Source organism: Falco cherrug, chromosome 10 (genome assembly GCF_023634085.1).
Source record: "Falco cherrug isolate bFalChe1 chromosome 10, bFalChe1.pri, whole genome shotgun sequence".
In the NCBI taxonomy this organism is placed as follows: domain Eukaryota; kingdom Metazoa; phylum Chordata; class Aves; order Falconiformes; family Falconidae; genus Falco; species Falco cherrug.
This window is the reverse complement of record NC_073706.1, coordinates 11,899,824-12,188,181: the sequence shown is the minus strand read 5'-3', so window position 1 is coordinate 12,188,181 and position 288,358 is coordinate 11,899,824. Positions and strand designations below refer to the sequence as shown.

The 288,358-nt window shown below is 38.8% G+C and overlaps 4 protein-coding genes across 9 annotated transcripts; 2 read left to right on the top strand and 2 right to left on the bottom strand.

The window, feature by feature from the left end:
• Nucleotides 1-113,251: 113,251 nt before the first annotated feature.
• FAM217B (family with sequence similarity 217 member B) lies at nt 113,252-120,618 on the bottom strand. Of its 5 annotated transcripts, none has more exons than XM_055722279.1 (5): nt 120,488-120,618; nt 119,271-119,476; nt 117,991-118,102; nt 117,804-117,889; nt 113,252-117,399 (listed from the first exon to the last, which is right to left on the bottom strand). In XM_055722279.1, exons 2-5 carry the CDS (start codon nt 119,363-119,365, stop codon nt 116,208-116,210), a joined length of 1,485 nt encoding a protein of 494 aa, XP_055578254.1. In that variant the 5' UTR covers nt 119,366-119,476; nt 120,488-120,618; the 3' UTR covers nt 113,252-116,207. The 5 variants fall into 5 exon arrangements, with proteins under 5 accessions (XP_055578254.1, XP_055578255.1, XP_027669395.2 ...); XM_055722280.1 differs by having other exon boundaries at nt 117,991-118,096; XM_027813594.2 differs by lacking the exon at nt 120,488-120,618 and having other exon boundaries at nt 117,991-118,096; nt 119,276-120,473.
• A 558-nt stretch (nt 120,619-121,176) lies between these two features.
• PPP1R3D (protein phosphatase 1 regulatory subunit 3D) lies at nt 121,177-126,126 on the top strand. The gene has a single exon (XM_027813533.2). The coding sequence runs from the start codon at nt 121,482-121,484 to the stop codon at nt 122,403-122,405; it is 924 nt and encodes a 307-aa protein (XP_027669334.2). The 5' UTR covers nt 121,177-121,481; the 3' UTR covers nt 122,406-126,126.
• A 4,432-nt stretch (nt 126,127-130,558) lies between these two features.
• On the top strand, nt 130,559-162,574 carry SYCP2 (synaptonemal complex protein 2). The gene is made up of 43 exons (XM_027813534.2): nt 130,559-130,697; nt 131,388-131,528; nt 131,771-131,899; nt 132,832-132,936; nt 133,525-133,549; nt 133,910-133,995; nt 134,663-134,751; nt 135,312-135,346; nt 135,972-136,114; nt 136,193-136,245; nt 137,240-137,285; nt 137,524-137,619; nt 138,096-138,156; nt 138,728-138,876; nt 139,774-139,848; nt 140,319-140,462; nt 141,536-141,635; nt 142,841-142,956; nt 143,955-144,027; nt 144,126-144,183; nt 144,932-145,068; nt 145,446-145,540; nt 146,054-146,172; nt 146,957-146,987; nt 147,589-147,653; nt 147,761-147,818; nt 148,496-148,551; nt 149,080-149,128; nt 149,250-149,424; nt 149,813-149,880; nt 151,510-151,686; nt 152,482-152,671; nt 152,983-153,233; nt 153,360-153,530; nt 153,913-154,003; nt 154,596-154,757; nt 155,077-155,204; nt 155,843-155,937; nt 156,019-156,118; nt 156,859-156,917; nt 157,245-157,323; nt 157,760-157,816; nt 158,157-162,574. The coding sequence occupies exons 1-43, from the start codon at nt 130,674-130,676 to the stop codon at nt 158,208-158,210; spliced, it is 4,215 nt and encodes a 1,404-aa protein (XP_027669335.1). The 5' UTR covers nt 130,559-130,673; the 3' UTR covers nt 158,211-162,574.
• A 150-nt stretch (nt 162,575-162,724) lies between these two features.
• On the bottom strand, nt 162,725-276,815 carry PHACTR3 (phosphatase and actin regulator 3). 2 transcript variants are annotated; one of them, XM_055722877.1, is made up of 13 exons: nt 276,100-276,815; nt 215,429-215,590; nt 214,471-214,548; nt 210,077-210,259; nt 204,601-204,804; nt 200,070-200,334; nt 198,841-199,088; nt 192,272-192,425; nt 172,047-172,102; nt 168,149-168,210; nt 167,151-167,291; nt 165,336-165,412; nt 162,725-163,329 (listed from the first exon to the last, which is right to left on the bottom strand). In XM_055722877.1, exons 1-13 carry the CDS (start codon nt 276,206-276,208, stop codon nt 163,314-163,316), a joined length of 1,755 nt encoding a protein of 584 aa, XP_055578852.1. In that variant the 5' UTR covers nt 276,209-276,815; the 3' UTR covers nt 162,725-163,313. The 2 variants fall into 2 exon arrangements, with proteins under 2 accessions (XP_055578852.1, XP_055578853.1); XM_055722878.1 differs by having other exon boundaries at nt 200,070-200,331; nt 276,100-276,814.
• Nucleotides 276,816-288,358: the final 11,543 nt, after the last annotated feature.

The following is a 288,358-nucleotide window of genomic DNA, read 5'->3' as shown; positions in this document are numbered from 1 at the left end:
TCAGGAAGATGGCTGGCATTACTGCTGTAATTCCCATACCTGCTGCTTCTCAATCTGACACAATGCTTAGCTAGTGCATCAGCATAGTCACAAATGCCTTACACTTCTGCTTACCTGTTCTATGATGGCACAATAATTTAGTTTGTGGATTGATCATTAGAATGAACAAAGATATAATTAAATTAATGTAAAAGTGAAGGCCATTGCTGACACTTCCAAATTTGGTTTCCTGTGTAACACATAACATCAATAATTTTGTTAAGAACTTAAACCTCCATTTCAGTGGTGTTCTGCATGGTTTATATGCCTGTATTTGATGGGGAACCACAAGTTACTGGATGGGATGATTCAGTCACTAGTTATTGTGACAATGGTTTTTATTCACTAATCTGAGTCAGAGCCTCTTAGCTTTGGTGGTGTATGTATATACCAGCATGGGGTTGGTGCATGCTTGCTATAGAAATAAGAAAGGTCCATGTTTGTCCTTATTTACCGATGATGATACTGAAATAGGCTTCAGCATAGAAAACCCTGGATATATATTTATTTACTTCACAATATAGTTGAACTGCTATTCTCTCGCTGTCCTCGATTTAAGCTAGAGCTGCTGTATTTTGTCAGCATTCTACACTACGATCTTGGTGTAGCTATAACCTTTGCAGTTCTGGGACCAGGTTAAGCCCCAGGAAGCAGAGCTTCACATTACACACAGAATGTTGAATCTAGCTTTTGGAAATCCAGATCCTCTTCAAAAAAACTTGGAGTATATTGTGGCTTTTATTTGGCTATTGTATAACACACCTATGTGTGGAAAGAAAGCAAAATTATTTTCACGCTGCATTTTTTAAGGGGTAAAACATTTTTATAGGTGTCACTGAGAGAAAGTATTTAGCTAGCATTCCAAGCAGCCTTTAGGAGAACAATATGTGAGCTTTATATCCGTCTTTAACTTAGCATGCAGGCATTCTCATCTTATCTGTTCAAGAACTCTTTATTTTTACTTTTCTTCAACATTTATCTTTAAATCCTGTGACTTTTCTTTTTGTGTGTGTGTGTGTGTGTGTGTTGGGTTTGGGTTTTTTTTCCAAAAATACTGTATTTAATTTGGTTCTACGTGGCCCATCTTTCCTAGGGTGGATTTCATCTCTTAAGGATCTTCCAGTGCAGTAGTAACCACGAGTATCTAACTCTGGGGCTCCACTTCCTGTAATGTCTCTTCACTGAATACAGCACCAAGGTTATTGCAGTGGCATGGAAAGATTTCCATGGCACAGACTCAAGTTGCTTGGAAGGCTGATATCTCCCTTTGTAACTCTAATCTCCATGGCTAGGAACAATAGAATTATCTACCCCTAGACATGATCAGTGAGTCTACATTATTTTAAGCAGTTTCCAATCTTAAGTCTTGCTAATTAATTCATAGGAATGAGCATGTAATGCAATTTAGTGATCAAAGTCAACATTTGCTAAATTGGCAATGTTATTTATTAAAAAAAAAAATTTAAAAAAGTGGCATGCAAAAAGGGGATAAAAATGCCTTCCTGTAGGAAGCTGAGTCACTGAAACAGATCCAAAGACTTTGGTAATTTGGTTTATGTTATACTTGATAGAACCATAACACATTAATCAAAACAGCATCCAAGCCTAGTGAAATGGCAAATCACATTAAATTGTTAGGCTGCTAGGTCAGAATTTCACCAGTAGTTTTTTCAAAATGAGATAACAGAGTAAAAAAGACTGTATAGATAATTTGTTTGTATAGGTAGTCCTAATTTTTTCTAATATAAATTGTAATGCCCTTATATTCAGTAGCATACTCTCTGCATCCTTTATTGTTTTCTGTGTATATGTAATGAACCTAAAAAGTAAAGGTTTTGTTAACAGTGGTGGTAAGAAATACATAAAGCAAATCATTGGTCATAAAAAGCAATAGCAGGTTTTAGTGATGTGACAAAACTGAAGCATGCTGCATTCTTCTGTGTGCCATCTACTGGCATTTCTTTAATTAAGTACTCCATGCATTCATACGTAGAGAAATCTTCTATTAGTCCAATACTAACACATAATATGTAGCATTACACTTTTCAGCTTTCCCATAATTTTAATTGTGGCCTTATTTTCCCAGTCTATATCTTAAACTCTGCAGTTTTTAACTATTCATGGTTGCTTTTTATTCAGTTCATCACCCAGACAATAGTGGTCAAAGAAATAGACACTGTGACTCAAAACTCAAAATCAATCATCAGGGTTCTATCATTACCTTGTAATGTTTCAAAGTGTATGAAGATGATATAGAACAAGCTTGTAATTTGATCTCTAGCTTCATCATTGTTCTGTATTAATAAGAAACTAAAACAGCCAAGAACTCAAAGTCCATGGTTGGAAAAAGCAGTTCTCGGAGGCAATTTTCATTTTCAGAAGTGTAATAATTTGCTCAGCTCGTGTACTCAGCACTTCATATTTATGTTCAGTATGTCACTGGGAAGCATGTGGTAATATAGTTTTTGCTGGCCAGATTGGATCAACTCCAGTATCATTTTTCCTGCAGTGATGAAATCTGCCTTGAAAATTCTGTCCTCAAAATGCATTTCCTAGAGGAAGCGTGGAATGAAGTGCATGCAGGGGGTGCATGTGTGTTCTGCTAAAGAGATTAAAATAAAGAACTGGTGACCCAGCCATGAATTAGTATCATGATTGCTTCTTTTGGAAGACAGTGAAGGTAGCTGAATGTCCAATTTGCCATGTGTCGGCCTGTGTTCCTCATCTTATTTTCAGACTAGGCTTGCATACAGCTGCTGTGTTATAAGGGAGGACTGCGATGGTGCTCCTTCATGCCATATAAATGCTGAGAATGAGCTTGACAATGGGCAATGTTAACTCACATTCATTTTAGTTTTTTCCATTAGTTTGTGTGAGACCCATGCTTGAAACTTATCTGCTAACTTTTTTGTACCTTTATTCCAGTCTAATGCCTTTATAAATGTCTGTGTCTATGGCAAAGACAGGTATCAATACATGTCTTTCTCAATGAAAAATAACCAAAAAATACAAAAAGTGTGGACAAAAGAGCAGATTCTGGCAGACTCCCTCACTATGATTAATATCTAACTCACAAAAAGTTCTATTTTTGTAATCCGACAGGGATTTTTTCCTGATATGTGTTGACATAGCATTTGCCATTTCATGGCCACAGTCATACTGATGGTCCAAGTCATTCTGTGATCAGGTAATATAACCATGTCTTTCTCCACCTCTTCCACTTTCAAACTAAAGACAAACACACACACACATTGCACTAGGAATTCTTGTTATTCATCCCTAATTGAATGGTTGTGCATTTTGTGCTATTACATCTCATTCTATTTCCATTACTCCAGTTCTAAATTTAAACCAAATTGTCCTGTAGGGCATTCCACTCTTCCTTCACATCTGATGATGTCTCACAACTACATTTCAGTGCCAAATGTCACAAGCATTGTCCTAAGCTTTTGTGTCAGCTTAGTAATTAAAATCTTAAATTAAATGGGCCCTAAGACAAATCTATAAAAAAAAAAATCTACCAGCAATCTTCCTCCCTAACTAGGCATTTAACCTGAGTGATGAGTGACTCTGATGGAGTCATAGAAGAATTTTTTTTAATGGTTAGTTTTTATTCTTTTGTAGTAAAGGTAAATGACCAGTGTTGTGAGAAGGGAGAGCTAAAGTCCATGGTAACTACTTAGATGCTTAAAGTTTGTGTGCTCAAATTTTTAGCTATAAATATCAGAGGTAAAATTTCCCTCTTAAACTTTTTTCCCTGAGTGGAATCTTGTTGTCTGTGTATCCTGTTGCCAGAGCAACCTGTACTGGCACTGCTACAGTGGCAAAGATCAGCTACTGCTTTCAGAACAGACATAATGATATAAATGTGTGCATTAGGTCTGGTTTTTTTTAAACTTTCATACTAACATTATCTAATTCTGTTTTTCTTATTTCATAAAACTATGGAATGTTTCTTTTTTCACATCTGAAATCAGTACAGAACAGTGAACAGAATTCCCTAGCAAGTAACATCCAATATTATAGCTTTTGCTAATTTTCTAATAATGAACAATACTATCAGAAATTCACAGGGATAGGTAATGTAATGCTATCAATCTGATGTCCACTAATAGCAGATGCAAAATTGTAACAGATATAGCTTGTGATGGTGGAAGACTTAAACGAAAATTTGCAGAAAGCTTTTTGATTCAGCCTTTGATCCTCAGCTATACTCAGATCACAGGTCCTACATGCCTAAAACTTCCTAGGTTTAAGTACCCCTGAAAAGATAAAGGAAGCTCAAAGCATACATAGGTAATTCCCATCTGAACAGAATTCAGACAGTACATTTCTGTCTTTTGCAGCTGAACCTCCTCACACATACACACTCCAGTGCCTAGTCAATTAGTTGCTTGGTTAGAATTTTACTTTTCACAATTTCATCTACTCCTGTTGAAATAAGAATTAATAAAATTATACTAACTGAATGTCTATCTCCATTGTTTTTTGCTCAGTAATTTTGTAATAAAAATAGCAAGCACTACAAATTGTCAGTCTTAAACAATTACCGTACCACAGAGAACCAAAAACACCACACATGAACAAATATTGAAGGACTATCTTCTCTTAAAATACAATGCAGATTATATGTATAACATACACAAGATTTTAATGTTCAATACAATTCTGTCTTCTGTTGTGCTGTAAACATTACTCAATATGCTGGTGAAAAATAATACAAAAACTATCCAGCTATTCCCAGCAGACTTTGAATGCTTTTTCTGGGTGTAGCTGCATAAATTAGAATGAATTTTGTTTCATTACAGGCAGTAAAAAAGAAGGATTAGTGTGGAAATCATTTTTAGTGAAAGTTTCTATCAAGAATATAGAAGACACAGTGAAATGTTAACCAGATAATCTGAAAAAGCTCCTGGCTTTTGACATTATTAGAAATAATATGGTCTTTCTTTTTATGACCTCTGACACAATTTTTGTTTGCTATTTACAATATGTTTCAAACAGCCTTCTATTTGATCCAGAGCAGTCAATGAAGACAATGATCATCTCTGTTTTGTAATGCTGGAGATAGAGTTGATATTGTTGTCCTTTAGATGTAAATTGTGTAAATCATTACTCATGCAGTTTCATCAAAAATAGCTTTTCAGTCTGGGAATGTATCTTTTTCCTCTCCATAGGGTTAAGCCTATTTCACACCATACGATGAGGCAAAAGATCTGTAAAACAGAAAAGGACCCTTACATGAGCTGTCTAGCATTGATTGTCTTTGAAGGTAGGGTCACGTCTGATCTGGACCTGTCGTTACTGCAGCATTTCATTTAGACCATATTTCCTTAACTAGCCACAACAACACTTCAGCAAATACCTGAGCATTTTGCCTGAGAACATTAGGGTTTAAACACATTTCTGAGCCCAAGCTGTGAGTAATATTCACATGCAATGTTATCAATTTTGATGCCTGAGCGTGTGTTATCTTGATCTAATGTCAGATATTTAGAAACAAAAACAAGCATTCATCAATAGCATTATCCCTTTCTCCTGAATCAAACACATTTGTCTACTTTGCTCAATTTTCCATCTCCACATTTTCCCCTTAAATTATAAGAAACATTCTTTCTCTGTTCTACTGGGAAATTTACAATCACATGGTCTCTTACAGTCCACTTCATTCAATATTTAATGTTTGTCAGCTTATCAGGTCTGAGATATGTATTCTTCCCTACAGGATGGTACCAGGCAGCAGAAACAAGAGGCCACTCTTTATGTGGCAATGTAAATATACATATATATATATATATTCTCCCACATCATCATTACAGAGCAATCAATTATATTGAAAACAATATAAAAGGAAAGCTTTCCCACTGTACATTCTACAATGCAAGAGAATTTAGAATTTATCCAAATTGCTCAACATTTTCAGTTAAAGACAAAACAGAAAACTTACTTTATATCTACCTAACCTAGATAAAATTAAAACTTTCCAGAGTATTTCTTTCCAATCTTCTACAGTTTATTGCTTCTCTCTTCATTCATTCATTAAATACAAAACCCAACAAATATGTAATTTCACTACAGCTTACTGACAGCTCTCAGGTATATCACACTCTTCGATCTTAGCAGTGCTTACAGCATTGGCCCACAACTTTAACAGAATTATTCCTGCAAATAAATCCAGTTCAGACTAAGGCCTGCAATGTAAAGTCTTAAATGTGTTTGCTAAGAACTAAAATTAATATTAGACTCATTTCATTATTCTCAGCTTCTTACATCATGCCTTCCATGGATGTTTTGAAAATTACACTAAAGGTCAGTTGAAAAACCAGCTGCAAATGTACATCTAAGTCTGAATGGTTCTATAGATTCCTGTAAGAACTTGTCTAGTATTATTCACCATTTTAAGCACAGTTGCTGAGGTTAATTAGATTTCTGACCCCTAAAAATTTTAACTGTCTCTGATGACTTACTTTCCAACTGATAATTTTCTGTGAGAAACAGAAAAAGAATAACAAATAGACTATGAATAAATAAACTCTTCATATTCATTCATATGAGGACAGAGAATATGTTTCTGACATTTAATTAAATATCCAAACGTCCACAAGATCTATAATAAACCACTTTGCAAGACGTCTAAATGTCAAAGAAAAACACATTTTACATGAAATGTTTTTCTACCACTGAAGCTGTGAAGAAGATACAGCATTTTTTTAAAAGACACAGAAAAAACAAGCACATATTTTATCTTGAAAGTACTTTTTCAAAGGCTTCTGAACAGCTAGTTGTTTGCAGTATGACGAGTGGAATTATTTTAATTTATCACACAGGAGTTTGAAACATTAGTTTTACAGATATGCCAGGCTGTTCTAATATAATTCAAGTCCTGAGACTATTTGATGCATAGCAAAACACTGGAAACATTAAATTGATTCTTTTACTAAGTTCACCTGGCATATTTCACTGTGATCTGAAGATTTTTTCCTGTAGATAAATGCTGCAGAAAAACTGTTTTAACCTATACCCCACATACATACTACTTCTTCCTTCCTTTTTTGACAAAATCTTGACAATATCCTCTGACCTGTTGAAGGGATGTGCTATGTTTACCCTGCTAAATCTGCCCCATGGCTGTGATCTGGTTAATGTAATTGCAGTGAAATATAATGGTTTCCTATATGGGCCTTTCACATCATAGGAAACAAGGGAAAATTGCAATTCCTTTCCTTCTCAGGGATTCATCCAGATACGGTAGCTCATTGTTAGAAAGTTGCCAAGATGGTAAGTGTTGCTAGATTTGCTTTGACTTATCTGTCTGCTTTTTAAAGATAAATAAAATATAGGGGCAGTTTGTACAAAAGGTGCTGAAGTTACAGTCAGAATGAGGTTCATTTGCAAGTCTTTTTCTATGGTGGCGTAGCATTGCTCTTGAAATACTGGAAGGTCTTGCATTCATGCATCAAGAAGATCATGGTGTATTATGGTCATAGGTGAAATGACAGATCTGCAAGGTGGCCCAAGCAGCAACTATAGAAGAAAAAAAATATGCATCATCGTTTTCAGAACAAACTGCAAGCAAAGAGGCCACAAAGAAAATCATACAGGCATTATGTGGAAAGGCGGCTTATGCTGTCAGTTTGATTCTCTGTAGCTGCTTCTGTGCCAGCATATACTTTTGCACTGTATTTCTTTGCGTGAGGTATTAAACCTAGAATTAAACCACTCAGAAGTGATGTATGTTCCACTTGACTCCAATACACATAACACATATTTCCCATCAGTTCAGAAGTGACATTCTGGCCACCTGTTTGGAGACACCAACGCTACATTTGACCTGTTGGTAAATCCCTCCAAAATACAGTACTGTCTCCTTTAAAGTAGCAGGTACAGCATGACAGCATTGTGTGAAGTTAGGTCATCTCCAGTGGTGTCATCCCACCTGACCTGTCATAACATCATGCATATTGACATAATGCAATACCTTTGTCACATCATATCACCAGCCTGGATGGTTAGATGCTACTTCTTTCCAAGGGCAGCTATTGTAAATGTCATTGCATTTGCACACCGTGTCAAAGCACATACAGTGGTTTTCACATGTCAGACCACCATGTGTCTGCTGTTACCTGTAGTGTAAATGGATAGTTAAATAAATTGCCTTCACAGAGCTTTGTAAATAATCTATTAAACAAAGAATCACTGCTATAAACAAACAAACCAGGGTCACAGTTTCAGCTCTTTGACTTCTTTAGTGGATTTTCTGTTTTTACCAGGAGAGCTTCTTTACATTTTTTCCTAATTTGCCACCAATATTTTAAAACAGTTTTGGGTTTTAAAAAAAAATAAAATAAAAAAAAAAGGATAAGATTTGGCACTGATTATTGTTAGTCTGTTCAGAATACAGGAGGAAGGTTAATTAGCTTTTCTGACCTGAAGAGTCTAGGAAGGTATCCCTGGTGACTCACTAATTGCTGCTCAATGCATAATAGCGTCTGTGAAGCAAAGTGCATGAAGCTAGACACTGATAATAATGTTACTTTGATTTAAAATTCTATACCTGCAAGGACATAATGCTGTTTCAGTACAGCATGCACTCCACTGATAGATCTAAGTATTCCCCAACTATTCATTTATTTTATTGGCAATGCTGGTCACTAATCTTAATTTGAATTTATACCAAGAACAACTGTGTTTCTCAGATTGAAAGTAAAATGCTCTTTAGGGTATCATTAAAGCATATTCTGAAAGTTATTTTCTCATGCATAATAAATATGTTTTCTGTTAAGACAGGTAAATGTGCTGGAGTTGACTTATTTGTTTAGCTATGCTGATATGTCACACAAAGATTATATTATTTTTACTAAATAAAAATAAAGAATTAGTTCCTGTTAGGAAAAACACCTCTGAAATGTGAAAGGGAGAGACATTATGCTGTCTTTAATAATGGTGTGAAACCAATATACCATGAGGAATTTTAGGAAACATACAGAACCCAGCTCACAGAGTATCAGAGAATTGTTCGGTGTGGATGTTCTTCCTTCTGATATCTATCATGTGACATACAATGATTAGGATTTTAATAGGCAGCATAGATAAGTACTATTAGTTCAGTTAATCAGTAGCTGTCAGGTCTGTTTTTTTAAAATTCCATCAGAGAACAAAACACAAATTTGCTCTTCTTAGAAGGTTCTGTGGTGTAATTTTCTTGAATAGCCTTTTGTTTAGAAGTGTTTAGTAACTACAAACACATTCTTCATGTAAGCTTTCTCTCTGGTGCTAGTGGTGCAGCTTTATTTAAATAGGTATCCTAAAGATGCTCATTGGATCACTTATAAAACATTTCTTCAGCAATCTGTGCTCCCCTAATAAACTCCTACATGAACATCCAAGTTTCATTTCCATTAAGTATATTACTTCCAGTGTCCTGGTCAGTCTTGGAAGAGCAGGTGTGTCATTCATAGTTTAACTACATACAATTTGTTAAATCAACAAGCTGTATTCATTCAGTGACAAACTATAGGCTTAAATGATAAATTTCTAATATGATATCCTGGAATTCTGGATTAACAACATCAACAACAAAAAAAATAGTTCATGGTATATTTTCCCTCTCAGCAGCTTATAGCATAGTTTAAAGGTTTTTTGGTAGTTACCCTGATCCATCTGCCAGTTTATTTACCACCTTCCTTCCTTGCATCTATTCTCCCCTGAGCCAGGTGTTAAAATTGAGCCAGACCTATAGGTTAGGAGGATGCTGACCCAACAGAAAAACCTCATGTACCCTTGCCAACACCTCTCCATATAGGCAGCTGGCAATAGTGACATAGCGTGGAGATGAAGCAGGAGAAAGGAGAGAATGTAAATGTTCAGACATTTCTTCTGTTAAGGCTGGCACATTGTTTATTACAGTCTACTTCTGGGCTATAAATGAAAATAAATAGCTTGAATGATACATCTGCCCTGCCCACTGTTTCTTTGCTAGGAACAGGACTATGGATTATTAGTTTCCCCAGAAGCTCCATCTCAGTCACAGAACAAAATACCAGTTCTGGGAGGTTTATTCTTTCTCTGAGTAGACTATGGGCCTCCTGCTGCATGGACATACAAGGTCGCCCCATCCCTAATACTCCTGTTCTTCAAGGAACATAATTTGGTGCTGTGCAAAGGAATGGGATACCTAAGTAGTGTTGGGAGAAAATGAGAAGAAACGGCTGGTCTGATCTCCTTTACTTTCTGTTCCCCTGCTCATAGCAATGATGCAAATGCCACAATCTAGCATCCTGCTTGTCTTTATACCTTGGTTCCAGACACAGTTCCTGATGCTCTCTGTCTGTCACCTATGGACAGCAATAGGAGCAACACAGGTGGTGTTCTGTGTTTGGGCAGACTTAACCTACACTCCTGGAGACACTGATGACTTTGCCTGAGCAACCTGCAGTACAATACTTACAAAATCAGCATTATGGAAACCATATCTTTGCCTCCTATTTTTCCTCTCATTTCTATTTCAGCTCAGATATCCAGTAGCTTGACAGATAAGGCATTGCCAAATCACAAAAGACTTTACCTATATCTTGAATTTCCTGACTTACCTTATTAAGCTACAATCTGTTGCACAGAATCACACAATAGATGTGTTACAATGTAACCTGACATAATAAGTTACTCCCATGATAAAAGCCAGAAGACATGCAAAAACTGACTATTTTTCTTATCAGCTGAGCAGCTCTCAAAGCAAACAGGAGATCAAGTCAGTTGAATCTAGCATATATTTAATTTAACAAAAATTAAAGCAGATGTCTACTAATGTACGGGATATTATTTTTAGGCTTTTTCTGAAAAGTATTCTATTTGTAATATAACCCTTTATTCATTACATTATATTTCTGCTCATTGAATTTGAATTATTTTCATAATCTAAAATGAAATCCTGAGTACTTGTTCGGGGCCAATTTTCTTACCCTTATTCACCTCTTAAACATTATTTATGATTTGGCCAGCATGACTCTCCTGCCCCTCTGCATAGGAGCTTCATGTCACTTGAATAAAGTCTCTGGTTTTGGAGTTTCAGATTAGGAAACCAGTAGCCTAGCTCATATTCATTTCGTTTTTTAGTGGAATAGTGAAGACTTGCTCAGTTTCCAGGCCTCTGTGCTGTTGGGTTATATATTTCTGCCAAGTCCAGCCAGATTATTTATTGCCACATTGGAGCTCTGCTCCATACACAGATCTGGTGGTTTCCTCTGCAAACACTAACGTATTGCTCCATGCAGTTACAAAACAGCTGAAATGAGCTAATAATCCCAGCTAGATTTCCCTTAGATCCTGAGCTTTTCTTTAAATTAATATATATGTTCTCTTTTGTCTGCATTCTGTTAATTTCTTTTATGATTATTTAGATTTCATTATCCTATTTTTAAGTCTTTCTTGGTAACCAGGAGAAATAGAAATGCCATTTAACTGAAGCTTAGGTTTCTAGTGCATCCATGGTTTTGCTTTAAAAACAAAATCAAATTACTTTCGATAAAATTACATGATTTGATACCATTGTGAGCCATTTTCTCTTTCAAACTTTCACTGTTACTAAAATGATTTGCCCTTATTGTCACACCCTTCCTTTAGCATTTTGTAATATAGTTGTAAAAGCATCTATAGTGGGGTGTGTTAGATGCTTTTAATTTTGTTTCAGATATAGATCCTCGGTTCCATGAAACTTGGGGTAGTTATAAAATTTGTCAGCACTTTGAGATTTATGCTTTCAGAGGCATTGTTTAGATACTCAAGATTTACACAGAAGACTATAAACTAGCAACAGGCAAAATCCACTTTCCAAGCCTAAACATGGAAAGATTAGTGTGGTTTATGCATCATCTTGTGAGATGTAAGGATAGGACACCACTGAGAATGCCAAAAAGGAAGAAAACATCTTACATATGGGGTGCTCTGGGCCTGAACTTTAAAAGTAAACAGTCCTACTTCTCTGTATTATTTTGGACATATGTGCTTTATCTATACGCTGTATTTCACTGAAGTTCAAACAGCTCGCTAACTGCAACAACTGAATCAAAACTCAAACAACCAGGAAGGAAGCTGGTGCTTTTTGCGAGATATATTATTGTAGGCTTTTCAAGTGCAAAGCATTCTGCTATTGAGCCTTTGTTGCTGCCAGTTTGCCCAGTGCCACTACAGAAATGCACAGTAAAAGGGTATCTCTTGAAATACAAAACAATATTGTCCTAAGACAGTCAGTATTCTCCATGTTCAAAGGACTTTTTTGGCAGTCCTGCTATACATAAGTGCTGCCTTGATTCCTTGAGATGCAAAAAAAAGACTGAAGGATGAAGAAGAAATGTTCTGCGAACAGAGGCAAATAGTGTTCCAGTGCAGCTGAGGCTTATGTTGTTTCTGCATCACTCACATTGGTATGTGGTGCAGCAGGAACAGCAAAAAAAATAACAGGTCACATGGAGAAAGAGCAGGGAAGCTTCTCTTTCTTAATCATAGAATCATTTAGGTTGGAAAAGACCTTTAAGATCAAGTCCAACCATTAACCCAGCACTGGGAAGTCGATCACTAAACCATGTTGCTAGACCCTGCTTCTATGCATTTTTAAATACTTCCAGGGCTGGTGACTCCACCATGTCCCTGGCAGCCTGTCCCAGTGCTGGGCCACCCTCTCGGGGAAGGCATTTTCCCTAATATCCAACCTAAACCGTTCCCGGCCCTGGACACGCTCCAGCTCCTCAGGGTCTGTCCTGCAGGAGGGGCCCGAGCTGGGCACAGGGTTCGAGTGGCCTCAGCAGGGCCGAGCCCAGGGGGACGGTCGCCGCCCTGGCCCTGCTGGCCACACCGTCTGGGACACGAGCCGGGCTGCTGCTGGCCGCCTTGGCCACCTGGGCACACTGGGGGCTCCTGCCCAGCCGGCCGGCGACCAGCCCCCCCCGGCCCTGTCCCGCCGGGCAGTTCCCCCCGCTGTGCCCCCGGCCTGGGCGCTGCGGGGCTGCGGTGCCCACGGGCAGGGCCCGGCACGCGGCCCTGTTGAAATCCTTTTCTATATTCTGATTTTGAGACAAACATCCTGGCTTTTCTCTCACTTGTGTTCTAAATGTCCTTATGTGCGTACCTTATTCTTGAAGCTGGTGTCTCTTGAGTAGAGAGATTATGAGTCTGATTTTACACAGCTCAAACAATTGAAGCCTCTGCTGTGAGCTTTAATATAAGTGGAATCAAGCACTAAACTCTACAGCTGTAAGCAGAAGCAGATCAAAGCTTCCTTCTCTCTTGTAGGCAGCTTGTGCCTCAGAAGTGAGACATGGACTTGCCTGTGTTTCAGGCCAGACTTACAGAGCTGGCTTAGACGCACGGGGCACTGGCAACACGGACCTCTGTCAGTGCAGGCAACTTCTAGCTGAGGGACGATGTCCCTAACCCAGACGCCTGGTGAGTTCAGGCAGTGCTGGAAGACAAACAGCATGAGAAGGTGTGATAAGACAGCAACTACCATATCAACATTACTTCATATCTACTCCAGGGTGTGAGAAGGGGAGGGAGGTTAAAATTGCTGGCAAGACACTCTAGGGAACAAAGGTCTTACTGAAGAGAATTTGCTAATTTTTCTCTGTAGTTTATCTGAAATTTCTTTTGTTCCCAATACAGCATGCTTTCTTTTAAATCAGTAAAACCACATTTTTCTGAAATATTACTGTCAAGGGCACCTAGGGGAGATAATTTAGTTCTCTCAGGTTTACTGGGGTGGGGGCTTATGCCAGAGTTGTTTAATTTTTCCAGCTGGAGCCTCCAGGTAATTGAACCTGACAACACCTGGCAGAAGGGTTCCACTGAGTATCTCGTTCATTGTGTAAAGGTATTTTTATGTCACTCCTCATCACAATGTCTGAGTAATGAGGACACGTATCTTCTTTGGGCTTTCTTTTTTGTCTCCTATCTTCCCAAAACACTACCATAATCCTGAAGTAACCACCCAGCAGTGGCAAAAGATATGCACTAAAATGGGGTTCTTATCTGCAGTTTTTATTATCCCATGCAATATTCTCACAGAAAATTACTTTCTGAAATGTACTAAGCTGCTCTTTAGCTCTCCAGGGCACTGTTCACAATTTTCTGTAAGTGATTTTTGTTTAATTTGTACCAATACAGGGACAGATATCTTTCACCCTGACTGCCATCAACTTAATTGTAGCTATAGGAAATGTAAAGGCTATCTGACTTTTTATTACTGAGAGTAAAATAATGGGGCATTGATTGCTTTTCTGTTTCTGTACGGCACAGTGGCTAAACTGGTTCCTAAGTTCACGTAACTTTATCCCAAATAAATGCTTCATTTTAACATTAATTGTTTTTTAGTTAGTTAGACCACATTGCCTGTAGTCCTTGTTCGTAATTGCTAACTCGCTGCATGTAACTCAGTCATTAGTAACCATTAGGCTTCAGTCAGTTACAGGTGCATGTACATGAAGGCTGCCTTTTGCTGGTTTGCTTTTACTTTAAGAAAAACTGTAGAGACAGAAAGTGCTCTAGCAATTAACAGAAGCAGAATAGCCTAATTTTCAGTTTGTTCATTTTATGCACATTTGCACACTCAAGAAAAGCAAGGAAACTAGGACAGGAACATGAACTAGGTTCTCCTGAAAGGACAGGAGGACACAGACTTGGCCTACTCTATTGCAACTCATGTTAGGTTTTGCATCAGACAGAAGAACATCCTACACATCTGCTGCTGGATTTCTGTGGGAGTGTAAAGACACGCACTGCTGGCACACCTCTGCCAGGTAGGAGCTTCACAGCAGTGAGACAAGGTCAAGGGGAAGTTCAGGCTGCCAGCAGCCTTTAGGAGTAGGCAGGGGGTTAGGTGTGAACTGCTGGGACAGCAGTTGTGTCCAAGGAAGCAAAAGGCTGGGGAGGTTGTAATACAATATGTAGGTTACGAGGAGATCTGGATGAGCAGAAGCTGCTGGTTTCCATGGGGCACACTCTACCTTTGTGCTTATAATGTCAAGCTCCCATTCTGCTGTGGAGAAACGCAGTTTTTTCCCTTGTCTGCTGCATCCTCAGCCTCTGTTTTCAGAAAGGAGAAAATTAAGTGTGTATGCTCCCATATGCATTTTGAGGGAAAGCCTAACTGTTTTTAATATATTGATATTCAGAGCACTTTGAAAGGGTTTACTTTAATAAAGCCTATCCCCAGGTAGTATGTCTAACTTGGCCACATCACTTTAAAATGTGAAAAGCCAGAGAAGAACAAGAATAACCAAAAATCTGCAGGAAAGACTGAGAGGTTTGGGATTATTTAGTCTAGAAAGTGAATGTTTTATCCTTTCCATGGTGCAAAAATGGAGACAAACTGGTTTCCACAGGCATGGTGGAAAGGGCAAGAAATAGTAGGCTTACATTGTAGCAAGGAATAGACATTAGGAAAAACTTTTTTAATGGTAGGGATAGATAGGCAATGGCCTCAGGAGGGAGGTTACTAATTTTCTGTCACTGGATGTTGGGGTTTTTTTAACTTGCTTTACAAATGTCTCTTGGAAATGCTGTATGTACCTTTTCTTGTCTGTAAGAAAGGACAATGTCTGTTAATGTTTTGCAGTTATTTCACATTCCATTTTCTTGTAATTTTTCTTCACTTTAATAGATGGGGAAGTAGGTATAAAGAAGCTAGCTCTCTGATTGTCAAGCTAGTCTTGCTTCTTAAGAAATCTTCTGTCTAAGACCTGTTCTCAACAGAGGTACTTTCCAGATTTGGTTTTGGTTAAGGAATACCCTGAAAGAAAACCTACTGAAGCATAGTCTCCTGATGAGATTCTCCATTTCTTCTTTAGAGACTTTTATTTTAGCAATATGTGTAGGATCTGTGAGTTTCATGAAAATGTATACTGTGAATTTTAATGTTACAGGATCGTTCTGCAGGGGAAAGGGAAGATGCCTCACCTTTGCCATCTGTCTTTTATCTGTAGTATTTTTACGTAGCATCTAGCAACATGTTTTAACCTCATCTACTGTATAGGAAATTGCTTCCCTTCCCCCACCCCCCACCCCCAATATAGCATCGTCAAGAGTAGATTCTGTGTCACATATTACAGAGAAGTACAATCTTCCTGGCTGTTGGAAATTCTGTGCAATATCTCAAGCTAAAATGTTTTTGCACAATGATATTGGCATGTTGCTTATTGCATCAACCAAAAAAAAAGTACATAGTGATACTTTTTGGATGGATTTTTAAACAAACCTTGCTTGTAGCTTTGAATATATACCCCTACATCCAATGAACAGTTAAAAATATCTATGAATAAGTTAACACCTGAAAATGTAGGTTTCTGTATATGGCTTACATAAACCATAAAAGAAAATTTTTCACCACGTTTAAATTTCATGCATAAATCTCCTTGGGAAAAAGTTCCATCCCAGTGACAGCAAGTTTTAGGCTAAAGTAAACATTTTTCTCTGCAAATGGCATATAAAAACCATAATTCAAAATAACTAGATCTATATCCACAGCTTTCTTCTTTTTTACCTACAGTTAATCCCTCAATTCTCAAGTAAACCACTGCCAGAAGCTTTTCCAGCAAACAAATTATGATTTTCTTTGTTTACTTTCATTGTAATTACTGACTCAATTGCTTCAAATAAACCAGTCTAATAGTGGTTGACATAACAAATTATATTTCCCCCCCTCCCAAGGTTTCTTAGTTAATCTCTGATTGATGATATCCAGGGTAAAAAATGAGCAAAATTATAGCTTTTTAAATATTTCTTTGGGGGAAAAAAAAAAAATCCAAACCCCAAATTTAGTCCACCATACATAAATAGGTAATTTTATTAATGTTTGTAGAATTATTTTACCAAAATGTAACATAAATCAAACCATGTTTAGATATTCCCTGCTTTTCCTCCATGGTAATTCATCATAATGTATTAATATATATCACCTTTTCATACTATTAAGACTCCATACTGTAACTAATCTTATTCATTTTTACACTCCCTGAAGGAGCCATACATTGTACTCTGCAAAAGAGCCTTTTATAAATGTCTCCGCAGGGCAGATTGACACAATATACCGTAATGGCTACTTGGAAGGTTTCGTAGTGTGTCCTGGGGATGATCTATTTAATAGCTTATTTATGCTATGGACTGAACTCACAAAATGTATTGTGCCAAGAATCTGTGAAGTGGTATTTCAAGGGTACATCACAGCAAGCTGAGCCATGATGTCCTTTGATGCAGTAAAGCATCTATTTGGAAATTTTAGTGAAGTAGCTGTCCTGGCAATTGACAGAAATGTGCTTGGAGAGAAAAGGTGAAAAGAGGAACGAACGTCTGCATTCTTCATTTATCTTACTTGGACAATAATAAAGATGAGAGACATAAAAGAGCATATGCTTCTCTGAATCCCCTGAGATTTGGTGTTACAGCCCACCCAAATATCTATGTTAGTTCTCTGCATCAGAACAGCCTAAGTGGAGAGTCTGCTGAAAGAGCCATTTGGTTGGAATATCTCCCTCCTATAGACCTTCTGTGCCTTTCTACTGAACACGTTTCAGCACAGTTATGAGACTGCTTTAATTTGTACCAGCCTACGTGTTGGCAGAAAAGTTATGTGAAATTAATAAAAGCCATCAAGCACCAGGAAATCATATAACTGTTTCCTATTTTCATATTTCTTGCAACCAAGACGAGCCAACTTAATTCATTACGCTTTTCTCTAAAGTTCTAGCTTCAGCTCAGAAAAACAGTAGTATTATACCTGTCAAAACTTCTATACTATTGCAGATCTGGAATTCTTGATGTCTTCTTTGAAGACATGAGCATTCTGTTTACACAAGCTCTTAGCATGTTCTTCTCCAGCCTGAATCATATAAAAAATATATATATGCAAGACTTAAATAGCAAAAGGAATTTCAAAAAACCCTTACAAATTCCACTAGTATATATTCACATCTTAGTTTGATTCTGTTGATATAACATCTGACCTAGCTAAAGCAGATGGTAGAACATGTCACTTTTGGCATGCTGAAAATACAATTATTTCTCTGTTAACAGTGTTAACAGGTGAACTTGGAAACTACCATACCTCACATGACATTTTTGAGAACAAATCATTAAAATCTTCAAAGCATAAACCCATTTTTCTTCAGTCTTATAGTCATTTGTCGGAGTAAATGTTCTGTGCACACATAGCATACTGATTGTAGAATCAATCTCTGAATAGTCATTGTCTGTTTACTGCTCTTCAGTGAAGTTCCTGTTTTTATTTTCATTAGTTTTTGTTGTTAATAGTGTTTCTACAGAGTTTGAGGGGTTAGTTTCAGCCTGAGCTTGAGTTTTCAGATCTCTTACGGTCTTAATTCCAAGCCCTAATGAGACTTGTAAACGATTATGTATTCATCTCTTATATATATGGAATGGATCTAAATAGAATAAACAAAATAAAAGAAGTAAAATAATAAGAATGAGATTGTATTGCTAACTGCAGCTGCCCAGTGGGAGGTGCAGCCAGACTCTTCTTTCTTTTGAATGATACCATCAGTCTATTGCTTCTGTCTGAAAAGAATTCTTAACAGGTAACTTCAAATCACTGAACTTTATGGAAGCTCTGCATCCATAAGTTCACTACATAAAGTTACCCCAGTTACAATATAAGCAGTTATGTGAATACTCTCCAGCTCTATATAGTATGCTAAAACACAGCTTTGCACTGACCATGGTTGCTTCCAGAAAGAAAAGGATGTGTAAATCTTGAGAAAGAGAAATATGGCTTTAGAATGTATTCCTTGATCTAGTCCTCCATCACTAAATTAAACTTCAGTGACTTGCTAGGAAAATGTGTTCTTTTTATGTGTTCCCATAAATTGTGCATTTCAATGCTGTATGTATCATTTTTATTATAGGGGAAGGAAAAAAAAATTAAAGAATCAACATAGGCAATATTTCAGCTCCTAAAAACTAAGTCTTCTAGACACTTAGGCTACATCAAGTCTAAAAGTGGAATATTATTACGAATCCAAGAAATAAAACTCAAATCTTCTTAAATTGCTCCTTCAGTGGGTATGAGCACATATTAAGAGTACTGATTAAACTACATTACATCACCTTGCAGAAACAAGTAAGAAATAAGAAAGGACTACAAGACAAGTAAATGTATCTGCCTTGTATGGCTCTTCCTCCTAATTACTTACTATGATTTTGAATAATCTACTGGGCTCTAATATGTGACTTTGTCATAGTCCTTTTGTTGCAGAAATCGTATCAAGGAGTACCATGATATGCCATTCCCTTGAAGTTACTCATCAACAATCTCAGTGGGTCAAAACTAGATAATTAGTTGGTTTTGTATAACTCATATTGTTATAACCACTTTACATCCTTGTTGTTTTTCTTTGCAGGAGCTGAGAAACTGAATACAGATCAAGCATAGATCATTCCTTACAACTGTACCCAGCAAGTCCTTGGAGCTCCGCTAGCAGAATGCTTGCTTTGGACTTTGGGTGACCAGCTTCTTCCTTGTTTTGCTGCAATGCAAATACATTCAGCACCAGGTATGTTGGTCATGAAACTACCTGTACTAGTCACTTTTACTAAGATAATGGTTAAAAGGCCATTTTAGCAAGTTAGTAACATGGGCGTCAGTGTCTAGAGGCAAAATCAGTGAAGGCTACTTCCATTACTGGAAGTAATATTTGGATTATGGAAGGATTATGGATTATGGAAGGAATATTTGGAATAATGGAAGAATAAACATACTTCCATTAATTCAGCTACTTTGAAGTACAGAAAGCAGAAATTCACACAACATCCTGAAATTTTTCATTAAATACCTTCATATGCAGAAATGGCAAGAGAACTAGATGATGACAGACTCAAAACAGTAGATGAAAGAACTGCACAGTATATGTGCTAAATGGAATGACTTAGTAACTGTGTTGCTATTACAGTTTGAATGTAGGCTGAGATCATGTTGCTTATTAAGGTTTTAAAGCTTTGTTGGACAGTTTTTCTGATGGATTCCTATACACTCTTCCCATGGGAATTTAGCACAGGAATATAAACCTATAACAAATTCTGAACACTTCAGATCTGTGTCTCAAGGAAATACAATTTGCTAGAAGTCTAATCTTTATGTAGATTGTGTGTTTCGGCAGTTCGGTTCTACAAGCCTCAAATGCACTGCTGTCACATGGATGTCAGTGGTGCTACCATTTACTAAGCACTCCTAAATGTATGAATTGCCTGTTTAAAACTACATAATTTAATCTTACGGTTTTTTACCTCACAATGTTTTTGTCCATAGCAGAACTGTATGAAGTGAAATATGCATCAAACATTGTTAAAGTAAAATGCATTTTTGGTACTTACACCACTTTACGTCCATAGCCTCATTGTTAAAATTGTTAATGATAACATACCTAGAAGTGGTGTTTTGGGAATTGAATATGTAAGTAAAGGGGTTGACGTATTGATACCTCAGCAGGTACATGACTTTTTCTGTTGATCTGCTATTTAAAAGTGGTCAATGTCTTCTGCTGTTGTTTATATTAATTTCAAAAAGCTGCAAGTGCTCAACTCCCTATAAAGCTAGCTCTTACTGAAGGCTGCTTCATCTCCATTCTTCCTGTGGAAAATCTGGAATATGGAGTAATGATAGATCTTGCAGAATGCGTCTCCTGACCAAAGAAAGCTTAAATTTTTAACCAAAATTATTTGCTCGGCAGAGAAGTAGCTGGAGACTTTTCTGCCACAACTTTGGGTTTTGGGTTTTTTTCAACACATGATAAAAGTTTGTTCTAGCTAGACTTTTCTCTTACTCATAAAAGTTTTAGTTATTCAAGGTGAAAAATAGCTTTCTCTCAACCAGCTCTATTGTCACAACATTAAATAAAAGCATTCCTTTCACTTGTGTGAATAAGAGTAAATTAATGGATTCTGGCTGCTGCAAACATTTCCGTGTATGCATGTCCTACTTCTGAAAACTGAGCTTTTAATAAGAGGATATAACTCTTTTTAAGTATGGCAGACTAATGAAAAGAAAAAGATAAGAACACAACTCTCCCTTGCACAGACTCTTCGCTGAAAATTAGGTAGTAGTCTTAAGTTTCAATGGGACTGACACTTTTTTCAGAACATTAACTAGGCTGGCTAATATTCATTCTCTCTTTCTCTCTCTTTGGCCCCAAAATATAAATGGAAGTTAGAGCTGAGGCATAAAAGATCTTTTTGACAGCTTGACTCTAAACAGTTTAGTAGAACTGCCATAGTGCTAAGGAAAATGTGGGACCCAGGAACTTATATGGGAAAGAAAATAAGAAGTTAAAATTATTTTCTTTGTGGGAGTGAAAGCTGGAACATTTTTTTTTTAATATTTCATATATATTTCAGACATTCGGAATCTCCCCAGTTTGGGTGTATGTATTTTCTGATCATCTGATAGAATCTTACCTTTCAGTCTAAGATATGTCTAATTAGACTTGGAGGCCACATCTGCTTCACGGCCAGGGCATGATAGCACTTGTGATTATTTCGGAACACAGATTACTGTCTGTCACTCTAACCGTTCCAGTCTGATTTAATTCAGTAAATATTGCATTATTAGCCTTTACCCTAATTAGCAACGTCTTGTGATTTATTTTCCTTACTCCCACACAGTATCAGAATTGCACCAAAGAACAGTATAGAATTTTCTGCATGCAGTGATTTGTTCTAGAAGACTACTTTTCTGTGACAGGTTGTATCAGCTGAATATGTGCCGAAGCTCATTACCTTTTGGTAGCAAAATTATTAAACTTTGCTTTTTCCCTGTTGTTCTGTGGTTCTACAAATTATAATTAAAGTATTAATTATGGTGGCTACTTAAGTGTGACAAATTAAGTTGACTATATGGCAAAGTCACTCAATACCCTTGAGAAGTGCAGCCTTGTTTTAAAGATCTTGCACTGAAAATGGAATGTTTAACAACAAGATCCATTCCCTGGTGAAACTGTGATTAATAAAAAGGTGCTTCATACAGCAAAAGGCCTGCATATAACCTCTTCCTCTTTACTCTTCTTGTCTGCCCTGTTCTGCATCTTGATCAAAATTTTGTAAGCCTTTCACACTAAAGTCTTCTTACAGCTATTTTAAAGACATAACCAAGAATCCTAATTTCGAAAATTAGTGTACTGAGGTTACAGCCAGGTGAAAACTAGCATTATCGAATGGAAGCAAGTTAGAACAAAAAAATCCTTTTCACACATGGACAAATTCAGATTTTCATATTTGTTTTCTTTGCAAACTTTCTGAAAATTTTGGCAAGTCTTTTCTGTGTAAAGAGACCAAGCATGGTAAAAATGGCAAAAGGTAATACTGTTTACTTTCGAAGAAAGGATTTTTTTTTAAAAAAACTAGATTTATCATTATATTCTTCTAATTAGTTTGGTTTTCTTTGAACACTAAGGAAACAATGGCTGTGTTTTTAAAAATAACAACAAAAAAGCCCCCAGATTTTCCCAAAAAACGTAACAGATTTTTTTAGTGGTGTACAATTTCACTGTACTTTTTAACATCTACTTTTCAGAGGCCAGTGGAAATCTGTGATGCAGGTTCCTTCGTTTCTTTAAAGGAGTTAATAGCTTCAATATTATCAGACAAAGGATATAGTGTGCAGTAGATGTTTCCTGCAAATGTTTTGTTACTTAATGTGTCCCAAGCCTGATAAACAAACTCCACAGAATTTTGAAGTAAGGAGAATTGTTTAAAATGCTGTTTGCTAGGAGCCCATGCCCCACTTCTACTGCCAATTGATGTTTATTGCTATGGTTTGATTGCATTCTTTACATTAGATTCAACCCTGACTCTCAGGTCACTTCTGGAAAGGCACTGGATCAAGATTCAGTTTCAAAAATTAAATTCCATATTTTAGTTCTAGTTTCTTTTGAGGTTCCAGGTATGGCTTTGGATCTTTTTGACTCAGTTCTCCATCAATAAAATTGGTTTGGTTTGGATGTTGGTTTCATTTGGTTTGGTCTTTTAAAGTCATTGCTTAGATTTATCATATCTTTTAGGAGGATTTATTCGCTTGAGTAACTGTTCTCCTTTTATTTCTGTTCTCTAAGTGTCTGCAATAGGAGTTTAACCTGAACAAGGAATGAAGAAATTGCTCTGTTTTAGAGAACAATTTTTAAAATGGTTCTGTTATTTCTGCCCCATTTAAAGTTCAATAAAGCTGTTGAGGTAATTTGATTTTCAGCTGAAGACAAGCAGAAGGCTTGTACTTGGACAACAATATGTCATTCAGTAATTGTTACTTTATTGAAAATGCTGATTATGTGGAACTATCTTATATGGTGAAGTCAGAGAGGAAAAAGTCATCTTTTTACTTCATAAGTAGGTAACAGAGCTCATAAAGAAGTCTAATAGACAGCTACAACATAGGTCATGTTTCAGATCTTTTTCTAGAAAGCATCTAGTCCAGCCATCCTGCTCAAAGCAGGGTCAACTACAGCAGGTTGCTCAGGACTGTGTCCAGCCAGGTGTTGAGTATCTCCAAGGATGGCGACTCCACAACCTCTCTAGGCAAACTATTCCAGTGCTTGACTAACCTCATAGTAAATAAATAAATAAATAAATATTTTCAAAAAATGTTTCTTGTGTTTAAATGGAATTCCCTGCATTTCAATTTGTGCTTTTGTCATTGGGGTGAGGTTGTCTGGCCTTTAGTTCCTCAGATCCTCCTCCTTGTCCTTGTTTCTTCCAGTCCCCGGAAATCTCCCCTGATCTCCACAGCCCCCTGAGTTTTTCTCTTTAGAATCAGTAGCCAACTTCTGTTTGAGGTAATTTCTCCTGATAGATTAAAAACCCTTTTGGTACTCTAGGTATCCATCCACTGTAATCATGCTGCCTCTTGGTCATTACTTGGAAATCATGCTTTCCAATTTCAGGAAAAGTCATGTCTTTGAAGGCAAAAAAGGAGTGGAGTAGTCAATCCAAAAATGTTACACATCTGGTTTCATGATGCCAAGTCAGGAAAAGCTCCCACTGACCTCAGTGAAATGATTTTTTTTTTTTCTTTATGGTTCCATTCTCTCCCTGAACAAGTTTGTCTGTAATAGCGTTAGTCTAAATTTGGATTTGTATCAGCAAAATCAGTTTTCTTCCCTCTTCTTTTTGGGTTTCATTTTTCTGAATCTAGAACTCATGAAATGTTAAAGCTGGTTGCCTTAAGCCAAGCTTTGTCATTACAAGTGCAATAATGATCCATCATCCCCAAAAAATCTCTAATATAAACATCTGTCTGTTAATGAATTGTTTATCTGAGTCACAAACTTACCAGACAAGATGTGAATCCTTTTGTGGTTAGTTGAGTAATTAAGTTCTTTGTTCACTGCACAACCCTCACTTAGCTTTTGCGTATCAAAAGTCTCAGCAAGGCCTTCAAGGAAATGACCTCTCAAAGAACGAATAGCCTGGCACAGTATGGCAGGAGGATGGAGTTTTTGTTGAACCATGCCTTATGTTCATATAAAAAGAAAACAAATAATTACACAAAGCATTTACATAAAAAGAGAGCGTAAAGGATACTGTTAGGATGAATCAGTTGATCAGGATGTGCTTGGGGCAGAGCATATGTGGATGAAGGGAATAATCTGTTCTTTCTTTCCAGCATTTAAGTCGCTGTGTGATACATTACGGCCAGCCTTAAGCAATCCAAAATTATGGTATCATCTTCTTTTAAATAGGGCATTTAGGACCTTTTCTTTGATCAATGTAAGAATAGGAATTTTTGTTTTCTTTTCAGTAACAATGAAGGTAGAATACCTTGTCTTAGTTTTAAACAGAAAGATATGTAGAAACGTTCTTAGTTGGGAAAAAGTCCATGATGCTGGCAATGAAAACGCTGACAGAACAGCCCTGGCAAACAATCAAAGCACTATGTGACCCTCCATTACTGAATGGTAAGAGCCTGTATGTATAGGTGGGGGACCGGTTGGCTGTGTCACTGTCTGGAATCACAGTGTAGGAACTAACTGGCTAGACCCATGGAATAATATATTCTCCTCATGTATGTTGAGAGGGAAAGCTTTATAGCCACAGTGTGGGTGAAGTTCTGTTTGCCCACTCTAGTATCACAGTGAGTGACACTTCACTTGTGTTGTTATCATTCACAAAAGCGGCATGTTTAATTTACACGTTGCTTTCTGCTTGTAAATCCAACTGAGCTGTCGCATGGCCGGGTTTGTTCTTTACCTAGGTACAATTCTTACACTTCACCTTTTAGAAAATCTCTCTCTTTAGATAATCAGCACAGTGTGACATCCATAGTCATAATTTTATTCAAACTTCTGTATTAATTTAGTTCTGTTGGATAAACTGATGTTAAACTGAATTTACTTTAATTTGTGAAATAAGTTATTTCAAACAGATATACATTACTTACTTGCTCATCCATATAGTTCCATTGAAGAATGCAGCGGATCAAATTCTCTCTTACAGAAGCAGTAGCAAATTAGAATAACTCCATTTAAAGCTTTGGCATAAATAAATCCCCAGGCCAGAAATACATCTCTGAAACCTGAGCTCATTCTTTCTTTTCATTGTTTAAAATAAAATTAAGCAAATGGTTGAATGCTTTCCTAAATCAGGGCAGAAGATTGAAGTCTGATCCATTTAAGCTACTCGCTTAAGCTAGGGTAGAAGTGGAATACCCAGTCTCTTTTTCAAAGTGATGAGTCTATTATGAAACAGGAACAAAATATATTTTTTTACCTTTTTTCCCCTGTAGACATTTCCATATAACATACTCTGACCATACGTATACGTACAGAAGTGACTGTTCATATCTGTGTTATCCTATGTAGTAAGAACAGACTTTTATTCCTAACAGTGAATTATTCTTGAGGGAATCTGACATCTAGGAAACCTAACTGGCAAAAGTAATAAGTAGTAATAAAACAGAAGCAATCTTTGTAATCTCAAGATTAATGGATAAAATGTTTATGCTGAAGGTTCTCTTCAGCAACAAACTGCTGTTTCCACCTATTTGCATTTTAATGGTTACCCTAGTTCTGAAGTTAAAATTACAGACTTTTCCCAGCTGCTCTTTAAATGCTACATTATAATTTTGAGGAAGCATCATACGTAATTATATTTAATAGACACAGAATTGATTGAAACACTTAACAAAAACAAAAAGCCCAGACCTAATTTTGTAAACATGTTATTGTACAGTAACCCCCAATGAGTTTGTTCTTAAATCTCCTAATTAATTTTTAATTAAAAAGCTCAAAGATGCTATTATACTTCTTGTTGTAAATGGCAGCCTTATGTAAGCATAAATGACTTAGCTGCTCAGACAAATATCTTCCATTAAAATCCATGTTAATGAGAACTCCTGAACACAGTATTTCAGAGATTTAAACAGCGGCAGCACTAAAATAGTCTAAATATCACATGGGGGTTTGTTCTTTTTTATTCCTCCTTTCCTTTTTGTCCGAGAGATAGGTTTGTACAGAACATAATAGGTTTGCACATGACAAGCTGGCCGAATTTCCATTTAGGTGCATCACTCCTCTCCCCATTGCTACTACCAGCCTATGTATAGCATTAACTAGCAAATGAGAGGGCTGATCCAACTAGCCTCTACTTATGTAAGGGCAAACGGGCACCATATCAGTAAAGTTTTATGCAGATTTGCTTTGTTAGATGACTACTGCTCTTATTAATGAAACACTAACCTACTGAATAAAAACACAGACTAGCCAAATTCCCAATCTCTCCTATAAAAGGGATCCACCTTTCCATGATTTTAGTCCATCTTCTTGTTAAAACTAGCCAGAGGATCTAAGCCAGTAGCTGAAACACAGTGTGTTGCTGTGGGGATGGGCTGATGTCACAAATAGCGGATTATTAATAGCATAAAAACAGCAAGTGCTCCTTTCAGAGAAGCATCTTTAATAGCAGGGGAAAAACACTTGAGACAAAATCTCATTTGCTATGTTTTTCTTAGGTTTTTAACCAAGAAGGGATGGGAGGTGGAAATGTAGTGATTTGTATGCTTTAATTATCTGTCTTCTATATGATTATTATTAACACTGCACAAAGAAGCAGCAGAATTTAGAAGGTTGGAATATGTGAGCTCAGTTTTGCAAAGCTGCAGTTTTCATTTTCAAACATGCAAAGTTTTGTTGTTAGGACAAAGAATTAAAAATAGTGATGTTTCTCTTAAAACAAATTCACAGTAGCTTCCCCCTCATAACTTTTCTCATCAGGTTCTTGATATTTTAGAAATGGAAGCTGGTGCAAAAATTACTCAGGCTATTTAGAACTAGATTTTTCTAACTGTATCAGGAATAAATGACAGTATATACCTTCAAAACCAGGAATACCCATCCACTCAATCTAATGGGAAATATCAGATGCATGGTCTCGTTTGAGCACAAGGCAATATTTATTGCAATGTAGTCCATATTTTTAAAAATAATTACCAATACTTTTTTAATTATTATTTCACTTGCGCGTTTGTTCTGGAGTGTCAGGTTTTGGGGGGAAGCAGTGTGGAACCTCAGACCTGCATTCTAAAGGTGAAATGTCCCATATAGTCAGTTTTCATGCCAGATCTATCATTACAGTTTCTGTTGTTGTCTGGAAATCAACTGTTCGATCATCTTGTGGAAAGTTTCACAAGGAGGTGAAAACAAGTTGGCAGTAGTATCTGCAAGGCAAAGGGCCCTTGAAGGTGCTGGTCAACAAAATTGTTGTTTATTTGTATAAAAAGTATACACCAAACACATTTTTTACCTTTTTGCCCTATTTCTAAAGAAAGAGAGTCTCTTATTTGAGCAGATTATTTGTACTGATTCAATAATCAATCCAAATGCTGTGCTGTGAAACTTGTCTCAGAGAAGTTTGAACCTGATAAAACTTTTTTGCATGACTACTTCATGGCTGATTTTTTTTATTTGGTCATTCTTCCTTCAGTAAAAAAAAGTGGAGGCAATTGGTGTAATCAGTTTCTGCGCACTATATATTGTCATTTTGTGCTTGACTGAAATACAGGTGTATTGGTGACATGGTGGTTTTGAAAAATCATATTCATAACATTTGCTGCTGAAATTAATAATTCTGTGGTGTTGAACACAGCAGTTCCAAAACCAGTCAAATCTTTATCAGTTCCTGGAATGCTCCAGCTACTCTGTTTTAGCTCAGTCTTTTAAAATGTGATACTATAAATCAAATGTGTTACAGTAAATATTTCTAGTTGCTAATGGCAGGCTTTTACAACCATGAATGGTTTTGTCATTTCTTTTTTTTTTTTTTAAGATCTGTAATAGTTACAGATCATAAGTCTGAGATGTAAATGCTATTCAAATTACCTGTTCCTAAATTGCCCACAGGAGATGTTTGCCTTGAAGAAAGCCTGATTATAAGAGTGTATAGCTCATCGCACTCCAAAATAGGATCTGTCCTCTCTTTCTCAGAAGTTGCAGCAGCAGATGCAAGTGAACGAGTAGTAGCAAACTGTGTTCTATAGCTTGACTATCATTTAGATCTTTATGAAATTAAATCGGGTTCCATACAGAAAATCAAATGTTTTTATCACTTATATTATCCTGGGCTCCTACAGTTCAGAAGATTCATAATTCTTTTCCTTAACAGACCTCAGACATTTTTTTTTGCTGTTGGCAGAGAGAGAGGTAGGACAGCAGTTTCACAGATGCCATGCTTTGTACTATCCAAATGCAATGAAAATGCTGTTTCCCTCAGTGCTTCAGGGCTTATTTAGAGTCCTTTTCTCGTAGTCCTCTTTCCAGTTCATAGATATCTATAAAGAAAAACAAGAGAGATCTGGGTGGTGTATTTTGTTTTGACTATTTCTCTAACTTTTCTCCTGGTTCTTCATAAGGCAGACACCTTGGTCATCATTCATCTGTGCACAGACACTTCCTTGTGTTCACTACTTCAGGCTTTTGGAAAATCCTCAACTTTCATGGCAAACCAACTACAAAGGCTTGTGTACAACTGTGTTTTAGATGATGGCAATGACTGGTTGTTGTTTGCAGAAAAGATGTTTAAGTGTCTAAAGGAAGACTATTTTCAATTACACATAACTTGTAACAATGCCTTTTACTAATCTGTATAAGAAAGAAGTTCACCTCCTCCTCCTATCTTTCCATCATAGAGGCCAGAAGATGTGGTGAAAATCACGGTAGAGTAGCAGCCAACATACTTGAAGTACTGTGTATTCACCTGAGTATCTTCTTTGCCAGCGCTTAGAATCTCCCATAAGAACACCAGCTGTGCAACTTGTCCACCCAGCTGATAGTACTTCAAATCTGCTTAGCTTCAGAAATTACTTGCCTGTGTAATCTAATTTTACCCAATGTTCTGTTTAGAAATAAGTCCATTTACCACTCACAGATTGTTAGTTTCCTGATTTAATAGTGAAATGTTGAAGAAAAAGCAGTGTTTCTCCCTCATAACTCATGCTTTCATCCCACTTGTTCATACTCCAGTAATTGAAATTACAGTCTTATAATTGTGCAGACATTGATGATTTTGCAAATGGAGGATTATTAATAGCATAAAAACAAGAAGGACCTCTTCTCAAAATGTTATTCCAGCAAAAAGAACCAGAAAAATATGCTTGATTATTTCTTCATATTTTTTTTGTGCATTCTTCACATTTTAATTAGGCAGAAAAAGCAGATAAGATTTTCTTTCATCAGCATGAATATTAGTGAATCATAGCAGAGAAGAATTTTATGGAACATTTTACATTCCATGAACTAAGATTTTTGTAAATTCTGTTGACATTAAGATTTAAAAAAAAAACCTTTTTGAGAAAAGAAATACAAACTGGAACAAAGTATTCATTGGTGTTTCAATATAAATCTATATTTTTCTTCTACATTTTAGTAAAAATTATGTACTTTGTTTACAGAAAAGAGAAAATTTTGCAGGTGTTTCTGTATATAGATGCTATATTGATTGCCAAACCTGACATTCCTATGTACTTTGCTGCTGACAGGAACTTCTGGTAGTATCTTTTGGTCTTTTAGCAAATTGTAGGTGTGGAATCTATGTATTACCTAAGTATTTGAATATTTACTCCCAAGTGAAGAGCTGGTCAGGAAAACTGCATCTTTCTTTACTGGGAGGTGTGGGGGCCAGGTCAGAACTTTGGAGTTCCCGTTTGCTGGTGGTGCTGGCGTACTGTCTTGCAGCTGGAGGTCCCAGCCAAGCATCTGCACTGGAGATGCTTCTCCTTCCTCTCTGCATGCCCAGCATTGCAGTTAGCCCCAAAGTGGTTCACAGGAAACAGTTTGTTAGAGTACAATGCCTCAACTACTAGTTAGGAGAAGGAACAAAGAACCAGGGGACAAGAGATTGCCAGAATGCAGTTTTAGCACAAACAAAGGAAGTATTTGTAACACATTCCATAACTGCACTGTGAATTAATGGAGGACACTTCCACAAGGATACAGTAATGATGTGGATGCATTTTGTGGCTCAGCAAGTCCTGAAACTGCTGATACAATTAAGAGAGGATACCATGGAAATGACCACTTTTCATACTTGCCACATTTCTTATACTCTTTTCCTGAGCTGGATACCAGATACAGAGAGAAATGGAATTTTTGGCCCAAGTAATTCCATTCTTAGGAATGCAATTTTACTTTTCCATTGTACCTGAGGTGGTTTTATCTTTATTTTGTACATGTATATTTAGCAAAAGCTTTTAAAAATCGACCATGCTATGAGTATCTCATTGCTAAGCAACAATATATTCTTCCCTCCTACATGCCTTCTTGCTGTTCTGTGAAAAATAGGTATAACAAATGTGTGAAGAGTAGGGTGCTTTCCTCTTTACAGAATAATCCATAGAGAGGCTTAGCACTGAGCAGTTCTGGTCACTTATTTCTGAGACATGGTATTGCTGCCACCTGGTTACCAGCTAAAGCAGTAATGCAGTAATGGTCTGCATCCCATTGCTGCGCTCTTGAAAACTTGTCTTGAGATTTCTGCTTGGGTATAAATTATTCCACACAGAACACTTTTATATGTGCTGGTGGCCACGTACAGTTTGGGATGCTTTGAGATGACCTAATACTGCGTGAGTTACTTGTAGAAGAAGAGGCTTGTGGCAGCTTCATTAGTGAGCACACCTTACAGCTGCATTGGCATGCAGGGCATTGTTTAGGGGCTGTCCTGGTGGAGTATTACTGTTAGCTCTTTCGTTTTCGTGTTGATCAGAAGATAGTAAAGTTGTGCTGGGCAGGGGAGGGGGAAGAAATGTGCTTTGTCAGCTAACTGCACTTCTGGAAAGTGTTTGTCGAACCATCTGTTGTTTCAGTATCTTTCTGGAATTAAAACAGTTTTGAAGCACTACGGTTCAACAGCTTTAAATGGGGGTTTTTGTTTGTTTTCTGTGGTGCTGCTTTACTGTTTCAGTTCTCTTGTGAATGTCTTCAAAAGCTACCAGTGTGTTCCATGCATTGTAATTTCACTTTGTAATATCAGTGTTGTCTGAACACCACTGAAACTGCTGTGGCAAGGGCACTTTGTAGAAATAAATGCTGGCTAAGTGTTAAATATGATCCTGCAGTTGTAGAACAGATTGAACTAGAAATGCTCCCTGGCTTACAGTTTGTGCCTGAACTCCTGCTGAACGTGAGTTTGGGAAAGCTGTAGCAGTCGTAGTCAAGGGTCCCACAGCAAACAAGTAAAGAAAGCAAAATAGTTTCCATTTGGTGACCCTCTCTTTCAGAGGTGTCGGCATGCAAATTGGTCTAATATTTTGCCAAGTTTCCTATGCTAAGATACATGTAGCTACTTGAATTTTCAGTGGTATTATCCTAAAAGGATCTTTATTTCCTCTTTACCACAAAGGTATGTAAAGGCTGTTTAATTACATATAGAGGATTGCCTGAATTCCTTTGTGGATTCTGCTTATCTGTGAGAGAAAGCAGTCGTGAAATCAGCTCAGATGTGAACTTGAACGAAATATTGCACAGTAAGGCTTGATGTGGGTGTCTTTATTCCTTCCTCAAGGAGAGCCCTTAGGCTGTTGATTAGTGTAGTATGGGATGGCTATTCCAAACCTATGTTCCTTTTTTTGATCAGTCATTATAAGCCTAGTCTGCAATGTGACAAGACATTTAAAAGACTTTGGTATTACCCAAGATGGCAGCAAAAGTATTCTGCAGTTGAGGTTAATACACTTTGTACCTATGTACTTTGCTAGCTAGAAGTTCCAGTGGTAACATTAGTATTGGAATAGTAATCTGCCATAACATAACATAGAAGTCAGTGGCAAAACACGCTGATCTTTTCATGTGCTGGCTTAAAGGTCAGATTGATAAACTACCAAATGCTTGGATACATGGAAGAAGAGTGCCAAGACCATGCTGTACTCCTGTGTGTACTTTTCTCATGGGTGGGTACAGTGCAGGAAGGCAGTTAAGTAGTAGGGAGTCATAGCTCCACCTAATGTGCCAGGTAACAACTGAGTTAGGACAGAATGGAAGTAGTTTGCAGAACAGAAGATATGTAATTCCCTTCACCCAGAGCAAGGCAGAAGCAGCAGCCATAGTATTGATCTCCTATCCAGAATTTATTCCTCCATTGTTCCTCCAGAGCAACAACATAATGCACTTTAATCAGAGCAAATAGTTAATACTCTTTTTAACCTACAGCAAAGTGAAAAAAGTCATGTGCCAATAAAGATACAGTCAATTTACCCATAATTCTTCTATCCACACTCTTCTCATTCATTTTTAATGAACATTTTATATTTTCCCTTTATTTCTTCTTCCTATATTATTATATACACAAGGGGGAAGAATGAATGAAGTTAAATTGTTTCTTGGGTTTTGCTGAGCTGCCTAGTGGGTAGATAAAAATAGCAAGTGCCAGTGGCAAAGTCTCCCGAAAAGTGCTAGCACACTGTGAAAGTGCTAACACATTGTGCTATTGAATCAGCACTGAGAAATCAGATTTTCCTCACGTTTTCTTTAAACTTGAGGTGACCTTTAGAAATGCATTTGCATCAATGTAGAGAACCTTATTACTTTGTCATATCAAAGAGTAAGTGCTGTCGTCCCGAAAAGAGTTCAGCTACAGGTCCTGGAAATTCCTTTCTTTTTCTCCTAGGCTTGATAGGACATAATAGATTCTGGTACTGGAATAAATAAGCCACAAACACACAGTAATGAGAGGTATTGTCTTTGGGAAGATGTTATTGTACAGTAATTTATAGTTCAGTACTGCAGAAAGTTCCTATTTATGAAAGGCTCCACTGTATCATTTCTGAAAACCATTTTTATATACTTGATAATTCCACCTGCTTTCCTGAAATTCCACAGGGCCTGAGGTTATCTACAGCACAGACACTGTTACAATTTTTAAACAAGGTTTAGGGCAGCAAAGCTATATCTTAGATATGGCTGTTTTCTTGCATATTGATTACGTAGAAAAAGTTTTTCCTTATGGGGTCAAATTCTTAAACTCTTACTTGTGGATCAAATTAAGAGAGATTGAGAGCTGCTGTGCCACCTATTGATTTTGAAGCAAGCAGGAATTGCTCAGAACTTCTTACAGTCAGGCTTGAATTAATCAAAATTCTTACGGGTTGAAACGTATGAATTGTTAAATGACTTAAATTATTTTACACAATAACCCTAATCTGAAGCTTACTGAACTCGATGAAAATACTATTTTATGCTTCCATGGACTTTGAATGAAGATTTATATTACAAGTTAGACTCGGAACAGGTCATGACCAGTAGAATTGGACAAATATTTAGAAACTTGTGTGCTAAAAATGAGACTCGAGTCAAACACAGTATCAAAGAATGAAATATTCACAGCAAGATAGAGGAGGCTTTAGGTGGCCAGTGACTTTCAAAACAATAAGACTTAAGCAGATGCTTAAATGTGGAATTTCAAGAAGCCAGAAGAAAGCTGAAAAAGTGCATTATTTAATGCATTGTAACTGGCTTGTATGTGTTCTCTGTAGACCAAGGGCAGAAGGAATATGATTTTCAAAAGGTGAATACAGTTTCCAGCACAACAGGTAGTGGTTCAATCCCTGTGGTTATCCAAGATCTCCATTGCAATGTACATGTGCTTATAGTATACAGTAAGAGGCACAATAGCATCAAAGATTAGCATAGAAACAGCTACAGTGAGCTAGAATAAAATTGTCTCTAACTTTTATGAGACTCCCCGTGCAATATTTCTTTACTCAGAATTTTTTATTAGTATATTTTGATCTAATATGCGTAGCAAAACTGGCCCTGAGAATTCACTGTGGGAACTTATGTATGTAGCAGTTACCTTTCCTATCTCAGTCTGATGTATTAGTTTAAATAACCAAATAATAGGTACAGAATTTTAAAGCAGATAGCATCAACATTTGCTCTAATTTGTGACTAAGAGCCACTGCATTTTGTATTCATATTTAGTATGCAATAATATCACTACTGACTGATATGAAATACTGACGCCAACAAATCACTATTTTTCTTTGTCAAGGCATTACTTTTACACTGATCAGGGTCTCTTGGTTTCTTTCTTTTTTCTTTCTTGTGGCTTAATTCACACATTAAAAATAAGTATATTGCAAATATATTAATAAATATTATTTTTCATTATCTTCAGTTTACTCAGGAAATAGCAGAGGTATTTAACAATTACTTAGCATTTATCTTTACAAAGCAAAAGAACGATTATAAATAACAGTGAAAAAGCTTATTGAAGGCAAAGGAGGTATAAGTACTGAATTATCTGATGATCAGAGCAGTTGATGAATAATTCATTATCCCGGCCTTTTCCAAGAGCCAAACCTATGAGCAGTGGCCACTGTAATTGCGGACACCAGGTGTCATGTTATTAAGCTATTAATTTGCTTATGCAGTGTCATGCCACATTATATCACATCAACTCTCTGTGTGGCCCAGCATAATAGGGATTTTTAAGTGTTGTAACGTGGTACAGCGCAACAGGGACACAAATCAAAACCAGCAGCACTTCAGTAGATCAGCTGTTCTGTAGTGTGTATACAGGCTATCACTGTGGACATCCATCTGTAATGAAACCATTAAAATAGAAGTGGGATGGAGAGAGAGCTGTCTGCTAGGCATCTCCATTAAACTCAGGTACTTTGGCACATCCCTAATTAAAGACACTAAGTCTTAAGTTCCAACTGACAAACCACTAGATCTAGACAACATACTCTCAAGAGTGCTTGAAGGAGTAATACAGAGATGTGAGATGCTAGTCTCGACGATTTCATGGACGATTTCTAATTAGCTTATACTTGAGAGGTTAACTTGCAAGTCTGATGGGAAACTAGCCAAAGAATAATAGAGTCTCCGGGACCGCAAGTGTTGCTTGTATGACCTTACATGGATTTTATGTTCCTGAAGAAGTGCAGCCTGCCATTTAAAGAAGGATGGCTTTGCCTGCTCCCCGGATTGATCAGGAGCGGTCCCTCCCAAGGCAGCAGCCAAACAGCCACACTGCAACTAGATGCTGTTAAAGGCTAGGCATAAGCCAAAAGCCCTAGTTCATTATTTAGTAGAGAAGGTAAAGGTCTCAGGATATTATTTTGTTCTATTCTACCACAATCTAAATGAAGCAATTGTCAATTAGCACGAATACTAGAGTCTGTGACAAGGACTCTGCAATAAGCATACATAAGCAAAACATAACTGAGAAGCTGGTTTTTGCTTTTACAAGTGTATATAATCAATGGCAATTGGAATCACATTGTCACAGATGTAGTTGCCTCTAATCTAGTACAGGCATTCCAGTAACAGACCAGATATCACATGTAAATCCTAGAACACGGCACACTGAAGATAGGAATTTCATCCACAATTCATACTTTTGCTGTAGGTTTATTTTTTTTTCTTTTGGATGCTAAAGAAATAATGCCTTTTATGAAGAAATCTTTCAGATCTGAGTGAGAAAATAAAGGCTTGGAAAATTGCAAAAGTTGTGAGAAAAGTTTATTCATGTTAAGTTTATTGTCATGGGGGAAAGAAGACTTTATTAAAGATTTAAATTTAATAAAGTAATAACTCAAGGAAGAAATAAAAATCTTGATAAAGTTGATCCAAAAGAGCCTAACAGTAAGAGGACTTAATCTTAAGGCTTATGAAATCAGGAGTCAAATACAAACTATATAGGGCAGGTTCACGTAGCAAGTAATGAGCCTGCACCCCTGCGTAACAATGTAAGAGAATATATTCAAGAAGCATCAGGATGTAGATGGAAGAATTAGATGAGATTCTTGACACCAGGGATTAAGGGTTGTGGCATGAAAATAAGAAAAGGATCTGAATCAGTGAACATGTGATGTATCTTGAGCCGATGGCTTTCTCATTCTTAAGATTTTATTTGTTTTTCAATAGTTTCTTTCTTGGAGGTAAAACACCATGGTGGTTTGTGACCAGGCTTAGCCTGCTTCCACTTCTGCTGTCTGTCAGTCCGTTTTCCTGATCGTTTGGGGCTGAGTTCACTATTCTGCAGCACAATATTTCTTATTCAAAGTTACCATTTAGGGTAGTTATCTCTAAGTCTCAGCACGCTGGACCTTGTCTTCAGAACTATTTGGTTACATCCAGATCCTTAGGAGTCAAGCTTCAGAGTTTCATGTGAAAATGAAGGTACCGACAGTCAGAAAGATCTAGTTTGAAATTGTTCACACTGAAAATGGCTGTTATGCTGCGTATTGATTGAGCACCCCAGATCCCACAGTCTGTCCGTTTCCCTCCTTGCATTTTTCATTGCACTCTTTACATTTACCGTGGGAGAGCTAGAGTGGCTCTGTGGCAAAAGATAAGCTTGCATCTTTTTCTGTCTGCATCTGGAGGAGTTTACAGAAAATACTTGACCTTGAAGTATAAAGATGTAAAGGGAGTGAATGAACATGATTTCCTTTGATTTAGATTACAGTACAATTTTCAAAGCTTCCTGACCCTTCTGATTCCTTCTTGAGGCTCTTCCAGCTGCGAAACGCTGGTCAGCATGAGCCACCTGAGACCTGCACACTGCTAAAGCAAACCACTTTGCAGGCATAAGAAAACACGCTTAGAGCAGTTTGAATCAGGCATGGTTCTTCCTGTGTTGAGTGAGGGTGAGAGTTAATTACAGCTAGTCTTTCAAAAATTCTTTTAGTCCATTTCTGGTATCTGTGGAGATAGTGATTGATGAGGACACAAACACGCTGATTTTACTGCAGTTATTAACATTCCAGTCCTTGCGGCATCACCACCGATCCCACCCAGCAGAGACCACTCTCGAGTGATGTCACTGTACATTTCTCTGCACAATCAATTCAATAGGTAAAGAGTATGATCATTGCAATTACTACTCTGGTTAGCCCACTCCACTACTTAAGGTAGTAAAAAATAGATGTTTCTTTTGCCTAGTGGCAAATTCTCATTGCCAGCCTGTCATTAGCAAGGAAGCAGTATTTATAGTTGTCTTTAGGGAGCTCTATCCCATCGTGCAGTTAATTATGATAAACTATTTTATTTGTAAAAATGCTTAAAACTGTTTTGTACTGTGGCAATGCATGGCTATAAAGGAGCTGCTTAATTAGGATGGTCAAACCAGCAAATTTCTACTGCGATGCAACAGGGAAAACATCAAGATGTGTCTACTCTGAAAAATCAAGCTGTGGTTGTAGCATACTCTGATGACACACGTGTGATGACAACTGAAGACAAAGGCAGTTTTCAGTGTTTCAGCACAGAGCAGGCTCAGTGCCTTCTTACCAAGGTAGATGAAAATAAATTACGACCCCTCAGAGGAGCTAAGGCCCTAACATGGCTATCACGTGGCAGGCAGAGACATGGGCTTTCCACCTGACAGGAGTAGCACGGAGAGCTGGATTGTTTATATGGAAAAGGAAAGCTTGCTGCTGGCACTCACTGATGATGCTCCGCTCCCTCGCAGTGATAGTGGTTACCCCCATAGTGCAGTCCATACAGTCTATGCCCAAAGCCATTTGGGTTTGTCTTGCTTTCCGGGGCTCTAACACAGATGAAATAGGTAGCGGTGTGTCAGTAAGCTTGTTGCCTCCCAGTATCTGGCTCCTGCCCTAAGCCTTCAGGTGGCCCTGCAAGTGTGTTAGCCAAGACTGGGCGTGCACAGCCCAAGCTGAACTCGCATCTTCAGTTCACCATAGACCCACTGTCATTGCTTAGGCTCCGCACGAGCTCTGCACAAGCAAACCACTGAATTTGTGTTAGAGTCCATGGATCTTAATGCAGAAGCAGTTTACAAACACGGATTTGTGGCAGGACCCAGGCATTAAAGACTGCTACAGCACACTCTGAAATCAGTGTGAGACCTTGTCCTGGCTTCAGCAGATCTGAAAATGTTCTGAGATTCAACATGAGCAAACAAACGGATAGTTTATGGATGTTATAATGAAGGATCTAGATGAGGGAGCTTGCTGGAGCCTTTTATTGGAGGAGATTCTTAGATTCGTACAGTAATAGTTGAAAAGCCCCAGTACTGCCTCTGCTGGCCCACATCAGTGTCTTTCATCATGACACTGCAGAAAGGAGGACTTGACAGGCCATAAGGCTGCATGAGCAAAAATATTCTTTATCTTGGGGAAGGAAAGAAATTATTTTAATATATAATGCCCTACATTTAACATTCCCTCAGTACCCACCCACTTCTGAGTTACTGTACTTGGGGATGTGATCATATATTAAATACTGTGAATTCAAGGTCTTTTTATTTCTGGCAGTTTGTCTAGAGCTATTCTATAGAATATGTTCAGCTTTTATATTAATCTCAAACCTGAAATTTATTGAAATGATATATTGGTTAGTATGTCTGGGAATATCTGAAACTATTGTATTTTTACACTTTTCTTTTTGTGTTTCATATACCTGCCAGAGGAACACATGCACAGATATATGCACTTTCTTTTGCAGTCAATAATGAACTAATTAGAGCATAATTAGAACAACCATTGCTTTTTGTTGCATAAAATCATAATGTCTCAAATGTGAGTCACAGGCTGTCTAGTATAAGATGCACAGGTAGCTTGGCCTGTGCTTACTGGTAGTTTTCCTGAAGCTTTAATTAGGGCTTCTTGCTGGCTCAGGGTTTCAGAAATGGGAAAGTAGTTTGTGGAAAAAGGAAATTGTTTTCCTGGTCAGCTGCTAAATCAGGGGCAGAGCCACAAACAGGACTGTGAATTCAAGGATTGCAGCCTACAGCCCAATTTCTTGGCCCTTTGGTTATAGGCAATCACAAAATTAAGAAACTTTATAATGCTGCAAAGCAGTGCTTTTCAGCGTAAATGTTTTAGTTGCATTTTCCAAATACTGTTTACTTTAAATTACTGGTACAAGTCAATATGGTTCCAAAAACATTTTTTAAAATATAGGAATTACAGATAAAGAGTTTCCTTTTTATGAAGAAAGATGAGGTATGTAGACAATGAAAAGTTATGGCTCTTTTGTAAACCTGTCAAAGTTTATGAGGCTGTCTGTCTGAGTTAGATGGGATTTGAGAGTATGTTACTGAGCTCTGTGTACATGGTAGTATTTTTAAAAAAACAACAGCAAGAACACATTTAGAGGACATGTTTCTTCAGGTTAAGGTGCCAGTCTAGCTCATGATACAAAAGAAGTTAGTGCAAACTCAGGTTGAACTAATCTAGGGCAATTTTTCACAAGGCAACCACTTGCATGGCTGCAGTGATACTGGAAAAAAAAGCAACCATGCTGAGACAGTCCAATTAAAAATTGTCTTTTTTTAGGGGAAAAAAGAACTATAAATCCAAGTCAAAAGAGGAGGGTTAAAGAGAAATTAATTTTTTTATAGCTGCATGGTGCTTGAATGTGCTTTGAAGGGCTCTGTGTGCACAGGCAAAGCAAAGAAATTAATCTTACATAGCAAAGAATATTTGCAGTATTGGAAATTCCATGTAGAGTCCAGCTTTTGTTTCCTGTGGGGACTGAAGCACAGTTTTTTGTAACAAAATAAACAGTTAAGTTGTTCTGGAGATGTATTTTCTTTCAGTTCAAATAAAAATTGTATCAGAACATAAAGGTGTAGTTTGGGATGAGTGGGAAAAGACCCAGTTCAGCAATGCACCACTGTGAACAGTGCTATTAAAATGACTTCATGTGTAAGCATGTTTCAGTTCTTTGCTCGGTAAAGACAGATGGAAGAATTTACTTAAATAACTAGCTGAATACCTGGGGTCTAGTCATCTGGAATCATCCTTTCATGATGAAAAGGTGCTTTTTAAACACTCAACTAACAGTGGCTGGGGTAAAATCTTAGGTTTCTTCACTAATTCCATGTTAATTATTAACCTTTGGAAAATAGGTTAAAATGCTTCCTTTTTATTAAAGAGTTTACTAATGCATTTTTTCCAGCAGATATATGCAGAACTAATACTTTTGAGATGAGTTTTTGAACAAAAATTAGTATGGCGCTGAATTGTAAGAAATTCTAGTTTAATGCTTGATTAAAGAGCTGAACAAACTATATGTCTTAACCAAACATAGGCATTTGTGTGTCTTTTCCTGGGAATTTGGGACAATGAAAATGCAGTTGTAAATTTGTCTTTTTAATAAAAACATAAATTAATTGCAATCAATAGCCATTATGAACGCATTACCTTGTTAAAAGCAGTATTTGTCATTTCTATGTCTTCTTTCTGGGCATGCTTAAATAACTTGATAGCATTTCTATGAGTTGGATTTTATTATAGCTGATCTACGTAGGCTTACACACAGCTTGACATGCACAGGGAAATGGTAGGCAAGGAAAAAGCTAGAAATAATTTTACTATTTTTTGGACTAAGCACTAAATGATATTACCTTCTTCAAATCACAAATTCTCTCCTGCTCTGCAATTTACATTCAAAATACCCTCTCATACCAAATATAAATTCCCTAATTACATGCAGAATCTGTTTAGTTGTTCATTAACTACTCTGAATCAGCATATTGGACCTTTTCATGGGGTGGGGGGTGTGTGCACCAGGGGAAGTTCCTATTTCTGAACATCTCAAAACTCCTATCCCTGAAAGTTAGAGATCCCTCTGTAAGGATTTAATACAACTTTTAGACATCCCTGTCAGGAATGCAGTTGCACTTCCATGTTAGTATGTAGATCCTTAGAAATACCTGTATGAGTTAAATTACAGCATCATTTAATTATTATTGTCATTCCTACTGCTATCCTGTGTATGAACAGCCATGCAGTTCATGGAATACTTAGGTTCTTTTTATGAACTATGGAAAGTTCTGATATAGCCCCATAATGTAGTATATGCTTCCTTCTCAACTTGCAATGATGAGGCTTCAGAAAAATTAGCATTATTGTAATCCTTTCAGACTGTAGAGAATAAGAAATAATGCAAAGAGCTCAGCTGTCTGCATCATATGGGATTCTCCTTGTCCTGTTTTTAATTCATTTTCTCATATTTGTTGAAGATGCTTTTAAACCACCATGAGTTACGGTCTGTTCAGCTGCAACTGGGGAAGTAGCTGGAGCAAAGGGCAAGCCTTTGGAGATTTATTTCATGCTGAAGCCTCCTTTGTAAATCCCTAATTCCCTTTATTCTTAGAAGTAGTGAAATCCAGTTGGACATTATGATATTTAAATGTGAATGTTCTTTTCATTTCCATCTTCTTCCAGAGGGGTGGATCACATGCTGGGAACCTTTTTAAAAGAGAAATAAGGATGGCTTTGGAATTAGTGATGCAAAGATGTTTTACGGTAGCATACCGCAGTCAGCTGATGCCTCATTGTTTTCTCACTGCAAACAGTGTGCGTATTTCTCTCATGACTTGTTCTCTTCAATCTTGTTGCATGTAATCTGTCAGAGCTTATGAAAAGACAGTTCAGAAGTTTAGCTTGTCAGAAACTAGAGTTGGTACAGACCAAAGTTAAAATCCTCATGCATCCAGTTGCACGCTTGGTCATGTAGTACCAGGACATGATTGATTTATGGGTAAAGTCATGACTGTTGGTGGTTACATTCAGAATACAAATAAAAGCACATTTGAGAAATTTTGGAATATCAGTGCTGTAATTACATGCACGAACATGAAATTAATTTGACAAACTAAATTGTATGTGGGATGCACCTTGACTGAAGTCCTAAGACAAGCTTCCATCACAATGACGGAAACCGAAAGCATGTTCTGTTTTACAGAACTAGAAGATTCTGTATTTTCTGAATAAGTATGTTTTTCTTATAAACATTTGCATTGCTAACTATGAAATCTGTGGAGAGCCAGGGCATTTAAATATGTGCATAATTTCATCTCACAATCAAAAGACCCTTCCTTTTCTTCAAAATCAGGTAGTCTTCACATCTTTCTTAAAATAATACATCACTATTCATGTTTGGTGTAATTCTGAAACTGTTTAGTCAGACTGAATGGATATGTGTGTGTTTGTATGCATAAACATATATATATATACATATGTATAAAAAAATCAGTTTCAAGCATTAGGGGAATAAACACCAGCTTGGACCACATGTTAATCTTTTTTTTTTGGTATGCAGTGACTACTTCTACCTTCATAAGCCTCAGCTTAAAGTGTAAGTAAGAGTTGCTCTATCTGTTGTAGCAAACAATAAGCACAAAAGGATTCAGAAAGTAATAACAAAGATAAATAACTTTGCCATAAAATTTCAGCTCCAGTAATTTCCCATTTATATTTTCTCACTGAATCATATAGTCCCAAGCAATGCACTTTTTTTATGTCTGGGCTGCATCATACAAAATAATTTTATATCTAATACTTCCCAGTGTGTCCAAAATATAACATCACATGCACAATGCATGACAGGGTGGTCGATGAATTATACAGAGCCTTCAAATAATATCACTGTGAATGTGATTTCATAGGCTTTCTAAGGCAATCAATCTTACCATATTATGAGGAATGAATTGTCAGTCAGGGTTTTTTTATTTTACCAGGAAGGTTTCAGAAGCTGTTACTTAATGCTACTTATTGTTGAAGGCTGCCTGCTGAATATGTTTTTCCTGTGTGAAATTACTGATGTGTTCTGTGTGTCATAAAGTTTAGATCCCGGTTAGCATAGCATTTTGCCAGAGTCCATTACCTGAGGCTGGAGGAAATGTTTGCAAGTGAAAGGAAGTGGAAACTTCCAGAAAGAGGCGGAACTAGTAAGAGCAACAAAAGAATAGGTTTTGTATATGAAAAGCTTGTCTTTGTCTTATGTAAGCGTAAGTCCTCTTATCTTTTATCTTTCCTCAGTCTCACACATACTCCCACACACATTTAAAATATAATTTGAAATGACAGCTTCACCATGTCTTCTGAGAGGAAACAGATGAAGCTGGACTTACCTGTTTTTTCCATGTAAGTGACTGGAATGTTTCTCCATATTGTTCTTAAAACAGCTGCAGTGCAGCAAAGAGAAATACCACAGTGGCAGAGGAGATGTGATTTAATCTTACCCAGGTTTTTCACTAGTGTTGCTTGCAGGGTGGTCCAAGTTGGCTGAATAACTGGTATGAGGTACCTGTGTAATTCTGACACAACCATGAAGCCTTTTGGGTTACAACAGCTTCATTTTCTTTAATAGAAGCTTTATGTAGCTATTTTCCACAGTAATAGCTGGGCTCAAGACTACTGATTCATATCCTATAGACAGCTGAACAGATGGCTCTCTTCACTTAATTATTAATGTTTTCTAGAGATCCAATCACGTTGCATCAATGACCCAAACATAATAAGACAAACATGTCAGTCTTCAAATTTGGCTCTTACTACTGGGCATTGATCATTAAGTCACTTCTCATTCTGTATCAGTTATTCACCTGGAAAGAAGTGAAGGCTTTATTGACCTCTGAAAATCTGACAGTTTCACAGGGAACTGATAGTGCCCACGAGCAGATTCCAAAAGAAGTAAAAGTGACAGAGGATGAACCAGCCAGTTCTTCACCTCATGCCATCCCCTGAAAGCTGAGGTTCTAATCTTCTTCTAGATTCTCTTCCTGAATTGAAAATCTATTATTTGAAGGGGGTGGGGGGTGGGGAAGTTGTTTTTTTTCCCCAGTGAGGCAAATATAATCTTCAGTTGGTTACAGCAAACTTACAGATTACTGAGATGGAAGAATCCTGTAAGTGTGAAATTCTGCTTAGTATTTACCTAGATACTGTCATCTTTCTCTTTCTCTAGAGACAAATGCAAATGTGTGCCACAGATTTTATATATGCCATTAATTACTGAACACTGCCTCACTTGCATATAGCCAGTGAATTCTATAAGTTGTCTTCAGTGTGTAAGGGATACAGAGAAATCGTGCCAAAATTTTTCAGTTTGTAACTTACTGTCACTTCTGGAATCAGCTTGTGACAGCAGATGTTAATTCTCTGCTCAGTAGAAAGCCTCAGCGCTGGTAAGCAGTAAAGTTAGCAAGAACAGTTGTCATAGTTCAATGCAATCTTAATGTTTCCAGAGACTTTTATATTCCTGCTCTATTGTGCAGAGGGAAATTTAACCTAATAAATGGAAAACTTGTTGCATTGGCATCAAAGGCACAAAGCTAACCCTAATACGGGTGGATGTGTGGAACACATATGAAATCCAATGAACGATTTTTTTAAAAAAATGGAAAAAGCCATTAATGGATTTAATTTATTACATAAAAGCAGGACATGCTTCAGATGAGTATCATACTACAAAATTTATATGTAACATCTTTCAGAAACATTTTCCCAGCTGTTTTTTATTCTATTTTAAACAGCTCCTCCTCACCTGCTTCCAAATGTTTGTCTCAAGCTCACAGCATAATACTGTTCAGTCACGAGGTATGCCCTGCTTATTGCCAGAGGAAGGAGCATTTTAACATGAAGACATCACTTTCATCTTGCATATTCTTTCTTGTCACTTTCCAAAACTGGAATATACCCCAGTGGTTTCAGTTCTTGTACCATATACATTGCTTCATTGAACTGGCTGCTGCTGACAATATAACATGTAATTTCAGGTATATTCTGCTTTTTCACAGCCTCCCAAAAAATGATCTGTTTCACACCAATATACCGCATCTCCGTTAGCCTATCCATTCAGAGCTGCAGTGAGGTTCCTAAATGAATTCTCCCATTGTTCCCACTTGCCATGTTGTTCATTCAGTTGTGGAATAGTTTTGGTAAGTCCAAACTGGATCCTTTTCTGAGAAAAATAAATCAGTTCTGCACCTGAAAAGGACTGCATGCCATCCAACAATCAGTGGGAACGCCAGGTCCAAGCCAGCTACTTGCTCCTTTAGGCAGCTCCAGTCTATGTGTGTGAATGGAGAGATCCCAAAGACCAGACTAAATTCAGTCCAAAGTAGCAAATGAACCTTAACACTGATGGCTTCATTCTTCTGGTGCTTTCCTTTTGCACCCAATTATCTGTTGTATAGACAAAGTCCTTGTAAGCAGATAATTTTTAACGATGGTAGTGGTGAAGGGGTGGGGAATTACTGCCGTTAACGCAGATAAACAGCTTGACCTGCACAGGCTTGCAACTGAAAAAATGCCAACCTGCCTTTTATGCAATGCACTCTCAAATACAGGGTGATGTCTCTTGTTCCAGAGGGGCAAATAGGAGGCAAGTGACTTTTTTTTTTTTTTTTAGTTGAGATGAAAATGTTAGTCACTACAGTGCTTTGTTATGTATATATTGTAATATAGAAAGATATGTAATGATACAAAATCGGACTGTATTTTTCCTTTCTTCATATATTTCCTTTAATCTGATTTATGCAGTTTACTGAAGATTGTACTTTTCTTTGGAAAAATAACGCAAAGTAGTTCTGCAGACTTATGTTTAAGACCTCTTGCTAAATAGCTAATATTTGTGACTGGTGTTCTGCCTCTGAAATAAGCATGTTATTTTCTAATACTTAAGAACAGTGCGTTTTGCTTTCAAAGTGCATTGTGTGCAAGAGCTTCTCTTTGTGAAGCAAAGTAAAAAAAATGCCAGATTATTATGTACCTAGAATTAATTTCAGTGACTAGAAATCTGGACCTATATTTTCCCCCAAGGCAGAAATACTTGTTCATTTCCCACACAGTTATTCTATACACACAAATATCCAGTAAAACACACTGTCATTTGAATTATTTTTCTGCCTCTTCTTGTTAAATAGTCTTGCAGATGTGCACACATTGAATTAATATTTGGCTGCTCGAACACAGTGAGAAAATATTTAAATTATGATCTCGTTTGAATTAGGTAGACTCAAAACTTTTAATCTTTTGCTGTGAATTTATATTGGGTTTATAGACTATTTTTAAATGCTTAATCTTCTGTGAGGATACATATGTTTCCAGGATTTTTTAAGAGTGGTTCTGATGTTTGAATTTCCTTGATCTTTCTTTAAACATTTTGTATTGATCTAACATATATTTAAATAATTTACAGTAATCACAGGAACAAATGCACAGTCATGATGTAAGAAGTGTTGCATAAACATCCAATATATTCCAACACCCTGTTTCATACTGTTATTATGGGAATAATATTTTCTTCACATAAATGAACACATGCAACATTTATTATATAATGTATTTTAAGACGTTTCAGTAAGTAGTGTGTTCCTTGGTGTTAGACTTTGGACTTAGACTTAAAATAAGATAGCTTTAAAAATCGCTAGTTTGAATATTTGCTCACTGGAATGGACTTTCGAGCTCAATCAAACTAGTTAATTTAAATTCATTAATTAGAGTCAATATTAAAGTATTATTTATAGTATGGTATCATTAATCCAAGTTTATTGCCTTGCTGTGTTAAGGTCAAGGTATAATGAGGAACACATCAGGCTCACAGCATTGTATGATCTAAACAGTCAAAAGAAATAGAGGGCAGCTGCTTTTGCTTGTGGGTGAAGGCCAGTAATAGCTGAGCCCAAAGCAAACTTAAGCTCTTCTTAGATAAAGCTTTCTTTAATATTTCATGCTGCCTCTCAATATTTTTTTTTTTAATTTCTGTGTTGTCACTCTTAACTAAAAATGAAAGCATAGAAGTCACAACATTGCTATACTTCCTGCCCAGCTGTAATCAAATGTACTGGAAATGTCAGAAGGAAACACAGGTTCATGGGGCATTGCTGGCCCGGGTTTGTGAACCAGAGTAGTTCAGACAGCACTGATGATTTCGGAAATGCAGCTCAACATTTTGGTGATTATCTGAACAGGGCAATAGCTCCAAACCTGCAGAGGTTTCCCCAGTGTGCCTGCACAATAAGAAATGGTAGCAAGACAGAAAATAAAACATTACAACATTGAGTCTAAAAAACATTGTTTAATATTATATGTTAAAGCCAATATGCCATCCTTAATTGGGGTTTGGCATCAGTTTTAGTATCACAAGATAACTAAGATTATAGGTATAGGTATACAGGAAGGTTATTTCAGAAGAAGGTTTGATGTGTTTTTACAGCAGTTCTATTAAACTGATTGGACACTTCTGAGTGGATACACTTAATCCAGTATAGAAATATCCTTTTCAGTTTGACATGTTTCATTAAAGAAATCAATCAACCAATAGTCATTTTTTTCACTGGAAAAAGGGAGAGAAGAAAATTCTTATACACCTACAACTATACATATAGTAGTGGTTAATCTTTCCAAAACAGAGATTATCGAAGGATCAGAGATCAGTTATCACTTTAATAAATATTTTAAAATATATTTTCAAATTACCATTTCTGTGAAGTTATTACACAGAAAACACTAGGTATCACTTTGCATAATTAAATGGGAGTTTTGTATCTCTAGAGCATTTTTTAAAACAGAATTCAGGATACACAGGCTAACACCCAGACCTGCCAGATTTGTTGTTAAACCTTAGACCTCAGTACTATTAGGATTCACTGATCATACTGCGTGACCAGGCAGTTAAGAATATAGTGAATACTTGAGAGTATTTTAAAACAGTTGTACCTAAGTACTGACTGTATCAACTATCTCACTCTTTCACAAAAATTGTTCTTTCGTTCTTTTCAGCCATAAAAGACAACAGATTACCGAGCAAGCTGACACTCTATCAGATGCAATCCATTTTGCTGTAGCTGTTTGCTTGTCAGATTTATTTGTAGCAGTATCTCATACCAGACATCTCGTACAACTGCAGTTTCTTACAAAGACATTTCAAGAGAGCATGATGAATCTTCATGGCAATTTATATGGATCCAGATGCTGGGCATTTGCACAGTATTAAACACAAAGTAGTTCTTCATGGGAACACCTTTTAAGAGCACAACTTGTATATTGTTTCACTGAAGGATTTGGGTTTCTTTCTGTCTACTGGCTATTTGTAGTGGGATTTCTTCTTGTAAAGTTAATGAATCCTGAACGTGTCCTCAATTAGATTGGAAATATTTCAGGTTTCTAGATTTGAAACATAATTTATTAGCGAAGAAGTATCATATGCTAAAATTGGTACAAATATCAATTTTAGCAAAGCATACTCAGCATCACAGGATTTTAGAAGTGTTGAGCACTGTTGAAAATCTGGGCCAAAGTATTTGCTACTGAAACACTTGCAGACTGCATTTGAAAAACAGCCCACTTATAAACTCTTTCCAGTGTAATGTCCAACGTTTCATCCTTCACTTTAGCTAATCGAGAACACTTTATACAACTATGTCCACGCGGAAAATTTTATCTTTTGTCACCAGATTTTAGGTATGAAGAGAGATGAATACATGAAGTGTATTGGATTTTGATTCCCATTATACAGTTGGTTACCTCAGAAACTATAGGCTTTGCCTTTTCTAGTCTACAATATACGTGTGTTCACTGAGAGTTCGGCGTGACTGCGGGGAAGTTGCATCACGGCAGTGTATGTCTGTATTTACATTGCTGAACAAATTTGTGACAGTGGATAACATGAAAAATGAAGCAAACTCTTGTCTTCTCTGGATTCCTAGCTCCAAAATTACATGGAACTATGAAGTGTAGGATTTGTCTATACTGTGCAAAGCACTTCTGTCTTACAGTTCTCCAGCTTAGCTCAAATATCAGAAGCATGGTACTTGATGGCAACTTTGACAAGACAAATTGGCCTGCTCGTGGACACCATGCTGACTTAACTGTACTGCTTTTGTAGCTACACCATAATATTCTGCAAGACATAGGTATGTTCATAGTCCTATTGAAATCAGATAAGACTTCATGGGGTCTTGTATAAGATAGTATTTTTAACGGCATACAGTATGTTATAACAACCCATCATTAGTTCAGCGATGAATTTACTTTCAGTTCAGATACACAGCACCAGTCCTGACCTATGCATCCATATTCCAGGATCACTAGGACTGAACGACGCAATCCATGCCCAAATCCCTAAGGATCGTCAATTCTGATGAATGCTACCCAGCTAATTTATCAAAAGTTTATTGCCAGATTCTGACAATGCAGACACTTTTGTCCTAATTTTCTTCCTAAGAAATACCATTTTAACCTGAATCCTGGATACAAAAAGTGCCGAAAATTATTCACATCCATTATATGCAATATCTTCTAAATAAGTAGTCTCTAGACAGACACTTGTAACGTGATTTCAGCTCTGCCCAGCAATTCTGCTAAGAGGTATGGTTCAAGAAGGAAACCAGATTAATTAAAACTATTTCCAAGTAAAACAGGAATGGGAAATAGATAAGGTATAATTATGAATAATAGAATTGCTGTTTCCTACCCTACAAGGAGTAGCAATACAGATCATTAGCATGAATTGCTTTGTGGTTTATGTAATTTGCAATTTTTTTCCTGGATACAGATGAGGCAAGGACATACTGAGTAACCTGTTGTGGCATCATGATTTTATTACTGGACCTGTAGCAATTCGGAACTCAACTTGAAAACCACTTGTATTATTTTTCTTTCGCACTGCTTCTACAAAACACCCCTAGTATTCTCCATGGACTTGAGTATGCACTATGTTAAACTCCATGGAAACTGTATTGATAACAGCTGAAGTGCTGGGGCTCATCGTTAATAACTTCTGCTACCTAACAAGAATGGTTTATGTTGTGTCCACGCAAGGCAGTCAGTGTTTTGCCCATGAGAGGTTCTCTCACAGTTATTTCCCAAAACTTTATATTCAAAGGCTACCTTATCACATTTTAATGAAGATTCTGTTTTTACCACTTTCAAGAATCTCTGGAAGATTAAGGAGAGGAAAAAAATTACATGGTCATTACAGTCCGTTGGATTTTATTCTAACATCATTCTTTACAAGACTGTGAAAAATTTTGTTCTTCAAGTAGCAGCCTGTGAGTGGTATAAAAAAATGCAGTTTGAGCATTTCCTTGGATTGCTGAAGTGCCCACAGGTATGTGCATCCGATGTTGAGAAATCAGGAGCAATTCTGACCTTTCTACCTGGAATTGGGTATTTCTTCAGTAATGGATTTTCCCCCTACTGTTCTGGTTTGGGTTTTTTTTATAACAAAGGGAATTCGTTGGTCACACTGGCAAACATTAGTTGCTATAGAAATGCATAACTGTTTACAGGTGCGGTATTGAATTGTGCTTGCTTTCTGGGACTAACAAGTTAGTTGTATTTATCTGTTATGGACAAAATAGCCTACAGCATTAAGGGGAACAGGGGACATAAAGGTTAGAGGGGACAGAATGCCTTGAAGCTATTCATCTGCCTTTGTCTTTAAAGATAATGCCTTTTCAGCTGCAGTGTCTTACACTATTCATTATGAAACTTCAGCTAGAAGCTCTCCTAAAATGCAAGCATTGCACTCTGATCTCTATCCATGAAGGAAGGAACACAAAGCTTTCTAAGATGTAAGTTTGCGTGTGTTCCCTGTTCCATCCACAAGGAGAGTATGCAGGCACCTTTTTTCATGGCACACAGAATTACTGTTCGTGTAGGACCATGTTCTTCTGTGTACTTCTGAGGGGACACACTGTTCAGAAAGATCTTGCAGACATATTATTCCAAACTTCGTTATAATGGAAGCACAACTTCTCCTTGGTATTCAAAACATATTTAATAACATGTTAGGGTTACATTTTAGAGCCTAACAATCTGTTTCAGAGGCTTCAGGAGTCCCCATTTGATGCTGCAATGCAGTTGCTTTCCCACATCAACACAAGATAAGGGGCACAGAACAATCGCCTGTTACTTCCATCTGCCAAAAATCACAGATTGCATTCCTGTACCTGCCTACTCCATGATACATTTCAGCTTTAATGACAGTGGCCTACTGTCATTTAAAAAAATGTACTTTTTTATACAATCACTTTTCTAAGTTCTTTAGGCATAAACCCCTGTTGCTTGGTTGGCAAAGCCTTCATTTTGAAGACACTATATATGTTCAATGTGTTAGGTATATGCTAAAAATTATACAAACCAACCATGTATAATCCTAGCATAGTGATTTTATAAGCAATTTTTTAATAACTTTAATTTGATAAAACTTTGAATTAATCTCTTTACTCCACAGGAGCTATTTCTTTTAAATAGTATGAAACTGAGGATCTGGTCCTGCAGAGCAGTTAATTGGGTATTTAATTTTTGTACACTGAGTTGTAACAAAGAGCTGCTATCAGTCTGTAAATGCCCCATTAAATCATATTTAGGAAAAAAATAAGCATATGTGAGCAAGATTCAATACCCTTAACTGATTTATATGCTTGACTTGGCTGTACAAGGTCACTTCATCACTGAATTCATTTTTAAATATAAGCTGACAATGGCACACTTTATTTAAAGAAAGTTGTTGAAATAACTGTCGCTGTGCCCACAATGGGCATGAATTGATCTACTTGGGAAATTAATTTTTTTATCAAGGTAACTAACAGACAAGGCACAAGGTCAGATGTTGCTTTCCAGACAAGCAAGCAAAAGCAAGATTTCACATGGTCTGCCTGGCTGTTTGCTATGTTGCTCTCATTCATGCAAGCTAGGAGGCAGAGATCTGGTTTTGATCCTTCCTCTTTCTGAGAAATAAGCTTGAGTTTGGGGACTACCCCACCGTTTCCATTATCTACTAGTTTTTCTGGCATGTTTCCTTAGCCTCATTTATCAAGCAGCCTGTTCCTGCCTATGAAGGACTTGCGAGTAAGAGCTGGGGGTAAGAGCAAGGCACTCTATGGGAATACCCTGATACCACCTTGGACAGAGCGAGGAGTTGTACCAAGTGAAGTAGATGCCTACTCCCAAAAGGAGAGTTTCCCATTTTGGAAGACTGGGTGGTTCACAGGACAAGAATCTAAACTGTTGCATTTGGGATTCATGGGGTTTAAAAGCTGAATTTATAAGTTTTGATTCTGCATTGCTTTAGATCTTGTTCTGTCAGCCACTAAATGACACCACCAAGGTGGGAAGCCTAAGTTCCCAGTGTTCCTCAGTGTCTCATATTCAGTGTGCTCTGTCGGTATTGCTCCCAGAATGTAACACTTACATGCCCACTCCCACACATGCATAAAAATAAAATGTAATATCTAAAGCAGTAGAACAAATGTAACTAGTCTTGGTATTTAAATTCATCTTTCTGCGTTAGTTTTTTCATATAAAAATTAAACTTAAGATCATTATTTGAAGAAATTATTTTTTCAAGGAACACAATACCATAATCTGTTACACAGTCAAATATAATCTTTTTCCTTTTTTCTTAGTTTAGGTAGACCAACAAAGTTATCCAAGTTTGACAGGAAAAATGGTGAGGGGATTTTGATCTTTAGGACAATTTAACATTAAAACACTGATAATACTATAATATGACAGTTGATGCATAGTTTAATTTCCCTTTTCCCCTCAGTTAGGACGTTTTCCTTACCAAACTACCAGTAATCACAGAAATGCAACAGTGACATCTCTAGGACAGACTCAACATCCCCTGCATTGTAGGATATGTCAAGGAGGTTCAGTAAAAGATGATAGAGGACGCGTGTGAATTTGCTCTTAGACTTTTACAAAAAAGTAAGATGATTGCAAAAAAAAAAAGCTCATGTGATTTCTTTTTTTTTCCACTTGTTTTGATGTATGATGAAACTGTTCAAAGTTTCATCTGATCTTAGCTTCCCAGACCTCTTAGTCTTTGTGAGCCCTTTGCATTCCCTGGGTGTTTTCAATCACTAATAACAGACCTGCAGTTTTTGGAGCAAATCCTTCCACGTGTTTCAGAATGCAGCCATGGATAACAGTGAAAAGGAAGCCCAGGCTTATTTTTCACATTCAGATACAGCTAAAACACCACAAATATTGTTGCACTAGCATGTTTATGCATCCTTCCTATCCCACTGTGGTTCTTTAATGGTTTCATTAGATGTTCCACACCACCATTTTTGTTTGTTCAATTAGAAAAGCAAAATGTCTGCATTACAAAACCAAAGTATTTTGTCAATTCTGTTTGAAATCTTTCAGTTCATTTTCTTCTAGTACATTTTTAATTTTCCATGCTATTTGATAAACTCTATCATCAGAAATAAATCCGATTTTAAAAAATAAAATTCAGAATTATGTTGGGTTTTTTTTATTAAGTTCATGTTTGCAAAGAACCATAATTTGGAAACTTATATATGAAACAAAATTTATTACAGAAAAAAGAACCCGTAACTACATTTCGTTATCATTCAGTGGATGGAAATATCTGCACTAGTTCTCTGTTAGGTTCAAATTCTCTACAAGCTCTGCACATTATTTCAGAACTTCTGACACAGGCTTATAAAAATTCTGATGCTAATTATCTGTGTGTGTCCTCTAGTGTACTCTTGAAATGCCCCACCATATGCGCTTCATTTAGAAATGGTGTAGATATCTGATTCTAGGCAGCCACTCTCTTTAAATTCAATTGCCATAGTACTAAAGAGCACATTTGCTGTGGAAGCTACAAGAAAGTAGGACGGTTACAGTATCACCTGCATTGCTCATTAAAAAGGCTCATTTGCTTGAAAATGCAAATGCTATATATGGGCCAACAAGAAAAGAATTTGTATTATCTATGAGACTTTTCCCACAGAGAAAGTAGATGATACAATTAACCTCTCATTTAATGTATTTGGGAAGGAAACAAACTTTGAGCGAATTATATTTGAGAAAGATAATTTCTTACTTGCCTCTGTGTCTGAAAAAGTTGTTCCTGGCAGCTTTACAGATGGCATTTTGTGCCAAATGAACTCCTCTTCTGAAATTCCTCTTTTTTTACCTGCTCTAATCTACATCCAAGAATAAGATGTATTCTTACAGTACATTATATTGTTGCTTTTATTTCAAGAAAGGGCATGAGAGAAAGATTAATGAGTGTTGTCTCAATGACCATATAGAAAGAGTAGACAGTAAGACAATAGAGTAAGAATCAAAAGGTGAGACCAAACAACTATTTCATAAGTGCTTTCAAACTGCAAAATGTCTTAAGAAACAGTAAACTAAGTGCTGTTTGAGACGTCTTGCTATAATCTTAATATATACAAAAAGATGCTTCTGGATCACTACCATTTTCCTTCCAAATCTTGCCAAAGCAACATTTGCTGCTTCTCCTGTTTACAGAAAACTCTGCTAATTTGTTTGAGGAATAAATATTTTAAAAAATTAAATACATTTCCTACATAATACTTGGTGCTTTAAGCTTTTTTACAAAGCTTGAAAAATTTGATAGCTAAAAGCCTTCCTTTTTAAAAGAAAATACTACCATAATCTATCTGCCTTCATTCTAATCACTTTATTTTTAAAAAGAAAAGATCTTAATCATCTCAACACATCAGCCCATCATAGTCATTCCCCAGTTAAACAGGGCACTCTACAAGGACTATGGAATATTCTTGTAGCCTTTCTTTCCTTGGAAATAAAAAAAGGAGGATTTCTTTCCACTTCATCTAATATTCTTCTGCCCTAAGAAAACTGAAGCATATTGTTTTCTCCTCAAAAGCTTCCATTTCTCCTCCTTCTCCTCCTCCCTTTCATTAGCAGTCTCTTCAGTGAAAAGACTTTTTATTTTCTCCCATCAGGTGGACTAAAGAAGACTACTTTAGTCTTCATTTACTATATTTCTAGTTTTTATGTTGAGCCTTGGGGTCACAGAACCTTCTCTCTCTTTCCCTCCTGATCCCCCCATGCAAAGGGAACACAATTTGTTCCTGGTCAATACCAGTAACTGGTTATTGGATCTGAAGAGTTAATTCATCTCTATGTTACCACTTGTGTTCTGTCTAGTTCTGCCCCTTTCTCATCACCAAGAGATGCCCCTCATTGACTCATCTTTTGTTAAAAACACACACACAAAAAAGAAAGAAAAGACAGAAAAACCACAGTATTTAATCTTTTCCCTTCTGCCTGATGTTAAGGAGGTGGGGAAAGAGCTTATGCTGCCCTCCTCCCTTTCTGAATAACACTAGCAGAATCTAATCAGGGCTATCATCTTTTCTTCCCTCCTTTCCACTCCCCCCAGCCCCGTTTAATTTCATAGTACCGTGTTGTACAGAGCACTGCTTTCTGGCATGCAGACTCAGGACCACAACTTTGTGTGATGGCTCAAGACTACCCAGACACGTCCTGTCTTATGCCTCTAGCCAGACCTTAGTACAGGTCCTGTAGTTTATCATGGATATAGAGAACTTGGAGGACATAAGGGCATTGGAAAAGGACAATGCTGATTCCCTCTGTCTGAAGGATTACATTAATATTTTCTGCCAGTAACAGATTAAAGTGTTAGGAACACAGAAGTGCAGTAATGAGCTCAATAAAACAGAATTATTCTATGCTGACTTAATATATTAGAATCACTGCTAACTACCATTTTAATGTTACTCAGGCTATGTGCTGACAAGACTTCTCCACAAAATGGATGAGATAATTGTTCCTTCTAATTGTTTCATTTCTGAACTGGAATTCCTTCCAGATTTCACCATTCTTTTATGACTTTCTGTATGTTTCCAGCCATGCGATGCTGACCAATGCTATCTTCGGTAATCTCATGATTGATCTCTGTCTATAATCTAGTATCTTTCTAAGATGACAGTCCTGTTTCTACTGTGACACATTTATTTAAAATGTTTCTGCTTAATGTCTCTTCCCTTATTTTTCCTTCATCTTTTACTCCAAACGGTGTAAGTGCTCATTTATCACTTGGTTACATACCATATTTTCATATGCATCACAATGATTAGTGATGCATACAAGGGCACAAGCAGTCAAGTTGTATCTGAAGAAAACATTTGTACATGTTATTGACGGTGAAATGTTATTTGGACAGCTCTCCAAATACTTACGTGCGTACTTAATTGCCATGTGGTTTTTATTTTTTCTGTCAGTTGACATCAGTGGAGCTGTTCAGGGTAATGAAGTTGTATGAGATTACAGGTCAGGAGCTAATGAAATAGCAGGGCCCATGGCTACGCAGAGAGACTTGGGCAGTGAGCTCTGCACAGTCCACTCCTTGCCTGCAGCCCCACTGAAGTGTCAGATTTGCTTACACAACAATCTGTGTGAAACTATAGCTTTGGACCACAGCAGAATTAATTCTCTAGCTTCACTGGGTATACATATCTTTGCAAGCATTTGGTGGACAGGACAGTAAATGTTTTCCCTGGAACAGTTGCAATGGCTGGACCAATGAACAATGACTTCTAAATACTTCTGACATCCATACAATCTTGAACCCTCAGGAAAAGCTAACAGTGATGGTGACATGTCTGCGTAGCATCTCTGGGATGATCCTTTTCAGATGCGTATTTTCATTATCTCCCACATCTACAAGGCTTTCAGGAATTAATTTAAAGGATAGTGTACCAATTTGAGCATCTAAACACTGTCATGTGGCAGTTAACTAGAAGTTAACTGTAAATGTTAATAAAACACAGAGGAAATTTGGTGAACTGTGTTTGAATCTGAATAAAATGAGGCACCTGTGTGAGATTTTCAGTATAATATTTGCAAAGTCTATGTAGTGCTTATTACTCTGTGATGCCCCCTCACTCTCCCCTGTCTTTTTTAGTGCTTGAAGTGTTTCTTCAATATCAAGATGTTTTGCTGGCATAATGCTGATACTTTTAGGTGAAGTTATTGTATTTATTAATAATTTGATAGTATAAAAGAAATACATCTAAATCATTGCAAAGAAATCTGTAAGTGCATACTAATGACATAGATGAATGCAAAATTTAATTTCTTATTTCTTCTCCTGTCTTGCATACAGCACATCCTATGTTGGTTTCACTCTATTTCATGTTGTCATGTTCTCCAGGTCTCACAGACCCTTCAGACAGGAGAGGGAAACATTCTGTGCTTGCATTTATGTTTTACATGTAGAATATGCCTTCAAAACCTCTACACTTTAATTTTCCAATTTAAACACATATAGGAGATGTCGTCCATGAAGGGTGAGTATTATGTTTCAAAAGTGTGAAGGACCCATAATTCACAAGACCCTTAGGTATGAATGAATTATGAAAGCCTTTCTCATGAGTGAAAGAAACATAATCACTCTTCAAGGGTGAAATATTCTATTTACTCCCAATATATTCATTTTAGTCTATTTAAAACAACAACAAAAAGAATATGTATTTAAATCCCAGTGTGTGTCTTTAAGGGGAAAGAGTGACAAATATGTTACATTCATCAAAACACCTCTTTCTCCCTTTCTTTTATTTTCGCTTTCCTAAACACCATGATGGAAGCAGAGGATTAACCAGGTTTGTCTACTGAACTAACTTAAGCCCATCGAGGTGGGCCACTGGCTGGCATGAAAAAGAAGAGCTGTGTTTTGAAAATATTTACCTGTGTCTTGTACCAGTCATGAAAATATGATGGTGATATTGGGCTACTTTCTGAGCTGGATTAGAAATCAGCTGTGTTGGTCCTGATAAATTTAGAACTTTATGCATCAGAACACTGATGCACTGAGAATTGATTTGCTTTTATCTTGTTTTATTGTAATTTTGTTTGTTACAATAGTAGAGGTGTGTTTAAATATCTGTAGACCCCAAAAGATGCGTATACCTGACTACACTGAAGATTTCAAACAACAACTTTTAATCTCATTCTACAGATGGGGAAATTAAAGAACATGTTTGACAGGTGGATTGATGTCAGGGTCAGAAATAGATCCCAGGTCTCATGCGTCTTTATCAAGTACATCACCCACCAGACCACACGTTCAGAGAACCTTAAAACTGGACTTGATCCTTGTGGGTACTAAGCATTTTTTGCAATATAGAAAATGTCTCAGCTTTCTTGACATTGGTGGAAGTTGCCTTTGCTCAGTAGTGGATACAACTGATCTTTAACTGAATATAACATAGGAAGAAATGTTAAAAAAGAAGATATGTGAATGTGCAAATTAGTCATTTATGAAGGCCATGAATCTCATAATTAGAGTCTCAGGAAGGATCTTAAGGTTTACGAGTTCTGCCATTCTGCAGAATGTGTTCTGCAGTTTTGAGAATCAGGCCCTTAAACGTGTATCTACAAGTTAACAGTAGCCTCCCAGTACTAAAAAATTCAATCTACACTTCATGGTGACATCCTCTTCCACGAGTGATCCCAATTCTGTGAAAAAAACTCATCCTAGTCCATTTTATCCAGCACCATGTACATCAATACAAAATAAATACAGAGTGAGTGTACACCTGAGTAGCATTGATTTATGTATGATTTGTAGTAATGAAAAAAACAATGGAACAATGAAGAAAATGGTTCTCAGCTTTTAAAGCTTGCTGTAACCATCCACCTTCAGTCATGTGCAGTGTACATACTATGCAGTGCTCAGTTGTGTGTCTGTTCTGCTTGTCAGCCAACATGTTGTTGAATGATGGGTCACAAAATTCCCAGGAAAGGTAACAAGCATATCTAAATCATCTCTCTATTCTTAGTCTAGCTAAGACTGTGTAATAGACATGATTTACAACATTTTGTACTATCTGTGTGGATTAGGAAGAGGAATCTTGATAATTATATAGGCTTGCTGTTATTTAAATATTTACCAACATTAAACACCAAAGGGGCTGTGCAAATGATCCAGGGGATTCATATTGTTCTAAGCTAATATCCGTTGTACAATATTATGCAAATTGCGTAAACTTTATTTTGTTGCTTCTGCTCTGAGAAGTGTATCCCAAGGCAGCTATTCACTAAGTTGAAACAGATAAAGTTTTAATAATAAATAGTGATGATGAATAAGTCAGAAAGTTTGTGCAATGCTAACGTACTTGTTGGCCCCAGGGTAGTTTATTAGATAAACAAGTAGCATTTTATAAGTTGCCTGCACATAAGTGGCTTTTGTTTTCCAGGAAATGTTTGTATGATGAATTACCAAAACATTAGGTGTTAACAAACCAATTGTGTTCATTTTCAATTTTCCTCAACTTTCCTGAGACTTAAGATGTAAACAGCAAAATTCTACATTTGTTTTATGTTATCAAAATGACAGTAGCATAAGAAATCAAACTTTGCTATGGGACAAGGGACAAACTCATTCTGCTTTAATGCAGAATTCTGAAGCCAAGAATTAGAGCTGCAGCTCTCTTCATTAGTATTCAGGGCATTTTCTGGACTTAGGATCTTAGAGAGAGTAAAAATTAGATTAAATAGTCCAAGGAATACAGGAATCCCAGTCTGCCCATATTATACTTTTGGCCACTTGACAGTATTGACCCGTGGTAGATCAGCTGAAAGGCATTTGTATGATTGGGAAAGAAGCCCTGCTAAATTAAAAAGGAATGAAGCATAAACAAGCTTATTTAACCAGCATGTTGTAATGAAAAACCAGCCAAATGTATTAATGACTCTTTCTACTCTGTACAGTATGTTTCTGACCCATACAGGGCTTTCTTTTTCTAAAGTACATTTTGAGCATCTGCATTCTAGTTATGCCGAAAATCCCCTGATGATACATCAGATCTTAATAAACACAAATCACCATCATTTGGAACTTTGCTGGATTTTTTTAAATGTAAATAACAAAACAATTTTATATCCTTGCACAGAAAGAACAGATGGTGCACTGGTGAGAAGGGTCTCTCATTAAATTTTCTTGGATTTTACAGCAGTGGTCTATAGTCTGTCTAGTTACTACTGGACTGCTGTGAATCAGTGATGGAAACATTTTTGACATGGGGCATGGCTGCAAGATTTTTGGAAAAAGACTTTCTGTATTTGCTATTAGTTGACAGCATCAGTCACAATTTCCCTTCATTTCTACTGTTCTTATGGCTGGATGGATTCTGAATCGCTGCAAAATTATCAGGAATATAACGTCTACAAAATGAGTCAGAAAAACAAATGGGTAGGCATTAGGTTTAATGGTTGGAATTTTGCACTACAGGAGACAAGATTCCCATTTCTGCCTCTGTCAGTTTTTTACCACTAGCTAAGATAAACCATGACAGAGTGCTAGTGGGTTCAATAGTTGTGGGGTATTTTTTAAGAAATATGTAGCAGAAATCACATTTTAGTTTTCAAGAAAATTCTTTTAGCTTCATAGATGAGAAGTAACGTAGAAAAACCCTTCTTTTGGCTGTACATCAGCACACCTGTGCTCACATTTATTTCAGAATGAAGTATAAAGATATGCAAAAAATAAGGGGAAAAAATGGATTAAGTTTTTAAAACTCAAAACCTGAACTTTGCAGTGTTTGGGCATAGTTTTCAGAACAGTGAAAAGGGCAGAGAAAAATTTAACTAGCTACCTGCTCTCTGTTCCCCAAAATAAATTTGATCATTGAGGTATTTTGCTCATACACATATGGGATCCAACATGCTCTCCACTTGTGGGAAGCCTCTTTTGCTCACATCCGTACTCTGCACTGAGGTGAAGGTCCTGGTGTTCAGATTCTTGCTAGAGAGAGAGAGTGATGTTTGGCTTAAAATTTACACATAAGAGTGCTATGAAAGTCGAAGCAGAAATTGTTTTTGAAATATTTTGGTTTTCTTTAAACTTGAACAGTTGAGGAACATCCTATGAGATCTTCCAGAATATCACTTCAGTGCTTGTCAAGTGCATTTTTTCTGTTCAAATTTTCCACATTAATGGTCGTTGCTATGATACATCAAGCCCACTGGTAGAAGCATACAACATGATTCATTTCATGGGCAGGAGATCCCATGACAAAGACTTATCGGAGCGGGAAATTAGAAAGATGCTGTTGCTGAAAGCCATTAGCATAAGAATGCACTTAAATATAATTTAAAATAATTTACCCTTAGAAGAAAATAGAAACATTTTAGATCTAAAAAAAAAATCTGGCAAAAAAAATCCAACTTGTTGTACTTTTAATATGTGTTGTGGAAACCATCTTTCATCACACTTGTGCAGTATATGAACATTAAAAGTTTCTTTTGGAAATGTTACATACCCAAATTGTTTTAGTTCAGATCTTCTGGAAGCTAAGTATCTTCTCTGATGAAAACGGAAACTAATTATGTACTTCCCCCTACATTCTTTCAACATTACTCTTTGTTGATAAAAGACATATCGCTTTCATTCATCCATCTTCCGCATCCTCCCAACTACATTAAAATAGTCAATTACAGTCTTTTATTTCTAGAGTGAAAGGTCCATTAGTTTGCAAATTTCTGCAGAACAGCTGAGCATACTAGCTTTTGTTTTGTCATTTGAGAAAAAGATGTTCTTCAAGAGATAATGAACCAGGTCCTCAATAGATATATGTCAAAATAATTGTTTGGCATGAGCAGAAAAGAGATGGAGGGAATGACATGGCTTAGGTGATAAGATGAGGAAAACAGTATTTTTAATTAAATTAATATGGAATTTAAAAGGTTAACAGAAACTGAATAATGAATTTGCACCAGAACTAGCAAAAGATTACTGAAGAGATGGCCACTCGTAATATCTGAATTGATACAGGCTAACCCAAATCTTCACCCCAAAATTGTTACATTTTCCAAAAATGCTTGCAGATTTTAAAATATGGTCCCAATACTTGATTTCTGGTTTGTGACCTTGATCCTCTTCTTGTTAGGTTACCAGCAATACCATGTGTATTCCATTAATCCAGCACTGCAGTTCTAGGAAACACATTAGTTAGTTACGTCTAGCAAGGAGTTGACTTATTCCTGAGTTAAACCATCATTCTCATGTTTATGAAAGTTGTAATTTTCCCAAGAAATAACACAATTATGTAAAGTAAATAAGTGTGCATGCTCATATAGGCTCACATGTCCATGACCTGTGTGCTTATAGACACAAGATGAAGATAACAACTGCAAAGAGTTCTTTTTCACAGCGCTCCTGTAACAGCAAATTAATTCCACTTCCCTCCTGCAAAAAACAAAGTGCTTTTTTTTAATGTATAATATTACAGTCTGTCTGTGACCCCAATGGTAGGAGGCTATTTAGACAAATTATCTGAGTGCCAGCTTCCACAAGGCTGCTGAACTCCACCAGGAAAAAAGGGAGTTTATAATCTTCTTCAGACAATTTACTCAGCACTCCAGTGAAAGCAGGTAAGATTTGGGATTAGAACTCACATTGTTTTCACTAGTCATATGCACTCTTGAAGTAGCTGATAAAATATCAGTTATGCTGTATTAAGTGTAGTATATAAATTGAATCAATCCCATACATAATTGCTCCCTTCTTTCAAACCAAACAAAACATGTACAACCCTCAACACCCTGATGCGTGCCTTAAGGCTCTGTTTTAACAGCTTGCACGTAATTTGCATTTAGCAAGCATCAGCTATGACAATTTTTGCATTTAGAAATACCACAAGACAAGTACACTAGATAAAAGATTCAAGATAAATTTGCACATCTTACCAATGATACAGCAATAAAACCTGCATTATGTCACTAACCTACATGCAGTACAAAAATTTAAAACCATTTTTTCAGCTACTCTCAAGATAGATTCTTAACTTACTGGCCAAATTGTTGTTTCCTAGCATTTATATATATGCAAAGAAGCAGAATCAGACTGAGTATCTGCTTGACTACCAGATTTCAATGCATGAAACTGGTGTAGACCTACTTTACAGTCTTTGTAATTTTAATTTTCACAGCTACCTTCATAGATTTCTTGCTGCAGAGAAAAATATTCCTCAGTTTTTGACTGGAGTCTCTCTTAAAATACACTGGCCTCTCCAAACATGCCTGTAGACTCATGACAGGAGAAAATCAAAAGGCAATGTTTTGAAAGAGAACCTGCTGAATTTGTGTATGGAAAGAACGAAGAAGGGAAAGAAAAATTATTTGCTAACTGTCAAAGTAATGTAGTTTGAATTCTCATTTTGCTGCAGGTTCTTTTTGTTATCCTAGCAAATTGGAGGGGAAGAGATGGGGGTGCATATTCAGATACTTAATCCATGCATCACACAATTCTTACTGTCCTGCCCAGAAGAGTCCACAGGCAAAGAGGTGATATTCAGAATTCAGCTTTTTCTTTCTTCCCTGCTAACCCATACCTCTGCTCTTGCTCTTGAACTGTGACCCTCAACAGAGCTAGAAACTTAATTTTTTACATTTGCATTTTCATTTGAAAAAAAAAAGAAGAAAAAAACATAAAACTCATCAACCACAAAATCCAGAGAAAGCATGAAACTCCATAATAGTCAGTTACAGTGGCTAAAGAAATACTGAAATATTCACTGATTTTTTTTCTCTTTATTAATGTAAACATAAAATATAGGTAAATGTGTTCTTGCAAAGAGCTCTTGTGTGTTATCAGTGGGGTATCTTCTGCAGTTAAACTTAATAGTGTTCACTAGTTTGCACAGCACAGGTATTTGCCAGTGGCAGCAACATCTCATAGTCTGTGTCATTCACCCAAACTGGGCAGTAACTTTGGGGTCCAGTTCTGCATATAAAGTTAATCAAGACAGTTCCATTGGTTTCAGCATATACTGGATAAAATATTGGTCATATACCTTGTAAGAGTGTTTCATTTCATTTTTCTACCTTTAAATCATTGTTTCTTAAAAAGACCTTTCTTTTCGTTGGGAAGTAATGCAAATTGTTCCTCTTCCAGTACTCAGTCTTCCACTAGCATGGTTTGCATAAAAACAGCAGTCTCAGTGCTTGCAAAGTGCTCTTGTGATAGCTCTAGAAAAGCCCAGAAGGGCCTGACAGTTTTATTCACTACCAATAGATCATCCATGAGTAGATTAAGATGAAAATTAGTTCATTACAAAATTATAATGTCATGGTGAAAACAACATCCTTTTCTGCACAATAAACTTACAGCATATGTCTAATGTGGAAAATGCAACCCACAGACAATCACTTGAAGAAATCTGTATTGCATATTAAACAACCAAGAACTGCCTCCTTCTGGGCTATGTGTAAATAAATGATCACAGTATTAGGCTTCAAACAATCTGACTTTAGAGAAGAGAAAATAAAGGCAGTGTAATGCTGACACACAAACCCTACAAAAGGCTTTTGGCTCAACTCAGCAGCCTTTTTACTATTAAACCAAACTAACTCAAAAAAAATCTTTAGTGGAGCACTGTTCCCTAGTGGCTATAGCAAGGCTCTTAGGGCTCTGTGAATAATTGATTTTTTATTTTTTTATTTTTTTATTGGTTCAGCTGCCAAACTGAGAGAAAAATAAATTCTGCTTGGGTTGACCCTAAATAAAGGGGTTTTTTTGTGAACATGGAATATTGGAAAAAAAAGTTTTATTTTCACCCATGAGTGTTTGTTCAACACCACTTGGGTCCAGATTTTCAGTGCTTTATTCTCTACTCTGAGTCCCAAGCTGACCATGTGGCAATATAGTGACAGACGAGGAGGATAAGCATTGTGTCAAAAGGATCTTGCAATGGTACGAAATGTGAGTCTAGGCAGGTAAGCGGGAGGAGGTGACCCATGAGGCTACCTACAGATTGAGAGCGTGCTGCACAGAGGAATAGCACTGCAGTTTCATATTTTATTATTATTTTCTGTATTTGGTTATTATTTTTATCTTTTGAAAAGTATGAGTTACCTTAAAATGAGCCTGCTTTATATTTGGACATCGTAGCAGTTTGTTATATATATTAACTTACTAATGCTGCTGTATTGATACTGGACCTGAACTGATACTGTGCTCTAACGTGCCAGCCACTATGATATTGTAGTCATCCAAAGTGATGCTTTTTCTGTACTCAGAGCTATATGTACTTCAGCATAACCTGGAGATGTCAAGGCAACATTGGTGTGGAAAATCAGACTGCAATGAAGTTATTGATTGATTTGCTATGTAATTTTAATGTCAGTTCTGAATAGACTTTACTCAGTTCATTATCTTATGTACTAACTATGACAAGAGTATCAAAAAGGTTTCCATGTGATTGATTTCCCAAAATTCCTCTATAATCATACCAGGTAACCTATTACAATGGCAAGCTGTTTTCTAAGGTTGTCTAAATAGCAGAAAGGATGGCATTAGCAGGATATCTTCACTTAGTGCAGTTGTTTCATGATATAAAATTTGCTCCCAGACTGTTTCTTTTAACCAGATGATCAGAAATTTGTGGCCTTTGGTGTAGATTGTGAAAATGGCAATAACCATAATCACCTCTATCAGAGGATTACATGTCCAGAAGGCCATATTCTCATTTTGATGATACTGGAACAAAGCAGCATTCAACACAGAAAGTCCACCAGAGGGAGGTTAAAGTAGCATTGGTTTGGGAGCCGGCATGGGGATGCTTTAATTGATCACATACACATTGCAGCTTCTACCCGCAGGGCTCTCGTGTCCCCAGTAGAGAGAAAGCCTCTTTATCCTTCAAAGTGTTAACCTTCCAAAAAGGTGACTCTGTAGGGAAAACTCTACCTTCTTGTTTGAGGAGTTCTGAATCTAGCTGAAAGGCAAAACATATATGTCCTTCCTTTTTAATACCAGGTTTAACAGAATACTAAATGGAAAAAGGCAAATTTCTGAGCCAGCAAACAGAGAAAGCCAGATTATCAAGCTGGCCTGGTTTGATCTGAGTCATAAAAATGACACTAAAGAATTACTTCATTCATTGTCTTGCAGTGCTTGCCTAATAATATTTGCATAATTTTGGAATTATGAATTAATGTCAAGCCTATTATGTGATTTTTACAGTACAGTCCCTCCTTTTTGCGTCCCTTCTTCCCTCCCCCCTTCCCCATTACCTAACACTGCTGACTTTTACAATCCTGATGGCTTCCAAGACACTCCTCTTCCCTCTCTATCAAAAGAGGATCCCCAATGTTGTTCCCAAACCTCACAGGGCACATCCTATTGTGTCCATAGATGATTCATATCAGAAGCTTATATAAGTCATCTGTGTGGTCCTATGCACTTGATAATATGCACATTCACTGCTTGCTGGGAAACACCGCCAGTGTTTTTCACCTTTTAACAGCATCTCAAAAGCATGTTAAGCCAGAATACTCTCACCACTGCCCAAAGGCTCTTTTCATGCTGTGACATCCATTCTCACACCTTTCTGCACAGTGTGTCCCATGGGGCTTGTCACTGCTTCACCTGCAGTCATTTGCAGGCGTTGCCCCTTCTGTGCTGCTGTGGTGGGAAGAAAGCATGAAGGCAAGAAGTTTCAAGTGTAGTACTGCATGTTTGGTTTTTTGATACAGAGAAGCCAACAAAACCTTACTGATACTTATTTTGGCAGAGAGGAAGGACTTCTCAAGCTGCAAGAGCAAAACAAATCAAAAGATCAGTAATCTTCTCATTACAGATAGGTCCATCTCAACACTATTAAATTCATTTAAGGTCATCTGCAATCTAGTGGTTTACGCAGTAGATAAGACTTCCTCAAGGGCTCACCTGTGGTGTTAAAGGAGAATCTTCAGTTGCCCAAGCCACAGTGATCATTTACATTAATATTGCATGTTGTGGCGTTTAATTAACCCTGAGTAATACTTACAGATTCTCCAAACCAAAACACTGCTACTTCCCAACATGATGTTCTTCCTCGCTTCCCCGCTCACCTTCACCTTTCTTTTTTGTAGAGAGAAACATGTAAATAAGGAGAAACATAGCACTTTAGTGAGACTGAGACAAATCATTGTACTTTGATGGCTTATTCCAGATCCCTTACACAAAGGAAAGGACTTCTTAGAAATTGTACATAAAACGATCACTTTTTCTTCTTTTACAAGGCTTCACTTGAGCAAAACTAGAACTAAATGTGACATATAAAAGCACATAAACTGGAGGAAGAGATGTATCTGAGAATGGAAATAGAAGCTGAAAATTTAGACCAGAGTCTAAGCTTGTAAATCACCATCCATTTTTCCAGCTAGCAAAGTAAATGTTACCGTATTCACACAGCTGCCAAAGAAAAGTGAATGTCAAGAGAGAGCAGAGGGAAAGGAGAGGCAAAGGCAAAAAGAGCCTTTCAGGGACTTCTGCCACAGGATCCTCTCCCAGGATACCTTCGTATCACCAAAGAGAATTCATTCCCATACTGGGAGAGCCACTGTTTGGCAACTATTATTTTTCAATCTACTTCCATTTCCACAGTATCCTGCAGAGAGATTCTTCTAATTGTTTGGGACGGTGGTGGGGCAAGGGAGATGTCAGTAGAATTGATTAATAATATATAGTATTTCAAAACAACAAGCTTTTAGGGAACAAATGAGTCTGCAATGCCTTCAGGATTGTTTGAACATTCTCCTTCTCTCCAAATTTCATGCCTTTCCTCCACAGACATCCTCTTGAAACTCCAGTTCTCAGTTCTGTATGAAAGTGTCTCAGTGACACTGCATTTGAGGTCTATACTCCCATCTGTCACCTCTTGCAAGTCATATTGTGTTGGCCCAGGACAAGTCTATCTTGCTTGGAACTCAATGCCATTACCTTGGAATGCTTTAGACCTCATCTGTACATATAAGAATTCAAAATATGAGATAATGCATAGATAGCTAGTAAGCATAACCTACTTTCCTTATTGAACAGCAGTTTCACTATTTCCTTGAGCTTTGCCATCTGTCTGTCTCTACGTATTTTGTTTATCCACTATTTAGATTGCAGGCTCCTTGGATGTAGGTGGTTTTTCTACACTTATACAACAGCTAGTGTGATCACGTTGCAGTTCATGAAAGGGTCCCTACGCCAGCACAACACAGATTGTTAAACAATATCTTCATCAAAATTTTTACCACAGGTGTGAATCTCTTTCAGTTTCCTTGAAACCCAAATTTTACTTTTCACTTCCCAGACTGCAACATCCACAGCATGAACTGAGCATCAGCTAGCCCTAATTTCTAAATTTACTTTTTCATTCAGCTGGTATAAAGTTTTGTATGGTGGCCTTTCCATGTCATAAATATTAAATGTTAATGTGTAAGCTCCATCTGGAAGACTCTTCATTCTTGAATTCTCAGCTCCGTTTCCTCACATAACAACCAATAACAGAGATCATTAAATTAGAAGATTTTTATTTAGGAACACTGAGAATGTAACCTAGAGTAGGCAACATATGCAAAAAATGAAGGAGTAATGTTTTATTGACCAGTTTTTCTTTATTGCTGCTTATCTATGAAGAAATGAGAAGATAAAATCATTACAGTAGTATAACAACTACCATACCAAGTATAATGCTGCAACAAAATCTACTTTTTTTGTGTGCTTAAAGTATAAGGAAAATATTCATGGAAAACATTTCCTACTAACTTTTCCAGTGTTGCTTACTGTAATATGGAGCTTTCAATTTCTTGTGGTCCTATTTGACACTAATTATTCCCCTCAGGATGCTCCATTATGCTCAGTTTTCTTTGCATGTGTATGTGCTTGCATGTGTGAGAGAGATGTAAAGTCTATTGTTGCTCACTGTAAATTTTATTCAAATTCAACAGCATCGATTTATAATTGCTTACATTTACAGAATGCTTTTCATTCTGGATGATCCAAATGTGCTTTTCAGACTTTCATATAAAGCAATGTAGAATGCAGCCAATTTCATGTGGATTGTTGTACTATTTGGTAGCATCCAGCAGCATTACATATGTGGTTTCAAACTGAAAGTGAGTATCCAGCAGTAATGCCACCGCATGTTTTAGGACGGATACGGCGCCTCCTAAGCTCCAGGAGAATGCCTTTCTAACAGTAGTAAGTCTTTAGTGGTGATGGCACTGAAAGTGTGACTTCAGAGCAAGGACTGAACTCCCACAACTCACTGCGCAGAAAAGCAGAAACCTCACTAATCACAGTATTTTGTTCCTAATCACATACTTAGAGAATTACTTCAGCTGTGCTACCTTTACATTGCCTGTGATGCCTATCTACCCCTTTGGTGAGCCGATCAAGTTCACTGAGTTAATCCAGAAAATCAATCCGAAAGGAAAGAAGAAAAAAGAAGTATAATTTTCTGTTAAGTGAACTGAGTTAACTCACTGAAGGTCACTTAAGGACTTCAGCCAGGACAAAAAGATCCTGATTGTGTTGCTGGGAGCTTGGGGAGGAGATGCAGCACATTCTACATGTCAGGAGCTAGACTGGCCTGGGTTTGTTGTCAGTCTGCCTGGAAGAGTACCTGCAGCAAGGCCTCCTTTTTAGCGCCTGCTTCAGAAATTAGACAGTCGCATTCCCATCTGAACATCACCAGAACTGCCTTCCTACATCACACTTGTCTTTTTCTCATGAGCCCCCAGTAGACAGATTGATTTTGCTTTCCTTTGGCTGCGAGATCTTCTGGAAATGCACAGTGAGTGCTGAGGCACAGATGCAATGGAACCACACAATATGTGTTCTCGGAGTTGAAGTCCACTACTCATAACCACAGTGATCTGGATATCCCACTTGAAGCAACACTAGTGCAGAATTCCGGTACCAGAGTGGCTAGGGAGTGGCAGATGAAAAGCAATACACTTTGTGGCCTTATGAAGAAGTAGTATTTATCATATTTTGGTTTCTCTTGTAAAATGAAGATAGTTTTTGAGGGAGCAGGCTGTCACTCTGATGTAGATTTATCTTTTCCCTTTGTAAAAATTGAGTTCTTCTGAAGCTATTATACAAAATTCATGATTTTATAATAGCCATGTCTAGCTGACAAGTTTTGCAAACTCTTCCTAATACAAGATCAGATATTCACTTGAGCAGGCAGAGGTATGGAAATTAATGGAAATATTAATGAGACTAGTGGTAAAGAAGGATTTTTCTCAGCCCAAAACAGCTGAGATCTGATCATACTCTGAACATCAACAGCATTTTTTTTTGTTTTGGGAAGGGGCTTGGGAGATACTAAAAGCAATATTGTTTCCTTACTGTTCATAAAACTAATATACCTATAACTCCAGAGGACTTTTCCAAGTCATCATTCAAGATATTTGAATGTATCTTATATACAACCGTATAAATCATCCTTTTGAAGAAAATGGGGCTAAACACAGGTGTATCTTAGATATGTTAACTGTTTTGTTGTGGAATCTAGCCCGACTACTGACTGCCTTTTTAATTCATATATTTTTCATCTGTTATTAGTTGCATTTAGAAGCAGAATTGATGCATTTTTTTCTTATTGTTTTAAGTCATTCTCTTTCAAAGAAATAAAAGCAAATAGAAAGCAAGTCCTGCTGGCTTTCCAGTGGATATATTACAAGTGTTTCACATTGTTTTTTCTAAATATTTTCTGTAATTCCCTGGACCAGCTGTTAGTTTTAACGTACATCACAATTCCATTAAGCATGACACATAACTGCTGCAAACCACAGTGCACCCATCAAGCTGATGTTTACCTGAAGGCCTTTGAATAGATTTTGTCAAGATCAAAAGTAATTACTTTGTAAAGTTCATTTCCCACCTCGCATCTTTTTTCTGGTGAATAAATATTGCAGGAGGATGAAATATGGATGGGTCATTTACATCCATCACTTTTAAATTTTAGTGCTAGGCTTATGGAGCTCATTGTTGTGTAAAAATCATTTGGATACATTATTCTAAGTTGAATAACAGAGTACTTCAGATAAAGAACTAAATGAAGGCTCTCTCTTTGTCATCTTGCATTAAATAAAGCAAAGGGAAGGGACTGTCTATTAATTTTATGGCTAATATATCTTCCCTCTAAATGGCTACACCTTGTAAACATTTTTGTTAACAAATATTATTAAAGTGCAATCTGATTCAAACACCTATTATGCCTTATTAGAGTAAACAAAAATATTAAATTACCTACAAGGATACATAATAGTACATAATTTCATTCAAGTAATAGATATTTTAAAATTGCATTCACTTTCCATTTAAAGACTACTTGGGAATGTAACTTTCCTCCAAATTTTTGGGGATGATTTCATTCTTGAAGGCACCTGAAGGCATCAATAAGCAGTCTCCAGTAAAGTTTTCTTCATGCCATGCTATGGAAAAGCAGAGACAAGACTGAGAAAGTTTAATGCCAGCCTTTTTTGTCCATCTTTTTGAAGTTTAAGATCATTTCTGGAAAAGTGTCTCAAGAGGAATCATAAAACTATCAGAAATGATGTGGTAGAAAAACTTTCTCAGAGAACACTGAAAGTTGCTTTGTCTTTATTGTGCTGGTTTGTTTCCTCTAACTACTCTTATTCTAATAAGCTTGGAGTCACTTTACTCTCTTCCATGGAGTAGTATTTTATATGTATTTGTAAAAGAGGTCAAACAGTGGCAGTGACATGACTGGCTTCTGGGAATTGCTATGTATGTCATGACATTCCAGTGAAATAATATAAAGGGACTACATAAATACCAGTATAGTTTCCATTTTTAAAATGTGCTCATAATTCACACATCTGTATATTCACTGTTTCTGTTATGAATCATTTGCTAACATTAAATTACCACTTTCTACTAGAGCAAGGGAAACCTCAGTCTTTGTGTAGTTCTCTCAACATACCAGCTACAGTTAGTATATAGGTCTGTATTGGGTGGAAAAATTGTTATGCTCCACCCATCAAATAATGCATTTCAAATAGGGAAGCTCAAGGTCTACAAACCTTGTAGTGACCTGAGAGGGTCATTCAAGTCCATTCGGCTCATTCAAAGATAACCTGTATCGTGGCCATTTTTCTGGAGCCAAAGCAGTAATGAACACACAGTGACATAATTTGAAGGTTGACACACATACCTGCTTTTTTTTTTTTTTTTTTTTTTTGCATGCAGACTTCCAGCATGATACTGAATTATTTTTTTTTTATTTTAATTGAGATCTAAATGAACATGCCACAGGAAAACTGATCCTAAAGTGTCTGTAATGGGTTGTCCTTTTTTTAATTCCCTCCAACTTAGACATTGGTATCTAAAGTAAAAATAAAAATACCACTGGGTGAGGACCAGGAGGATGTTTTATGTATGAACTTGCTTCATAAACAGTTTCAGAGAGATTTTCAGAAACCCCAAATCATGGAGGATTTTGCACATATTCTGTCTCATAACAAAAGGTTCATCCATAACATTTGTTAATCTAGGTTGGTGTGACAAATTGAAAGTGTTTGAAAGTCTCTCAGGACAGTTCTTTAAAGTGTGTTTTGCTCTCTTTTTCATTAAAGTACTAGGCTCATGTTTGAAGATGAATTCTCAGCTGGAAAGTTGCTTTTAGTTTTAAATGGAGAATTGACAGATTTTCTTAAATTAGGTTTTGGCTGCAATCCATCCTTGTCTATCAACCTTTCCAGAACTCCAGTTTCCTCCTCTCTTATCCTTTTCTTTTTGAGGACAAGGGTTTTAAATTAAATAAATAATGTTTGACATTCAGGGAAAGGTAGCCTAATGTAAATTTTACAGCAAAGGGGGGAAATTTTAGAATTGGAGAATGAACAGTGCTGAGGAATGGTCTGTTAGAGCAGTCTGTGTTTTCAGATTCTAAATATCCTTAGGGAAATTAGGAGTCTTGCCATGTTTGATACCCATATCCAGAAATAGAGTTTTGCCTGCACAAGCATTAATTAGCAACTTTGTGAATGCTTTCAAGAAGGCCAGGGATCTACCGGAACACTGAATGTTTCCGTTCCCATTAAATGCCTGTTTGGGAAAAGAAAACACTAGATGCATACTTTTTACTGAGTTGGACAGGAGCTGAAAAAAATTATGCTCCTAAGTGGACCTTCAACTCAAAGTAGGTTGGATCTGCTAGGTTGTGGTAAGACTTTCCAAGAAACTAGATTCTGGTAACAACAAACTTCCAAATGCATAGGAATTCAGATTAAGCTCTAAGTTAAGTGTCTGAGTCTTGTCATTTCTGGCAACTAAAGGTGTGCACACAACAGTGATTAGATTGCCAAGAGAATTTGAGTGTCTTCAGCAAGTTCTTTATCCTGCATTGTCTTCCTCTCTCATACACAGTAAGCACTTCTACAGTGACTGGGAGTAACACAAAGCAAAAACTCCTAACTCCATAGATTTCTCTCCTTTATTGTTAAACAGTTCTGGAGCTTCTTGGATCATGCAGTATTGGCTGAATCCCATTCAGAGAGCTCCTTGTCTCAGTTGCCTCACTGACTGTATATTCATCTATTACCTGTTCTGTTTTCTGCTGAAATATTCATCTGTCCAGCCTGAAGTAAAATGATTTATCTTTAGTCATTACATAAATTCTTATGGCAATAACATTCAGAGGAGCCTTTTACTGAGAAATAAACTGTAGGCTAAAATGTCACAGAATTTTATTAGACAATCTAAACTTAATTGCAAATAAGTTGATGCACTCATAAAAGATGATGCAATGTTTCTATTAACTCCAACATATGGTAACTATTCATGGGAGGACAGCAAATAGACATATCACTAAATGTTGCTTTAAAATGATCAAATTAGGAAGCTAGTTATTTTTTGAAATAGAAACTTCTAATGTATTAATTACTAGTGAGACTTTACCTAGCATTAGAAGTATTTAGAGGACATTGCTTATATAAAACTGTGATAGGAATTTGATTATTTCTGCAGAGGCACTGGGTAATTTGGAATAATTTCCCATGATCTGTGATGGAAATGGGAAAAGAGCTCTGTTGCCCTGAAGAGCTGCAAAGCTTATTTAACACAGTGATCTTTCAACCTCGGCAATAAAGTACAGTGGAAGCAAATAGATGTACCTGCTTTGGCATTTCATCTCTTAGAAAATCTTAAGCAGTGTTATACTGACGATTCTTGAAAACTGAACACTCTATTTAGAATAAAATGTCTTCTGCTCATTGAAGTGGTAAGTCGGACTGGGAGCCACGGCTTCTGGCTTCTGCACTCACTTTTGCCACCGAGCTCTCCAATAATCATGTCAACCTTCTAAGTGCCCTGTGTTCCAGTAAAGGTCTTGAACACATTTCCCTTCTTTCACTGATGTTCATGTGAGGTTTAATTAATTAATTAATTATACAGTGAATGACACTTGTAGGTAGAAGATACTGCAGATAGCATAGTTTAATTATTTGTGTCATTACTGTCCCTATCTTTAGAGATTTTAGTGATAAGCCCTAATAATTAAATGAACTGTGTTAATTACAGTGCAAACTTTATTCTAGCCTGTTCTCATGCTGACATACCATCCCACTTTGGCTTGATGTACGCTTTAAATGTGCCATGATGACAGGTTAACTTTAAAGCTGTTCTGAGTTAATCACATGCTGCTAGAGACCATTGCACACAGACAAGCCCTGTGCTACAGTTCTATACAAAGCACAGACAATTATATTTTGTTTGCCTCAGCTAAGATATTGACTGAATAGAGAGTGAGAACTAAAGCCACCTCCGAATACTGCAATCAGTAGACGGTTAAGCAATTTCAGTTTTTTTCTTTCATTGCCAAAAATCAAGATGGTTCCTGAAGACATTTAAAGTCTATGAAGACTTGGCTAAATTACAGTTGTTCTGCAGCAAGTGTAATATGTAAGGGAGGACTGGAAGGAATCCAGGGAGCTTGTTTTCACACCAAAGATCCTTTGTAGGATATGAAATCATACTGGAAGGGCAGTGTGCCCTGGAGGATCAAACACCATGGTATGAGTTCATATCTGACTATGTGATTAGTTTGACGCTGCATAATATTTACATAGCCACCTCTTTAGGAGTTCTGATTAAAGCTCTAAAATTATATCACGGATGTATTCAACAGAGCTGAATATCCCCAGTCTGAACAGATTGTGACCATGACACACTTCCAGTTTTCTCTTTGCTTACCCGAGTAGCCAAAGGACACCTTTAAAAGGTTTAGGAGAGTACACCAGTAATGTCACTATGGAAACATAATCTTTCACAGACTGCTGCTTTAACAGAGCACCATCTTCCCTCATGCAGTCCCCATTTACAAGTCTTAGCTGGGAATTCCCTGCAGGGTCAGTAAAAAGTATAGGATTCAGGACTGTCATGACCATACAGAGAAGGACAAGCTCCAGAAATAGGATATCAATGAAAAAGAATACTAAAGAATGTTGTTAATAGCTGACTTACCATATCATTTAAAAAAAAAAAAAACAAAAAACCAAAACAGAATGTAGGTTGCTAATGGTATGGGGGTTTGTTACAAAACAACAAGTTTAGAGGGCAAAAGAAGAAAATTTACAAGTTAATGGATGGTGTGGGAAGAATATCTTGAGTACTTATGCTGAGGAGGAGGATTGTAAGCCCTCAGGCAGATGGTCAACACAGAGGATACAGAGCCTACCGCAATTACTACCTAAAAGATTTATGCCCTACACTCCACAGGTAGTCATACTCTTGCTGCCAGGGCCCAAAAATCCAGTATCCACTTCCAATGCATGTTTGTGTTATCCCGTGTTTGTTCTGTTAATATTTATCTTGTTCAGTAGATACATGTTTCTGTCATAGTTCTTAAGAAATAGTGTACTTGGAAAGTTTTTGTAGCTCTTGAGAAGCAGCAATTTCTGCATTATATAGGGTTTTTTTTAATTAGTACAAATAAAGACCCCAGCTATTTTATGCCACTATGAAAGAGGTTAGAATTTCATAGCCACTTTATAAAAGTATTGTCTTTGAATTTATAAAACAATGCCTTCCATGTAATGTGTGATAAAATACTGTGTGATCTGGAATATAAAGCTTGAAGATGCCACTTTTATTCAGGTGTTAGGGATGGGCAAGGCTGGTTCTGCTATGCTCTTTTCCTTCCCCAGCCTGTTTCCGCGGCGCAGTGTGCCCCTTTCTCCTCAAATGAGACTTATGCACAGGTACTGAAGCCAAGCTGCATCCGAATGCTCGATGCTTACGTAAGCAGCTGAGAAGTTGTGCTTAATAAGGCTTCAGTTCATAACCTACCTTAGATCAAAAAGTTGAAAACGTTTAGGCTTAGGCATGCTGTGTTTAGATGGAAACCACATAAGGAGCTATAGCTGAGTTATAATTTCAGTTAACTTAACATTGGAGACAAACACTAGACAGGACACCTTCATATAAAGCCCAGCAACAGCAAATTTATTTAGCCAGGAAAGTCACTTGAGACTGATCTATACGAATAGCAAGCAGTTTTCCTTATGGTGTAACTGCATCTCTTCCAAGCAGGTTTGTTGGGGTTTTATTTATTTATTTGTGTGGGCTGCTGGGGCATACAACTGTGCATCACCATTACTCAGAGAACATCAGGTTATGTGGCTGCCCCAAATTCTCAAACAAGTACCTGCAAACATTTTGGTTGAAAAAGGGAGTTCAGCTATTCAGAAAAATGAAAAACATATATGCAGCTTGGTGACAAGTGATTAGATATCAAGAAGCAAAGAAAAAAAGCAAGCTGTAAGTTATTAATTTAAAGTGACTTCAAAAAGCAGTTGCCAAACCTCTAGTGAGGTTTTCTGATACCTACGCAGGCTATAGATGGTTGGTGAGTGCTTAATAAAGCATTTGCTCATCAACTCAGTTTCTCGTGATTTAAACTAAAAGAAATTCACTGCAATAATTTAAAAACAACTATTTTTTTTGAATGTTGTCCTGGTTCTGGCTGAGATGGAGTTAATTTTCCTCCCAGTAGCTGGTGTAGTGCTGTCATTCAGAGTCAGGATGATAATACTGTTGGTAATATACCGATGTTGTTGCTAAGCAGTGGTCAAGGACTCCTCAGCTTCTCATACTGCCCTGCCAGTGAGGTGGCCGGGGGGTAGGAGCTGGGAGGGGACACAGCCAGGACAGCCAACCCCAACTGGTGGTGTGGTTTTACCCCAGCTGGCAACTAAGTACCACACAGCCACTTGCTCACTCCCCCCTGCCCCAGTGGGGTCAGGAAGAGGTCAGGAAAAAGATATAACTCATGGGTTGAGGTAACAATTTAATAATTGAAACAAAATAAAATATAATAATAGTAAGAAGAAAAATAACAGCAACAACAATTGTAATGAAAAGGAAAGAGAGGGAGAGAGGAATGAAATTCAAAAAGAAAAAAAAACAAGTGATGCTCAATACAGTTGCTCCCCCCACACACTGACTGTTGCCCAGCCAGTCCCCAAGCAGTGATCTGTGGGCCCCAGCCAACCCCCCCAGTTTATATACTCAGCACTACATCCGTGATATGGAATATGCCTTTGGATAGTTCGTGTCAGCTGTCCCGGCTGTGTGCCCTCCCAGTTTCTTGTGCCCCTCCAGCCCTCACATTGGCAGGGCCTGAGAAACTGCAGAGCCCTTGACTTAGTATGAACATTGCCCAGCAACAGGTAAAAGTTATCAACGTTGTTCTCATACCAAATCCAGAACACAGCCTTGTACTGGCTACTGAGAAGAAAACTGACTCTATCCCATCTGAAACCAAGACAACTGGCCAAAGGTATATTCCATACCACATGGCATCATGCTCAGTATATAAACCAGGGGGAAAGCTGGCTGGGGGCCACTGCTCGGGAACGGGCTGGGCATCAGTCAGTGGGTGCTGGGCAATTACATTGTGCATCACTTGTTTCGTATATTCTAATTCTTTTATCATTATTATTAGTAGTATTTTCCCTTCCTTTTCTGCCCTATTGAATCATCCTTATCTCAACCCATAAGTTTCACTTTTTTTCCATCCCACTTGGAGGGGGAAAGCGAGGACCGGCCATGTGATGTTTAGCTGCCTGCCAGGTTAAATCGCAACAAATGTCCTGCTGTATGTTTCTGTACAGTGATGCCTGGCTGAACAGAAACTGTAACGGGCAAATGTTCATAGTTTTCAACCGGATTGCTTTAATAATGGATCCATCATTACAGGCCTGGAGTACTGTGAATAAACAAAAAGAATAATGGATCTAAATCTTCCATTGTGAGACACAGGTCCCAGGCTGTCCCTGCCTAATATGCAAAATAGTGCCAGCAGGATGAACACCTAGAAAAGTGTCTCATTTATATAAAAAGTATAATTAGAGTTGGTCAATTTATTTCAGGGGAAAAAATGTTACTTATAACAAAAACATTTTGCAGAAACATTTTTTGTTAGGTGTTGAAATTAGTGAAGTAATGCTTAGGAAAATACATCAGTCACTTGCCATGTTTACCTACTTTCCACTGAGAAAATGGGTAAGCAAGCTTTTACAATCAACAATTTTCATATCATTTTAAAAAATAATGTAAAATTTCAAATGAAAGAAAATCATGATTGTTTAAAAGAAAATTACAGAGGAAAGAAATTCCAGAATTTTTACTCACCATTAGTGCAAGACTGCCTCTAAAATAAACCTTCTCAGATCCTGCTTCTTATCCAAAGTGTAGAACACCCCAGGAGTCTTTACTAGCTGAAGAACTTGGAGTTTACTTTTTCCTGAGAAGAAAGAAAAGTGAAACAAATTATGACACAATCACAGTAATCTCCCTTTTCTTCTGGATAGCACCAGCTACTTGTTGACCTGCACCTCAAACTTTTTAGTATTTATGCCACAGGAGCTAGCCAATGACTTCATAGGTGCAGGGTGACATCCTCAGTTCCAATTCAAATGTCATTCATAAATGGAATTGGGAAATGGAAAGGGGATTTCACTTAAGTGGTATTAGGATGTGAGGAGGAGGGAAGTGGTAGTAAAAACAAGAGGAGAATGGAGGACAGAGAATATCAACTATTATAGCTTTAATAGTGTGCCAAGATAGGAAATCGATGTCTACATGACTATTTAAAAATTCATCAAATAGAGATAAATTAAGATGCGTGAACTAAGGGCAGTAGTGAAAGTCATGATTATTACTGTTACCCCACTGCTTCTCAGTCATGCCTGAGCCAAACTTGTATTCAGTAGAGCAGCATGAGGCATAACCTGGTGTGGATAAATAAATAGACTTGAAATGAGCATACATGCACCTAGGAAAAATTTTCCATAAATATTTGTAAATATTGCCAAGTATTTGCATGTAGTTGCCCAGTATGCCTGCTTTTGTTTATCCTGTTGTGTTGTTAAGATACTGTTATGTCATTAAATTGACATGTCTGAATTAAAGGTAGAACAGAACTTGTATGCTTATACTTGATCTGGACAGATACTTTTTCAGTTTCTGCCTAAACATCACTTTCCCCCCATCTTTCAGACTAAGCACCAAGAAGTGATGCTTTCCCCACGTTACTGAAGCTGCATGTTTAGTGAGGCATTCCTAAGGAAATGCAGCTAATGCAACTACATTGTATCTGTGTCATACCAGTTCATGATGCCCAGTAACTTTTAAAGTCTGTTGCCAAATTTCAGCAAAGTGTGAGAGAGGAGTAAGGTTGAGAATATCCCTTGCTGGGAGCTCACGCAATATACTGGGGAAGCATCTTCGTCTTGCCTTGCTCTTACCCTCTTCCTCAGTGGCTGATGGTTGTTCACTGTGGGAAACAGAACACAGAACTAACTGGGCTTTGGGCTGGACTGGTAGACTTTGTACTGAAGAATCATTTGCAATTGTACTTCTCAGGTTGTGGAGCAGTTGTTTGTAGAGCTTGCTTTCAGTAATTTTTACCATCCATGCTTTTACTCAGCCATTTTTGCCAATCTCTTCGTTGTGAATTGAGTATTTTCCAGCTAGAGTTAAAACACAGCCTCATATCCCAGTTGTGGATGCAAACATGATGACCAAAGTGCAATAAAATGTCTGTGAAGGTTTCAGGTAAGCGAACAGGATTTAGGAACAGATTAGTTAGAGCCTTGAGGTCCTAGTGGTTTGTCATGTAGCTCCACCAACAGACCATCTCGTGCCTCGGTTACCTCTCCTGCAAAATGAAGTGTCTATCTTGTCGTCTTTTATTAAGGCTTTAGAGATCTATGCAATTTTTATTTGCTATTGCTCTTCTGCCCTTCACTTCTGTTATCGTTTCTTGTATTTTAAAAGCAGAAACATTAGACCCATGCTACTCAAATAACTACAGCTTTTGAAGGGTTGTTCACTTGCTATTGATAATAAAAAGTGTAGTGGATATTTTGATTCTGTTCTGTCTTGATAAGGTTGCTGTGATAGGTGAGTTAATACAAAATAACTAGAGCAGATGTAGTAATAAATTACTAACCTGACAGATTTGACATATCTCCACCCATGTACTGAAGATAAGTTGAAAGATGTGTGTATGATTAACGTTGCTTAAATGGGTGGCGTCTGAATTAGCATATTGTGCTGTAGGCACTTGGAAGCTTCTATATTTTGTAGTAAGACTTAGCAATTAAATGGGACTTTACATCATCAGAGTACTCAGAACATGAGAGATTATGTTCCATTAAAAACAATGATAGATTGTCCATACATGGGAGACAAAGAAAATACATAATTCTCACCACAAGCATCAAAGTGTTAGGGGCAGAGAGCGATGCTAGAAAGACATTGCAGTTCAATATTTTATAATAAGATATTTTTGATAATGAATATTGTCACACAAGAGTTGTCTGGCTGAGAACTTGGATGTACTGTAGGAAAAGCTGCTTATTCTTTCTAGTTTGAGGAGTAGTTCCTGCAAACATTTAGGTATGTACCTAGCTTAACTTTAAGGAAAGGACTGTTTCCATTTGATTTCCACAAATATGAACATGGATCAGGGAGAGAAAGAAATGTGGGTTTTCTTTTTCTTTGATATGTGCACTGAATGCAACATGTGTAAGCGGCCAATACGCCCTAACAAAGACAGATAGTATCTTAATATTTTTTCCTTTCATATTAATTTTCTTTGGGGTTTTTTTTGTGCAAAGTGTGTATTTTTTAATAATGTCTTTGTGTGGTCTCACTCAGATTCTTGATCTATGAAAACAGTACTGCAAATGTACTGTCAGGTTTTCTAGCAGCTATGTCTTGGTGAAGAGAAACCATGTTTTGGTAAATTTAAATGGAATCCAATGGCAAACTGATAGACCAGGGAGGAGATAGTGAGCTGAAGAGGCAAAAGCAAGAGTATAAAATGGATTTCAGATACCTTTTCTACCCTTGGACTTTGCCTTTTTCAATGGTATGTACCTAGCTGAACAATAATAAACAATGTGATGCTCTTTGTTTAAAATGGAGCTATATTGTGTGATGCTATGCAGTGCACCTACACAGACAGAGGCAATCTGGTTGACTGTACAGTATAAACATGAGACAGGCTAGACACAAGATGCTGTCAAAGGTACAAAGTCAGCTGACAGGCACAATAGATAACTTCCCCTTTTTTGATTTAATTTAGGTTAGATATTGTTTGTAACCATAACAGAAATATTTTTTAAATAAGTGCAATTTTAATCCTTTCTGTTTCTGTTGAAATATTTCATAGCAGCAAGCATCATTTCAAAGACTATCATGTGATGTTAACCCTGAACAAATGAATCGGTGGACAAATCTTGAGTGATTCTAAATATTTGCTAAGAATCAGCAACTCTCACTGCACACAGTAACACCGCAGGAGCTCAGCAGTTCATTATGTTTGAGATCAACTGCCTTAAATCCAGGCCTATTTCTGACACAGTTTTAATAGAATCAGTTACTCTAATAGATGAATGTGTTGCATTCTTTTTTTCTTTACTATTGTTCCCTACTTTTTCTTCAAAGAAACTTTTTCTTTTCGATTTACAAGAGAGAAACTGAAGTCCTTTGATCTCTACAATGTATGTACTATTTATACCAGGGATGGTGAAACTGCTGTTGTCTAATTATTTTTGACATCTTGCAAATATTTGCAAAATTCTTCATGGGGATTAAAAAGATCCACAGAGCTCAATCTCTCTATGACAAAGAAACAGTGTTCTCAAAAGGCAAAACAATTGTTTGTTTGTTTTCTCTTAGAGAGATCCTAGACATTTATCTTCCAACATGGCACATTTTATCTGAGATAGCGAATGAATGCATCCCATTTTCAGAAGATCACCACGTTTCCATAAATAGAACTGTTCCTTACAAGATCAAAATAAAATAGTGCTAAAAATGGAGTGCATTTGGAAAGAGTCAGTTCCACCTCTTTAGAATATTTGACTCCTCTTTGTAGAAACTGGTCTTTGCAGAAGGTCCTGGTTTAGGGTGCAATATCTTTGAGCTTCTGTTAAGTTACTGATTAGAACAAAGTCTGTGAGGTCATCATCGATGCACTCCCCTCCATTGGCTTATAGAACATCTATTACTTTACATGTATTTATTTATTTATGCAGAATTAGTTCAATGTGAGTAATTACACTTCCACTTTAAAAGAACAGCCAAGTTACCAACTCTCACTGTGACTGAGACTCATTTTGTTTCTGGGGGTGGTTTTATCCCTAGTCCCATGAGTGAAGGGGTTATCAGCTTTCACAAAAATCCAGTCTTCACCATTTCAGAATCTTGAGAATATGGTCCAAATGGTCAAAAAATGAGAAGCTGAAGTTCATTTTGGAAAGCTCATTATTTTTTGATTCCTCATGGAATTTGTCACATCTGGGATAGGCAATAGTAATGAAGTCCAGAGAAATCCCCTGAGAGTAGGCAAGAGGTTTGGAGAACATAGGGGAGCTATCAGATATGTGGTCTCAGTCAGGAAACACTACCAAAGCCAGGCAGAATTACCAATGGATGCTATCTCCACTAAGAATAATTCAGCAGATTCGGAGACTTTATATACTTTCTCCAGTGAAAATGGATAATTTCTGTTTTCAGCTAGGCTCTTTCCTGAATTTTCAGGGTTTTTTCATCCACTTGCACAAGTGTGCACTGACAGATCATAATAAAATAATAATATACAATTTCCCATTAGTTGCCAAAATTGTCCTTTTAAAACTATTATATAAAGTGTGGGGAAAGTGAGTCATAAGTGGTTTTGCACTGCAGAGTAGGTATTCTGCTACCTTCTTCAAAATGTTTATATTTTTTACGTGGAAATGAGAGAAGTACTATAAAATAGATATGTAACTTCTTTAATGATATAGTCATACAGACTTCATTTCCTTAGTAAATCTCGTTGGTTTCTTAGAAAAGCTGTATTTCTTGGACATGACATGAGTCATACGGTATAAGTGCTGTGGCAAATTCTAGGCAATCTATTAAGAATGTCACACTGTGTTCTTTATTTCATGTCCTTTCCAAGGTGAACAGAAGTGTCATCAGCAAGTGGTTTGTGAAGGTGTCTGTGAGTGTTGGCAGGTAAATAATTTTTTTAAACCAAAGTTAACAGTCCATGTAATCATGTGCATCAATCTGATTTCTGTAGAGGCAGCTGTTCTGCTTAGTCTGCTCTGGTAAGAAATCCAAAATGTGCAAGACGAATGGGGGCACAGGGCTGGCAAAGGAGCACAGGAAGAGCATTCGGTGAAGCAGGAAGGAGATGTTATAACCCTAAAAGTGTGAGAGACAGAGGGGCTATGCCAGATCCATACAAAAGGAAAGAAAGGAATCAGAGCCCTCGTAGGTTTGTAGGTGGCTGTTTAGATAATTCTCCTGTGATTGTTCGAAGAGCTAGAATGCTCTTTTCAGAGAGGAAAAAAATGACAAAATATTTAAAATGCCAAAGCTGTGTACGAGAAATCTGCCTGGCTATAAATGCCTTTCAACCTTCTGATATTTGCATTGGCTGGTTAATCTGACTCTGGGTAGGTGTTCACTTAATGACAGTTGTGCAACTAGAGCCAAATCTTGCAGAAGAACAAGATCAGCTCTCATCTATTTCGAAGGGTTCCTTGAAGCCCTGACCAACTTCTGTTCACATAAGCCATTAAATGGGGATCTTCCCTGGCGTTATGGGTCTGTTCTGCTGCTTTGGAAAGGCTGGTATAAACTGTCCAGCAGACCCTGATATTTCCATTGTGGTGAGATGCTGTGTCACATCTTTCTAACAAAGACCAGACTGAAGAAATTTCTATCGCTGCTATAAAGGTTCCTTCAGCACCAGGCAGAGTGCCCAATGTTATACTTTCTGATCAGATAGGTCTTACAGGCAGCCTGTGGCTATGGATGGTTTCATTGGGTCTTCCAGTGTATTTTCACCTTCAATTGCATTTAAAAAATACAAATTCATACCTCCTCCTAAACCCTAATACCTTGCACAAAGACCATTCATATGTTACCCAGGTCCTTTTTCCCTCTTTGTATACCACCTTTCAGTAGCACAGTCCTCCTGTTATTAAGCCTAGTGGCCACGGAGACCACCAGCATCTCATGGCCTTCTGGTGGGTTTAGACATCTCCCACCCCTTCTACTGGCAGTTGACATAAAGACTTGAAACTCTTAACACTGCTTGGAGAATCTCTTCCTCTGTACTTCAAATGACATTTTGCTGCACTGCCTTCAGCAGAACTGCAGTGCTCCGATCTCCTCTCACAGCTGAGCAGAGCTACAGCCTGTGTGGCTTGTACAAGTGAGTGATGGCCCAGTGCTGTCACTCTCAGGATATGTTACTCACTCAGGGTATTTACATCTTAAGCTGGACTGACAAAGGAGATGAAAAGGAGGCTTGGTTGCTTGGCCAGCTTTTTTTATAATTTAAAAGAGCTTTTGTATTTATACATTGCATCCCTGTTGCAGTGTCTCTATTTCATCCAGGAGCTGAAAAAATTTATAGCTCCCAGATCTCATATTGTCTTTAAAATATTGTGCAATAATCACAATCAGGACACTGATAAACAACAATTAAAAAGCTATTCCTTATTAACTATTTGCAATTTTAAATTGTGTATTTCAATAATAGGATAAATTAGGCGTATGTCAAATATAAGACAAATTAGTTTTGCCAATCTGATTGTAAGCCATCCAGGTCAAATATCTTCCACGATGACAGAAGTTAGAAAAACTTTCCACAGATGCTTCTGTTTTCTGCTTGGAGGATAGATTCCTAAAATCAGTCTAGATTCATGCTTTGTGAAAACCCAGTGACTCTAGCTAGTGGTTGTAGCATCTCCCACTTGTAAACCATCAAAAGCCTAGAGATCATTGAGGTTGTTTTGAAAGGCATTAGTTTTGTTTTAGGAATCAGTGAAGAAAAACCTGTCATCAGTCATCTCTTGTGCTACAGTAGCACTCCGAGGTTCTGCTAGCGCTCAAGCTCCGATATGCTAGGTGTGCGGTGAGTATGTCGGAAAACACGATCCATGCAAAGAAAAGGTTGGTGTAAAGAAAAGAACAAAACTTTTCCCTTTGTGAAAATATCAGCAACTCGCACATTTTGTAAACATTTCCCCAAAGTCTCCTTGGCATAGACCACACAAATGCAGAGAGCAGCAGACGGCACCCAGCAGGTGTCTGCATGAAATGCTGCTCCTGAAGAGATTTCCAAAAGCAATTGCACTGCCTTTACCTTTGATCTTTTACCCAACCAAAAGCTTGTTGTGTTTTTGTTTTATTTTTTTTCCTTCATCTCATCCCTAGCCACAAATGCATTTTACAGAATTTATGCCCTTCATGTTTTTCAGATACTACGAGGTATTTGAAATCTGATTGGCAAGGCTAAATATCTTATTTCATTGGTTTTGCACCAATTATTTACAGGAATCTTTCACTCTTCAAGTTATATCGCATGATTCTGAGTATTAACACAGGAATAAAAATACCTGGTCATCCTCCTGTTACTGAGTGGCACAGCTAATGTTAATTTAAGCCTTAAAATATCAGGTAGCCATTTTTAATTTAGAAATTTTGTCTCATGAATTCTTATAGATGCTGCTCCAGATCATCAGCTAACCAATATTCATATAAAGTTCTTACTAAGAAATATAAATATACATTCCTGTGTACTGAAAATCTTCAAGTACTTACATAAAAACATATGCCTCATGGTAGGCTTTAGGTGTGCCATCTGTCCTGCTACCTTGTTAGCAAATACAAAGACGCAGTATCTGCTGCAAAACATTTACCATCTGAAGTGAATAAAGAAATCATGGTGGGAATGTGGAAAGAAAGCTTGTCCACACAGGATAATCAGGCTGCGAGCACTGGAGAATGACAGTGTTTCTCCTGTGCCATGCATCTCTCTCCCCACACCCCGAGTGAACTGCCTGTCCATGATTCCATAATGGACTGAGAGAGTAACAGGGATCAAGCCTAGCAGTAAGGTTTATGTTTAAAATGAAGTGATACAGAGGTTATCAAAGACTTCTTCTTGATGATGGTATTATTTTACTTTGTTTCTGTGTATTAATATTCATCATGTCAATGAAGAGTCCATTTTTTAATTGAAACAACTGGATTTTAAGAGGTACCTTCTCAGCTGCTTTTAAGTAGGTTCTATAATTGCCAGAGGGTTCTGAATAGTATCTTCCCATGATGAAGGGAAAATGTAATCCATGCAGGGACAAATAAAGAAATAAGTGGTCCATCAGGAGGTTTTCTAGTAAGAACTGAGCCATGGTATGAAAAATGTGACAGCACCCAGGATGGAAAGGAAGGTAACATGTTCCAGATGACAGGGCATGCAAATAAGTCTCATGCTTTTAGGCACCACAGTAATTCTCATTTTTTAATCCAAAAAGGATAGTCACTCACATCATTTCCTTCCACGGCACAGAGCTGAATTGATAACATGAGCTCATGCCTACTGCTCAGGGTTACAAATTCACATAGGCATTTCCTTTGCCTCTTGCTCAGCCCTGACGCCTTGCCCTTTCCCCATCGGCAGGGAGTCCAGGTTGCTTTACAAGTCCCTTCACCCTTCCTGAAGACTGCCCTGTGAGCTGTGGTCTGCTGCTCCTGCTTCACCCAATTAGTGCCTCTCAATGCGGCATCTCCTGTCAATCATTCTCATGCCAGTGGTGTTGCTCCCAGCAATGCCAGTTCAACAAAGAAAAGACAAACAGTCTAATGGTTGCCAGCAGCTGAAGTTAGGCTGGGGCAGAATAACTGTTTCACGTATTTTAGGCATTTTGGAAATATTCACGTACACGAGAACAAATCACTATACAGGTATATGAATGGCAAAATGACATCTGAGTTCAGCTCGTTGGTACTAGCTGTAGTTCAGTCCTGTTGCCAGCGGCAGGGATGTTCACTAATTGAATGGAAAGCATCAGGATTTGCCTGTGCACCCACTTCGCCTTGGAAGCCAGTCAGTCAGGCACACTTCCATGGCACCGACTTCCACAGCTCCTGAGGTTTGGCAGGAGCAGTGATGTGCAGCAAGAGGAGTCGTGCTGCCAGTCTGACCACAGACCGTGGCCCCGATCTCTGCCATCTTGTTATTAAAAAAGAGGAGCAACAGCTGTTTTACATTTAAGAGACAGAAACGAATCATTCTTGGGAGGAACGAATAATGAGTGAGTCTTGAACAAACCCACCTGCAAACAGTACTGAGTGCTTCACACAGGTTCTTGTTTCAAGCAGCCTCTGGGCTGCGTGATATGCCATGAAAGACATGTTACTTACTGTGCCTCTGCAGCTCTACTGCACTATTTAACTTGTCAATTTATGGCTGCACAAACTTTTGATTTCATTTTCTTAGAAATGTCTGATGAGAAAAAAGTGTCTCCTACCTTACCAAGGCTGACTTTGACTCACTAAACTGATACTTGAGGGCTGACACATTGATTTCTTCCTACATTGTTTAGAATTTCCTGATCATAGACTCCCTAACTAGAACATAAATTCTGAAGATAAGGTGGTGGCGTCATGCATTACCTGCTGTTTAACACTGACATGAAATCCTTCATCTTCAGGCATGCAAATTTCCTGCAGCTATATGATCTGGTTTATGTATCTGCACACTAAAACCACAGAAAATAGTTGAGTCACTGCTTGCAAAAATCTATTCAAAAAGTTAAAGAAAAGAAAATCCCCATTGCCAGTTTCCTAACAACAATTTCTGGTTCATAGCATTTATTGAACCTGTGTTATAGCACTAGCAAGTATGAAGTCCACTCAAATGAAAAAAAAAAAAAATAATCTTTGCACTAAAGGACACAAAAAAATTTGGGCGTCCATGTTTCCTTTAAGCCAGTAGCAGTGGCCTTGCAGATTACCTGCAACCATGTCTGGGTACCCATTATCTAGTCCATTCTCCTCTTCCGATGATCAGATACATTTTGACCAGATGTGTTCCAAATTCTTCAGAGATGATGATTCCACTGTATCCTTAAGCCATCTGTTCCCACACTAGCATTAGAAAACTGACCCTTTTCATTTTCCTTTAATGAAAGTGAAATGATAGCCTTCTTGTCCTACTCTCCGAAGACAGGGAGAACAATCCAGTGGCAACATATTTGAAAACCACTGTTGTCCTCAACTCTCCTTCGGTCTTCTCTTTGCTTCAGCAAACCAGTCCAGGTGTTTTGTTCACTCTTCTCATTTTATCAACAGCTTTCCCAAAGCACGAATTTCATACCCAGAGATAATATAATTAATCTGAAGCATTAGTGCTCGTTGGAAATAAATAATTGCTACCTGTGTTTTAGCAAAATTGGATTTATTATATATTTTTCTGTAATGATGTGGCCTTATTGACTCCCACTATAACTCCCACAAACCTTCTGCATTATGATGCCTGTTATATAATTTTCTGACTAGAATATTTAGCAATTATTTGATTGCATTTCATCTTGTATTTGCCTTGTATCTGACTGTCCAATCATTCATGGAAGGTCTCAGCCTCAAGCTGAAAAGCCGTATGATACATAATGCCTCAATGATCCAGCTTGCTAAGGGGAGGAAATGGGTCCTGTAATGCTGCACCTGACATCAAAGACTTTGAATTTGCATTCCAGACCTCTTAATAATTTCCTATTAGAATAATACTTAAAGCATGGAAAAAAATAAATATTAAATGCTAATAGAAAGTGTTACAACTTCTTTTGTGCAATGTGGCTCATTGACCTGGATAGTTTTATATCACTGTCAATATATGTGGGATTTTTAAACATCATTATATACTGTATTCCTGTTTATGCTTCTCCATTTATTGCTGTGGTAATACATTTGGCACAAGGGACATATATAATGCTAACATTTCTATGATATACATACCCAATAAAAGCTTTTTCAATTTCATTATTTTGACAGGCAGATTCCATTAATACATCCACAACAATCATGTTCCTTTTCTTCAGAATCTAGGAGAAGAGGATTATTAAAAATTACAGACAATACCCCTATACACTTAATCTCTCCAAATTCACTTTACAATTGTTGTCAACATCAATAATGTCAGACAGTATAATCAGGTTTGTATAAAACATCAGAACCTGGATATTCTCCAAAGGGGATTTCTTTCCCCACCTAACAATGCAACTGTTTGGTTTTGTTTTTTTCAGTCAGAAAAATATGCTGCCAAATGCCCATGGAGGAGATATGTGCTGTGTGATAGCCAGGTCGCAGCTTCTTCATCTCATCCCATTCTCCATACTCTACCTTTGGTCCACCTTTCCATTTCAAAAAACATGTCATAAATAATGAGGAATAGGTCTTCCAGTGCCACAGAAGCTCTTCTTTAGGAGATGAGAGAGCTCAGAGAATCCATGTCCCTTCCTCTTCAGCTGTCACAGGTTGCATGTGAGCAGCCACAGGCTACTAGCCAGTGGGGAAATTACTGAAGAGTTTGTTGAGAACTCATTTTTTTCCACCACTAGTTTACTCCTCAGCATAAGATGGAAGTTAAAATATGTGGACAAAGTAATTTTTTTGCTGGTTTTAGCATGGATTTTGAAGAATGCTTGTTGCACTGTTATCAGGCTTTGTATTTCCAGTGCATGAAAAACATTCTCATCACCACCAAGTATGCTGCATACCAGCTGCTACAGTGGCGTTCTTAAACACAGTTAAAGCTGGTAGAATTCCGCTCTTACTAATTTTGAGACACAGAGCAATTGAATCCTTTTGAAAGTCCACATTTTCATTAAGACATTCTTGGGGGGGGAAATTGTATTATCTTCATGTATACTGCTTTTAAATCAAACTATGCCTACTGATTTAATCTTTCTTTTTTATTGATACTAGCTTTTCAGTACCAGTATCAACTCTCATTCTGACCAACCCTGTATGCAACGTTTATAAAATCAGCTTCTGTCATGACTTTGTACAAAATAACTGTGCACCCACTTTCCTACCAGGCTTATTAGTTAATCTATCAAACAAAATATAATTTAGTTTTTCCATTAGGTTACTGGAAAGTCAGGCTAAGCGTGAGCAACTGGAGTTTGTTGCTGGTCTCTGATGTGTTTTTTCAACAATTCTGTGAGTCGTCAGGCAAAGATTACTGAGATACAGAGGTATTTGTATCTTAAATCAAAAGTGGTTCAAGCTGGGAAGTGACTTACACACTGCTAAACGTTGTCTGTACAGGTTTCCAACAGTGTGTTGTTAAGTAACGATTGCTTAATGGCATGCACTTTATATTGAACAAAGGGCTTTTATCCTTTTATATTCTGGTGTTGTCTAAATTTATTGTAAGTATCTCTGATGGCAGAGACATATAACCGAGAATGACTCTAATGTTTGAGCAATAATACAGCATCGATAGCATATATGTTTAATAAGTTTAACATGAATGATGACCCCTAATCTCAGTACAGTCAGGGCTTCAGTCAGATAATCTGATTCCTCTTTTCTTAATGCCTGGTTTGTAAACCGTAAGATAGATGGATACGTCAGATATATGCATATGGATATAGATCAAAAGGGTGACTGCACACGTTGACAGGACACTAATTAAATTGATCCACAGTTAGTGATTACCTATTCTGAGCTGTTAATTTTGCAAGTGATAAGATAGGCTGCCTTCTTTTTTCTAATTAAAGAGGTACTGATACTGTCTATCTCCTCAAGACAGTGAGTGCCACCTACTGTACACCCACTGCCTTGGGACTGCCAAGAATTCATAACTTAATGTGAGTACGCCTGAACAAAGAGAATACTCTGCAGGAACACACAAAAAGTGCTTCTTCATCTGACCTACAATATGTAAATCTCCTCACAGAATAGATAGAGAACAGACTGAAACTTCTGGATGAGTGTATGGAAATGTGGTTAAGAGTTTTTCCATCAGCTCTCCTACATGGTCATGCAAGTGTTTTAATAAATTGAGGCAAAGACCTCCAGGGAATCTAAGAACTGTGACCATGATACCTCCAGTACCGGGGCACTGGATTTTTTGCTAAAGGCTCCACAGATATCCTGTGGTCAAACCCTGATTAAAATCAGAAAGTAAAAGTACCGAAGCAGTTGAGTGTTGGTATTTAGAAAAATAAAACTTGGTTATATTTCTGATAATCATCTCAGTGAAACAAAGCAAGGAAAAGACATTATAAGACACCTGTCAAAAATGCCTTACCAATAGAAACTTCATGGGTAGTTCTGAGAAAATGTGCTTTGTGGGGGTTCAACAAGCCTTTCAGTGACTGTGTGAAGACAAATACTAAAAGAATACTGTTAGGAGAAGCTGGACTTAATAATGTATTTCAGGTTCTGTAATGTGCCAGACAGAGCTATCATTTTGCATCCTTAGAAACAGCACTGTTGTCTCAGGAAGTAATGCTGACAGGGTTTCTTGACAAACTGTTTCCAAAGAGGTTATGCAGATGCACAGTGTTTTGCATGCTGTTCAGTTTTCATGGCAAAATGGCATCTCCATGCCAAAAGGAGATAGGCATGACTTCTCTGATGGATGGGACAGGACAAAGTGATTTGAATCAAAAGGCAGAAATGTTGAAGTTTGACTAAAATCAAAACGAATTCAAGAAAGGAATCCTAGTCAGTCCAATGTCCTTGGAATTTCACTCCAGTGGGAGATTAGAAGCTGAAAACTTACTTCAAATGGCTACACAGAAAACTTTGCAACTGTTCTACAGGAGGGATTTGCCTGTAAGCAAAAAGATACGGATTTAGGGACCTTGCTTGGAGTCGGAGCCAATGACCATAGTATTAATAATAATATGTTTTTTATTTCAGAGAGCTTTGATTCAGATAGTTGGCAATAAAAAATGAAAAAAAAAACCCCAAAATTAAGAAGTAAAAACAGTTCAAGGTCAAAAGATTTTATAAGTGATGAGCTAACACAAGAGAGCTGTGTCTATTTAATACATATTGATCAGCATCTCATGAACAAAGGATTTAGGGTGGATCCATACTTTATTGCAAACCTTTCTTTCAATCTAATAGATTTTTGTGTTTATAGGCCAGATTTGTAATTTAAGGGAAGGATTTACAAGAGGAGCTAAAGGATGTAAGCACTCAGCTGTTTATGAAGTTCAATGGCATTTGAGTGCCTGACTCCCTCAGGCTCTATTACAAATTCTAACTGTAACCTATTGACAATAATCTTTCAGTTCAGAAAGCACAAAATGGTTACCCTTTATGATAACAGAATATTTGTTTTGTAGCCATAACAATAATCTAGTCTGTCTTCCAGGGACTATTTTGTGGTCAAAATCAGAATAATTGACACAATTTACCTCAACGGAAAATTCAGCTTTGTGTATCTGGGAATACTGACTTTACTATAGATTTACAGTCACGAGTTCCTGCCTAAAAGATGTTATCACCTCCTCCAGCTTTTACATCCAAAAATCTTTTCCCGCTTGTCTGCTCCCTGACCATCTATTCAGGAGACCTTCAACAATTCCCCAGCATCTCTAACCTGGGCCTGATCCAAAGCCTCACAGACTTTGTTCCCAGCTACCTTTTCCAAGGAACTGGTCTGCTTCCAAAACAGCTATTCTGATTCCAGCAAACAGCCCAGACCATCATCTCACTGCTGCTGTCCGGCTCTAAGAGTCTAAATTACATGTTAGGACATAAACCCAAGAGTTAGGCATGATGGAGATGGATCTGGAGTGTTAGGCAAAGACCCGATTTGTCTTGTGGTCTTTATAGGTAGATTTTGCAGGAACAAATTCTAATTAATATCTGCACATGCGCAAAAGAGACCTTCCTTCTGCAGCTGAGCTACACTTGGTGTGAGGTCTGGAGAAAGGAGCAAACAGGGCTTAGGGACACATTCTGTTCTCCTGATAGCTGGGCTGGCCAAAGGCAGGGACAAATGCCTGGTTTACAATTGTGCATGTTAGATAAAGCATACTAAGCTTTATGGCCGTCATGGCAAAACATTCCTTGACTACTAAAATGTCTGCTAAAAAGTGCAAAGAGACAGTGAGGAAATTGAATGTCTTTGCCATAGGGCCAAAATAAGGACGGTGGGAGCTGTTATGGGAATACTTAATAAGGTCTCTGAGTTGCTTTAGCAGCTCAACATATCCTTTTGACACAATGCCTGTAAACAGTGATTACTGCTTGACTGAGGGTGTGAGAAGGGAAATTCCAAGACAAAGTTCATTTACATCTTAAATGAGTTTCCTCTTAAGAAACACACCATGGTAACAAAATTTCAGTATTGTAATGATGAATGTCACCACACTGTACTGACTTTACTGCCTCATAATTAAATAGAAGATATTCAGTTGCATAGCACTTGAATATGACAACGCTTTATGTATTAATTCATTCACCTTGCAATTTCTTGACCTATTTTTCATTTTTAGAGGCACATAATGGTGGGCTTTATACAATAGCATAGTATCTGAGGGCAGTCTCTGGGTAGTCATGGAGGTAGGGAAGACACCATTACTATTGGCTTTACATAAGCCTTCCTGATAAACTGAAATCAAAACCTGGAAGTACATTTTTTGAGGACTTTCTAAGTATTCCAATCTAAGTAAGGAATTAGGTCCTAATTCCCAAAATTTGGTTCTAAATATTTTCCATGAACCAAATGACAGCTGAAAAGGAGAACTGGGAACTATGCTGTTCTTTTGTTGTGAACTGCCGCTTGTTGATTGTAGGGATTGCCTTCATCTAGTGAAACAGAGAGAAACACTTAAACTCCTGTTCAAACACACCTTCTCCCCACCCCTGCTAGTAATCCAGAAAGTGCAAAGAACGTAGTCTGCATTTTGAGTGTTAGACAAACTTCCCAATAATGATGTTTCTATGACACGTTAAAACCACCTACACTGAAAGATGGGATATTAAATCAGCTGGTTTGTTTGTTTGGGTTTTCTGCCTGTTTCTGTCAATGTCTCACTCTGTGATGTTTGCCAAGTATCTTACAAGAACTATGCAAATGCCTAACATTAACCATTGACATTCAACAAGACACTGAAACAAAGCTCGGTTTTTCAGAGCTGTTGAACTCTCACACTCTCTGTTCAAGTCAAGCACACGATTGTTTCACCCTGATCATGCTCTTGTTAGCAAATATCCAGCAACTTCATAGGAGGGTGTCAGTTTTCCTCCTCATTCCTGATATAACTAGCTTCTCTACATGAAAGCACAGACTATAAATAATATTGGAAATTTAGCTTAAAAAATGCATATCCTGATGAATATTTATTCAGCACATTAAAAATATCATGCATGCCTGGCTTTCATTTGGCTCATAAACGTGAATATTGAGAAAAACCTAAAGACAATATTTATTCAGCACATCAGCATAGCATCAGTAAAGGAAAACTACTTACTTCTTTTTAGGATACTTACACATTTCCTATTACAGTCCTGTCAAAACACTTCATAATCTTTGGAAGTATTTCTCTGAGACAGGAAGGACTGTTCCCATTTCACAGCTGGAGAAATGTAGGAGACATTTTTATGACATTTAATTTCCACTAATTCCAGTGGAGGTAGATGATGAATACTTCGTTAAAATCACTCTCCAAGTTACTCACCCAGGGTCACAGTGGGATCTCCTGAAGCATGATTTTCAGAGTTGCAGATCAGCAGTCAGCCTGTTGGGACACCAAGCTTCCTGATTTTCCTCTCATGCTGAGGGTGCTTTGAGTACCATGACTCGGTGCATGCAGCAGTAGTAGCTTCAGTTTTCAGCTCCAAAATTTCCCCATTATCCATCACACCATAGTGGTAGCTTGCTCTCTGGCTCCGTTTTGGAGTAAACCACCTGGATCTTCAAACAGGAGAACTTAGTTGTCTTAATTTATTGGCCTTGGCAGTGCTTCCCAGCTCCTGTGATGGAGGCATGCTCCACTTACCTTTTGCTGTTCTATTGGAACAAGATGCCAACACAAACCTTCTCCTCCACCGCCTGAGGTCCTGATTTTCTTGGGAAGAGACACTATTGGGTCTGGAGAGAGATTTTGCAGTTTGAGTGCTCTTCCATGTACAGAGCTGCTCTGGAAACACAGTGCCTCTCTAGTACAATTACGTCTAGGTTTGCATTACACCCTTCCCAGTAGTGCTCGGCTAACGAGCACTATTAAGCCTTTTTAGCTTTAGTGTTGAGTCACTCCAGAACTCTTTATTCTTGTGCATTCCAGTTTAGATTTGAAGAGCTACTGTTTTATACTGTGATTTCTAAGAATATCTGAATAAGAAGTTGCTCAGATTCTACCGTTCAGGCTTTCTCAACTTCTGACATCATTGGGAAAGTTTAACTTGTTTTTCCAAATATAGCATAGGTTTGTCTCCTTTTGAATTTATACTTCCCAAAACGTTCTCTTTTCAACAAGACATATGGCTCCTCCTGTGCAATGCTGGATCTGTAAGCAGAATGCCCTGGTCACAGTCACAGATACTCTGACCAAGACACGTACGGGGCCCCACCCTCTCCATTTGCTTCATTTGATCACACTGGCTTTACTAGAATTGTCCTTATTTTCCTGAACATAACAGAAAAAAGGATCAGGCACTGGAGTAATAAATTCTTTCTACTGTAGATGGAAATAGGAATTCACTTGTCACTACTGCTTTCAAATGAATTTCTAAATGAAAATACCTTTTATACTGTCAGTACTGTAACACAGAGATGACAGGTTCTGTTGGTTTTCCATCAGTTACAGCCTGTGTCAGCAGCTTTTCAGGATCCAGAATACACTCTAGTTTCTAGTAAAAGCCATTTCTTTTTGCTAGGAACAACTGTGAGTGCTAGTGCCTTGTAATACATTTGTTATTCTTTTTTTCGTACAAAAATCTGTAACATGTTCTTTGGAAGATTTGTTGGTACAGCTTCCATAGTCACCTTCTGTTCTTTTCCATACCTCTTCTAAATGCAATTCAATTAAATAGGTTGATGGTGTTTGTATTCATCTAAGTAGCATTCTTGGAAACATGACAAGCTGAACTAGACTGATTTTTTGTGGTTTTATGACAGTCCTGGACATAGCTGATGTTTCTTAAGCTAAATGTTGGAAAACAAAAATATGATTTTATACTTTTTTTAACTGTGAGATTCCTGTCTCTGGTTATGTTATGGTTATTCTGGGCTGAAGGCAAATATTACAGGATAAAAAATACTCTTTCACAGATAGCCTGCAAAATATGTGGGAAGAAAATTCAAAAGCACAAGTAGGAGTTCTGTGTCTGACTCTTAGTACTTTTATTGTGGATACATCTTGAAGCCCTAATTAGGGACTAAAATCTCTTGTTTCAGACTCTATCAAGGATTAAAAGATGACACCCGCCCATGTTTGATGAAGATCAGGAGAGATGGTGGTGGACTACAGTTCTGAAAGAAATAGGTAAGCTTAGTATTTTTTCTTCTTTTTTACATTAATATGCTCATCTCTTCTAATCCCAGACATTTTACCTTTATCACTTCCTTGGAATTAATTCAGAACTTAGAAATGTGACACTTGCCTTGCCAGCTGTTTACAAATCTCCCTACATAACTGAACTATTGCATCTCAGAGCTGATTTGCAACAACTCTACTAACTCAGCTCTTGGCCTTTCATAAGGGGAGGCTTCAACTATGACATTCTGTGGCACTTTGCAAATGCCTAGAAAAAAAGATGTGAATGCAGAGTCTATCAAGATCACTTTCAGCATCTGTGTAATCAGGATTTGACCAAAAGGCCAAGAAGCGTTGCTTGTTTAATTGAATTTCTCCATTATTTCACTTCTGGACAATAACATCAGTGTGACAGACAGCAGATTTCAAGTTAGCAAATGTCATATTAACCCCATGAAGGCTTGTATCATCAAGAACTACAGTTTGACACTATCAGATGTCTCCCTGAGCCATGATTTAGGTATTTTAAAACACTGAAGAGAAGGAAACAGATCTTTCCTACTTTTTTTTTTCTTCTTTGAAGTATCAATTACCTCAGTATGCAGAGCATCTTTTCTGTTTATGGGGCTTATAGGTTTGAATACTGAAAATACATATCAGAATATGTAAATTGTTCACGTGGAAAGTTACGTATAGAAGGTCAGTTGCAAGCATAAATCCCCTTCTTGTGCTCGGAAGCATTCATTTGCTGGTGTAAATGGATTCTCCCATATGCCCTATAAGCCTGGAAATTATTTGAATAAAACCCTTTGGGAAAGCAAACAGAATGAAACGAGCTAGACAGTACAATACAGATACAAAAAATGCAGAGGTGTCTTTCTTATCAGTCATTGTTGCTGTGTCTTCATTGAAAGAAACAGTGGACAAAGATTTCTATATAATGGACCTGCTTAAGATTTTCATGCTAACCTCCTCACACTTCTTTTTCTCAGTACTGTTGTTTTATGCTTTTAAGTGGTACTTCCCTTGCATGATGCTGATGAGGAAAAAGGCATGTCTTAAGAAAGAAAACTCCTCTCCACTGACAATATCAAAATACACATTTTTATAAGTAGATTTGTTTTGAAAGAGGGTATCAGTAAGCCTGGCTTAGTTTTGCATCTTGATAGTGGCAGGTCAGTAACTGGCCTACTTATGCCATCTCCTGGATAATTACAGAACTGTCTTTACACAGGAAAAGCCTCTATCAAGAAGCATTATTATCAGTGCCTTGAAATAATTTGATAATTGAATCCCTGAAGTAATTTTCTTTCTTACGTTATAGAATTTAGAACAAACCAAAATACTGAATTATTAATAACATATATTCAACTATTATGAATAATCAGTAGTTTGTACAAAAAAGGTTTTTGTAAGTGTGATCCCAACAATATCGATCTATTTAGTGAAGTTATGCTTTATGAAAAAATACTTTTTTATACTGCTATTTTACTAATGAGAGCCCTGTTTTCTCAATATACTGGGTTTTCATCTCCTGAGGATAATCAGAAAGAAAGAATAGATGTTAGTCACGTTACATAATACGTTACTGGAGATAACCGTGCTGTGTGATATTCTTACTATTCTGAGGCAAGTGGTAGAAGAACCTGCAGGGAGCAGATGTATGACCTTCTAGAAATTTCAGCTTTCCTATATTACTTATTCATTTGGTCACTCTTGCCAGATCTCACACTGGGTAATTACATCCGTCTAGGGGACAGGGAAAAAGACTGAAGGATCTCCACTGTCTTCTGTAGCCTCATTTTGCTTCATTTTCCATAGTATAGAACGATTATCTTGCACACCGGGGGTTCCTGCAGCACCCTTAGCAGAACAGAGGTGACACAGGCAGAGCAGAAGAAATCTAGAGATTTTTCTGTCAGAGCAAAAAATGTTTTGTGAGTTTGAGTTCCAGCTCACACCCCGTAGGGTAACTGGAAATAGTAGATTCCTACCACCAGCGTTAAGCAAAACAAAGCGGGCATCTGAAATATTAAATATCAAAGTTTTGCAAGTGCCTTCTGTTTCTTGAGAAATGTACCAGTCCCCAAGAAATGTGTATTCATGATAAAATTAAGTAATTACAGCAGACATTGACAATTATTTTATTTTAGACATCAAGAAAGTATCCTGGTCAGATCGAAGTTAATGTGCCATGTTCCACTAACAAGGTTAGCACAGGAGGGTGGATGTTTCCATTTTAAAGACTTCTCATCACTGTTTCAAAAGTGGGAAATAATGGGAGTTTGAAGAGCAGAAATGGCACAATAGAGTGATGGTACAGCATCCACTCGCCTCTGCTTTTTGCCTGTGTCTTCCCTCGCTTTTCCTCAATCACCAGCTCTCCCATCCAAGTGCAATTACAGGCTAAAATGGAAAGCCACGCTGAAATGGCATAATTCTGCCATTATTCTCAGTCTTCAGCATCAGCCCATGCTAAGCAAGAAAAAGCCCTTTTTCAGTTTCTTTGAAGGTGATAGTGGCTTTTGAACGGATTGAGAAACTTTGCCACTACCACAAGTGCTATAACATCTGTTCCCTGCTTGCTCCCGGAAAACCTTGAGAAAAGTGCCCAGCTTGGCCTATGGGTTTTTTTTAAAAACACTAACCCAACGCTCTGTTACTGAGTGTTTAATTATTAGGATTGTGAAATACAACACCACCTAAAGCATTAATAGAAGGAACTAATTATAGCCCACTCAGCACATGGTTTACCCTTCACTTACAACATCTCTTGTCATTTATTCATCCTTTAAATGACTTCTTGAAATACCTTAATCAGGACAAATGGATCCTTCAGAAGGGAGAAAATGACCCCAAACTGGCACAGAAAGATTTGATTAAGACTTACGCTCCTTCTGTGGCAGCCTAAAGATCCCGGGGGATCTGCCATTGCTCAGCAGAGTAGAGGAAATAGCAGACAGGGGAAATGCTTTCTGTCTGAGACAAAAAGATGTTATTGCTAACATGCTAACATCCACTCTCTGTAGGACCATCCTACGATCAGTCTCTCTTGTTTCCTTTAAAACTCCATGTCAGAAGTTTGGTTCCAGTGTGACTAATTTCCCCTTTACTGATTGTGTGTCATTTACTTTTAAGTAAGATTTTTATAAATGAGGCAAAACAAAGACAGAGATGACGATTGTACGGAGAGAAACATTTGTGCTGCTGGGACTCCCACTGACTTGGGCACAGCAGGGGCCAGAAGTAATGGGGATTCACAGGCATCGTGATTAGACCTCTCACTGCGAACAGGTAATTGAAACAGTATAGCCCATCACCAGCATTTACAAAACAGCAAGCCATGAAGGTACTTAGTTTAAAGCAGACCCTGAACAAACCGGAGGCTTCATGCACTCCCTCTACCATTACGTATGAGCAAAGCATAAGCTGGGGCCATGGGTAATACATGCTGGTGTTTACACAGACCTCACTCCTCCAGCACCAGCCCCGGTGCTGCCCTGGGCCATGGCTGCTCCTCTGCGGCTCTGTGGGCGATGCTCGAGCAGTCTGCCCGGCCCTGAGGGGAGGGTGCCAGGCACAAGCAGAGGGGCCTAATGTGGCACGTTGCTTTGGCTAAAGTCCTGTCCCTCAGCCCAGGTTTGCTGCAAGGCACTGGAGGAGAAGGGGTTCATGTCAGGCAGGGACTTCACATGAACATTTGAAGGCTCCCTCAGTGACTGGGAGTCTGATGGTTCACTGCCACCCTCAGTGAAAACAACAAGGGTAACAGCAGTTTTGAGGCTCAAAGCCCAATTGGGATATCATCATATTCAGTGTTGTGTGGCACGAGGCACCATGCTGCCTCCAGACCCTTACCACTTTGTCTCCTGATGCAGACCTCAGCCTCACACGGTTAAGAGCCATTTACTGACTAGCTTCCTGCAACAGTGTCTTCAGAAGTGTGGTTGGTGCATATGTGAGACGGAGGGGAGAAATGCTCCAATTTGTACATAGCTTTCACTACTTGGTAATCACGTGTCTCATGAAAGCCCCTAAATAATCTTTGATTTATAGTAATTTAGTAGTGGAGCATCAGCTTGAGTCTCCCTTCTGCAAACTCCACTAAAAGTAACTGGTGTCTCAAGCAGATGTTTCTAGCTTTTAAGATAATGACAGATTAATAAACTAATCTAGGTTTCCTTCACTCCTGTTTGAGACGAAATGTCGACTCAAACCTTATGCACAGATGGAGAAAGAAGTAATTGTCATATGGAGCTGAGGCACATACCTACAACACCAGACCTTCTGAATCCTCTGTTGAGTTTTGTTGTCCAGACATCCCCTGTTGATGCACGACAGATTACCGTCCGTATTTTGGCAGCAGGGATCATAATAGCTTTCAGCAGCCTGAGCTGTTATTTAGGTGTTTGTAGCATGCTTTGTCATTGTGACATAAAAGTGCTCATTCCTATTAAAAGGCACATAGTGACATTTAAAATATTAGTACAATCATTCAAATGAACTGAACACCTCGTTATGCACTTACATGGTACATTCAGCTACCAGAGTTAGATAAAAAGATCAATCAACAATGTGATCATTAACAGGAGTTTAAATGTCACATCACCAAATTTGTGACTGCAAATGCTTAGTGAGAAAAAGGAGGAATATTTTTTGTCCGGGTAACTGCATAAATGACGTGTCTTCACAGGAATTATGAATATAAAGATACTTCAATGATTACAGTGCCAAAAGGGGATTCTGAAAATCTAGATCCATTCTGCAAGACTCTTTATGATTATGGGAGCTGACTTACGAGTTCTGTGCATCAGTCCCTTAGCTGTAAAGTGAAGGTTTTAATTATTGCTTCCATCACTGTTTGCTTCAAGACTGTATATACTAAAGATTTTGTACTGTTTTCATATGACCATAGCAGAGTGCATACTCCTCGGGTCTGGTCAAAAGGAATGGCGTAAAAAGCTGCTGCAAAGGTCAACATTACGGAGCACAATTGCTAAGTGTTGTTCCTTGGTGTGCTGTAAGCTCCCTGTGACTGTGGCCAACCAAGGAGCTCTTTCAGCCTAAATTTCTGCTCTTTAAAGTGTAAACACTACGTCTTTACCTCACAGTCATGCTGGGAAGCTTTATTAGCTTAGTGTGTGTAAGTCTTCTAAATCCTCGAAGACACGGCAATAATGAACGCTAGTACCCGTACAGGCACATTGTATACAATTGTAAGACCCTCCAGTGAATGTTCTCATTTGCTGTACAATAGTTTTTCATTGTAACAGTTCTTTTTTCTCCGTGCAAGAGTGAGACAACTTTTACTGGCATTAGCAACTGTGGGTCTGATCACACCTAATGTTTTGGTGCTTGTAAGCATGGTGTGCTCTAGGCCCAACACAAGTTGACAAGAACAATAAACACACAAAATACATTCATTACTATTTTTAATCTTGCATAATCTTCAGAAGAAATAGCAAAACACAGCACAATTCTATTCTTACCAATGTGGTTATAGTTTGCAATAAAAAAATCATCTTGGTTATCAGCAGTGCTGCTAAATCACTGGCACACATGAAGTCTTCCGTCTGGAATTATAAATTAAGAACGGTTTATCAGAGTAGTGATTTACTGTGTAAACAGATCTTGCTGCTGGCATTTAGGAAAACTTAGCTGCCTGCTACTCGGCCAAATTCTTTTATCACACTTGACTGAAGTTTCCAGCCTTGAATTATTAGTTAATAGCATCTGAGCAAAAGTGTAATTTATTGTTTAAGAAAACTTTGAAACAGAAGAACAGTGTCATAGATACCAGACTTAGTGCTTGCCTTAGGCAAAGCATTTTTCTCTTATCACAGAATTGTAATAGAACAGAATTAAGATTTGTGACTAATCCCATCACTTGCTGCATGTATAACTTACCTAATGGTAGAGCATTATCTTCTGAGCTATTTTTTCCTCACTCATGTATTGTAACACCAACAGCCATCATAAACATAGGTCAACTGCACACATTCAGACATGTACAAACCACAAAACTTAAAAGTAACACATCTCTGGTTTCCATATAGAGAATTGAAAAAATTGGTATCACCCTTCCTCTATCATTTCATCTGTTTTAGCAGTGGTGCTCGAGGAAACCCATGAATTTCGTCATCACGGTCACTTGCAGCTAATTTAGAGAAGGTAATTTCGACGAAAGGAATCACCATACTTTGCCCTCTGTCAACAATTCCTTAGCATCTATAGTATTTGCAATGGTGTAATAGTACTAACAGCCACCAGATGCCAGCATAAGCATGCGAGCACCAGGTGAGTGCCTGCTTTCTACTGAAAGGCAAGGGGGGTGCAGACCTCTCCGGTCATTACATGGTTTGTCACACTAAGAACAGAAGTGCACTTCTTCTTCGATGTTTCAGTGTCATAGAGAAATAAAAGATCGGATCATCAAGTCAGATCCACATGGCACTGTACTAAAGTTAATTTTGCATTTAAAGAGACCATTTACCGGAGAAAGGACTGTATCACTGGCCTAGCTGGTGGTTGCCTTCTCTGTTCAAAACTGCCTTATTTTCATATGGAACTTCGACTGGAATTTCTAGCCCAGTCGATCTGTTTTTTTCCTTTGCATATTGAATTGAGGATCCTTAATATCAGGGGTTTTTTTGTGTAATTCTGCACAGAATATGCCAAAATCACTCCATCATCTCTGCAGGGTAGAGTGGACCTTCCAGGCACATCACATTCTTGGCTGCAAGCATGGAAACGGTGTAGGCAGCAAGAATAAAAAGGCAGGTACTCGTTGTGCAAACATACTGCAACACTTTCAAGTGCAGATGGTTCCTTTTTTCCGCATTTGTCAGTGCTTCTGCCAGAAGCCTTTGCAACACCGTAAAGCAGTCACAGCCTTCTGAAATTAATTGCATGATGGAAATCACTTCTGACAGATTTCTTCCAGAGCAGAAAACTTTGCCCAGTGTGTTCAAAACCAAGGCCTCACTGCCAATGGAGACAGAGCAGGAACTATTTTGCTCTGGTTCTCCTTCCTCAGCCTATCTGCAAGGTTCATAGATGGTCCCACAATCTTCCAGTGTGTTTTGGTAATATAGTTTCTAAAGAAGGGAAGAAACAATGCAAGTCATCATGGAAGCTCCTACTGCCCTTCTGGAAATTAAAAGAATTCATGGTAGGCAAAGTAGGCAGGTAAGCCAGGAGGTTACAGTGAAAAGTATGACTTTCTCCGATAAGGAAAAGTTTTACTGAAGCTCTCAGCTGCATATGCACCAGAGCCTGAATGTCCCTCGGAGTACAAATGAGGCAGAAAAGAACATTTGATCTGTCCTGGACCAGACAGCTATCCAGTAAACTGCATGGAGGCATGCAGTCTGGCCCAAGGAGGCATGGAGGACAGGCCTGTGAACATGCAGTGGCCAGACAGGACAGAGCAAAAACTAGAATTTCCCTGACAGCACAGAAGTGAAAGAGCAGGCAACCAAACTTTAACCCTGCACAGCAACAGAAAGCATGTTAGCCCCAGTTCCCCATCCTGAAGAATTTGTTACAGGTGACAGGCCCCAGCCTTGCAATAACTGCTGGGTGACCAGCGAGAGGCAGAGAGAAGCCTAGGAGACAAGGAATTTTCAGCATGGAAGAGCCTTTAATGTTTTCCCATCAGATATATCCCTCACTTTCAATTGTAATGCTTTTTAGATGTGGGCTGACACAGTAGCTGAAACCCTAGCAGCTTTCCAGTTTTGCAAGCTCTTTTTCCTATTCTTACAAGCCAGCTTGACAAAGGAAGGATTCAACATTCATTTCTTACCTGGCCCAGTATTTTGTCCACTGCCCGTATGGTGCAATCGAGGTGTCAAACCTGGAAAAAAAAAATGCATCAGTAGCATGCAGGCCATCCTGGAAGACAGACATAGTATCTCGTATTTGCACAGCATGAAGTCACCTACTAACATTTCTTTCAGATATAAATATATGCAATTATCTTTCTCTCTGTTACATCCACTTCTCTTGGGCTGTCTTCTCCAGTTACATCACAGCTTATTCTGTTCAGGGACTGTTTCTTGTTATGAGTATATAATCCATGTCTACGTAGAGTCACCAACTACAGGCATCCTTCATAATCTCCATTAATTAAATATGTTTCACCCTCTAAATTTATTGGAATCCTTTTCATTAATGGCACCAAACATGACCTCAGAACTTTGTAATGTCTGCTCACACAGGTAATCCTAGCTCCTAACTAAGGTCTTAAGGATTGGGGAATTGGGTTCTCACATACATAAAAAGAATATTTTACATTTTCTTTGCCTGCTGTAAGACAGAAATTGTTCTTGGAGCCTCCTGGTGATCCCTGCATACTTATGAACAGAACACATGGGCAGTCACCTACTGATGTAGACCAGAATTTCTTTCAGGCATTCTTTACAGTAAAAACAGGCATCTGTTAAAGAATACAGTACAAAAATCCACAGAACAAACTCAAAAGCCTTCAAACCCCCAGAAGTACATCCTATAGTCATAAAAATACTACTAAATCCTGTCCACACTTTTACAGTATGTTAAGTAGAAGCTGTTGACCAGCATGTTTTTGATAGGTATCTCAAGGATGATGGTTTCATTTCACTTATGCCAAGAACTGAATAAAATCTTGTGCATATTAATTCAGGTACTGTAATAAGAATTTTGGAAGAAGTTACACTTCCCAATATTTAGAACAATGACCAACGAAAAAAAGTGCCAGTCTCAAACTGAAAGTTGTTAGAACAAAATAAGTTGTCAACAGTATTTTAAATCCCAGTGGAATCTCCAACTGACACTTATTTTCTATTTGAACTATATTGCATCATTCTTCCCACTATTACTAATATCAAACCTCATTCTTGGGATTACCAATTTCTGTGGTATAAAAAAGGGCATTTACATAAGGAAAGAGGCAGTTACCTCAGCAATCGCTTCTTTTCCAGCCTCCACAGACAGAGGTGGCAGAGGTGATCTGTCATATCCAGCTCAGCCTCCATACAGGGAGAGGGGTGGCATTAATAAGAATCTGAACCAGGCTGTGAAGATTCACACTTCTGCAGATAATCCCCTTTTCCACTTTCATTTACTTCCCTGTTGAAGACCCTTGTATGCGCAGTGTGACAAGAGATGATGTGCCTCCTCATCTGTTGGATTCATCAGTAGGATGAGGCACCTGGGAAGGTCCTGCTGATACTGAAAAACAGTAGGAGTGACAACAGTCTGTCACCAGAGTAGCATTATCCAGGCCATGCAGAACACCACTCCCCAGATATGCTTAGTGGCAAAAAAGGACTTTATTTTGCGCAATACCAAAACCAGAGGAAACATAGACTAGTACCAGATTCAGCCACACAACACTCATGGTGTAAACGTGAGTATATACTTTTGCACTTATTTGAAATAAAGACATTCTGCTCTCTTCATTATAGCTGATAAAAGTCTCTTCAACTTCTTGAGGCAGAACAATGGCTTTCCTTTGAAATCCTGGCACATAAAACTGGCAAAGTAGAGTACTGGAAACTGTTGAAAGAAGAAAGGGAATGGTGAGACGGGCACTGTAAATAGATAGATCTGTGTGGTTCAACACAGTGGGTTGATGGGGTACCCAGCCTGGTTCCAAATGAGCGAATTCAGAAACCTTCGCTGCAGTTCTCTCTTACTGTAATGCTGTATTCCTCCTTGGGAAACTCTAGTGCATTGCCATGAATATCTTTAACATTTTTCTTGCAAAATAAAGAGCGATCCAACAGTTCACAGTTGGTCTGTATACAGTATGGAAATGTACCTAAATGAGTAGCAACACAGGTATCAGAGTGGAATGAATATTATCATTTAGATATCAGAATGGAACAAAAAAAGAATCCTATTTTGGAGCTGCTTCAGTCATATTTGGCTAGCATTTGGCTTCAAGTTGCATCACTAAGTCATTATTTCACCTTTCAAAAGTAGTAGATTCATAATAGTCAACCTGTGCATTAAACAATACTTTTAAACAAAATCATCACCTGGAGCTAGAGTTGGGTTATTTGAAATGACTACCTAATACAAAACACACAAATATCCTTGGGGTCAGACAAAAGCATGCTTTCACAGGTGCTTCCCAATTCTGAAGTATTTATACATTCAGTTTTCTCTAGCTGCAATTCTATGATGTTTGTGCTCCATATCCATGAATGTGCAGGAGATTCAATTCTGAATACTAAATTCTCCTTTGTTACATTTATTTCTACCAAGCCCAGAGCATCTGCCCTGGAACAGCCATGTGTCTAGTGAGGGGGAACAGAAAGCTCTCCAAAATTTATCTTTTCATTATGGAAGGCAAGACCTTGCACAGAAAGCCACATTGAACAGTAACTATCAATTTGATACAGTTAGTCCACAGAGACACAAATAGAAATCATCACAGAATAAACATAAGGAGACCACAACTGAATATTTTTTGCAAGAGGAAAACAAACCCACACTCACATATTTCATTCATACACTTGTTATCACATTTCTTTCATTATGCTTACTGCTTATGCACACTTTTCTGCTTTTAAGGAGAAGCATATGCTTACTCTTACGTAAAGTTACAGGAATACAGCTCTGCAGCTCATCCAGTATCATCTCTTTTTTTGTAATGCATAACTATTTGCTTCCATTCTCTTAATTAGGAGTTTATGTGTTTACAACTCAGTGTTCTGGCAACTATGGCTGTAATATACTTGGATTTCAGGACAACCTTTTCATTTTTTAAATTATTGTCAAAGGTCATACCAAAAAGAAGATAGAAAAGAAGTGTACAGATATTTGTAGAAGTCTAAACATGCCACAAAGATTTACAATCAATGGTGATGTGGAAGTTACCTATTGGTCTCTGCTGAGACAATCATCTTAGCATTTATTTAGAGGTTTGAAATAAGAAAAGGAGGTCATAAAAATACATACTTAAAATTTTTATAGGTTTGTCTCATTCTTGTGAAGCATTTAGCGATGAGAAAGCAATTCATATTTGCCAACAGTTGTAAGTATTTTTTAAAGTGTGTTACCTGATAAGTTGGGGTCTTTGTCAATGGTATGATGTACAATACACATCCATTTGCATCATCTTCTATAGGAAACAATCCAGTCTCTGGAGATTCATCTACCCTGGGTCCATTGATATACTAAATGATCTGTTACGGAACAGCTTTTGAGAAGAGAAGTAGCAAAAGAGTAGGGAAGACAGAACAGAAATGTAAAGACTATAGACCAATTCTCTTCATGCCTTCTCTTTGCAGATGGGGCCTTTCTTGGCTTGGTCTCAGCCAACTTAACAGCTGTCTTGGCTGCAGTATTGCTTCTCTTTGCACCATGGGCAGGTGCACAGCCCTGTGCAATGACTTTCTTACTCTCCCACTCTATAGTCTTTCCCCCGAGTATGCCTGCAGTTCCTGTAGGAAGGAGCAGCATACCCCCACACCGCACAATTCTACCCAACTCTGTGTAAATAAGAGAACTTTGAACAAATAAGTGTTGTGCTTTTTCACAAGCTGCTGTTTGATGCACAGTTCTTGCCCTCTCCTGCCTTTGGCATTTTATTGTACAATCTGCGGTGATAAATACCTTACTGAGGTTCAAGAAGAAATTTTACTAAAAGGTTGTACCTGTCCAGCATGTTTTGGGAATGGTACTTTGTCCTCCTCTTGAACATCAGTGGTGCTGGTAATCCAGGTCATTTTGTATGCTGTATGTGGACTGCCTAACCGATAGGAACCTACCCAGTATTGGCTGCAGTGAATTTAGTGTCATAGTTTACATTTAACAGTTGTGTATCCGTTATAGAATATTGACTACAAACCTGAATAGTCTTCTTTTGGATGGCTTGTCTTAAGTTGAGATTTTCAATTTCATGAGAAAAATTGTTGGCAGCAGTAAACTTGTGGGGGGGAAAACGGTGATTGTGAGAAGTGTGGTTAAGTAGAAAAGTTTGAAATACCATCTAGGAGGAATTCGGCTTCACAGAATCATATCAATCCAGTTTTGACAGCTCTGTATTAAATTGTATCTAACCCTGGAAACTCTGCAGGGTTTCATTCCAATCTCATTGCAATTTCATTCCAATCTCATCTCATTCCAAATGAACCGGCGTGAGAGCACAGGTACTAATTTCTCTGGTCAGGTGATGCCAGCCCCAGAAACATGCAAACACTGCATGTAACAGTGCGTGGTATTATCTCTACGGCTTTTCTCAAACCAAGTACCTCCAGCTTTTACAGTATTCACCTGTCTCTCTGTGTCTAGTGGCCCTTCAGTTGTCTGGTATTGACAGGACATAGACCTACTACTGGAAAAAAGTTATCGGGGGAGTATTTCAGGCTCTCAGAGACCCTGTCATGTGACCCTGAGTGTTCCAAACATAGCTGATTCACCAGATGAACACTGGACCAAAGCCTCTAATCCAGATAAGTAAAATAAACTGTTGAGAATGGTGACTGCATCCTAATTAGCAGGATTTGACCTTTTATAAGCACAAGCTTCCTGCACCAGCTTCAAACACTGCTTTATACTTGAAATCTTTCACTGTGAAGGGGTGTGACTACTCAAACTGCTGTTAACTCACAGGTAACTTGCACACATCCTCCCAGTTCTCACTGCTTCCATGGGGAAGCTCGTGCTTGCATGGCTCGTGCCACCAAACGCTTCCAGTGGCAATTCACAGATGAGACAGAGCTCTGCCTGCACAGACCTGGGTGAAGGTCGGGCCTTTACCCCATGACCTTTTCCTATAGAAACAAAATACTTACCAATGTGCCGTGGTTATAAACCTGCCGGGCAATGGGGGTTCACCAGTAATGCCTTAGAGCTACTCTGTAAAGCTGTAAATCACACAGGGAAAACCTCTGTCACATAACAACAGTAAGCAAGGCTTTAACTCAGCACTTGCACATAGTATTTATTGGTTTTGTTCCAGGTTCAGCTCTGCTGGACCCCCTGAACGAGCTGCTTTGCCCTCCATGTAGGTGTAGCCACTTTTAATTGTATTGGAAGCTTTAACTGTGCACCCACACTGCTCCTGCACAGCGATGGCTCAGACCATACCCCTTCCAGCCCCGGGCATGAACCCCACAGAAACACTCGTGGAAACACCACCTTGTTACAGGGGGGGGGTCAGCAACCCAGCCAGGCCAACACTGGGCAGGGGTCACCACCCTGCTGTCCCTAGCTGGGGTAGTGGCAGGCTGGCTCCTGGCAGCCCCCTGTGAGACCCCTATGCTAGGACAGTGGCTGTGGCAGTGGGGCCAGGCTGGGCTGTGTGTGCACTGGAAGCGTGGCACCCCAGCTGGTACCCCCTCCAGCTGGTACCCCCCCCCCTGCCCCCGCAGCTGCTGCCTCTCATCAGACAATTAAAAAAATAGTAGTGGAGTGTTGTTTCTTGAAAACTGCAGTGACTGAAGGCCAAGCTCCATCCCTCCTGCGGTGGCTTTTTCAGTCCGTCTGCACCTGCCACTTCCAGCATTGCACAAACCAAACGTGCCACTCCTGCAGTTTTATGACCCTTCCACAGCTTGAAGAAAACATGCAGCTTTCCTTAACGGTTACTTGGAAATGCCATTTCTTAGTAACTTCACGGTTGTTTGGAAAAAATGCAAACATGTAACTTTTTATTTAATGGGAGCTATTTTTATCTGCCACACCCAGCAGCACTACTTTTATATCGTTTTGAACCAAGAACAAGTTTTGTAAAAGCTAACTTGACAAGGGGTATAAACACCAGACTGTCCTGTCCAACCCCAAAACCACCAGGCAAGCATGAACTTACATACCCGAAGCTGAACTTACCACCCAGAGCTTGTGAAAAATACATTTTAAATAAAGCTGCATAAAGAAGCAGGTAATGAAAAATTAAGACTTGTAAAAACCATGTAAAAAGAAGACTGAGTGACAGAGAGTGGGGACAAGTCCTGGCTTCTGTGAAAACTATTTTTACAGCATTTTCCATTCTCCTGTATTGCTTTTATGGACACAAGGAGGTTTATTCTTGTTTAGAACTGGAAAGTAATTAGTTTAGTGTTCTGGAAATTGTGAAAGGAAGACTTAGGGAGGAACTGTTCTTCTGTTCAGGGAAGAAGAAAAGCAATAGATCACAGAATCATCATGTCAAAAAAGTCTCTCTTTCATTTAAGTAACAGTGAGCGTGTGGAGAAAGGCAAGCAGATGACCTTCCAAGATTCCATCTTTAACAGGACAAAATAACAGTAACAGGCTTAACAGCAGCAAAGGATGGGATGATTTAGACATCAGGAAAACCTCAAACAGCAGGAATGTTCTGATTGTAAAATTCTCTGTGAGATATGCTTCATATTCCAATGCTTCATATAAAATTACAAAAATGGCAAAGCAAAGGTATTTTCAGCAATGAGAAATAGAATTTTCTTCCCTCTGAATCTCTCCCCCTTCATTTTCATCTTGATTAGTCTCAGCTGAACATATGAACACCCCGTGTGTGAAATGAAGTTAAACATACTTTATCCACCTATACTAGCAATGTGAGAATAGGGTTCTCTGCAAGCATCTACCCACACATCTCTGCTGTTCTTTGGATCCTATTCTTAGTGTCCATTCTGTGTTCCAACTCTCATTCTGTGACCATTCAGTGTCCTAGGGATTGTAACAGAGGATGTGAAATTCACTGATTATTGCCTTTAAACAGAAAGGTACGAATATGATGAAGTAAGTTTTTCCTGATGATTTCATATATATATGATTATATTCATGTATTATATTTCATATATTAACACAGCCATTACAGAAGCGATTGCTGCGTGGCATAGAAATAATCATACAGCTTTAACTACCTAACCTGGCCATTAGCAGCAATACAGCTGAGATACGCTGAGCTACAAGCTCTATCCTACACTGCAGTAAAGAAATTTTCTACAAGAAAAATTCAGAGCTGCTGCCTTGTAGATAATGAAAAAAAATACAACTGAGTAAGAAATAGGTAGTATCTCACTTTTAATGTAGTAAATATACAGTAACTTTGAATTACAAGATCACTTTCCAATGAAATTACTAGCAAAAATATCCACAAAAAGTTCAAGTAAATAAGAATACATGATTACCAACATCAAAAGCTGGCTGCAAATTCTCAGTCGAGTTCCAGCCTTCCCAGACAGAGTGGTCTGTTTAATAATTTTTCAGAAGAAAACCCACTAATGCCAATGGGAGCAACAAAGGCTCAATACCTTTAAAATAAGGCAAAAAATAGTACAATGTAAGCAATTTCATACTGCGGAAATTCCAACTGTATCAGCTCAAAAAAAAGGTATTGCATACTGACTAAAAAAAAGGTCTGTCAAAATACTCTCAAAACTTCTAACAAGATCCTTTAAATAGCAAATACAAGATAAAGTTACCTCGAACAACCGTAAATGAAACCCAGCAAGGCCAAAGCAATAATGGGATTATGGTGTAATTAAGCACTCTGGAGTCAAAGACAACAGTTTAGTCCCATGAAATGAAGAAGCGTCACCACCCTGTGCGCGTTACAGCCCTGCTCCATCCCGCTGGGCGCGGGCAGCAGCATGCACAGAGGGGCACTGGCACTGGCAGCACGAGGCTGCAGGGGGGCAGCTGTGGCCCCAGCCCACTGGGAGAGGGGCTGCAGTGGGAGGTGACAGCTCCCTGCTTCTGGCAACTCACCTGCTCTAAACTCAGCTCTCAGAACCAATACCGCTGAGCCTTTTTGCCTCCGTGAGAAGCACTGTCACTCCAGGACCATGAATTTGTACCAGCAAACGTAATCTCTCATTTGGAAAGAAAAACAGGGTCTACCTCATCAGCCTTAACAAGCGGCCACCCCAGGACTGAGGGTACTGAACCAGCAGTATGGATTGATTTGAGTCTTCCTCGAGGAAGATGTGAAGCCCCTCTTCCCAGAATAGCATGCATTGCTCACGCAATGATAACCCCTCTATGGAGCACAAATTCGGAGTAATGGCAGCAGCTCGATACCTGTACTGCGAACAGAATGGGGAGCCGAAGGCATGGTGAGGAAACTTCACACCTGCTGTACGTAACTGAAAGCTACCACAGGGTGCAAGGAGGTGCAGGGAAGGTAAAACTCTAACTGACCACATTTCACTGCAGAGATGCAAGTAATGGAGAAAAAGTAAGTATGTCAAGAGAAAACAAATATTGTTTTAAATTCTTTGTGCTATGCATTTAAAATGCAGTTTAGCATTACTATGGAAAAGTTTATACATATGGGAGTAAACCTGTTTCTTCACATCTTTGTACAGGGTAATTTCACTGAAAACAACAGTTATTCAAAGTTTATACTAGTATAACCGAAGTAGAATCTGACTATTTATTTAAAATGCAACCTGAGCATATTTGTTCTGTAGGTAGTACTGCAGAACATTAAACCTTTAAATTATCTAGACAAAATATATATCACTCTATTTAAGTATGTCACATTACGGTAAACTTCAAGAAGCATCGCCAATGCTAGGCTTACACACACGTACGATCATTCTGCTAAACACAGGGGAAAATATAAATAGCCACACACAACACTGCTGGGGAAGTATTTTAATTCCAAACTGAATGTATTTCATGGAATAAACTTTTCTGCTATATTCAGAAGTGCTTCAGAAGACAATATCCATCAATACAAAATGAGGGAAAAATAAACCATAGTCCTCTTCGTAAAAGGAGCTCTTTTTATCTATAGGCCCAGAACATTGTCAAGTTGAACTGGAAGCAAAAGTGCTGCAGGAATAAGATCCAACCCTTACAAGTCTGCTGATGCCAAGGGCTGTTTGATGAGGTATACACAGAAACTCTATTTCTGTATGTGAACAAAGACAAGTAATAAGTACCAACTCAATGAGCGAAAATTACTTGTGCGATTATCATACGAAACAAACTTATCAGATCACAGCCAAAGCTTAATGATGAACAAGTACTCAGACTTAATTTAAGTGGCACCACCATCTCCACCTGTTTAACTTTTGAGTCTCCAACAACAGATCGATGTCCACCAGATCACAGGCACTACATTAAACCAAAACTTTCCTCTATCTTTTGCGAAAAAAACTTTGCTCAGTGCCAATCCCCTTTGCTCTTTTCAAAGCTGACTGAAACACTGTTTACTCTTTAAGAAGTGATCATGCAAAATGGGCCTGTATCTACCTTCCTTATAACCCTAGGAAAGCGTCAGTATAGAGTAACATCTCAGAGGAAAATTTAGCATACACTAATATTCAGTGCTGTAATAACACACTGAACTAATTACTGCATCTAATACAATTTGTTTCAAAAACCTGTTGTTCAATTGATCATTGGCTTGGTCCTGCTCACCTTGCTTTTCGTGCTTGTAATAGTGCACTAAAATAGTGTACCAAAATAGTGTGCTAAAGTAGTGCTTATTGGCAAAAGCAGTCCTACTAACTTTCATACTGTTAACGTGAATCAGGCAAACTTGACTAATAAAGGTTTGTAGAATTTGGCCAGAGCCTGAAATTCTAGCACTGGATGTAAGAACCTTTCATCTAAAAAAAGCTGAAATACATACTGAGTCCAGAACAAAACAGAAGGATGAAATGGCAACAATAGAATGTGCTGGTCTTCTGCAGCTGCTGGTGTTGAATGCCATCGCCTACCTTTCACCACATCTCTGACACAGCCAATTTATTTGATCTTCGAGCATGTCTGATTAAGTTTCACTTTAATTGCATAGAGCTGAATGTACATGCAACTACAATTCATTTTAACTGTAACTTCACAAATACTGAATATGGAACTATAATACCGTATATTATATGTTTCCTTTATCAATTTAAAATTTCACATTTGGTCTCCAGTAGACTAGGAAAAAAAACACTAAAAATATTTCTTAAACTATTCCTGAGCAATGTTTGTATGTACTGTAAAATACACCAGTTTATTACTACATTTATTAATCTTCTCACATTTTAAACTACATATAAATCCATGCTTTGAAATTTTACAAAGCTGAAGATCCAGTAGGCACAATGAAAGAATAGAAACAGCTAAGCATCTTTAAAACTAAGATGAGATCAACAAGAGAAGTGCAATTTAACTATATACATAATGTACTCTTTAGTATTTGCTACTTTTTCATTTTCTGTCACAATGTGAAGAATCCACCTGTAAAATCTGGTCCACCAGACCTCAGCTCACTTCTCGTGAACAGTTCACTGTGATGATGGCTGAGGAGGAAGTTAGTGCTGCTCAGTATTTCACTTTAAAGTACAAAACATTCTCTAGATTTTTATCTTAACAAGATCACGTCCCCAGCTGCTGTGATTGATGATGAACTGACACCTGAACACTCACTGACCTATCCTTCACATTCTCTTGTATCTCACAGACACAAGAAAAAACAGAGGGTCCCAGGACAGGACCCAGTCCTGGCTGCACAGTTTCTTTCTGCAGGGTATTTCCCCGCATCGCTTCACTAAACTTTGAAACAATTGCAAGCTAACTGAAGTAGACTGGACCACGGAATAAGTAATAGTCATCTTGGGTGACTGAAAATAGGTATCTTTCATATCAAAATATATCTTTACTTGAACTTACAGTAATTGCCTTTAAATCCATCCTCTAAAAGTCTATTTTTTATGTTTTGAGAAGCTACAAGTTCTGTAAATTAGGCCCCGGAGTCTCTAGTAATACCCTCATTTTGCGTTAGTCATATATATCCGTGTGCAATTTGAAATCTGGTCATTTCCTCTAAACAACAAAAAGCATCGAGGCTTACTGAACTTCAAGAAAAAGCTGTCTGTAAACACAGTGAAGGTTTCTGGGTATAAAAATATGCATTCCATTTTCTTAGTCGGTCACTATTGAAGCTGTGTGCTCCCTAATAATTATTTGTCTTAAAAAGAATCCTTTCTGCATTAAAATATTTCATAGCATTATCTCCATTCTTCTTCTTATCAAAAAATAGTATCTAATTCATCAAAAAAAATTCCAATTAATCATCTTCTGTGAAGAATCAGATTGCCTTTGCATAGATAAGCACGCGCCATTATTTTATAAAAACAGTGGAGGCCTTTTCCATCAGAAAACACCACCATCACACCTGTCTCGCAAAACAGCACATCTGTTCAAGAAAAAGAGCATGGATTCTATTCACTCAACCACACCAAGGTAACCATAAGAAACACCACAGACTTCAAGGGACTTCAACTGGTACAAACAGGAGGACATATTATAATTATGTATTTCTCTGAACTTTCATACTCTGCTGTCCTTATCTTCATTAAGCATTGTAAATGTTTTTGAGGAAAGACCAATGGAAGACACTTGCCTTCAGGTAAAAGATTTCCTGCTGGCCTTGCTGGCTTAAGATCAAATATATCGAGATGAACAGTGCTGACTTAGAACCATGCATCAAGAACATATTTTCCTAGGATCTTCCTATGAAGAAAACACGACCCTTCTGCATTGGCCAGATGCTTTCTAGAGGTCAAGAAGCATCAATATTTACTAATTAATTTTTTCTTCACTTGAATTTGTGTGACATTTGCTTTATGCCATTTGTTTTTATTTTCCTGTCCCCTGTTGGTTTTTTAGGAGGAACGTAATTGTTGGCATTGCCATTTTTCTTTGGATTTGTGCATGTGTATGTTTTTAAGCCTTTGATGGGAGCAGCTGAACCATGAAATACTGGGGTTTGCTTAGGGGGTCTGATATTACCCATGCTTTGAATTTTAGAATTGTTCTCAGCAGGCTGCATGTTGAAAAGCTGTTGCTTTGCAGTTGGGGTTTTTTTCAGTTCGCTCCTTACTTCACCAGATGGCCTCTGAGAAGACACTGCACATCCCATTCTCTCAGAAAGTTTCAAGGGACCTGGATGAGAATACAACTGGTGACTTTCTTCACAGAGTGAACTTCCCTTGTGACCCAAATAGCTTCTGGGCAGCTTTGTAACACCTTCTTGGGGAACCACTTGCTTGCTAGGCAAAGGACTGAGTAATGGTTTGCTTTTGCCAGGGCTTTTTAGGGTACGGATGGAGCCAGGAGCAGTCTGTGGCCTGGCTTTGGCTGCCTTTCCTTTCTCGTTCTGCACAGTCTGCATTTGCAGCCATTCCAGCTGCAAAAGGCGATCAATGTATTTCTCAAGGAATCCTGTTGGCTTTGGTCGAAATTCGGTTTTACCCTCTACATTAACAAAGACGGCCAGTTGCTTCAAGTCCCATGAGTTGAAAGGGGGTGGGAGGAAGTCCGGGTAGTAATATTCTGATTCTTTAAAACCCATATCAGGGACACGTTCCAAACAAACTGGATCAATTTCTTCAGCTCTGAGAATGAGTTCTGGCGGTGTGCAGGGAGATGGGAGAACGGGAATCCTTTCTGAATCAGAAAGGTCACTGGCACTATCATCTTCAGCATCTTCTTTAATAATTTGTACCGACTCAAAATCCAGAAACATTTCATCTACAGATGCTTCTTGCCATTTAGAAGTGCATGGACCACCCTCAGCAATGTGATCTTCATGATTCTTTTCCAACTGTTCTTTTTTACTGCAATAAAAATGATGCATTGGGACATCTTTAACCCTACAGAAGCTACCTTGTGTGCTGCCCTTTACGCTAGGAGGGATCCTGTGCAGAAGAGGTTCATTTTGCCTTCTTTCTGGGAGACTCCTCTTTGGTCCTTGTACTCTGTGCAGTGATGTGCAAATACCTGTGATCCTAAATAAAAAGAAAGATCGTATCCTATTAGAATGATTAATGTCTTTGGAACATCAGTCTACAAAGGTCTTGCTACCCCCTTCAAGGACAGGGATCTACATGAATGAAGTTAAAATTGGCATGGAAACTTGGTAATGAGGTAAAAATTATTATTTGCTGGCAGACGTAACACTGCCTACTACTGAGTTTTTGATCTATTTTATTCTGATTTTGCTTGAGAACTCACTAAGGCAGGATAGTGAGTTTTCATATTGATAACTTAAATTTGTTGTCCTCATAAATGCTGAATCCTGGGGCCAGTGAAGTCAAAGGCAAAACACAGAAGCCATGATTTCATCACAAGCATTTTACATACCAGTTTGAAATGACCACAAATTAAACAAATAATCTTAACATAAAACTACCTTTTTGACTGAGTATTGTCATCTAGCTGGTTTTTTCCCTTCTTAAAAATACTTGGTTGGTTACCATCTTGAGTGTTACAGGAAACCTGAAAAGATGTGAAAAAGTATGTGACATTATTAAGAAGCTGACATAAAGTGCGTGCCCTTTTTCTGTAAACAAAATAAACAAAAAACCCCAATTATTTACCTTTTCAATGGCACTTGATACATTTTTGCCTAATCTTCCAGAAGAAGACTTCACATGAGAAATTGGTTTATTTAGTCCTTTGGTGCTTGGATGGCTTTTTCCATTACTGTAACTAGCAAGAATTAAACAGAGTATCACATATAAATAGCAACATATGTGGTCGTCAGAATAGAAATACAATCAAAGTTTAGAGTGCAATTCAGTTTAAGAAAGAGCAAGAGTTGACTGCAAATCTTCTTAAGACTTGAAGTTCATCAGAACTATGCCATGGTCACTTTCTATTTATTATACTAATAACGCACTACTGTATTTTTAATACTACTAATGCAAAAGTGAGTAATTCAACCAGATGATATAATAATATAACTTAGCCCTTTTATAGAAGATCCTCTATCAGAGGATCCCAAAATTACTTTGGGGATAATAAATAGTTAATATTACAGACTACTTATTTAACTACTAATTTCTGTAATACCTGACACACGGTCCTACAGCAATTTAACAAAACTAATTATAAAGTACAATACGAAGGCCACTGCAAGCCAAATCTTGCTTGCCTTTCTCATCTGCATAGTCTCAACAACAAGTAAAGGATTATTCCTATGATGCTAAGGAGCGGAAGTGAGCAGGATGCATACAGTCTATTCTCAGGTGTTAATACAAACTGTTTCACAACAAAGGCACAAACAAAATTCACCATTTCATGTTGTAATGGGGTTGTGGAAAAATCAGAAGAAAAACTCACATGCAGCAAAAGTAATGGCATTACTGATTTGGACAGCTTGAAGATTTCTTCAATTAAATCATACATTCCTGTGTAAGCACACAGGACCATTACATCAGTGTATTCTGTACGAATTAGGAAACAGTGTTCGTTTTACAAACAAGAAATTTTACTGATTTTAAAAAGGAAAGCTTGAAAATTCATTTTAGAACAGAAATAAGCAAACCATGTCCTCCTAGTTTAAACTGGTTTGATTGCAGTGTGTTTAATTTGTCAGACCGTACATCTTGTTCACAGTTTTTATGTCAGAATAGTCAGATTTTCTTTTAAAAAACATGATTATGTTTTCATGCTTATGAAACAATGTATCTTGTGCCTCCAGCACCGATGCAGTCACATCTCTCGCTGTGACCTGCATGATCATACTGCACCATCACTTCTGTTGCTGCAGCTCAGGAAAGGGTGACAATCTGAACAGGACAGCCATGCCCTTACTGACTAATCTGCAGTATCTACAGATTTCTGTAACTAGAAAGAGAGAAGATAATTTCCTTACTTTACCATTCCTTTGTGGTTTTCATTGGTTTGGCTTTCCTTTTTCCGTGTCTCTCTGTGCAGCAATAAAGGATATTCCTGAATGCCCGGTCCCATTACTACCCTTTTTAGACGGTATCCGCAGCTTGACTTTTACATGGTCTTCAAACGACTCCAGTCTTTCAGGTTCGCCCGACAGAGAGCATCAAACACGGGCATCGCCACGGCCTAGGGATGCAGTGAACAAACACCGTGTGACCCCTCCCCACAGAACCGGGTTGTAAAGCAGCAAGATACCCATCACCGGCCGCTGACGCGCCCCGGACAGCACTGCCCCCGCCCAGCACCCGCGCCGTGGGAGCCAGCACCCCCCGCCCCAGCGCCCCGCGCCCTGCCGGTGCCGGGGGGAGCCGCGGCCCCGTCCCGGGGCTGGTCCCGGCGCGGCACGGCGGCCCCGGCAGCCCATGGGCGCCGCAAGCCACCGAGCTCCGGCCGTGAGGTTTGGGAAAAAAAGACAGTGGTGGGAACGTACAGGGAAACCCGAAAGGCAGCAGCTGGCAGCGCCGCGTTTCCGTGGGATGAGCCCTCAGCAGTTCGCTCCCCCTGCGCAGCACCACGCGCGCTGGCCGGAGCCGAGCATCACCCACGGGCGGCGGGTGCCCCGCTCCCCCCTCCCCCGGCCGGGTGCGGAGCCGCCGCCTCCGGGCCGCTGCCTGTGCCTGCCGGAAAACGCGCGCTTCCCACGTTCGCGCTGATTTTGTACCAAACACTCCCGATTTTTTTCTTTTTCCAAAGCAGACCTCTCGGTACTCGTGCATTCCTACTAAAAATGCTCAGAGCTGAATTCGTAGCATTTTTCCAGAAACTGCGCTCCCGCAGCGCGGGGCGTGCGCGCCGCTGCGCGCCCCCGCCCCCGCCCGCGCGCGTCCGCCGCTGCGCGCCCAAACCCAGCGCGCCCCGCTCCGCATCCCGGGTCGAGGGGGCGCCCGCTCCGGCGGGGTCCGGGGCCGGCACAACGGCCCCTCACGCTGCGCTCCGGGCCCCGGCCGGCGGCGGCTCTGCCCGGGCCGGACCCCGCTCCGCTCCCTCCCGGGATGCGCCAGCAGTTCCTGCCGCTGGCCGGCGCCGCGCTCCGCACGGACAGCGAGCGGAAGGCAGCGCGGTATATAACGCACCGCCCCCGCGCACCTGCTGCCTCGCCTCGCCTTCCCCCCGCCGCCCCCGGCCCCTGCCCCGTACCTGCCGGGCGCCTCAGGGCAGGCGGAGGGCAGCGGCGGCAGGCGGGAGCGCGCAGGCGGGAGCGCGCAGGCCGCGCGGCTCGCTGGGCGCGGGGTAGGGGCGGGCGGAGGCGGCCCCGCGCATGCGCCGCGGTGGGGGCAGGGGGCGGCGGGCGCCGCCGCGGGGCTGGGACGGGCAGGGACGGCGCCGTCGCCGGTCCCGCCGTGCCTGCGGCCATCGCTGGGCCGGGCCGGGCCCCGCCGCGGGGCGGAGGGGCGCTGCCCGGGGGATGTGGCCGGTAGAGGCCCCGGCCGCCGAGCCCTCCGTCCCCGGCCACAGTCCCGAGCCCGCCCCCGCGGACCCGCCCGAGAGCCCCCGCGGCCCGGCCAGCCCCTGCAGCAGCCCCGGGCTGGGCTCCGGCTCGCTGCCGCCCGACAGCCTGCAAGCGCTCCCCAGCAGCGGCAGCCCCCGCGAGTCGCCCAGCATCCAGTGTGACAGCCTGGAGTGCCCCTGCTGCGGCAGCGGCTCGGCGTCGCTCGGCGCCGGCGAGGACAGTCTGCAGGGCCCGCTCGCCGCCTGCCCGGGCCGAGGGTGCTCCGGGACGTGCCACAGCAACCCCGCGGCGTCGAGCCGCCTCTCCGACAGCCTCGAGTCCTCCCTGGCCCAGCACGACAGCCTCCAGTCGGTCTGCAGCCTGTGCGAGAGCTTCAGGTCCTCCAGCATCAACGGTGACAGCCTTGAATCCCTTTCCAGCCTGAGCAGTGGGTCCGCCAGCCAGTGAGCCCGCCTTCATCCCCCACACAGTGCGCTGGCCGCTGGGTCACTTCCACCTACGGTGAGAGCTTCCTGGTTTCTGCCCTTCCTCCGGACGGCTGCGTTGATTCTGGCTGCATCCAGTGCCGTAACCTCCAATATTTACTGTCGGTAGCCGCCATTCCCAAGTTACACGCTTCAGAGAGGCGGTGCTCACTGTTACCTGCAGTGTTAACGCTGGTTTTTTTGTCATCGGTTAAGAATGGAGGTACGTGGTCCTCGGAGGAATCCCAGCTACCTCTCTGACCTCTATCAGAACATGTTACGAGCTGAAGAAGCACGGGGACGCGGGCAGCAGCAGCCCCCAGCAGTCCACACAAGTAGCAGCAAGGCCCTTTGGAGCAGCACCCTGGCCAAGGGGGGCCCCCAGCCAAGTAAGCTTCAGAGCAGCACTTCCTCCAGCTGCGATCCCGCGCTACGGCCTATCATCCGCCGCCGAGCCAGATCTTTGCCTACATCACCCGAAAGAAGGAAGCGAGCAGCAGCACAGTGTCAAGTTCCCGGATGCCAGAGTCGTATAAACCGGGTGAGATTCGCTGATGCTTTGGGCTTGGAGCTTACTGAAGTGAAAGTCTTCCAGGCAGGGGAGGATCCATCGATCCCCTTGCATGTCCTTTCCAGGCTCTCCATAAACTCAGACCTCTGGTGCGGTAGCTCAGACTTGGAGTTTTCTATGCAGTGCTTGGTCCCCGACTTCCAGCAGCCTGCGGACAGTATGGATTTCTCCTCCCGACTTCAGGAGCAACAGGTGTGTCTCGAACGAGTGACCAGCTCAGACCTGGGGCTCAGTGGCACCATCCAGGTTCGCAATATTGCTTTTGAGAAGCAAGTATCTGTGCGATACACCTTTAACCAGTGGAAAAGCCTCCATGAAGTGTGTGCTCATTGGCGCAGTAGCATCCCTGAGAAAAACGGGCAAGATCAGGTTGATGTTTTCACTTTCTTTCTCCCTGTGCCTCCTTTCCTCCTTCAGCTGTGCTCTGTAGTCCAGTTTGCAGCAAGGTACCAAGTCAACGGCCAGGAGTACTGGGATAACAACAGAGGCAAAAACTACACTTTAACCTGCCGGATTCACCCCCTTAAGATGCCTAGGGAATGTGAGGAGAGCTGGATCCACTTCATCTGAGCCAAGGATGTGGACGCAGAGCAGCTCGTCAGTAGTCTCGGTGGCCCTCTCTTCCTTGGCATGGCTCTCTGCTCCCATGGCAGCAGTCTCCCTTTTTGAAACCTGCCAAACCTGCCAAAGTGTTCCAGGGTAGCGAAGTAGCCAATGACCCGAACAAACTGTTCTAAACCTTTCAGAAAGTAAAAAGGGCCAAAATGTGTATTGAGTTACATCTGCTGGAAGCTCATGTGATTTCTTGTAGTGTATATGAGCTGTTGCAGGATGATTCCAGGGGATGCTGTCAGACTACCTGAGAGAAAAACAGGACCTTTCATGTTGCTAGGAATGTTCTAGGTTGCATAGAATATTTGTGATTGTTTCCTAAATGGACAGTGTGGCTTTACTGGTTGCGTTTCTAATTTTGTTTATATTATCTCACTAAGTCTGGGCACTATTCCATTTATGCATAATTTAGATGGCAGACACTGTGGGGAGTGCTTGTATTTATATATATATATACAAAACCTAGGACTGTAATCACGTTAAATGTTTCCTTTAATATTTGAGTTAGAAATTAAATGTTATTACAAGCAGAACATACATGAAAATGTGCCATCAGCCCCGTTTCCCTTAAGAAAAGGCACTTTTTTTTTTTTAATCTCCAGTGTTTGCAATAGGCAGCAGGAATGATTGTTACTGAAGTGTGTGTAAGGCAGATCTTCACGGGGAAGTTCTCATCTTTTTGAGGTGATGCACAAGTAGGCTTTTTCTCTGTGTAGTGGTACAGGAATTGTCCTTTCCTTGTGCACCTGTTTTTCCTAAGGGAAACTAGAGCAGTTTTGCATCTGTGTTGCAATTGCAATTGAAGATCTCGAAGCACTGTATCAATGCTAATGACTTTACCACTGTTACTGGTAAATATATAAATCAAGACATTGATATGAGATAGATACATTTATTTAAAAAACAAATAAATAGACAGTACAAGGAGCTGGTTACAGAGCCCCGGAATAGCATGCCAGAACCCTGAACGATGACTCCCTGTTCCCCAGCGTCCCAGTGCTACTGCAGTAGTATGTTTGAATTCTTTAATCAACTACTTCTCATTATAAACCAGTTGAACTCCAAGAAAAGTTCATGGTAAAAGCAAAATCATGGTTTTACTGGTAAACTGATACTTAGACCCATAAACAGAATCCCTTCTGCAGCAGGGAGAGCACAGTAACACTAAGTGCAGTCTGCCCATGCTTCTTGCTCTACTACTTTAATTTTGTGGTTTTAGTGTGATTTAAGATTGGCAACAGGCTTAAATCTAACAAGTAAAATATTCTCCATTATTTTTTTCATACATATTCATAAGTGCATGGAAAGTTTAGCTTTATATGTGTAGCATAAATTTTCAAAACTGGCTGATTGGATGTATTGGAAGAGCTGCTTTTTAGGCCTATACCGTGAAAATCAGGCCACTTACCTGGGCATCTTATTTTGGATTGCTGCTTATGCATCAAAATCACGAGTTGTTCTTAAAATCACCATTGTAAGCAACCCACAGCCAAGTATATATCAGTCAAAAAAGCCTAGTATTTCTGGAAGTGCAGAAACCCCAAGAAAATTCATGTGTCTGGCAACTTAATGTTACTCCTTATTTGTGATACCCATTTAGCAAAGCTGGGGTTTCACATGAAGAAGCTGCCTCGTTCCATTAGTCTTTGGCTTTCAAAGGAACGGAAATCATTAATGATTCTGTGAGCTGCAGAGCACCTCTTGCAGAGTACTGAGAAAATTCAATCCTGTTTGAAACCACTGAGAACTGACCGTGTAGTTTCCTTTAACTTTGTATTGGAGTACTGTTGAGGTTGAACGAAGTTGAAATTGTTTTGAAGGAGTAGGTGAGGCTGAGGTGCGATTGCCAGCTACAAAGAGTGCTGTCTCCTTTCAATCCGCCTGCTTTACTTTCTGTATCTGGGTTAGAGGAGTGACCATTGCCAATGTAGCAGCAGCTCTTGTCTCCTAGAAAAATCAATGCAGGGAACTGGAAGACTAGTCTTCCTCATATGGCACAAAAAATGAGAGCTCTGTAAGAAGGGGCACTGCCTAATTAATTGTAAGGCTTTATTGCCTCCTCTGGTGGGCTTCTTATGGTTAAATGACATATGACAATACAGGACATAATATATCTGAACTAGTCAACATAGAGTCTTCATAGTCAATGGAGATGTTTTTCCTACGGTTAGCAGACTACCTGCGGTGTGAAACACTGCATCATCTCTGCTGAGTGCAGAGAGAACGCTGCAGGACTAGTTCTGCCATACTGAAATTCTCAGCATTCGTGCAGATTGTGCCAAATTATGCCAGTCTGTAGGTATCAAGTTAGATGAGCTGAAACACACCTTCAGTGACTGCAGAAGAATCTTTCTTGGCGTGAATTGAAATTGCATACCCTTACTTTTGTGAAACACTCACTTAAGGAATTTCATTAATTTTTATCTAGTATTGTTAAAGTCCATATAAGCAAAGTTTTATGTACTCGTCAGCAAAGTAAAAAGAAGACAAACACATGCACAGAAGCACTTGTGCTGAATAACTTGCACTATTTTAAAATATTGTTCCCCTCCCAAACTACTGTATTTCTTCCATCAGCAAAACCAAGGCTTCACCTTTCAGCACACCATAAAAAATCCTATTGTTACCAGACTGGTATTTGACACTGGTTTACAATGGACATTGCTGGAGCCCAACACAGTACTTGGCTTCCTGGCAGAAAGGTGCTGTTGCTGTCTTCTGGGAGGGACTTTGTCATGTGCCAGCAAATGTCAAATCTGAGTGGTGTTGCAGGCCGGGATAGATTATGTAAAGCTGAGGCTGTCAGTTTAAAGGTTAACGTCATGTATACAGTGTAGGAGAGAGGTGAGAAATGAATGTCTCAGTGATGTGAGTTTGGCTTGTATTGTCTTCCTTCCACAACCCCTCAGGGTATTTGCATGTGCAAAATCTTGAATACTGAAGTATTATTCCAAGTTTGCCTTTTGTCTTTGCTTGTCTTGCACTGCTGGAGAATAATTGACAGTAGCTGTTACTAAAGCAGCTGTTGTGGCTGACTGTGGGTCAAGCAGGCCTTCCTCGTAATGGACCTGTGGGTGATCTCTGGGTTAAGCTGTTAAAACATTCTGGTATCTGTCACATGTAAGATGAAATTTGCACTTAACGTTTTCCTGTCACATTCAGTAGTGATTCTAGGTGACAAAAAGGGGATTAAGCCATTAAGTAGTGGTAATAAGTCGTGAAGATAAGCTTATGACCACCGTTATAAATTCTCAGGACAATTTGACTGCTTGCACTGTGTTCAAAGTGAGCACTTCTGTTATAATGAGGATTTTGTAAAAGTGAATTCCTCACAAGGGTTATTTGCCATATAATGCACTTTTAAAAACTTGTATTTATTATAGTGATGCAATAAATGAATGAGCAGTCCACAGTTTCAAGGTTCTTTCAAGCATGTTTTTAAAAAATACATATGGAATCCATGTAAATGAATAGGTGTTGTCTTTCCTGATGAAATGTCTTCTCGAGAATAAAGTACATTACACAGTGTATCAGTAAAGCACATACATTAGACAAAAGGTCATTTTGTTTTAGTGGAGAGTTGTATGGTTGCAAAGTGCTTAATTCATTTAAAAAAACAGTAATAAAACTATGGCTATTGTAATACAAAAGACTGTAATAAAAGCTTTTCATAATTTTATGTTGGTTTTGTCAATGGTATGTACTCCTGTTAATGTTTAAGAAAATTCATGAAGCAACTTAGTGCTGAATTGTTACTTCCAGAGCAACATACTCAGGAAAGTAAGGTGAGTTCAAGTTGCTAGAAAATGAACAGCACTTGATAAAAATACAGTGGTTAGTCTATACAGCTGCAAAAATGATCAGGCTGCCACTTCTTACATGGAATTTGCTTCCATTTCACATCAAGAGTTCTGCACAAGCAGCACCTGCAGGATTAAGATACAATGGGGAAAAAAACCAAACAAACAAACCAACACTGCCAACTGATTCTAATATGGTTTCTTGGAGAAGAAGAGAAAGGGGTTTTCTAACAGCACTTTCCAAAGCTGTGCTAGACTGTACTTGACACGTTAATTTCTGAGCCCCACAGTTGTGTTATTCTATCTTGCATTTGTTCTTTCAGTTTTCATTGCTGCAGTCTATCCTCCCAAACCATGTTCTTTTCACTCAAAGGTTTCTCAAAAATGTATCTGGCTACACATGGTATGTTGAGATGTCCATCTCTGCAGTAACTGATTTGTCTTGAAATGCATCTCCAGCAGTGTCAAGTATTTATTTGATACAGTTCAAGATGTGAATAAACTGTTGCCAGGTTTCTTCTAAAGCAAAATCGGAGACATTTAACTAGAAGATATATATTACCAATTACTTTTTAATCAGTGTTAATAACCTCAACACTGCATTATCAAAGTTGTTTAGGGGAAAGACGATTATTGCAAATCACAATTTAAATGTATGGGATGTCTATATTACACTAAGTTGCTTCAGAATGTCAATGTCAATTTCTATTACAAAGTATACCAATTACGTGTTATAAATATATGCATGCAGACCTATAAAGGAGAGTGCTTTTAGAAAGCATGATGTTATAATACCTTATCTTTATGACTCTTGGTTTTCCATTTTCCTACACTACTGATCTAAATCGGAACTAGCAGTAGTAACACCTTAACTGTCGTAACTTTACCCAATAAAATAGAGTATTAAGAATCACCTGGAAATAAATACAGCAGCCACAGTGTCACCTAGCCAGGAGACCAGCAAAGGATAGAGATAGTGGTCTTTGATTTTAACATATCTCTTGAAAACAATGTGAATTTGCTTGAGCCTCATGGGTGGGGATGTGTGTAAGAGTATTTAAGAGAAGGACTGACTTTTGCTGTGAACATCCAACCATCAGGTTTATTTTACAGATAGCATTATTTTTAATGTAGGTGTTATTTTTACATTTGGCTTCAAATTCATAGTTTCTTTGCATATATCTTACAAACACAAAAAATTAAATTCCAGCTTGTACTGAGTAATATGCTAACAGTCAATCGTAACTGCAGTACTTAATTTAGTGTCTCATCAGTGCTCACAACAATTTTGTATGTACGTTACAAGCATTGCCTGGTAAAGCCACAGAGCAGCAAGTCTAAATGATTAGTCATTTGTCAACAAGAGTGTAATGTCAGCGCTGACTTCTTTCCTGATTAGGCTTTCTCCCTCAGATCTGCAGCTGTATCAGCTGACACTTGGTATTAAAACTGTTGGCATCAACGCTTCTGACCCTTTAGTTCTACATACAACGACAGCTTGTTCCAATCTGTGCAATGCATAACTTAATGAAAATTCTGCTTTCTGCTGACCTCCCTTCTGCTAAACCAAACAGAATGTGAGCAATCTGGTCAAGTGGAAGGTATCCCTGCCCATGGCAAGGGGATTGGACTAGATGATTGTTAAGGTTCCCTCTAACACAAAACTATTCTATGATTCTAAAATAGGCATTAGGGGATGTTTATTTCTGTCTGTTTGACACCAATCATGTCAGTGTACCTGGTGCAGGAGGGAAAGTGTATGATCCACTTCTCCCAGACTTCATGACTCACTTTTCTTTCACTCTAGAATGAGTAGGGCTGTTTTCTTTACAAGATCTGAAAATCTGGAAATAGTCTAAGCCTGTGTTGATGCTAATTCAGTTTTTACAGAAAATTTTGGATGCTCCAGGTTCCTCATGGAAAGTTTTGTCCCTAGTAGGTTTCTCAGTAAAGCTGTACTTCTACAGATCTGTTTCAGATCACCCACTGCTTTCTACTAAAGCATCCCAAGAACAAATGTGACAGCAGCTAATGCTGCAGTTAATCCCTTGAACTGAGCATGCCTCCTGCAAAATGCTCAGCACTACTCACGCCCATGGGATCAAATCCTCAGTGGAGAGGATCCAAGTCTCATACCACTTGTCATTTTCTTGAATTACAGTGACATCTGGTGGTACTTTAAATACTTCCTGTACAGCTTTTTTACCTTTTATAGTATTTTGTTTTCTTATTTTAGGAAGTCAGTGGTGGTACTTACAATTGCTGCAGGTTTGCCTACTGTGAAAGGTGGTTGGTCTCCTCCATGTTCCCCTACTGCTTATTCTGGGTATGAATAGAGATGCCTCCTGATACTCCATTGGAATAATACAAAAGATTCATGCTGAACGTTAACACCTGTATTTGTGATACAGGTGATAGATACACCAGTATCACACCAATACTAGTAAAGCCCCACTCTGGAACGGCTGGATTTCATTTGAACACCTTACCCAGTTCCCTCTGATGAAGAGCACAGAAGCCAGCAGGTCCGTGTCCGCGTTGCTGTATCAGCCCTGCCTACTCGGGCACTTGGTGGTGGTGGAAATGTTGCTGAATTAAGCATACTATTGAATTATGCTGGTTTAGCAACCTCGTGCCCCCTAACTTCTGCCTACACTATGCACTGAAATTAACATTCTACGTACTGGTTATCAGTAACGACAACCTGTAACGCAGAACGGAGCAGCAGCGGGCCCGCGTAAGCAGGTGCTTGGCTACCGTGGCTACTGCACACCGCTGGCACCGCACCGCCGAGCCCCGTTCCCGCTCCTCCTGCGGGCCCCGGTGCTGGGGCTGCGGCAGCTCCCGCTCGGCACGGCAGGCAGGGGCGCTGGGCAGGCAGGGGCGCTGGGCAGGCAGCGGGGCTCTCACAGCCATCAGGGCGGCTGCAGCACGTCCGAGCGGCGCCAGATCTCCCGGCCGCAGGAGGCGCCAGCGCAGCCGAAGACGGCTCCTGGCGGCCCGGCCCTGAGGGGGCTCCCAGGCGGCTCCCCGCGGCCCGGCCCTGAGGGGGCTCCCCGTGGCCTGGCCGAGGCACCCCTGCTCCCACCCCGCTGCAAAACCGCCTCGCCCCGCGCCGCCCCCTCCGCGGCAGCTGACCGGCTAGGTGAGGCCGCCACAGGTGCGGAGAGAGGAGAAGCCTCTGCGCGGGGATGCCTGACGGTAAGGGAAACCCGCCTTGCGACCCGCGCCTGCGGTGGCGATTGGCCCGTATGCCGGCCGCGCGGGCAGTGATTGGCTGGAGACTACCGGCGCTGGAAGTGATTGGTCGGCGGGAAGCGGTGCCTTGGTGTGCCGCGGCGGTCAGGTGAGGGGCGCCATGCTGGGGGGCTTCGCCGCCGACCCCCCGCGGCCAGCAGCTCTGCCGGCGCTGAGGTGGCTGGTGGCACGGGGGTGCGGGGCCTTTGCCTCCCAGTAACAAAGTTCTTGAGGGAAGTGCTAGCCACTGCGTGGGCGGAGGTCTTCCCCCCTGGTCGAAAGGAGGCACACAGAAGGGGATTCATGTTTTCTCTGGCATGTCTGACTAGGACAGAGGAAAGAGGCCTGTGAGGTGATAGCCAGGCTGCAGTGGAGGCTGCTGCATTCTTTTCTTGGAAAAATGATTAAAACAATTCTCTAAATTTGTTACTTTTGTATTACTTAGGAGTACAGAAATTACTGCTGTGTGTTCCCGGTTGCTTGTTCTTCCTATTTTTAATGATTATTTCCATTTGTTTTGTCTAGTTCTGTGATATCTGGGAAACCAAAAGTGCCTGTGGCACATTGGGCAATATAGATTAATTTATACAAAGCATAAAGAGTTTGTTGGGTTTTTTTAATACATTGACTCTCAAAAGAAGATACTTAGGTCAGCTTTTGAGTATTAAGAAAATGTTTTCAGAAAACTATAATTTTTACATCTTCCTTTTTGGTGATAGTCATGTCAGAGCACACCGCTATGTATAATTAGGATAGCTTTTTTCCCTGCATGCGTTCATCACATTTTTCTTAAATGATTTAATTTATTATTTTATAATGAGGCCCTTCTGGAGTTCTGCTGTTGACTTACCTATTCTGAATAAATTAGTGAAGGTTTTTTTGTTGTTTTTTTCCTTGTGGAGAAATACAGACTGTCCGCTGCAGGACCCTCTGTTCCTCCATTGCCAAAGTTGATCCTTCCTTCCCCTCTCATTTTAAGCAATTGCTTATCCACGCAAGGGGTTTCATTATATCCCCAGTTAGTTTAATTTCCTAAACAGTATTTAGCCGAGTGACAAATTCTGGGATTTGTAATGTATTTTGACTGATCGCTGGTGTTCGTGAAACTGATTTGAGTCTAAGTCAGTGAATTGTGTTTTGGTGATGTGATGGTTGTTCCCTTATGCAGCTGTGTAGATGAACTGCAAAAATGGCAGCCAGGAGTGAGATGCAGGTATGTGTTTATGGACCGGAATAGTTGAGTACTGATTGTTTTAATTACTAGCTTAAAGCGCTGCTTCTGGTATTTAATTACAAGTAAAATTCGCAGTGTGGAAAAGAATGTTGTAGGAAGAAATTTTCCTTTGATGTAGGTTAGTGCTAAGTAGCTGGGTAGGAAGCAAGAGGAATTGGAAATAGTTACTGATTAAAATCATGCATTTGACATACATGAATCAGTTGGAATGACGCTTGAGCTCAAAATGCTGAAGTCTGTTTATAACTGGTCTAGAAAGAATAGAGGGGCAAAATAGTCGAGGAAGGCAGTAGTGCTCAAATATATTAACATCTTTTAAAATCAGTAATAGATAACTTAGAAATGCAAAGTATTATATGTAGTAAGGATGGGATATTAACACAGGGAGAACTTATATAAGCATTTGTTTGTAGCATGAGGAAAGAAAGAACATTCAGTTAAGGAAAACTGGCACATAATTAAAAACTCGGTTCATAAGTATTTGCATGATTAGTGTATTAGATATGATGTTCCATGCTTTAGGTTTTACATTTATCAATTCTGTGATTCAGAATATTTTCTTAGAATGCAACAGGTGATTGCATAAAACCTATGCTAAATCTTGCTAAATTAGTATTGGTGTTAAACATACAGTAATACAGTTGCTCTGTTTTCTTTTATCGTTGACAGTTTGAAAAGTTAATTGATGAAGTTACAAGAAAAAAAGATTTCCGATTATTAGAACAGTTTGTGGCAGCAGAAGACTGTGAAAATGCCTCTCACAAATGCAGCAACCAGTTTGTCAACAAATTAGACAAGCTTCTCTGTTGGGTAATATAATTATTACATTAGCGTAATCTATATGGTCATTTTAATAGTCTGAAAAAATGTTTTTCATTTGGCTTGGTTTATACCAGCAGTTGATTTGAAAAACTGAAATAAAATTAAAGAACAAAAATTCTACTTCAGGCTACAATTAAGGTGGCTTTTGAAAACAAAAAGGCATCTGGTTAATTAAATACAGGTTCCTCTAGAACTGTATACTAAAGTCAGTGTTGTAATTTCAATTTCAGGAACTTGACAAACAAGAAGTCAAAACTATTTCCACTTTACTAAATTCTGTTCAGAAATGTTGGAACAAAATCAGCATAGCAGGAGAAGATGGGGTCCCAGCAATGATAAAACATGGCTTTATTGGAAGGATAAGTAAAACTATATAAAGCATACGTGAACTTCTTAAAAATATATATATAATTTAATAGAGCATGCGTAAGTAATGGCTGACTGCTGAACAGCTTAGTATTTGATTTGGCCCTTGACTGTTTCTGAATTAAGAATTTCCCATAACTTTGCAACAAACGTTATTCAGATTTAAATGTTCCTTGACAAGTGACTCCTTATAAAGTGATGCTGCTCTAAGTGAAGGTATTGCAAATTATGCAATATATAATTAATTTAGAAATGCTTACAACAAGGTGATATCTTTATATGAACTTGCTATACTGCTTTTGATTGAGGAGTTGGAATTTCCTGGTGCAATTTATTAATTATTTTGTTAATACTTGCAACGGCAATAATGTACCTTTTCTTTCAACAGGTTGTAGTGCTACTCAGATTATTTGGTGTTATTTCGATCTGTACATTGAGTACATTAAATCAGTTGTAACTCAACATAATAAATATACCGAAAAATAGATACCACTTCTTACTACTTTCACCAGAGACTTTACTGAAGAAAATTAATGGCAATATCAGATGTGTTACTCGATCGCCTTCTCAACTGCTTTACTAAAAAAACCCCCTGGTGTTAACTTCATGCTTATATTCACATCTGCAAACATACTTTTCCATTCAGCCATTATCCATTTTCAGCTCTTTTGTTTGTGATGGCAGGTGTAAAAGTAGTCCTCTAGTTTTTGTGTTAAAAAATCAGCTACAGAAATTACCTTAGTTTGAAATCACCTACATTTGTTTAGTGTGAGTGAAAAATTTCAGTCTGGCACTAAAGTATGTTCAGCAGACTGGTAATGTTGCTGTTGTTTCAATCATTGTATAGTTTGTATAATTTTACTTCAGTATAATATGTATTATTGTCCTTCTTCATGCTATTAAAATAGATTTATTTTCCCTTTACATGGTTAATTGGTTTGAAAAGGTAAAAAGAATTTTGATCCGTGGAGGAAATGAAAAGAATGAAATGCTTACAAATCTGGCTGAAGATTTCTTCAACATGTTGCTGGTAAAAATATTTTGATAATAAAATACATTGTGTGTATTATTAATAAATTACTAGTAAATTAATTACCAGTAGTTTATCAACAAAAGAATTTCAAATGTGTTTCTATTGTTTCCATTTAATATCCTTTGAAAGTTAATGTTACAATGATTTCTGATACAGATTGTAAGTCTTTTTGGATAAACAATTTGCCTGTATTCATACTCATTTTCTGTTCATGATCAGCATCATGAAATAAAGAAAACAACTTAAGTGTTCAGTGAACAAAAAAATTTAATCTTACTCTAATTTTGATTACATAAATTATTGGTATGCTAATCCCAGGACCTCAAATTTATAAAATCTGTGAGGTTTTTCAGTGCATAAAAAAAATTATCATTGGGGAAGTAATGTCCATAAATTTAACTGAAATACAATATTGGAAAATGACACTTGGTATTAGAAGAAGTCTCATGTTCTTCATTAAGGATGAGATAATTTTATAATCTTAAATGCTTTTTGATTACTTGCTTTAGGTACGCTACCTGATTTTCATGCTGTAATATTTACAGTATCAAAATGATTTGTTTTGGTTTTGTTTTTTTATTGTAGGCTATATGTGATAGCAGACCTGAAGGTGAGCTTTAAAAAAGTGTATGGTAGATATGATAGTTAACCTTAAAATGTCTCTTCAGAATACTTAATCAGTGTATTTTTAAAATAATCTCATGCCCAAGGGACTTACATAGTGGTGCACAGGAATAGTAACATCGTAAAGAGCCATATTTGCTATAAACTTTAAATAACTGTTTTGTCTTGCATTTAACCATTAAGCTTAAGATGTTTGGTTGGGTCTTTTTTAATATCAGTAATCTTGTATGGACAGGAAGACATACTATATTTTATTTCTAAATGAAAATGAATCTTTATCCAGATGCTGATGAGGGGGTACCCTAATACACTTTTCATAACTAATTGATTTCCTCCTATTCATTAGGTAAAATGCAAATACTAGAAAACTTTGTTGTGAGAACATGTACACTCATCACTGACGTAAGAATTAATATTTATGTTCAGCAGGAGGTAAACACTCTTCTTTCTAAGCAATAATTTTCTGGTTAGTGTTTTAACTGTACAGATGCTGCAAAAGGAAGACTATTGTGGTGCTCTAGTAGAGAAGAATATGCTCTATTACAACTGCTATAAATAGGATTAAGATTCTTGGTTGTAAATTCCTTAGATACTTGTAGGAAACCTGCATACCTTCTAGTATATTACAAATGTCTCCTATTTATTTTTGTAAACTCAGGTTGTCAGGTTTTCCCTTCCCCCCCCCCCCCCCCCAAGAAAGGGAAAGTTACGAAAAGTCTTCTATAAAGGCTGCATCCTCAAAGGAGAGGCTTTTTAATTCAAACTTAAGGTACACTTTAGCTCAGCAATCGACTACAGACAGCACTCCAGCTTTGAAAGTTTTGGGGATTTTTTGCTGTATTTAAGGCTGAAAAAATGAAGCATAGCCCTTTAACAGCTGATGTTCACATTAAAGCTTATGTAATTTATTGGAATTAATGTAGTTAGTATTAAGATAAATGGCATTTAAGGTAAGATAGAACTCATTTTCTTTTCTTGTTTTGCAATTATTTCTCTTCAGTGGTATGAAATACATTGCAAGGGCCCAAAATAAGAATAACTTAAACTTTATCAACTTATTTTATATTTAATCTCACTCCCCTTTTTCCACTCTTCTTAGGTAGTAAGAAAACTGAATTTAATGCTTGACAACACGCCTCGAGATGTCAGGAAAAAAATATTTGCTACAAAGGAAATGTTGCTTGTCATGTAAATAATCTTCAGTATAATTTTTATAGCATTATATCATTTGCATAGCTGGGAAGGCAGTTTTCACTAAGACATGCTGCATGCAGATTGGTCCCTGCTCAAATCACTTTTGCATTTGCTTTTGTGTTGCCAGTGGTAGTGGCTGTGGGCAGGTATTCACGTGGGTTATTCTCCATTACAAGCCTAAATTTACATCTTTCCTGATCTGGGTCTTCTCGTCCCAGTTGTTGTAAAATAAATTCTTATTTGTAAGTATGTATGTAAAGTACAGTGAATCAGTCACTGGAAGGACAAGTTATTCACACTGGGAAACCTTTTTACAGCATTTGAAAAAATAAATAGAATAAAAATTACGTGTATCAGGTGGTTCACTTCCCCAGTAGTACTTTCAGATGTATATCCTTAGCATAACAGACTTACCCCTTTGATGACTAATAGTTTAGTGGAAGCAGGGTTTTATCTCATACATTGAAAGCTTGTAATTAATAAACTTTACTTCTATGCTTTGTGTTGATGTCCTGTTTTGATGTAATGTTACATTTTGATGTAATGTTTGGCAGGAGTGACATGGGGAGCAGAATTTTGGATGCTGGAGGTGAGCAAAGGACGTAACAGACAATTTAGTAGTGAGCTTCTTAAAAAATTGCATGCAGACCCATTAAAGAAGCTGCAGAATGTTGTGATTAGAGTCCTCTGGAAAATAAAAATAGTGCATGAAAGCAATCTGCAAAATAGAATGTTTCAGATCTGTGTAGTGCATGGCTAACTGAAGTTTTCAGTCCTTTTCTTCTGTAGAATATAAGTTTTAAAATAAAAAAGATCATAAGGAAGTCAGTCTTTTGAGGATAGTGAAGTGCTAGCCATGTTTAGTAGTACTGTAACTTCTCTCAGGGATCACTTGGTATCCAACGGTTTCCCAGTTCTGACAGGTGAAAGTTGGAAAGTTCTTACCTCTTGCTTATACACCTAGTGTTGCTCTGATGTTCTTTGAAAGTTTGGTTGAAATTTCATTTTGAAACATAAGTTGTTTAGTCATTCTTATTCCCTTATCTATATATCCTTTTATCTATGGATCTTTTATGGGTTACATATTTGGATGTGATGTGATAACATAGTAGGAAATGTTCAGCAGTGCATATACCAGTTTCCTATGTAATATTTTTTTTCATATCATTAGTATCTTTAAAACTGCTGTTCCTGTAAAATGTGTTGTGCTGTAGACTATGACCTGCAAGTAGCCATTACAGAAGCTTTATGCAGAATGGTATCAGAGAAACAAAGACGAGAACTGGCATGCAAGTGGTTTCCCATGGAGTTTGTGTCCACTGCATTTAAAGGAATTAAAGATTCTGAGTTTGAAACAGTAAGTCTTTCGAAAAATATTTACAGGCAGGTAAACATTCATTTTACAAACCTTTAAGAAATTTTTGTGTTTTAATAGGATTGCAGAAAATTTCTTAACCAGGTGAATGGCATGCTTGGAGACAAAAGAAGGTAAAACTGAATTTTTTTTGAAAGCCAATATATTTTCTTTTTTGGATTTCTTGACCGTTCCTTGGGAGTTACCTTTGTATCATAAAGACTGGTTTGGGGAAACTCTGAATTAAAAGAATACAAGCAAATAAGATGAATATTGCTGTGTTAGGAAGTCAACAACCACATGAAGTTAAGATAGTTTAAAAATATTAAACAGTAAAGAAATTGAGTAATACCATCTTTTGGTACGTTGTCACTAATACTGTCTTCTCTATTAAGATGTTAATTTTTTGTAATTCCCATTATTTGGAAAAAACACAAACATGTTTCAGATTAGTAGATAATTGCTTGAAGAACTGGTCACTAAATAAAGGACATGCATTTGAAAAGATCTTTGAAAATATAAAGTGTTTGCTTCACTTCCTTTAATAAATGTTTGTAAGAAGCCAGTTTTTGTATTCTAGTCAGTTCCACTGGAAAATTTTGAGATGCTCAATAATTGAGTAAACATCATTAACAATAGCTAGTAATCGGTTAGCGTATATTCCTTTATTGATTTAGTGTATTTCCATTGAGATAATCGATGAGAACATCTGGTAGAGAAATGGGACATGAAAAAGAAAAGAAAATACGAGCTTTTTTCTTACGCATATGATCACATGCTCTGCATCTTACTTTTTATGTGTCATGACAGCGAAGAGATTGTATGTCTTTCTGTCAGGTGTATATTCAGCTTGAATACTGTTCTTAAAGTACCAGATAAGCTAGATATATGAATGTTGTGACAAGAGGTCTGAGACCGCTGCTTTCATTGTGAGGCTATATACTTTTTCATGGTGTCTCCTTTGGGAAAGAAATGCAGTCAAGTGACTGCTCTTTTGATTGCTCTGATCTCTTGGTCTCTAAAGCACACAAGATTTGTGCTGAAAATACAGTCCAGTCGCTGTGTTCAGATACGAACAATGTATTTACAGCATTTTAGGATACTTGACAAAATACCCTTTTCTTACAGGGTTTTTACATATCCGTGTTTATCAGCAGCTCTTGGTGAATATGAGGTAAGTTTCAGACTTAATCATATCCGCAGATTTTCATTAGTGCAGTTGAAGGATTTCTGCCTTCTAGTAAAGAAAGAATAAGCATCAAGTAAAAAAAAAATATCTCTTTTTTTTTTTTTTTCAGGTGTATACAGATCTGCATGTATTCAAAGTTTCTCAGACTAACACAAAGCCTGTTAGCTGGTATAAATCATTGTTCTCAGCTCTTACTCTTTTTATCTTAATGTTTTTGTTTTAGCTACAAATACCAATGGATGAAAATCTTGAAGAATTTTGGATTGATTTTAATGTTGGTAGCAGAAGTATATCGTTCTATGTGGCAGCAGATGATGCAGTAAGCTAATTTTTGTTTGCCATACTAGATTGTTCTGAGGCAGTAGATACACATACTTCCAAGTGTATCAAATTTGTTTCCCCCATCAAAGGTACACATGCAGTTACAGTGTGGAGGGGAAAAAACCTGGATTCGGTGTACATATTTAGATCAAACAATTTCAAAGTAGTGGCTTTCTAATACTGTTTGCAAACAGTTTTAACACATGCACCTGTGAACAAGAAGCCATTTACAAAATTTCAGTTACAGTTGAGTCCCATCTACAAAAATTGTTTAGTTTAATGTCTCTGGCAAAGCTCTTTGAAAATGTTCACTCTTACAAATGGAGCTTCTGTTCATTGTCACTCCTTGTATTGTAACAGAGGATTAAAAAAATTTAAAAATTGTCCTCACTGAATAACTTTTTGACCACTGCACTTCATTTAATTGTAATATAATGCTTTTCTATCTTTAAAAATATGCATTTTTCAAATAAGGATCATCAGTGGGAAACAGTTGTTATACCCGAAGAAGAGGTAGCCCTATACAGCCTTGAAGGTATTGGTGTTCAAAAATGTGACCTTTGTTACACACTAACTTGGATTTTCAAATTGATTAATAGTAAAGTACTGACTCAATTCTCAGCAAAGCAAAATTTCCACTTAAAATATTATAGGTACTGTTTTTATCTGGGCTAAAATTGCATTGCAGTGACATTTGCATTTTAGGCATGCAGGTATGATTTTATTAAAATAATTTTAAAATAATGTCTTGCATCACATTAGAGTTAATTTCAATGCAGAATAAGGCATAAGACAGTGACATTTAATAATGTTCCTTTTAAACTACTTAGAATAGTTTTGTATGTGTCTGTAATTTGTCTGCAGCAATGGTAAATAACCTTCAAAAGAAAATTCCACAGGGCAATATACAGAATAAGTATTTCTAAAAGATTGAATCTTGAATTGTTTCACTAATAAAATTCATTGTAGGATAGAGTGAATTAAATAAAATATATATCTTAATAGCTGAACTGAAGAATGCCAGCAAGTTTCATGTATTTGCAAATATTACATGAGATCTTGCTAAATTGTAGTGAAACTACTTTTCAAATTTTGTTTTTGTCCAGAAAAAGATTCAAAGAAATTATTAACAATAGATCTAAAAAGACCAATGAATGTGGGTAATCAAGAAGGAGATATATTTTTTTTATATTTTGATTATATCTTGGACATCAAAGATGTAACCAGAAAGATTTATGGATTTAGTAAGTGTAAGGTAAGATTTAAACAACTTTCCAAATGGTTTCCAATGGATTCAAAATAAATGTCTCATTGTCACATAAATATTGTTATAGATGTGATTATCAGTATCTGTTTATACCAAATGTTTCTGATTAACATGACTGCTACAGAACAGTATTTATCCCATAATTTATTAAGCTTCAGTAAAGATGCCAAATAAGGATGAGGGGGAACGGCCTTAGGTCGCATCAGGGGAGGTTTAGTTGGCTATTGGGGAAAATGCCTTCACTGCAAGGGTGGCCCAGCACTGAAACAGGCTGCCCAGGGAAGTGGTGGAGTCGCCATCCCTGGATGTATTTAAAAGATGAGTAGATGTGGCACACTGGGACATGGTTTAGTGGTGGGTGTGGCAGTGCTGGGTTAACGGTTGGACTCAATGATCTTAAAGCTCTTTTTCAACATAAATGATTTTGTGATTCTAAGATTTAGAATTAATTGCAACAAAACTAGCTGGAAAAGGATCATCATAGCTTAATGTCAAGTTTTGCATAGCATGTATAATTTTCCAGAAGCACAAGAACTGGATGCTTAGAAATACAGAAGTCTTTCAGAAATGCTTCATTAGCAATACCATTTTGCAGTATGCTTACCGCTCTTACGAATTTACTCATTTAGTAAAAAATTTTTAGCAAGCCATAGCTTATTCCTTCCAGCTTGTAACAAACTGCTTTGCCCTGAACTCTTGACAGACTGAGAAACTCATGAGGAAAAGAACTGCTGTGAGCTTGAAGAATTCATTTTCCCCTCTAACCTGTTTTCAGACACCTGAGATCTGACTCTAAATATTTTTTTCCATTTATTGTGTAGTAATAATAATAAAAAAATATTGAGAAAAGTGTGTATTTTACATAAATGGTTACTCACTTTGTAGGACTTTAGTAAGAAGCAGTCTGCATCAGTTGCCAAAACAACTGTACATGTCATTTTTGATGAAAGCGGATCACAGGTATTTTATTTCAGTATGCCAAGATGGTTGTTTTCTTGATTTATATATTTAGTCTGATTATTAGCTAATTTGTGATCATTCACCATAAAAATAAGGACTTCTAAAATGCCAGTCAGTAAAAATAACTCTAAAACCAGTTAAGTGATCTCTAGCAAGTATGTGTGTATATTGTATATTTGGGAGGACACCAATATTAATATCCAAATCTTAGAATACTTCAGACAGGTGCACACAAGGGAAATTCTTTGATGTGAATTGTGATTTGATAATCCATCCTAACTTATGAAAAATAAGTTAGGTCAGATGCTTTTCAAAGTAAAAGTGTATAAGCTCTGAAGTTTATCAAAATCGAGAGGGGAATGTGTTAGGGTAAAGAAGTTGCGCTCTGTGTGTTCGTATAAACACAAAATATAAAGCATAATAAAATCCAAATATTGTATAAAAATTAAAAAAATCCAAATATTACATAGGTTCTGGTCCCAGAAAGTCAGTTGTTGCCACATTTAGAAGAAGAGGAGCAACTCAGTAAGTACAAAATCCAGCAACTTCCTGGAACTTTGAGGACTCCGAAGAAAAATCACATTCAAGAAAAATGCAGAGGTCGTTCCTCCGAGGTAAGTAGGATTATCAAAACAGTAAAATACCAGTCAATTTCAATATTTATCATATTTTATATTATAAAACTTCTGTTATTTTACGGTTGGGATATAATTAACACAGGATTTGTTTTATCACTTGACACTGAGCTGTATAAATGCCTTTGCAAAAAAAATATATCTCATTATTATGTATTTTGAAATTATAACAATGTGACACAAATAAAAATAATTTGTTAATGTTCTTTAGACCATCATGCTCTGAGAATTCTCTTTAAAGAGAAATATTTTCAAGACACGCATATATCTCTTAGGATATGCAAAAGTCTAGTGTAGCCTCTGGAGACTTGTTAATGATCAGCAATAGTTATAGCTGTAATTAGAGGCAAGTCATACAGGCTTGGCATTCACAAATACTGATGATTACAAAAAGCATGTGGTTTTCAAGGTGAATCCTGTATTCTGGATTATTCAAATCACAATTTCATGGGACCGCTGCTATGCATAACTGATTCTGTGGTTTAAACTGACAGGAGCCCAGTTCTTTAAGCCTGGTGTTCCTTTTGCCCCACAATCACTCTGAGATTATAAGTGTATTATGGTTCTGCTAGGGCTAACTGCAGAGATGCTAGGGATGGGGGAAAACATGAAGCAGTGTTGCCATGTCTTCATTGTGCAACAGACACACAGTGCATGTCTTGCTGGCAGTAGTCTAGTAAACCTGTCCCTGAGGTTCTGCTGGTTTATGGCTTATGTGATAGCTTTGCAGAAATTCCTGGGAATCATCTTGGTTACTTGATTGTTAACAAGGGACAGGATTTGTCCATGCTTTATTGAATTAATTTAGAAAACAACAATCACTGATCTCAGTTCAAACTAAATTATATAAAGTATTGTATAATTCAGGTGTTTGGTGAACTTTCTCTAAAAAGGGAGCTGCATAAAAATCATATGCCATTGATGTGTGCAGCAACGGTAACTGACATACCATCAGTAGAATGTATCAAAAGACTTGAAAGTAGATTTTCTAAAATCTTGTGTTGTCATCCTTAAGTCTGTGTATTGTGGTCAAGTTTTTTCTGTTCTTCAAGAGAACTACATCTTGTAAAAGGAAAGTGTCTGAAGCATCTGTGTTTATTCCTGGAACTACAAGATTTTCCACAAGGAGTCCACTGGTATTTGCTAGCATGTGTAAGTTTGCCAGTACTTTCAGGTTAAAAATATGCTATAAATCATCTTTGAAATACAAGCATGAACTGTGATCCTTTGCAGAGCTGGGAATGAAAAGTAGACCTTACAAAATATCTATAGCAGGTGCTTTAAACTTGAAATTTTTAAGCCAGGCCACTTGCTACTGGTCTATAGACAGGATGCAGTGTAGTAGCTGCACATGCCTTCCAAACAGCTGAAGGCCACCTGTTGTTTTTACTGCTGCTGTCAATCAGCTGTTTGTTCTGGAGCAAGCTCAGAAGTCGTCTAGAAGACCGAAAACACAGGTGTTTTTTCACTGCTTACCTCATACACTCTTGGTTTAAAGAATTCTTAGCAGTTGGTGCTTTAATAGAAGTTGCAGTGGAAAATCAGCTTTCTCCTATGTGTCTGTCACTTGCATTTTACTCTTACCTTGAAACTGCATGTGTTTCTTCAAGGGGCAGTTGATTATATGGCTAGTGAGCGAGGTGGGATCCACTGCAAGGTTGAGTCACAGGTCCAGGGCTATTGATGTTTATGTCAAAAAGTGCTCTTACAGCAAAAAGAACAAGGAAGAGACTTTATCACAAATGGGAGATATCACTTTCCTACTAATAGTCTTACTGTAACAGATATTTAATACTTTTGACAAGGGAGAGATCATAAGACAAAGACCAGTAGAGGCTGGAAAGGCAACTAGTGGCAGAACATGACTAACAATATTCTCGCTTTAGCTGTCTCAAGTGCACCAGTATCCTTAGTTATGTATATGCATATATCACATGTAAATTAAGAGTAACAGAGGCTAGAAAAGCATGCATTTTCAGATTACGATGGAAAAAGACAAGAACCTCTGCAAATTCTTTTATTTGGAAATTAACCACACAGTCTATTCCAGCAAAAATACATTAGAGTAAAATCTTCAAATACATGACCATTTTATACCAGAGTCCAGCTATAAAAAGCATCACTTGCCTCCAGATATCCACAGTCTGTGGGCTTATTAACCTCCATGTAACTTAATTGAAATCAATAGAATTATATAAGGTACGTGAGGAGTTGATACAAATACTAGCCAACTTTTTTTAAAGTTCATAGAATAGGTGTGATCATGGGTAGAACTCTTCATATTAATGTCAGAGAAAGCACAGTAATTGTGATAGAAGAAATGGTAGAATTTTAGCATGTTTCTGGTTTGTTTTCAGCCACTCCTTGTAAAGGACGATTTAAATTACCTTTGGAAATGATGAGCTCTGCTGGAAGGTCTAATAATGCAATGAATGAGACCAGAACAAAGAGTTTCTATCAAGAACCTACTGGAGTATGCATGTCATCTGTAGCTAAGTCTCTTACTTAGTTTAACATTAATTTCCATTTTAATTTGTTCCTACTTCATATTTTAAAGAGCTAGAGTTTGGCAGTCAGCAACTCACTTTTAGAAAATAGTGTGTTTTACTTTATTACATAGTGTTTTCTTGTCCTCTGGATTTCAGGTTTAATACATGTAAAGTCAGACTGAACTCTTCCAAAATCAGCTAAATTTGCATTCACTCATCAGTTCTGACCCCAGAGTTAATTTGCTTTTACTAGATACTGCAATTCTTCCTTTGTGTATAATGAGAACAGAGTATGCACAGAATCTTAAATTAATTACACAGTCTTGAAATACTCTTAAAAAAATGTAATACATTCAGCTATATTGTGAAATGTTAACGTCTTCAGGTTATAGTATTTATAGCATTGGTTTTACGTATTTTTGATTAGACATTCACTAAAGTCAAATGAAACTACATAGATGTCACTGAACTGCAGTTTGAGTATATGTGGTTTTGCTTCTGTTCCAGTTGTACAAAGACTTCATAGTAACATTTTTATTTTATTTCTGGCTCTAAATGGCTTTCTGGGTCAGATTCCAGCCATACCCTGGCCTATGGGATTCTGAAGCATTTTTTTATATAGCCACATTTTCCAAAAAGGCTTCAACATCTAGAATGTATAGTTTAGAATATTTCAAGTGTTACTTTATAGGAGAATTTTACTTCTTTTGCTTTTACAGATTATAATTGTCAGTGTTACTTATTGTGCATTTTAGAGTGGGCAAAGACATACACTAGACAATGAATTTTGTGAAACAGAACAGAAGAACAGAAATTCAAATATCAGAGATGAGGCAAAACTACCTGAAAAGGTATTGAAATTAGCACTTCTATGAAATAGAAAAATAATCTCATATTTTATTAGGGAAGATACAGGTTTATGAGGTTATACTGTTTATAGTCCTACATAAATATTTTTCTTTTGGGTGTTATCCCGTTGTAGCAAAGGTGTGCTGAAGAAGTTTTAGAAATTATGCAAGAGGCAGAAATTGCAGCCACACAAAAGCAAACTTTAGGCAAGTAATTTTACAAGTGGTGACAGTCCTTACTTTTAAAGTTTTTTTGTCCATTTCTTTTGTAATAATAATTGATATCAAATTAATGTCTCATTTAGATGAAGCGTCAGAGATTGTTCCTGATTCTCAGCCAGCAGGGAGAAGCAGCAAACCTCTGTAAGTATTGGAAGAGAATACTAAGTCACTGTTGTCACTTATATAAAAGGATTATTTTCAAATATTCCCAGAATTTTAATTTTGTTTCACAGTTTCAGAAAATACCAGAGTTTAATTATCTCGCCCTCTGTGAGGGTTGCACTGAGAACTGTTGGCTGTGTAAGTCAGGCCACTTTTATTATGTTGTTTTGGGGGGGGGTTTATTCTGAAATTCATGGCACCAAACCAGTACTCTTACACGTATTTGCTAAGACTGCTTCATGATCAGTACTATTCTGTTGGTATAATCAGAGACTTTAAATTAGTGAATTTGTCTGTGAAAATAGTACCCGTTGACAAGATCAGACTAGGAGTTAAAGTAAGCTTTAATAGTAACAAGGAGAGCAGTTTGTACAGATGACATCAGAAGGTAAAATACAAATGAGATAGGGGTTTACATAAGTGAACGGCACCATAAAAAGTAGTAGGTTTGACACAGCACATAGTTACCTAGGTTCAAGCTTTAATGATGGTCATAGGATGCTGTTGCCTTTTTGAAGTTGACCTAAAAATATATGTTGATTCTGAAGGTCTGTCATTTTACGATGTGTTGGTTTGCTGCAGAATGGTAGCAGGCTTAGGTACCAATGTAAAATGCATTAATATCTACAAGATAACACTACTTTCCAATTTTGTGATGCATGTTTATTATAATTAATACTCACTTTCTGCAATTCACTCATAATAAGATGGTATTAACTTTTGTTAGGCTGTCTGGTCTTTTGGAGAGTTCCTTTGATAAAACCAAAACATGGAAAAAAAGAGCATGCTCTGTTCCTGAGAAGAATGTAACAATTGGTGACAAGCAAAAGCTAAATTCATCATTGGCACGTGCATCCCATCCAGGTTATGTTCATACTTTTAACTGCTAGTGTTAAAAAAATTTCAGATTGATTAACTGCTAGTGTTAAAAATTTTTCAGACTAATTTTTTACCTACAGCTGTGCTTTTTTTTTTTTCTCCCCTGTATTAGTTTCTATTGTTAGTGAAATAGCTGTGGAAAAAACCACATTTATTCCAGTTTTTGAAGTATCTTTCCCAATAAACAAAGAAATTAAAAAAGAGAAGAAAACCAGGAAAATGTAATTGATACCATGAAGGAAGAAAACTGCAAAGTACTTAGTGGACAGTCAGTGTTAATCATTTGGAACAGAAACTGTTGAGTACAGAAAGGAAGAATATTTGAGCTATTACTGAAACAGCATTTAAAACATTTCTTTCAGCTAGAGTGTCGGAAACATCTTTGACTTACGATTTTACAAAAGAGGAACCTGATGCTCTCTTTAAGGAGGCTGCACATCCAAAACAATCAAAGATGGTGAGAGTTTCTTACCTTCATTTCTTTGACTTGCAATTAAGAGAATTTTTGAATTTTCGGTATTTCAGAATTTGTATTTTACTTTCATTTAGTCACAGACTTACTTTTAATGACTTTTCACTAATACAAAGTGAATTAAGTGTTAGCTTCACTGTTTACTTTTTCAGTGTGACTGATAAAGATGATTTTACTCTGAATTCCTTTCTAAGAATCATATTTAAAAAGAAATAATTCTTCAATAAGCACCAGCTTCTGCTTCTCATACACTTCTTCATTCACTTTTGAATGTTACAGTACACAACCACAGCATTTAAAAAAAAATGTGCTAAACTGATGTTTCGTTGCTTGCTATTTGAACAATGCAAAGGAAAATGGTTTTCAAAGGAATGTGATTAAGTACATCTAGAAGACATTTCATGAAGTTTAGGTGATTGTTGGGAACCTGTAGTTCTGTTTGCAGCTTTGCCCTTCTGTTAAATGGGCTCGAAGTTGAGTCTTAAACTATTTTTATAGAAAGCAAAGTCTGAAGAAATGACAGATGCAGCAAAATCACTGATCAGTAAAATCAGTGACAGATACAAAGGAAAGACTGATGAGAAAAGCAAAGCAGGAGACTCTTTGGGTATTAACAGGTATGATGTGAATATTTACTTTTGTGTTTATTCTTTTTGTGTATGTGTCTGTGATCTACTCCATCTAGTTATTTCACATCCTGCTTCCATCTGAATCATTTGTTTGCTTCTGATAAACCCTATTGTACAAAAAGCAGAAGACTAGTATTTGAAAAGTTCCAGTAGTTCAACTATAAAAGCTGTTAGAAACTTTATTCGGTGGTCTTCTGCTTATTCACTCACTCACAACAAGTTCTGTGGAGAGAAATTAACTGGGATAGTTCATGGGCACTGCACATGTTGGGCGTCTCCATTATATCATCATAGCTTGGAGGTCAAACTTGGATTCAGATATTAATTTTCTGATTATTTAAAGTTCCTAGTTCTGTTTTTCTGAAAGAGTTGACGGTTAGAGAGTTTAAATTTAACAAATTCTTACATGAGAAATCTTGTCTTACTTTGCTGGACCTGATGGTTGGAGATAGACTTTACATATAATTCCATGCTCTCCCTGAGGGATTGTAACTGGATGACAAAGGACTGGAATAGTTGGGCTATGTCACCTATTAAACCTTTTGGACAGGGACTTGGAAGACATGGAGCAACTGCAGTATAGCAGTGTGATATGGAATGAATTCTTCTAGAGCACAAAAGTGAAAGGGGCTGATCTCTTTTAATCCACTTGGGTTTGTCTTTAAATACCTGAATAAATTTGTTGTGGTTTATAAGGCTTTTATTTACATAAGCAGTATTCTAATGCATATATTGTCATTAGCATTTAACAAAACATATCTTTATTTTTTAGGCCACATTTAAATAAATCCTCTGTCTCTAAGGTAACATTATTGCTTTTGTTGGAATTTTTTTTCATATTGGATATATGCACTTATATGGTGGCAGCTAGTAGATGTAAAGCAAAAATCCACAAATACTGCTGAACATTAAATATCTGTAGATGTTAATGTTAATTATGCATTGATTATATATACTTAAAATACTTTTAATGTATTTACTTATGTGGATATTTTTACAGACAACCATCAGCCAGTGGAACCCAAATTAATTTCTGTTTTCATATTGTATAAATCAGATCTGTTCCCTTTGAACATGGCAATGTTAAATATTTAGAATAAAAATATTACCATAATGAGATTATAGAATCCTTAAATGGGACACAGAAATTAGTCTTAATGTTTGGAGGGAAAAAAATGCTGAAGGTTTTATTGATATCCTTAAAGGATAAATTCCAAAATATTTAGTTTCTGCCAGCTCTTGTCCCCTTTTGCTGTATTGTACTGTTGCTGATCATGTGGAAATCTGAGCAGCTGCTAGGTTTTTTAACATGTTCACAATGAAGAACTTGCGTTTTGAGATGACAGTGTGTATGAATGCATAGTCCAAATTTGACATGTGAGTTAAATTTTTATTTATGTATAGGGAGAAGTTCGGGATAGAAGCCTGAAAAGTACTACTTTTCTTAATGTAACTGCTGGTCATATTGTGTAAGTAGTCATAACATTTTCAAACAAAATTTCTAATTACCCCTACCTAACTTTGTGAGATGTTTGTTAATTCAGTCACAAAATTGACCTCAATGTCTGTTTGACAGGGATGATGTCTACAACTTTAACATCAGTGTGTTTGATGAGCCTACAATAAAGCTTGGAGTAAGAATATAACTGAAACTGATATGTTACGAACAGAATATAAAGGAGCTCAGTCAACTTAAATTATATCTACTGAAAGTATAGTTAACATCTAAAAATTCAAATTATGTTACTGAACTTGCCATGTAAATACCTCCATCACTTTCAAATGTATCATACATGCTGTTCTACAGTTCTGGCCGCTTAAAGCTATTACAGTGTTTTCCTGAAGTAAGAATGAAACAGTTGTTAGGAGTATCGCTATTTTTTTAATTTTAATTTTTAAATTATCTTACTATTCTGAAAGCATTATTGCCATCCTTCCAATCCCTATCGTAAAGATATCTTTGCCCAGATGTTTAAGTATAATATCTAGCTAAGGTAAAAGCAAAAGACAACAAAAGATCGTTTTGCTTCTTATGGCTTAGCAGAGCCTGCTGAATTGGTGAAGGTATTGAATGGAAACTCATTTATTAGTTTGAGGTACTGAAAGCTTCGGTCAGTTCTGGTTGGTTTTAGCTATAATCTCTGTTCTTAAATAATGTCTAAGATAGAAATTAATTGTCATAAGTTAATTGATGAGTATAAAAACTGAGCAAAAAAGCCCCCTAGCTGTTACTGTCTGTTGGCCTGTTTAATTTTGTTCAAATGTATAACAAACGAAAACCTTCATTTGTTTTATTTATTTACATTTTTAGATCCAAGAATTGCACGTTACTGAACTGAGTGTTCGTACAGATCCGAACAAAAAGGGGTAGGGATGTTACATTTTGTTCCAGTCTACTGATTATCAAGAATAGTACTGTCTGCATTCTCCTGCCCAGCATTCCATTATTAAAATCTAGGGAATGTATGCATGATAATACCTTGACTGAGTTGTTTTTTTCAAGCAATAAACATAGCTGCTGTGGTCTCCTAGGCTGTATCATGACTTTCCTTTGGGAAGCTGATAAAAAGAATGTGTTTCAGGAAGAAAACAGCTTTAGTTCTCTTCATGGAATATTATGGGGATATAAACTCCTGAATAGAGTGGGGTAGTTTTTTTTTAATGTTCAGCCTGCAAAGGGATGTATTGTTACTGTGTGTTCTTACCGATCACTAGCAAATAAACACGAGCCTTTAAGGTTTAAGGTGAACAGGTATTTCCAAAATGGGTGTGAAAACAAAAGTAGGTAAGTTTGTTTGAATCCTCAGTTCACATACCACATGAATAGTAGAAAGATTTAAAACAAGTTATTTTTAAATGTGTCATTTAAAGGTGTTTTTTCTTCTTTTAATTAAGGAGTGCAAATGACAGTAAAACTAGCACTGAAGTGACAGGAAGAAAAAAAGTAAGGTTCAGATTTTTGTGGATCAATATACTTTGTCTTCGTGCTTTAAATATCAATACTGTAAGTAACAGGTATATTAAAAGTAAATCAGTAACTTAAGAACTTTTTGGGTTTTTTGTAGACTAGAAACAATCGAAACAAGAAGCATCTCTTTAGTGATGCAGATACAGAATATGGAGGTGATGAGAGCAAGACAGACATTAGTTGGCTACAGGAAGCAAATAAAAAATCTAAAGCCCGGTTAATTGATTACAGTAGAAATAAAAACTTAAAGAAACCAATAAGGACAGGCAAAAGTAAGAATGTTTTTTTTGTACTTAAGAATGTTGCAATAAGTTTGTCCATAGATACTAACTGCACAGCATATAATGTGTTGTGTTGCAGATAAAATCTGGTTTCATTGTCTTATTTCCAAGCATAAAGAATTTTCAGATTAGCTCTAATAATTTATAAAGGTTAACTTTGAAAAAGTATGTATTTTAACGTGTAAAATTATTGGAGGATGAGACAGGCAGGACTTGATTATAAAAGCCTTTGGCATTACAAAATAATGTGCTGAAAGCTGTTTACTGAATCTTTAAATTTGTGGGCATAAAAGTGGTTCTGTGATTTTTCCAGCTAAAAGTCTAAATGTCAACCATTTGAATATTTTGCTGATTTTTCTAACTTTATGTATCGTAACAGCAGATAAATTATCTGAACCTGCTTGCCGTGTGGATAAATGTAAAGGCAAAAATGCAAATAAGGAAAAGGTAAATGTAAAGTTGTGACTAGACTGGTAATACAGTTTCTCTAGTGAGTTAAGATATTTTGAATATGTTTTAAAATAATTTTTCATAAATACATGCTGTTTCTCCATGCTTATTTCAAGATCATTTGTTAATACAGCTGCTTCTTTTCAGGTACTTTATTCTTCTTACGTAGTATTTAGCTAGTGTTTCAGGCATAATACTAGCTGTGAGTTAGAGTGATTATTATACATTTACACTTTTCTAGGTTTTATTACTTAATATTATTGATTATGCCTATTTACTGCTTAATAGCCATCTGCTCCATTGAATATGCCATTAGCTTTTCAGCAAGGGTTTTCATGTGCCTTGTGCTTAACTGAATTTTAATACCTTTGAGGTTATAATTTCTTTAAATGAATATGTGTAACATCATGTAACTGTGAAAACAAAAATGCAATAGATACTCAGAAAGAATAATCATTGCAAAATATTGTAAGCATGTTAGTTGGGAGTATAATAAGTTACAAGACATTATGAACATCAAGGGAAGGGGCTTGTAGATGTTTGTAAGTCACAGTTTAAAAAACAAAACCAAACATAGGAACAAACAAAAAAAGCAAAACGTCAAACAAAACCTAAAAGCTTCCCATGTCCCCTCTAGACTATATTTTTCTCTCTCAGACTATACAAAACTTGTTAATGTTGATAGCTTAAAGCTACATACATGCATTCAATGAAGTCATACATATGAAAATATGATCACCACATGTAGGTATTGATGGTGACGTCTAGTCCATGTAAATCAAAACTGAAGAGGGCTTCAGTTGCCCAACATTTTGTCTGTCTACTTACTAAAAAGTGTCCTTTTTCATTAGTGAAATTCCCCAGATCTGCCCAAACACATTCAAAATGCCTGCTTTGAGGCGGTGGGGGTCCAGTACTGCGTAGACTTAGATGGAGAGCATCTAAAGCCCAAGTCGCTAATAGACCTGGTCGTGGAGGTGAGGAAGCTAGCACAGTGTACGTTTTGCATAGAGCACTTTTCAAGAGAGTAGGAGGCAGAAATTCTACTCTTGCCAGCCTCTCCTAGTCTGAGAGGTGCTGCACTTATATTTTACATCCCTTCTAATGTCAGATCCCTGGGGTACTTTCAGTGAGAACATGCTTTGCTCTATTTCTGAAAATTGACTGCTGTGTAGAGAGAGTGGCAGTAGTTATGATGTAGAAAGGGACAGATAGGAAGGAAGCCTAATTCTAGCCTAGTGGTTAAGGTAAGCGGTTCAGAGGTGATGATCAAGGATACTGGTTCCTGCTCACTATGCAGGCTTTTGCTTTTGTTCATTTAAATGTGCACATATTTGGGGGAGCAAGCTTTGGAAATGCACTTTAGCTTTGCTGTAGTTCAAAAATGGCATTGAGTTTGCCTCTTCACTTTTTTTGACTCTTACTTTCCTGACTGCATTGTGTGAAAATTATCTTCCAAAAATGCTTATTAGACTGATGGTTGGACTCTGTGAGCCGGTAAAGTTAAACTTTTATTGGTTTTGAAAGAATGGATTTCAAGTAATTAAACGCAGTTACCTGCCATTTATTCTTACGTATTTATTGATCATTCTGATACAAACTGAAGATGTTTTTATTCCTCCAAAGATAAACAAACGTAAAGAACAGAATCTAAAAACTGATGAAACGATAGAAAAAAACACCAGGCAAAAACTACCTCGAAGAGCAGCATTAGCAAAAAATTACAAAGAGCCTTCCAGTTCAGAGCCAGGGAGTGAATGGGAATTTTCAGCACGCAGGTCTGAGGAGAAATCAAAAGTACAGGTATACAGTTGCACTTTATTCTTCTGCCCACTTCTGCCATATTTTTCAAAATAAACTCTGGTCTACTTTGTACTTAGTACTCCTGAATTTTAGGTGCCCAATATGAGCAAGTTGAAATTATTTTTACTTATTATTTCTAGTAGTGCCTTTTTTAATACTGAGTATTTAGCTGCTTAGAAAATCAGTCCTAAATAATCTTCTCAGTCATAATAGTATTTCAGTTTCTATTTATGAAACTTTTTCTGCTGCAAACAACTATTGTGTCCTTTATCTTAAAAACAGTATTTTGAAAGTGTCTATTAAATGGGAGGTTTTAGTGAGCCAAATTTTGTTCTTTTAGGTAATTGATTTTGATAATGCTATGTCTATTCTGTGTACAATAGAAGATGCTGACTTTGATAGAGGGTATGTCAATACATTTGCTGAATATCCAAATAGTATTTTTAGTAAATGAAGCAATAACACTGAGTGCTAAAACATTTTCCTTCTTTTAGCATAACATTTCAGTGTATATGAATAGGTCTATAAACTTCATTGATGAAATCCTGAAGCATTGGTAATTGCTTCCAAAAGTTAAGAAGTTCAGAAGAATAGAAATTTAGGTGCCGAATTAAACAAATTCAGTGTTTACTGGAACACCTGATACCCTTATGAATTTAATTACTTTTAATGATGTTCCATTTTGAACCTTCTGCTTGTTCAATGGTTCATAAAATTAATGTGCTTTTTCCCTGCATACATATACACTTCTGTATGTTTACAAATAATGGTCCTATAAACTTCGTATTTTAATAGAAGCATATGAATGAGGAAAACAAGGATGATAATCAGCAAAAGAAATTCCAGAATATTGTATCTATGGAGCCAAAGACAGTCGCTAACTATGAACATAAAACATTTATTAAATCAAAGAATTCTGCAGAGCAACAAAAGGAAATTGAAGTGCCTTCATTTGAGAGTCCTGCATCTCTTGAGATAATGAGATGTAGGTATTTTGACTTTGTTTATAGCAATACTGTAGCAAAAGTTGGAGGTTAAATGAGGGTTATCACAGTAGTACAATTTTACATTTATTTCATGCATTTAAAACAAGAGATACATCCCTAAGTGTTAGAATGAATCTGGTGACCACTAAAATAGTACAGTGTGTGCAAAAACTGCCAACACTTAAAGTAAAATTCCACATATCTGAGACTTGCAAATACTTATGTGTTGGAACTGTTAGCAATATGGGGCTTTCACTTACCTTTTTTGACTCTCGTTCCTCATGCTGACAGTTAAGTAACTGTTTTCTAGGTTCTGAAGGAATATCAGAAGGAGACATTACTCAGGAGCATACTTACAGTGAAGTATCACCTGATCTTCGGGAGTCAACACCAGAAAAAAGGGAAATGTTAAACTTTGAGAAAGGAGTCTCTCCCGATAACTTCTCTCCACAAAAAAATAATATTGAAAGTATATGTCTAAATCAGTCCCCTGAGGTGACTGTTAAAAAGTTAACATTTGGAAATAAAAGTTTATCACCAGTTTTAACTGAAGCATCTTTGGTAAGAACATTGAAGTTACTCTACATGTACTTCAACTAAAATTGTTCCATTCAACTGTCAACTGTTTTATGCTTTTGTATGTCTCCTTTCAATAATGATTTATTTTTTGTTGTTGTTAACGTGTAGCTTAGCTTAGCGACATACAAAACTGTCAGTGGAAAACATGCAAAGGGATCTGTATCTGAACCATGTGATAATAATGAAGATTCAAGTTTCAAGCATTGCTTTTCAGACCTACTTTCTATTAAAGGAAAACTACAAGCTATCACTAAACCTATCACCAAAAGTAAAGAAGAGGTATGTTACTAAATCCTTTGCTTTTCAGAAGAGAGCTGCAGCTTTTCATCTATTTTATCTACTTTACAGATGGTGAGAATTAAGGGAAATACATCTTCCTTAATGTTACACACTAGACAATGTTTACTTGTCTCCTGCTTGGAAAATCCTAGTAGTTAATTTTTAAATATTTGAGATAAATTAGGGAATTATCATATGGATACAAGGAAAGAATTGTATTCCAACAAGATCAGTTATAATTAATATCTTAAATAACAGGGAGTTACTATAGTTGTTTTCATGTACCTAGTTTAATGAAAAGCAACATAAATGTGGATTTCTGGTGAAGACTTCTGAAAGTGCTTTAATCTGGAAGCTCATAAATCAGTGACTTTTCTTTTAGGATTGTGTACCACCATCTCCATTATCCGTTTGCAGTAGAAGTAAAGCACAGACTTGGAGTGAAGAACCTGACGACCCCATACACGAGTCAGGTACAAAGATTTAATTTAAAGCAAAAGACTTTCTATGTGTCTCCATGAAGATTAAGAAAAATGTTTATTTGGCATAAAAATACAGCCCAAGTTTTTAAATCTTGTTTTCTTTTATATATTTTCAGTATTATTCCATTTTTACGCTCTCATCTTCTCTGCTGTTTTAATTATTCCAAAAAAACCCCCTGAAAATTTGGCTCCAAAATGCAGTTCCTGTAAAGAGCTAGGTGCACTTTTAAGAGAGTTAGAATACTGGTATTCTATGTATCAGTATATACTGATATTTACTGATACTAGAAAAAAGTAGGGATAGTGGTATTATCAGGAAAAGAGGGCTTAGGATGAGTCTCTTCATTGAATAAGTCTTGCATGTGTCCAAGTTTCGAGTTCCATTGAAATCTTGTTCATGTACATCAAGTTCTTTCTATCTACTGAACACGCCCTCCATAAATGTACTGCTTATTATTTTTTATGTAGTTCTTGAGTTCTATACTCCTAGAGTTTGGATCCAAAGGGTCAATAAACACTTTATCCTCCATGTCATTGCTCTAAGTAATCCTAAAATTAAGCATTGTTTTCATGTTTATTAAAGGATCGAGTATACAGACATTTCTGAAACGAAGGTACCACAGTGATACAGAAGGCAGTTCAGATGAAGCAGAAACAAGCAAAGAGGAGGAAAAGAAAGGACTCAGAGGAACAAAGTTACAGCCTAGAAAATTATCTAAATCAGGTGATACTGTTACAGAAGTTGGTTACAGAGTGAAAGTTGACTATAGTTCTGGAAAAGTTGAAAGTAACATAACAAATGAAAGATTTAACAAGAAAAGATAATATCCATAAAAAAGCATTTTACATGTTTAAAAAAAAAGAAATAAAAAGAAATGCTAAATATTTAGAGACTATATCCATTTAAAAAGTCAGACAATTGATACGAAAATAGAAACCGGTCTCAGCCATCTAATGGATGAAATTAATCTATATATAACAAAAGCTACTCTAGGCCCTGTTGCAACTTCAGATAGGATGCCTGTTCATACTGAATTGTGACATCTTTTTTTACTTCTCTTCAGTGTCTGAAAGCATATCGACTGTATCTGTAAATGATATGTCTGGTTTGGATGGGGAAATCTGGGAACCTGGTTCTTCAACTATCAGGATATGTCAGAAACTCCAGAAAGAATTTACCAAGAAAATTGAGGCAAGACATTTCATATACATTATCAGTTGTCTGTGTGGGTACGTGTGCCTATGAATGATGGCTTGTCTTATACCACAGAATTTGCTTAAAATGACATGAAAATAGCTGTGTGCATAGAACTTCAAGAAATGACAGAACTAATTTCCTTGTATGCCTTTTTCAATCCTGTTATATAGTTAACTCTCCAATTATTTTATTTCCCAGGTCTGTTGTATTTTTTATCCTGTCCGGTGTTTTAAAACAAATTTAGGTATATAAAGCAATGAGCATACAGCAGTTTGATTATTTTTTTTTTCAAATTATCAAACCCATGAATGAAATTTATTTGCAGAAAGGAAAACATGACCCTGAATAGCATTTTTTCATCTAAGGCGGCTGTTAAGCAACATCATTTGTTCAATGTGTACCTTTTCTATTTTAAGGAAATATATTTTTCTAATAATGTACTTCTAATTAAGTTAGGTAGAATTTTATCAAAAACATAAATCCATGTTAGTTTACATTTCATTAACAGAAGGCTTTTCCTGAAAGGATAGGGAGATGATAAAATATTTTTTGATTACAGTACTAAACATACTGCAGGTTTTTTTTTCCTAAAGTAAAAATAATCTGAATTTAATGTTAAAACATCCTTATAGAGTCGCTCACAGAAAATGGATCATTTTACTAAGCAATCACTACGAGCTGCCCATGAGCATTTGACAACAATGAGTTACCAGCTCCATGAATGCAGGTCTGTAACAGAAGTTTTATTTTAAAATGCCCTTAAAATGCAATTAATACCTTCTAAAAGTAACTCATTTTGTTTTGGTAGGATCAGGCAGCTGGACAAATTTCAGTTTACTCTCCTTGAGGAACTTGAGAATTTTGAAAAAGATTCTCAGTCCCTGAAAAACATGGAAAAAGAATTCTCGGTTTGTATTTTAATTGCTTGATCATAGAGAAAAGTGAAATCTTAGAATCCATAGATTACTCATATCACCTTTAACTTCAGATCATTAATTCTGATTTAAAAAGCCTTTATCATTTTGCTTAAAGTTGGGTCAAATTTCAAATAATCAATTTGAGGTGTTAAGATTGGCCAGTGCTGTACTGTTAAAATTTCTAGATCACCAATATATTTTTTCTTCATCAAATAAACTACTACTTTTAATGGACTATTTATCCCACTTCATGAGCCTTTTTTCAGCTGTCCTATATGTAGAAACAGCATGTAGGCATTGAACCTGATATGGTGTGTGTTCTATGACAAGCCAGTTGACGTTATGGCTCTGCTACTTGCTGTAATGTAAAAATCAATATAAAAATATTAACGTAAACATGAGACTATTTGGTTTTTTTCTTTTACTCTGGCTTAAATTATACAGAAATTATGATTAAAACTTTATGCCTAGTCTTTTTCAACATTTTGAAACTAGAAACAGGATTTTGGTGAAACTGGTTCTGTGAAAATAGAATTCCTGAAGTGCCTCATCCTGCCAGCTAGGCTTTTTTTTTTGTTCTCCCAAGCTTCTGTGGTGACTGTGAAACTCCTACCCATTCTGTGCTGAGCTTGTGATTGTAGGTTATTTTATTCATATTAGATATTTGTCAGGTTTAGTTCAGAAAATACTAGTTCCTACTAATTATCATCTATTAATATTTTTCTTTCCAGACTTTTTGGAAAAAACATACACATACTTTTAGTATGTACATGAAAAATGAGCAACAGAGGTTAGTAGACTTCATTATCCCAGGATGAGATTTTGTGTTTGGCTCATTAGAGGTGTAAGTTAGGTCAACTACTATTCTCTGTGCAGTGTCTTTCATGAAATAGAGATAATAGATGGGATGAGGAAATTAGATTAAAATGTTACGTTACAGGAAAAATGTAATTACTCTCCATGTAAATTTCTCAACATACCTTCCATCAGTAACAACGATGGTAATATTTATCCATGCTTTTACATACATCCCATTATTTGTGGTCTATTTGTATTCGTGATATGTGTGGGAAGTTCATACATACCAAAGCTTTTTGAACTGCTTTTATTTCTTCAGAGTTCAGATTCTTAAAACTTCATTTGAAAATAACATCTACCATACTGTTGACTATGAAGAACGTGTTTTTACTTCACAGGTATGGGGAACTTCTGTTTCTTTCTTGTTTTTAATCATTCTTCAGTTTTGCCAATAGGTATCAATATTGACTTTTTTCTAAGTAAAGTCTTTATCCTCAGCACTGTATTAATGGCACATAAATATTTCTGTAGTTCTTCATTGTCATAAAATGTCCTTTAATGTTACAATATTCAGTGTTTTAGGCCTAGATTTCACCCATTAGAAGTTGTGTGCAGTTATGTGGAAAACTGCTGCAAGATTTACTCTGTATTCTGTGGTGTTGTTTATTAGTGTTCATCATTGGAGAAGGAACAATTTTAAAACATGTCCCCTAGGCAGGTACATGTGTGTGCATCTGTATCTCTCAGTTATGAACCATTTAGGGATGTAATTGTCATATTGAAAATGGGTTACCGGTTGTGAGCAGAGAAGGCGCATTCAGTATCTTTTTGTAGATGCATCTGATGAAAGAAGATGTAAAAGGACTCCAAGAGAAACTTCTTAAAGAAATGGTAAATTAAATCACCTTGTCTTCATTTTTATTTATTAAGTATAGCTGTTTGAACACTATAAATTCCTAAAAATTGTAATTTTTAGTCCCCTATTAAAAACAAAAATTAGTCAGAATGCAGGTATCACTGGCATGTTATACTTTAAACCTTACCTGGGTAATAAAAGCAGCACATACATATAGACATACTGTTTTAGTTCTGAATCGTAGTATGTTGAATGTTGACATGGAAAAGAAAAATATCATGTTTTATATGTTAAAAGCAGCATATGATATGTGCCAAAATTACAGTATTTTAAAAAAATACTTAAAAGTATGTGTAATGTAATGCCTTTGCACAGCAAGAAGAGGAACTGTGTAATGTTCGCAGAGGACTGGAGGCACTGTTTCGATAAGATGGAATTCTGAAGTAATATTTTCAGGTACCTTCCTGAAATTAAAGGTTAATATAAATACTCTTTTATAATGTAAAATTTGACAACTTTTTTTTTTTAACACTCAAGGAAACTATTGTAATGAAAGCATATTTTATTTAGTGATACTAAAATCTTTGTGGCTAAGACTTTTCCTTTTATATGTGAGATTTGAAATTATTTTACTGAATCTGCTAAAATGCAATATGTATATTTTTTGATTTTTTGCATATGCTATTTTTTAAGAAGTCTTTAACTAGGCTTGTTCACTGACTTTCAGAGAAATCACTTTGAATTTCACTTTGAATCTATGTTTGGGGTCTGTGTGTACAGAATACCCCTTTTGTCTGATCCCAAATACTGTCCAGAATTATTTAGGGATCAAATCACCTGATTTGATCTCAGTCCTGTTTGTCTGTGGTGTGTGTTAGACTTCAACAGGAGTTTCTAAGAGCAAACTAAACACTTGTGGTTGAACTACGTTGCAAATATTTGTATTAAATATTTCAAGAAAAATATATATTGTCTGTCTTTTATTTTACAAAATGTCATCACTGTTTTGTTTCAAATCAGTAAAACCTATTTGCACATCAGTCAAATAAAACTTACTGCTGCGCAAATATTTCATTTAAGACAACAGATAGCAAGAGGGCCTGCTATCTGTAGCTCAGAAATACATCCTGCATACTAATACAATCTATTTCATGTACTTGGATTTCAGATTTCCTAAGAAAATGACCAGTGAGTCATAATTTACACTTCTGCTTTGTTGCTGTGTATCAACTATAGTTTCTTCTGAATGTTTATGATGTGCAACTTCTAAGCTAATATTTCCCTTAATTTGTTTTTAAATTAAACAAAAACCTACCTTGCATCTTATAGTTCGTTAGCAACGTTTTAATCCTTAACTTGCAATCCTGCATGTAAATACTGTAAACTTTAAAGGCTGAGAACAATACCTTTTAATATTTTTCATTTAACTTATTTTTAAAAATGGGGATTAAAAGCTTACAGCTGATCAACAAGTAACAGATGTAGAGAGTAACTCGTAGAACGTGTGTATCTTGGAGCTTGTCTGCGTTTCCACATGCAGAGCTGCCTTTTTACCATGGAACTGATTCCAAATGAACACTGCCAGTTCATTCAGCGCAGCACTAATGCAGCTTCACAGCTTCTGGAGCAAGGCTGAGGAGGGTACATGCTTGTCTGATGTTATGACCACAGAGGTTTCAGAAGAATGTAGTAGCCAGTTTTGGGGTGACAGCTCTTCACAGCTTAGTTACTTTATAGCACTTATTTTACATTCTGTTATACCTCTTATTCTGTGCTTTGGTTGTCTTTAACATCATACACATTTCTCTATTTTTTCTTCCATTATTCTCTCTGCCCTGTGAACTCTTTGCTTTTCCTCAGTTTCCTCACTATTATATTCCTAATACTGCTGTTATCAACAGAGGGACCTTTACTTACAGTAGCTTTCTTTAATCTAATTTTTTCTCATATTACTGAAACCACTGTTTATTGCTCAAACTCTTCATTATTTTCATTCCAGCTAGTTCTGAATGCAGCTATTGTGCTATATGGCTATTACTGTCATGTATTGTTTTTTGAAAAGTCTAATGGACTGACTTTCATCATTTTAAGTTGTTGGCTGTTACTTAGGTCTCATGTTGGTTTAATTTCCTTCAAACCCACCAATCATTTTTTCAAAGTACTTATCAGTACAGGTTCCCTGCTGAACCTCACCACTATCTGCATCTTTGGTACTTAACCAGTTTCCTTTGATTAACTCTTCGTTGGCCCACACAGTGTCTGGCCTATGAGTATTTCATATATCTGTGAAGTTACTCTTCATTATTTCTGACAGTCCTCAGACATTTCATAAAGTTTATTTTCAGAGAGGAAAAATGGCATGATTTAAAATTGAATTTTAAGGTAAAGTTAAGGTAGAAAACTCTTTGAAAGAGGTCCTTGAAGAAAATGGGAAAATCTATTGTTTTCTGAATTATTTCTTTATATTAATAATGTCTTTACATTAAAGAAAAAAAGAGAAGTCCACACTCATAGATTGTAGCCTGAACTCAGCACTCACCAAGCAAACTACTGTAATTTCAAAGTTTGCCTCAGTCAGAGCAGGGGTGGGACCCAACGGCTTTGGGAAAGGACCTGGATTCTTACCAACCTAAATTATTCTATGAATTTAGGAAAAAGATTGCTTTTATTCTTGTTGAAAATACAATCTTTAAAAATCAGGTTCTTAGATCAGAAATGGGTGTGATAGATGCCTATCCAGTGTGCATTGAGAGTAGAATGCAGAGTAATTGGTGTTCTTAGCCTTCATTGATAGGAAATGGTTTATTGTAAGCATAAGGAGTTGTAAAAGAAATATATTTCTAATTGATTATAAAAATATAAGGCTGTGTCGTGTCTGGAAATCATTGTGTTGAAATTGCCAGTAAATAATTTGGTCAATTCATCCCATCTACGTAAGAGTACTTAATGCTTTTGTAATTTTTCTGAGCCTCTGAGTGGGTTTTGTTGAGCTTGCGATCACTGTCGTCTCCACTAGATGGACCTCATGAGATGTTAAACTTTTAAGTGGTCTAATTTAATTTTATTCGGATGCAAAACAGTATTTTTCTCTTAACTGCACAAGGTTTTAAAAAGTGCACTGCAAAGCCCGAATTATTTTCTAAGGTGAGTGCATATTGGAAAAATAATAAAACTTCTATTTTTAGTGAGGACTCATGATAAAGTAGAAGTATGAAATTTCACTGTCCAATCTCAACCTCACCCCATCAACTTCGAAACCTTTGAGCAGGTACAACCAAATTTAACAAATGTAAAAATGTGAAGCCTATCACCAGGGAGTATTCACACAGGCAAACATCAGCACAGGGTGATTGCTTTTTGGGGCAGGGAAGAAGTGAAGTATATTGCTGCATAACTACAAGGTGGTTAAGTCACATTAGTAATACAGCTCATAGGCATTGTCTGAAATTTAAAAAGCTGCTAAGTCACCTTTAAAATGTTTTCCTGTTTATTATATTTTTCAACATAATTTTAACATGGTTTATATAATATTTTTATTACCAGTGAAAGTATTGCATTGCTGCTAGATAGGAGTGTTACTTTCATGGTTTATTAGCCAAGTTTGTAGTTACATGTCATCTACTGTTCTGAAACTTAAAATGGTTCTTCTGCTGAAGAAACTTTTCTCCTTTCTGTTTATCCTTGTTTGTATATTATACCTGGACTATCATTATATTGTTGTTTAGAATTAATAGTATTTTATTAATAATAAAAGTAAAATGATTGATAAATATAATAGTATGTTAAAAGGCTAGTTATAATGTTACATATTTCTGTGAAAAGCCAGAAATTTGTAATTCAGCAGGTTATAAAATATCAATAAATAGGAAAAAAGTCTTTGGATAGAAAGTAATCAGGTAATTCAAGTCTTCAACTAATAGGTCACATAATTTTTTGAACGTTAGAAAGTTGTACAAAATTAGAGCTAGCTACAACAAAGCTAGCAAGCTTCGTTGGTCCTGGGCACCACATCTCCCATGATTCCTCTGTTTCTTCTAGCATTGCCCTTTCTGACATACATTTTAAGCGTTGCACTGTATGTTCTTACTTTCCATTCATAAGCATTAGTTTATCCAACAAATGGCACTATATTTGTTGTTTCATCCCCACACTGAGCAGCAGAAGAGAATTGAAAGTTAGTCCAGCCACTCTGCATCGATTCTATTCGCCACCTTGCAGCAATTTAATAATAGCCTATACAATTCTACATACCCTATTTTGTTTATTGGTTTTGTGCCTCATGGAGATCATCTCAATGAAGCTACAAGATCAAGAGTGCCTTTTTCATGGTGTTAACATTCAACGACTTCCTAAGAGGATAGCATTTAAGACTTCTGGAGAAATTTTTGTCTTGTGTGTGTCCCATTTTGTTGCTATCTTGTCAGGCAGGCTTTCTAGCTATTAGTTGTTATTTTTGTTTCCTGATTTTCATTTTAGTAATAATTTGAGTAGAATTCTCAGATACTTCTAGATGTTGAGCATTATTAGAATGTCTGGCTTTACATTTTTCTCAACCAGTTCTATTTGCTCTGTTATTAGCATTTAGTAACCTTTTTCTTCTTACTGTCAAGAAAGCATTAGATTATTTGTTTGCTAAACATCAAAGTACATTGTTACACTTCTGTCTATAGTTGTCCAATTTAAGTAATTTTGAATGAGAATAATAGTGAACTCCATTGTCATTCTTCAGAGTGCCAGAACCTCAACTTACGTAGAATGACAATCATGTTATGCTGGTTAGGATCTGGTCTAAAACATTGATACTCCACAAGATGGAAAATTTAGTTAAGATCATCCTTTTGAAGACTCTGTGTACATAAAGAAGTGATATGATCTGGTGCATAATAATTGTAAACTTTTTCCTTCCCAAATCTCTGTGGGGAAAAAAAGAGCTTTAGGAAACGTGTTAATTTCCTGCAATAAGTAGTCATTTAATTAAAGAACAAAAGTAACAGGAATCAAAAATGCTTGCAGCTGTGATTCTGTTAGACATTATATAAAAAAGAATGAAATTATAATACATTAAATTAGTTTTTAGAACATGAACTTAAGTGTTTTACAAACTAATTGTGGTAAGTTCAAAATGTCTTGTCAACATAATACTGAATGACAGTGTGTCATGTCCATTTATGTCAGAGGCCTTGGAATGGTAAAGCCTGTACATGCACAACATCTCCTTTTCCAAGATAGACTGCAAAACAGTTTAAAACAAGTGTTAAAGGAGAGTAGTAGGTTCTTTCAAGTAGCTTTACTTCAGTCTTTTTCAGCAGATCATCCCACTCCACAGGCCATCGCTCTTCTGACTTCAGAGCGAAGTACATCTCTGGTGTCTCTTTCTGTAAGTGCTGCAGAGACTTCATCTGCAGAGTCCTTCTTTCACATAAACATCAAGGTATCCTGAACTGAACTTTAGGGAAAGACTTATATATTCCCTGATGTGTGTTCAGCAGCAATATCAAAAAGTAAAGACAGATTCTTCTCAGAAGAAAATTTCTATGGCCTGTGAAATCTAGGAGAAATAAGAGACATTTTTCAAACCACTTTGAAATGAACTACAAAATATATATAATTTTTAAAAATTCTGTGTTAGATTAACAAAAAAATGGGTGTTGTTTTTTTTAAACTATTAATTCTTTTTAAAGGTACAGTAACAGTACTGAAGAACATTAGCAACCTTTTAAGTCTTAATTTTCACCAGCACATTTTAACATGTGCCATGACACTAGTGCAGTTACAGTCCTCAGGGTCCGGTCTAACAAGCCCAGTTTAACAAGTTTAGAGTTACTTGGGAATGCAAATGCAAATACAGGTGTGGGATTGATTTTTTTTCTTTTAGGAGTTAAACCACAGTTTGTCATTGGTAGAAATGTTCTTTATTGTGCAGTGATCCTGTTATAAGAGTTAAGCAATGTTGAGCTGATGCTTTGGAAAATATGAAGACATACTGTTGGTTTAATGTAATGTCTTAAGAGGCTGTCTGGAATAAATCTGCTCTTGCTCTGTAGGCTTGTTCTTTTGGCTGAGATACGTAATTAAAGTCCCAATCATTTGTAATGCTGTAGCACTAATTGTAAATTGTAAGCCTGTTTACTCCTAATATCCTGAACAAATTTCAAAATATATCATTATAATCTATTTAAACTCCCAAGGTAGCTTCAATTGGAGAATGTATATCTCACTTTCAGACTTAAAATGCAGCCTTTCCATTGCTTTTTTTCCACTTATTTCATTCTATTAGTGCAGTGGTGTCTTGCCATAAACATTGAGTGTTAGTCCTGTAATATTAAAAGGGCCTAACAATTGCATGAACAGGCTGGAATTCTATAAATATATCAATTAGATCAATATACATTGTATTTGTGACTCAAGTGTATTTGTCTAGACCACCTTTTCATTGAACATCCAAAGCTCAGTTAAAGCTGGAATTCATTGCCAATTCCGAAATAAGCGTGGAAATGTGGGCCCAGGCACTGCTGAAATGAGCCTTCCAGGATGCCAGACTGCACACCAAGTTCCCTAGTGCAGTGTCGGGCAACTTAATTTAGCAGCAAGTACACCTTACAGACATGGCAAGAGCACACTGTGCTCCCAGCAACTCCTAAGATTGTGTTTTAAGAGCAATCGGACTTGCTCAAGAGACCTAATAGAAATTGTAGGAAATAACCAATTGCTATTTCAGTTTTTAACTAACAAGGTCTTTTTGCAAGTAACAATGGCTGTGGAATCAGCCTCCCTCATGTTTTTCCCCAGTTAGAAGAGGGAAATTAATGTTTTCCAACATAGTACCTGTCATCAGTGCTGGCACGCGAAGCAAGCACTAGATTGACAAGGTTCACACCAGCCCAGCCACTGCAGAGTGCCGAGAGTCCAAGCAGTGCTCTCTCCTGACCTCACTGCTGGGCTGCCATTAAGGGTGCTCGGGGTGCTCGGGGCGGGTTGCGCTCCTTCCAGTAGCAACTGGACTGACATTTGAGGGATACTGACAGCTACAGGCTGAACCAGTTAGAACAAATCGAAGTAGAACAAACACGTTACTGACGGGCATTATGTATGGCTTGTTACGGTATGTAGAATGTTACATTTCTTAGCAGGGAAGTTGCAACCTTTGTGATAAGGTTGCACACTCAAGTACATTTAATTCAAAAACCTTTATACAGTGTATTGTTTGTGTACTTTATTTTCTTAATGTTATACCCTACATTTAATTTTTGTCATAGGTTTTGAATCTTTGGCACAAAGAGCGCAAGCTGAGTGATGTTCTGGAGAAGGTCTGAGGGCTTGTCAGTACATGCTAATCAAAAAAACCACACCCAAACCCACCAAAAACAAACAAAAAGAACCCCAAACCACCAAACAGAAAAGCCAGGTGCTAAACAGGAAGATAAATGCTTCTGTTTTCTTTTAAAATAGAGCTTTCTTTGCATATTCTTTTCCCACATTCAGCATGTAAGAGCAAGATCTACAGATTCAGGACTCAGGCAGCAGGTACTGGAAATAAATAGCTGGAAAACTGACCTTGTCAAATGTTTGCTTGATGCATGTACCTCCATTTCATTACTTTTGTATTCATTTAGTTCTTTCCGAATTGCTGCCTAGGAATCAAAAATAGAAGAAGATTAACAATTTATTTTGTATTTCTAAACTACAAAATACCGGACTTGCAGAACAGGAGTTTTCCAAAGTCGAAATATCCGGTATTAGGTATAGCAAAGCATACCATGCCAGTAGAGATGCTGAATATTTAGGTTATATTTATTGGTGATATGATACTTATTTGTTACTGATTGCTGACAGGGTCGCGTCTGTCTAGAAGCAATTCTGACAGGAGAATAAAACCACAGTGCTTACTGTCTCACATTTAATAAGATCCCTGTTAAAATTTATTAATAATTAAGAGAAGTTGCTAAGAAATTGATCAGCTGGTCAACTGACTTTTGTGGAATTTGAATGTCTATCAGTTTTAATAAAGATCAGACCATTTGCCTTACCACAACTTGCAAATGCCAGTCCAGACTGTTATCACCTGTATCCATAGGATTGCACAGTCATAAGTGAAGAAAAAATGGTGTCTTTTCAGATTAATAAGGAACTTCAAAACTATAAAAGTGAGAGCATTCTTGTGTTTAAATGGCAATTGCAAGTGAACTGGAACATACTGATGCTTTCACAGATTCTTTTATATTGGGTACTTCGTAGTTTAGCTGCCTAAAATTATGAGGCTTGTACCTATGGTTCATGTTTTATATCAGAGATTTGGTTTATTAAAAGAAAAATTAGGAAAAATCATGTATTTATCTGTGAAACAGAAGTTTTTCAGTCAATGCAATGGTCAAACTCCCAACCCTGTATTCCTGATGTATGCCACTAGTATATGCAGTTAAACTCTGTCACTTTCTTTTTAGCTTATAAACCTGCCTAGTTAACAATACAAAACCAGTAAAACCAGGAAAAGCCCAATTTTAATACATACCCAGTATGTACAGGGAAAATACAAAATATTTTTTCAATTGATTAATATATAATAGCTTATTCACCATTTTAGTGAGCTCAGGAGAACACCAAGAAAGACATTGCTCCTTTTCTGTATGAGTCCTCTAAACCCGCTTGTTGCACTTTCTACTGGGGAGACACAGGAATGGAGAGTGAATTGTTTGATCCCCACATCTCATGACAAAACAGTTCTGCATTTGCCATTTTACCCAGTAATTATCTTGGCATTCCTACTCATTCTGCTTGCTGCAGCCCTGAAACTTGCTCAGCAACTGTCCTATCTGGAATCATGCCGAACTTTTTTTCTTACTACTCAAGCATCTAGATGTGAAAGTGAAATTGGGATGTAAATCTGCTACGTAGCAGGTATGCAAGGGCACAACAATGAGTGGTTGTTTATATTCATGAAAATGTGGGATCAAACGACTCCTTGAGTATTTATAGGAAACAGGAAAGGAAATATTTGCATGTTTAGAAACATAATGGAGGATATTTGCATGTTTGAGGCAAAACTTCAAGTCTGAGGATAAATGTTAATAGTGTATCGGCTATTGTAATTGGAGATGTTTGAGTTCTAGCCCTAAACCATTATGAAAGATCGTATCCACCTTTTTGTTTTGGGGTTTTTTTTTTTCTTTCTCCCCAGTTGACGAGCTGGGTAGAAGCCTTTTTATTTTTATAAATAGTATTTTTTATGACAGTATGCATTGGTCAGTGTGGTTTCCGCATAAAAAATAATGGTAACATTTACAGAGATTAAATGTCTTTGCAGAATCTGACATACCATTATAGACAATGCAAGTAGAAAGCAGTAATATGTCATTCTAATTATGTCAGTACCTTATCTGCTGCTGATAGTCTTGTCCACGGTTTATCTGCTCGCCTGTCATAGTCCTGTGCTTTTGCCACTTCCACATAATCACTAAATCGAATCAGGATTTTTCTGTCTCTTAGTTCATCAACTGTAGGTCTCTGGTTAAGCTGCATTAAATAGATTTGTAAAATAAAACCAGTGTTAATAACAAGCATATTGGTGAAACGTGCAACATTTTCTGTTTCCCATCTTAGCTTAGTGTGCACTTATGCATATGGGAAAAAAATCCTTGGAAATGCCAAGGAAATACTCAGTCCTTCAGAGGGTTGTTAGGAGAGTGTTAGTGGTTTAAATGGAGTTCTGGGCTGCAGCACAATGGCTTTATAATGGACAAAAGAGGAAAATATTTTAACCTGGATATTGATAAAATGTGTTTAAGTAAAGGAGTTAAGAATTTATGATCATCTGTGTATAATAGCATATTCTGTAAGGGTTCTTTGCTACAGTCAGTGGCAGATTGTGTAAGTTTTTCAGGACTGGACCAATTGTAAGAATTTCAGTTTGGCTTTAACAAGTCATCAGCATATTTGGCTTAGAATTCCAGTAGGGATTCCTAGGAACAGAACAACAAGATCTAGTTCTGCTTCTGAGAGTACCTTAAATGCAAAGAGAAATTTATTGTGGGAGCACACCTGCTGCTCCGCAGGGAGTCAGCTCTGCTACTGATTGCTACAAAGAATGAAGTCATCCTTTTCTAGCAAGATAGTTGCAAAATAGGCAGTGTGCAAGCAAATACCCATTTTCTGATTTAAAGTTTATATGTAAATATTCCACTAAGTCTCATGTAGCCGAGATAAGGTAGATGTTTTTGTAATTCATATTCCTAGATACCACTATCTCAGGCACTGCTGAGGAGGATGTATATTAAGGGAGGTTTTGTGCAATAATGACTCTGTGACTGGTTGATATTATGTGAGCTTTGCTAAATTTCTAAAACCTAATAGAAGTTATTGCAAGATTTTACCTTTCTTGTCAGTCTCTGTTTGATTTCCCTTCTTTCTTCCTGTTCTGTTTGATCATTTCGTTCTGTGGAGAATATAAAAAAGAAGATGACTTCCCTCATGAGGAGGATTGGTATTTTCCAAAGTTCCAGGCAATAAAAATGAGCACAGAAAAATCAGTAGCTGATTCTTAGTTGTATGTTTTGTCAGTTCAGTACATCTCTCTTGCGCTCTGTTAGAACATACAGTTACCTCTCTGTAAGGATAATGTACCAGTGCCAACGTCAGCTTTTCCTGTGCTCTAAACTCCAGCTCCAGGGGGGTTTAACAAAACAACAGCAGCCACACCAGCTCTCCAATTGTATAAAATGTAGAAGGAAAATCAAAATATTCCTTAGTTTGTCATCATTTTTTATGCTTCATATTGCTGGAAGCATTCATGGCTGTTAGATGCTGAAAAGATTTACTGTATGTGCTCCAGGAAAAGTATGTTCTGTCCAGTATAGCCTTATTCTCAGGCTGTATCTTTAGCCGGTCACACTGCCACAGTAGTTATCTTTGACTTGCATGCCTTTTTTCTCTGCTATTCAGGATATGCCACTGACATTAGAACCTCTTTATTCTCTCAGGGTTTTCTTTTGTAGCGTTCCATTCTAACTTAAGCCAGCTTGCTTTTGTGTGTTGTGCCTATTAACATTCAAGCCGTGATAACTCCTACACACTGGCTCTAAAAATAGACTAGAGTGCTGTAACACTGTGTGAAATATATCCTCTGCCTTAGGAAACGAATTAATGGCATTTCTATTTCTAGTACTATCTGTTACTAAATTAAGGCACAAGCCTATGACCTGAACAAATCCCAAAGACTTAGAGAGAAATGTTTAACCATTCTGGGATTCTCTAGATACTACTGTGAAGTTTATTATGCCACTTGCATTGGGTATTTCCAGTGTTAAAGCATACATGTGATTTTTAATATGCCTGGAAAAAACACTAGCACTGCATGTGAGTGTCCAAAATTATGTTTTTAGCAATGAGGAATTATTCTCCCTTATTTATATGCTCATTAGATTACACTGAAATACAATCGTAAGTATCTATTTAAAATAACATAGTAGTGCATAGCTACAACTGGCTATAGTAGAAATGTAAATCAAATCAAACTGAAATACTATAATGTGCTTTATTACAGTTCAGTGGCAAGGCACTCAGATTTAAAAGGGACTAAGACAGCTAAAATGAGTGCTCTGTCAGGGACCAACAGCTATTTAATTCTGGAATGTTTATAAAGAGAACAGGCTTTAAAAAGTAGAGTGTATTCTAAGATGTAGAGGTACCTGCAAGAAGTTACTAATATGCTTCATTTAGTTTTAATTCACCCCTTTTAGAGTAGATATTCCTATGTATTAAGAGGATTTTCGGTGGTGTAGTGCCTTTTTAAGATATGACACTGATAGGCAACGAGAGAGTTCCTAAAGAAAACCCACAAATACACATTCCTGATCAAAAATTGCTTTTGCAAATATACTAAACATGTAGAGTGACCCAGTTCTGTGAGACAGTCACTCAGGCTTAGTGCTTATCCCCAGCTCCAAGAAATAAAAGAAATAGTTCTTTTAGAAAAAATAAAAAAGATTTGGTAGGAAATGCTAGCAAGAGCATTATAAAACTCAGGCATTATTAGAGAGGCAAACCAGAGAGGTTTTTCCCATCAACATCACCCTGCCTACACTTAGATCCATTCATTAGTGAGGGCTGGTTTTATAAATCTCGGTAGAGAGACACTCCCAATTATGAAGTGGTGTGTGTAGTGCTGTAATTCATTTTGCTGCTCTGTGAATGCAACGCAACTGTACAAACCCTTACAACCTGGAGGAGGTTGTAGTAATTTCACTGAAGGCGTGTATACTGCTACAGCTCTGCATGCCAGACCCAATCCAGGTGTTTTTAAAGTTCATAATGAGATTGTTGATATACCTGTTAATAGGTGACTTTACTAATTTACTAATTCGCTCATAACTGAGACTAGAGTCGGTGCATCTGTCTAGCCTTATAAGATTACAACTGACAGCCAAGTGATGACCTGAGCTCTTTACAAGGTACCTAGCTTTTTATATAATGGAAGAGGTAAATAAGATAGAGGTGGTTCTGATCTCAGCTGACCCTGTGTAAAGCCTGAGCAACCTCCCATTTTCAAAGAATGTATCCTTTTTCTCATTTAGCTGTGCACTTGTGAGATACATCTAACTCTACTGTGTGTGGTGTATGCATTGGAACAGTACTGGAGTCAATGAATTTGCTCCATGCTGGGAGCTTTTTAAATGAAATACAAATCTAGACCAGTATGCTTAGCTGGCATTCAGGAAATATCTTTAATTCTACTTTATCTTCTTTCTGCTTTATCTGTCTCTAAGCTCATTATATGAATGTATTCAAACTTTTTTATTATTAAAGCTGGTCAGTTTAACCCAGATTAAGGATGTAACCAGCATGCTTCAAAAAGTAAACATAAAGGAACAGATCTTTTTTCAGTAGAGATCAGCTATTCCTTAGCCAGGAAAAAAACCAAAGAAACAGCTTTTCAGAGATCTTGGGTACTGACTTTTAAAAATCTGGCCCCACATATTGCAGAATCTTGGGTTACTGCTTTTTCTTGCCTCTTGTCATAGATAACAGGTGAAGTTACGCCAGGTTCATCCATTCACATTTGCAAAGAATGTATTGTTTTTTCATTTAGCTATGCATGCGTTAGATATATCTAATTTTACCATGTGCCCTGTATGCACTGGAACGGTACTGAAAACACTGATAAATGTAAGTTGACTGTGGAATTCCTTTGTGTTAAAACTGAAGTGAAATCTCCAGTAACTTCAATGGCAAGAGCATAAGGTTTTTTCAATGAACTACCAAGAAAGTTCTGAAACATTAATTTTTAGGTAACAAAAGGTAGATAGCCTTTTTCATAGCAAATTACAATTGTATTGATAATTAAATACGAATTAAATAGCACAGACAGCATTGCGTGTATGACAAACTTCTGTGGCTTTGTGGTTTATGTTTAATGAGAACTGTTGTTCACATTATTCTGTTTTTTGTCTTCAACACTAAATAGACCATGAAAATAACAGAAGTGATATACTTTTCATTCAAGCAGAGGGCCTGCTCCTCCTCCTCCTCCCTCCTTCCTCCTCCCTCCTCCCCGAGACCCACAATGGAGACAATTTCAAAGCCCTCTCTCATCTTCCCCTAACGTAGAGGATTCCCAGCACTTGTAAGGAAAGGGATTATATGTTCATCACTTGTTTGATCCCCAGGCCAGAACACCAATCTTTAGGAAAAGAGTTGCAAGTTTCAGCCTTATGTATTTGAGAGGTGCTGAGAAAGTTCCCCTGTGACAGCGTCTGTAACAGGCCTGGAACTGTCCCTCTAATAACTCTTAATATCTCAGAATGGTTTTTCTTTGACCTGTCTTTGGGGTGTTTTCTAACGATATGAATGTACTTGCTAGGAGAATCACACCTCTGCAAGGATGCTTTCTCCATTCCATTTTAGCCTTGGTGGTATTCAGTGTATGGTTTGCCATGACAGTCCCCATCTTGAAAAATGTCAGTCCAATTCTCATTGCACTGTGACACTACGATTGTATTCCCCTCCTAGACATCCATAACACTGTGATCCGAATGAAAATGATTTCAAAGCCTACATTTGAACAAGTCATTCTTTTCCGTACAAAATTGCATGCCTTTATCCAGTTGTAAATTCTGATTCCTGCAGCATTTGAAACTCAGGACGTGAAAAACTAAAGGTTTTAGATACAGAAAATAATTCCAGTGAATGAATTTGTCTTTTTAATATGTTCTAGAAATGCAATCACTGGTTTCAACAAGCACATATAAAATACTTCAGGAAAAAAATACTCACGTTTAAGGATATTTCTTCTTTCTAGCTCCTCAACAGCAGGTCTTTGGCTGAGTCGCCTGCGGAAAAACACCAAAATCACATTTTGTACCATGCCTGTTCTTTGCAAAGTCTGCAGTATTCTGAATTCTGGTTGGTGTTTTCCTTGGGGAGGGGACTACAAAATCCCTCTCCAGGACTCAGGAAGAAAACAAAAAATACAAGATTCCTGCCACCAGGTCACTTATATTATTTTTCCCAAATGTCAGCAATGCAGGTAGAAGTTCTTCCTCTAGTTTGCTCTGCTGTCAGTGAGACGCTTCCTCAGAACACGCATCCTTTTCACCATACTTTCAGTCAGTTGGAACCAGTGCTCTCCCAACAGTTAAATTCACTCTTGAGGGGATATTTAAGGTGGTTATCAAATGAGTTTCACAGTGATCTTCTGTAGTTATCACTGCCTCTGCTTTTTAATCTCACATAGCAGCGGGCTTCCTTTTCTCTAGTAACACCAGTGGTGCATCCTGACAAAATGCAGACTTGCCAGAAATAAAGCTTTCCTGTGGTTTCCCGACTACACGTCTAACAGACCAATCCAGCAGCTCTCCTGCCTGCTGAATAAAAATCGTGTGCTGCTCACAGCCTCATGCTGTCTGAACGGAGTGTCTTATGCAGTTTCACCTCCCCTTTCCAGTAGTGCTGCTTCAGGATTGAGTCTTCAAATCATATGATCAGTGCCGTAGCGATTTTATTCTGCATACTAAATGAGACTTCCCCACGAGACACTGCTAATATCTGCAGAGAATCTCAGGTAATTGAACCCCTCCCCTAGGCAGACACACACATGCTGCATTTGCTAGCTTTCAAGTAATAATCCAGCAAGCAGATCGGAAAGAGTTTATGATGCTTTCTGGCCTGCGTTCTGGCAACGTTACGGATTCTCATCGTCTCCTCTCCAGCAGATGTTGCCAAGCCAGAGATGAAGTTACAGAGACAAAGAAATACTCAGAGCAGGGATCACACTGCAAACCACTGCTGCAGTAGTTATCCCTCTACTGTGTACAGGAAATAAAGGAATTATTATAAAGTGATGCTATAACAAGATCTACATTTTATCAAATATACAAGAGGCGAAAAAATGAAGTAACTGTTGGCAGACTGTAAAAGAACCAGTAAAAGTACTTGATTATAATTTCTCCTTGTTTTACAAACCTTAAGAAAGACCTTCAGAATCAACTCTGTATTCTTATATTGTCAGACCAACAGCCCAAAATATGAATGCATGTCCTTATCCTTTTTGATTAATTTCCCTGAGATCGCTGGGAAAGCTCTGATCTCTGGCAACAGCAAGGCATCACAACTACTGTACCAGATTCACACCAACAAGCTTGCTTGGATGATGAGCTCTCGTGCTTAGAAACACCTCCAGCTTAACTTTCATTCTTCCTGCTCATATACTTTGTATAACCTAAGGTTTTTCTCCTGGTCTCTGGATTTCTATTTGGAGTAATGAGTCAGATACTCCAGCAGTGGAAGTTGCAACAATCTGAGCTGAAACAGGAATGATGCTGAAATGCCCTACTAAAGGCTTTAAATGTGTATTTTTAATTCATGTTACCCTTGGACTCCTCCCTCATTTCTCTGTATGTCTCAGAAATGATACAACTCTGGCTACATTTAGTTCGAAGGAGATTAATGTGTGTTTTATACTATAAATCGGGAAGAATGATTTACTCGGAGAGCTTATCTGCAAATGAAAGGTCCACCCGACCTGCTGCTTGCATGCCTCTCTCTCAAGCCATTCTTAATTACAGCTCTTCCATGCGAGATTGATAGATCCCCCAGAATCTGTACATTAGATTTCAGAGGCCCTTTTAAAGTGAGGGATTAAAAGCCTAACAGAAATTACTAAAGCAGTGTGAGAATGCATATGTATATGAATGCTCTGTATGTTTATATATAAATAGTTATAATATGTACAGTGGTTAATTATTTAAAACCCTCTTTCCCTTTTGGCTTCAATAGACGGTAGGTGCCCAGAGACAATGGCATTTCTATGCACACCCTCTGCTTTCCCCACAACAGAAGGAAAAGGTGCAGATACACACAGGCATATACACAGGAGAGGGTATTCCAATTCTTTTCCTGAGTTTTTCAGACACATGGGCCACACTTCCAAGCTTTTTGTCGTAGTCACGAAATGAGATGTGTAGTTTTCTTCAAAATAAAATTCTAACAGGATTTTGGAAAGCTGGGGATAGAGTGAAGACCCCAAATACCGCGAGAGGCACGATGAACTAGTAAGAAGTGGCACCACTACTGAAATCATTGCTGCCAAGCTGTAGGGACATTTTGATTCTGTCATTTTTCCTGTTTGGGAGCAGCCTCTCTCTGCCCAGAATGCCCCTCGTTTCCCCTCGCCGCCGCCCGAGCTGTGCTGCATGGCAGCTGGGCTGCGGGGACAGGGACAGCGAGGGGCTCCAGCGGCCTCCGCCGAGCTGCCAACTATAACGGGGGCAGCAGCCACAGGTGCGCCAGGGCCGGGGGGCTGTGGGTCCATGCTGGGCTGCGCTGGAGTGAATCGGGATGAGGCCATCTCTGCAGGATGGCCTCTCCTGCGCTGGGAGAGGAGCGTGCCTGCCCGCAGAGCCCGCTGTCCTGCCTGATCATCCATCACAGCAAAGCAGTAGCTGCTGCCGCAGGTGTTCACTGTGGAGCAGACATGTCCTGCCCGAGTTGCTCTGGGAGGACGGAGGGTGCTTCACCCCTCTGTGGGTTCGGGTGGCCCCAGCCACGCTTCATTTCCTCAGATGGGATGTGCAGCACCCCCCGCACCTCTGGCTCCCCTCAGAACTCCCCTGAGCCGGGCCCAGAGGGACGTAAGGACAAGTCCACTTCCGAGAGCCCCTGCCAGGTCGGTGGCTCAGCTGTGGAACTCTGTGTGCTCTTCTCAGCTACAAGTGCTCTATTTTTGGTATTTATTTCATATTTTTCTCTGAAGCTGTTAAAATATGAAATCCCACCTCTGAGAGGGCCAAAAGACACCCCCTACACATGAGCTCGCGTGGTCCCTCAGGCGGCGGCCATTTTGCCCCGCATGGCCTCGGGCGCTCTGCGCCTCAGGGACACCCGGCTGAGGAAATGGCAGCCGGCTCTCCTCGCTGCTGGGGAGTGCAGGCCAGGGAGCAGGGGCTGACAGGTTAAGGTTAAGAGAAGGAATGCTCATGTCTCCTATGTTCAAAGGAAACAAACTCCAGCTGAATAACCATTATCAGCAGACTGCACCCCCAAGTTGGTGTGGCATCCTGGAGGATGAAGCAGGCGCCTGCCATGATGGAGCTTTTGTGAAGGTTCAAACCTGAACCTTCTGCGGACTGCGGATGAGCTCTACAAGCTTTGCAGAGGGAGGATTTTGTATTACACAAGTGCAGGCCATTTTGAAGCAAAGTCAAGTCCTGACTCGTTTCCCCTCGGTTCACCAAAGTTCCTGCACCTGAGTGTGGGCGGTTGCAGGGCTCCACCCCGGGGCCAGCCCGCAGCCCGCTGGGGGCCATGTTGAAGTTTGAGGTGGGCAGGAAGCTCTAGCACTGCTACGATGTGGACTTGGACATGGACATGGATGTGGACTTGGACATGGACATGGATATGGACTTGGACATGGATGTGGACATGGACGTGGACTTGGACATGGCTGGGTGAGTCCTGTGCTTTCTGTTTCTATTTTTTTCACCTAGGGACTCAGAGCCCCCCATGGGACTCACCTCAGTGAGGTGACTAAGCTCCACTGGCGGCACTAAGGCAGTGCACCACTTCTGTCACAGTAATGGTTTTTCAGTTGATTTTAATTTAAATATCTGTTTCTTGCTTTTGGGAAAAGCATCCAGTTAATGCTGTTGTGTTCTTGGATGATATAAAAATCTAGGTTTGAGTATTTTTGTACTGCCTGCTGAGGCAGGGGTGCTCCCTCTGAGCACCTCTGCAGGGCCAGCTGGTTTTGGAAGGGTCTTGAAACTTTCTTGAAAACTCTTAAGTCACTTGCTGGCAAATCCTACCTCTATCCAGATCCCCCATGGTGTAAATTCATGGACTGTCATTGATACTGCTATGATACTATGCTATGGATGTTAGGAGTATCCACTCCAGGGACTTGCTTCCCCATTAGGTTAAACCAAGGGATGCCAAGAGCAGAAGTAAGCGGAGCTGAAGGGGCAGCGCCTCAGTGGAGGTGACTGTGCCTGCCTTGGGGAAACCGAGCAGAACTGGAGGCACCAATGTTGCTTCCCTGTAAGTAATGTTTGGATACACGTGTCAGTGATGCTCCAGATTTGGATAGGGACCAAAATCTGAACATTTTCTCGTAATGCTAAAGCAGTCACCATAAGGTGGGAGGGTGGCAGCACAACACTACATGGACAGCTTTTTCTTCAGTTCAGAAAAAATGACAATGTTTTTGTGTTGTTGTTCTGTGCAAAGTTAGCATACATCTTCAAGTACCAGGTATTCTTCAGCTGTTGGAAGTTTGGGGAGGGTCCTGGGTGTATTTTCAGATTGCATTTAGAATGTTTTCTCATAATTTTGGCTCGGACAGATGACTGGATAAATTTATACATTGCCATCTCTCAGAAGCAAAACTTTGCTTCCGCAGTGGTACTCCAGAGGGTGAGAGGAGCAGGCCATTACAGGTTAGCTCTGTCACATGTGGCTCGCCCCAAAAACACCCTGCAGGTACAGCCATGTGTGCTCTTGGTCTCAAAGTATCTCAGGTGCTGAGAGTCTGCACGTGGCCTCTTACTTGTTTCCTCCATGCAATGAGTGCATGGAAATCCTGTGACGTTCATGAGTGCTCCATGCTGGCTCTGAGAGGGGCAGTAAATCTGTGTGTGTCTGGCTGTTTCCCTTGACTTACACGTGTGCGGTATAATTGTAGCAAAAAAATGTAGCTGCCCAGGGAGATAACAAGTCCTGCCCCTACCAGCCCAATGGGTGGGAAAGTCTCTGGTGTCTGGTCTGGTGGAGTGGGCAGCAGCCCTCTGCCATGAGCGTCCAGTCTGAGATCCTGCTAACTACCACATAGGACACATGCACAGGTGCAGACACTGGAGTCAGCTTCAAGGGGAAAACCACTAATTGCTTGTCTCCTCTGGAGCACGGTCACATGTTCATGAGCCAAACAGCTCTCACATGTGCCTGTGACTGCTGATCGATAGCTCAATATTTACTTCACACAGTCTGACTGTCTCCTTCACATTTATGGGAATTAATGTCTTGGGACTAGCATTACACCAAGGTTGATGGTGTTGGACTGTTACAGGTGACTGAATCCCCAGCAGTCCGAGGTTTTGCGTGTCGCTAGGATCCTAGGGTCTGCTATCAGATGGGCAATGCATCAATAAGTCCTATAAGCAGGAGATGCTGCCAAGTTCTCTGTCCTCGTAGTTAACCTTAGCAATGTCTCTTGTCTGCTGTGGGAACTGCATTTCAGCAAAGCCACAGCAACCTGTGGGCTTGCAGGTGTGGGCACAGAATAGCTGATGAGAGGGAAATGTGGAGGAGGTACAGGTCACCTGTGTGTGTATGGGGCTATGCTGACTTCCCACACCTCGGACGGTCCTTCCTTTCCAGCTTCCCTTACTAATCTGCGGTCTCACCTGCCTGGCAGACCCTAGCAAGCGTTCAGCAGAATCCAGTGCAAAAAAGGTCATGTTCTTGGTTTGTGAGGTTTCTTATCTGTCCTCAAAATGTGTTCCTTTGTTTCCCAAATATATTTTTTTATAGAGTCTGTTGCCCTGTATCTGTATGTATTGTTGTCATAAAACTGGATTTCTTTTGGATTTATAGCTGAAACCAAAAAGACATACTTTGAAATTCTGTTTCTGCTCTTACTTACTTAGATCCATGTGATTCTGATAATCTTCTGCGAAGGGAGGGGTAGAATGGGTAGTCTTGGACACGTGCATGTGCCTGTGGACTCTGGACTGACAAGTGAGCAATCAATCCAGCCTCCAGTAAGTGAGCTATAGCCAGCAGCAATTGCATTGATTGTCTCTTGTGACGGATAGTTTTGCAGATAGTTGGGAAGGTGGGGGGTGGGGAGGATCCCTCTCACAGGAGAGCTCCAGTCCAGGCAAAGGGAGGAGAAATGAGAGTGCCCTGTGCTTGCTCCTCATAAAGCAGCTTGTGTCTGCTGCCCCTCAGGAGGTGAAGGCTCTGCCTCTTAAATTGGCATCTCTATTACCAGAACATCATGTTCAATTCAACAAGAAGTTTATTTTCATCCTTCCTATAAGTAGCTGTGAAGAGGATGTGTGCCAGGGCTTTGAGTCACCCACGCACTGCACTGTGGCAGTGCAGTACTGCTCGCAATGTACAATTACGGGTAGTAGTAAATCCTCGGTAGGAGGGACTTGCCTTTTACAATATGTACAAAATTAGAAGGCAGGCATGGAGACACACACTTGTTTTTATCCCAAGGTAATTCTGGAGCATGTAAAAATTGGTTGCTGAGTGATGTGCCAGCGTTTCCCATAACAGGATGAGAGTACTTGCTGCTATTCTTTGATAGTAAGAGGCTAAAGAGCAGCATGAAAAGGGTGGGTTGGTATGATACGTTCTGAAAGTTGCACGCAAAAACTTTATTGCGTTAAAATTGCCCAGTGTTTGTGTCTATGTTCCTTTATAAACTATTTTTTGCATCCAAATAAGAAACTGCCTTTAGGTGTCCAGTAAAAGATGCTAGATAAATGCAGAGGCCGTATATGTTGCCTTAATTACATATCTTATTCATTTGTTTGGCCTTTAGTTCTGTCTGGATTTTCAAGGCTGAAAATCAGGAAGAGTTCAGTCAATTATGCTGTCACTTATCTCCCAGGCAATTACAGTTGTCCATCATTATAATTTCTGTGATATAAGCTTTGCAATGAGGAGTTCAGATTTCAGTTGGAATAAAAACTACACACTTGCCCAGTGTGACCCTTGTACCATAACCCACTGTCCCTGAACGACCTACATCCTTGTGACAGGTTTGCTGTTGCATAGTGTTACTTGATGATAAGCACTGTGTGGGCTGAAATACACCAACAGAGCCAGGATCTAATTATGTGAGAGGATTCAAATGGAGGCAGCTTTACGGTAATCACTGTTTTCACCACCCGTGAAAGCCCTGCTGTATTTGACCTTTGGTTTCATAGTTCTCTCAGTGTGTGAGGAAGAAAGGCCAGATGCAGCTGGAGAGTAGAGCCTGCCTCTCAGTTCAAAGGCCTGCTGCAAAGCTCAGTGAAGATGCTGAGCACCCCTCCAACACCTTCAGGAGGCTTTTGCTTTCATACCTGTCTCAACATGCAGTTAAGAACTCTCAGAGGATGTTGTGGCACATTCCAGGACCGACATAACGTAAAGGGTTTCATCTTTTGTTGAGGTATTGGTTAATATACAAGAATTAATGCTCCTACATTAGGGTGTAAGTGTAATAGCTGTTTATTTCAGAACAGGAGCTTTCTCCTTTCCCTTCCATCTGCTCCTCCACTCGGTGGTTTAACAGAGCTGCTAGATAGTGGATCTTTCCTGTTTGTAATAGAATTACAATATTTAGTCATTAGGGTGAGAAAAGTACAACTGATTATTCAGCCAAAGACATGCTCCGAGTGTGTAGTTTGATGAGTGTTTCTTTTGGTAGCAATGTCAGCATGAGCAGCATTACTGCTTGCTCTTGTTCCTGCTTTGCCTTACAGCTGGGAAAAGAACTGGTTTGGGGAATACACTCAAGCTAAAAATAGCTCAGCAAGAAAAACTGCTGAAAGAACATGCTCTTCAAAGAACAGTGCAAGTGGAGCATACTCCCGGTGCAACTCCTCTGCTGAAAGCCAATGAGGGCTCAAGGCTGTGTATTAAAATGTATGTGAAGGGTCTTCCAGCTGAAACCGCATGCTGATTATGATCTTGGTCACACTATGCAAGGCACTGAAAAAGGTTAATGAAGTTTCATTGCAAAGCAATAGGGGGGTTCTTTTTTTTTTTTTTCCTCTCCCCCCCCTCTTTTTTTTTCCCCCTCAGAAGCAGGAGTAGAACTCTGTAGCCCTGTGTGTGCCTTTTATTCCCCGCCCCCCCCTCCACCGTGGGAAATGTTACATATTTCAGATTTGGGCAAATTGAGAACATTGTGGGTTTGATGCTTCAGGACAAGCAAACAAAAGGAATCATATAAATCCGAGGGGTTTAGTTCTATCCCATTATGTATGTATTACCATTATATTAGTTTAAATAAAGGCATCTGCTACTGCTGAAGTGATGCTAAAACCAACTTGGATAGTAACTGCTTGAGCAACAGTACCCCTAGTGAAACAGTTGCATACTCCTGGGTGCTTACTGGGTAATGATTTGTACAAAAAGAAAGGAAAGAAAAGAGAAGTTATGTTTTAACTTCACTGTATAAACAATACCTGACACAATGATCATGCTTGATCTCCAGGGAGACTGAGGCTGTCTTGCCTGCCCCCCTTGAGCCCTGTAAGAAATGAAGTGTCTGCTTGCTCATGACTGAACTTCCTGGGCAGCCAAGAACACGATTTCAGCCACCACAGTCAGAGGGAACAGAGACAGGAGCACAGAAAGACATGCTAGTTTGGGCTGTAGCACTAGCTATGTTTCAGAGTCCGTCACGTAGAGATACTGTACACGGATGCAACTGTCCCAAAATGTCCTGAATTCAGCAAGGATGCTCACTGTTGCACAGCTAGCGTTAAGATCCTGCAATACTGTCCGATTAACCTATAAACAGTTGCCCCTACCAACAAATACCACTGCAATGTACAGCTGTGGGATTTGGGTCACTGGAAGAAACCACAGCTGGATTTGCAGAGAGCAGACAAAGAAATATTGGTATGCATAGCTTGTCAGCAGAGGCAGGCTGACTAGATGTAAATTCTCCTCCACCCCCTCATTTAATGCAAAATGATTTGAGAATGGCCATTCTTGCCATGGATATAAGCTGCTGAGAGATTTCCCCGTGCAATGTGAGCTCTGGAGAATACACTTCTCTGTTTGCTGTAACCTATATTTGTATATAAGGGACCCTTTGGCAATCTGCAAGTCTGCAGTGACAAATAAACATCTGCAGGCATATTTGCCATTGCAAGGTGCTGCATAAAGCAATAGCAAGGATTTACCCCAGAGTTGGTGGTACCAAGCTGTGTGAGCCTACTAACCCAGCAGCTTCAAACCCTGGCAGGGAGAGGGCATGCAAACTGGTTGTAGTGTCAGGCTTTATGCCAAGGGACAGCTTTCTTAATTACTGAAGTAAATCAAGGGAAATGCAGTGCTATCTTGGCTTTGTGTAATCCCTAAAGAAAAAAAACCTAAATGGTAGTGATCCCTAAAGTTGCAAATGCTTCTGGGATAGAAAATCCCTGCTGGGACTGTGTATGACTGCACACCTGCTATCAAATTGCAGGAATCTCTCTGGGAACACTCTCCCTGGCAACACAACTACTTTCTAGTTCTCGCCTGTCACTCACCCACACAGCATCTCCAAAAGGATGGGATATCCCTGCTTTCAGATAGCATATCACCATCTGTTGTACTATTTTCTGTTTCTCTCATGCACGCTATTGTTAGCCCAGCATTTTTCAGCACAGAGCTAGACCAACAGCTTGCCCTCATGCTGTCATTAAAAAAGGCTGGCCAGAGCCACGCAGCCTTTGCCCACAGCATGCTCTGAATCCTGCTTCTTTACTGCATTCGTGTTTATTTAAATATTTTGCTTTTTTTCAAAATTTTTCTTGATGTTATCTGTTGATTTTCAATGCAAAGAGTGTTTCTGCTGTCAGCATGCAAAGTGAAATGAGAAATTCCATTGAAAACTCAAAGACTTGGCCCAAGCACTCCATAGGAATGTGTCTCCCCTGGTCTCAACGACAGGAATAATCATATATTTTGTAGTTATTTCACCAGCATGTCTCATAGTGCTCTGCAAAGCTGGTCTATATGGCTATCTCTGTTGTACAAAATAGGAAAATGTGGCAAAGTGTCTTGTGTGGAATACCAGAACTGCAGACCCTCCAGGGATTTATTCACTTCCCATGCAAATGGTATCTTAGTGATTCTGGTTTTCTTTCTTTTTAAATTGGGCTGTGTAAGGAGTATGACTTGTCACTTGATGCCACAAAGCGTGACACTGAGCATTATAGACAGGCTAACTTAGATGAAAATGCAAAGAGGATTTGAATTTTAAAATGTTACCCTCATATTCTGTCTCCTTTTCCCCAAAGCTTTTTGGGACCCTCCTTTTTAGGGTCTTCCATTTAGGATCCTGTGTTTAATTATGGTGGTATAAATCCAAACAGAGGTTGCTGGGAACTTTCAGTCAGGACAGAAGATCCTGAGCTTTTGAAATCAGAGTTCCTCAATTGAATAAAATGTAAGAATTTAATTATGTAACATTTCCTATTGACCTGAACATTTAGTATTGACATTGCTGCTATGATTTGTTTTGGTACAACATACATTGTCTTTTACTGTCAAAGTGCAAGGCTGCGACAGCAAACCTTTGTGAGGTCTCCATGTTCTTGCGAAAGGACTCAATTTCACCACATCTTTGTCTCTTTAAAGTTACTTTTGGTCTGCTGAGTGACTGCTAGGCTAAGGGTAAACTAAGCACAGCAATGTAAGCGGGCAGTGACTTTATCAAAGCTGGGACAAGCCTTGACTCTCTGCAAATGACCTCCATCATATGCGGGTTTTCCATGCTTTTGTAGCAAGTTTTTTCATTGCAGCTGATTCACAGCAAGTCACAGGTAATGCGGCATTGGAGTGCTGGCGTTCTAGTCCACCAGAAGTCCATGCTAACCCTGAGCTTCCTGCTTTGATCATCCCTGTAGACCTAAGCTTGTTATTTCCACATCTATCATTCCCTTTACCTTTTTCCTTTATGTTGTAAACAAGCTGCAAAAAGTTCTTTAAACTTGATTGCATGATGCCTATAAATATAACTTTCCTTACCACATTAGTACTGGTTTGTTAAACCTTTTCTTGAGAAGGAAGATTTTTCCCCTGTTGGGTGGTATTTGGAAGTACTGTAGCCACTCCCTGTGATAATTATCAAGGCTGCAGTGTAGCCTGGCCAGAGTATGGCTTTTGCAGGCACCCTCAAATTAGCCTGATCCTTTTGCAATAGACCAGCTGCTATGTGGAAAGACTGTTGTGAGATTCTGTCTTTTTATTTTTTTAACATGATTTCTGAAAAACTAGTGATGTATTAATTAATTCAGAATTTAATTTGCTTAATTAATGTGATTATCTCAAGCAAATGACAATGGTTGTTCAGCCATAAGCCATGTAGTCTTGATTTTGAGGGCTTTTTATCGACAGTGAGGCACTCATGTTTCTATTCAGCTGTTTGTCTCTTGGCTGAGTAGTATTTTGTGTAGTTTTAACAAAACAAAATAACTCCTGTATTTGTATAACATTGCACTAATTAGATTGAAGTAACCTGTCTCTAATGCAATTTAAGACTCAGATTTTACCAACATGCTGGTTCTTCAAGCAGGTGTGTTTCCCTGTTGCCTTGATACAGTCCTCTGCACAACTGGACTTGCAACAGGAAGAGGCCCTCAACCTCCAAAGGTGCTGTCTGTTTCTTTTTCATTTCACTGGATAAATACTTAAGCATGGATTGATAAATCTGGGAGTTCTCTTGGAAAAGATAGAAAATTAGTGCTTTCCAGGGGAAAAAACACTCACCAGAATCTGGAGAGGTCAAGGAAATGTGCTGGCTACTTGGATGAGTTAATTATGCTGAAAAACTAATACTGAAGCAAATTTGCAGTGCTCGGTTTGACCCAAGTAGCTCCCAAGCCACACAAATAAACACAAAAACCCCCAGAAGACTTGATTATACAACTGCAGCTTGCCAGGTGGGCACAGGCAATGGAATAAAAAAGATTTAGCTAGAATACATTTTAATAATTTATTTGACTGTACAATATCTATTAAGTAGCAATTGATTAAAAAACAGTGACCTTCTGCTCTGACCTGTTTTCCCTCATTCCCTTCCCCTCCCTATTTTCTAAATATTTATTGCCTTCATTTTTCACCCCCCTTGCCTTCTCTGTTATTTCTGAAAGGCAGAAACTGTGCTAGACTGACCCAGATTTTCCTATATGAAAGCAGCAAGCCCAAGCCTCTGATTCCTGGGAGGAATTAAGATCTTGAATGAGCCAGGCAACAGAAGTTGTGCTCAAAGCTGCAGGAGAAGGAGCCTGTAGTAACTCTAACAATATTTGGAAGGCTAGCAACTGCACTGTATGAATTGCAGTTTCCTTAGATCACATGTGGTGAGCCAGCTCTTGGAACAGAGTCCAAAATCATGCGCGAGTTCTTCACGCAAAGGTGCAGATGACGCATCTGACAACACTGCCCCATAAATCAGTGGTAACATACTGCTCTAGTGGTACCAGCCATATGCCCTTCAGGTACGGTGTGTGCCAATGTGACACTGAACAGTAAGAAAGCTCTGTCTCTTCCCTTCCCCAAACTAAAACCCACACTACGTATTTTGTGGGAAAAGTGATTTCTATCTGCTCAGGTATTCTGCAGGCAATTCACAGCAACAGTTACGGTGAAACTCGTTTATATCCAGTCTGCATATAAATTTGGTTAGGTTTAAAAGGAGAGCGGAGGAGAGAACCAACACAACACCTCTCCCTCTTTTGTTCTTATATGATTTCAAGTGGCAAGTCTGAAACTGGGTACATTAAAACTGAAAAACATGCAGCCATACCCCTTTCCGGTTGAGTTTTTGCTTATACCAGCTCATAGTCTTTCAAATACACACTGTTCATCCTATCATGCTTTTGTTTCAACTACAGTGAAGTGCTTGGCTTTAAGTGCATAAAACACTTTCCCTTAATTTCATCAACAGGTCTAAAGCAAAACCCCTGATCCTAAATAATCTCAGCAACACAGTGACCATCCTCACAAATGGTGAGGGCTGCCACCACGAATGCCTGAATCGTGGCTCAGCACTTGGGTTATCAGTAGCTCACAACTGCTACAGCACATTGTTCTGGTCAGGTTTTTGTCATAAACCAGCACAAATGGTTGTGACAATCAGAGCAGCTTACTCTGGTCCCTGTCGATTAAGCTCTGCAAATTGAATTATTTTTTTTCTGTAATTACTTGTGCTCCACATCCAAAGTAGCTTAAGGACCTGAATCATAATCCAGTATAAGATGAGACATTACAGAGCGTTATTGGCTTTCTGCAGATTTCCATTTTGGTTTATGACTGCTTGTCACTTCACAGGGCTGGGGCCCAGATCTTCAGGCATGTTAGATACCTGATTTCTGCAAGAGGGTCTGCACCTGACAACGTGCTGCTCTTTGTAAGCAGTTTGGCAGGGCAAAACAAGTGCACTATTTTCTTCCCTAAAAACTATTTTTCCTTATTTAATTACACTTCCTTTAGCAGTTTTCCTGCAAGTTTATTTACATAATTATGCTCCCTTGTGATACATTATACCTTTCTGAACCCTGATTTTTTTTATTTCTAGTTTCACATGTGCTATTTATGCTAAAAGACCTATTCGAGGAATTGAGTCAGTGTCCCAGAAAAGGCCCTGGATATTCCTCTTTGTGTTTATACCTGCTGCTTTGCTTTTCCCTTCCCTGCTGTGCACTGACCTGCTGCCCTTGCCTTTGCTGTGCTGTGGAAAACACATTTGATTACGAGTTCCCAGCACTGGAGCCAGGGAAGTAGAACAGAGTAGTGCAAGGAGTTACTGTCTTCCCAGAAGACAATCTCTCAACTGTGCCTGAGACATGAAACTTTTTCTTGTCCCTGAGCAGAGGTAACTGTCCTCTGCAATGACACTTCCCCATGTTTGCACAAAGTAAATACAAAACATCTTCAACAGGAGGTGCATACTGAATCCTTAGCAAAACAAACCTGCACTGAGAGCAGCCTTGAGTCATGCGCATGTTGTTCAAATGAAAAACTAGCACACAGGACTAAGTCCTCTCTGTTGCAACCCTTTATAAATTCATTAGTATATTCAAAAATTCTTGCCAAATGTGCTGTGGACTGGTCTGAGACAGCAAATTGCACTTTCTGGTTCAGCTGCAGATCATGGCTCTTGCCCAGAGCTGATAGGGTGCTCCATAATTAATTGTGCATGCAGTGTGCTTCATTTTTGAAGCAAGCAAGCACCTCTGGTTAAAGAGCTTCTGTCCAGAGTGTCCTTTTGTGATTGCACACTCAAGGCAGTTAGGTTTGTTACTTGCTAGCCAAGGATTCACGTTAGTGAAGCTTGTTCTATTTTTGCTAGTGTAAGACCTGAAAGGGAGCAAAGGGTACCTTTCTCAGGAGCTCTTCAGTCCTTAAAAGAAAGGGACAGAGTAAAGGTATGACATGTACAGATGTACTTGAACCTCTCATAAGATGTGTTTTTGAGGCACACTGCAGCTATCTTGGACCTAAAAAGCCCTGTAAACAGGAGGCTAAACTGACTTATTGCTTGGAGACATTGACAAAACTTGAGCTTTCTCCCTTTCCTTCTGATTTTTATCCTTGAATAATGTCTCAGAATAACCCTGGTAGCAGACACTAAACCTCAGTCCCCTTGACTGTAAGGACAGTGCTGTCTGCCACTGGGTACAAAACAGGATTTCCAACTGTGTGTCACTTTCTGACACCAAGGAAGAGAATAGGGAATATTAATGCCTATGGGATCCAGACATCTAAATCCTGGAGGTGACTCCAAAAAATCTCAGTTATCACTTTGCACCTCCCCTATTCTTCCAACATCCCGCACCACCACCCCCCCTTTTTCTTTTCTGAAGCCTGAAAAGCTAAGCCCATAATGGAAAAGGGACAAAACATTAAAAAAATCCCAAATCCTTGCACAGCACCAGGTTTGGTTTAAAAAGCACTTGGACACTATGCAAGCTGTTAATAAAATACTGCAGCCACATGCAAATCCCCAACAGCAACCCCCCAGCTGGTCCCTGCTGCCAGCATCTTGTCTTGCTGTCTAGTACAGAGTGAGGAGAACGGGAGACTCCCTCGGCTTACACATACACCCACAGAATTAAATTGTGGTTCTATATATAGCTCCCATCTCATGTGAGGAGCTAAGGCTTTCACAGACGCCCATGCTGCACTCACTGGGGTTATTTTTAGCATCAGTGACAAGGTTACCTGGATAATTCCTGCCAAATAAGAATGAAATGCATTAAATTGTACACAGCTAATTAGCGGTGACAGCTGATCCTTTCTTTGGGCTTGCCCTTGCCTTTCTGTCTCTGGAATAAATCTGTGTCAAGTCTTCCCAGCCTTCTGAAATCAGGGCAGTTCCCTGATTTCTAGTTCAGTGAGTCAGAGTCTGAACACAGAGCTTCATCAATACCCCTCAATAATCTCCAGGTGAATTTAGGCTGCTTTCTAAACTGGGCCCAGTTCGGTATGTAGTTAATTTCTGCATTAGGGGTATCAGTAGTTTGTCATCCCATGTCTGTCTGGTGTCCTGTCCCCCCCTCTTTGGTTAATATCAAATAAAATGTTCCCCAAGGTTCTGTGGATTAAACCCACTTTTCCACTGAACCTCTCAGTTTGGAGGGCTGATGCCTTTTCAGCGAGCAAAGCTGCCCTGAGACATTTCTGTCAGGAAGTGCCACTGGATGTGCCATTCTTGGGAAACAGGGCACAGCTTTTGTTCTGTCAATAGGTAAAATTTTCCTTTGAGATTGCTGTGTGTTGAACTGTCATGCTTTATGCTTTTAGGTGGCGAATCTGAAGTGCTGTTTTCTTAGTATTCGGTCTTCAGCAGCACTGTGAACTTCACGCTCTGTTACATGAGGTTGAGGTACAAACCAGGGTCTAATTTGGGTGTGCATTTAGCTAGTCTGCAGTTTCTGGGCAAGTCAACTTGAAAATGCCTTTCCAAGAACCTCAGGGCAGCACTACAACTGCAGATTTCCAGATGTGGTAAAGTACTGAATAAAGATACCTCCTTTTCACTTTACATTGCCAGGAAACCTTGCCCCAGCATGATCTGCTTACCCATGCCAAGATTTTCAATATGGTAAAGATCAGCTTTAGGTTCTTGAGTTTTGGTTCTGCTCTGTGTCCACAAAACCATGATTCTTCCTGCCCGACTCCTTTGATGCCTACATTTCTGTATCTGAATTCCTGTCTCTGTAATCTTTTAAGTGCCGCTTAATGCATCACGTCTACTTATGCAAATATCCAGGGAGGTGATACAGAAAATGAAGTGAAAATTAAAAGTATAATATTTTCTGGGAATACATGTTTTCATTGAAACATTAAGTAATAATGGAGCATCTTTAACTGTGGTTATACATACTTGAGAAGCACCAGCCACCCAGGCAGTTCAAACATTAACTTTTTAAACAGTCAGATATCGAATTTAATTAAACAACCTTTTCCTGCGTCACTCTTTCAGTCTAGCAGCTACTTTACTCCCCCATGTTTCAGCTTAAACCCCTTCTAGAACAAAGTAAGTCTGTAAGGCAGAAAGCAGTTATCGCAAATAATCGTACTTGCAAATGTCTTTTCTGCCTCTTGACACAAAGAACTCTCAATTCAGTGAATTCCATTGAGGGCTTATTATCTGCACTCTGAACACATAATAATGGGAACCAAGACCTGTTGGGAGCCCTGTTGCCTAATGCAAAATAGAATATTGCAAGTGCACAACATGGCCCGGGGCACTGGGGATGGATGAATTAGTAAGAGAAGCACTGCTGGAAAGGGAAATCTGAGGAAAATGGAATATTGCCATTTTGGATGGAGGAGGAGGGAGAAGTGCATGTTTCCACGGCAACAAGTGGTAGACTAAATTGGCTGGGAGCATGAAATACGGGAAAAACACTTTCCAAATGCAGTAATGCACATAAACGAATACTTGAATCTGTACTTGTGCTGCTGTCAGTCAGTAATAAATCTGAAATCAGTGGACTAGCACTGCTGTAAAAGTAGTGGCCCAAAAGGTATAACAGAATTCCTCAGTCTCTCTTTTGAGATGGAATGAGTAGGAAAGTGAAGAAAAATAGGGGTTTTAGCTTTGACTGCATAAACACTCATCAGCATGATAGCAGAGTCGATTTTCTCAGCAGGTTCGTAACTGCTGTTAGAAACGTATTACAACTAAAACAATTTAAAAAATACAGTGGTTTTAAAAAAATATTATTCTTTCGTCTACCATTTTTGAAGTTACATAGACCCTATTATTCAGTATATTTTGCACATTATATGTCAGCGCAGCTTTCCCTCCAGAGTGCAGAGCTAAGTTACGATAGTTGTGGGACTAAGGCAATTTGCTAGACAGCTATAGACTTCCAAATCCCTACAAATGTGCTGAAAAATATTGACACTTGAAAACAACTGCCTGCTTACCTGCTATTCTTATGCAGACAGCCATTGAATAACTACTCACTAATCTGCCTGTACATTATTCTTTTGTGCTAAAGTGCAGGTCTATAGCCTGATGGTAGGTGTGGGTTCATAACTGAGCCAGCAAGTCCCATTGCTTTTATCAAAGTGTTACTAGTGCAGCAGCATGCTCTTACCTGCATAGGTAGTGGCAAAATCATACAGAGAACAAACATTGGATCCCATTTTCTTTTCAGTACTTCACACCTGAACACTGAGAAGTACATTCGTAGTGATAAACTTTCAAGTTGTCACAAAAAGAATATGCTGCACAACAGTAAAATGAATTTAAAGACCTCAGAATCTCATCCAAGAATTTCACTCTTCTCGGAGTGATTACATTTCCATGATACTGCCAGGTTATGCTCTGAGTGGGGACTCTGGGGTGGTGTGGGTTTTGTGGGGCGAGACCTAGTCAGTCCTAGTCAGAAACTCTGGAGGGCTATCTCTAGGGGTTTGACTCTGCCTTTACCAGTGCCTGTTTTTACTTTGGGATTGGGTGGGGGTTTTTTTGACTCATACTTGCTTTTCCTGGTGTAAATATTTTCCTGCATGCATGCACCACCTGAGCTTGTTTGCACGGTTATGTTCTATTCTAGTGGATGAGTTAAGAGCTGAGCTCTGCCAGGGCACACATGCGCTGGAAGTTGTGTGGGAGACTGCTTCCAATCTGTTTTGCCATTCCTGGCTATTCCAGCAATCTCTGCACCGTCTGTTCCCTGAAATGCACTGAATCTTCCACGTTCCAGGAGGAAGGAGCCTAAATGAAAGCCTGTCTTCCAGCACTTGGAACAAAGATGGCTTTTAGCCATCCTCTAGGCATTACCAATGCGACTAATGGCCTGCACCACAGATTGCTCTGTAAGACCACAGCAGACTGTACGGAGGCTTCCTTCACTGAAATTACCAATAGACAGTACATTTCCTGGCTTCTAGTAATGACTAGCCCTTGTCTTCACCAGCACAGCAGTTTTCTTTTTAAATCCTTGTACTGACACTTGATTTTAGGTATGCCTCCTTTAAAATAATTCATTGGGCTCATTATTAAGCAAGCTAAATGGTAAATTAAAAGAAAGGGATAAAACCTGTAGTTAGACCATCTGAAGCTGCAATTCTGTTAGATCTTTCACACTAAGAAATAATAAGTCAGGCTATATTGAAAAGAGGTGTGACCTTCTAGGCATTTCAGCAATGTGAGGGTGGCTGGATATGAGATAATCTCACTCAGTGAATACTCTGTGATGGTTGAATTTGGTTTTAGGGATGCAGTGGGGTGGAAACCATTTTTGTGTATTTTAAAGCCATGAAATTAGGTTCCTGACCTATAAAGATGTTTCACGAGCAATTGACAGGCTGAAATACTGGAATTAACTATATTGGAGTGCAGCTTGAAATATTTCCCTGAAGTGAATACACAAGGCTTGCAAGGTCAAGATGATCAATGTCAAGGTCCATGACAGTTGCATAGAAATGTTCCTTCCTAAGATGATGGGTATTAATGTGGCACATCTGTGATTTGCTCTGTCTGTAATTTTTTGAACTTAATGTAAATTGTAATGGGATATTTTCTACTTCTATGGGATGTACATATTTTTTGTGACAAGGACTGTCATCTGCGCTGTCTTGTGCAGTCACTGGCACAATGCACTGTTCTTTAGGTGTGAAGTGCTACCATGCTACAAAGAATAAATGGCAATCACTGATACTGGAGGAAGGTGATTATCTCCAGTGTTGCAGGGATTCATGAAGTGCACCCCAAATCTCATCTGTGTTCACTCAGCAGCTTGTTTCTTAGCTGAAAGCAAGTGTGGTGATGACAGTGATGTACTCCTGCATAAACTCTGGGCCATTAGGGCTGGTGCTCTGATCCATGTATGCTTCTCTTTCCCTGTCCCCTGAGGTAGAGTTTAATCAAATGCACATACATGAATGAGCTAGCCTAAATATCAATAAATGTTTCTTTCAGGAGAGGCTTGAGATATTTAATATTTAATAAGCCTTGAAAATGAACTTCAATTCATGTTTCTCAATTTGATTCCAAGCATTTTGGTGGTGAGCAGTGCTCACTGTCCCAGTGTGGGCAGGCGCAGCACAGATTATTTAACAATCCACTTTGTCTCATCTAAAATATTCATGTTTGCAGATAGCCAAATGTAGCTCCTAAAAAAACACACACAAAAACCAAATGGTGCAGTCTGAGTCTCTCAGTTACCTTAAATCTTTGCTTTAGGCTACATGCCACAGTAATGCTATTTGTCTCATAGCTCTACCCTGTTGCCCTGGTTACTGATGAAAACCAGACCATCCCTGCTGCTGAACTTAACACAAACACCTCACCCATGGGAGGGCAATGCTGCTGAAGCTGCTTCTTCCTGAAAGCCACCAATGCATATATGCAGCTATAACAATTGCCTTTATCCTCAAATTCAGTTATTGCTGACAAAGCAAAATCTGGTTAATAAATAATTATATTATTATTTTTAGGATAATAAATTTTATTTATTATCCTTTCTGGAGGACCTCTAAAACTTGTTTACATCAGTGGAGCTGCAGGTACATTTGGCAGAATTTTGTCTCCCACATTGACATCTCTCTTGTTTTCTAATGAAATCAAGGGAATCCTGACTGAACTGGGAGTTAAGATTTTTTTTTCGTATGGCTGATTGACAGCTAAAAATGTGCTCTATTAGTTTGTGTATGATTCAGTGCAGGAAATTAACTTGGTGGGTGACAGTGTCTCATCTGATAGTACTGAGAGGATGCTCCATCATAAAGGGAGGTTCCTCCCTGTTCTTAGGTAGACTTACTTTGAGAGTTTCATTTCAATTTGCTGCCGGATTTCCTGTCTTTCCTCATCTGTCCTCCTTGGGAAAATATTCCTGTCTTCCAGCTCCTGCTTACTTGGTCTGTTTCGTAGTTTTACTGCCAGCAGTTCTTTCTTGCATTTTCTTGGCAAAGTACCTGGGATATGCATTGAGAGGAAAGCTATTAGAAAGACAGCTCCTGGAGATGAAACATGAACATATGAAGAGCAGGAAACCCACAGGCTGACAGTGATCTGTATGTTAACGTGCAATGAGCAGTTGTACACATTAATATAAGTAAGTAGCACTACAGTTATGCAGGGCTTTGACACAAAACTGCTTCCAAATGGCGAAGGATCATATTCTTCTGTTATCTTTGTTATCCATTATAAGGAAGCAGTGCTCTCGGGTGAAAATTACTTGCAGCTGACACATTCACATCACTAGTTTAGAAGTCAAAGGCTGTGCATCTTGCTTCAGTCTTCTGAGCATCCCTGTAGTCCAGAGCAATCCTCCTTTCCTGAACCATGTAGTGGTTCCTTTGCAGAAGGACTGGATTGCTCAGTGTCAGGAGTGGCCAGGACATGCACACATTCCTCTCCGAGTCACTAGGTATAATGAGGAATAGGTAATGGTAACTGAAGCAATCGAAGTTGTTGCTTGGAATGTGTGCCTATATGCACGCACACACATGCACATACATATAGTAAATGTCATTCTGGTTTTCTGGCATTAGAAAATCAGAATTGTTATCAGACACCGTGTGTAACAAACACTGATTGTAAGCCATTCTGTATGTTTACATTCTGTCCAGCGTGACAGTGAGTCGTAACAGAATTTCATTTAGCAATCAATACTATACTGTTGACATTCAGCCTTTCCCTCTGAAGAGAGCAGGGGCAAATACTACAAGGCATAAAAGAAAAGGCCAGGTTTTATGATGACCTGCAGAATGCAGTCAATTTAGTTGGGCATTTGGGCATGAAGAGGCACAAATACATACTGTGATTGCATGACCTGTCGTGCTTATTTTAAAAACATGGTAACACATGTTTTCCATCAAACCACGCAACCTAAAACATTGCCATTACAAAAGAACAGTTCTTAGGAGAACATGAAGTGACTGTTTTGAGTAGGAGTATACAGCTCTTCAGTGTGCTGGATGCTGAGTCCTTGATGCTGCCCCTCCGATGACATTAGAAACATCCTTTCATTCTTACTGGAGGGAACTGTGTTTGAGCTTAGGTGTTCCTCTATCTCTGGTGTAACTCTTTAGACTTCATCAGGCTAAACAAATGAAAATTGGACTCCTGAGCTTACAAAACCATTTTGCCATGTGTTGCCAGGGTACGCAATAAAATGGCTGTAAATTAGAAAGCCATCTTTATTTTCAAATGCAGACTGAAAGTCTGAGGTCATGTCCATATTTTATGAGGGGCAGCTTTCTTGTGATGGGGGGGGAAAGAACAGAGAAGTGCTATTTAAACCAGTGAGCTGCTGAGTCATACTGGTAGGACTGCAGCCTTCCAGCAGTCATGTCACAGGTAGGTTGTAAGCAAGTCTGGTTTCAGCTGGGATAGAGTTAATTTTCTTCTTGGTGGCTAATGCAGTGCTGTGTTTTGGATTTGGTGTGGGAACAGTGTTGATAACACGCTGATGTTTTCAGTTGTTGCTGGTTGGTGTTTGTACTGGGTCGGGGACTTTTCGGTTTCTCAGGCCGTGCTGGTGGGAGGCCTGGAGGGGCACAAGAAACTGGGAGGGGACACAGCCAGGACAGCTCACCTGAACTAGCCAAAAGGATATTCCATACCATGGGACATCATCCTCGGTATATAAACTGGGCGGGGAGGGGGTCTGGCTGGTGTCTGTGGATCGCTGCTTGGGGACTGCTGAGCATCAGTCAGCAGGTGTTGAGCAACTGTATTGGGCATCACTTGTTTTCTGTTCTCCCTTCCCTTTGGATTTCACTCCTCTCCCCTTCTCCCTCCTTTTCATTTTAACTGTTATTGTCATAAATATTATTATTATTGCTCTATTTTTTTTTATTTTGTCTCAATAATTAAACTGTTCCTATCTCAACCCTTGAGTTTTACATTCCTTTCTGATTCTCCTCCCCAGCCCCCTGTGTGAGGGGGGAGTGAGTGAGTGGCTGCGTGGTACTTAACAACTGGCTGGGGCTAAACCACAACAGCAAGTAAATTTACACCAGATCCTTGCACATCTCTACTGTGTTGTACTGACTTTTCTGGTGTCCAGTCCAGGGCTTCAGCAGAGTCCAAAAATCACCATTGCAGAGTAGCACCAGTCAGGTGGGGTTCCGAGTATTGTCAGGGTACACAGGAACTACAGTTAAATCTTTATATTTGCTTCATCTTGGGAACATGGTGTGTAATAGGAGGTTATTTTGGTTTAGCTCCTTTTTACTTTAAAGTTTGGGGGGTTTAATTTTATGTTTCACCTTTTCTAGAAAAGGTCACCTCATTTTTAAAGAAAATGACATTTAATTGGTATTTTTGTTTGGCATTTGAGATAGGATTAGTCTATTTTTTAAAGGATGCTCTGGAGGTTGGCAAGATTCTAAACCCTTAATAGATTCTCATCCCCAAACTTTGGGGTTTTATTTGCTAGGGATATGTGGACCTACATTATTATTATTATCAGTACTGATCTTGAATTTCTTTATGTTGAGGGGAGGAGTCACTACCACATCCATGCATACATTTTGGGAAGACTGGGGCAGAGAGTAGTTAGATCTCCCTGTGTGAGCAGAGACAAGTCTCTTGATAGTTGCAGTGGTCTAAAATGAAACTTTTTAGGAACCCTAATTAGCTCAAAACCCTACTTAGTGTCTAAAAGCTGTGCCCTTATTTAGCACCTTCCTCCTAATGCTTTCAAAGTCTGTTGCAAACATTAATTAAATTAAACCACACAGTCCTCTGTGAAGTGGTAGGTATACATTTAACAGATGGGCAAAGAAGTTAAATGATTTGGCTGATGTCACACAGAGCTTTCTGCTAACAGAATATATGACTCCATCAAAAACATTTGGCTCATGAAGCCACAGACTTGGGACTGGTTGAGGTTTTTCAAGCTTCCCCACACTGGGAGTGGGTGCAGACTGGGCGTTTGCAGTACTTGAGCCATACAGCACAGGAACCCACAGAATTCCTCCTGGAAACAATCTGAAGCACATTTGAGGCTAGCAGACTCCTGGGTATCCCTGAACATGTTCTCATTTTCACCTGGAAATTTTAAACAGGAGGTAAGAGGAATTTGGTCATGTCAGGAGATTGCTGCGGAGAGACTGCACACGCACATTAAGCCCAGTGTCTCCAGAACATGACAGACACACCGCCCATGTGCTGGCCATCTGTGTAAGTGCATTTGCAGGCAGTTCAGTGCATCTTGGGTGCACTGAAAGCAATATATGTATACACTCCACAGCACATGCATATGTCTCTGTTCAGAACTGCTTAGAAGGAAACAAGGGAGCTCTACCTGTGTAGCAAACCCTTCTTTTGGCAATGCACCCTAAAAGATTATTCTCCCATTCATTGGTGACAGCTAAGGTATAAGCATGCACTGCTATCCCCACTCCCTTCAGCCTATTATAAAACTACTTGTCATACCATACTTCACCTGATCTTTGAATTGTGGGAGGGCAAGGCTTAGAATCACAGTGCTTATTTGCTCAGATGAGGTCAAGGCTTATTTTCTGCTGTCCTCATCTCATTAAAGGCCAGCTGAAACAGATGCTCTGCAGTTCGAAGACTGGACCTTTTTGCAAGAGGTGAGGTTTTGAAGCAGATGTGGAGACATTGGCTTAAGCTAGCTCAGTGTATGCCCTAGAGGCTTGTATTACAAAGTGAGATGGAATAATGCAATATTTTGCTTGAAACAAAGTAAAATGAAGCTTCTTTTCAAGGCCTTGACTCCTCCCAGGCTACTCTGCTGCACACTCAGAAAAAGTCTACTACTTAGTGAAATTAAAAACAGAAATCATATCTGAAAAATCTCAACTTTAGCCCAAATCCTGCTGTTGCATTAGAGACGTAGAGAGCATGTAACCCACTCAGAATAAGCTGTGCTCACTTCATCCAGATGTCTGGATTTCTAAAAGGCTTGTGCTATAGCCACTCCTGTGGTCTGTATATGCTGGGTACCAATTAATCTTCAGGGTATTTCACCAAATAAAAATGTAAGAGGTTGGTATTAATGCTGACCTACTAGCCTAAGGAGCCATTCCACATTCCTGATCAATTGGGTTGATTCCTGGGGGAAAAAAATACCTGCCTGACAAAGTGAAAAGACAGAGATGATGTTACCCCCTTCAGGAAGACATGCCAGGAAACCTGGGTAATCTACCTGTTTTCATCTTGACCTGCCCACTGGTGGCCAGTTCTGTTATTCCACCTGCTGCAAAAACCTGTATCTGATGTTTCAGAGTTAATAAACAAATGAGTAAAACAAAACCAGAGAACAAAGAGGAAATAAATCCCCAAACTAGTTTTGCCCACATCCTTTTTCAGCACCCTGAGGCAAATTCTTCCTGATCATTATCTCAGTAGAAAGTGAACCTGCAAATACCCTTGTTTAATTATTTTCTTCCTAAGGGTTATTTTTCCTGGTCAATATGGCATGTTCAGTGCTGGTCAGCCCCATGACCAAGCTATCTCAAGCAGGATCTTGGCTGTGACTTGTTTCATGATTTATGGCAACTCACCTAGGTCAACAATAAATGCTTTGAAAATTCATACCTTTTTCATGCTTGGTCTGCAGGTTCCTGACAAAAGTTCCTATTTTAATTCAGTTGAATCTTGACATTTAATTTCCTATGTTTTCTGTTCTTTCTATCAAGCAAATGACAAATTCTAATACTGTGTGCTGATGGAAAGACCTTGCTTGTGGAATCAGTTGTGGACTACATGCTAGTTACATTATTTTTTTAAGCTTGTGTACAATACTGGTTTGCCTTGTGTTTTTAGAGGTTTTGAAGATTATTTATTGAGTAGGGTGCTAATGGAAAGCCAGGGTACAGTTCCTCACTTTTTCCAGAGTTATCTGTGACCTGTACCTATCTCCTCAGGGTTGTTGCGCTGATGCACACTGTCCTGCATGTGCAATGGCAAAGTTGGTGAGGTACTAAGGCAGTACACTAATTGTAAAACAACTTTGGATTAATGGATAGTTTTACCTCCTGACTTGCCAACCAGCCCAAATTTTTTAAACTAGAAAGAGTCTGGAGCTTCTCAGGGAATTATTCTGGTGGTTTCCCTGTCACTACTGCATCTCTCCTTCCTCTCTGAAATGTAAACGGATGCATTTGAATGAATGCTGGCACAAGCAGTGCCACGCAGTGTCAAGACCAGAAATGCTTTGCTTATGTCCCAGCTTGTGCTGAGTAAATGGGCAGCAGTCACATCCCCAAAGCTGTTGTCTCCTCGGGAGCTGAGGCTGTACCACTCAAACCACAGAAGTCCAGGTGTGAAGCAGCTGTGTGAGCCAGCTTGCCAGGTACCTGTCCATGGCAGCCTCCTTAGACATCAAACAGCTGAAACTCGCATGGCGTGGATTTTTGGCGTGCCTATAAAATGTGCCTGAACTTAAACACCAGCCGAGCAAGCCACCAGAACTGGACAAGAAATTAGGGGGGTTTGTAAATGCATATTTACAACCTGCAAGGACAAGGCGGTCCACAGTGATCTTCAGCATTTTTAAATAAAATGATCTTTTGCTTTATAACAGTAGTCTATTCTGCTACTAGGTGTCTTAGCAGAACTCACGTGTCCTGTCTGCTGGCTTATACTAATAGACACCTTTTAAAATTCATCCTTGATCTGTTATCACAATTATTTTTTGATGAATTTTTTTCTGCCTGCCTTCTTTGAATGCATTGGTGAAGAGGTTGAAGGATTCATTTCAGATTGAATCCTTGTCTTGCTAACATGGAAAACATTAAAAACTTGAATGAAAAATATTTTTTTCTAACATGAGACAATTATTTTGCCTACTATAAAATAATTGCTCAGGTTTATACAATGCAATCCCCATATGTCTCAAGAAAGGGTAAAATTGACCAAATGGAAAGCAACTTTCTTCTTTAAGATATTTTCTCTGGACGTTTGTCCTTCCTAGATTCATTGTTCTCTTTCACTTTTCACTGTACCATCACTGCCCTGGAATAACAGTCCATAGTATTGGTGCTGGGTGTGCAGAAAGCTTTCTCTGCTGACAGTTAGATGTGTCTGCAAGTCCTGTCATTCATATATATAGTGGTATAAAGGGTACATAAGTACCTAAAAGGGTAAAGCATACAGGTATATTGACTTATGTAACTCTAAACATTGTCATAGCATGCAGTACCTACCAAGTACTTACCAAGACAAACATGTTCACAGTCACTATGACTCAAATTTAACTTCAGCTTTTCACCAGGATTCCTTGCAAAAAGTTGATGTGGCAATAGAGGAATTTATACTGCTCAGTATTTTCTGCTGCATGCTGCCTTGTTTAGAGCATTCCATTAGGCTACGATATCATATCTTTATAATATAATAAGTGACTTTCCTTACCAGAAATAACAGAGTCATTCAAAACTTCCTCATCCTGATAAAAAACAGTGTCTTCCTTGAGCTCTGAGTTCATGATCATATTTTCTTTGTTCTCATCTGACTCTTTAACTGAGTTCCGCTTATTTTCTGAATCACTGCTGTAACTCAGTGAGTTCTCTTTTTCTTTGTTGCGCTCAATGCTAGATGTTCTGGATGGACGGACATCTACTCTTTTTTTTGGAGAACCTTTGCTTTCTCTTCCATGGAAGCTGTGGATAGAAGATGTACAGCCCAGTTTTTACAAAAGACTGTTCTGTTGCTACAAGTAGGACTTATCATTATATGAGAGTGAGCAGAATGTCTTGTAGCTTGTAAAGGCTAAGGTAGAGAGATCAACATGGGACAAAGCAAGATGGCATTCTCAAGACTGTGTTGAGAACAGCTAACACAGATCTACTTTCCTATCTCTTTCATAAAAATAAGGTACAGAAGGGTGGTGACTAATTTATTTCTTTAATATCCAGCCACATGTTACACTGTACTGATTAAAAAAACCCACGCAGCACGTCCTTCTAATATAAAACATACATGGCATAAAATATTACCGTTCTGATATTTTACAATCATGACAAAGGTTTAACAGGGCCTGGAAATAATATTGTATTAATCTATTCCCCATGACAATAACTGTTACAGAATTAAGAAATGTTACCAACTTAACTCCAAAGCTCTATGATGGAAAAGGTTATCTCTGTCCTCCTCTAATACACAGGAGGGCTTATAATGAAAACCAGACAAAGTACCCAATGTACTCCTACACAAGCATTTGTATTAAAAGTGGATACCGTATATGCTCATGTATAAGCCAAGAGACATATACTGCAATAGCAACATTTTCATATGTAGAGTACAGATAGAGCAGGATATATGCCTTAGCTACTTTAATCTGGTATCTTGTGGGGAGACCTTCTTTTCCAATAGTTCAAAGGCTATCAAATGATTCTACCTGTTTGAAAACCTATTTCCATGTTACAGTAGCCTCCTTATAAAGGAAGAACATATTTTGAATTAACTGCCAAATTAAGCACTTTAACCAGAGATTGATGTTCAAAGTAGTGACATCAAGAGGAAGGCAAACACAAGCTGTAGGACTAAATAAAATGCTAACAGGCCAGAAGCATGCACCAAGAAAAATGATTTAGTGGAATAACTCTCCTCATGCACCCATATAGCCAAGAGGTTGTAGGTACCTGTCCTGCCGGTGTTTGGTGGCCAGAGCCCTGTGGAGTTCTTCAATGACTCTGCTGGGAGGTAAAGGCAGGTGGACGGCAGCCAGGTGAGGGGAACCAGTTGGTGGTGTTACCTGTCCTCTGACATGGGTATCTGAACTTTTCTGGCCAGAGGGATGGAAGAGGGCAGCTTGTCCTGAGATTTGGGAGGAACCAACAATGACGTAATTCTTCAGAATAGTAGAAGGAGGCGATTTCATGGCTGGGTCATCGATTTCACTTCCTGCTGTCAAAAAACAAGAGCACAAGAAGTTGTGTAATCCTTCTTATTTTTTTGCACACAGATTCTGCACTAAATTAATTTGTTGTGTTGAACAGAGGAAAATGGTGATGTTTTGTTCTTGCTAGGAGGTAACTGGTTAAGCTGAGTAACTATCTGAATTCAAAACACGCATACTACTACATAGACCCAGATCTCTGAGCTAGCAAAATAGATGCCTGTCCCATTTCCCCTCTTTCCCACAGTATCACGTTCGCTTTTTCCAGCCCACCAATGTATTTTTGGTTGCCAGTATTGTTCCTTGTAACCACCAATGGCTTGTACTGTGGTGGCTTTCCAATCTAGCACTTTCTGTGCTGGACTTTGGCAGACTGTATTAAAATTTATGCACTGTGTTTCTCAGTCAGGACAAAATGTACCGATTTCTGTTATCTGCTCCTCTGTGATTTCTGCACAGCTTAGACCTCTGTCTTTCGTATGCCAGTTGAGGAAATGCCAAAATAATTCTAATACAGGGCTAATGTTTGCATAACAAAACTTGCCAAATGAAATCCAAATGAAAGATGTGGTATTGAGCACTTAAGAAGAAAAAAGAAGGATGGGGCAATCTAAGCTTATTTTACCCCCAGATTCATGTATTTTTATGCAATATAAGCATTTTTTTTAGAAATTAGACTTTGATATATACATTTTTCTAGCACCTGAGCCCAAATCACAGTAGACATTTCCCTGGCTTTAAATTTGGTAGTTTCATACTTTTAAGAACATCTGGCCTGAGAAAGATGCTGATTAGTTTTTCTGTTCTGCAGGTCTCTTCTCCTTTCCCCTTTCCCGTGTATCTCCATCCCAAGCCTCTGGCGTATGGCTTTTACACCAATAGCTCGGTCTGAGTATAGAAAGGCAATGGGAGTTTGTCACACAAAAGAGTATTTCTTTCCTCTTGTTGCCACCTAGTGTTTTAAATAGGAATTTAAACTGACACAGCTTGTACAGCTTTTGTACAAACTCGTTTTCACAGATCATTTTCACTTTTTTCACTTACTTTTGAGATAAATCCTTCAGTTCATAGCAGAGAAAAGCTTCTGCTCAGGCCAGGATTATCCTGAAATACCCATGGAAAAAGGACTTGGTTCCTATTAGCAGGGTAATTTACTAGAAAACTGGAGACAACAAAAGTAGGTTTGAATATTAACTTCAGTTGTTAAATATTTCCTCTCAGACCCAGAATCCTGCATAATGGTTACCAACTATATGCCTTTTCTTAAGTTCACTGCTGGAAATCTGGTACAACTGCGTAAGGGTAGTGCTGCAAACAGAGCTTGGCTTCTCGAGGTTGGAGAGCAGAATTACTGAGGGCAACAGCAAGAGCACAAGTAGGAAGAAGAGCTCCTGTAACTATGAGCAAACTCAAATATCAAAAATTTGAGAGTGGCAACGCTAAGCCTGGTCTCTTTTTCACATTTTTGAGGTAAGAAATAAAGCATCCTTCACTGAAGGAAGTTGCATCCACAATAAAATCTCTCTTATTCTAAGAAAGGTCTAACATTTTTTCATTTTTAGAAGAAATTTTTGCACATTTCTCTCCCTCCAACTCAGAACTCTAACCAACGGCCAGAGATTCATTCATAGAATCATAGAATGGTTTGGGTTGGAAGGGACCTTGAAGAACAGCTAGTTCCAATCCCCCAGCCGTGGGCAGGGACACCTTCCACCAGATCTGGTTGCTCAAAGCTCCATCCGACCTGACCTTAACACTTCCAGGGATGGGGCATCCACCACTTCTCTGAGCAACCTGTTCCAGTGCCTTGCCACCCTCACAGTATAGAATTTCTTCCTAATACCTCATCTCAATCTACCCTCCTTGTAAAAAAGCCCTTCTTCAGCTTATTGTAGTCCCCCTTTAGGTACCGGCAGGCTGCTTTGTAGCCTCCCCAGAGGCTTCTCTTCTGCAGGCTGAAGAATCCCCATTCTCTCAGCCTGTCTTCATAGGAAAAGTGCTCCAGCCTGGTGATCTGCCTATGCATTCAGGAGACAGGGGTCAAGCTAGTCCAGAAGTTTCCCTATTTAAAACCTGAAATGTATGAAAGCACAAGGGCATTTCTTCAAGTGTCTAGGTGCCCAATGTGCAATGTCTTGGCAATGAGACACCTTTCCACCCCAAAGCTCTTTCTGCACTGATCAGGATGGTTGCTGCAGCCAGGAGACAGCCAACCTCTGCTAAGCGAAGATGTTTTTTCAGCACTCAAGGGGATTTTGATTATGCACTGCTGTGGAGATGCACAAAGGACATTTATGATCAGTCATTGCCCATTGACTCATGGCCTGAGGGGTTGAAAAACTAAAAACCTCTTAAGTCACTTTCTACCACTGCACAGTGAGAGAGGGTGTCCATGTTTTCTCAGAGCAAGAACCCTGGGTTCAGCTCAACCCTAAAGCAGGAAGGGAGGAGACTTTGTTTTATATTTATACCTGCTTGTTCCTGGAACAGGTCAAGGACCAATTGTGTCCTCATTGCAGCTTGAGCCATTATTAAGAGTTGAGAGTTTCCTTAGATCACACCTTATTTGTCCTAAAGACAGCTATTCAGTGAATAATCTTGCAAAGTGATGTCTTGGCACCTTGCCCTGTTCCCTTTCTCTCTGTGATTAATTGGTGTTTGGCTTATTCCTCACTCATCTACTAACAGTATCTCTAACATTGCTAAGGGGAAAAAAAGCTAAACACAAAAGAGCTTTTCAACCTCTTCATCTTGCTTTTCTTTCATAATCACTCTTTCTCTCTCCCTATACATTTGTATTCCCTTTCACTCATTGACAGTATTTGTTTAGTCTTAACTTGCCACTGTCTCCACATCCACACAAAAATAAACACATGTATAATCACTATTGAAAAAGGGTCTATAATTACTGGGTTCATTGAGAAAACTAAGAGTTGTTCTCTGTGGAAAATTTAGATGAGAATGAAATACCAAAACTCATAATATCTTAGATGTTACAGGAAATACTTTGCTGACACAGTATATATCTCAACTCAAAATGCTGTGAGGTGCCTGGTGGGACTGTAAAACCTCATTACCCTCTGTATGGGTCAGGTTTTCCAAATAGCCTATGTCTCTTGGAGAGCATGGCCTTCTCATCAGTTGTCAAAGGGGCGTCCTGGTTATGCCTGTTGTTTTGCATGGTGGGAGGGGCAGGCTAGAGCCTGTCCCATAGCACAGAATGTTGGAGCAATTTGATCAGCAGCTCCCAAGGAACATTATGATACCATTTTGAATCCAGGTCCCACTTAAACTCTTACAACTTTTAAGTATGGACAAAATATGGATGTTTTCCATGGGAAACAAATACTTGCAGTTTTCCTCAAAAAGACTGAAAACCTCAATACTTTCTGTGAACCCCAGTGGTCAAATGGCAGTGCCCCTCTGATACTTTGTTGACTTGGAAAACCCTATTCATTGTGCCAGTAGATGAGTATGGATGCAAATCAGGGCTGAGATAATGGCTGTCAAATAAAAGTCTAAATATCCAACAGGTCTGACATTTAGATGACAGTACTTGATTCCAATTTGCAATAAAACCCTTTTAACTGCTTTTACCATATGTAGGGGGGCCAAAAATTGGAACAAACTAAAATCATATTCATTTTAACACCTTTTCTGAAGTGCCAGCATGTTGGAAAATGTAACAACATTGGCAATACTTTAGAAAATCAGGTCCAGAGGAATTGCTTTTGAAACGTTCAATGAAGTCTGGCACAGAGGATTGTTTTGTGGGAGCCAGGTGTATCACTTGTGTGTCCTGTGATACCCTGCAAACCCTTCAGACAGAAACCTCTACAGAACCTATTGACTTGAACTTGATTTTGGATGTTGTACTGTTATCCAGTAGGAGTCTAGGTAATGAAAATGTTTAAATCTTCCTTGTCTTTTATGGCATATCAATATGAGCATCTGATTCAGCAGATGTTTGCTGTTGGTTTCATTTGTTTTACATGTGTTTAGTGTAATAGACTCACAACAAATAATTCCCCAAGTGATTCAGATAAATATGTGAAGTACAAATATCAGTGTGTTGTTATCAGGCAACCAGACCGCTCAGTTCATTGAAATCATTAGCATTCTGTTCACTCAGTATAACTGGCTTGATTCAAAGCGGTTTGTGGCAATAGGCTTAATAAAAGATGGGGGGGGGGGGGGGGAATTACATACTGTCCTGTGTAGGCAAACAATGCATAAGGGATGGGAAAGTCTTTAACTGACCAGTAATCACTGACCTGTTACGTTCTTTGTGATTTTGGAGATTGCCTTAGGTGGTGGCACTGGGAGCAACGGAGGGCTGGGAAGCTGTGCTGGGTTTCTTTCTGTCTGTTTCTGGGGGGAATCTGCAGATTCAGATACAAGTAAGGCTTGTGGACTGTCTTCAGATGCTGACAGGCTGGCATCTTCTAATTCTTCTGTGGGTGCTGAAGGTTTCTTGGCTAGTAGGAAGATAAGTAAAATTAATGGAACATGAAGTTAATAATAATGATAGGCCAGGGGACAATGCCAGGAACATTCAGAAAAAAGGAACACATGGCACACAGCTAGAAGCACTTTTCCACAGTGAAAACCGTTATTATGTGAAATAGCCAACCAGCCAAGGCAGGTGAAGAATAAAATGTATGCGGTTATTATAGAAATGTTAGTTTTGATGTTCCTGAGAAAACTGCTGAGCATCCCTTACTTCCCTAAAGCCTTTTTAGCTCACTTTTTTTTTTAATAATGAAGACAGCAAGGCAAAGCAACTTTTGAGAACTGCAATGAATTTTCTTACAGCATGCAGCTGTCGTGGCACAGTTACTGAGTGAATAATCTTCTGTGCTAGGAACTGAGTACTCTTCTGTGCTAGGAACACACAGCCAAAGGGCACAGATTATCAACTGGTAGTATTACATGAAAGTTGACTTTCCAATTACTTGTTGCACATTTATTTTTGCAATTTAGTTTTTATCTTATTTAATACATGACTTCAATTTGCATCCCAAGTTTTTTCCTGCTGTATCTGACTCCAGAACTGTTGAGTCTTTCCTGAGGTTAAAGTTGATAACCAGGAAAAGCCTGCCATAAAAAAGATTTGCTGTTGGATCTCAGCAGCTAATGTGGAACAGAGAATCGGTGAAGTACTTCAGAAAAACTTCGATAACCAAAGCCTTAGTTTGAGATGGTGAAGCAGTGCTCATTTCAGCATTGTCTCATGAAAGATAGCAAAAGCACTTGGCTGTTCAAGTTAGTGCAGGCTGAATCACTGAGCAGTTCATCAAATTGACCTGGCTGTCGTGAGGACACAGGGGAATAGATCCAGAAAGGCCTGAAGCTAAAGCAGGCCATAGGTGGAATTACAGTGAAGTCCAAAATTAACATCCTTGAAACCTGCTCAGATACCAGCTGACTCTGGCAGTGCTTGAACTTGCACAGTGCCTCACTGTTTGACTCTCACACCCTGTTACATGTCCTGAACTCTGCCTTGGCACATAGAATCATTTGTGGAATGATAGGTTGGAAAAGACCTTTGAGATCATGTGAGGACCCACAAAGGGGCTTGAGGCTGAGACTGATCCAGGACCCCAGCTATGGCCAGGCTCTCTCCAAACTACATTTCCAGCCACTATAGGCTCAGTAGTAGCCAGGAGGGTTATTTTTCCTACCCTGGCAAGTGAAGCACTCATCCAAATGGGAAGATCAGTAAGTCTCTCCTCAGCATAGAATCTTAGAATGGTTTGGGTTAGAAAGGACCCTTAAAGGTCATCTAGTCCAAATCCCCATGCAATAAGCAGGGAGATCTTCAAGTAGACCAGGTGGCTCAGAGCCCAACCCAAACTGCTCTTGAATGTTTCCAGGGATAGGCCATCTAAAACCTGTCTGGGCAACCTGTTCCAGTGTTTCACCACCCACATTGTAAAAAATTTCTTCCTTATCTCTAGTCTAAATCTACCCTCTTTCAGTTTAAAACCATTACTCTTTGTCCTATTGCAACAGACCCTGCAAGAAAGCCTGTCCCCATCTTTCTTATCAGCCCCCTTTAAGTACTGAAAGGCTGCAATAAGGTCTCCCCCAGACCTTTCTCTTCTCCACACTGCGTGACACCAAGTCTCTCAGCCTTTCTTTATAGGAGAGGTGTTCTAGCCCTCTGATAATTTTTGTGGCCTCCTGTGGACCCACTCCAACAGGTCCACATCTTTCCTGTGCTAAAGGACTCCAGAGCTGGACACAGTCCTGCAGATGGGGTCTCACCAGAGCAAAGCATGAGAGATGTCCAAACTGCTTGGGCTGGATAAATGACAAATCCTGCTCCTTCTGGCACTCTGGATTGTCTAAACCTTTCCCTCCAAACCATTCTAGGGCATCTCTTAATAAAACTCCTAGCAGTGGGCACCCCCAGCTGCCACGTCACAAATCTTTTGGCTCAGCTTTATGTTGTTTGGAATACAAACTCTCTGTATTAATGAACATTCAGCATCCTCATGTTCAGAGTGCATGGGGAGGCACCAGAGCACTTAGGCAGTTGGAAACAATAGCACTGGCAAGATAATAGCATTTAATTTGTTGACAAACAGATTAATGAGTATGCCTAGAAGAAGAGGAATAAGTATTTATTATTCAAAAAAGACAGGAAAGTAGAATAAATATGCATTGTTAACAAAAAGTGTTGTGAAATTTGGGCTGATAGGAAAGCTGCCATATGTAATAGTTGCCTGAATTATAGAAGGAAATAATTTTATTTTAAATATACTTCTATGGAAATCCTTTGTTCCAGGCTGACATCACTTTGTATTTGTTTGTGCCTACTGCATAGAAGACAAAATGTGGAAGAGAAAAATAAAGTCACTAATGGGTTGCATTACAGAAAGATTAAGAGCTCCAGTAGATGTTAGTAACGTGATAGGAAAATTAATCAGATTTGAGTGCATTCCCCTGAGTGGATTGATACTTTCTTCTGGGATTAGCTTCACTGAAATCAGTGGACCTCCTTGTGACATGAAGTGCCGTTTGGCGTGGATGCAGAGGAGCAGCCATAGAGGGACTTTTCCTGTAGAGGAGGTGGATCCAAATCACACAGCCTCAGTCAGACAGATCTTTTTGTTTCTGAACTCCATCCTGTTCTGAGAGTGGTATGAGGAAAACAAACTGGCATTGTGCACTCTTGTCTAACGAATGTCCATTTTACATTCCCTGCAAAGAACAGTTTGCTTCTGGTTTTTTCTGTGGTTGTTTATGGTAACAACAGCACATGTTTGACTCGGGCTGAAGGCTGATCTGAGTCTTGAGTACACAAACCTATTAACAGATTTCATACCACAGAGTGAATATTATCCTGCTGAAAATATTCCAAGTGCTCAGCGCTAGACTCCTTGCCAGAGTAGCTAATTATTCATGGAGTGCCACTTGTAAAAATGCCATCTCACAACTAGGTAGAAATCCTGCTTTTGAGACTGCCCCCAAGCCCACTGGCTAGGTTAGGTGGGAAAAACTGCCCTCTTTCTGCCTAGGCTACTCTTTTCTGTGTATTAACCAAACATGAGGTCGACAAATATTTCCTTTTGTTTCCTCTTCTTCCCCTTCCTGACCTTCCTCCTACATCCTTGGGATGAAATATGCCGTATTAAGTATAAAGCAGATATATTCATTTTGTTTCTAGCTCGTCAAATATTCATATGAATTTGTGGAAGGGCACCTTACTGCACTGGGCCTGGATTTGAGCCCAAGGACAAGTGTTATAATTCAACATTATAATAAACTTAGCAATACAGTCTGACAATTTTAAAGAACTATCCCACCCAATTAATTCCTTAAAGTGGACTCACTAGAGACAGGAATGCTAGAATACAGAGATAGGGATAAATCATCACATAAAGACTAGATCAACAATAATTATTTTAAAATCCAGAGGCCACCAATGAAAGAGATAAGATTTCCAACAAATAGGAGTGGAATCTCACAGACCAGGGAGACAGGAAAAGGTAATCCCAGTGTTGTCTTTTGGAACGTAGAAAAATGACACCTCAAAAAGTGGAGGAAAAGAAATACAGGAGAGGAAAGGTTGTGCCAGGGAGACAACAAAAAGAAGAAGGGTTAGAGAAAAATACATAAGAAACGGGGATGATTTTGAAAGCCTCAATACACAATTTTGAACACAGTGTAAGGTAAATTTTAAATCATAGTACTAGGTTTTGCAGAGCCATAAGGTTAACTACATGATACATGATTAGTGTCATCTTTCCAGTATAGCTTGTCCCAGTGATAAGGATTAGAAGTTCAGAGAGAAGTTTCCTTAGCGATATGGAATAAAATGCTTCAGAAAAGAGTGAAAAAAAGACCTGAAAGATTCTAGTCAAGATCTTGATCTGATTATTCTAAGAACAGGGAGATGAATGGGTTTTGCCTCAGTTAATTTTTAGGGTGATAACAAAACCAAACACAGCCATAAAGGACAGAGTTTGAAGAGAAAGGAAAAGAGCATTAAGGGCATGTATTAAGAGAGGTTGCCTATATCCAACTCTCTATTTTGTCTGTATTTTAAGAGACAAAAAAGAAAGGATAACTCTTTAGAAGCCAACAGTGCTTTGGGATATTTCCTGATGGGATAACACATGTAGTTGAAGAAGGTGGTGGGTGATGAAAAGGTGTTATTAAGCTTACAAAAAAAACTTTGTGATGAGCAAACGTGAGGAGAGATACTTTTGGGGAGTTTCTGTTGTCAAAGCAATTAAGAGTGGAGTGGAGCTACAAATGGGCCAGAAGAGCAATATTATGTAAAAGCAAAATAGCAAAAGGGAACAAAATTGTATGAGTCATGGGGATGGAAAGGACAGGAGGAAAAGGAAGTGGGAAAGGATAAAGTAAATAAATGGAAAAGGCTTCAGAGAATGATTTGCACTCTGAGCTGCTGAGGGCAGCATTCTGAAGCAAGTTGAGGGCATAAACAGGCAGCATTGTTCAGCAAACAACAGCAGGTAGGGGTGGGCTTGGTGAAAATGGCAAGGGGCTGGGACCCCAGAGGAAGCAAGGTGCGATGGAGAACAAAAGGCAACCAGGGCAGATGGAGGAGGTGTAAAGATTGACCAGAGGGGAGGAAGATCTGTAATCACTACATGGCAGTCCTCACAAGCTAGGATAAAGCATTATCTCTGCAACTTTGCATTTCTTGGTTGTCAGGAAGTGAATAGAAACCCTCCAGGGTTGTGCCTGGCTGCCCTGGTCCCAAGGAGCTGCTGTCACAGATGAGCTCTGCGGAGCACAGTTGCATGAAAGGAGCTTGGTTTAGCTTATCTGTGCTCCTGGTATTGAACTTCACTTGTATTTGCAGAATGTTGTAGACAGGGTGATGATACAGACAGTGTGGGTTGTGTATTGACATTGTTCTCCCAAGCCAGGACAAACAATCTCAGGCTTGGCACAAAAGTTTAAGAAATGCTTTTAAGAGAAGCTTGTGTCGTCTTCACAGCAGTCACTGCTAATACCAAGGGGCACCATGCCAAGACTGGATCGTCTCATAATCCAGCTAATCCCATTAAGCCAAGCTTTGTGCGGTCCCTCGGTTTGGTAGCAGTCTCAAAAATCAGTTTTTAAGTACTGACTGCTAACCTAGTATGGGATGGGCTGAACAAAGTGCTCTGCCCTTTGCACTGACATGTTTGACCCTTCATAAAGCAGCTTAGCAGAAATATTTTTGTAACACTTTACAGTTTTTTGAAAACATTTTATATCCAATACCTGTATCTTCTTTCAGCTCATCCAAATGCAGCTCCTCACCAAACGAGGTCATGTTTGTTGTGGCTGCTGTTGTACTGTCTTGCTGCACCTCTTCCGAGGCAAGTGCCTGGCACACAGGAGCTGGAGGGTCACTCTGCGTTGCTCTCGTGGCATCGTCACCAGTGTTGGCTTTGCCTTCGGTACCTAAAACACCAAACCATTTAATCTTAACTAAACCATGAGCAGTGAAAGCTGAAACTCCCTGCTGTCCTCTGGAGAAGAGTGATCCTCAAAGCTGCTAGTGCTCAGGGGACTGAGATTTGTCTTAGAGCAGCATCCGATCTCTAACAGTGTTAAGCATCTGTAATGCAAAACTTGTGGAAACCAGCCCATCTGGATACTAATATCCACCCAGTTTTCTCAGCAGGGCACCTTTTCCTGTGGGCATGAGCAGCCTAGGCAAATGGCATTGTGCACGCACAGAAAGGCCACTGTCCTCTGGAAGCACCTGCTGTGCAGAAGATGAGCACAAGCATGGGAAATCGGAGGGCTCTGGGAGAAGGCGATCCCTTGCACGAACATAGCTCATGGTGCAGCGCGTTCGCAGGTTAGTCTGATGTGTCTGAGTTGTCAGGCTCCATGTCCACCACGCTGCTCTCCAGCTGCCCCAGCAGTAATGACGGAGCCCTACCGAAGACAAGGCTGCTAATATTCCCTACCAAACTGTAGGTTTTGAGCATAGTTTTAGTTACTCAGCTTTGAAAAGCATGTCCTGTGTGACTGAGCTGATCAGAAATTCAAATCCCTCTTCATGCAGACCTAGAAACTGCTCCCTTTGCTTACTCTGAAAGATTTTTGTGCCAGTGATCCCTGCAGCTGTATGCATTTTGATGACTGAAGCTTTTCTAGTATTCTCCTATTCAGGCAAGAGTCCTCGGAATACAAACTGTCTTTTTACTTCACAACTCTCTCAGAATTTACAAGACCTACATCACTGTTGCAAACCAAAGCAAGCAATTCCTTCCTGCTCTAGCCAGTGCTTCATACCGATGGACATGTCTGCTGTCCACCCCTGACCTCCTAAGTTGTATTTCTCAGCCCTAGACACTCCTTTCTGGAAGCTCCTGACAGGGCTATGTTTTCTTGCAATGATATCATGACAAGTTTCTTGAACGTTGATTTAAAATAGCTAGCATTCACAGATTCACAAACTACTCCTTTGTAATACTATTGGGACAATCTGCAGATAATTTATTGTGCTTTTGGGTAAGGGTATCAGATTTTGGCCCAGAGATGCTGCGGAAGGGATGCAGTATTTTTGTACGCTGAGCTCACTCAGTCTGCCTCATAATCACGTTTGGTGAAAAGTTACTGTTCTTAAAATAGCCCTTGCAGTAGCACAGTTGCTATGATACCGGGAAGGGGAGGGAGAAAAAGTTCATTGCCTGCATTTCAGCTCATTGTGAAGGCAGCCTATACATAATCATCAGTGTATTAACAGCTGCCTTCATTATTTGACTGGCAGCCCTTATCTCTCAGTGCTGTAAGTACAGGTACATCTGATAAGTTTTGTGCTCACAATGGGGAGAAATATCAGGGGAAGCTCCCTAAATGTTTTCAAGGTAATTCTGCTTTGCACGTTCCTCACATCCTTCGGAAAGGCAAGCTGCTGACAGCTGTGCCACAATGCAACTGCACTCAGAGACATGAGTTCCTTCAGATCCCAGCCGATGGAAAGTGTAATGACTAATGAAATAATGACAAAGCAGAAGACAACCCTGTTGAAGGATTTCTGTTGAGGAGCACCTGAGACTTAAAACAGTGATGTTCCTGATCAGAAATGATCAGCTTGTACTTTGATCATAGTGGATGTACTGCTTTGATTGGTAGTGGGTCCCAACACTATTTTAGAGATCATCCAGGGCAGGAGAAAGCACAGACCTTAGGTCCAATACTAAGGAAAGCAGCAGTCTTGAGTATTGCAAAGTAATCAGAAGTAGGGCTGTAATTTTATTGGGAAAGAAACCCACTGTATGGCAGACGCTGCACCCTGTGACCTCTTACAGAGTGCAGGTTGGTTTCCATGAGTGAAGCTGTATTTCATGTTCAGGAGCTTTCAAGGGCAGGTTGGCATTTGCCCTCTGTGAGCAGAGCTGGAAAGGAGAGGAGGACAGAAGGGGCCCAGGCTGTGCAACTGCACAGTGTGTCTGGACAGCTGGGGTTTGGGTTGTGTGAGGAGACAGGGTGACATAACCTGTTAGGATGACTCATCACCAAGGCAAGGATGGTACAGTTTCACCCAGGGCTGCTTGCACATTGATGCAGATTCTGCGCTAGCGTTGTGGTTTGCTCTGAGCCAAACAGTCCAGTTCAAAATGCTGCTTGACAGACCTTGTGCTGCAGAACTGAAGTGTGACACAGCTATGTAAATGCATGAAGCAGATCTGGAGGTTTCTTAGACTACAGCATCATCCCAAGTTTGGGCTATTTATGAAAGTAAGCAGGAATCAGGTCCCTGGAAGTGGAGTAGAGCCAGATGAAATAGCGGGATTTTAGGATTTACTGTAGTCTTTTAGCATAGTATTGCTGCTTTGATAATTGCAACTTAATGCATAAATGAGGACTTAGCCTTGAAACTGCTGCCACTTCAGCTCAGTCCAAGTAGGGCACTAATCATTTACTGAGAATTATTTGGGTCAATTTTTTATCCCAGTTAATAAGCTGCTTCTACTAATAATATAATAAAACAACCCTGGAGATTCACAACACTCTGTAAAGAAAAATAACTTGCAGGCAGCTGCAGTGTCCTTCAACTGACTGTTAGCCATTCTTTCCTTTCTGGGTGGCAGGGTGGTAATGAAAATTTGATGTTTATAGGAGCTCTATGTAACTTCATTGCAGACAGGTAAGCAGTTTGCAGCTGCCTTTTTAAAAGTACAACCTGTCATCACTCCTCACTGTACTATATGTATAAACTATTATAATTTTGTTAAAATCATCTTGCAACTTAGCATCATCTGTATTCCTCCCAGCCAGTTCTTTTTGCGTGAAAGATATTTATTGCTTCATTACTATTATTACCATTTAATGGGTTCTACAGAAGTTTTATATTACTGTTCTTTTGCAAAGCTCTAGATGTGCGTGTCTTCAAGTTCATGGATTATGGGAAACTTCCTTACCCCTAGCAGAAATGGGGTGTGTTTTTCTATGCAATAGTGCTAATATGCTAATAGGGCAACTAATTATCTAGAATTATGAGACGCAAAGAGTTCAATGGACAGGAATTAGAAATGAGCTTTCTAAAACCTTCCATTTTAGAATAAGCTGATGGTTTGATCGATTTTTTTTAATTTGAACATAAAGCTCATATTAAAATATATCCAATAAAATAATATGAAAATTGCTTTACTGCAAGAAAAAAAAAAATCCTGTTTAAAATGCTCTTTTTCTGACTCTTCAGTTGCTCGGTTACACTCCAGCATAGCATCACTGAGTATTGTCCCACAGGCTATTTATAGGCATGGCATTTGTTTTATACAAAGAAACTCAATTATTAGTTTCAAAGAGCATAATTTCTATCTATCAGATTGGTCAAATTCAAAACACCAATCTTTTTTTCATGACAGTACTTTCTGCTGTAAAGTTTTCAAAGTAAAGATGGATTTACTTTTTTTATCTCTCTTTAGGTGGAAATGGCAATTGGGAAGTTGTCTGTAACATTGGGAGCTCACTTGATCTTGCAGAATAGTCACCCAGATCTCTGCCTCCCTTGAGAATCTGTCAGGGCTTTGGAGCAGGGATATACAGAACCACAGTCCTTTGTGCATGTTTCTGACACATCGTTCATTCAATGACTTCTGCTAAACCTGGTTTGCGTTCAGGGAAGCTTTAAAATGACACTACCAAATGCTTCACTTTTCCATGTGAATGAAAAACAGGCAGAATGCTAATACATTTTGTCACAAATTTGATTTACTGGAAAGACAGTTGAAAACATCAGATTAGTATTATTCTATGAAATCTGGATTCATGGGTTGTACATGTTAGCTGAATGCATCTGTATGTTTAAATTTATACCAGCTTTAGCTGACTTTCTTGACAGTAGGATTTAGCTAGCTTTAGAGTAATTGCATGAAACACGCATACCAGTTCAGATTGCACCATGTATAAATCAAACAAAAATGGAGTTGCATTTAGGATGGTAAACCATCAAAAATTAAACTGCATGGATTGATTGCAGCAGGGAGGAATGTGAAGACAGACATGCTTAATTCAGATATTGGATTTTCCACTCTGTTTGGATTGAAGGTTTTCCTGTACATACATTTGAGTTTTAGGTTTCTGCTTTTGCAATTCTGTGTTTCCTGTTGTCCTGAAAAATATTTTGATAAAACAGACGAAGAATTTTTACTCACCTTGTTCCATCATCTCCAGAAGGCCTTTCTTAATGAGTTCATCCCGACCTTGTCGTGCTGTCATCTTCTTCTCCAGCACTGCATGAAGTAGTAGCATAACACAGCACCAGTTAACAACAGAGTATTCATATAATGGAGTGAGAAAGATGCAATGTGGAAAATTCCCTCTAGTCTCAGCCACTGTGTGCTTAGAAAGAACTGCAAGGATGTTTTGGGGAGCATGGACTGGTCAGCCTGTTTGTGCCTTTTCCTTTGTAAAATCACTCACATGTAGAGCTGAGATTTATGATCTAACCTACCGTCTGATCACACTGAGCACAAGTAAGAGGGATATTGGAGCTTTCATGTTGTTTAATATGGCATGTTGGAGCTGCCTCAGGAAGTGATGTCCTTCCCTGTGACACTCCACAGGATATTGGGGCAAGTGGAGGGAATTGCACTATCCTATCTTAAGAAAAGGCAAGTGAGTTTGTCTTCTTACTGGTCTTCTGGGACATCTTTGGAGACTAGCAAGAGCATGCAGTGCTGTGTGCTGGGCTCCTTCACCGCAGAGACAGCTGCTTGAGGGAAGGCATTTTTCATGCTGTGGCTTCCTCCTGTCACTTTTCATAATGTTACTCTGACATATATAATCTCTACCCCAAATAAAAGGGGTGATGATGCTTGGGGCAATAAATGTAGCCTATTTTGGAGAAGAGACAACCCATGAAAAGCAGTCTGTGTTGAGGTTTGTGCTTCACTCATAATTTGACCTTTTCTTCTAAAGGTACTATATTGTATTACATAGGAAGTCAGCCTATATGGGCTCTTTCTAGCCTAAAACATTGTTAATCTGCAACATGCTGAAATCCCTGAATTAGGTTTAAATCAGATCACCATTAACATTTCCTGTGTAAGCAAATTTTGCCCAAGGTAAGCTTTGGCTATGTGCAGCATCACTGTCTTGTTCTCATCCTACCTGCAGATGTCTGCTTTAATTTTTCATTTTTCTTTTTCCGCCACTTCCATGGTTTGAAGATCCTGCCCAGTGTTGCCAGTTTGCTGTTCCTCCTCACTGGCGGAGTTCGAATCCCTGAGACCAAGTAGTCAGAACGCATTGCAGGGGACTGCTCCATCTCATCTGAGAGGGGAAGAAAGGAAATGCAGCTGTTAGACAAAAAGCTTCAGCATAGGCTTAAAAATGGGAGACAAATGGAGTCTCACCAGCAAAGAAGCATTCGGTCTAGTCACAGAGATAAGCAGTGGAAGACATTGAAAGAACGTGTCTGCATTGCTGGAGCTGGCAGCCAGGCGAAGGATGCCAGCCAGAGAGGCATCCAACCTCACTGTGCCAGCCCAGTGCTTCCTACCAGCTCCTCTCTTGACTCTGGTCTTGCACAGTACCTGTCTGGATGCCAAATATTTCAGTATCTGCACTGCTGTCATCCCTCATGGATTAATCAGGGCTATTAGGCCCACAGAGAGGGGTGTGTGCTGAATTTGTACTCCCTGTGCTTTATTGCATCACTTTTCCTACCTTTGTCCATGCCTGGTACTCACCAAGGTAATGGTGTTACTCTCCTTCCCAAGGGCTGCATGTAACTGCATTACAGCCTTCTGAAACATGGAGAGCTGAGAGCTCCCAATAGCTTTAATAGGAGCAGTAGAAATTTAACACATCTGTAAATCAGGCCCATGCGGCCTCCAGTTAAATCACGTAAACGTAATGTTCATTTAGGAAAATTTAGACCTTTATGAAAAGCTGAGAGGAAGTGTGAGAAAGCTCAGGTCCCTTCTGAATTCCCAGATTCCAGTTCTGTTCTTAACCCACAGGATATTGCTGCTTTTTAAATGAACTCTTTTCACATACGCTAACACAGAACACACTGACTTGTGTGAGCTACTGCAAATCTTTTATATAAGAATAGTTTGTTTGATATGTGCTATGTAAGTAAAATCTTAGAACTACTGTGCAAATTTATTCCTTGAGGAAGCTAAGGGGAAAATTCTTTCCTTTTTGTCCAGCCAAGCCACAGGAATTCAGAGATAATGCTTCAGCTGGAAAAGCAGTTTAGGTATTTTTAGTATTTTGTCCTGAAAATACACCGTAAGTTTTGCTTATAGGCAAGTCTTGCCCAAAACAATACATACTGGCTATTCACAGTTGTGTGCTAGCGAGTACCATGAAAAAAAGCACAGTTGCAAATGGGGTTATTGATGCCTTTGAGATTTGTATTTGAGCAGCAATACAGTGATTGTTTAAAGAGAAGCTGCCATCAGTCACCAGACATGTTATATGAATAAAAACTGAATACAATTTGTATCTTTTTTTCAACAATCAGTTATGATTTAAATGAGCAATGTGGAGCTATGAACATGTATACATTTCCAAGTAATTTCTCTCTGGAACAACATTTATCATAAATTGCTTTATGACTGCAAGATAAAAACTATACAGCATCTTCTAGGCTTTGTTTTTAGGTTAACAGGGTGAAAATGCTTAAATCACAGCGTGGAGGTGGGGATTTCCAAGTAAACAGGAAACAATTTTTGGAAGATTATTAAACACAGCAGGGGAATGAACACATTCCTCCTCTTCCATTTAATTTTGAAAATACTGGTAATAGAGATGAATCATTCAGTGGAGACAAACCAAAAACCTGGCCATGTGAACTATCAGAACAGAGAAAAGGCTGTAACAATCCCCACCCCCAAGCCCCACGCTGTGCATGCCCAGTGAATTTCTCTTTCTGTGCACTGAATTTGAAGCATCTTTTGTGTCATTCCACAGAGTCTATCTTGGGGTTTAATTTAGAAGAGATTTAAAATGTGCGTAAAAGTATATTTTTTTCCTTTAAAAGAAAGGTGTCTACCCAAGGTGATACTATGATTTACAGTTTGGAGGTCAGTATTAAGTTGAGGGCAGAAACTAGCAATGAGCCTACCACAGAAGGAAGGCAGTAGCCTACAGACCACAGCTGGAGTGCCAAGATAGTATGCTCCTTTCCTAACTGCATATTGAAAAGTGAGAAGTATCACAGAAATAAGCTTTGAAGAAGTAGAGCTACTCTTGATGACAGAGATGCCAATGAGAATGGAAAATGGCAGAGTAGATTTGCTATTAATTTGCTATTATGATTACTTTAAAGCTGTAACAGAAGCCTTAGAAAATAGCATTTGGCCATTTTTTTGTGACATCCCTTGAGTGGGAATGGAAATGTTCACAACATTAGCTCATCTCAAAAAAGCTGTAGATCAGAGTGTAAATCAGACCCTTGTCCCTGGAAGCTACAGTGGAATAGGACTTCCTTGGCTCAGCTGTCCCTGGTCCTTGCTTGTGAGACTGCACTGCTGCTTAAACACTTCCTACCGTTCCAGGAATTTCTCAAGCATGTAAGTGAAGATTAAAATAAGAAGCTGATTTAAAGCAGTACCTTGGCAAGTAACTGATCCTACTGCATTTTATTCAGGATGTAGGTGTCTGCAGAGTGGTTTAGGCATCATCCACATGTTAACACTGGTAGCATGAGATAATTTTAACTTTTCTGCCAGATAGCAGGGGATGTAGACAGAACCAGGAAGTCATTCAAACCCAAATCTGTGTGTCTCTAGCAATGTTTATTATCTCATATATTTCCCTAAGAAAGAGAATGGGGAGATATTGCAAAGGAGCTAAGAACTCCCTAGGTGCCCAGTAGTGATCTTCTGTAGTTTCTACAAGCCCTGTCAACTGAGTTTCTTCCATCCCCTTCTGCCCTCTTGGTTGTGGAAATACAAGCATTTTATGCCTCAGACTTTGGTTACAGATGAAATACAGATAGAAAGCAAATGTCAAAGAAGGAATAGTAGCTAAAACAAATGTTGCAGTGGAGGTTTTCGTGGGCTTTTTAACTTTATTAATGCTTCTCATATGGTACAGGCAGTTCTTAAGCAAATGGTTTTATCACCTGGTACATTCTCACCATATGCAATTCCTACACTGTGCATTTGGAGAGATGGACACAAATAAAAATAGATAGAGACACATTAAGACAGATGTCCTGAAGTCATAAATAACAAGGAAATGGTCTCACTGGCAATAAGAATCACAAGAAAGCCCTTGGAGCTCCACATTTCCAGTCAGTTCATTTTTTCTTGGTTGTGGGTTGGCTGCTTGGGAGATAAGTTGACAGCACAAAAAGCAGTTCCCACGTACAGCAATGAATACTGAAGGAGAAGGCGCGCCTAAATATCAGCCAGTTCCTGCAGCCAACAAGCTGCCAAGACTTGCCAACCCTCCAACCACTCTGTGAAATATTCAGCACATTTTTTTATTCTGCAGTCAATATTTTAATTATGCTAACTGTTCTGTGGAATAATGTGGTTATTTCTCCCCGGGCCTGACAGCCTGGGGCCAGGCCATGCAATTACATAGAGGATGTCTGCAAAATGTAAACAGCCAAAAGCCAAATCAAGACTCACCAAATCAGCAGGGAGAAACGAGCAACAGCTTAACTAGCTGTGTAATGTAGAAGGCTGAGGGATGACTGTTGTACAGGGTCAAGTGAGCACAAGCTTAATCCACAGCGCAGCAACCTAACCCTACACAACACAGGGAGACCAGGCTCTGTGTGGCCATCGCTGCTGAGACAGACCAGTTGGTCCCACAAGTAGACAGTCACCAGCCACGTGGGACAAGAGGATTTTGCTCTGACTGAAGCTTGTTGGCTGTTAATATTGAAATTGCTTTCAAGCCCCTGCTGTACCCTATTGAGGGCAAAGGCTTCTGTGCTGGAGCTCCAGATCTGAAACAAACTTCTCATATATCACACCATTGTCATCTGCTCTGAGTGTGTCAGCGGGGTGGAAGTGAATGTGGCTGTGCCCCTGCCGATGATGCTGGGCCAGTGCTTCTCACAGTGCTAGCTAGGGTAATTCCTAGAGGTCCTAACGGTTGTCAAGAGTGTGAATGGTTTGATGTCTGAGACATCCTAAATCAGATGAGGGGAGAGGTTCTGACCTGATGGGTATTGTTCTGCAGTACTGCTCTGGGCTGTAGAATAAACCAGGCAACAGAGGAGAAGGAAACAAACCATAATATTCATTACATTTGGCTGCAGGGTCTGACCCCTCAGAAAGTCTGAGCATCTGCAGCTTCTGTTTACATCAGCAGCGGTTGTAGTGATCAGTGCTGCTGAAAAATGCCTCTTGATTTCTTCTTTGAAATATCATGATGACATAAATAGAATACTTTTCCTGTTAGTCCCTTCTCTACAGGAATTGTGCATGGATTAAGTTTTCCTGCACATAGAAGCTCTCCCATTTACAGATATCAAGTCTCGACTCTATCCTGTCCAGCCTCCCACAGAAGCAGGGCAGGTTTGCTGGGAATAGTGTGAAGTCTGTGTCCTGGATGTGTGATGAAAAAATGCCCTATGCCTGCACGTAGCCTTTATTTGTACAGCAGATGGCTTTGGTGCCAAGACAATCATGTCTGAGCGATAACAACGTTGTGAAACTGAGCATTGGGTTCAGTCAGTTGGATCTATCTTCTTGGGTTTTTCATGATGAGCCAAATAATCCGTAGTGTGATGCCCCGGTTGCTGATTATAGCAACTGCAGGCTGCACTTCACAGGCTGATGTATGGCAGCTGAGAACATCAGGAATGCAGAGCTGAGTTATACTGACCTTGCCACAGAGAGAGGCTGTATGAGATGTGGGGTGCCCTCTTGTGAATAATCAAATTGCAGCAAGAAGTTTATGGGAAGATGAAGGGTGCTGAATTTTAAAGTGTCAGGAATTTTGGTAACTTAAATTCATGGTAATGGAAGTTGTGCCTTGCTAAATCCTCTGCGTACACTGGTAGGAGAAGGACCACTGAAGAATCTGCAACCTGCAGGCAGTTTAAAAATAACACAGAGACAAGAGCTGCAGGCAAATTTGTAAGGCAGGCGTGCTCTGTTTTCTGATGAATTGGTTTGTAATGCAGCTCTGCATGTTTTCCCCTTTATTGTCATTGCGTCTGTCTTTGCAACTCAGATACAGAGTTAAAATAGGAAAAAAGGTTCCCTTTGGTACACTCTAGAGGGTAAAGACAGTGAGTGGAATCAAAATGACCTTTTCAGCTTTTGAGCTGGAGGTGCCTTTACCACTACTAACTTTCGCACTGCCTAGAATTAATGTCTACCTCTATAAAGGATGTTGAGGATGTCACAGGGAGAGCTGAGCTTTTAAAGGGATCCTGTCAACTACTAGTCAGTCCTGAATCATGCAAGCCAGACGTTTGTGAGGTTAGACAAGAAATGGTACTTCTCTATAAAGGATGCTCTATACAGAAGTATTTTTTACCTAATGAGTGAAACCTGCAGTGGAAAGAAAGCAGAAAGGTTGTCTTGGTTTTAGAGTAAGGCTTATTGCGAGCTTTGGGAAAGAGTATTAGCAGCAGGAACAAACCCCTTTTTCCTTTGTTTAGCATCCTAAATGAGGCAGAACTGATCACAATGATCAAATGTGCCGAATAGGAGTAAATTGTTTGTGTCTAGGAGCCTTTGGACACTTCTGCTATGTTCCAGAGATGCAGAATTCAAACTGAAGAGCTTTTTTATTGCACTAGATAGATGTTTCTTGTGATGGAGCTCTTCCTCATTCTAAAAATGTTTTCTGTCACCTGCATTTCTGCAGACATGCTCTCTTTCTTGACTGTCTTTGAAAGAAAATTGCAGTGGAATGTTCCAGTTTGAAGTTTCCGTCTCAGTTTTTTTGAACATATAGTATTTAGATTTTTCCAATTTTGAATGACTCTTAGAAATTAAAATCAGAAATGAGAAAAAAGGTTTTGTTGAACCTGTAATTTATTTAATTTTTGAAGGACATTGTGTTTGAAGTTGTGAATGTTTCAATATTGTTTTGCGTTGGTTTGGAAAAATTTATACGGAATCCTTTGTAAAACAGAAAACCTAGTTCCTAACAGTTTAGTTGTTTAGATAAGGCAAGGTAACTGTAGTACATTATTGAATGTAATCATAAGCTAATTTTGGATGCACAGCTGCTGATGTGATGTAGATTGTTGCTCTGACACATCATATTTGTTACACCAGAAAAATATTGAAACCAAGTAGGGAAAATTACAGGATTGAGGTGCAAATTCAGGCATTTACCTGTCCAAATTTTTAGGTGTTATATGGTCAACAGCGTATGTAAAAATGTCTTGAATTCTTTTCTCTGTTCTCAAAATTGTAATCCTTTATGTTCATGATTTCCCACCCTGGATGGAGTTTAATCCCATCGGAAGCAGATGGATAGTGGGCCAGGTTCATCCACATAATAACTGCGTCATTCATTGAGTTACCTTGGGGGGAAAATCTGGCACAGTAAATTTGTTCAGATTTCAGACTCATGGTGATACATGAAGGCCGGGTGAAAATACTAAGATAAATGGCGGAATGAAAAAGGGGAATAGGGTCCTTTAGGAGCACCATACCCAAAACAGCTCTGGGTTCATGTTCCACTGAATACAGACTGTTGTTGGGCTGTATCTCCTTTCTTTTAGCTGTGTGGTATGAATACTGATTAGATTTTTATACTTCCCTGCATGAAAATGCAAGTTCCTGTGCTTTCCTTTTATCTTTCCTGTGGTCTCCAGAGTCTGAGCTTCCATTTTCACTTCACACTGAAATGTTTGCCATGTATCCTTGTTCTATAATTTCTACTGCTCCTTAGTATGTTAAATTATGATTAAACATTTTTCTTTAATTGAAGGAGGAGAAAAAAAAACCCAAAACATAATTTTTGGGTGGTAGGAGGGGGTTGTGCTTGCAAGGGAAGTTTATTTCCATTCTGTCATGCTAAGCCTCCCTTCAAAGTATTTGGATTTTAAAAACAGCTTTAGCTGAAATGAATGGAGAAACAGATTATACTTATCAAAGGAAAGAGAGCAAGGAAGTGGCAACTCCAGCTAAATCTCTTAGAGAAAAATACGCTTTATATGCTTGAGATTTGTGATTTCTTCCAGAAAATGTCCCTTTGGGAAGTTGACATATCACCTGACAGCATTACCACCATATGAGCCAAGCTGCAAAGAAATTAATCAGGAACCTTTCATGCTTTTGGATCATTGTGTCAAGTCCCAATAGCACTTCCTGTGATTTACAGCACACAGTGTGACATTAGCAATTCATTAAGAAAATAAGTTTTTCAGTGTTTGCGTAAAGGAACTCACAACATTCTTTACCTGGATAAGGAAGAACTAAACACTAAGAAAATTAGGCTAATGAAGGATTGCTGTATGATCACAGTTAATTCAGTTACCCAAGCTTGTACAATATCCTCTTTTGAGAGGGGAAACTTGACATTTGCATGCCTCTTGCCCAGTGAGAACTTGCTCAGGCAGCAGACAGAACAGCATCTCCTGAGATTCACAAAAAATCTATTCAAATAAAGTCAAATGAGCACTGTCTCTGCAGTGAGCCAAGAGGCAGACTGTGCATCAAGCCTTGTCCATCCCGCATCTGCAAAGGGTTTTGTACCACACACGTTACAAATTCCCAGGACTGGGGAGTTTCCCCAAGCCTCTTGCAGTGCTGCTGGTCTGCAAGACACAGGAGGCCAAGCCCAGGAAGTACAGGAATGCCTTGAATTAGACTTGCCATGCACTTGTAGTAGTAAAGCTGTTGTCTGCACTGCAGGACCAGTGTTTCATCACCTGCAGTTGTTTAATTAGCTGTAGCCTTGCTGCAAACCTGTTGAAAGGATGTTTTTTTATAGCTTCCTCAGGGAGTCTGCAGACTGAAACACACCCTGTGCAGTCTCCAAGAGGCACCTTCAAATCTATTTCACTGCAGCTTATCCCTGATTGCAGTTAGATTCAGAGGGACATGTAACACTCAGGGAAGTCATCGGTGTAAAAGCACCATGCTTGCTAACAGGGAAGTATGCATTGCTTTTTGCTGGGATTCATGCCCCAGAACTGACCTGTTTTACAGAGTTTCTTCTGTTAAGGGAGTCTGTGTCTGTCAGGCATACAATCAGCTCTCACTTTATATGCATCCCAAACTTGTGTATTAGAGAAATAATCAAATCATCATGTCCTATGCCCCTTTATGCCCTTGTAATTTAATACATAATTTCCTTCTTCCCTCGAATGCACCACAGTTCTCTGTTGGTGCTCTGTCACTGTTCAATGCCACTGCTGCAGATAGAAAACATTCTTTCTGCTTTGTGAAACACGAGCATCTGCCCTTTATTTTTTTCTTTATTGTTCCTGCTGCTTTGCACTTCCACTTTCCTTACAGCCATTGGCAACAAATACACATTAGTCAACAGTCTCTGGTGCATATTCCCGGCCTCCTATACAGAATAGGACAGAGATTTGGAAAAAGGAATACTTTGACAACAAAAATATGACATAAATCAGAACAGCTATAGAGAAAGGTACATAGAAAACAGGCACAGTGACTGGACTCAACTTTTGTCTGAAGGTTATGCATCCAATCTGGCTCCTTGTAAAACTGTTTTAAAACTGCTGGTGATTTCTACATTTGGTTGTTGTGTAAATTGTGATGAAACCCTTCTTAGGAGGTCATGTCATCTGAATGAATGGTTAAATACTTTCCAGAGATGGCTTGAACTGCTGCACATAACATTCTGTTAATATGAGACGTGTTGCTTTGGTTTAACCCTGGCCAGCAACTAAGCACCACATTGTTGCCTGCTCACCCACTCCCCCCCGCCGTAGGATGCCCTAACTCCAAATGTGTGTCCCCTGCTTTCCTCCTTCTTCCTCCAGTTTTATATGCTGATCACAATGCCATATATTATGGAATATCCCTTTATCCTCTGGTGCCGGCTGTCCCAGCCGTGTCCCCTCCTGGCTCCTTGTGCCCCCCAGCCCCCTCGCGGGTGGGTTGAGGAGCAGAGGAAGTCCTTGGCTCTGTGCCAGCCCTGCTCCGGGGCAATGGAAACATCCCCTGTTATCAACACCACTTCCAGCACAAATTCAAAAGATCGCCCCAGAGTAGCTACTATGAAGAAAATTAACTCTACCCCAGCCAAAACCAGCATACACATGTAGGAAATACTTAGAGGGGAGCACTGTGTCTAAAAGATCCTTTTATCCCACTCTAGACTGGTGTTTCCCAAAGAGGTAATTATACTAAATACTCAGCAGTCTTCAAAGGATACCAAGGTACCACAAACCCTCTGTTGTCCTCAGCATCCTTGAAAAGACTCACATGTGGGCATACACACAGAGCAGTCAGACACTGCAGAGTCCCCATGGGCAATAGCACTTCTCACCTGTTATGTTTTGTGTTGAAGTTAACATCACCATGGCACTATCTCAAGGCTCAGATAAGGGCTTTAAAGCACTGATCTAACAAAACTGCAACATGCTCAACTGTAGAGATCTGAGTATCTTTAAAAATTAATGAGTTTCTGGGAGGTCCATACTTTAAAAACTGAGATTCTGCTTCCAAATTGATGGCCTCTGGTTAACAACCTTTAAAGTGCTAATACAGCAATATGCCTTCTAAAATTAAATTCTTTACTAGTCGAGGGCCAAGAGAAATAATTGCTTATCAAATTTACTGTAGTGATTATCACTGTTTGTCTGAAACAAGACCACAATCTATTCCTAACGGGAATGGCAGGATCTTCAGGGCAAGGAATGAACATGGAAATTACTCAAAATATATAAAGCTGTTTCCTCTGCCGCTCTTGGAATGACTCCATTCCAGGCTATTTTTTTCTTGTGTTGTAGGAGCAAGGAAAAATAAACTGCTAAATTGTAATCCTTGCCCTGTGTAAGAAATAGAAGAATGGAGAGACAATGTCCCACATGGCAACAACAAAATGAGAATTTGGCAGAACAGCGATCTCTGTCCATTAACTCTCTACATCACCCAGCAGCCAAGCAGGGAGAACAACTATGAAAGTAACTGCAATTCCTTTTGCTAATGTACTGTGTTGGCTGCGTCTACATTAGCAAGTAATGCAGCCACTTAGAAGTGAGTCTGTGAATAGGGTGCTGAGGACTCGGTATCTTCTGGAGGCATTTGTTAAGTGGTGTGATCTTATGACTCTAACTTGACAGAGAACAAGCTCTTTCCATACTAAGTGCAAAGGAAACAAGATTCTTCTTTAAAACAAAAATGCCAACCAAACTAAACAACCATCCTTCCAAAAATGAACTAAGATTTCCTGTATTTTCTCTCCAGAGGAAGGATAAAGTTAGTTATTTCTCTTACTAAATTATGAGATTCAAAAGCCCCGAAATACACATGCAAATTCCTATGAGCTGTTGGTACTGAAAGTCACTAACTTTCATCAAGACCTTGGTTCTTCAATTTCTCTAAAGTAAAAATTCCCTTGTATTGTGTTTTAGCCATATTACAGCTTATCTGAAATGTTCATATACTACACTTGTCTGTTCTATATATCCCGGTGTCCAGAATGACATATATCTTCTTAGAGCCCTTCAGCAAGACATTTTAGCATCAATGAAATTGCTATGCATAAATTAACAAAATAGATATAATGATAATTTCAAACTTGCTAGAATGATGCTGTGGTTGTAACAAAAAAAGCCAATTTAGTCTAATGCACAGATGGACGAGTTTCTTCTAGCTTGTTCTTTTCTAAGTCTTATAGTGCACTAAATTTAGTGGAGAAAGGGCTTTGCACTTAACCAGAGTTCTTCTGATTTCATTAATTGGAGTGAGTCTTTATGCAGTGCAAAAACTGATTTTTGTATTAATTTTTTACTTCATAAAACATACTTTCCACACAAGCTATACAAACGTTGCTAAAAACATGTCAGAAAATGTATCACAATAATTTCTTGAAATGGTTATATTTGAAAGAAGGGAAGAGAAATGTCTTAACTACCATTTTAATATTCATGTTCTTTTCAAGAAGAAACTTTACGGGCTTGTTGGGTTGTACTGCTTACAACTGCAGAGGTCACAACCTCAACAATATGTTTGCAGATGGTTACTCTCTCTAGGAACATTAGGCAATAGTATGTACAAGCCTGATGTCTAATGACAACAGTGCTTACACCATCTTGGAAAGAACTACCTTAAATGGAAATAAACAGAGGAAGCAGGTAGCATATGAATATATTCAAAGTAGGTACAAGGAATGCCATGAACTAAATTAACGTGTAAATGATATCTGCTGAGAAATGGCTGGTTTGATATTTTGGAAGTCTACTAGCAGCATTGGTAAAGATTCCTCACACCTGCCTTTAAGTGCCTGGAAGGTTTCCATAACTGTCACCATGTGGCTAATGCATCAGGCATTGTCCTGCTCAGCCTAGATCAGCCTGCAGATGAAACAGGAGAGGCTGTAGCAGCTCTCAGTTGCATAAGAATTTCCTACTAATAAATTTTCCCCTTGCTTTGTCAAGGCAACTTAGTGGTCAGGGCCAGCATGGTGGATGTGGAGCAGCTTAAATCTGCCTTGGTGTAACAAACCCTCTCTGTACTGTGTTTCACATACAGACAGAAATTGCTGATCAAAATCCTGTTCTGCACATTTTTTCTGAAAGGTAAGATTGCCCCTGTTCTCCATTTACAGATTTAATTTATAATGTAATGATGTAAAAAATAATTGATGAGATTCTATGATATTGAGAAGTGTCTAGGGAGAGCATGATCACACTTCTACTCTGCTGGTCAGTGCTTATGCAAAAGAACAAAAAATTACCCTTTTCAGAATTAATAGCATGCCAAGAGGCTCTGTCTTTGTACAGACAAGTAATTTTGCTGGCAACAGGTTTTAAATTCACATGTTTCTTTAAAACTAACATTCCCAGATAGTTCTTTGCTCTCCAGCTCTTGATTTCCATTTGGGTCATGTTTTTGAGAAAGAATCATCTAATGAATGTTCTTCTAACATTTGCCTTTCATCAGCAAAAATACTTGGACTTTTTCCTTGTTTCCTTCTATGTTATTTTTTTAATTCATTTCTGCTGAATTTTTTTTATATGCAAAAGTGATAAGCAGATCTGTGAAAAAAACTTTCATTTTAAATCCACTGTAGAATATGAACTGAATTTCTTTTTCAATGCATGAGGTAAATAATAGTCTTGTTTGTTTTAACCATATCCTGGGCCTGGTTTTATCTCTCACAAAGCCCAAGCAGCATGGAAGGGAAAAAAGCATGGAATATTTTTACCCTGTCTGACCTAAATTTATGTATTTTTTAGTTCTTCCAAGAGAAAGAGAAGTAGAATAACTACTCCCTCTTCTCAGTTCCTTTTCGGCTTTCGTATTTTAACTGTGTTCTCAGCTGCTTGCATGAGTCATGGAGAGCTGGAAACAAGCCCCCCCCCCCCCCCCCCCCCCCCCCATATTATAATAACTGCTTCCTCATGAGGAAGCCTATGTGTGTTTTGGGGTATACCACTAAAAAGCCACAAAAATCTCCTGAAAGCCTCTTTCTGCCAGAAACTTACATGAGAACAGAGGAAGTGACAATATCTTAGCTGCAAAAACTGGTTACTTACGAGTGCGATGAAAACTTAAAATATTTAAAGTTTTCCATATTACTGTGTCTTGAAATTTATGCCATCATTCTTTTGCATTTCCAGAGATTTCAGACTGCTGTTGATTTTGTGGATTGTTTTGTGTAATGATGGTATTAAATTTCACTGGTCTAGGCATAATTTGGATTTGATCCTGTAATGTTCCAAGAAACTGAAATCCACAGGCCTTTATGAGAATGGGAAGGTTAAGTGCTTGCCATGCTGATCCACACTATTCCAAGCTAACATGTTCATCATTGCCTATTCCTTCCTATACAGTAGAAGTCATATCCAAACTAAATCTCTGCTTGAAGCTACCTATAATATTACATTTAGAAACACCAGGGGAAGCTCATGGCAAAAAAACATTCTTCATTCTGAAGTCCTGTAACTTTGTTTAGAATAAGCCAGATCCCTCACGCTTTGGCTCATGTCTAGACTGTGCAGAGCATATCAAACCAGGTCAAGGATCTTGTGCAGTAAGACAGGAAAAAGAAAGAAAGGTCAACTTACTTAAGCATAAGCCAAATTCATTAGCAGGTCAAATGGATTCATACAGCAAACATAACAGTAAAAAACATGAAACATATTAGCAGAGGGTATTGGTATCAAATGTGCCTGTCAGCTCTATTGCATTTATAGGCATGTATTATGCCCTACACTGTCCTGCTTCAGTCATGTTCGTTTGAGCTTATCTAACAGAGCTTCAGTCCTAAATGCCTGAACATAAGGTCAGACAAAGAGTTTGTCACACTGAAATTACATCTTCTCTTTAGAAACTATTTCCTTTCTCACTGGGCTACCCTTCCTCTTCTCTATACACATTCTGTTTTTACAACCAAGCCTTTTCTTTGCTATCATTTCACCATTTGTACAGATCTGGCTATTTATCCTGCAGGCAGCCTTCTCTTCCTGCTCAGTACAGTTTACTGATCCTCTGGACAATAACAGTTTGACTTTAATCAAGGCTATGCAGGAAAAGCCTTTCTTCTCAGTGAAAGCTTTTAGACATTACAAGTATTCAGGATTCATTTACCACATTGGGTAATGAAGCAGAGTTAAAAATACCATATGTTCCTTTGACATTGCCCATTCATTACAATAAATGATTGAAACTTCTGTGACTGCAGAACAAAACATGTTTTATGATTTTTACTTTTAAGTGAAGCTGTGTATAAAGCTCTTTGCCACTTGGAATATCCTCTTAGTATTTTACATAAAAGGATAAAACAGTTTATTTGGAAAAGGCAGAGAAGCCTATGGCTTGTTTTCTTCTCATCTTCTTAAATGAATGAGAAGAGGTCTTAGAATGTGAGATCATGGAAATGTAACTGGCCAAATTTTCTCTATGAGAAAATACAGTGAGGAAATTTGTTGAGACTGCCCTTCAGAACATCACCTCTTATTGGCAATTCACTGCACTGGATTAAGCAGAAGTTCTTTCCACCATCTTCAAGCCTCCTATGCAATCTGTGTAAGTCTGTTTCAACAACCGAGATGAGATTATCAAAGCATGAGAAAGAAGTGACACATAGGACCAGATTGTTTGAAGATGGTTATTTTAAGCCATTTCACATAGTCTCATTCACTATTTTTGTTTTTTGAACTCAGAGACAATTTTTTTTTCTCCAATAATTAAAACTCTGAAGGCGGATGCTCTTGCCTGTACAATAAAAGAACTTACAATATTTTAAAAAGTATTTTAAAAACCCATAAAACCCCTAATTTCTTCCTTTCAAGTGCTGAAATGATCTAATGCTATTAATAGAAGATTCTTTCTCTGTGGAAAATTTATTCTTCTATTTAAAGCTACTGGGGAAAAGCTTGAAAGAACAAAAAATTATGTTTCTGACATCTGGCTATTGGTATAGCCTTTGGATGATGAGTTCAGTTAGTGGCTTTAAAATAAACACATTTATTTGGAAATAAGGCAGAAGGATTGACAAGACATCCTTCTCCACACAGTAGCATGCAGTGGCTGCATACTTGCTAGATGCCCACCCAGCTTGTCCCTTAAGTGCTGAGGGAAGCAAATTTGAGGATTCCAGATTGACAGCACTGAAAACCACAGATCTTTCTTCATGCACAGAAGTCGGCATAGCTCATGAAGCAGCATAACTTCCCCACACGGCTGATCAGCAAAGCCTGACCCTGACCTAAATGGCCCATGATTAGCAGAGCAGGTGTTAGCCTGTCCCCATGATCTTCCTGCAGAGGTATGAAATTGATACTAGCTGTGATGACATTTTGTGTGGGCACAGGACTAAGAATTCCTGTCACAATAAATCAGTAAACAGAATACCTCCCCAGGAGTTTAAAGAGGACACATTATACTGAACAGCTCATATCCTGCTTCCAGGCACCTGATCCATTAGGCTTTGCTTCTCTGACATGTGCTGGTGCTTGGTGATACTGTTCACATGCTGACCACACAGCCCAGGTGCCATTCTAGTAATTTACTCTGGAGTTACAACAGTTACATGTCTTGTGCATTCCTGGTGGGATCACTCGGAGATCATATTTGCAAACACACATGGGTATGTTACCCAAAGCATGTGATTCACTGTAAAACCAAATCCAGAACAGAATGCTAAAGCTGAAAATAAAGCACGTCTTTTGATTTTGTTCTTTCTTTCGTTTAATAAGGAAATGGAAACAAGGTATTTGTAAAATGTATGGTGAAGCATTGTGCTAGACATCTCTGAGTAAGCCAAACAAGCCAGGGTTCTTAAATAGCATTGCAGCATTTGTATAGCTATGAGCTCTAAAACAGAGAGCTAAGAAGCGCTGTCAGCAGGGTGCTGGATGGGAGGAGTTATCTATTTCTATGAACTATGCATGGCATTGAATTAGATACAGCAGCTCAGATTCCCTAACACAACATTTCTTCCACAAGGTAGATAAACCCTTAGAAGATACAGACACAAACAAGTAGACCTTGGTTTACAAAGTCTTGGGCTGGGATCCAGTAAATCTAGTTTTAGAGCATTTAGTATCAGATCCAAACTATCGTGGTCGGAATGATACAAAGTGCAGATCCAGTAGAGATTCATGCTGCTGTCTCAAATGTGTTCAAAAAATGCTGATCCATCAACTGTGCTCCTGCAGGCTTTTTGCTGGATCAGGTATCATTTGTCTGCACCACTTGCACTTTATGCCATATCAAGCATTGTCTGCCTGCCCACAGTTGGCATCAATCTGGCATAAAAGCACAGAGCTGGCATAAACTCTGTATCACAGCTTTGGCTGATTTGACAGAAATATGATCGTTTGCCTATGGCTGATCTGACTGAAACCTGTCCTGCTGTTAAAAACAATCATGCATAGATCTGGTGTTAACATCAGCCTCTAACACAACGAGCCTGTCGGTACCAGAAGGTGATGTGAAACTAATGGAACGTCTGTCTGCTGCCCCAGCAGGGAGGTCTGGGTGGCAAGAAGCAAAAGGAGACATCACATGGAAGCTCTAGCCTATGTACAAATCACTTCTGCTCAGTGACCTCAACCTTCAACAGCAGCTACGTGCTACATGAACAGCAAGGAGAGTATTTTTGCAGGGCATGAGCTGCATCTGGCCAGGCAGCAGGGTGATGCAGAACAGCTCCATTTTCAGAGGAAAGATACCACCCTTTTCCTCATGTTTGCTTTTCTTTGGTTTTGACTTTGGGTTTTTTGCTTGTGCACTACTAATGCATGCATGCTCCGCCTTCCCCAAATTAGGTAGATATTCTATAGGTGTGTCTGTATGGACACGGTGTATCTATATAGTATATATGTATGCATGCAATATTATATGTTATATTATATATTTACATATTAAATAATCTAAAAAATAACCAAGAAGTGTGCTAGTAATATGGATTTCATTATAAAATAGCTGCTTCTCATGTAGGTCAAAGTGAGGCAGGGTCTGGGAGCTTGATGTTAAGGTGGCACGGTCAGCATCAGAGATATTGTAAATCCAACTACATTCCCTAGCAGATAAGTCCTAGCAGAACCCAGTGCAAAGTCAGACTAGCTCAGCCATGCTGTTTCTAACCATTCTCAATAATGCACCTAATTAATCCTACTAGCATGTACGATGACTTTCAAATAAAGCAAAATAAGGCACAAGTTAGAAGTTAAATATTGGCATCTGTTACAGTGCTGTCTTGAATGTTCATATTTATAATGCTTGAGTGCCCAAATGCACAGTGAAAGGATTGTAAACACAGTTGAACTGCAGTTCCCATTAAAGGGTTCTTTAGCTTTCCTGATCTCTCCTGGTATTTTTTTATCTTGATTTTTGTGTTTCCTCTTTTTTTTTTCCCCCTCTGGAGTTGGCAGAAGGGCGAGGGGAGAAGGGCAGTGCTACTTAGTATTTAGTCAACATTAAAAGTAAAAAGCTTTGGCAGTTAAGTATCTCCAAAGCCAAAACTGGCAAAAACAGCTGTAAAAAATCAAATGTTCCTGTTTCAAATTACAGACATTTTTATTTGTTGAAAATGTTCACGGGTAGCTTCAGGGTACGCTGAGCCTGCCTAAAGGCAGGTATAACTTATGTTTTGACCATTTAAGAAGGAAAACAACTATCTTCCTCCATGATGTGCTTTGGCACTCAGCAAATAAATTTTACCATGGCAACTCAAAGCCACCTGAGACATACAGACTCTTCAGTAAAGTAGTCCTCAGCATCTTGTTCTACAAACTAACGTGCATACATTGTGGTCATTAGAAGTTCTAAACCCCACATGAAATAGCTCGGCATCGTGTATTAGTATCATGTTTTCCAATTGTTATGTTAATATAACAGCTGAGTCTTACATAATACTTTTTTGTAATTATATATTACAATGCTTTACAAAGGAGGAAAGCTAAAACACAACATGTAGTGTGACCTGTCTCAAGTTGAACCAGTGGTGGAAAGAGACTCTCCTGTAGTCTGCCTTTTAGCCTCTTTAGCCAAATCCTGCAGCCCAGCAAACTCTGACTACACAAAGTCACAGGCCGAGGAAGTTCCACAGAGTTGCCTAGTGGCATGATTTATCTTATCTTGCTGTGAACGTGAAAAAATTCAGAAGCTGTGAGGTCAGTCCTATTTGGAATGAGTGCAAGCTGAAGGTGCACAAATGGATAATGTACCTGTTGTTTTTTTTTTAAAAGACCTGAATGGTGTGTAGTATGATTTCACCAACAGTCATAGAAAAATATCTTCAATTATTGTGGTGTGCAGTTGTACATGAAGTATGTGCATATTTAGACCTCATTTGATATATAGTTGCCACAGCTGTATGTATGAATCATATAATTGCTATATTCTTGGCCAGGTCTGACTACGTACATGTAAACAGTTACACCAGCAAAACCAAGGATTGCCAATATATGCCTTTTTGCAGACTCATTTAATCATCTCTCTTTGACATTGCAGCCTTAGTTTCAGTGCAAGCAGAAGGACAACTTCACAGTTCTCACAATTTGCAGAACGAGACCTTGCTACATAAGCATAATTTCTTGCCATGCTTTTTCTCAAAATAGATTAATCTTTGTAGAAAATGAGAGCAGAGGCTAATGAGGGTTGAGGCACAGATGGGATGGCACCAGTAGCTGCTTCATACAAACACAGCAAAGTAATAGTTTCTAGCATGACATTTAATAAAATCAAGCCCTACTAAGATGCAGAGCTACAGGGGAATTTATTTTGAAGTCAAGTATGATGCTGCCTGGCTGTTTTCAGAGGAAATACATGGCACATGGTCTATCTCATCTCGCCTTCTTCAAATTAATCACACTTTTAGTGAGCAGAAACATAAGAAGTAAACAGTTTCTTTCTCCTCTACAATAATACTAATTTTCTTTCTACACTGTTTACTTTGAATAACCAGAGTTCATTTTTAGACCCCTGTTCAATATTTTATTCAAAGAACTTCACAAGTATCTTCCAAACACTGTTTTGAAGCTTCAGCAATGTTCATTTGTGTACTGATAAGCAATGCAAATTTCCTGGGATTTTCTCCCCTCTCCAACAGTGCTCTGTCCGGGGCAGGGGGGGAAAGGTTTGTTCTCGGTTTGCTTATGAATCTAGCTCCATTCCCAGATGAGAGAAAAATGAGAGCTATGTAGACCAGAATACAGTTGCACTGTAGGTCATTTATATATTAGCTCCTCATTTACAGGTGGTCCCTAAAATAGGATTTTTTTCAGGGATGTGTTGCCTTCTAATATCAATTATGAATTCTGAATAATGGATAATTAATAATGAAGTACTCTGAAAATAAAGTAGCCCAGTGGGAAAAGCATCAAACTATGTTTTAGTAGTTATGGAATGACAGATAAATGTTTGCATGTGCAAATAACTGTACCTGGCTTTCATACTGGTATTTGGTAAGTTGCCATGCTATTGTATGCTTGGAAGAAAATAATAGTTTGTCTTTTGGCATAAATTGTCTTCTGAATAATCACAGAAGTGCATAGCCACAGTAAACATCTGTACTAAGGAAGGCCAAATCCAGTTTTTTGCCTCAAACTATTTAAAATCATGAGCCAGAGATCCAGAATCACAGGACTGATTGACTGATGGATTAACTTTGGATTTTATTTTGCCTTCAAGGACTCTCTAGTCCAATGGCTGTCTCCTTGTCTCTTGTCTGCAGCCAGGAAGATTAAAAAAATGTTCAGCTTTTTACATGAAAACTGAAGATTTTTTGTAACTTTCCAATTCTCGAATTATATGATCCCAAATTCCAAATGTGATACACACTATAAAGTTACACTAGTTGACAGCTCTGCAGATCCAAAGGCTTTTTACCCATGCCATCAGTTCATTGGACACAGCAAAAGCTAGAGCTGGAAAAAATATCTGAATAAAATTTTTCAGTGATACTTTTGAGGTGAAAAGTATCCTTACCCTCCACTACCAAAACCACTCTGATTAATATTTTTTCTATAAAGCTATTTGTTTAAACTTCCTTCAATTTATCGAAGTATGCTGAACATTTCCTTCAAATGGAAATTTTTAAAATACTTTTACAGAACTGCCAGCATAGTACAATATCAGTTATTCTCAGAGCTCCAAGGATCTCTGGATTTGCAGATTGTTGCAGTTGCTATCTCATTTTATTCATTGTAATTGGGTTTCACTGTGCTAATCTCTCTTGAGTACAGCATTTATCACCTTCAAGATGATTGTTAAATGCTGTATTGAAAGGGAATTATCACCTATCTTCCATCTTCCTGAGAGAAATAAGAAAAACTGGGGAAAGTTGTCATTATCTGGGGTAATGGGAGAGCTGAGAGGATCCTGCTGTTTTTCTCTGCTTTATGCCGCTGTTTATAGCTGACTTCCAGTGGCAGTGCAGGTATTAAGACGCGAGTTATGGTCTACAAAGGGCACCATGCCTGTGCCACACACATAGGTCCAGTCCTATTTTCTCTGGCACTAAAAATGAGAAAGACTTTTAGCTTGCTGACATAGGGAGAGAAAGAGTCCTTTGTCTCTATTACTATCGCTAGGTGTCTGAATTGTAACACTGCCTTGAAAATTACATTACATATATACAAACCCACACCCTTTTTTTTTTTTTTTTTTTTTTTTCCCCCAGTGGGAGAGGGGCAAGAGAAAGGGAAAAAATTCTGGGATCTCCTTGGATCTGTTTTTTGTACCATTAGGGTGCACGTGGATCAAATTTTCAAGTCTTATTCTCCAAAACTGAAAAACAGAAATTTGCATTCTTTCTTTCTGATACTGGCATATATTTGTTTGCCTTCCAAAGTGCTGTCTAGGTAGTATGGTGCTTGGGGACCATGCCTGGACAATCTTGCAATAGGCTGAGATCTACTTTCAGAGAAAAATATAGTGCTGCAAAAATAACAGTAGGGTCTGATTAGTTCAGTTTTCTGTGAGTGACGGAGCTTATTTCTTCTTGAAGAACATTAATAGATTTTGCAAATAGACAATAGAAATTAATTAATTTTCTGGCCCACATGGTTATTCAGAAGAGCTTGGCAAAATGAGTCATAACGGCTCAATAACCCATGGTTTAATTTAAATTGCATGACTTCTAAGAAAATCTCAAAATTTTCTGGGGAAGGAGGTGAACTTTCTGTAGAAAAAATTAAAGAACAGGGAAGTACTGGGTAAGTAATTCTGAAGGACTTTGATGCCCAATATTTGGAGAAAGCTGGCACAAGCAGCTTCAGGGAAAGGTGGGATGGCAGTGACCCATGCTTCTTGTTTGAATCCTGGCCTTTGTTTTAGTTTTAAAGTAATACTTGGCAGCGAAGTTACAAATAAGTAGATTAACCAGAAGCATAAGTTTGAGATGGGGCTGGCTGTGTTAAGTATTACAAGTAACTGTCAGATTAGTCACGTGGCATTTTCCACTCCAACCGCTGTGCAGCGGGTGAAGCTGGGCATTTTTGTACAATTAACAAGTCATGGGATATTTAAACAAATCAGTACTTTCATCAGGTCAAGTTTCTACTGTTTCATTACACCGGTTTTGAAATTGACTTTGATTTTATATAAGCCTATATATTCCCTGAAATACATTCCTCTGCGTATGTGGAGCATGAAAAATTAATTCCATTAACAGGTATTCTTTAACTAGGTCTCTAGAGTTCTGGGAGCCTGAATTATGCTGCATTTTCCAGTATCTTTTTAATTTTACATGTTCTAGATAAAAACCAGTTTTCTTTAAAAATCCTTACCCTCTTCTCTGTAATGGCGACAAGAGGGAAAGAGGATATTGAAAAGTTCCTCATCAGCATAAATAAATTAAAATCCCCATTTCATAGAAGCCAAGAGGAATGAAACTGCTACTGAATGTTTTAAGAGGAAGCTAGAAGCAGAGATGACCAAAATGAAGCTCCCCAGTCTAAATATATTAGCAACTCTCTCCACACTTGTATTTTTAAATGTCAGACCATCTATTAAAACGGAAACATCTTTGAACGTACTGTGGATGGAGAAGGGATTGTAGTACAATGTATTTATAATGGAAGATCACGTTTGCAGTTCTTCTGTATTTGCAGGTTAAAATTCAGCTTTCTGTTAATAAGGCCCATCTTGTAGTTCCATCACAGGTTTCCCTACTCAGGTTCCTCCTCTCTTTGTCATCTCCTTCTGTACTTGCCCAATGATGCCTCATTTTACAGGGACTTCAAAAGTTTGCAAAAATTTCACAGCAGTAATCCTGTGTCATCCAGCAAGGGAGATCTATGTAGACTATTTATAAACTCATACAGTTCTACTTCCTGCATAATAGCAAATCCATGTTTAATTAGATATTTTTGGTTTTTTCATTATCCAGCTTGCATGCATAATTGTCATAACTGTGCCCACAGGGTAGATTCACAGCTGTATATATAAACTGGACTGAGGCATCTGCTTGCACAGCTTCTCTGTAAATCAGGAGCTGGATAGATAAGAACAAGTACATTATAGACAGCCTTGATAGGTGTAATAAAGCATCACCTGCACCTACATTGCAGAATGAAAATCAAGAATTCCTCTGCTCTGGCCTCATTAGGAGCTGAGTGACACTGAGCAGGAGAGCACAAGGGAGAGCCCAGAGCAAAAACAAAGAGGTGCTTCCAGGAGCTGCTGTGGCACATGGTACATGGATTCCTTTTTCGGAGCTTAGTGGGTTTGCATTGCGTAAGAGGCAAAAAGGATGTGGTAAAACTGCCCGTGACCTTTCAGCAATTCCTCATCCTAGGGAATGCCAACAGTCTAGCTTCCCTGACCTGCGTGGCTTCGCAGTGACTGGTGGGAAAATAGCTAGTGAGGGTGGGGAACGGTGATGGGGAATTCTTCACAAGCACTGTCCTTCCCCAGCCAGCACAGCTATCTGACGGGCAGTTTTGCAAGCCAGAGAGACCTTGTGGAAAAACAGATCTGTAACACAGGGACCCGTGTAGATGGTACTGCCCTGCCTGCTTGTCCTGCTGGGTAATGTCTGGTTGTTCTCAGCTGATGTGCAGAGCCTCCTCCCCTTGGGCTTTTGGTCTACTAACATCTATGGTTCAAGATTTTATTAGGGAATTAACAGTGGTATTTTTTCCTGGATGCTGTTACACTATCAGGTTTGTGATGTTCCTTTGGCTTTTGATAAGCAAACACTCTCTGACATTAATCATCCTTCCAGCACATTCTGGACTGGAAGCTGCTCTGTGTAAGATGGTCCCCAATGACAGCTCATGGTGCCCTCGCCCAGGTTGGGTCACCTGCCAACCAGGTGAAATTATTCTAACAACTCCTCATTCACACTCCCCTTACTTGTCACTTCAAAGATGCATTATTTATTTGTAATGACATGTGGCAACACAGTTGCTAAATGCTTAGCAAAAATAATTATGGCGTTGCTATGACTGAGAGTGGTTCATAGCAGAACTACAGCTTTGGTAGATATATCAGGAAAAAATGTTGCTAAGGGGCAGCTCATTTGTTTTTCAGTAAATCCTTATCAGGAAAGATTAATTATTCTTCTAACACATGCACTGTTCCCCACTCAGGTTTCCACCCCAAGTTTTATGGTATTTGCTCTTTGGTGTGATTTTTTTCCCCATCCATAAATGTGACACTACATTTCTTGCCTCACTTTTCATAAAGGCTACCTGTGTGCACATGAAAAGATATCCCAAACCAGGGAGCACTGCTGATTTTTTTTTAATGCAGTTCTGCCAGTGACTTGTCTGGTGGCCTTGAGCAACCTGTTTCTTCCATCTGGGCTTCATTTATCCTCTTTGAGTAAAAGGGATACAAGTAATTTAATTTACTATGAAAGGTATGACTATCATTTGCAATCTCCATTGGATTCTTAAGATGATGGATGGATGGATGGATGGAGATGGAGATGGATGGATGGATGGATGGATGGATGGATGGATGGATGGATGGATGGATGGATGGATGGATGGATGGATGGATGGATGGATGTTTAACAGAGAGGGCACTCCTGGCAGTTGCTTTGGCAAGAGGATGCCTTCCCTGTGACAGAAGCTATTCAGCGCCATTTTAGGCTAAGAAAAGTCCGATGGCTTTAAAAGTCATGCAGTGCTAGTAAGGGGGAAGTGAGAAAGATGCACAGAGTCTCTAAGGTGATTCTGTTCTCCTAATTTGAGCAAACATTTTTGAATTCCAACCTTTTCGCTACAGTATCTCCCTAACTTTCCCATTGCCATTCATGGTATTTTAGGACAGCTTTATCCTGAGTTATGGGCATGTATTTCACCTGGGTTTCAAATATAGTGTATTTTTATCAACTTAAAGGCATCTTGTAGGCATCTTACTTTTTGGACTGTCTTATTTTAGGGTTTTCTTTTTTATCTAATCACCTCATTTTTATGCAGTCCCTGTTCTAGAAATTAAGTACCTGTATGCTGGATGCACTGGGCCTCCTATCCCCCCACAATGGTATTTTGGCTGTGACCCACTTAAACCCTTTTGAAATGAGTCCTGAGCACCACACAAGGTGAAATTCAGAATGGTACCTTTTCTTGTAGGTTCTAAGATGTTGGAAACAGTCATTTACTGTGTCCAAAATTATTTATCCCTACACCTTATGCCAAAAAGGCAGTGATCCAGGCTACATGAGGGGAGTTGAAATCTTCTACTATTAATACTTGTCTGTAATTTACAGCTTTTCCTTAAAATTTCAATTCCTGAAGACTTGGAAGGTTTTCTTTCATTGAAAACTGAAATTCCCAGAGTTAGATTTAAGTCTATTTTATTCATACGACACATTTTTTCACTGAGATGGTTATGCAAATATTAACAACCTCTGTAAACAAGAACAAACCACACAGGAGAAACGCCTCCTTAACCTGGTCCCTGAAGAGCCATTTGGAGCAAATGGCTGTGTGCATAATACAGTTTTTTCTAATTAGCATCTCTGGCAATAAGCCACTTGGGTATATTTGATATGCTTTTATCTTAAGATTAAATTTACATTTGCTGCTAGGTAGCTCTGACATCTTCATTCCTGTTTTAGATGTCTGTCATAACATGACTATTGTGTGATCACTACTCACAGCAAACCAGCCCCTATTTGTATACAGCTCAGGCTTATCTACAGCGATGGGCTCTATGATCATGCCAAATAGAGAGGTAGTTGTGTTTCTTTTTTGGAACGTGTCTCTTAGAATTCAAAAATTATTGTTGTAAAAGTTGCAGGGCAGATTGGTTTTGGGTTTTTTTGGTTTGGTGGGGTTTTTTTGGAGGGGGGTGTTGAGCTATACAACAACTCCAAGATAAAAGCTGTAAAAACAACCAAGAAAATAACTGAGAGTGTCTTTCTGAAGAGATTGCAATTTAAATGTTTTTAAAAAGGTTAATCAAACTTTACAAGGCAGACTGAGGCACAGATTTGAGTGATTTTTCCGAAGTTTTGAAGAACTAGATATAGAGCACATGCTTTCCTTAGTCCAGCATTCTGACCACAAAACTTTTTCCTACCACAGAGAACTAAGCACTTTCAAATACAATTTTTCAAAGGCAGATTCATAATCAGCGTTTAAGTTGTTACAGCTCTTACGAAATCTGTTGACCTATTCTTGATTATATCAACTGAGGATCTGCCACAGGACTCTCCAGTAAAAAATAAGAAAAAATACATCAAATGAAAGTGCTTTCATAAACATCAGAAATAGATAGTAACAGGATGTTCTGTGCCATGAAAAAAACCATAATTTTAATAAAATGTATGTTAAAATGGAACCTTTTTATTCAATTCTTGGAAAAAATGAGAAAATTTTTCCAGGTCACAGTAGGAACTGTTGTCTAAATGAGATCAGCCATTCATCTAATTCAGTTAGAGCATTTTTACTATTAGGTTCCTTACCAGCTGCTTTAGTGAAAAGTGAGTCTATTCTGAAGTGCAGAACAGCATGGAAAATGTCATACCATTGCAAAGTTACCTCTCATAGACATCACTTTCAGAGATTAGAAATTGAAAAAGCAAACTGCAGTAATAAGGTGAAGTGACTGCTACAAATCAAAGAGCAATCTAATTCAGTTCATCACATGGGCCTTTGTACCTTATGTGCTTAATCAGATTTCAGATTATGTTTATTCATTAAGAAAAAAAAAATCTGTTTCCCTGGGTTAGTAGATTTCTTCCTCCAAACAGCTTTGTACTCCACTCACTCTTTACCACAAAAGCCTAGTAAGTGTTTAGGTCAAAACCACAGAACAGGAAAATACCAACACAAAATGGGAAATCTTTTACCCACTCTCAGTTGAGATTTGTTCACCACTAACACCACAACGAGAGTGAGGAAAAGTGTTCCAGTCACACAAGTACAAAGTTGTGCTGAGCAGCTGTCACTGTGACAAGACCATGCTGAAGTAAATACCATGATGCTACCTATCCATATGAGGTCTACTATAAATCAGCTCCTTTTTAAGCTTCCAAAAACTACATAAATCACATTCTGTTAACTCCAAGTTGCTTTACAATTGCAAAATAGTGCCGTATTTCCAGCAGAAAGAAGGGGTTGGTGGTGGACAATATATTTCCACACATTTGAGGTGCATAAATTAAGTATAATTTATCAACTCATAATATCAATAATAATATAGACTTCATAGTATGCTCCTGTGTATAACATTTAATGCTTACAGCATAGCCACTGTAGATTAGTACAGATACGAGGACTGGTACTACTAGGAATTACACATTATAGAATCAATCTATTGACTAACACTATACATCCAATGGCAAAACCCGTATTGTTCATTTAAAAGCAGATTAAAATATTTTATCTACATTTACTTAAATAAAATGCTACCCTCAAGAGACACTGAAAGTCTCCTTAACCCTTTAATGTGTATAATTCAACTTCTTTTTTAAAGGTGCCCTTAACGAGGGTTATTTCAATGCTACAACTTCACAACATTGCCTCAGAAACCATTCAGTGGGCAAAAATGAAGGACAAGCAGCTGAGTGCAGGACGATGAACTACATGTGGGAATGGAAACAAATAGCTAAAAGCAGAACTTCTTAATTGGCTTCACCTTCAAAGTATATGTCCCAAAACTCTGTCCCAGAGTTAGATTTAAGAGAAGAAAAATTGTGCCTGGGAATGGTGAAGTGTAGGATTAGAAATGCGAGAGAAAAATCTGAAGCCAAAATTTCAATAGAGACAAAACTCAGCTGGGGAGATTAAAGGGAAAGGAAAAAAGTTAAACTCAAAGCACATTGTTGTCCAGAGTCTCAAATGGAATCCAAGATTTCAGACCACTGTTTCTCCATTGGAAAATACCTGATGGGTGCTGGTAAAGGTTTCATCTTCATTCCTATCTGCTGGTTCAGTTCTGTTACTCTCTGCAGTAGACTACTGGCTGAAATACTGGATGTAACAGTGATGCTGATCTGTGGAGCAGAAGGTCTGGGGCTGTTTAGTAGAACTCATACATGCATGCTGTTTCTGCATAATCTTAATGCAATGTTCTGTCATCGTTCACTGAGAAATTGTATGATGGCTTTGTTGCAAAGGTTGTGAATGGATCAGGGAACTGTGGGAATAGGTAGATGGAGAAGGTCTTGGAGAACTGGATTCTCTCTCCTACCCCTGCCAGACTGCTCATGGGGGAAAGGAATAAGTCATTTAAACAGGGTGCTCATCTTGACATTATGGTTGGTGTGCAAATCTTCAGGTAGCGTAGGTAAGAATCAACAACAGAATTTAGCAGACATTAGTCTCTAAACATATAAAATGCTGGCTTATCTAATAGTTCTGGAAAATTGTAGTATACACATCTCAAGTGAAGCAGTCAAAGTATTTTTAAATGTCTCTCCGATGCTCTGCACACCCCTCAACTACGTACCATGGACATATTAGCCCCACATTATATAGAGCTTCTGTGGAGCAGGTACTGTAGTAACAGGCACTTCAAAAAAGCTTCTGAATATATAAATACTTCTGCCTTCATAGATTACTGGAGAAAAAAGTGTGTGAATCTCCAGCACTTGCCTCTGCACCCCACCACATGTGACAAAGCAGAAAATTCTCCAAGGTGAGGGGACATGCACCTGAAAACTGCATCAAGATGCATATGCACAAGGAACAAAATAAAGGTTGCACAGACAACCATAATCCCATTTCCTAAGTTTTCAGTGCTTGCCTTTAAAATCTTACTAATGTACTCTTAATGTAGTGGCTTTCTGGTATATAACATGTAATTATCCAAAACTATGTATGTGATGTTTTCTCAGTATTTGGAGAACATTTTGTTTTGTGCTTTAAAAGGATCCCAAAGAATAATCGTTATTTAACTAAAACATCTTTGCCTTTCTTTTTGCTTTGCTTTTGTGTGGAAGTCACAGAACAGGTTTTCACATACCAGATGAATAATGTGTAGGAAGAGTGAGAGAGGAAGGGAATTGTAAGTATGTGAATTTAATTTCACCAGGCACTTTATTTTAATCATAATGCACATCCAAATTTATTTTTTTAAAAAAAAAGGATCTCCTTCTGAATGCTTCAATATGTTGTTTTACACATTATTGAAAAAGTTCATATTTTACAAAATAATATATTTCTTTTCAACTGTAGGTTGAAAATGAATATACATAAATGTCTTAAGTACTAGGTAGCATAAAAACATTCTGCATCTTCAAACTATATAGCAAAATGCAATCATTGGCATACTGGACAACTGTTAAGATTATCTGACCAGATTTAAAGGATTCATAGAAATAAACTTTCTTACACTGTTGGATTTTTTTAGAGAAACTCTTTTTCTCATCAGTGGCAGGAGAAAGGAGACCAGCTATCTAATACACATCTAAACTAAAAAGCACTGTTCCCTTACCCCCTCCAGCTTCTCTGCAACATAATAGTAAAGATGAATCCCCCTCCCTATTGAAAAAGTGTATATGTCAACATTGAAATGAAGCACTTGTAATAGACAGTTATACAAATAATCTGCCAGCACTATCACTGATTCTTAGTTTTGGAGGAATACATTCATGGTTATGAAATGTATGATTTTTGAAGCACAAAGTATGAAAGAACAGTCCTACTTTTTCAGCTAAAAGACAGCCAGTGGTTTTTTTTCTATATTCCTAATGATCACAGAGATAACACATTCTTGCATATCGTATCACAAGCAAAATGTCATAGGAGTCCTAATTCTTTAATGTTAAAAGCTAGCTCAAGCATACCCTCAATATAGACTCAGAAATATTTTAAAAATGCCCAAAGCTTTAGGATACATAATGTCCACTCACCTCAGTTAAAACTCCCAAGTATGTATGACAGATCAGTTTAACAAAATAAGGCAGCAGGAGCAGGAAGTAAATATTGATCCATTTTTCTATTCATTTCTTCTACCCCTTCCTACTTACCTCCAAGTGCTGCTGTTGCTCGGAGCACACAGAATGCAGCAGCTCAAGCCGAGGAAGAAAACGGTTATTTCCTTTCACCTTCTGTTACTGCTCTCCCTTCAGACCCCTTCACTTTTTTCTTTTCAAGTTGCATAGGAATACAAGGATGGACCCTTTGGGCTCTATCCAGGCCTGTTTATATTATGTAAAACAGATGAATACATTTCCTATTTTAACCATGAAAATCATGTCTTCACTGACAGGCGCCTGGATCATTAATAGTATACTGCATGCAACTGTGAAAACCCACGTAATGCTCAGCACTGGGCTCAGTTTTCTAAATGAAGAACCAGATGAAAATCTGCAAATCAACTTCTTGTTGCAAAAGTTTCTCTTTTTCTCTCCTGTAGAAGGAGCTGGAAGACACTGTTTAACCAATACAGATTTTTCATTGGAAATGCTAGAGGAGACCTCTAGTCTTGGTTTGAAACAAATACATTGGAGATGTGTTTTGGTCATTAAAGTGCCTCTAACCCCACTGTAACTTTTGGTCAGCTACCACATCAAACCTGTGATTCCTTTCTCCCAAGGCAATTTTATCTTACAGCACTGTCAGCAAACTGCTTCAGCACTGTTTGAAAAGATTCCAGCTTAAATTACAGTAGTGAAAGGCTGTTCTGGGCTTTTCCCCTACTACTTTTCCTAGAATATTTAAATTTCATCTTATTCCCCACCCAGTCTTAACCATACTTCCCAGAATGCAGGAAAACAGTCTTTCCTTCCTGCAATCCTAAATGCCCTCATTAGGGAGACTTAACGTTGAAGTGTTTTGGAAAGGCAGATGCTCTAGATTTAAAAGAAACAAGAGTGGACTCTCAGTGAACAGCTGCATTGCTCTCAGCTTCGAGCAAGCCATATTTCAGAATGGTTCTGTACATTATTTTGTCACTGGGAACATATTATTACCATCTAAATTTAAAAACACTGGCTTTCTTGCATGAAGGCAAAACCAGACTTAAAACCACAATGACTGTTCTGTTCAAGTATTCTATGCCAATGATGCAGAAAATAAGATCAAAGTGAAAAACAGTTCTTGTTTGAGAAGGTCTTTGCTTGCAAGGTGTCTGTATGGAACCTGCCAAAAACACAGGTACAGGAATTCTTGTTCACTTTCAAACTGATCGCTATTTACAGTTCTTTGCTGAAATCTCATTCTACAGCTGCTTCAGCTCTTTACTGACTGCTCAGAAATACCTTGTCCCTACTAATGAGCAGTACTATTTTACATCTGTGAGTAGATTGAAATGTTGGACGTTAAACCCCTGTTCCAAAGTTATAATTTTTTCAGTTCTAAAGGAAAACATTTCTAAACTAAACTGAGCACTGGCTGCTTCTGTAGATATTAGGTCATGTAATTCTTGAAATAGTGTTCTGGCAACAATTCCACTTTGGAGCACCGAATATACCTCTTACTCTTAAAAAGGCTAGTAAACTTCCAAAATCCAGGAAGAAAATCTAAACAAAATTTCAAAAAAAGGTCTTATGAATCTAAACTAAATCACAGTCTTTGCCCTGTGAAATATATATTATTAGTTTTTTCTCTTATTGAGTCTTCTTATGCATCTTCTACAACCACCCACATTCATTCTCCAGAATAGTTTAGTCAGTGACTGAATGATCCATTGCAACTCAGGTAAATTGCTTGTTCTGAAAAAAGTGCACTAATCATTTAGATAATGTAAGATTTATCTATTTTAATTCAATGAACATATGTAAAACCGATGCATAGACTTTCAGTCATAAACAAGACTTGCATGGACAGCCTGTTACTTATTCCCTGAGGGATACTTTAAATAACAAGCTGAATGAAGTACTGTCTCAATTACTGTTAACATCATTTGGAGTCTTTTAATTAATGTCAATGGCACAACTTAGGTCAACAATTTAGTATGCACATATATACAGTATAGAGAGTTATATATGTTCTAGCTAAGGACTTCCTTACATTTTCTGAGTATAATTTTCTGCAATTCAGAAGTATCTAATTCTCTCTAGAGAGGAAGGCAGCCCGGAAATTTGGGAACTTTGCTTTTTGATAAATCTGGGTTTCCTGATTGTTTTTATATATCTGTAATGTGACAAGAGATTAAATATCTTAGGGAATTAAATGCAGTAACAAATAGGGAAAGAAAAATCCCAATTGTTTTTTAGTATTTATTAGAAGTTTGCTAGTGAGCATTATCCTGACCCATCAATCAGTATCTGGCCATTAATTGTTATTCAGTAAGTTCTTCCTATTATAATCCCTCAGACATGTGGTGCAAAGTCTAATGATCTTTCTGTGTTGTATCATAAGAGAAAGAAGGATGTTGAGTCATCTTCTAGGTCTCTTCACCTTGTTGCTGGCAAGACTAGCCTTTCCCTGAATGATTCCTGAATGGAGGAATGCTAAAATTGGGTAAATACAGTAGGGAAAAGTGTAAGCTAAAGTCAAACAAAGAAAAGGACAAACATCCTCATATCTAAAAGTGTGCTTCCTTGCTTGTATTGAAGTCCTCAGTTAATTAAAAAAAAAAAAAAAAAAAAAAAAAAGAGAGAGAGAGACAATGGCTGTCTCACCATTCTGTGTACAGAACTCATCCCTTCTGCTTACTGAAGTTCTGGGAAAAGCTATGCCAACCAAAGGCCTAAGTTTCAAATGTAAATAAAAAATGTTAAACAAAATCTCTATTAAAATTTAAAGACTGACCTAGCAAAGTTCCCAAACGTGCTTATATTTAAATAGATAGTCTTAACAAGGTTAATAGAATTCATCTGTCAGTGAGATGCCTTATGCACAAACACGCTTTGAGTTTTAAAACCACGTTTGCTAAGCTTCTAAACACCTGAAATTTAGGCACACACGTTCGCAAATCTGGCAAAAGCTTCTTAAATGCTTTGCTGAAAAATAAAACAGACTTTTCTGGTTTAGAAGTTTATATGAATCATTACTCTTTAGGCCAACAGAACTGGTTGTTAACCAATGAAGGAGCTGGTCATGGCCACACAAGTAATGTTGGAGGGCTTCTGAGGCTGGCTGCAGTCACCAAGGCAAGTCAAAACTTCTGATACATGACTGAGCTAACAAATGAATGAACATATTGAGAAAGTTGATGTTTTGTACTCTTGCTGATGGGCAAAATTCTCCAAAAGCTTGAAATGGTTTAACTTCACATTCAGTTTTTTCAATGCTATAAATAAAATAGAACTCTCCCTCCTTAATAGGACCCAGCCTTTAATCTTGCCTTTTTACATGAGACTCAGAACTCTCATTTTTACATTTCCTTACATGAAGCTCCCCTGGCAACTTCCACTGCAGAAATAAATAATCTCCACAGTGAATTCATGCCTTTTAAAAATACATCTTTAAGAATCTGAACTGCCTTCATACACTTTGGTGTTCTTCCTGTACTGGAGAACTAAGTTTTTGTTAAGCTTTTCTTAGCAAACACACTTCAAGTATGTGAATTTTGTAAAGTAGCCTAAATGTTTCATGTAAAATTGTGTGCCTGTGGTAACAGTTTTGGATATAATAGCCTACATTTCAGCTGTCAGTGTATTTCTGTGCTAGAAGACATTTATTTATTTATGACATCATAGATCTTCTTTAGATTACAGCTAAAATATAAGATATTCTTTGCTGGTACCAAATGGTGACCCCTTTCATTGAAGGTGGACAACACTCCATCTTCCAATGGTTTATTGTGCAGTTTCTTTAAAAATCTTTCAATAAAAAGAGATTAAATTGTCAAAGTTACCAGGTAATGACTTGAACAGTTGCCATAGCAGACTTGGCATACAAAAGCATATATGGATACTGCAGAGCTTGTTTCCCCATTGAGGAAGGGGTGAGTGGGGGAAAATTGGCTAGGTTACCTCTCAAAAACCCAAGGTATTTTGTTTCCAATTCCTGTTTTTCAAGAAAAAATTACTGTGTGAAAAATTGTCAGTGTATCAGAATGCTGAGTGCTAATTTTAGAACTCTTCAAACAGAATCAGTAGAATCTTTGAAACACACTGAAGAAAAATAGGCATTTGAGGAATCCCTCTTAAACAGGTTTTAAATTAGGTGAAATTAGGACTATAACTTATTCAGTGTTTCTTAAACACTCATAAATTATGTTTGGACTCAATTTTGAGACTTTCTTCTATCAGATTTAATGAATACTTATAGAAGAGGCATATTCATAAAAACTGGAAACAACTACTCTCTAAACCAGAAGCTTTGAGATTAGATTTAGAAAGACTGTAGAATGAAACATTTCTCTTACTGTCATGAACCTGAAGAAACTCCTCTTATTTTAAAGCCTTTTTCATTTGAATACACTTAACATGCTTGGAGTACTTCGTTACTACTTCAGTAATTAACATTTGTAACCTTTTCTGATTTGGAATTAATGTTATGGTTATTAGTAAAGGAGAGACCAGATATTCCAGTATATTCCTGGAAGTATCTTTAAAATGTCCTAAACAGTATATTCAAAAGCTACAAAATTCATATACCACTATCCCTGTGTCTCTTGATCTGCCTTAATTAGGATATTTTTTTATTTTAAAATGTGGCAATACATTTATTTTGTTTTCTTAGTAAGGCCTTTTGTCATTTTTTATTTTTATCATCTGTCATAAAAATTTGTTGTATGTGTAAGCAATTTAATGGTTCACTGAAAGGTTGTTATGCAATCGAGTGTTATCAAATCCTGTCCAAGCCCAGAAATTACTGTAAGGGGGAAACGGAAAAATGGTGAAAGGCTGAGAATTTAAATATGTTTTCTGTTTGTATTTGTATCTTTTATATGTGATTTTGCATAGCTACTCTCTTTGTTATCCTGTGAGTGTAAGAGGGAAGCGAAGATCATGTACCTCATGTTGAGAGGTCAGGGATAGCTGCTGCCTATTGCCGGCGCAGTCAAGACTCTAGAGTCCTAATGTAGCCAATGGGGAATATGTAGTACCATATCTGGTTTACATAGGTCTGAAATGATTATTTCAACAGTATACCATTGCTAGCTCCATTTTATTAGTTTTTCAAACAGAAGCCCCTCAGTGTAATGCTGAGCTATTATTAAAATCCTTAAGCCTGGTCTTGACAGCATAGGTGAAGAATGATAAACACTTTCTTTCAACTGCAGTGATGTCAGAACTTAAGGGCTTTCTATCAACACTCATTATAATGCTGTAAATGGATACAGTGGATGGGAAATACTATCAATTGTTAAAGCTGTCATTGATACAGCTTATTAGCTACTGATTTTGAGGATCAGGGTGCAATTAATGCAAAGGGTGGCTTCTGCCAGTATTGCTCACTCATGTCACTAAATCATACATATTTCTGATGACCGTTGTTGTGATTATCTACACAGCAAAGCATTATTCTGCGAAAGCTGGATAATCTGAGTCTAAACTCAGCACTACTCCAAAAGCAGTGAAAGACCTAACATTGCATTGTTTATTTCACTGACACTGATTTCCACAGGAATAAGAGCTCATCTTAAGGCATTTGACAGAATAAAGAAATGTAATCATGCTGCATACTTGTTTCTGTAATCACAAGATAGAACTTCATAATTCAGTTTATTGTCCAACAGTAGCATCCTCTGAGAAACTAGAAATTCTTCCTTGCAAAGAACCTTTATACTGGACTAGATGCCTTGTGCAGTCCTTCCAACCTGAATCACCCTATGATCCTATAATCTGTTTATGTAACCCTTAGAAATAAAATCCATGTCCACATTCATCAATTATTTACCTATATTTTTACAGATGTCCCAAATGTATGTTTTTGACCTTCAGGCAGAAACACTGAAAAACAACAGAGAATTCCACCTGACCAAAGTTGGAAAAGCTTAGAAGCCTATAAATTATCCACTATTTAGACTGCTAGAGTAAGTTTTGTAAAAGAAGAAATAGTAGGTCAGGTTTATTGTGGCTCAGTACAAAAACTACAACCAGCAGAAGTAGAATAATTCTTGATAACCAACAGCTGGTATTTTTTTATCTTCTTGGGATGAAATTTTGTATTTGCAATTGAAATCGCTAGTTTGAGCTCCAAATAAATTTTTGAGGGAAGCTTTACAGACGTTACTTAATTTCACACACAATGCATATTTCCCTTTTCACCTGTTAAAGTAAGATCCATATAACTTCTAACATTCATCAGCACAGAGAGGATAATTTGAAGCATGGATGACCATTTTTTCACCAGCCAACATAAAAGGAAGTGAAAAGAGCAATGTCAAAAAGCAGTAACACTGAACTATAATTCCCTTTGAGATCTTCTCCTATCTCTTCTCACATTATATGAGCCTTACATCACAATGTCTCTTTCATTTTCATTTAAAACGATGATCTCTCAATAGAATAATCAATGAGAAGGCAATCTCTACATTGTGTAAAAGTATGTATTTTTTTTGCTGTCAGTTCTGAAAGCATGGACTTCTGAATATAAGCATGCTATACGTTGCACAGGCCGCAGCCTTGAAACCATGTTGTCATTGCTTTGAGGATTAAAACTGGCATTTTTATTTTTATGCACATACATAGATCCAAATCAGCATGTCATGAATTGTTGGATTTGTATCTTAATAATGCTTTCATGCACTGCTGTTTTGGGTCTCTCTTCACCAGTCTCCCTCAAAAACTGCTACAAGAATTTGAGACTGCCTCTACATTAACCAGCTAATTAGAGTAAGATATACCAACATGATATATACCCTCATAAATATACATCTATCTCTAGTGCTAGGAATACCAGTGCGCTGTTGACGTGTCCCAGGGAGGACCACTCCCATGTTCAGCACCAAGGTCAGCTCAGGACTAACACAACCCATGGAAAAGGGCCTTGGCTTTATGATTAAAAAGTCAAAACTCTCACCAAAATATACAGCAATGTTGAATTAATACAACACTTGTTGGAAATAAGCTATCCTGATAGAGATTTTACAAAAGAACATCTAACTCCTAAATTTTATTCATTAACCACTTTCTTTATAGAATGTTCTATGTGGAATATAATGCAAATGTTTAGGTGTGAGTTATGGTTTATAACATTATTTACTCTTAGTCATGCACAATGCAGCTACCTGTATGTGTGCTGGAAGAAAAGCCAGATTAATTGTGCACAGCACTTGCATCTATTTTTCTTTGAATTGCCTTATGTACAAAATATGGGCTATATCATGCCTTTAGGCACAGTTTTGAACAAAGATCATAAATTGCACAATCTCAGAAGACATGATATTGTAGCACAACTCCCTCTTTGCTTCATGATAGGCTAGACACAAATTAACTTTTTTTGAAGCAGTCTACAGCATGTCTGCAATGTCTCAGACACTCACTAACCAGGGCATTGCATTGTTACAACAAAAGCCTATTTCTCTTTCCACCTCTTATCTACTCCTCAACTTCATCTTCCAGAGAAGACATCATAGGTAACAGATTGTATGCCCCCTCATACACAGACTGAGACATACACATTTTCACTCCCTTTAACAGATATATGTAGTATTTCACAAAGCTAGAGATTCTTCCTGTGTAAGTTTAGCTGACCTGTGTTTCCTCTGAGTGTAGACTTAAAACATGGAGGTGCATTGGGTAGGTTGAGATGAATCTATTCCTGACCTTAAACTGATCTAGATGCATGTGAAATGTGAACTCAGAAGGCCTCTATATATTTTATACATGTAAAAAGGCAAATGACGTCCTACTGGATTTACGTATCAACCCAAAGAGTGCTTTAATTTTTAGAGAATGAATTGTCACAGGCTCTGAACCAGGCTTTGGCAATCCACCAGTGACAAAAAAGCTATACTGACAGTATAATAATTCTGGTACACAGTTCAAAAAACCAAAACTGCAGTAAGGTTAGAAAACGTTCCCAATGCACTAGGCTGGAATATGTAGTATCACTAGAAAGAACATGGCAATAATGCATATGGGAAATCCCAAAGCAAAAAGTCAATCACTGTACATTTACTTAAGTAACCAGACTGATACAGTACTACACACACAGACATTTCAGCCTAAAATTTGTCCTTTATGTGAATCTAAGGACTTTTTTACATGGCAATGCTTACGAAACCTAATCCAAATTATCTGTGTTTGCTTGGAGTAGCTTAATTAAACCACAATAAATTTGCATGAATACTCACTCTTAGAGTTAAAGTAATCTTAATTGAATTTAAGTTCATTTACTTTGGAAAAGAATAAAGTTAAATTAAACTGAGCTCACTTTAATTCTTGACATAAGTGTCCATGTAGATTTTAATCATTAATTAATCCACTGTACTTTCAAACTGCATGGATTTTCATACTCCATGTTTATGTAAACAAGCTCTAAACACACTCATGTTATTTCAAGACACTTCTATTTTCTATTACACTCCATATGGGCTAATTTAACAGTCACTAGGAGGAGCCAAGTATTAGTGGATAGTTCCTAACTGAGACTGTATTTTCCGTGACTGTATCTAAAAGACAGTTTTTTATATACTCTCTGAATTACAGTCCTTAATGTAGCCCTTTAGGCCTTAAAGTATACTGATGAGGAACAAAAGAAACTAGATGCGATTCTTTAGAAAAAAAGTATTTATTTAAATTCCAAGACTAAAAATTATATGCTTAAAGATGTTCCTTTGCAAAATAGCTTATAGCGTAAGAATTGGATTTTCTAGATAACAGATGCGCTAAAACCACAATTTGAAACAATTTTTGGACTGTATCCCAGCTGAAATCAATCTTATAGATTGTAAAAATGCTAAGACAGATCTTGAAATGGTAATTAATTTGATATCATGATTTTGATGTCAAAGAAGAAACTTTGATTTATAGCTGTTAAGGCTCTAACTCAACAATTACAAACAATGTTTTAAGTTTTACTGTTTCCAAACTTGTTGGGTCCCCTCATTAGTTTCAATTTTTAAAATGCATGGGGTGAGAAACTCTATCTTTGGCTGCAACTCTGTTCAAATCACAGCTTGTTAGGCATGGTTCGTGTTAACTGTGATTTCAGTTGGCAGGGCACTAGATTAGTTGTTGACATCAAGCCAACATTTAATTTTGTTTTCTTGAGTCATCTGTTGCCAGTTCCCATGACAACTGATCTTCTAGCCTTCAGATTTATTAGAGAGAACCATTAAAATGGCCAGGAGTACATACAGAGATTCTTTGAAGTAGATGGAAGTTCAACAATTTTCTTCAATGGAAACGAAGATGCTTTCAGCTCTTACTTTAGCAACACGTAACTTCTGTTCATGAAAACACAGATGTTCTTGTATTAGAAAAATAGAGTGAATGGTAGTTTTTAACAAGAAATCTGTTTTAGCATCTTTCTACTGCATCTGCAGAATGAAAATCTTTGTGTCTAAAATCACGTGATGCAGAGGACAGGCAAAAAATATTTTTCTGTTTTCACATGCATAGCAGTAATGAAAGATGAAATTTAAGATACAGATTCTTTTCATCTTCACTAGAGTTCCTGTACATTTCAATTTCTTGTTTCACAAATGTCTGGCTTAAGTAAAGGAAGTACCTGAGGAAGACCTCATTAGTGCACCAAGTCAACCCAGAGGTTGTAACAGATCAAAGGAAAAGGCCCATCAGAATGCTATGGCATCTTCTTGAAGCAAAAATACCTTTGGCTAAAAACAGTAGTCATTGTATATAAAATATGTACAAGCCATATACCCACAGGTTATGAAAACACAAGAAAAAATTAAATAGCATATTGGATCACAAGCAGTCCTTCTAGTAGAAATGGTTATTTCTAAGACCATGTCCTGTTGAGTTTCACAGGACTCTGTGCAGGAATGGGTTCCAAAGTCTGAATTTCACATTCCTTTTATACACTGTGTTCACAACATTGTGAAGCACTAAGCACCCCCAAATCCCTCTGAAATAAATGGAAGCACAAATAGAAAAAGGTGCACAACTGAGTCAAATACTGTTAAGAGACTTCAGAAAAAACAGCCTGTCTCTTTACCTCTCCATTAGGTAAACGTTTGCCTTCTAGTATATGGGAAGAAAATAAGCAGCTAGACAACTTTGTCATTTGATGTGGGTATTCCCCACTGCCCAGGAGCTTGGACGAACAAGCATTACTTGCAAGAGGATTGTCCCACTACCTCAGACCTCCACAGAAAGTGCAGCATGCAGTGCAATGCTTGCAGACTCAGGTGGAGACAGAATACTCATGACTGTGTTCTAAGAATTAATGGCCCTCTGCAAAGGCAATAGAAGAGAGGGTTTATGCACCCCATTCAGTTTATGTTTCATTACCCATATTTGGATGACTTTTCCAGGCTGGTTCTTCAACAGCAATTCAAGATTGCTTTCTTAAATGTGAGGGTACACAGGCCTATCATCTCAATTAGAACAGAGAATAAGGCAATTACTCTGACAAGAAACTACCTTGCTTCTCATCTCATCTGCCCAGTTGAAGCAGTTAAAACATTTTAAAGATAATGGGGGTGTATGTGGGAGAAAGTGAAAGATAAGAAAAGAGAACACACCAGTTCCTCAGCTTGAGTTAACTCTCCTGATTCCACTGAAGACAGCCATTTTCCATGAGCTAAAAATCCAGCCCATTAGAAATCACAGATGGTCAAGTCTGCCTGGTACCAGTCACACTGTGTGCAACTAGGTGGCTTCTCCTTCCTGCAGCTTGCCCCCATTTGAGCGTAAAGCCAGCCTTTGCACTAGACCGTTGTGACTGATAAAAACTGATGTCAACTAATGACAAAATGAAGCACTGTGGTCGGGATGTATGAGTGCCATCTTTCAGTATTACAATGGAGATTAAACAACCGCATACATTAAATCTGGCAGTTTTTGCTGTAATGTAAAGGCTGTGAATTCAGGCTCTGTGTGATTGTTTTAGAATGCAGTTAGTTCATGAATGCCATTGATGCAGATGCTGGCATACACTCAGAATGCTGTGTTTCATGTTTTGCTTTTATCTTTAAATATATTTGAGTAGGTTTTTCTCTCTTCTAAAACAGCTCACATAATAGGTAGAACTAAAAATGATCTAATAGCTTCAGTGCCTTAGAGCTACTGCCATGCATGAAATTCAAACTGTAACTATAAAAAGAAGTAAGGAGGGCTTTCTCTTTAATTCTCATTTTTAGCTATTTCTGTATTTTTTGAGAAGGATAGAACTTGTTCATGTTTCAAGTCGGCATGAGTTAAATAAAATGCAATCTGAAAGTTATTACAGGTCACTTGGGGAACTGGAGGCAAAAGGCTACGGGGTTTTGACTAGCTGAAAAGGCAGTAAGTTTAGGAAGATTAGTAGTTGCCAATGAAGGTTATAGAATGACCCAGATTTGTTTTTACAGCCCTGAGTTAGATGCAATGATATCTATTATAGCTGAGCAAATAATTCCTGATGAGTAATATATTTGCACATACTTACTTTTTGTCTGCATATTCCCTTTGATTGTATTACAGTTTGCCTGACACTGTCATCAACTTGCACTTGCTAGATTATTTCTGCAGTGTTCAAAATGTATATTCTATGAGTTCAGAAGTCAAATACAAATGGCATTGCTCAGCTCTATGACTGAGTGCAACTCTTAAGTTTACTTGCCTGTGTACAAAACATATGCTTGGTTATTCAAACCTTGCTTTGTACAGATGTTGCCTATTTTTGTTAAATGGGAGAGACCAATATAACTTTTAAGATAAATTAGCCAAATCAGAATAGATTGAACCATTTGAGTGTGTTCCCAGACTAACATGACCATTTGGTACCCTGCTCATGAGAATTTAAATGTTTTGCCTGTTTGCAAATGCTCTGAAAAAAGAATTTGTGATTTTAATAAATGTGGATTGTTATTGGATTTTACTACATGCTTCACTCCAGCACAGGCTGACTCAGTGTGTTCTGAGGCATACACTTACTGAGACACTCCTGGAGACTGATTTTAGGTAGAACCATTATAACTTTGGATGAGACCACTGAGGATGCACACTGTGGGTAGCTGGTCTGTCCACTGGAGCATGCTTTAATTATGTCATTGGAGCCTTGGGTCATACTGTAAAGAGGCAGGTTGTTGTATCCTGTAAACCAACTCTAACAATTGAGGCATTTAATCAGAGACTGATATATTTATTACGAATCCAAGGAACAGAAGAACAGTAAGAATTTCTTCGGAGAGGCTTAGCTGATAGTGCATTGCTTAAGGAATGACTGATTAATAAAATGAAAGCAGAATATAATGGATCTGTACTTTGTTTGTACACAAAAGGCATCATTAGAACTCTTCAACCATCATTAGCTGTCTCTTCTGCAGTGAGTCATTCTGCTCCCTGAAAAAAAGTCAAGCTGCATTATAAAACTGCCAAACCATACAACTGATAGAGCTAAAACTTTCTGGATTATCCTCCTGTACAAGCTGCTTCTCTGAATTTAGGGGATTCTTTCCCATTTCGTTTTTTCCATTTCATGGTGAAATGGGTTATGCAGATACCTCAAGGCTAATCTTAGCAGAATTTTCCAAAAATGAAGACATACAGAGAAAAACCCGTACCCTACCAGTAACAGTCACATTAGCCGTGGTCTCCAGGAAGACTCTACCTGGCTTACTCTGGAAAGGAAATGGCATAACTTACATGTGGACAAAGGAGTAAGTCAAAGTTGCTAAGCTTAATGACAGCTTCTGTGTTTTGGTTCATTCAGACAATGTGCGTGCCACTCAAATTAAAATTTGGCCCTTTGTAAATGGGAATGAGGAGACTTCGTTCTTCTCTGCCTCTGAGGAGATGATCACACTCTAGAGGTATGCAGCTCCAGAACAGACACTCTGTGCTTAACCAATGCACAAATAATCTATCCTCACCAGTTCAGAATCGGTGTTTGCTGCATTTTAAACCCCTGTGACAAGATTAAATAAACTGACTGTTGAGAAATTGAAAACAGAACTTAAAAGAGCAAGGATGGGGTAATCATTTAGTAGCATGACTTCTCCAGTCTTAAAAATAAAAAATTAAAATAAATAAAGGAACATTGAAGTAATGAAACAAAACCGAAGAAAGAAAAGCAGTCTGGCAAATTCTGGCCTCTGTGTTATCAACTCTTTAGTAAGTTCTTCCCCAGGTAGATACTCAAGAAAGGTCCCAAAGATACATAAAGGGATTTTTTTCAAAGTTCAGTTACAAAACCATGTTTCTAAAAGTTGTGTTTTCTAGTAAATAACAGTCCTTGATCTACCAGATAACTAGATAAACATGTAAGAATCAGTCTTTGATTAAAAAAAAAACAAAACACATTTTTCACCCAATCCGGTTAAGCAGTCAGTCAATTACAGTCTTTTGGTTGAAATATATATCAGTGGTCACTGTGTGCTTAAATGCTTTGAATGTGTAGTATAATATATTGTGTAAGATGGTATAAGCATGGCAACAACATATAAAAGAGAGTTCTTGTACATTCAATGAAGAAAACTTGTAAAATCAGATGCCAAAATACACAAATAATTTGTATGCACAAAAATCCCATGAGTGCATATGCAAACCACTTAATTATGCCTGTTAGTTATTGTAATTGCCATTAGCATGTGCAATTACTTGCTCTGCATCACAATTCTAGGTGAATGGTTAAATCAGTGACAAAATTATGAACAGCTGAAGAATTCTGTTTCAGTCCCCAAGCCATTTCATCAAATCTCTTATTGTATAGTAAACAAAGTGTATATCATGAACTAACAAATCTCAAACTATTATTTCTTGAAGTGATTGCAGAAGAACTGAGGTTCTGTTGTTTCCAGAACAAGAATTCCACATGCAGTGGCACTGAAACTGTCCTTCCAGTCCTTCCCATCCCCTGATGGGAACATCATCAGGATGGGTTATCTGGGCCACTTCAAACTTTGGGTGTTCTGCTAGGGCTGTTATCGACTTTTTTTTTTTAATGCTATGATCTGAGTATCTGAGCACTTTCTGCATAAAACCATTAGCAATAACTTAGTTCTTTACTGACATAATTGCTTGACTCATCTCTTTTGAGCGGTCAGAGTTTGGTTGGGGTTGGGTTTTCTGGAGTCTTTTTCAGGGAGGGGAGAATAAGAATATTCTGGAAATAGAATAGGTGTTACAAGTGTAAATGGTGGAAAAAATTGGAAAATGAGGATGGTTATGTAATATTTCTTAAGGACTAGCAGACTAGATTTGCCCAAGCACTTCTACAAGACTGCTGCACAATTAAATCCTCTCGAATCTAAAAGCTTTGTTCTCATCTCTTATGATGGCCAAATGGCTTCATCCTTGGCTCTGTATTCTAATTTTTTTTAGAGAAACAGCTCTTATAGTAGTAATTCATTGTCTGAAATTCAGTCCTAAATACAGCTGAAGTTTTAGCAACCTCTTATATATGGATCTTAGGGCCAAAGTTGGTGCTCTGAGTTGGCCTCTCCTAAGCTCACTCAGAGCTGGTTCAAGGATGTGACTGCAGGCTTGATGGATTTATAGTGACATGAGCCCTGAAGAAAGGAAATGTGGGAAATCCAGGCTACCCTTTGGGTTGTGCTTCTCACTTGATATGTTGACAGGCAAACACACCAAAATATAAAGGTAACCAGGTGGCAGTTCCCACTCCCTCTTTACCTCTCCTTTTCCCACTTGTCCCTCCCCCCCCCCCCCCCCCAATAAAAGCCACAATAATTATTTTTTCAGCAACAATGGTAAAACCTGAAAAATTAATAAAACCTGATGGCTACCCTCCCCCATTATCCTAGAGCTCATCCTAGAGCTTTCTGCAGTGCAGAAAAATCTAGCTACATACTTTTAAAATTCAGATTCAAGCAACAACATCAACAGTATCAAAGTCCCAAACCCAAACCCCTTCCTCTCCCATCAGGATCTGCACCACATGTAGACTGTAATTACCAGAGTTATTGCTGAGGACAGACCATACAAAATGCAATTATGCTGTTAGGACAGGGTAATCAGAATAGCTTGCTTATTAGAGAAAACCATATACTTGTAATACACTATTATTTTCACTTATATAAAATACCCTTCTTAGGAGATACTACAATTAAACAGTGATTATGCCTATCAAATCAATTTTCAGTGGATATGTTTTATATGATAGCACAAGACCTGACAGAGAATCAGTTTAGTGTCCATACATTTAAATAGTGCAAATAGTTCTGCAGCGACACACTGGTTTAGTTGAGCAACTGTGAGCTTCCATTATCCTCAAACTGGTGGACAGCAGTATCAAATGGAGACATGAAATGCCCATTAAAATATATAGTTAGAACACTTACATTTCAGAAAAAACTCTAAAAAAAAGAATATAATTACTGTTCAAACATCATTTTCATTGGAATCTGATGTTGGAGCCACTATGAATTTGCTGGTTTGCAGATAACTAGGTATGACTAAACAAATGCACTGTGATACTTGTGATCCCAAAGCCGCTGACAATTTATGAAAATGGATACTATGTACATCTTTGGGAAACAACTGCTGTAAATAACCCATCTGTCATGAGAAATAATCCTAAATAACAAGGTTGTCACCTCAAGTAGGCTTAGATGGCAGTGTAATAGATGAAGCCTTCTTCACACCTCAGAAGGCAGAGTGTGTTACAGGCATGAAATGAAACAAAGCAGCCACTTAAAACCACTCCAGACATACTATTTTGGAACAGTTGCTTTGAAGTCGTACCTTCTGAAAGCTATCCTAATGACAAGATGAGAGCAGGAGCACTGGGTCAGTCAGGCTTGTTGAAATGGTAAAACACCCACAAAGGAATCTCAGTGCTATTTCTGGAGGATACAAAACATCTGAGTTATCAATGATCTTTTTCTCTGCACAGGTGTATGTTACATGGGAAATAAGGGAACAATAAATTGATTTTGAGAAGGTATAATTAACAATTTCACAGTAACAGTTGCAATTTTAAAGTCTGGAACATGACTTGATGTTTAATGTTAGTGGCCCCTCTGAAGATGGGATTACTTCTCTGCGGTATCAAGTGACTACAAAATCTGACTTGGAAGCTTGGAAGCGGTAAGCCAGAAAATACAGTACTGCCATCAGCAACACATACAAGACAAATTTTGCAGATTTCAGCATGTAGTATTTGTTATTCTCAGGGAATCTTCTAGGACCAGTTTTTGACCTCTTCTACGCAACTTCCTTTAGCTGTAAGATCTCAGCACACTTGAATGTAGCACTTGCTTTTGCTCTGAGCTTGTAAGAGTCCGGAGCTGGGAGACTCACAGCTCTCTGACTCTGCAAGAGACACAAGCCCATCACATAGTCACCCCACATTTTCATGACTCAATACTAACACCTGTAGAGCTGATACAGGCTCCTTGGAAAAGTCTTTCAGAGTTGTATAATCGAAGAGCAGGATTTATGTAGTAAAACAGCTTCCAAAAAGTTGCCAACCACAGCAATGTGGAGAAAAAAGCAGCCACTTACTATAGCTATATAGACCTTGCCTAGTAGCTGTTCTTTCAACAACTTACATACGCAATTACACATCTATTCACCATCATTGCAGGTGCAAGCTGAGCAACAGCATGTGTATAAATGCGTGTGGGTGTGCAAATGCATCGTTATGGTGATTTGTTAGCACATCGAGTAAAGCATTGTGTCCAATGAATGTGTAAATTAGGTGCTTAGCTTACTTGAGTGGAAAACAGTTCACTTTGCCTCCTTGGCCCATCCCTCTCAACAGACATTGGAAAAGAAAGTAGTTAGTTTCATTCCCTGTCAAAACAGAAGCTACCATCTAAAACCTAATCCTGCTTTCTTATGCTGTCCTCAGGTTTCTAACAATGAAGCAAAGTGAATCTTGAGGAATTAGTCCTGTTGAATGATATTTAATCATATGCATGATATGCTCTTATGTAGCATTAGAGTAAGAGGTGTCACATCTTGTGTTGTCATTTCTGGGACAGAAAACTGGGGCTGTTAGCTAGCTTTAAATCATTTCTGGCATTAACAAGATTCTGACCAGAGGCTCTCTTTCATGTTCAGGATATGCACTGCATTATTTCCTATTATATCACAATACATTGCAAAGGAACAGCTAAGTTACCACAACTAATCCTTTAAGTCTTTTTTTACAATGTCAGACAAAATAAGACTATGCCATATTTCTGTAATCTCTCTTATATTATAAGAATATTATGATCTATAACAACAACAAAATCCCTAAACTACATGCATTCCCATTGGCTCCGATATACTTAGACTTGTCTCTTTCTGTCAGAAAAGATATTTCTAAGTCTGTATGATTTCATTTTAACAGACACTATCAGGCTAAAGATCAGATCAGTAACATGAAGCAGGAAAAAAAAAGTTTTCTAGTGTTTAAAAATTAGTATTTCTGTAAAAACATCATGTAATACCTAAGGTTCTATTTCTTCAAGAAAGTACTGAAAATGAAAGTAAATTTTGAAGATTTAAAGTATCAACTTTGGGGGTTTTTTTCTACTTGGATACATATATTTAGATTACCTTATTCAAAAGTAGGTTTTGTTCTCAGACAACTTTACATCAGCTACCAAGATCGAAAAAATATTTCTGCAATGCTGTGATGGCAAATTGCAGGGGAATTTCTTGTGGGAGGGTAGGAGGGGAATCTGAATTAAAAATGAATTAATTAAACACACCAGAAGTAACCTTCCTATTTATCTTCATACAATGGGGGGGGGGGGGGAGGGGGAGTATTCCTGTGATAGATCTGTCCTTTTGTACAGAGTGAAAACATCATCCGATGCATACCTATTCAAAAATCTAGGATGTATTTCTCTGCTGATATCTTCATGATGTCTAAGCTGCTAAGAGCATATTCAGTAACTTAACTCTTTTAAAATCATTTAATTAGAGCAGCCAAACAAACCATGATCTCAAAATGAATAAGCTCTTGACAGCAAGTTTTTTGTTTGGGTTGGGGGGGGGCGGGTTGTTGGTTTTTTTAGTAAGTTACTGCAAAATATATCTAACATGCTCAACAGGCAAAACAATAGAGGAATAGAGAAATATTAAATTCCAGGATGTGAAGTGGAATGAATTTTCTGCAGGTGCAGGACACAAGAGAGCTGATTATATAAAACATCATCTCCCACATCAGATGAGTAATGCCCCAGGTCATAGTGCAGGGTTTTTTTGAAGAGGTTGGTAGAACTAAAAATTTTTGCTGTGTTGTAATAAAGCCGAATCACATCCTAGAAGTAATGTTATGAGAGCAAGAGTGAGAAAAATATAAATGGAACACCAAGCTACTGAAAACAGTCTTCTATTTTTTGCTCCTGGGTTCTTATTTCAGAAACAAGGGTTGTTTAATGACTTTTTAACTTATGTTGCCCACAATAACTTTGGAGCTTACTGGCAACTTTCAACAAAGGATACAGCTCATGAAAAAAAGACATTACTGATGTTATTAAGTATTACCTGTAGGAAAAGCCTCAGTGTGAGGTCAGTTTTGCTCACACACTAAAGCATCCACACAGGAGAGATGTTCTAAGTTCCCTAAGGAAATAGTTTTCAGTCAGACTGACACTTCATTAGACAATAGAGGATCCAATCTTAAGTCATAAGTGAGATTTTTGACAGTTTAAGATCAAACTGGGGTCTGAAAATGCTGAAACTATAGGAAGGCAGGCTTTGCTGTCTTCTCTGTTGTTACAGTAGTAACACCCATTCTATTTACAGAATAATTCAGGAGAAAGGCATCCGGAGCAGAAGACTCCTGCATTTGCTAAGGCAGAAGAAAAGTGCTAGTTGACCGAATGAACTCAAGACTAGATGGTAGAAAAGTGAAAAATCTGTAGAGAAAACAGACTGAAAATTAAAAAAAAGTTGCAATAAGCTCTACTCTTTTGCAAGAGAACAAGAAAATGTAGAAAAGCACTAACTCAGACAGGAGGAATGCCAGTTTTCTAGATCAGCCTGTGTTGTCTTGCAAAGACAGCTTCTTGGACTACAGAAGAGATACAGGATAGAGTTCTAGAAAAGTTAGGGCCCCTTCTTAAAAAGTTTTCATTCACACACAATATTCTGGATTTTTGAAGGATGAATCTTTGTATTTTCATTTGTTAAAATGATCTCTTTTACTTGGCTTCCTTTCAGTTTATTCTTCTGGTTGAATTACAGCAGAAAATGTGCACCATAACACTAAGAAGTCTATTTGCTATCTATCTTGACAGCTGTTGTTCACATACCCTATGTTTGCCTTAAGAAAATACGCATCTGATCATGTCATCTTTCAAGTTAACCACTACTGTGAGGGTTCAAGTAAACTAGCCTCAGGCAATGGCTGATATTTGCTCTTATTACAGATCTAGCAGAGTGATGGTTTTAGTGAGGACATAATTTTTTCTACCACATCATTCAATTCTGAATTAGTATCAGGAGTTTACAGTAAAATAGTATGTTCTTCAGGACCTCTATTATGTTCCTAAATGCAGGGGATACCCAGATGACAGTAAGTTCACTTACATTCCTCACTTGCAGGAAGAAGTGTAACAGATTGCTAGGTTCTCTAGAGTTAAGTGTCTCATACATGAAATCTGAAGTGATATACGCAGTTTATCTCAGTTTTGATTTTTCCAAAAATTTTCTTGAGTTAAACAAGAAACTAGGCATTTAAAACTCATGGTGAACAAGTGAGGAATTTGTATGAGTGAAAGACTAGGCTCCATTTTCCTTTTTTCTACAGCTTTCTCTGCATAGTTAGAACTCTAATATGAGTACTTATTCTCTGCTTCTAGGCATTGTAACACAGAGCAGTCAAATGAGCAACTGTTACGGAAGTAAACATTTTAGCTAAGTTATGCTGAGCTGCTGTATCTGAAAAATAGGACACTTTTCTCCTTGAAACCTCTGCAATCCCAGAAAGCTGCTACCCAGTCTGCATACTGCTATAATTTTTTTTAAAAAAACCCAACAATTTTTTTCTTCTATCATAAATGCAGAGCTTATAAAATTATGGAAATCCCACCTGCAAAGAACAAACTTCAGAAAAACGCAGTTAAGTCAGGGTTACATATGCTATCCTGCACTGTGAGCAACCCAAAAGGGGCTGAGGATTTAGGTAGTTGGAGGGAAGGCAAGCATACAGAACTGAATTCGTCAAACAGTCTCAACAGCTGAGATTGCCAAAGCCTGCCAGTGAAAGTCTGCCCAACTTCTCTCCCCTTTTCTGCAGTAGTTTGTGAAATCCCCCCTTGCTCTGAGACATCGTTAGAGGTGACTGGCACACTGTTGAGTGAATGTGTTTTTCACTTGTCCTGTCATTTTCTCTCTGCTGCTGAAACAATTTGGGATAGTCAAGATTTAAGGTTCTTAATCCACCTGTCTCACTCTGCCATGCTCATCCGAAATGCAGGGAACAATTCACTGCAACACTTACGGTAATTCTGTGATCCCTCAAGTGCATATTCAGCAGTGGCCACTACACAGCTGACCATAATGTGTGCTGGTTGAAAAGAAATCTTTTAACTATTCCTTTTCTCTGTTCCCTCACCACAGTTGTCAAGTCCAACAGAAATAAAGTTGCAACACTAAGTATTGTGTGGGAGACTTTCCAGGCTCTAGTCCTGGACTTGCTGTCATCTTCTCCAACTCTGCCCATCATACATAACCAAAAGCATTTTAACTCTGGAGGCTGAGCTATTCTGGCTTAGACAGTTACTTCTTGTGGAACAATCTCATCTCATCTCTTACACGGCAAGACCTGGAAATTGGGAAGAGCGTATAATTCTTCTGCGGAATAGTGGTTAACCTTTCTGTTGAGAATGTTTGCTCTAGCTAAATTAAATATTTCACACCAATCCATATAATTCATCATGAAAAAATTAAAAAGTACTTGCAGGAGCCAAGACACTCTCTTAGACTGACTTCTACTAATGAAGTCTGAGTTTCCCCAAGAAGGCAGGGCTGGTTCTAGATGCTGAGCAAACTTGCCCAAAGCATCAATACTTATGTTATTTGAAGTCAGACACAGAAGATTGACCCTGAATATTTTAATTTGGTGTTCTCATGTGTTCATTCAGCCACCCTGCACTTTGCTTCCAGCCTGTCTCAAGCTTCAAGCCTAGGCAAGTACGCTCTCCCTAAATAGCATCTTCTGCTGGCCCCGTCAAGAACACTGTCCTAGTTCTGGACCTAGATGGACCACAGTTCTGACCCAGCAGAGCATTTCTTATGTTCTTATGAGGATAAAACCCACAAGTCTTGGTGCAGGCTGTTTAGTTTAGAGGTAAGATGCAGACTTCTGTGAGCAACTGAATGAATTGTGACAGACATTCCCAACAGATCAACATGGGCAAGGCACAGGGAAGACTGCACGGCCTTGAGGGATGTAGCAGCTCTTAGAAAAGGTTGAAGGCCTCACTGGTTTGATGTAATGCAGTGATCTATGTCCAGCTGCTGTTTATGCAGCAACAGAACAGTTTCAGGATGTTAAAAAAAATAAATTAGAATAAGGAAGTTAACACAAGTACTGTCTCTTCATTATATGCAACAATCATGAAGTGCTTTATGCATAAGGACATGCCTTTCTTTAGTTATAATCACAGGTCTGCATGCGTGAACTATGTGTGATTACAGGATATTACTGTACTACAGAAAGCAAGATAAGATTCCCCTTGATTAAGATCATCTTACTGAAATATTCATGCAGACTCGAGCATGAAGCTATTGACCTGCGTCAAGTAGGTATATGATGTTCTCTCTAGGGCACATATAAATTGTGTATACATTAGACCATAAATCAACTTGAATTTCAAACAAAAGCATGGGATTTAATGTGCACAAAGAATCCATTGTATTTGCATACAAACTCTAGCTACATTTAGAAGCAAAATGAAGGTATCGTATTTAGCTTTACTTACATGTTGGTATTTATAGATCTGACCTGCTTAGAGAAGCCAGGGTAATGAATTCTATGTATTAAATTTTAAAAATACAAAGCCACAAATTTGGTTTAAAAATGCCGTGATGTTATAAATAAACAAATAAATGGTGTAGCCTGTTCATTACAGCACGAATTGGGCATTCTTAAAATCAAGTTCCAAACCTAAAGACTGTGAAAGATTAATACTTTACTTAACTACTCACAAACATAAACAGTTAAGTTTCCAGATAAACATGACTCCAGTATTATGTAACTCATGGCATTTTCAAAGTATGGTGCAAAATTAACTGACTGGATAATCTTTAACTATCTTCATTCATAGCTGAAGTGTGAAGTTTTTTTATTATTTGACAGACATATAAGTTTATCTTATTTGCACAGAGAAGCAACTAATTGTGTGCAGAAATTATTATGTGTGCAAATTAAGTCTGAGTACTTGTACTTAATGTGCAATCAAATTTGGAGTTTACTTTTGTTTTGAAATAAAGCCTGTAACATTTAAGAGAGAAAGATAAGACAGGGTTTCAGTACTCTGTAGTCCAGCTGATACACTGAACCATTTCCATTCTGTTCAAGTGCCCTTTCTGCCTAACTTAGGAGAATGATGCTCATTTACTGATCTCTTTTTTTTCTTTAAATTCTGTCCTTACTGAAACTGGCATACACATACCTGCCCAAAGCTTGGTGGGAACATGTGGACAAATACATATTTTCTGATTGAAATTTTCTATGTCAAGTTCACAACTACCTCTACTTCATATCAAAAAAGGTCATTAGAAGGTACATTAGCACAAAGAGGAAGGAGAAGTACTAAAAGGTAATTAGAAATTCTTGTCCATCTTCCATCAAAGCCCATGGTTTCCCTTTTTTTCCTATTAGCTGAAACAATATTCAGCACAAAGACCAAATCTCCGAAGACTTTTAACAAATAAAAATTCTTGTCCAACATCTCCAAGTGAGAGACCGGACTTGCCTGTGATTTTAAATAAACTGTCCCAGTGTAACATTATGCAAAGAGCAGAGTTTCAGAAATATTTTTTTTCCTTAATTCACCAAATTTCCAAGATGTACTTGCCTAAACTATTTTCTCCATTATTATTAACATGAAACACTGGAAGCCATAGAACAAGAAACTGCAGCTAGATTTTAATAAATAAATAAAAGTTCTCTACAATGATAACAGATTTCCTTTTCCATAAAAAACAATTTTTTCTCCCCTCCAGTTTTTTCCCATGAGTTGATTACTAGACTCTGAAACACGTAGATACACAAGCAGCATTCATCACAACAGTAGTACTGCTGTGTATGATTTCTGTGGGTAAGGTATGGGACTGAGCCTCCAGAGTCAACTTTCAGTGGTGCCACTGGCTTCCTACAGAAACTCAGATAAGGCAATTAATTACAGCTCAATTCCCCATATGTAAAATAGAAGAAACACCTGGGTTTTTTCACTGTTTTCTGTCTTTTTCACATTAGACTGCAACTACTTAAAGTGGGGACAGTTTCTCTTTATATGCTGCACAGCAACTGGCACAATCATGCATTATTTCAGATATAGCCCACAGGTATTTCTCAGATGAGACATCTGTATTTGGAGAATCTGAGCCTACATCTTTTTTGTGATTTGTGATAGTTCTTTTAGGATGCATGAAAAGACTTAAGGAGAGAAAGAGAAGTGCCCTTTGTAGAGAGTGTATGACAGACCTGTAATACTCCTCTGTGTGATGTATGAGATACAGCTTGCTTTGATGGTTGTAAAGACCTAAAGATTTCTTCACTAAGATGCAAATGCATTATTTAGATATCAATGTAATATTTTAAAAATCAATCCTGCATTGTTTTCACAGTGTGCAATGTTATCCCTGCTGCTGTTAATGCAAGAGTATATTTGCTGCAACCAAACAGAAGTGTGAAGAAAAAACTTGTGTGCACGTAACTAGGTTCCTTCTGGTGCATGAGAAAGGATTCCCAGGAACTAGGGGAGACATACTATTTAAGACATTCTAGAACTAATAAATTTATTCTGATTCAACAAGGGATAACAGAAACTATTAGATCAGACAACTAGTGAAAAAGTTCTGACACGTGATAAGACTACCTACTCTAACTCTGCTACATTCGAATTTAGACCCAATCCTTTACGTGTCCTAAGAGCTTTGCTAGTAGCACTGAGAATAAGAGAAGCAACTAGCATCTGGAGTATCAGAACAGCGGTGCACTGGGTCTCTGAATGTGGGAGCAGATGCACATTTGCACTGTGTGTTGATCCCTTAGGTTTCTGCATTTTGAAGTGGGATTCTGTCCAATCTTTCTGCTCAGAAGACAATGACTGTAAAGCTGGGAGGAAATCAGGACCCTCAGCTATTACTCAAGGATGCAGAAGTAATTATAGGTGCAAAAAAAGTTCATAAAACACCAGGTAAATCAAATTTGATGACCTCACTCTCATAAATCCAGTCTAGGTTTATAAGGGTGTATAACCAGTATTTCCCCTTCTTGGATAAAGAGGTTTAAATGGTGTAAGTATCTTTTCAGCAACATTAAAACTACTTGCCAACTTGGGATTTAGGATAAAAGAGAACTGTAAAACACTTTCTTTTTTTCCCATTAAAGGTCTCTATTTCATTTACAGAACTCTAATATTTGGCTAGATACAAATCTCCAAACACTGGGAACAGTCATACCTTGGAAAAGCCTAAAAACAACGCTCAACATGAATAGCATACTTATTAACCGATCTCATTTAACTGCTGCAAAAGTAGCATGAAAACATAACTTCACCAAGCTCTCTCTTGAATCCCAAAAAATAAACTAAGTAGAGTTTCAGTCAGTAAAATACCCAGGCAACCAGCATGAAGCAGTTTGTGTTAAGTGTTCATCTTGTTGAGTAATATGCAACATAATGACAACACACCATTGCCACAAATCGAAATATGTGCAGTACTAAAACTACACATTCAGAGCAATAGAATCTACATCGAGTTGCATCTATGCAGCTTGCCCAAGTGCACTGTAGCCATTCTCCTCTCCAGAAATAGAAATTTCCTCTCCCCTCTTCCTTCTCTCCCCTCCTGGAACACGCTGGAGAAGAACTGCCAGGCAAACAAGATAAGTCATGCACCGGGGAGGAGGGCTTGTGGAGTAGGAGGAGATTCTCCACTGTGGGACAGAGAAAAAAAAGGGAGTTCTGTGCTTCCAGTGAACTTTCTCTGCATCACAGGGACTTCGGCTCCAGTTAGATCAGACCACCAAGGGATCAGGGAGTTGATGAGAAAGAAAAAGACCTTCCCAAAAGCACAATTGACCATTTGTTAAAGTAAAACTCGCATTGCAATACTTGGTAATATGGTGATGATTTTTCTGGTGCTGTGTCATTAAAAAAACCCTCTACATATCCACAAATAAATATTTTGGGGAGCCTTACAGGACTGAAATTTGGATTTCAATGTAAAAGGATATGGGATATTAAGTAAACTAATACCCTGCATGTTTCTAGTCTTTACTGAGTATTCCTGAGCACACTCCCCATTATGTCTGGCACAGTAAGTTTCTGCTGGGAGCCCTTTGGTTGAACAGGTATGTTCTAACTTTGAGTGAGAGAACTTGAGAATCGCAAAACTTGATATATATGAAATATAGGGTCGAGTCATAAAGTGGAGCAAAAGCACTGACTAGCTAATTTAATTTTGGTCGTAAATTAAGAGTGTTGGGAAAGGATATAGGAAACCTGGTACACTTCCCGTTTCAGACAGAAGAAATACGATGGAGGCTAAACAAACTCTGTTAACAGAATAGACTTGTTGATACAGGAAAATTAAATGGAAACCAAAATGTTTCTGGTGGAAAACATGGGTGAAGTATTAGTATCAAATTTGAAATTGTATGCAACAGCTAAAGACATCACAGATGACCCTTCAGGTCCCTGATTTAAGTTGCAGTCATCTAAGTGACTGCAAAAGGATGAGAGCACCAGCCAACCAACAGGCAGGGCACCAACAGCATCTTTTTCTCTCCTGGTGCTCACTCAATTTCCTTACATCTTAAGCACACGTTTTAAGTTAAGCACATGGTTACATGACTTTCTGATTTATGGCCCTGGAATGAATAGATTTGCAACAAAAATGACTAGAACAGATTCAGAAAGGTGGCATCAATCTATCTGCACTCCGGTTGTACCCCTTTCTCTTTGCCTTTGCATTGTTCTTTACAAGCATCTGCAGCGCAGACTTACTATACTTCTAATATGCTTTTGCATTTTCAAACCTCCCCTGCCAGTAGCTTCTAACACCGTGCAGTTTACCAGTGTCCTTTTGGTTAAGGGGGAAAAGCATAGATTTCCAGTTGCTAACAAGCCCCCTAACACTATGCACAAGACTCAAAACTTGTTGAAGGAACAAAAATATGTCAGCAACGTGTAGATCTTTAGTAGCATAAATGAACCCTAAAAAGTTATGAGAAAACAATAATTGGCATATGAAGGGAGTAGTACAGTCCATTCAGGCTAGGTTACTGCCTTAAAACAGAAGAATAAAGAGAAGACCCTAGTATAGAGTATTCCTATACTTGACGTTTTATTGTGTTATGACTTTCCCTCAGCATTACTTAGATGGCCGATGCCCTTATATTGCCTGTGAGGCTTTCCTTCATTCTTACAGATCATCCTTCAGCCAAAGAGAGACTGTGTAAAGGAACATAACGCTTCAGTTCTCTTCTTAGCATCCTAGCATGTTTTCCTGCTACTTACAAGAACGTTTCCTGCTACAAAACTTTTGAATTATGATAACTAGAAACAGCCATGAAGGAGCCTTGAGTTTTATGCAGTTGTTCTCTCCTTCAGTTAATTCAGTGCACAGTGCTGCTGATTACACGCGGTATTAATAGAAATAAAAAGGGAAATAGAGTTTTGGAAGTTACATAGCTGTACGTATCTGGAACAACTATTCTGAAGTCGCTTTAACTTGTCAGATCTTGAGGCACACCACAGCAAATAGTGTAGAGGCTTAGATGCCCCCTTCCTCAGTCCTCTCCAACAAGAATCCTAAGAAATTACATTAATATAGCTGTTAACAACATCTATCACTACCACTTGACCACAACAGTTCCTTGCCTTGGTACAGATCCTACAGTGGAGGAGAAGGAATACATGGTGGACCACTCGCAAGGTCCACTGAGGAACTCAGTAATGTCCATCCCAAAAAAGCATTTTTTAATTGCATGGTGCCTGGGAGGAAAAGTAGCAGCATAGGGAGAAAACATGATGGTACCAATGTATACTTACACAAATTAAAATGAATTATCCCAAAATTAAGGGAGGGGGTGCCATTTTCACACATTGTCAGGGTTGTCTGTATCTCCTCAAGTAATACAGAGTTTTGACGTGGTGTGCTCTTCTCCAGACTGTGGAGCGCTATCTTTTATGACTACAAATCAAATGAGATTGTCAATCTTTTCTATGTCCTGTGACTGCTGAAAGGATATAATGAGAGCAATATTTTGGCTTCCTTCAAGTGTCTCTCAGATAGATGATGATACTGAAATCTGCTCTGAGTTTCATACTCCTGCCCTCTTCAGACTCTCCTTTATCTTTTGATGCTTTCCTGGAAAGATGGAGGAGGGGAACAAGAAAGGGGAAAGGAAAAAATCACGATCTCTGGAACTAATGAAATCCCTCTTTATGTTATGTTTTCTTAAGTTATTGCTGTCTTGGTTGTCATCTAAATCATCTTCCATCACCTTTATTTTTTTTTAAATTAGAACTTAACTAGTATTTTATCATTTTTACACTTTCTTAACTGCCTCAAAAAACTCCCCTTAATGTTATGGCAGGATATGATATCTTCTAGAGTAGCTTTTCAGCTCAGAGCTAACCCCAGATCTATAATCAATCAAGTTGGGTCTTTACACACAAAATCTGATACATTTGGATATTCTGGCCTTCTCCCAGACTCAAGTGAAAACAATGGGACATTGAACAGCCATCTTAATGGCAGCAGGGAAGGATGCTACTGGTTTCAGAACTCCTTCCTATGAGGATTTCCAAGTGAAAGATGTGTTAATTGTGATTCTTCTCCTGTGATTCTGGCACAATAAGAAAAATGAAATTCACTTTGTTAACAACAGCACAGTCTAGGGACAGTCCATAGTTAAGCAAGACGCAAGTATTTTGATGTGTGTTTCTCAAATTCAGGAAATACTGCTTTTTAAGGCTTGCTCACTCAGTGACTGTGCTCAAATAATGACTGAAATATGAAGTCCAGTGTTCACTGTGCTATAGTAATTCTCATAAAATATTGCTCCGTGGCCATAAAATAGTTCACTTAAATCACAGGCTGAAATGCATTATTTTGTTTTAAAGGAGAAAATAACTGATTCATTTAAAACAAAGAAACATTCATTCCTTTTTATCCTTCTTATACTATTTCCAATATTCTCTACACTATCAATAGGAACTAAACGCACCATTTAAATGCTGGGTGAAATTATCTATTTGTCATTAGAACCTGTACAGATAACTTAATTCCATATTTTCTACTCAGACCATTACTGTGACATCTTAAATGATCACTGTGAGAAGCTGCTGTTTAACTAAAATTTCATGTGAAGGATCTAAATCAGTGAACTGGTATCTCTGTTTTAGAATAAATAGCTATTAACTGCCTCTAGTGTAGTTTACTGAACACCTTGTTTATCTTACTATAGGAACTTTTAATAAGCTCATAGTGGCATGTGTTGATTTTTTAAGTTTTTTGCATGTGATAAAATTCACTGTAGTTGAAAGATTACATCTGTTATAGTAAATCAACGTTGTAAAATAGGTTTTCATTTCTACAGTGAATGCTTTATGAAAAAAAGCACACTAGATAGGAAGCCCCGATTGTTCAGGGTTTGGAGTAATTGCACTTCTGCTGGCACCAGTCAGGATTGCGAGTGTCCAGAACTTCTCAAAAACAAACATCTAAGGTTATCTGAACCAGTTAGTTATTCCATGCTCTTGTTGAAAGAAGATAAGAGTTCTTTTTTTAAAAAACAAACAAACAAACCAAACCCAAAAACAAACAACAAAACCACAAACAAAAATACTCAAAAATCTGAGCTTTGTTCTCATATGGGAAACTCCTTTTGGGATTTGACATCAAGCAAATAGTTCATTTAAAAAACTGCAAATGAAAGCCATAGGAAGGTGAACTAACACTTGCTATCTGCAGTCTGTTCATCCTGAGTTCCTTGAATCTGATGTTTACATTACTCAGTATCAGCAAAAAAGAGATCATATGTCCAGTGACAGAAGATTCTGAACTTACGCAAGCCAGCCAGCAAGTCTTGTAATCATGCTGTGTACAGTCAATACTACTGTTAAGCTGGCATTTCAACAGAGAAGGGAAAATGCAGCATCGCATCAGGGAATCGTCTTGGGTAAATACATGAAAAGCTGTATGCTGCCACCTCTACATTCTCAGCTATGTCACTGAAATTTCCTGTATAAAGCTGGGCTAAAAAAAAAATAATACTGTAATTGTATAGGTCAGGAACAGGAATATAAATGATGTCTTTAAACAAACACACATGAACCCCATAAAATTCTTTAGAGTATATGCTGGCTTCATCTATTACCACATTTTCTACCTCTGTACACTTCCCTAAAGTAGACATAACCAAATGAATTGGTGCAGAATAATCCTTCACCACATCATATTCAAGAAAATGTTGCAAAACAAGAGTGCATCTCCAGTGGGAATATTGTACCATTCAAATGCCATACAGGAATGTTCTTGTAGTGATCCTTCAGTTATATCCATATTTTTTTATTGGCTTATTTGTCTGTGTAATTTAAATGCATGACTTAAATGTTAATTAAAAGTAATTTAGTTTATAAATTATCAAAGAATCCTATATGTTCAAGCTTACTTCTCTAAATGGTTCATCTGCCAGAAGGGTTGGGATGTAAACACAAACTCTGCATGTATCATTTAGCGCCCCTAAGACTTTCTTTTCACTTAAGAGTCCGTAGATTGCTATGTTGGTGTTATGATAATTATTTTCCAGAATAATAAAATAAGTTACAATTCTGTCATATGACATACATAATTCTTACACTAGTATAAATTGTATTTCGGTTTTTTGAGTAGCCAATTGTATGAAATTGCTCATAGTAAGTGATTAATTACAACACTGCAGGGTAAAATATCATTTAAATTAAGTCATCTATGTTCATTTTTTTATCACTTTGAAGCACACAGATGTTCAATGCTATTTGAGAAAGGAATTTAAAACCTGAAAAGCCTACCAAATGTGCTAACTCTACTAGTAACTATTTATACCTACCTGGACAAAAAACATATGTACTTATCACCTTTTGTTTCTCTCCACATAGTGTATGTATAAGTCAATACCACAAAAGACATCTTTCCTTGCGTATTAGTATAGCTTCTGCCATGCAATGGGACACTGTCTTATCTGATGAAGTCTGTATTAGGGGGAAAAAATGCTACTTAGTATTGATAGTTCTTTCTTCTTACAAAAAGCATAATAATGTTTCTATCTTTGTCTATTTGTCAGACATGTTGTGTACTTTCTTTGTTGTATGTTTCACAAAGGCCAAAACAATTAATTAGCAGAAAATAATATAGCGGAATTAAAACTGAGATTGCATATGCCTTCCTTTCATTAGTTCTGCTTCCAGAAATCAAATGGCAGAAACATACATTCCTCTTTCAGTCAAGATTGCCCCTTTGGGAGTGAGTCGAGCAGTTCATGTTAGAAGAGTCCTTTGTTCCCTTCACTTAGGATATCGGAACAGTTGGGCATCAGAGATAAATCATCTACTGTTTGCCTTAATTTAATTTGTAATTCACTCCAGAGCGAGGTGCTTCAGAATTGCTTGATAAGGCAAAATAAATAGAACTTAAAATAGTTACAAATATTAATATCCTCATTGACTCAGAAGGAAGCAGTATAGCAGGTGTATGAAAAGAGCCTGGAATATTTTATTTACTCAATAATCTGAGAAAGGCTGGAACTAAAGTTCAATCCAAAATTGCATTCAGGGTCTGTCTCCTCCAGGCTGATCCCAAAACGCAAACCCATTTCTAGGTTTAGAATTCAGTGTAATGGGCAGTGATGCTCAACACCCCATTCATTGTCTTACGCTGCTTTGATTACTCCTTTTCTCATAAAGAAACCTTCCAGTTCTTATATGACCACCTATTCACATAAACTGAGAGTAAACTGGCTCTCAGCCTTTGCTTCTAGCTTGTTGTTGCTCCTTTCCGTGCAATCACATCACATCAAAGTGATGTATTTTTTTTTCTAAAGGGGTTTTATCATTGCTTAGATTCTGACAATCTGAAATTACTGAGTCACCACCAACAGACATTTGGAGTTATTCCTGAAAGTGAAGTTAAGCTGAAAACACCATTAACCATTGTTAAAGGGAAAAAAAATAATCTAATCACAATATTCTATTTGTATACGAGCGATTGGGCTGTGTCCCCCAGCACCGCCCTCTGTGCCTACACTTCCTAAGACTGTGCTTCTCCCTGTGAAGTGAAAATTACCTTCTGGTGGGGAGAAAGCGTTTAATTATGACTCTGCTTCCCCCCGTCTCCATGGTGACCCCCTGCAAACAGCCGGCTTTATTAGCCCTTATTTCCCCCCACCCCACCAAAGTACCAAAGGAGCCGAGCGAGCGCCTGGGGCAGCGCGCCCCGCTGCCAGGCCGGAGCGCGGCGGAGCCCCCCGCCCGCCGGGGAGCCGCGGGGACACCGCGCTGCCAGCCGGTGCGGGGCTCCGCCGCCGCATCACTTCAGCACTTGCACAAAACACGGTCCCCGCTGCCTGCCCGCGGCCAGGCGTGCTACAGCCCCGCGGAGCGCCCGCCCCCCACCGCGGCTAGCGCTGCCGGAGAGCGCGGGGCCGTTACCTGGGTGCTCCCCGGCGCCGGGGCCCGCGGGGTCGGTGAGGATGCTGGGGTCACTCTGCGACCTGCCTCGCGGGAGAAAGCAGCCGGTCCCTTCTTCCGATGCAGCCATGAGGTGGAGGGCGGGAAGCTCAGAGGCGGGGGGAGGAGGAGGCGCTCATGGAGCCGGAGGCGGCCGGGGGACAATGGGGACGGGGGTGCGGCGGCGGCGGGGCGTCAGCCGGGCAAGACCAGCCGCGGCAGCATCTTCCCCGGCGCCGTGGGCAGGCTGCGGCGGGGCGCTCCGCCGGCGCCGGGCACTCAGGGAGCAGCTTCGGGCGCCTCAGGGGGGTGGGCCATGCTGCCTGGCGGGGTGGGGAAGAGCCGGGGCGCGGGCCGCCGGCCCGGCCCCCCGCCGCCGCCCCCTCCCGGGACGCCCCCTCCCGGGACGCCCCCCCGAGCGTCGCTCCCGGAGTCGCCTCAAGCCGCCGCGCTGCTGAGCGCATCCGTTGGAAAACATTGGGATTCTCCCATGGTGCCCCGCGAGCGGCTCCGTGACGTCACGGCAGGGGGGCGGGCGCTGCACCTGCACTGCACAAAGGCGGGGGCCGCCGCAGGTGCGTGCGGCTCCGGGGTTCCGCCCCGGCCGAGAGCACGTGACCGGCGACGCGGGGAGGGGTCGCCCCGCCCACGAGGGGGCAGGACCCCCGGGCAGGACCCCCAGCGCCTGCCCCGGCTGGTCCTTCGCAGCCCTCGGGGCGCTGCGCCCTGCGGGACGAGCCAGCGCGACCCTCCGGCACGGGGGCAGCCCCCGCCGCCGCGGGGCTCGGTGTCCGTCGCCGGTCTCCGCCGGGGCTGAGGGAGGGGGCTCGGGGGTCTTCCCACGCGCGACGAGAAGCGCCGGTCCCTCGGCGGCGGGAGGCGCGGGGGTGGTGGCTGCCCGCTCCGCGCCCCGCTCCGCGCCCCGCTGGGCAGGTGCCGGCGGGCGGTGCCGCGGAGCCGGCGGGGCTGCGCCGAGCCGTGGGCTGGGCTGTGCCGAGCCGCTCTTCAGGCGGGGGCAGCGGCGGGACGCGAGAGGTGTCTCACGGTGACCCTGGGAAAGGGGGCATGTCGGCTCCCACTCTGCAGTTGGGTTTGGGAATCTGTTCACGGGGCGTGACTGCGCTCCTGGAATTTCTCCTGCGGTGAGCGGGCACTCTTCTCCGCGGGCGGCGGGCGCCAGCCGGGGGCTGCTCCGTGCGCCCGTGGCTCCAGCTGGGAGCTGCTTGGGGATTTGACCCGTAAAACCCAGGGACGCTTCTTACTCGCTGTCCTGGTAAAGTGCTATAGAACCCCCAGCAGCACGCGGGGGGGGGGGCACGCAGGTTCTCCCCTTATAGTAGCGGGGTAGCGTCGGGGGCGTGCAGCGAGCGTCGCTTCTGGCTTTGTACGGAGCGTGCGCTCGGCAATGCACGTACCTGCAAGGAGCTTCCCCAGGCTGATGGGAGCAGTGGCTGTACCGAGCTCCTACCCTGAGGCAGGTAGAAGTTTGCCAAGTTTTAGGGGATGAAACTTTGTGTCAGAGAATGTTCCACCAATGCCGTCATTGGCTTGCGTATGTATTTGCTTTTACAGAAACATGTGGGAAATATTTTGCGTGTGGTATATAAAGCAGATGTGGTTGAGCCATTTCTGAAAGCAGGGGCAAACGAAGTAGTTCTGTGGTGTTGCGCCTTTGTTGTGTTTTTGGAGTTTTTAACCCAAAATTCACCACATCTGCTTAAAGAAAAAAGGGGAAATACATTTCTTAGTGTGATAGGAGTAGCAAAATTATCCAGCTGCACACGTCTCATTAGGGGTCACCTGTGGGCTATATATTCACTGTGGTTTGGTCAACTATGTGATCTGAAAAAAAAAAAAAAAAGTCTGTGGGCCTGCATTTAATGTAGAGCATGGTAAGAAAATTTGCTTCAAAGACTCCACTTGAACAAGGCCTGAGCGTGGCTGTTCCAGTGATGGTCTGCCCATGGCTGGGGTAAGCTGGTGCATCTAACAATGAGGCTGAATGTTGTTACAAGAACAGAAATTGAACAAAGGGTTTGAAACAAAATATCAAAGAGTTTCTCATTCAATGAGTGCTATCCCTTCTTACTGTGTATAAGGTAGATCCTAAGGAAAAAGTAGCATGTGGTAGTGAAGTCTCAGCTGTATCATAATACAATGGAATAAATTAAGGTAGCGAGGGCATTCTGTAAGTTGGGGTTTTTTGAGAGTTTAATATTGCCAATTTAATACATTTTCAGTGTTTATTTTTGTGATTTCTTCTAAGCCTTGCTAGTCAGACAGCTCATCATAATTCCAAACAGCTAAATGAACCATTTTTATCAGGCTATAAAAGATTTCCAGGGAAACAAACAAATAAATCCAAAACATTTGTCTAAGAAATGCTCTAAAGAGATCAGGATATATTTTGTACTCCTTTCCCCCTCAAGCCAAACTTCTGAGTTGCCGTGACTCAACTTTAAAAGGGAGTCATGAACTCTAAAAATTACTTTTGATAGATTTTTTTTTTCTGTGCATATAGATAACACCATCTGACATAAGAAATCTCCCCTTTATAGTGAAATAATAAGCCAAATCTATTTTAAGTCCTGATAAGAGAGGAAGTACAAGTTTTAAATGTTTTTTCTCTGTATAGCTTTTAGGTCATGCTAGAAAATGCTGATAGCTTCTAGTGAATTCTGTGGAAGTCTGTACTAACTGATACACCTGCCTTCTGCAATGAAGAATGATATTGATTTCTTGTGCAAAATACGTAGTTGAAAATTTCCATATCAGATTTAAGCACTCATACAAGACTGAATGTATTAAAATATTTTCAACACAAGAAAATACCTCCAAGACAGCTGTAGTACCACACAGAAGCACACAAGATGAGACTGACATCTTTTTAACCAATTCACATGTTGGTTGCTTCAGTAGAGGACGCTTCACAGGGTTCCTTTGGATCCTAAAATACTGTCTAATAGAAATCAAACAAGGCTGGAATCTGCTTTACTGTTTTAACTTAGTTAAAACACTTCATTTTCTGTCGTTCTTGCCAAACCAAGCATCATGAGACTCAGTCTGGGAATAAATCTAGGTGCTGTGCATGCCAGCTGACAGAGCTGCCCCAGGCCACCTTGCTATTTCCAAATGAGCCTTCATTGTTTGGGGGAGGGGGTACAAGAGAAGTATTTTAAAAAAATATTGTTAATTTTTTTAAACCTATGTTGCTAAATAATGACTCTTGTGTAAAAAGTATGATTATCTGCATGTCTTTTACTTTCAAGTTTCATATATAATGATGATGTTATCTGTTTGCACTTTTCATTCCCTTGCCTTAAAGAAGGTGCTGCATTCCTTCTGGGGGCAAAGCTTTTGACAGGAATAATAAATGTCTGGCAAAGTCTTTTCTTCATGTTGAAGGACCAATGCCAAAAGGAATGGAGCATTTTCACAGAAGCTGTTGGAGGCATGCACTAACCAATATATTGATTTGTAAATCTTTCAGAAACTAGAATGAAACTAAGCCTGGTTCTGGCTGTGGGTACTGAGCAGCTGAAAAATTGTCCTTAAATTCCCTTTTACTCCTTGATATAATTCTATCAAAGTCACAAACAACATGTGCAGGATCAGAATGACTATTAGTAGAAACATGATTGTCCTTTTATTATTTTTTTATTTTCTTACTATAGCAGTCTTGCGATAAACAAGTTGGCAACATTTTCCCGAAAAGTATAATGATCTGCTGTGTTTCTTTCTCTCTCACAGGATTTCTGGCCTTTGAAATTTATGATGAAAAGTTATGATGAGATTTTTCTAGCTTAGTGGCAGATATTTCTGCAATTGCCATCCATTCAGTTGCAGGAAAATACTTCTTAAAATGAAATACCCACACAAGGAACACAAAGAGAAAATAAAATTTGTTTAACTTGATGTATATTCCCACAACCAAACCAATGCATGTCCATTTGATAATGCCTTCCCTTATATTTCCCTATGAAATAAAAAAAATTTAAATGCAATTATATAAATGGTATGTGTGATTTGATTAATTTGCTTTTGGTATGATAGACAGCTGACCTCCTATATCTTGATCTAGTTATATAAAGAGAAATTCTAACTTGTGTTAGAAAAGAATAATTCTCTGAGGAGAAAGGAAAGAGGTGAGTCATGTCAGTGCTGTTTTTCTCAAATCAGCAGAATATTAAACAACCTCATTTTCATTAATCTGAAGCCTACATGTGATCTCTGGGCGTAACTGATCTTTCCTTCTGTGCTGTTATTTAGAAAAATTAGTTCAGGATACATTTGGATTGACAGTGTCAGCCTTCATGTTAAAATTGTTTTGATGACCAATGGACAAATAGCCTTGCTCAGAGCAGTTTTCTTCAATGCAGCAGCAGAAAGCATTTTTTCTGTTGCTTGTGAGTCTTAACCTAGTTTTTTTGGATTTTATGCCAGCTTGTTGCAATTCAGTATGTTTACAGTAACAATAAATATGAGCATTCCCATGCTCAAAAGGCTTTTGTCTCTATTTACATTGTGTTCGTGGGTTTTTTCCCCTCAGATGCTCTCTTGGTAAAGAGGACATGGGGCCTATTTTGAGCCTTTATTTGTCAAGAAGATAAATGCATGTCACTGAGAAGAGATGTAAGTATTATCCAGCAGTCACAACTTTGTAAATACAAGGACTTGAAAGATGTCTTCTCCAAAGCATAATGATGCAGTTGCTACTATGGAAGGCAAACAAAAAAAAAAAAAAAATAAGCATCAGGGACTTGTTTATTGGTGTCTTCATGTACACATTCACATTTAAAATCTCTGATACTCAAGAGCTGTTCTAGGAATCGCCCATCTGATTTTCATGTTCACTTTCTCTCACAGCTCTAGTACTCGCTTTGTCATTCTGTAAGTGAAGGAAGAGGAAAGAAAGAGGCAGGGTAAAATGTAAAGGAAGACAGCTCAGCTCTCTGCCTTCTTGACAACAGCTCTACTCACGTGTAAGTCCTTCTAGGCAGTGGTGCAGTGACAGAAGGGGAACGTCTACTCTCTTAGGTCAGTTATTCCCCATTATGCAGCTTATAATAGTAGCAGCAACATACCGGTTTGTGGGGAGGGAGGTCATATCTGTGACATGCCAGGGCCAACAGAGGGTTACAGGGATGTGACTGCTGTGTATGATAATTGCATGTAAGAAGCAGGGAAAAGGCAGCTGTGTGTGTGAGACAGTGGATGACTCCTGTGGCGCTGTCAGTGCCAGCAAGGCTAGAGGTGATGTGCCATGTAAGTATTGTTCGTGTCAATTTGAACTCTGAAGGGATGAATCCGATTTTCCTTTCCACTTTCTGTTCCCCTTAGACTTCAGTATGTCTGAGGAAAGGGGGTGCATATACAGCTTCCATAGCAGGTCCAAATCTTCTTCCTTTCTGCATTGCCTTTTGGGGAATGAACATTCTTGTATGCAGACCTTTTTCTTCTTTACAGGCACAGTGTTCTTAAGAAGGCCTGTGGCTGGAAGTTCCCTATTATTCTCACTTTCATCCTCAAAATATTCCGTGGTCTCTGATATCCAAAACTATGAAAAACTGCAGACATGGGAGGTCTGAAAGCCATATCTGGTGTAACTGAGACCCTGCAAGTTCCAGTAATTAATATGGGAAAACCCAATGAAATGTTTCTTTTTACATCTGTAACATAAGCAGAACAGGTTTTGGACTTCAGGGTAACAGAAATAGCTTAACAAAATTAGGGTGTGTTGTAAATATAAAATAACTGCAATGTAAGATCCCAGAAAAAGTTAAAGTTAGGAGGTTCCACTTTGAATCACAAGATTGTCCTCCAATATATTTAAGTGTGAGAAAATACCTGATTGTGCCTCATCTGTGTTTTAATCTGTGTCATCTGGCCTGAATCTCTAGGCCTGGAGGTGTTCTTACAGCCACGATCTTGGCTGACCCTAGAAGGAAATTTTCCACCGACTTAATTTTGCCCTCATCATTGCTTTCCCCTCAGGGTGCTTTTCTGTACATGCATAATTTCTCCCGTTAAAACAAGTTTCCCCTGCGGAAGGACCCCAGTTCCTGCTGGCCGCAGCGGGGCCACCCGTGGGCCAGGAGCCATCTCCTCAGGGCGGTGGGCGCTGAGGGGGGCTCCTGCAGGGGCACGTGCCCTGTGGATGGGACTTCTTCCCAGCTTTCCCTTTAAGCTTTAACAGGCTTTAACACAACTTGCTCAGGGGCTGGTGCTTCCTACGGGATTTGCCACACATGTCGGTGGGGTGGAGGCTGAGGAAGGCTCTGCGCAGCAATCCCAGTCCAGCCCAGTCTTCAAACTCCAACAGATTTAACCAGGATTTGTCTCAACTTGGCAGGTACTTGGCCTGGAGTTTAACTTGAGCTCCATACAATCGGGATCCTCACTTCACAAAAACATTTTAGGCCTGTATAACACTGTATAAATACCATTAGTTAAAATTTGATTGTATCAGCTGTTTAAAGACTTTGTTTTTCCTCCTGATTTAACAAGGGGAGGAGGGAAGTCTGCTTTCCCAACGATTTCCAAACAGCTGGAAACTGTTTTATTTTCTGTTTAGCCCTTTGCTTGCTAATGATTCATCCGTGAATATTTGATTTCTGTCTTAACTGAATTTTGTAAAAATCTAGGACTTTTCCTCTCTCTACAAACAGCCAGCCCAAGCTAGTGAGGGATCTGTAACAGTCCTGGCTCGCCCAGGTGCTCTGCAGTCCAGGCTTGGCAGTGTTAGTGAAACCAGCGTCAGGAAGCTGGTGTGGCCAGCTTAATAGTCACCTTCCTCACTTCATGTACCCACTGATGGAGAAAAATGGAAGGAATGATTTGCATCTAATTGAGACTTCATTAGGAAAACCGCTGTTCTCCATTTCATGCTTCTACAGCGGTGATCCTGAAACTGTTGTGGGCATTAATGGGCGCTGTGGCAGATCTGCAGCTGTCTGGGTGCTCTGTTGAACTTCTTTCCTCACACTGCTTGGTTGCAGTATGTTTAGAAGGTGGGGGCTTTTTCTTCACCAGTTCTCATCTTGCACACCGTGCCCGAGGTTCCTGAGCCCTTCACTAGCACAACCCTTTCATTGATCAGTTATGTCTGTCAGCTTTTCTTATATGTATTATTTTCTTTTCATTATGTTTCAAAATCACTTGACTGTATTGAAGAGGTGAAAAAAATGATGGAAGCTATTCGAGTTAGTATACTAAGTGGGGGAAGTTTACAAATGGCTACAACTTAGCATCTGCTACTGATTGAGTTTTGGCTTCTAAAAACAATGACTGCTTGCCACTTGCTCATGAAAGTCTGGTTTAAGTAGTTCTGACCAAAGAACAGGAAGGCCCATGCTTGGGAAGGAATTATGGTATGGATGGCTTCCTTCTAAGCTGCAATGTGAACCCCTATACTATTGGAGAAAGTATGAAACTGCATTTACATAGGTGCTAGATATGAACATGTACATCACTCAGGCTTATCCATAGTTGCAGTTCAGTCCTTTTTTTGTATGCAACAACAGTATAATTTTTTGCATATTTTTTCTGTCTTTTCTCTATTATGGAATAGGGAGACTCTTTAGGATGTATGGAACAATGATCATACTTGTACACATGTATTTCAAGTATTAGTAATCCCAATAACACCCCTACATTTGGTACACTGTGAATTTTTTTTATATCCAATGTTTCAGTAAGACGTGCAGTATTACTAGAATGCATACAGTACACAGATTGCTTCAGCTGCTGTGCTTTCCATACATTTCACTCATGTCATTGGGTCTCAGGTTCCATCTCTCAGAGGGTAAGTGATACAGGACTACAGTGCAAGGGAGACAAATAAAATGTGAATTTGGTAGTGATGTTTGCTTTCTCCTTGCAAGTGGTAAATTGCTTAGAAGATAAGTAGGCTTTTTGAATAACTATTTTGAGCACTTAAATTCCATTAGGAAATAAAATATATATCAAAAAGAAAAACCTTTGTTTTGCATACACTTTTCTGTTGGAAGTGCTTGTATTTTAGAAGAAACACAGCTCATTTTTTCAGAGATAAGTTCCGATAACTTGTACTCTTATCAGAGATGTCCTTTCTTTTTATTATGTGTTATATTCAGACAGCACATTCTGATTCAGATCTCATCTTGCTGTTACCAATTCTGGAATGATTTTGATGTGTAACTTTTGCAAATTAATTCAAATAGTGAAGATCATTCAGTTGTCAGTGGAACTGGAAAGGGAAAATGGGTGTTCTGTGCTAATTGGATGAGAGCTGAGGAAATGTTGATGTAGAGTTGGAGTACAAAATTCTGATTCCAATCATGTTAGTGTAAATTTCAACGTTTACTTCAATGGCATTCTGGTATCATCTGTATATCAGTTTTATTTGTTGTTTAACTCAGGACTTTGACTGGTATTTCACACAGACCATGACACAAGAAATTTGGCAGCTGGAGAGTGAAATACTTTGAAGGCCAGTGATACATGAAACTAGTGACAGAGCTTCCTTCAGTGGATCACAGTTTCCAGTTCTTGGGGACCTGAAATCTAGTGAAGACCATAATAATCAGGTCTCACAGAAGACACAGCCTCATATAATTGGGAGCTAACTTGGGCTTGTCTTCACGGGAGGAGACAGAGGTAGCAGATTTGATCAGCAGCTGAAGACAAAAGAATGAAAGATCAACTTGATTAGAAGTCATAATAAGCAAGGTCCAAGTTAGCAGAACAGTATCTGTTTTGAGACTGAAGTTGTGTGTTGCATGACTCCCCAGAAGCCATAGCCACCGGATCCAATTCTTATACTCAGGTGCTGCACAGTGTAACAGAAGAGTCGGAGGAGCTGCAGTGTGCAGAACTGATGCAAGAGAATTAAGCTTGCTGTTTGAGCTTCCCCAGGGAGGAACACAGCGTCACTCTATGGTACATGTTCTTCTCTGAGCACTTCTGTGGGTTACCTAGTTTTATATGTGTCTGAGATAGAGTAAAACTTTGGATGGTTCCATCCATTCTGTTTCCAGCTCACCAATTCCTGAAGCAAGACTTGAGAAGGGAAGCAGAACAGCTACAAATAAGTTCCAGGAATTTTTAGTTTAATTTTAAGGAAAACTAGGACTGAATACCATTCCTACATAGCAAAGTTAATTGCTTTCTAAGGGATGGAGGAAGGATTTAGGTAGTGGTTTGCATCCTCATTTAGGCAAAATATGGAAGTGCAGCAGGATTATTGCTGTGGAGGTTGTGCTTCTGGTCTTTTGCAGATGTAGTAAGTCTTTTTGAGAACTCATTCTTCAGCAAAAAATTAACTTTTTTTACTTCTTAAGTATCTTTGTTTTTGACAGTTGTGTACATTGCCATGACAGCAAGCAATCTTAAAACAATCTGCCCATCTACTGTATTGCAGTTCAGTATGCTGTTTCTTAGTGATGCAGATGCCATCTTGCTGCAAATTTTGGAAGGGCAGGATTCTTAGCAATTTAAACACAGCTTACTTGATGGAGAGAGGTAGTGGTTGTTTTTCTAGGATCAATTCTAATAGTAGACTTTTAACCTGAAGAGTTAGCCCAAGGCAGAATTAGATAGATCTTCCATTCCATGACTTCAAAGCTGGAGACTATGACACTATCATAAGCAAAGCAGAACATTTAATCGTGGAAATTTCTGTACTGCAGTTCTATTGTAAAATACACTCTTTGCCAGCCTTGCTTCCAAATGGCAATAGGCTGTAATGAGGTGGATACCTTCAGATTATGCAGCTTTGATCTCATGTGTTTTGGAAACAAATCCTTTGGCATCTTTATCTAACAGGTAAAATACAGATCTTGCCTGTCATACTCTTCCAGTGAGGTGAAAATTCACGTGGTTGTTACAAAGCCCCTTTTTAGGCCAAGTACCACATTGGAATAAAAGTGCAAGTAGGATTTTACAAATGCTATTTCTGATAAACTTATTAAAGAGCCAAATTCTGAACCAGAATTTATGGGCTTGTAAGAGTTTGTGAGTATTTTAGTATTTTAAAATTTAAAAAATTAAGAAGTAATATAGTATTTAAAAGGCAGGATTTTCTAGAACTACCACATCTGTTAAAACACAAGAATCTCAGAGTACAGTTACATGACAAGGTGGCTTCAACAGTAATTTGGTTTCAGAAGTTCTGCTTCAGCTTGCTTGTTCTGTGCATTGCAGTTTGCTGTCTCCTTCAGTTGTGCCAATATAGTCGTGGGATTTTGTTATAAACCAGATCAATGAAAAGATGAAGGTTAAAAAACAATCCCCTTTAGTGCTGCTTCTAACCCGGCTTATGTCGGTGGTCAGATTTGCTGTGTGGTCAAATGAAGAGTTACATCAGCACAACTGACAGGGTTGCAAATCACAAGCTCAGTAGGATGTGTTGTGCAGGAATGATTTATGGGGATTTTGTTGGCAAAGTCCTCTTACTGTGTAATGTCACCAAAAGTGACATTCTAACAAAGCAGTCTCATCACTCACCATTGAACTCGGGAAACACTGAAATGCTGTAGTGAGGCGTGGATTTAAGGAAGTAGTATGTGTGTGTTTGCAGGACATCGGATGTGGCTCTGAACGTGTACATTGCAAGGGCAACAGCCCCAGCTGCTTCCAGTGGTTCATTAGCATAATCAACATGAAGCCAGAGCAAAGAGGGAAGTCCACATACTATCAGACACTGGTCTTGACAGTTGTGTGTTTGTAAACATGGGCAGGTTTTAGTCATTTGAGTACTGTGCAATTGTACACCAGTGTTACGTAAATGGGAAAGCATGCCATTTAGGCTGGAAACAACACCAGGAAACTAAAACCAGAGACGTGGCAAGCTGGAATATGGAATAGGCATTAGAGCTTCATCCAAAACCCTCTGAAGTCAATAGAAAGAGTCCCACTGATTTAACTTAGAGGTTGTCCCTAATATGTGCCTCTCATTGTTATACAGATGTATAGCTCTAGGGATAGATACAAAAAAATGCATTGGAAAGGAATTCCCAAGATCAATTTAATATTGTCTGTGAACCATATAGATATTTTAGGCCCCTCTCCTACAAATTATTTCTGCAAGGCCATGTCTCTCAAGTTTTAAGGTCCAGTTACAGATCTAGATTTTTTTACTATTAACATGTCATGTAGTCTAAAAGTGTTTTACTCTCAGAGACCTGGAATGGAACACACACTTTTGCTATATATGCAAATAATCATGTAGAAGAATAGCTTCTTAGAAAGCTTGCTGGTGATTTTCAGGCATGTGTATTGGAGGTAGTTGTCCATACAGCTAAGGGTTGTATGACCTATGGTAATTATAATTAGGTAATTATACCCCTGCTTAGTGAACTAGTAGATAGGGGTTTTTTGCTCGTGGCTGTTGGGCTTTTTTTTCCTCCCAGAAAGAATAAAGTGGAAATAAGTCTAGGTCAGTCAGGGAAGACACCAGTGGGTTTGCTGCTTCAAAAACCATTCAGAAGTCAGAAATTATTTTAAAATTTTGTATTATTTCTCCCTTTGTGGCTATTACAAAAATTCTGTTTATTAATGCATTATGAACTGAAGCTGTCAAAATGAATCTTTTTCTCTATTTGTGAAGGTATTATATATGTGCATCTGAATGACACAGTATGTACTTCTTAAATGTTTGTGTGGGGCTCCTACTGGATTTCCTGAATAGAAGACCAGCTGAAAATGTAAGGATGTCACAGCTTGGGTATTCTGTCCAAAGCAAGTGTCATATGAATATTGTTTACAGAGATATTTCCAATTCTGTAAAACACAGGTACTGGGACCAGTTTTGGGTCCGTTTTGTATTACTCTTGGGTTTTAACCTGCATTTTCCTATCCAGTGCAATGGGGAGCTCTGGTTAAGACCATAGGGAGCTCTATTTAATTATAATTGGCAGTCTGCAATTCTTTGTGCTGTCAAGGAAATCATGGGGCTAATGGATAATTCTGCAAGCACTTGGTAGTGGTTTTATGCTCAGTGATTTGTGCTTTATTTGGCTGAATAAATATTTGATGGAGCTGAGAGAGTACACTGATGAAACATTATTGTACAGAGGAAATTATTTGTACACCAGTGTTAAGTAAATGGGAAAGCATGCCAATTTAGGCTGGAAACAACACCAGGAAACTAAAACCAGAGACGTGGCAAGCTGGAATATGGAATAGGCATTAGAGCTTCATCCAAAACCCTCTGAAGTCAATAGAAAGAGTCCCACTGATTTAACTTAGAGGTTGTCCCTAA

Bases quoted from the DNA above. Each gene is read 5' to 3' on its own strand.
- PHACTR3 (XM_055722877.1), bottom strand. From the start codon at position 276,208: ATGGCTGCATCGGAAGAAGGGACCGGCTGCTTTCTCCCGCGAGGCAGG. The intron at 204,805-210,076 runs GTATTGGATATA...TCTTCCTACTAG, and splicing joins TGAGCTGAAAGAAGATACAG to CCAAGAAACCTTCAGCACCC. The intron at 200,335-204,600 runs GTCAGTGATTAC...GTTTTTTGACAG, and splicing joins AATCACAAAGAACGTAACAG to CAGGAAGTGAAATCGATGAC.
- SYCP2 (XM_027813534.2), top strand. From the start codon at position 130,674: ATGGCAGCCAGGAGTGAGATGCAG. The intron at 136,246-137,239 runs GTAAAACTGAAT...CTTTTCTTACAG, and splicing joins ATGCTTGGAGACAAAAGAAG to GGTTTTTACATATCCGTGTT. The intron at 137,286-137,523 runs GTAAGTTTCAGA...TTTTTGTTTTAG, and splicing joins CAGCTCTTGGTGAATATGAG to CTACAAATACCAATGGATGA.
- FAM217B (XM_055722279.1), bottom strand. From the start codon at position 119,365: ATGGGACCGGGCATTCAGGAATATCCTTTATTGCTGCACAGAGAGACA. The intron at 118,103-119,270 runs GTAAGGAAATTA...AATTCTTGCTAG, and splicing joins AACCACAAAGGAATGGTAAA to TTACAGTAATGGAAAAAGCC. The intron at 117,400-117,803 runs GTAGTTTTATGT...CTTTTTATTTAG, and splicing joins GACAATACTCAGTCAAAAAG to GATCACAGGTATTTGCACAT.
- PPP1R3D (XM_027813533.2), top strand. From the start codon at position 121,482: ATGGAGGTACGTGGTCCTCGGAGGAATCCCAGCTACCTCTCTGACCTC.